General features: G+C 42.0%; 1 protein-coding gene and 1 non-coding gene across 3 annotated transcripts; one reads left to right on the forward strand and one right to left on the reverse strand.

The window, feature by feature from the left end:
* Window positions 1-2,692: 2,692 nt before the first annotated feature.
* LOC126094630 (myrosinase 1-like) lies at window positions 2,693-195,280 on the reverse strand. Of its 2 annotated transcripts, none has more exons than XM_049909114.1 (14): window positions 195,166-195,280; window positions 170,096-170,292; window positions 155,456-155,589; window positions 154,233-154,367; window positions 140,602-140,727; window positions 130,326-130,509; window positions 111,754-111,848; window positions 109,346-109,493; window positions 83,597-83,748; window positions 64,196-64,333; window positions 42,222-42,328; window positions 31,646-31,797; window positions 12,301-12,462; window positions 2,693-3,809 (listed from the first exon to the last, which is right to left on the reverse strand). In XM_049909114.1, exons 2-14 carry the CDS (start codon window positions 170,289-170,291, stop codon window positions 3,799-3,801), a joined length of 1,740 nt encoding a protein of 579 aa, XP_049765071.1. In that variant the 5' UTR covers window position 170,292; window positions 195,166-195,280; the 3' UTR covers window positions 2,693-3,798. The 2 variants fall into 2 exon arrangements, with proteins under 2 accessions (XP_049765071.1, XP_049765070.1); XM_049909113.1 differs by lacking the exon at window positions 195,166-195,280 and adding an exon at window positions 186,175-186,283.
* Trnap-agg (transfer RNA proline (anticodon AGG)) lies at window positions 150,048-150,124 on the forward strand. The gene has a single exon. It is a non-coding gene; the product is annotated as a tRNA-Pro (tRNA).
* Window positions 195,281-288,358: the final 93,078 nt, after the last annotated feature.

The raw sequence follows: 288,358 nt of genomic DNA on the forward strand, positions 1-288,358 counted from the left end.
TACTTTACTTTTAATGTACTTGTTTCTACATTAATTGAATGTGAAAAACACACATTCCATAACCATTAAATAGTTATTCGGTTGAAGGTGGAGAAGGGGAAAGGAAAGGAAACGGAGGGAACTGATGAATTGCTTCGGGTCTTTATGCGGAATCAGTGGTGACTAGTCAAAATGTGTGCCGAACAGGGATTCGAAACTGGACTCTCCTGCTTACTAGGCAGTTGCGTTAACCACTGCGCCACCCGGCCATAATGTTAATCACAGACGCATGGACTGTCTCAGGACGCTCCCCGGCCGACTCACACTCCCACCTAGCGCCACCTACCCGCATTCCTCGCTATGTCCGAAAGAACAGACACCACGCATTCATATGTGAAATGGTTTCTGAGTTGTGGTAATTGCTGGGAGCATTTCATTTTTGAGATGTTAGTTGTTGTGCTGATAGCCGATTCCTTCTTACAATCTAATAATCAATACAAATATTACATGTTGGCCAACGCCTTTGCCGCAGTGGTAACACCGGTTCCCGTCAGATCACCGAAGTTAAGCGATGTCGGGCTGGGTTAGCACATGCATGGGTGACCATCCGGTCTGCCGAGCGCTGTTGGCAATCGGCGTGCACTCAGCTCTTGTGAGGCAAACTGAGGAGCTACTTGATTGAGAAGTAGCGGCTCCGGTCTCGGTAACTGACAATGGCCGGGAGAGCGGTGTGTGGACCACATGACTGTCCATATCTGCATCCAGGGACGCCAGTGGGCAAGGATGACACGGTGACCGGTCGGTACCGTTGGGCCTTGATGGCCTGTTCTGGAGGTTTTTTTTTTTTTTTTTTTTTTTTTTACATGTTGTCATTTGATCTTACTACAGTTGAGTCGGATCGCTGACGGTTTGCAGTGATCTGGCCGCAGCAGCTTCGTGCACCTACCTCAAACAGTAACGTAATGCGATTTCATAAAGTTCTCTACGGCAACAACTCAGTGTATTCACAGCTCTGTAGACGGCTATTGTTTTCGCTTGGGCGATGGGCAGATGAATGCTGGCAACAGCTCTGCGAGCTGTCAGTGGTCTTCTTACGCCCTCTCGAGTACAGCATGGTAAAACAACCTAACTTCTCAGTGAGAGGAACCAAAATCGGCGCACTCCGGTGCCACAGCGCGGTTCCTTGCATACTAACAGTACAAAAATGTCAACAAAATTTCATCCTATGCAAATTCGCGGTAGAAAATGGACGGAGAAGAAGTGCAGTTTGGCAACACTGAAGCAGCATATATACTAAATATCTTCATTCAATACAGAACAGCTGCGCTCCCCAATTAGTGCAGTGGTTAGAGCTTTTCGGTAGAGTACTCATGTTCGAGGATTCTATTCCGAGTGTAGGTTAATTTTTTTTATTTTTATTTTCTAGTTTTGGTAAGTCCAGCAGTGCTGTAGAATTCGATGAAACTACACGCCATATACCATAATTACAATTTTCTTAGCCTTGAATGTAACAATGATTGGTTAAACATACTTGAAGAGTAATAACCAGTTACAATTAAGTACTACTATATCACAGAAATAACTACAAAAGTTATCAATGTGGAGTTCTTAAACATATGTTCAATGAGAGTAGGCAGCTGACTGAAAGTTGAAGGACATAATTAGACTTTACACCACGCTGATGTCCGCTCCCGGTAGCTGAGTGGTCAGCGCTACAGAATGTCAATCCTAATGGCCCAGGTTCGATTCCCGGGTAGGTCGGAGATTTTCTCTGATCAGGGACTGGGTGTTGTGTTGTGCAAATCATCATCATTTCATCCCCATCGACGCGCAAGTCGCCGAAGTGGTGTCAAATCGAAAGACTTGCACCCGGCGAACTGTCAAACCGACGGGAGGCTCTAGTCACACGACATTTACATTTACCAAGATGATAGTAAAAATAGAAACAGACGTTGGTATTTGCCTCTGTAATGCTATGTTTGCCTTAATAGTGAGGAAATGTCCTAAAGAAAGTAATGGATATGAATATAGTAAGCATGATAGTTAACACTAATGAATTGAACTAATAGCAAAAGGGGAAAACTTAAAATGCGTTCGAATATAGTTGACTGAAATGATACAAAGCCATATAGTCTCGGACGATGTATTTTTATAGCTGCAGGAGGACTAATGGGGATAAGAGATGCAAGGATAGACCAAGAGGAGACTGGTTGAGTCAGCATTATTTTAGGTGGGGGGAGGAGGAGAGCATATAACTGAAGAAAAGTGAAACAATACTGACAACATTTTTAGAAGTTTCTGTCGTTTCTCAGATAGTTTTAAATAACTGCAAGGGCTGTAATTTCTATACAACGACTAAGAAGCCAGATACCACATTGTGCGAAAGGAAAGTTCCAAGTAACTGAGCATTCGAGTATTCAAAAGCATAACTCTACCCATTGCACTAAATGGGCAACAGTACTACGCTATATTAAGTGAGGAATGAATTCCTTTATTCTGAGTTCATTTCTGCCGAAAATGTTCACGGGACGGAATTTTATTGTAGATTTTTTTTTATTGTTTCTGTCCAAAGAAGCGCACTATGGCAACCAAGTGCGTGAGTTATGGTTCACCCTGGACATCTATGGAATTTAGAAGCTCTTATATGCAAAAAGAAAAGAAATATAGCTTTTGTTTGAACATTTTCTCTTTTGAAGTAAAATTGTTTCTCTTTGTCGTTAACCAAATTTTATTTTCATGGATACAGAGTGACATTATTAGTTTGACGATATTGGAGTGCCAGTGTTATTTTGATGACGATGCACTGCGGTGACCACAGCCGTTGCTAAACACAGCAGATGAATTCATAGTTACGAATAATAATGACTACCGTCAGCTGTAGAATGGAATAACGACAATGAAAATTTATGGCTGACCGGGAATCGAACCCGGATATCTCGCTTATCGCGAGCGGTCGCTTTACCATTTGGCTATCCGTGCACGACTCACGACCACATTTAACTTTCATATGTTGCCAACCATACATCTACGATCTTTCATATTTATCTACCGATACAGGGCATGCGACTTCCAAGTAGTACGTCTGATCTGTACGGGTATACACATAATGGATGTCCGAGCACAGATCGTAGACGTATGGCTGACGACATATGGAAGTTTGGGTGTAGCATTTAGCACGGATAGCCAAATGATAGCCGGCACGGTAGCTCAGCGAGTTCGGTCGGTGCGTTAGCTACCCTCTCTGACAAAAAACTGAGTGAATGGCTCAACGAAAAACGTGAGTGTCATCGGACGTCCGCCCCGAACAAATTCAACGAACGACATAGAACAAAAATAGTTCAACGCAAAGAAAGAAAAAGAATGGTAAGGTGACCGCTCGCGATAAGGGGAAAATACGTGTTCGAGTCCTGGCATGGCACAAATTTTTCATTGACATCATTCCATTCTACAGGTGATGGTAGTCGTTATTCGCAAATGCGAATTCATCTGATGTGATTATTAATTTTGTCCTGACATGACAAATAATTTTTAGTCTTCAGTTTACACTTGCAGCTGGCACTGACCACCAGAAATGAACTGTTTTGAAGATATCAGAACGCAATGAAGTTTGAATCGTAGTGGTCTCACAATTCCTGATGTAGTTCAGTCGCTCCACGCTATACTCGTCATTCCTTGGAATTACAGTTGATAGATTTTATGTGAATTGTGATGATGTAAATTGAAGGGTTTGTTCACAAAGAGGCGAATGTGACTGCATTTTCGGTAATTTACTTCTTCGATGGTGACATCTTTGCGCCGCTGTTCTTCATTGAGAAATATCTACCGATTTCCTGTAAATGGAAGCAAAAATTAATGAGTAACCCATATTTTGGATTCATTTACAAATGATACTGACTTTGTACGTAAATAAGTCGAAATATTATGATACTATGTTTCTGGTTAACAGTGTAAGTATTTAAGAGCTCAAGCTATGAAATATAATATATTTTTGTTACAGAAGCATTATACCTGAGGAGACTAGTACGGAGTATACTACATAATTACTACTTCAAAATAATGTTACACACATTGAAAAACGTCTGAACTATGTATAGTAAAATGTAACACATTTCTAATTGTCCTCATTACAAAGTTATATCAAGTATAAAACAGGTTACAGGCAGGGTCAGAAATTGGTCATTAAACAGGGTGATTCTTATTAACGTTTAAAAACCACCTAAGTGACGAGGGTGACGCAGAGACAAGTAATTAAAGACACACGGGGCCTCAAATGTCGGGAAATACCCCAAAAGTGGACGAAAAATGTTGAACATGTTACGTCACCAGATGGCGTGTCTCGTTGTTGTTGTTGTTGTGGTCTTCAGTCCTGAGACTGGTTTGATGCAGCTCTCCATGCTACTCTATCCTGTGCAAGCTTCTTCATCTCCCAGTATCTACTGCAACCTACATCCTTCTGAATCTGCTTAGTGTATTCATCTCTTGGTCTCCCTCTACGATTTTTACCCTCCACACTGCCCTCCAATGCTAAATTTGTGATCCCTTGATGCCTCAAAACATGTCCTACCAACCGATCCCTTCTTCTAGTCAAGTTGTGCCACAAACTTCTCTTCTCCCCAATCCTATTCAATACCTCCTCATTAGTTACGTGATCTACCCACCTTATCTTCAGCATTCTTCTGTAGCACCACATTTCGAAAGCTTCTATTCTCTTCCTGTCCAAACTAGTTATCGTCCATGTTTCACTTCCATACATGGCTATACTCCATACAAATACTTTCAGAAACGTCTTCCTGACACTTAAATCTATACTCGATGTTAACAAATTCCTCTTCTTGAGAAACGCTTTCCTTGCCATTGCCAGTCTACATTTTATATCCTCTCTACTTCGACCATCATCGGTTATTTTACTCCCTAAATAGCAAAACTCCTTTACTACTTTAAGTGTCTCATTTCCCAATCTAATTCCCTCAGCATCACCCGACTTAATTTGACTACATTCCATTATCCTCGTTTTGCTTTTGTTGATGTTCATCTTATATCCTCCTTTCAAGACACTGTCCATTCCGTTCAACTGCTCTTCCAAGTCCTTTGCTGTCTCTGACAGAATTACAATGTCATCGGCGAACCTCAAAGTTTTTACTTCTTCTCCATGAATTTTAATACCTACTCCGAATTTTTCTTTTGTTTCCTTTACTGCTTGCTCAATATACAGATTGAATAACATCGGGGAGAGGCTACAACCCTGTCTTACTCCTTTCCCAACCACTGCTTCCCTTTCATGCCCCTCGACTCTTATAACTGCCATCTGGTTTCTGTACAAACTGTAAATAGCCTTTCGCTCCCTGTATTTTACCCCTGCCACCTTCAGAATTTGAAAGAGAGTATTCCAGTTAACATTGTCAAAAGCTTTCTCTAAGTCTACAAATGCTAGAAACGTAGGTTTCACGATGTACTGCGATTGGGCTTGTCTATCCGATCGCCGCCAGTAAGGGCAATGCTATACATCGCTCCGCTAGGCTACCCTGTTTTGAAACATCTTTTGTGAACCTGACCTGTTGTAAACGCAGAAGTTACAAAATTATTGTCCTCGTTTTAACCAAGCAAAAGCTGATGTTATCTTGTGTTTCTTTCGTTTTTACCTTATTTTTTTTGTTTACAGAACACATAGGTCATTCACTGGCAGCGATAAAAGCTTACACTTATTTGTGACGCAATTTGATAGATTTTTGTGTACTGTACACTGCAGTTAATCAGCGGAGACCGCGAGCCAAGTAAATAAAACAACGAATATTAAATGAATGTAAACACATAATTGTCTAACGCAAAGCAAAAAACTACTGTCTGCTAGACACAAGAATCGAAACCTAAGCCATAGGCGCTGAAGTCGCGCACGTACGCCCGGAGCCACACCGAAGGAATGATTGATATGGCTTGGAATCTTCAGGTGCGACAGACTTATCCGTTGACGCCACACGTTGAATATTTGTCGTCCACTTTTTGGGTATGTTCCAAAATTTGCTGCCCCGTGTGTCTTATATTCAGTTACTTATCTCAGCGTCATCTGCGTCGCTTCAGGGTTTTTTAAACGTTAATAAGAGTCAGCCTTTACAACGAGAGAAGCAGTGACAATTTGGTAAATTTTATGTCGTGAAATAGATAAAAAAATAAATATTTAGCAATCATACGCAGGTCATCCCATATTTAAATTTCTTTGGGATTGAATAACTTTACTTTCTAATATGCAATCTGTCCCATTTACATTGACTACCCAAAATAACTTTTTGTTCACAAGCAAAACAAAAAATGCGTCAAGATAATGTTGTTAATCTATCAGGGGGACTTGCCTTTCTTGTAACTTCGTTCTCCACGAAGATACGAACAATAGTAAGGCCTTTTTAAATAGTAGTCTGCATTTCTCATTCGCTAATCAACTTTCTCTCCACAAGATCTGTACAAATACTTATTGCATTGTACCTACCATTCACACCAACTTAATGTTATTAAAAACGTTAACACAAAATTTATTTGATTTTCTTGTACTGCCACACAGTGCAGGTGCCTGGGACAACATTACTCGTTCACTTTCTGCAACTGACAGCAAACAAATGGATAAACAAGGGAAATGAACTCTGGTCATTCAGTCAACCATATTCAGCTGACGGTTTGTGATATTACAACGTGTCAATCAGTCGAAGTCAATTTTGTGTTACGTTTTTAATGGTATCATGTTTGCCTGCATGATGCACTGTGATACGTCTTTCAACAGGTCTTGAGAAGAGGAAGCAGACTACCTACTAAAAAGATACGGAGCTATTTAAAAAAGACGTACTGCTGTTCGTATCTTTGCAACGAACAAAACTACACGAAAGGCAGTCACGCTGCTCATTGTTCTTCTCGAAGCTAAACAACATTTGCTTGATACATTTTTTTATTTTATTTCTGGAGAATATGTTATTTGAGGAGGTCAAAGTAAATGAGACATCTTGTTTACATAAGAACTTAACATGTCCTATTCAGTACCTACAGTACTACGTTCAAACATTCTCGTTATGTCCACTGAAGTATATGCCCATGACTGAACGACTTCAGTCTTATTTGTTGTAAAAAGTTTCTTCACTGAAAGGTGCTATAATTTGCGCTAATGTAGGTTGGACCACAGTATCTGTTCCTCCTTCTATTTTACTAGCAGACGAGAATCCCTAGCTGGAAAATGAAGGCTACAGATGGGCTACTTTGAGCCTTTCTGGGCTATCGATAATGATCAGATGTTGTTGAGCAGGATGACACCAAGTGAGAGACATGATTGTTACTATATGTCTTTCTACATTCTGTATTATGAATATTACAATTCTTAATAAGCAGATTTCTGAAAGCTTGAAATGATCTTCTTTACTGTTTTTCCATTGTTTATTTAGTTTTATATCTGTACAGGCAATCTTTATTAACATTAATCACATCTGTGAAAGCTTCACCTCCAGAGGAAGAGGATAGTTATAATTAAAAGTGATATTTTATGAGAGATTGAAAGTTGCCCAATATTTTGGTCAAGACGTATGAAAATCCCATTTTTGTCCAAAGAAATAATGGTCACCTTAAAGAGGGCTGTTCAACAAAGAACGGTAATAGTTCATCCCTATAACTTCAATGGTTCTTCTTCCAGCCTGTCGGAAAGGACATGCTGGAAGCCATATTATTGAAGATCCTTTAGAATCGCTTCTGTAGCTTTCGCTACTGCTTGCGATGATGGAAAATGCCTCCCACGAAGCTGTTTGTCCGGGTTATGGAATAGAACAAAGTCACATGGAGCAAAAACTGGGCTTTAGGGAGAGTCAGGGATGGACTTCACATTCGTTTTTGTAAGATATTCAGTAATGACATTTACAATATTCGGTCGTGGAATATCGTGGTGCATCAGTCAGCTCTTTTCACAGATATGTGGTCTCTTGCAACTGATATGGTCTTGCAAAGTTTTCAGGACACCCACGTCCATTTATCGAAATGTGTGCAGGCACAACATGATGATAAGCCCTTCCATGAACATAAAAATAAGATGACTATAACTTTTCCAGCAGAAACATCCCCTTTTAGCTTTTTGTGGGTTGGCGATGAAGGAGATTTCCACACTGAACAGAGTTGCATAGCTGTTTGCTCTCAGGATCAAAATGATGTAATCAGCTTTCGTCATTAGTGATTATTTTTGGAAGAAGTTACGGATTTTCATCTAACATCAGCTACATGCAGTCTTGCACGCGAATGTCCTTCGGTTCGGGAATCAGCAGTCTTGGAACCCACCGTACACAAATTATGTCTCATATGTAACGTTCTGTCACCAAGTTATGGGTGGCATGCAATAAAATTTTCAGTATTTCAGGAAGCGTTCGTAAGACTCATCGTCGATCCAGTTATAGTTCTGCCTTTTTCCAAGTAATCTATGAGGATCGTTCACGAAAGACAGTGGCCGTCTCTGTACCAGCTGACAAACCAGTCTTTGCCTTCTTCGGTGGACTTTCACAAGCCTTTGTTTTGACGTCCGTTTTGACTCTGCTGTCCAATCACAAATCCGCGTAAAAAGCCTTGCGGATTGCTATTAAACAACGCCAGACATTATATTCAGATGTTGTGCCGGGTGCGCTTCTGGTCGACTGTGAGCAATCGCAGGACCCACCTCGCACACAGTTTATTTACAGGCAATTGTCCATGCAGAATGTCACGCACTCTCTCAGTTGAGATGCCTACAGTCTCAGCAGCTTCACAATTTTTTTTTTTTTTTTTTTTTTTTTTTGGTGGGCTTGCATTGCTATACATTTCTTGAATTTTGTTAATGGTTTCCTTTGTAGTTACCTGAATTGCACAGTCGGAGCGCGCTTAGTCTTTGGTTCTAGTCCAGCCACGTTTATATTCGTTATTCCTTAATTAAATGGTGTTCAATGATGGTGCATAATCCACGTGAACTTCATCCAATTTTGTTTTGATTTGTGCGGCAGAACAACCCTTCAAATGAAAATGCTTAATACAGGCCCGAACCTCGGTTTCGTTCATTTTCAATCGCAGCTGACACACAGACCAATTCAGAACTGCCAACAACGAACTGTACGCTGTACATTGTTGTAAATCTTTATATGATCCTTAGAATAATCAAGCTTTCTAATCATGAAAGCTCAACAGACATTTTCTATTCTTCCATGGAAATTTATCAGACTTATCAAACCGTATTCACACTGTCTCTTTCTATGCTATTCTCCTCATAAGTATATTTCTCATATGGAACTTGCAAAAATAGTTTCTTCGAAATGGGGAGTCACATTCCAACTATAGGTTGCAAATCCGGATTATGAAATGTTACTATTCGGCAGCACGTCGACTAGTTATGCTCGTAGTGATCAGGACTTACGCGACAATTGTCGATTTCTCTCAATGGCGAACGCTGTTGTTTTAGTCTTCAGTCCAAGGGCTGGTTTGACGCAGCTCTTAATGCTAGCATATCCTGTTCAAGTCTCCTCATCTCCCAGTAACTATTGCAACCTGCAACTATTTCAACGTTCTTCCTTGGTTTTCATCTACAATTCTTTCCACCCAGAGTTCCCTCCATCACCAACCTGGTGATCCTTGGTGCCTCATGACGCGCCCTGTCAACCGGTCGCGTCTTCTGGCTGTGTTGTGCCAGAAATTTTTTCCTTCATTCAATTCTGTACCTTCTCATACTTACCCTGTCTACCCATTTAATCTTCAGCATTCTTCTGTAGCACTTCATTTTAAAAAATTCCTTACAAGACTACATTCCAGACAAATACCTTCAGAAAAGTTCTTCCAAAATTTAAGTTTATCTTACAAGGGAAACTCACCATCACACCCTCTCAGATTTAGTGATAAGTTGGCCCAGTGGATAGCCTGTCAAAAACCAAACAGAGATCAACCATGAAAACGGGAAGAAGGTGTACTGAAATAAGAAAAAAGGCAAAATACAAATAGTGAAGGACCCAAGAACAAGAAGTGCAATAAAGAGGAGCCTGAAACAGCAACGGCGTGTTGGGTAAATGGTAATAGGTTGGACTGCCAAGCAGTCGAGCTGTATTCAAAACTCCTCGTGTTTTTTTCCCACAGTATTATGAACTGTCCGTCCAGTCATTGAAAAGTTCGTTCTCTTTTTGTAGCCTTGGCAGTTGTCATACTATATATTGGTTGTGGAATATGCGCCGTATGATAAGAATACGTTACCCTCGCAAGTAAACGTAATGAATAGTGAGAGCAGGTGTCGTACCATATAGACATCTCACAGAAATGAAAACAACAAATAAACGAGTGTGAACTATGTTACAACAATGGTATTCAAGAGTCAAACCTTCTAGAACGGATCGCAACTTCAAAAACGTTAAAAATGTATGTTTTGACAGAGCACAGGGAAGCTGTGTGCTTGTGGAAGTGTTGCGTTCATTTGTTACAGCTTATGTGACAAACTTATTATTTTTTCATCATTTACTTGCAAGTGACCGCATTCATACGTCCGCCCCCGGTAGCTGAGTGGTCAGCGCGACAGAATGTCAATCTTAAGAGCCCGGATTCGATTCCCGGCTGGGTCGAAGATTGACGGCTCAGGGGCTGGGTGTTGTGTTGTCCTAATCATCATGATTTCATCCCCATCGACGCGCAAGTCGCCGGAGTGGCGTCTAATCGAAAGACTTGCACCAGGCGAATGGTCTACCCGACGGGAGGCCCTAGTCACACATTTACTTTTACCGCATTCACACGAACACCTACGGCGGCCAAGAAGGCATATCTCACTCAGTCACCAGGCGTACAAATTAGGTGCGTCGATAAGAGATTCCTATCACATGATAGACATACTGTCACTGAAGCCGTGTATGACACACGAAAGGTGTTTTCCGGCGGAGGATTCAGTTGACTTGTTGCCTTGTCAACAAACGTTTGCGGTTCCTGTTCGAAAGCCACTTCCTTTCAGCTGCTAACAGAGTTGTTGTGCAGAATCAGCTGTCATTATAGGCCCCTACCTTAGTTGTTGCTGTTGCAAACGGACGTTACAACACGATACAGACAGAAATTTGAATAAAGCGAACAGCGAAAAAAAAATTGTTGCCAAGGAGGTTTGAACACAGCTCTCCCGCTTGGTTGTCCAACACCGTAACCACTTTTTTTAAATTTTGTATTTTATTCGTTATTGTTCGTTGTATTTGGTCGTAGCGGACGTCACGTGACATCCGATGAAGTTCGTTGCTGATCCCTTGACTCAGTTACAGAGACCAGCCGGCTCTATGACCAAACACGCTGAGATAGCGTGCCAGCAAATTTGGAAATGTGTGGTAAGTTCCTATGGGACCAAACTGCTAAGGTCATCGTTCCCTAGGCTTACACACTACTTAATTTACCACTAACATAAACTAACTTACGCTAAGGACAACACGCACACACATGCCCGAGGGAGGACTTGAACCTCCGACGGGAGGGGGGGGGGGGGGGGGGGTGTCGCGCGAACTGTGACACGGCGCCTCACACTGCGCGGTTATCTCGCGCGTCAACCACTTAACCACAACGTCATTTTTCATAAATGCTGCTCTATATCGCACTTATTATTCTTGGAACATTCATTGTTTCTATTTTGCTTTTTTGCACAGTCCAGTACACCTTCTTCCTGTTTCCATGCTTGATCTGTGTTCAGTTTTTTCATGCTGTCCGCTGGGCCCTCTTACCACTAAATATGAGGGGGGTGCGATGGGGAGTTTCCCATGCTAAATGCTTGTAAATTCCTCTTTACCAGAATCGCTTTTCTTCTTGTAGGAAGTCTACATTTTACAACCTCTATACTTAGGCGATCATCAGCTATTTTGCTACCCAAATAGTAAAACTTATTTACTGATTTTAGTACATCATTTACTAACGTAATTGCTCTGATTTAATTTGACTAAATTCCATTATCCTTGATTTACTTTTGTCGATGTTCGGCTTATAACTCATTTTCAGCACACCCTTCAATCCGTTCAACTGCTCCTCGAAATCCTTTGCCAGCTCTGACAAAATCACAGTGCCATCGGCAAATTTTGAAGTTCTTTTCTTCTCCCTGAACTTCAGTTCCAGATTTTTCCTTTGTTTCCTTTATTGCTTGCTCAGTGTACAGGCTCAATAGCACCGGGAAAAGCTACACCCCTGCCTAACTCCATTCTGAACCATTGCTTCCCTTTCACGTCCTTCGACGCTACAACTGCAGTCTTCTTTCCGTATGGTACCAACGAGGAATTCATCCACATGTGACGCACAGCTGCTTGCGACTCGTTTGTTAGATGTGTTGTCGGGAGACTGTTTTGAGCTCACCATGTGGGGCGCGCGCCTGCTTCTGCAGTCGGCGCCTCTGCTGCAGCTGCCTGCCTGCTTTCTTGTGATGGCGAGACCTCTGCTGCACCACACGTACGCCGGCGCCAGCCGTGTTGTGCTTGAGACGACTGGAGGATGTGTCTCCATTAACCGCCGTGTAACCTGCACATGGAACAAAAAGGTCCTTCACTGACAGAGTGTGGTGTAAACACTTGTGTGGTAAATCCTAGAATTGACTGATGAAACTCAAGACTTCTCCTCACGGTGTGCTAGAAGTCCGAAATTTCCTATTGTATGCGTAGATTTCGAACGTTTACCAAGGGACGTTGATAAATCTTAGGATGTAGCCATACCAACTGGTAAAATCAAATTCATTAAAAAAAATCAGCTTAGCAATTTATTGAAATAGTTTGTATTTATTGTAAATTTATGTATTTTAAACATTCTTGATTCCAATGTGATTATAATGAGCAATATTCCGTATTAGTGAAAACTGTTGTAAAAAATCTTATCTAGTAAACGTTAATTTTTGTAACAACAAGGCTGACTACTGTGACATTTCGAATTACATAACATGGAAGACGATTTACACAAGCATTTTTTAGCTGAACACTTTTTTAAGCAATTGCGCTTTTAGAACCCTTGTCTTCCAACAAAATATTGTTTGGCAACCAGTTCCTGTAGACTAACCTCTTCTCTTGCTACTTCTTTGACGTTGATGAAATTTTCCTTGCACAACGTAAATTGATTCCTAGTGTACAGTGACTTCAGTTTATTAGTTTTGGTACCAAATTGATAAAATTCGTCATCCTGAATATTTACCACTATTGCTATTATACATTGTGCATCAATTTCCGCCCTCCAGAATGAGATTTTCACTCTGCAGTGAAGTGCGCGCTGATATGAAACTTCCTGGCAGATTAAAAGTGTGTGCCGGACCAAGACTCGAACTAGGGCCCTTTGCCTTTCGCGGACAAGTGCTCTACCAACTGAGCTACCCAAGCAAGTCTCATGCCCCGTCCTCACAGCTGTACTTCCGCCATCACCTCGTCTGCTACCTTCCAGACTTTACAGAAGCTCTCCTGTAAACCGATTGACACTAGTCCCCGACGCTCACTTCTGACGTATTAATTATTTTCTGGCAGTCTCTGAGTTCACATCTCTGAGTTCACATCACACTCTTTGGGCAGGGCGCGTGACAGCGCTCGAGGTAGTGTCCAGCAGACAGGAAAACAGCCGGCGCGAGAAACTGACGGGGCCGCCTGCGGAGTGCTGACTGCCCATTCATGTTGTAATATGTCCACAAATTTTTTATGCAGAAAGACTACACCGAAAGAAAAACAATGTAAAAATTTTAACTGTAAAGACTCATTCCAACTTTTCTTAAAAAAGAAAAAGGGTTGAAAATTGCCAAATACGTAGCTCGCCAGGTTGCTACAGGTATGCACAACCCCTGCCGTAGATGCGGCAGACAGCGCATGCGCAACACGGCGAGTGTTTAGCCTTGGCTTACGCCGTAATGGTAAACAGGTAACACAGCAGAACGCGGTCCTAATTTGTAAGGTGAATTTCAGTCTCCATTGATAGCTTCTCTGACACAAATCTCTGCAGTTACTATTCATTTGATTTTGCAACTCATTTAATATCCATGATAATTAGCAGTTGACTTTGCGGTGTTGGTAAGTGCTTACAATGCAGACAAAAGTGAATTAATTTTCTTTGTTTCCTTCGTATATGTGAGCTAATAGCATTTATCATTGCGGAGGTTTCAGAGTTTCACTGTAATGTGGAATCCAATTAATGTGTTCAACGTTGGCAAAGATGAAACATGAAGATCGTGGTATGCAATGGAAATCATTTATTTCTGTTTGAAGACCTCCGTGTATATTATTTACTAGTTAATTTCCTGAACATTCATTCGAATGATATCGAAATTTTGCCAGTAATTATAGAAACATTACCAGAAACAGAAAATAACTGACGATTCCGTAAATTGTGGTTCGAATGATGACTGCTGTGCTAACTGAAGTCCAGAACAAAATTTAAAAAAAAAGGTACTTCCCTAGCCTTACGAAAACATGTACAGTAAAAGCTTTCAGCGTCAAAGTGAAGGTTGTAAATTTTTTGGTTAAACAAAGGCGGGAGAAGACGCTTAAAGTTAAGCAGTGTTTGGTTGGTTCCATTTCGGAAAATCTACACGTGAATTGTATAAATGGAACAAAGATTTACGCGAAGTTCGAAATACACACCAAATTGAAATCCACAAAATTATGGAAGAAAAACTGCTGGAAAGATTTAGAACTGCTCGTGAGAGTCATTGTACAATTACCGAGGGAGATCTACATGCCTGGCACCTCTGAATTGCAAGTGAAATTGTGAAATTAACGTTTTGTTCGACCTAGTTAAACAGATTCAGAAAATTATGTGGAAAACAAAGTCGGGAAATTACCAAGTTTACTTCAAATGGCTCAAATGGCTATGAGCAATATGGGACTTAACATCTGAGGTCATTAGTCCCATAGAACTTAGAACTACTTAAACCTAACTAACCTCAGGACATCACACACATCCATGCCCGAGGCAGGATTCGAATCTGCGACCGTAGCAGTCGCGCAGTTCCGGACTGAAGCGCCTAGAACCGCTCGGCTACACCAGCCGGCTCAAGTTTACTTCAAGCAAATATGTAAGGGAGATGTGATTAAAAGGTAACACTATAGAGAAATTCGCAGCTGACGTAAAGGTTAAGCTTCTTGTTATCCCCTAAAGTGCTGTGTATAAAGCTAGTCAGGTTTTTTGCAACAAGTGCATATCAACAGAAATTTATCATTTCGAGCGAAAGAAAGACAAAGTCGCTTGTGCAGTTGATGAATGACGTGACACATTACTTTGTATATAACAATGCCAGGAATAAGTATCAGTGGATTATTGTTTTCGCAGCTTTATACCTACCTTAGGAACCCCAAGGCAAATTATGATCAAAAATTAAAAAAAAGGACAATTTAGTTGCAAAAATTTCATAATCGACCTAGAAAAATCTGGAAAAATGAAAGAGAATAATTCTCAATATTAATGCGAAACGTCTTCTTACCAGTTGCAGCAAATAATTCATTGATTTTCTTGGACTATTGGCCTGAAAGTAACATCACATCTGTCTTAGGGCAACGACGAAAAGATTCAGCCTCTCAATAAACAAATTTTTAGGCGCTGGAAAGCAATATTATTTCTGATAGCTCTTTGTTATTTCTGGTTTATCAGCGGAATAGTGTTTTTAAACTTGTCACTTGTGCATTGTCTGTTTGCATCACGAGACTTCACGAATTCGATCAAGTATATCTGGTGCTCAGCACAATATGCAGAACAACGGCCACGACCATTTCTTACTCCACACCAGCTCTGTCTAAATAAGACTAATAATTACTGTGACATGCTTAAACGCATTAAATTTTCCTTTCTCACGTGTCCCTCGTGTAAAGCAAATGTTTGTTTTCGTCACCTAGTAGACACTTCATACTTCTGTGACGACTTCTGGAAATAATCAAGGAATTGTTTCATTGTTACCAAAATATACATTACTCAAAAATTGCCATAAGAGCTGTGCTACAGAAATTATTATAAAATATTTGACGTCAACATATTAAAGCGTCGAATGATGGAAGTCGTCAGTAATGTAACATCATACACTGCCTTGATTTTCTTTCGTCTGCTAGCCGCTTGTGTAACGATTACATCAGCAACACTATAGCTGACGATATGATCTGTAAGTTACTTAAACATTCAATGATTTGAGACATTTGTGGTATGATTTAAGTGCTTAAAATTGGCGTGTGTGCACTTTCGACTTCGGGCTACGTGGCGCTACGTTCTCTTGTCAGTGGCTGTGTCTGTTCATTCGCCGATTTACGCGCCATACAGGGTGGGCTATAAAAAGTGTTGTTATGAGCGTTTCTTCGTAAGGCACAAGCGGGTAACCAACCTTTTTGTAAAAATACTTGCGGTGAGCCCTAGCAGCTAAAATTCTGACAGTGCTTTTCTGTCGGCGTATTCTTTCTGTATGAAAAAATTCGGGTTAGGTTTCCACATGCCAGGTTGGACCACTCCCGTGTGAAAGAGAATCAGATGATTTTCAAATTAATGGACGTCATCACATCTTTTCACTGAAGCAGAATGTAAACAGTCGCTAAAATTTTGCAATGTTCCTTTCTTCTTCACGTACCCTTAAGTGGACTTTTATGCCCAGTTTTGGAGCTCCAGCATGCATCAGTTCAATACATGCATCTGGAACAACTGATCCCACAGGTATATATTAATCTGTTTCAATGTTGAAAAGAAGAATTAATGTGCTTATAATGCTTATTTTAACTTCGCCCTATCCCAGGAGATGAGGGTGTCTTCACGTACCCCTTGGGTATGGGGCTAGCCTCTGGGGGAGGGGGGGGGGGGAGGAGAGGCAGGGTTGTGTACGTCGATTGATCACCATTGCTTTAGTACTACAGTTAATATAAATACTACAGACTGGTTTCACTTAGAAGAATGAGTGGGTAGCTCAGTCAACTGCAACACTAAAAGAGTGTTGTGGTATTAAATGTAACGAAATCAAACACCAGAAGATGGAGAAAGCATGCAAGTAATGCAGTCAGGAAATGTATCTCCAAGCACACAAAGCTAAGCCATTATAATCCAGAAGTTAATCCAGAATGTGTCTATCGATGAAAACCATTTGTTTTGAACAGGAAAACAGACTTTGAAACATTAAGGAAATGAACGCAAAATCGTTAAGAGAAATTGTAGGCCTAAAACTTGTAGGGGAACAATACACACTCAATAGGAATATGGAAATCAAACATTACCCAAATATTCATAGTGAGTTTAGAAAAAGAAGGTTAAGGTTCTACGGAGGCATTAACAGAATGAACCCAGACAGACTTACAAAATAAATATTCGACTCTTTTCGCAATAGGAGTAATTCCAAAATGATCACAATGAAATGAGTTGACAAGATCAAAACTAATCTGAAACTGGCAAGACTTGCTCCAGAAGATGTCCAAAACCGTGAAATCTTCAGGTCCAAAGCCGGCCGGTGTGGCCGTGCGGTTAAAGGCGCTTCAGTCTGGAACCGCGTGACCGCTACGGTCGCAGGTTCGAATCCTGCCTCGGGCATGGATGTGTGTGATGTCCTTAGGTTAGTTAGGTTTAATTAGTTCTAAGTTCTAGGCGACTGATGACCTCAGAAGTTAAGTCGCATAGTGCTCAGAGCCAGCCACTTCAGGTCCAAAATTCACAAATGACAAATTGACCAAGAGAAAAACAAAGAAGATTGGAGCAACATAGACTGAAGAGAGAAAAGATGCCCACAGGAACAGAATAGACATATGACCAGCTCTACGTATATAAACTCACCCACTATCACCCCTTGCTCAGTTCCCATTCATTACTACTACAAGACATTTTCACTAATCTACACACACATATATATTTTTTCTCTCTGCCGTTCGCCTCAATCTAGCCTCGCTCTCTCTTTCTCTGTCCTCCTCTCTCCACTCTTACACACACACACACACACACACACACACACACACACACACACACACACACACACACACACACGCCAGCTTGCACTCAAAAATATCCATGGTGACCTCAGGGAACGAAGAATGTACAAAAAGAAAATTGCATTCACAGGCCGGCTGCGCTCACTCTGTCTCGGGGAAAAAAAACTGAATAAACGTAAACACTGTAATGAATGCGGAACACTTGTAACTGCAGTTCTGTTACATTGAGTTCTGCCATATGTCGTGAAGTGGAAGTAACGCCAATGCATAGTAAAAATAATGGTTTCCAAAACGGCGAAAACCGGCCAAGACTGAAGGTACAACCAAGTTTCTTTCGACCTCAACCTACGCTAACAACGAAAGAAAAGGAAGTGTTTGCAGAATGTGTAAACAAGAGGCAGAAGCAAGTTAAGTAAATTGCGTGCCAACATTATGAATAAATGCCGGTTTTAACTTATAAAAACCCAAATGTACAAACATATTATGTACCTATATTTCTAGAATAACCACAGAACATCCTTAGTCGCGCGGGGTAGCCGCGCAGCCTTAGGCGCCTTGTCACAGTCCGCACGGCTCCCCTCGTCCGAGGTTCGAGTCCTCCCTCGGGCATGGGCGTGTGTGTCGTCCTTAGCGTAAGTTACTTTAAGTTAGATTAAGTAGTCTGTAAGCTTAGGGACCGATGACCCAGCAGTTTGGTCCCATAAGATCTTACCACAAATTTCCAATTTTACAGAACATCCTTTGCATGTAAAAGCGAAATGCGTCTAGTGTCGTATTACCATATTAGCACTGATTTTAGATTCTGAAATTAGACAAATTCAGATGGAGTGACATCTGCGCAGCAGGGTGATTGCAGGAGGAAAGTACCACGCGCGCTCTCATGCGGAACGAACCATGAGCTCTTCAGTTTCAACTCTATTAGTGATTTTTCTCCTGCAAGCTTTTACAAATGTCTGAATAGCGATAGCTCTTGATTGTTACGCATTGAGACAAAAATTAGAAGTGAAAAACTAAAAGGATTGTGAACATTACTTCGAGATCGGCTCGAGAATGTCACCTCTCGTCGGGCATAGGGATTCTACAACAAATCAGTGAGATCATTGAACTGTTATCTGAATATCTTGCCAATCGACAGCTTCATCAAGGGGTTCATTGCAAATTTTCACTCGATGTTTGTTTAATAATTCGATTATAAAAGGAGCTACAATCTTTGCTAAAATTCGACGCATGTTAATTTATTTTAATTAAAATTTTATGACATGAACCGTTTGAGATTCCAGTGCGTTCTCCAAGTTCATTGACAACTGACGGAGATCCTAGAGTTTAGAAATATTTCTTAGAGTGGTCTCGTACAGGTTTAATGAATGTTAAGGACTGAATTATGCAATACACACCCGTAACTGTATACTTTATTGGAGACGAGCGATATCAGACCATTATCGGGTCCAAAAAACGTCTCAGTTATGAATTTTCTTAATTAGCATAACAGTTTTCAGAGGTAGACTATTCCATCATTGAGACTGGCTGTAACCACGCAACACTGTGACCATTTGGGTAAATGAGAACGTGAGACAGTGTGGCCGTAGGGGGATTTGAAACTGATTTTTCCTGAATGTGAGTCCAGAGTGCAAGCACTCCGTCGTCCCACTGAGTTCAAGAATTTAAGTGTTCCTTTGTTTTTGAACTAAGTTTTTGTCAACACTGTTTTGGCATTTTGTTCGTTTTGCCAACAATGGTTACCTAGAAGAATTGTAAAATCTCACACATTAAAATTTTTCTGTGCAAAATAAGGTGTCATGATGTGCTACGGAAACAAACATTTGAATTAATGTTGCAAACAGTCTTGTACACTAAGGCAGATATGAAGACTGAAACTGGATCTGCTGCGAATATCGTTCACTGGTGATTTCTAAGCGTTCTGTTATTAGAGTCCTGTGGTCTCCATTTGTTTGATATAGAGTTAATGCATTTCGTTTGATTTCTTACCCTTATTTAATCATGCAACTGTACTGCACTAAAAATATCTGAAGAACTGTACAGGTGTCGACGGTATGTGCAGTGGTCTCGTTTGTTAACTAACTTGTTCCGATCACTCACAGTCTGTGCTACTGACAGCTGGTGTATGGCATAAAACCGACGAGGTATTTAGACCGCGCCAAATCGGAGTGAAAGCTCGAGCTTTCGACGATTAGCTCCATGTCCTTCGTCAGGAGGCGTCTGTTTGTCGAGAGCGAAGTTTGCTGCCTTTATAGTGGTGTCCAGGGTGGTGATTATTAGGGTGGCATCACCTATAGTTCGAGCTTCTTTTGGTGGCGATGTCATATGGAGGGTCGGATTCGTATGAGCAAATCGGTAGTGCAGTAGTATGCTCTTCCCTCCCCCACTGGTATAAGATTGAGGGGCGGAAGGGGAACGGAGACCATGAGGTCTCCCCTTAAGAATTATACAGAGCTATTACAAATGATTGAAGCGATTTCATAAATTCACTGTAGCGCCATTCATTGACATATGGTCACGACACACTACAGATACGTAGAAAAACTCATAAAGTTTTGTTAGGCTGAAGCCGCACTTCAGGTTTCTGCCGCCAGAGCGCTCGAGAGCGCAGTGAGACAAAATGGCGACAGGAGCCGAGAAAGCGTATGTCGTGCTTGAAATGCACTCACATCAGTCAGTCATAACAGTGCAACGACACTTCAGGACGAAGTTCAACAAAGATCCACCAACTGCTAACTCCATTCGGCGATGGTATGCGCAGTTTAAAGCCTCTGTAAGGGGAAATTAACGGGTCGGCCTGCAGTGAGCGAAGAAACGGTTGAACGCGTGCGGGCAAGTTTCACGCGTAGCCCGCGGAAGTCGACGAATAAAGCAAGCAGGGAGCTAAACGTACCACAGGATGGTGCTCCACCGCACTTCCATCATGATGTTCGGCATTTCTTAAACAAGAGATTGGAAAACCGACGGATCGGTCGTGGTGGAGATCATGATCAGCAATTCATGTCATGGCCTCCACGCTCTCCCGACTTAACCCCATGCGATTTCTTTCTGTGGGGTTATGTGAAAGATTCAGTGTTTAAACCTCCTCTACCAAGAAACGTGCCAGAACTGCGAGCTCGCATCAACGATGCTTTCGAACTCATTGATGGGGACAAGCTGGGAGGAACTTGATTATCGGCTTAATGTCTGCCGAATCACTAAAGGGGCACATATCGAACATTTGTGAATGCCTAAAAAAACTTTTTGAGTTTTTATATATGTGTGCAAAGCATTGTGAAAACATCTCAAATAATAAAGTTATTGTAGAGCTGTGAAATCGCTTCAATCATTTGTACTAACCCTGTAATTTTTTGCTGCATTTATTTGAAGGTGCTCCGTCTCAAGTGATCGTCTCCAGCCATCACTCAAGTTATAACCTCCTTCTCTTTTGAAAGTGTTGCTGCTCATATGAATTTCTACCGCTTCTTTTATTACGGAATCCCAGTAGATCGATGAGTGGTAGAGGACCTCCATTTTCTGTAGGTTTATATATTTCCTTTCTGTAAGGCCGTGTTCCGCCAACGCTGATATCCCAAGAATTCTGTAGCTGTTTGATATGCCGTTTATGTTCAGTGCAGCGCTCGGCTACGATGCGGATTTTCTGCCCTACATAATTTTCGGCGTATTCGTATGCCACATTGTATAAATCAGGCTCTCTCAAATCGCTGGACGCAGCAAATCCTTGTTTCTCCGCCGATATCGGAAAACTACTACAATAACATATTTTTCGTAATATGAGCCCAAATTTACTTGAGGCTCCATAGCAAAATAGGAAAAAAAATGCTATTGGTTATTCTTCTAAGGTTGAATAGATGTCTTTGCAACCAAAAATCGTAACTCTTAAAGGGAGAATTGACGCTGGTTGTAGTCTCCTTTCCCTTTTCGGCCCTCAATCATGACCCAGTCAAGAAAGAGGCCATACTACCTATTACCAGTTCCTTGCATTTGTACATTCGAGTCCTGCCCTCCAGATGATGTCGCCTCCAATGAAAGCTCGTATTGCAAACGGCGTTACCTGACGAAATACCAGCCTGAAGCCACTATGAAGGACGGAAGGGTTCGCTCCTGGAAGACAGTCATCTCCTGGCGAAGAAGATGGCCTTAATCTTCGAAAGATCGAGCTTCATTCCGATATGACGCAGTTTGAACAGGGAGAAGGTTTCATACAAGTATGCCGCTGCGAAAAACTTCGATGTCAACTGGTACTCGGGTTCTTGAGTTTACTGAATGCAGTGGAAGAAACAATCAAATCACAATACTGAGGATTGCTGTACGTTTTCGTGATTGCATTTTAAAGTCTTCATTTCACTGTAGTGAAGGTATTTTCGCACAATCAGAGGCAAGAGGGGTGACAAACCGGAACGAGCCACTCCAGAGAATGGAACCCTGAGATAAAAATCCTCATATAATAATCCAGAACAACCTCTGAAATTTTGTCTATGGCGCTCGGATTCAATCTGTATGCGGGAAATACCTTCGAATAGGCATGCGGTTCAGTATGGGAAAAATAGACCAATTCATCAGATGTATTCGGATGACACACTGTTTTAGCTGTAGAAGGGAGGGCTCACGTTCCAAAACACAGTGCAGCGGTTCTGTTTGCATTCTCTTAAGCACATTCACATAAGTACTTCATGAAACGGAATACAGAGTATGATGAACCTTGCAGTGTACCAGTATCAGCCACTCACCTTGTCGTCTCAGTTACACATGTAGCGGATAAAAAACATCTGTCGGAGTGATTCCATACTCGAGCATATACAAGCGCCATTCAATAAAAAATCGGATATTTTTGTAAAGAATTTATTACGTGACTAGTATACAACACTTACTTATTTTGCAGAGTAACTTCCGAGAAGTTCAATACACTTATGCCACCGCTGGACAATTTTGTCAGTTCCACGTGCAAAGAATTCTTGGGACCTTTGCTTAACCAGGTATGCCCTGCTCGCTAGACTTCCTCGTCATCAACGACCCCTGAGCCACTAGAGCTTGTTTCAGAAGGCTACTAAGGTGATAATCTGAAGATGCCAAATCCGGTGAATAGGGGGGGGGGGGAGTGGGTGGGTTGGGTGGGCAAGCAAGTGAACTCCAGATCTCCCTGCACACATCCACACGCCTTTTTTTCGTTTTTGATGTAAAATGTTTTGGAACCAACCTCACACGGACTTTCTTTAACATCAGTACATTATGAATAATAAGTGGGCTGATCCGACACTAATATTCTTCGTTCCTGCCATATTACTCACTAAGATACGCCTGTTCTCCCGTATCAGCTCATGAGCTCTAGCAGTGTTGTTCTCTATGACTACACAGACAGAGCCTCCTAGGCGTGGCGAACTTCAACACTTTTTACAACCCGTTTGAACTTATTTGTCCAGTGCACATTTGCATTCGACTTAAACATCCGACTATCATCCGGCTGCCGCCATCTTGTTTCGCTCATTCGTAGCATGCCGTTCGTGAGCTATGAGTGCCATCCCTATCTGATAGTAGCTGAAGTAGTTCAAGGATACCACCAAACATCAAATAAACACAAAATTTTTCGAAGTTCTGTATTTTTTATACACGTTTTCCTGTTACTTATTGAATGCCTCTTCTACTTCTTACCTTCTTTTCATGATTCTTGCGCGAGCTGTACAGCATGTGGTAAAAAACGGCTGTAAGGGGCTCTATTCAAGCTAATATCTCTTACTTAGTTCTTATAATCACGAGATATCCACTGAGGTGACACATGTCATGGAATACTTCCTAATATCGTGTCAGATCCATTTGCCCGGCGTAGTGCGCTGCAACTCGCTGCGGCATGGACTCAAGTAGTCGTTGGAAGTGCTCTGCACAAGTATTGCACCATGCTGCCTCTATAGCCGTCCATAATTACAAATCGACTGTTCAGGTTGGTGTGCATAATGTATGAGAATGGCGATATATCATATGACTTTGTGAGAAACGTCATCCACACAATTCCGAAGTTTACAACAGCTGAGAATTGCGACAATTATCGCACAATTATCTTAACAGCTCATGCATCCAAGTTGCTGGAAAGAATAATATACAGAAGAATGGAAAAGAAATTTGAGGATATGCTAAATGACGATCAGTTTGGCTTTCGCAAAGATAAAGGCACCAGAGAGGAAGTTCTCGTATTGCGGTTAGTAATGGGAGCAAAGTTTAGGAATAATCAAGACGCATTGAGAGGATTTTTTGACCTGGAAAAAGCACTCGACAGTGTCCAATGGACCAAGAGGTTTGAAAATCTGAGAAAAATAAGGGTATGCTATAGGGAAAGACGGGTAATATAAAATATGTACAAGAGCCAAGCATGAAGAGTAAAGAGTGAAAGACCAAGAACCAAGTGTGCGGATTAAAAACGGTGTGTGAGAGAGAAGTCGTCCTTTGCCCCTACTCTTCAGTTTATATATCGAAGAAGGGATGACAGAAATAAAGGAGCGGTTCAAGAGTGAAATTAAACTGAGGGTGAAAGGATATAAATGAAAGATTCGCTGATGATATTGCTATCCTACAGGAAAGTGAAGAATTACAGGATCTGCTGAATGGAATGTATAGTCTGACAAGTACAGAATAAGAATTGAGAGTAAATCGAAGGAAAATGAAAGTGATGAGAAGTAGCAGAAATGAGAACAGCGAGAAACTTTACATCAGGATTGGTGATCACCAAGTAGATGACGTAACGGAGTTCTAATATCTAGACAGCAAAATATCTATGACGGACGAAGCAAGCAGGACATAAAAAGCAGGCAAGCACTGGCAAAAGGATCGTTCCCGGCCAAGAGAAGGCTACTAATATCAAACATAGGCCTAAATTTGAGGAAGAAATAACTGAGAATGTACGTTTTTAGCACCGCACTGCATGGTAGTGAAACGTGGACTGTGGGAAAACCGGGACAGAAGAAAATCGAAGCATTGGAGATCTGGTGCTGCAGGAGAATGTAGAAAATTAGGTTGACTGATAAGGTATGCAACGAGGAGGTTCTCCGCAGAATTGACGAGGAAAGGAAGATACGGGAAACACTGACAAGAAGAAGGGACACGATGGGTGGCACTAGAGGGAGCTTTAGAGGGTAAAAACTGTAGAGAAAGACAGAGACTGTATCATATCCAGCAAATAATTGAGGGCATAGGTTGCAAGTGCTAGTTTGAAATGAAGAGGTTGTTACAGGAGCGGAAACCAGGGCTGGGCGTATGAAACTAGCGGATGTTCCAAATCATTCGCTCGAACGCTCTTCAATTACCAAGAATGTTCTTCAGCCCAGTCCCGAAGAACAGTGTCCTGGGGACACGCCGCATTACATTCATAAAAAATTCCATCGTTGTTTGAGAACATGAAGTCCGTGAATGGCTTGAAATTGCCTCCGAGTAAGCATTTCCAGTCAATGATCGGTTCAGCTGGACCAGGCGGTCCAGGCCATTCCATATAAACACAGACAACACCATTATGGAACCACCACCAGCTTGCACAGTGCATTGCAGGTAACTTGCGTCGCCGGCCGGAGTGGCCGTGAGGTTCTAGGCGCTACAGTCTGGAACCGAGCGACCGCTACTGTGCTACTGTGTTACTAAAGAATCACCACATGATGCGACTGGTTGGAAATTAAGTTCATAATAGACTATTTCCCTTTGCTAGAAATATGTTATGTTAGGTTTTTACTGTGAATGATTACAACATAAAAAAGTTTTCGGTCAATATTCTCCCAAAATACCTGTTATTTCATGCAATTAAGAGTTTCAAGATCATTAAATATCAAGACATCGGCTCTGCTTACGTATATTACGTGAGTTTTAGCTGAAATTACTAGTGACTTCGCGTTCTCTTTTCCGTTAATGGTTTACTTATTAACTATCGAAAAGCATTTAAAACTTTTAAGAAACAATGCAACGGAATTTTATGAAGCCTGATAGAGGAAACCTTCCAAAATTTCATGCATTTACGGATTACGCCCGCATCATTCGGCAACGAAGCCAGCCTGTGTCGCTTTTGACACAATTACAAGCTCCAGTGCACGCAACTTGTAGTAGTTGAGTTGGTAAGGCGGCGAACATGAAAAATAAATCAGTAGTACAGCAGATATAAGAAAATGACGGCAGATATCTGGTGTCTGTTATAAAGGAAGATCTTGAACTCCCTAAGCCTTTTAGAAGGGCCCGCATCTCGTGGTCGTGCGGTAGCGTTCTCGCTTCCCACACCCGGGTTCCCGGGTTCGATTCCCGGCGGGGTCAGGGATTTTCTCTGCCTCGTGATGGCTGGGTGTTGTGTGTTGTCCTTAGGTTAGTTAGGTTTAAGTTGTTCTAAGTTCTAGGAGACTGATGACCATAGATGTTAAGTCCCATAGTGCTCAGAGCCCTTTTAGAAGGCTGGAACTGACAAAACTTAACAAGGAAGTGAAGGGCTTTGCGATGTCGCTGTTCGGGACTGCTCTTCTGTCCACGTAATTTACCCTGGAAGGAACACACATCAAGGATTTACTGAATGATTAATTTGGGTCTGGGAAATGATGACGAGGAACCTCACGCTACAGAAGAAGAAAATGTGCATGCTGAACCGCCATCTGTTGAAGGTGACAGTGAAGATGCTAAATGTGTGCTACTGCTAAAGACGGAATATAATTCCTCATTCAGTGAACGTTGTAATTTATGACTGCAATTATATGTCACATAATTTATATCATTTTATTGTAAGCTAGCCATTTTTGTTACTGTTTTTGTGGAATTTAAAAGAAAGAACTGTCGTGGCAAAGGACATAGGTTTTTTTTTCCTCTTCGTGTTTGCAACGCATTCTGAGACTTCGTTAATCGTCAAAGTTAAACATTTTTCTGAAATATTCGTTGTTATTTACGCGTAAGAGCGCGCTTTCTCAGTAACGAGTTTCTCCGATTTCGTGGCTTCCATATGTTCAAGAAATGAAAGATGAAATTACTGTGCGTAAAACAACTGACAGTGACATTTATACTTCTTCTTGCCACAAATGATTCACCATTTTTTTCGGAATACGTAGCGATTTCCGAGAGTGTGGTAAGACAGGAATCTAAGAGCACAACGTAAATTACTGCGAATGAAACTACCAGTAATCATCTTTATATTATAGCTTGTGACAAGTATTTTTCTGCGATCGATTCGTTAACAACAGTAGACATAGATGAAAGGTTCCCGCCACAGTATTTTCAGACTATACCATCGTACACGAAACATTTTGATTCATCAGAAGCTTGTTATAAACTACAACGAACTTCTATAGCTGCACTCGCCAGACGCTCTTGAAGAGGTGATCTTTTAATTTTTGTTTTTATGAACCTAATCGTTGATGTATCATACAGGGAAGTAGGCTACTTCATCATTTGAATCTCTAGGAGCGAGCTATAACCACATTCTATGCATCTTATTCTTTGTCGCTTTCTTAAACAATTTTTCGGATTCATGGAGATGTGTTCCGTCTGTGCAACTGAATGAAGGAATTTTAATCCCATACCCGTTTCGCTTATTTTATTTGTGAAGCATCATCACGAATAAAGGAAGCGAAACGCTTATGACAATAAACAAACTGCCTTCAATTAGTTGCTATTTAGTTAGTACCTCCATGAAGTTTGAAGCAGCTAAGGAACGACGGAAAACAGAAAAAGTGAAAAATTTTTCGGGTGTTTCTATAGATGTATTTGCACAATGTGGTACTACACTCCATTCCTAACTCATATTCCAAAACATAAAAACCAAAACAAGACGTCGATGTGAATGAGAATAAAATGACATAATCTGACATTTACGACAGTTTCCAGAACACAGCCGATATTCTATCGTTATCATGCATTCATGGAAGCAAGTGGTCAGCGAAATTTGAACAGTGTTACTTACTCTAACCACACTTTTCAGTACTGTGAAGAATGTCATGCCTGCGTCGGCTGCTAGCCGCTTCGAGTTCGTGGCGCTGTGGCGCTGCAGTGCACATGCGCGGATCTGAGGCACATTACTTGGCGCGAGAAGAACTGACAACAGCGTTTCGGTTCACTAGGACCGTTCGGCATTGCTTTCTAAATGCTTGCTGAATAATGTTGGGGCTCTGTTTCGAAATCAAGACCGTTCGGTGTGCTCACATGCCTAACCGCTCGGCAAAATGGCGGAAAGAATAGGGCCCCTGGAGTGGCGCTGCAGGCGATGTTGCATTGTTAGTAAAGACATCTGTGTCGGTCGTCGGCTGCCATAGCCCAGTAGCGACAAATTTTGCCACTCTGTCTTATTGGATACGCTTGTTGTACGTCCCAAACTGATTTCTGCGGTTATTTCATGAAGTGCTGCTTTTCTGTTAGCACTGACAACTCTACGCAGACGCCGCTGCTCTCGGTCATTAAGTGAAGGCTGTCGACAACTGTATTGCTTGTAGTGAGAGGTAATGCCTGATATTTGGTATTCTCGCCACACTCTTGACACTGTGGATAGCGAAACACTGAATTCCCTAACGGTTTCCGAAGTGGAATGTCCCAAGCGTCTAGCTCCAATTGGCATTGAGCGTACAAAGTCTGTTAATTCCCATTGTCCGGCCATAATCACGTCGGAAACCTTTTAACATGAATCAGCTGAGAAAAAAATGACAGCTCTGCCAATGCACTGCCCTATTATACCTTGTGTACCAGATAGTATCGTCATCTGTATATGTTCATATCGCTATCCCATGACTTTGGCAATTCAGTGTACGTTCATGATTGTCCGTCGTAAATAAGACGCGAAAGATCTGAATCAGCTACAGGTTCCTTTATATCAATTTTAATGCTTTTAACCCCGTTATGCAATTTGTACTGCAATGAATCACTTGTTTAATTTTCTTCACAGCTTTTGAGTCCTATTTGTCGATCATTGTGAAAGATTTCCTTGGACGGTTTGCTTTTCTGGTTTGAAACTGTTGCCATTCCCAGCTTTATGGATGTTCACGTGTTGAAATCAGTGTCATGGTGTCTCTTTAGCTGTGTTATATTTTTGTGTTAGAAGTGCTGCCAATGAAGGCATTCACAAGGAAAACTGTTTCCAAGAATACAATATTAAAAAGTACTTACTCACAACGTTAATAGTTCCTGGTGACGGTAAAAAAGCGAACTGCTTATAGTGAATGAGTTCCTTACTTTTCAGTTTGCTTAAGGCAGAAAAAAATTACCTACAACAGTTACTGAAGAAGAGGGTCGTCTTAATAATTTGCGCTGCTCTTTGTTTGTGAAGTTCGACTTGCTGTTGGTGCATCTGGGTATTGTTCGTAAGTACACTTTAGATTCAAATCAGAGCTTTAGGAATTAAAATAAAATTAATTGGGCTAATTAACGGATTTTGGCTACCAGTCAACGCAGTGGCTTCAAAATTCGAGCTTCCCCAGTGCTAGCTAGCTCAAGAAACACATTGGCTGAGCAAAAGTATTCTGTCTGTCCCTAGTAATGGAGAACTGGCAACTTTGTAGTAAATTTTTGGAAAGTATGTGACCGTCGATTTAGTTCCTGGAGTGGTTCAGGATTATCCTTCTGAATTCACACTATATTTTCTGGTCATGTCAGTTGAATATACCGAATTATCCTCATTTAAAGGATGAAAATGAGGTATCAAATTTATGTTTTCGAGTCCAAAAAGCTCGTTCCAACAAAAACTACGGCTAATTTTGCCATCTACATTGCGAATTATCGGTCCTAGCGATCACTGGGACAATACGGAAGCGATGTCTGCAAAAGTTGTCTGCTGGTGTTAGCGGTAAAATGTTTGCCCATCGGAGTTCAGATTTTGTTAGTTTTCTGTTGTAATTTCGCTGGAGAAAGTGTTTTTTGTGTTTGGTGAAAGGCTCTAGCGGGAAGGTCGACTGTCAGTAACGAAATCTTCAGAAGAATTTTGTCTTCCAAGTTTTGTCGCTACCTAGTTTCTTTACCCTCTAGATGTAAAGGTGAGAAGCCAGAGGAATGACACACTTATCATTTCTTACTTATTCTGCGTCTGTCAGTGTATTGACTTAACTGTGGCACTGAATGATTTGTTAAACTGGATTTCAGTACATATCTACCTCCTTTGCTACATTTTCATACTTTCGTGACTTCAAGTAATGTACTTCAGTACAACTGTGAACTGAATGAGGACACAGACCATTTCGAGACCTAAACTGCGCAATATCTTGCTAATTCGTGACGATATGGGGTTCTTTGTGTTATAATAAGGACTGTTTTTGTGACGCTGTCATGATAAGTTGTAATTTCTATCAGTGCAGTGTATGCTAAACAGTGTTTCTTCGTTAGTTTATTCCACACAACAGATAAACATCAGAGGTAAGTTAATCAACGCCATCAAACTACCCCACATGATCTAAAACAGTCAGAAAATGTTATTCTTCATGCCCACTGAGCAATACGCCATGCCTAGTAGGCCATAGTGGCTCCACTCACATTCAATACCAACATAATCTGTACACATTTATTGATTTGTTGGTGCTCGTCTCCTCGCATGTTATTTTATGTGCAGTTCAGCACAACGAAGAGGCGAGGAAGGTTATCGCGAACTGCCGGTGACTCTACCTTAATCTCTGGAACTGAAGCAGCTAGGACTCTGAATTTTGATAGCTATTTTCAGAATGCATGGTTAGTTCGCTGAACTAGACTATTCTTTGTTCTTTGTTATTGGTATAGTCTGTATCAATTTTTGCTCTGAAGCCATTGTAAAGTACAAAAACTTCATATGACTCCCTCTGATTCAGAGAATAAGCCACTTCTTATGATTCCAGTTGTTGACACATTTTAACTATTGTATAGCTTATTTAAAAAGTTTAATGTAATTGGTCTAGTGATTTGAGAGATAAAGATACGTTTAACATTGAAAATGCCAAATGCTAGAAAATGTGATTAAAGGAGTTATTGTAAACATTGAGAAATTAATTTCATAATCAAGTATGTCCTGCAGAATAATCAGGGTAATTTGGATTTTTCGTCTCCTCTTAGAAGCTTTCTTTTTCCTGCTGCACTTGCATTTTTGGTATTAAATACTGATCTTTGCATACTCGCACTTCGTCCAGAAGTTAACTACCTACGCTGGCAGCAACACAAGGAACAATACCAAGCTATTCCAGGGACTGTAATCTATCCAAACGATCATCTTTAAATAAAATAATGACCCCAATTTCAAAGTTTTTCTTCCACCAACTAAATTCTTACAGACATGAATCCATCCGATGTTACTGAACTTCTTATTTTGATTGTCGATACAACCATGAAATTTTCTGACAAGATCAAAAAGCCTCAAGTCTCTAACACCCAAAGTCTCTGCATATGGGTTTAATTTCTTCCATAACAGGCACTGGAATAGAATTTTTATAGTGCTACTGAACTCCAGTAGCTTGAGCTTTTCCATATTTGCATCATGACTGGACAAGCAAAATGAAGAGCATTATGATCAGTCGATAATCGGTGTAGTCAGTTATGTACATTATTTCTTATCTCACGTTGCAGTACAGCTACAGTTCATTCATGATTTGATCTGATAAGCGAACTGGCTCTTCAAAAGATCTGCTATGCGGTTTTTGTGACACATTTTTATCACACTATGTGCAGTTACTGGCAAAAGCCTTAATCTCTAAAAAAAATCGACCTTTTGCTTCCCTCTATAATTATCTTGTTGCTGAATCCTAATAATTGACTGTAACATAAGAACTGATGACAGTAAGACATATTATAGAGGAGAAGAGAGAATAGTTTCTCTGTCGGATTTGTAAAATGTATAGATGCAAATTTGGACTTACAAATTGAGTTCAAGTCAGATGTGTCAGCACTGAAGTATTCCAGTGGCACCGTCTGCGATTGAAAAATCTTGTTCACAAAGCTCGCAGAAGCCTTAGGTGTCCTCGTGCGCTGTGGATCACTCATGTTCACTTGGTACAAGCCGTACTTGGCCCTGCAAAGAAAAGCAGCGTGGTCTCATTAGTTGCTGAAAGTGTCTGTGCTTGGACAATCTCTGATTCCTTCACCTACTGACAGGAATGAAATGTACGGTAGTTCCAGCCAAGTGGTTGTTGAGACCGTATTTATGTGACGAGATCTGAGTTCGCAGCAGTTACACGTTCGTGTTAGGAAAACCTACACTTATCAGTGGAAATTAATAAGCCAGTTTCAACTCTACTGTGGACACTTTCAGTGAGGTATCTGAAAGTCTGTGAAGGAACAGCACCCCATTCTTCCCCAAGAGCCGAAACCAGAGATGCAGTGATGTTGGACTGTGGAATCTGGACCAAGTCGACGTTCTGACTCATTCGATTGGACTCATTTCGGGACTCTGGGCAGGTCATTCACTTCAGGAATGTTACTGCCCACATGTGCCTCGCGTATGTTGCATTATGACAGGGTGTTGATACAATCAACCATCGTCTACGAACTGTTCCTCTAATGGACGCAGTACATAATCCCCTAAAATGTGTTCATATTATTATGCATTTAGTGTTTTCTTAACCGCAGTAAGGGGGCCTAGCTGTAATTACGAAAAACACTGTCATACTGTAGCATCATCTCCTCCTTCGTCACTCCAAATCGCTCGTTTCCGCTATGCAGTGATGTCGTTCATTACACGACCTCAAGCTTCGCCTGACAGCGGAGATATGTGTTTATGAGGAGCTGGTTGGTCCCCGTACACCATTATTTTTAGCTTCCGGCGCAAAGTTACTCTGCCATCTGCATTGCTGGTAGCACTTTAGAACTCGTAAGTGATTCCTTGTGCTGACTTCATGTGATTTTTTCAACCACTCTCTGCAGCACTAGGCGGTACGTGGCCTTCAGTACATGAGGTCTGCTTAGTCGTGGTTTAGCTGTTGTCGTTCCTCCACATTTCCACTCCACAATTATATCACCACCGGTCAACATGGGCAGGTTTAGAAGTTCTGAAATGTCCCCGATGATGACATCTAGAGTCTAGTCGATGTTTGAAGTCAATGAGTTCTCCTGACTGGTTCCATCTGTTGTTACTGCTTCTCTACTTGGATGTTGTCTGAAGCCAGGTTTCATGAATATTTAGCGCAACTGAGCATTGGCATGCTGACAGCGACTAGCTCTGTTGTTTTTATTTTTCACTGCCGCATCAACACTGAGCCTCTGGTAAAAGACGATTACGTCTGTGTTAATTCTTTTTCTTTTAGATAGTCAGTTGTACTTCTCACCTCTTTCCTGTGTGCGTGTGTTTGTAAACTGAGGGAAACAATTGGCTTAAAAATCCGCTCGAGTGTCGTCAGAGGATTTTGTAGAGTTTTTGTAGAGTCGTAGCTTTGCAGTGCCGGCCAAACCTTAGAGACCCTGTGAGTTACAGGGATTGGAAGTTCCGTTAAGCGAGATATCCAGGCTTAATTGGAATTGGGCCTTTACCTACTACCGACTCACAAGTGTCACGTGCAGTCGGACAAGGAAGAAACGACACAACTTGCGGTGGGTCTTAGTAGGTGATGAACGAACGTGTGCGAGCACCACTCTACTATCATGAACAAAGCATTCGGCTAGAACAGTTCGGTCTGAGTTTGAATTTAATTTGGTACAGCTCTTTAGAGATATTATACAAAGATTTTGCGAATCTTGTTTATTATAATTTCTTGGTGTCAATTCACACGTTTTATGCAGTTACGTTTTATGCAGTTTCGTTTGTATTGCTTTTTCTGGAGAGGATGATAATTAAACTTGCAATTCCGTGGTGTCTGGCATAGTGTAATATGGGAGATGTTACTTGTAATGTGTTTGCATATACTTACTATCCGCGTAATGGAGTGTATATGTTGCACTTTCCTTATTTTAAATGCAGGTTCCTTTTGAAGTTGGACTGTATTGTGACCACCAGTCAACCACAAGGTTCTCAGTCAAAGATTATCAATCCGTGGCTGTGTTATAACGTAAGATCTCATTTTTCTGAGTTTAATGAATACCTCAAGCAAGTGTAATTCTGAATTATTTCACAGTTTCTAGCCAACTGCCAGCCACATGGTCTGATTACAAATACTACCGTAACGCAACACGTGTAGCTCCTTGTGCTTACTCTACAGGATATTAGATGTTCAAGAATATCTGTGGAAAGTTTCTACCGGTTAATGATGTTTACATTTTTGTACCCTTACACTTGTTGGCCACGGACTCCACTAATCCACCTATACGTATCCCTATGATACTTTCCAGCACACACTATGTTTTTCCGAGTTTATAGCCAATGATGTACGACACGAAGACTACATTTGATTATTACACCTTCTGTGTTTCAATAACTTAAATGAATCTTGTGCTAATGGGGTAAGTTATCACGGGATGTATAACATTGCTTTCATAAATATTAGCGTGGTGTTATATCCTGTAAAGATTTCCCTTTTAAGATTAACGAATAAACTAGTTTCGTGATCAATAACTTTCGAGATGACTAATCATAGTCCTATTTTACATAACAACCTTCCAATCTAGTGAGTCTGAGCGTCCCAAGAATTATGAATTGAGTCACAGTTTTGAGTATAACCGGTGTGAAAATTATTATTTATTATTATTTGATTCGCTGCTCGTTTAGAGACCTGATGTCTTACTTTTTATAACAGGTCGTTCATTTTACAGCTTTCCATGTAGATTACAAACACATTCCATATTACAAACAGCAATTATTGTTTTCAGCAATTACAATGGAAATAATAATAAATTAAAAATACATTAGAAATTGAAAGAAAAACCACAAAAAATTTCATATTTTAAGAAGATGTGATGATAGTAAAGACTTGGATAGTAAGGGAGAGAGGGAGAGAGAGAGAGAGAGAGAGAGAGAGAGAGAGAGAGAGAGAGAGAGAGAGAGAAATGTTGCCCTGTCTGAGCCAGCCTGCTCTGAAAGTCTCGGAACTACTTCGAACCTTGCAGTCCCGGTTCGCTACAGTTTAATTTACGGATTAATATTTCTAAATACTATTTAAAAAACACTGTGACTATTATGTACATTGTGGAAAGCGCAGTGGTGTGTGAATGTAAAGTGTGTTATTTCTTGGAGTTATTAATCAACCTTCAGTTCCTATATTATGTGTCTCGAATTTTACCTTTTATGTTGCTTACATACTAAGTGTTCAATTACAGATGTTACATCCCAACAGCGGTATAATGATCGCGGGATGAGTATGCCTGTTTATACTTAAACTAGAACAGGTTCACAGGGTTGATTGCATTACACTGTTTATTCTGATACAGTTTAGTAAATGTTATGATTGTCTGTGGTACGTGTTGGTGAAAGTGTTTACTGTTTAAGTGAGTGTGTGTTTCGGTGCTGGTTTCTGTGTAGGTGCACGAATTGGAATTGCTGTCTTAAATGCTTCGTGTGTGTTGCAGCGTTCTGTTACACGTCAGTTTCTGCCTATATTCGACATGCAATGTCCCTGAGACATCATTAGCGATTTCACTTATTATTTCCCATTCATTTTAATCTCGTATTGTTTTTATCATGTCATTGTTGTACCGCGTTGGTATCTGGTGTGATGCTCTGTATCGGTGGCAGTGAAAAAGTATGTGTTTGGGGATTCATGTTACCCACATGTACAAGCTGAGCTCTGGGCAAGTTAAATTAATGGTATCACACAGTACTGCGTTGCTCGTGACATTATTTGCCCAACTTCTTTATACCCATCGAGTAATTCCTGTTGTCATTATCCCTTGCCCATCAGAATTAGATTAGTTATTAATTATTTTATTGGGCTAATTATGTGGTGTATTACGTAATTCATCTGACTGTCATACTGGTATACAGGAAAGTGAAATTGAGGGGCGCGAGCGATACCTGATTACGGGAGACGGTCATAGAAAGTGAAAACAAATTGAAAGAGCACAGGATCAGATTTCATAGTGACAACATTGTAATTCCCGTCTCCTTTTGTACTGGCCTCTCGTGACATCTACTGGTCAGTTCTTCGTTACAGAGGTGTGCGAGTACTTGTGACCAGATAGTTCACTTCATGTAAGCCTCTAAGCAGACTTCCTTGTCTTCGCTTACGGAACATGGTGGGCAACCGATGGTTTCAATCGGGCTTACGAAAGAAATTCATGGTAGGGAGAGAGATGGAGACGGAGTGAACATAAAATGAAAGTACTATCAAAAAAGCATGTTTTGTGGCCTAATTTGTGTCGGGAAAGCTGTGCCATTCATATCAGTGCGTTACCCCATAACCATTATTCACGGACGCTGTGGTTTTGATTTGTGCACTAGGAGCTCTGATGTTGATCACGTGACCAGCCGGCTCGTGGTGTTACGATGCATGTGAACCAGACCCGCGTATCACCAAAGGCTGTCCATGCTTGTCCGTGTTCAGCTGGTCTGGTTCCGTAATGGAATGTGGGTGACGCCAGATAACAGTGTCGTAGAGAATCCAGAATGCCTTACGCTAACTTAATTCGGCGCGTAATGTCGTCTCATAATAACATTTTTCTGTCGAAATACAAACTTTCATGCCCATCGGTTACAAATTGGCCGCGGGTTACGCTCAGCGACTTCGGCCGAAGTTAGTTGTACTAGTACATTAGTTAGTGTGGTAGACAGTTTGTTTCTTATTCCAAGCATAAAATACTTACAAAATGTTTATGAAACCCCGTTAGTTATTATGAATCGATATATTTCAGAAATTAGCTCACACATTAAAGAAAACATACCGCCATTTAGCAAATAAGGATTTCTTCAACTGAGGTATGGGAATACGAAAGACTCATAGTAGCAAAAGTTTCAAAAATAAATTCAAAATATTTAAAATGAATGACCATATTTTGAAAATTAGCTCAGTAAATACTTCAAGTTAATGATTTCTTTCTGTCTGCGGACCGAGACAGACGTTGTTAATGAGCACTGTATTCATTACAGCTGAAAAGTTTAGTAAATTCTGCACCACAACTCTAGGGTACTTAATGAATAAGATCCAGCCGCGATTACAAATACAGGCGATTATTTACTGTAATATTTCACCTGTGGGCTAGTTTTGGCTCTTTCTAGCTGAACTGCGTGATGGACAAGCAAACTGGAGTATAGTTATTAATCACACGCTAAATACGAAAAAATTGCAGGAAATCAATTATTACATACTGATTTTTGGGATAAATTGTTACAGTCAAATAACGTATACTATTACACAGTAAATTTCATGTTACATGCAACAATGAGCCTTAGTATTGCTATTGTATTGTTGTTGTTGCGGTGGTGGTGGTGGTGGTAGTAGTAGTAGTAGTAGTAGTAGTAGTAACAGTAATAGCTGCAGTAGTCGTAGCATTTTATTAATCCGTAAGTCATCTTTAGAATAATACTGAACATGCCTTGGTATTACAATTTAAGGACAACAAAAATGACGCCATTCATATATACATACATGCATTTGCAGACGTAATAGGCCCCTTTTGACAAAGATGGAACATGCAGTCGGCCATAGCCTTGCAGTAGGAACCGCCCGGCATCTGCCTGAAGTAGCTGAGGGAAACTACGAAAAACCTACATCAGGATGTCTGGATGAAGATTGGAGGTTTCAGCCACTGTTTTAAACAGCGCTACTTCATGCGGTTTACCCCTAGTGTACAGTACTGCTTTGCAAGGAAATTAAATGTAAAATGTAACGTACGAGGGCTCAGTGAAAAGTAATGCCTCCACCTCCGTTAATTGCGTTAGGATGGGAATATCTTAATAAATCAAACGCAGAAATAATCCTTAGAATGTGATCATAAATTACCAATATTCACTTTTCCACATAATCACATGCCAATTGGATACATTTCTGCCAACGATGAACAAGTTTTCTGAAGCCGTCACGGAAGAAGTCGACACTCTGTTTCCGCAACCACAGTTTCACAGTTCTCTCAACGTCATCATCGGTAGCATAATGATGTCCCCACAGATCGTCTTTCATTATGGGGGAACAGATGGAAGTCAGATGGTGCTAAATCTGAACTGTATGGAGAATGCCGTATGGTGGTGAGATTGAGTCCCTGAAGTTCTGCTGTGGTGGCACGTGAAGTGTGTGTTTTGCCATTTTCATGCTGCAGGAACATTTCCCTTTTACTTTCGGATCCTTGTTAGCCTTCGTTTCAGGGTTCGCAGCTTTGTGACGTAACACTGAATTTATGGTTGTTCCACGATCAAGGAAATCAACATGGATAACCATCTGCGTCCCAGAACACGGTGGCCATGATTTTTCAAGCTGAGGGCTGTGTGTTGAATTTCTTTTTCTGGGGCGAGTCTTTGTGTCGATATTCCATAGACTGACGTTTCGTCTCCCGTCACAATTGAGTGGAGAAAGGCGTCACCTTCATTCTAAAGTAGATAAACTATGACAGATACAGGGATTATTGACCACAAGGTTGTTGAAACTAGTCTGAATACCCAAACATCCAACTCCATCTAAAGTAAACTCAAAATACATCTACTTAAAAAAGCATATAAAAATTCGCTTGATATCTTCCTAAGAGACAGTCTCTGCCCTTCCAATTTCTGTAAGCGTATACCAGACGTGATTTAAATTCAAAAAAATAATATCGAAGGCAACTGAGAGATATATACTAAATAAATTAATAAATAATAAATTAACAAATAAATAAATTAAGACACTGATCCCCCGTGGTACACAAAACATCTCAGAACACTATTGCAGAAGCAACGAAAAATGCATGCCAGTTTAAAAGAACGCAGCATATCCAAGATTGGCGAAGAATGACATAAACTCGAAACTTAGTGCAAACTTCAATGCGAGATGTTTTAATAGTTTCAACAACGAAACTCTGTCTCGAAATCTGGCAGAGAACCCAAAGAGATTCTGGTCTTATTTAAAGTACACCAGTGGCAAGATGCCGTCAATATCTTCACTGCGCAATAACAATGGTGATAACAATGGTGATGACAGTGCTACTAAAGCGGAGTTACTAAACATGGACTGCGAACACGGGCGAGTTAGAAGGAGACGTCCTCGATGTAGCCAAGCAGCTTAAACTACTTAAGAAAGGCAAGGGTTCCTTTCAGAGTATGATGATATAATAGCTCCGTACTTAGCAATCAAATACGGCCGCTCGCTTGTAGAAAGATCCGTACGCGAAGACTGGAAAGTTGCATATGTCAAACCAGTACCCAAGAAAGGAAATAGGAGTAATCCGCTGACTTTGCAGCCCGTATAACTAAAGTCTATTTGTAGTAGGATTTTGGAACATGTACTGTGCTCGAACATTATGCATGACTTAGAAGAAAAGGATTTATGGACAAATAACCAACATGAATTCAGAAACCATCGTTCTTGCGAAGCTCAACTGGCTCTTTATTCCCACGAAGTAATGAGTACTATCGACAAGGGATGTCAAACTGATTCCATATTTGTAGATTACCAGAAAGCTTTTGATACCGTTCCTCACAAGTGACTTCTAATGAAACTGTTTGCCTATGGAGTATCATCTCAGTTCTGTGACTAAATTCGTGATTACCCGTCAGAAAGGTCGTAGTTCGTAATAACTGACAGAAATTCGTCGAGTGAAACAAAAGTAAGACCCGGCGTTCCCCAGGGAGTGTTATAGTCCCTCTGTTGTTCTTGATCTACATCAACGATTTAGGAGACAATTTGAGCAGTCCTCTTCGATTCTTTGCCGATGACCCTGTGATTCAGCGTCATTTACAGTCAACAGATCATGAAAACGACTCGCAAAACGATTTAGACAAGATATCTCTATGGTACAAAAAGTGGCACTTGACTCTAAATCAAGAAAAGTGTGAAGTCATCCGCATGAACACTGAAAAGAATCCGCTAAATTTCAGTTACACGATAAATCACATCAATCTAAAGGGCGCAAACTCAATTAAATACTTAAGGATTACAGTTACGAATAACTTAAATTGTAATGATCGCATAGACAACGTTGTGGGGGGAGCAAATCAATGAGAGCAAATTATTGACAGAACACTTAGAAAACGTAACAGGGCTACTAAAGAGACTCGTTACATTACGCTTGTCCGCCCTCTTCTGGAATACTGCTGTGCGGTGTGGGATCCGTATGAGGTAGGATTGACGGAGGACATCGAAAAAGTTCAAAGAAGGGCAGCTCGTTTCGTACTATCGCAAAATAGGGGAGAGAGTGCCACGGATTTCATACACGAACTGGGGTGGCAGTCATAAAAAAGAAGGAGATTTTCTCTACAGCAGAACTTTCTCATGAAATTTCCGTCACCAGTTTTCTCCTCAGAGTGTGAAAATATTTTGTTGGCGCCCACCAACACAGGGAGAAATGATCATCATAATAAGAGAAATCAGAGGGTGTAATGTTGATGCATTAATTTGTTCTGAAAGCGGTGCTGATATTCATGACAATAAAATCGGGTTAAAAGTGTGAGCTATCTGTGGAAGATAACCTTGCATTACTGAGCAACTGTTTCACCAGGTATCCAGTCTAGCTTACCAAATTTCCAACCAGACTAACATTAATTATAATCTTTTAGTAGTCATCTTACGATAATCGGTGATATATATATAAAAAGACAATTTAAATAAAAAGAAATAAATCAGTTTATATTTGGACATTTATTTTAACATTGATCATTGTTCCATTACAATTTCAGCATATTAAACTTGATTCATAACTAAACTGATGCCTTATTTAGGATTGTGAAAATGTGAGTTTGTAATCTTAAGGAACACATCAAATATGGAGCCAAGATTGGGAGACTGTATACAACACTGCATTCATAAAATAACACACGAAGAACGTTGAAACATATGCAAGAGGAAATTAACCACAACCATCCCATTCAATTTTCACCCAAAGAAGTTACGTTCGTAGCTCAATCCTATCCGTCATGAAATTACCACACACTGATATACTAAATTCATACTAACTCTCTGTGAAATCTTCCCGAAAAGAATAGCTGAGGGCTACTTTGATGATTACACTACATGCTTCACGTAGTCAACTTGGTTTACACAAAGAGTGTAACTCCACAATAATTTTGATAATTAAAATAAATTACATCGAAACACAAATTACAAAAGAAAAACCTCAAAACCTCAAACTGGTTACTATCGTCTTACTATTAACCTGATGGGACAAACAATTGTATAAGCACGTGGTACTGGTCTCACAAAGTACACCCCACGTGGGTTGAACATAAAGAAAAGTTGCTATATTGAAAAATATTGTCAAGACGAGACGTTATAATCTCACGCACATTCCAATTTAAGATTGATGATCTTAGTTAGAGTTACGGGTCATCCACACGTGGTTCCACTTTACTCACGAAGTAGTGACAAAGCATCTACTGGAAGATATTTTGAACTTCACACTCGAATTACACTGTGTTGCAATTTAAGATAACATTAGATATTTTAGATCTAAACCTGAAATAAAGGTGATTAAATTTTCAGTTAGGCTGAACTTAAGAAATCCATTGTCCTACGGACTTAGCAGAGACGCGCTTAGCCGGAAATCTTACCACTTCAGACGCTCACCGCGGACCGACTGCCCGTGGGCCCCTACTAAGGGTGCTTCCAGATACGAAACGGAAATGATCAGAGAGGCAGCTTCCTATACCAACATGACAAGGGACGGACGGGGCCATACTAAGAATAGAAACCTCCTTGCTTTTATAAAGCGTAGCTACCTGTTCCGACGTTGGTCCTACTGTTCTCTAGCAGACAGGCTTGTCTGCTACCATCAAGCATGCAACTAGAAATACAATTGCTCATTCATCCTTTCACACAGAAGGGAAGGGGGATGACAGTATTTTATCATATACAGTATATAAAAGAAAGCGGATGTAGGTTCCGTATGAGACTGTGTGACATGAATTACATATAAACTGTGTTTTAAAGTGTAGTAGTATGACAGATCGTTTTTGATTATGTGTAAAAGTAACACGTTCCACTGCTGAGTCTTCTCCCAGATAGTCAGAAACACCACAGTAAATTTAGAAGTAGAATGCATGCCGTAAATGACAACAGTTTTAAGAAATTAACATGAAAGGAATCCAACAGAGACCTTTCAAGGGCTTACGGAATGGTTGAAGTGTTCGTTTTTCCGCGCGCTGTTCGAGAGTGGAATGGTCAAGAAGTAGCTTAAAGGTGGTTCGATGAAACCTCTGCCAGGCACTTAATATTGAATTGCGGAGTAATCATGTAGATGTGGGCATAGATGTAGATTGTTTTAAGACTTTCATTGAAAGCCATGTGTGCAAATACAGTTTTCGATCACTCTGAGCAAGTCGTTTGTAAATAGATGTTCAATTCGTCGTGTAACTAATTCATTAAAATGTGAACCATCACACTGCAACAACATTACCAAGCACAATAGTGTACTTTCCAAACAATTTCCGTATGTATCTGTGCATGAACTTACGTGTATCCGGCCGACCATTCGAAGTTGTCTATGATGGACCAGATGAGGTAGGATTTAACGTCCACTCCGTCTTCGTGAATCGCCCGCAGGACCTCCGCCATGTAGCACTGTGGCAGAAAACGGTTTCAGTGATACTGAACTCACAATTTACAAAACGTAGTTTTTAAGTGCCTTATGCGAAGAGGCAGAGATAGAGATGCAGCAAGCGGCTGTTGTGTTTTTCTGCTTAGCTTAGTCAAAACGCGACGTCCAGTCGAACGTAACACATTACTCGCAGTTGTGATATACTTCTACTGAACTCGTCGCTCTCTTCATAAATCCGAAAACAATTATGATCAATGGATCTATTCCAGAAGCAACGCTTCAGATGAAAACACCTCTGTAAAGTGTAAGCTACACGCTTTACAACTGCTAAGAAGCAACTGCCAATAGCTACGGAACAACCAACAATTGTTACGGAACACCCGACCATTGATAGTAAAAGGAAATATAGAGGGTTGGGCTGTTAATTGCAGCGAAGCCTGTGCACGAACGCTCTGTGTGCATTCTACAGATCATGCAGGGTGGTAGTAAGGGTTTTGTTTTTTACGAACGTTGTAATTTTGGTAATATTTTACATGTCGCGCGGAAGAATAAGGTTCAATAGTATCTGAGGTATAACGGGCAATATCTCTGCCAAACAGATTGCGCTGCGAGAGCCTGGTAGTAGAACATTTGCTTGTGAGTGGGTGAGTGGAGTGCAGTCTTGCAGTCTTGGAGAGAGAGAGAGAGAGAGAGAGAGAGAGAGAGAGAGGAGTCGAATTGTATCTTGTGATGGAGTAAGATGTGTTTTGGCCGTGCTATGTGCTGGGAATAATTTTCTTACATTATTTTTCATTTATGGAGAGATATTTTGTAAATTCATACAGAAGACTTCAAAAGGAACTGTAACAACGCATTTGCCAAAACATCCAAGCCTAGTACTTAAGTTGGCCAGGGATTCAGAACTGGAGATCTTATGATAACGTAACAGTATGTGATTTTCTGGTTTTTCTTCAAAGGTGGATAGCATACATGTTTGTAAGGAAGTAAAGAGTTGTTCACGTTTTTTCCACTACTAATGTGATGTAAATTTTTAATATTTCAAATGTTAAAATATCTTGTCTTATTGTTAGTAATGTCAAGTTTTATTAATACAGTTATTTTATTGTTTTTCTGTCAATCAGCCTTTGTATCTTTATTCCAAGTTTCATGTATATAATTTTGCTTTCCCGAGTTTCTCAGTAATAGAACTTTAATTGACAATGATCATTGTAGTAATGAGATTTATTAGCACAGAAGTTTTGTGGATGTCTCTATAAAGTACGCATTGCAAATCGCGTTGTTAGTAGTTTGAATTTTTACTTTTTAACTAGCATAGCAGCAGCAGCCGCAGTAGTTTGGAGACAGCAGCAGCACAACATTTATTCATTGCTCAAACAGGTGGATCATTTGTAATTTATGTGTGATACAGTTAACACTTCAGCAGTAGCGTACTTTTCAGAGAGAGCGTTTTTAGTAGTTATCTATATTTCATATTTTTCTCGGAGTCAGATTGCTTGCATTATTGCTATCAGGACAGTTTTATTAAATTTAACAGGACAGACTATACTCTCGCCACGAGCGTTACAGAACACAGTTCAATATTGCATTTCTGATTAACTTTTGCACTGGGATCACTTTTCAAGAACTGAGAGATTGCGTACGAACTTAAGTATGAGCTTAACTGTTTCTCTAATCACGAGTTCTGCTTCGCATTACCACACAGACAAAATACCAGCAAAAATAACTATGCATTAGCCACTTTCATTGTGTTCAACGAAGGTTGTTGCAGAAATCATTAGTGCGTGATTCCGTGTGGTACGACATGTCTACAAGATATCATTTGAGTGCTTACGATCGTCAACGAGCCGTTGCAGAGATCGACGCCGGTCAAAGTATCACTACCGTGGCCACTTAATGGGTCTGTCTAAAAGTGATGTTTTGTGATTAAAAAAAAAGGACGCTGAAGTTGAAAATGTTATGAGAAATCATGCTGTCGATCGTAGAATACGGACCACCACACAGCAAGAGGACTGTCACGTAGCCCTAGTGGCGAAAAGGAACAGACATCTCCCTCCTAAGCAGATAGCTGCAGATCTTGCAACCGCTAGCGGTACACTTCTCTCTGCTAGTACCATTACGCGGTGATTAAATCAGGCTGGTTATGTATGCTTGGAAGCCTGTTCAATGCATCCCACTTCAGTCACGACATCATCGAGAAAGAGTTCATTAGTCTAGGGAGAACGGTGGTCTAGAGTGAGGTCGTTAGTGGGTGGAGAACAGTGGTCGAGGGTGATACTCTCCGATGAATCTCGCTTTACTGTGGCAAGTGATTTTGACCACCAGTTAATGTGGAGAGAGAGGGGAACACGTTATACACCACAGCGTCCTCGGTATGGCCTAAGAGTTACGGTGTGGGCAGACATTATGCATAAAGGCCAAAGATGGGTTCATATCTTAGCGCGAGGTACGGTTACAGCAAAGCGGTATTGCTAGGAGATTATTCTGGACCATGTCCATCTGTTTATTGGTACGATAGGTTCTTACTTTGTGTTTACGGACGACAGTGCGCCCCCCCCCCCCCCCCCCCGTCCTATCACAAATGACGCTCGATTGTCGCACACACCGGAAAGTGAAGCTATTGAACATATGGAACTCGGCGTACTTCCCTGAACTAAACCCTATAGAGCATGTCGAGGTGCTATTGGCAGACGTGTTTCTCAGTGAACACCCCTACCCGAACCGTGCAGGAACTCAAAACTACGTTGAGAGAGGAGTGGGACAGGATCGTCCAAGAACTTCTCAGCAGTTTTGTGGTCAACAGAACAACTGGTGCAAAATGCGGATTAGTTCCCGAGGAGGGCATATTCCTTACTGAGACTACGATATCAACCTTTATGTCGGGAGTTTGACCTGTGTCAAACATGAACGTTATTTACATCTGCTTTCCTGCTTTCTCATGTGGTGAAGTCAACAACTCCATTTTTCGTTATGAATATACCACTCCACTTCTATTACGTATGTACTGTTTTACCTACATTGCCTGTGATTATTCCTGTCCAACAGTGTATCTCTTCCACAGCGATTGTCAAGCATTGTAAAACTTCACGGAATACAAGGTTGTTCTGATCTAACAAAACAGACTGTTTCGACAACTACATAAAGCTGCTTGAAATATCTGTATCTTTCCATATAGATTTTTTTACTTGCAGTTACTTTATAAGCTTTCTTCGTGTGGTTCGATTTTTTGTATTTGGTCTCTCTGTTTCTTTTTCTTTTTTTTTTTTAAATTACACCCAGTTCATCTAACATGTATTGGAAGTCAGAACCACCACCACTAATGCGCAGTGACATAACAGCTTTAGTGCGGTACACATTTCATCGACTAACACCGTAAAGCCTGATAAGAAAGCATTTCCCATCTTAATTTCGACACTTAATTACAAAAGTCTTGCCAAGCAATTAATTCCTCGACACTAATAAGATGGTGTTTTAACTGCAAGCCATACATGTATCAAAAATTTTTGTAGTTCCATTTTGTTTAATTGAACTGGACTGCGACTGGGCAAAGACTTGAAGAAAATAAATACCAACAGCCGTAAATTTATTAATTATTTTATTGGGCTACCAGTTTCATCTCAACGTCCACTCAGTTACAGGGATCACTAATTTCAAATGGCTTCAGCAGATTTCTGAAACTTCTTTGTAGACATAGACTATCCACTCCTCTAACAACAGCTAACACAGTTGTCGTTAGAGGGGTGGGGAGTACACTTCTAATGCGAAGTTTCAGAAAGCTATTGAAGTCAATTGACATTAGTGATCTCTGTAATAGCGTGGACGTGGAGGATGAGTTGACTTATCCAACTACGTATGTAGGGGCCTGAAGACGGTGCCAGTGAGGCACCGAAACTGGTAATCCAATAAAATAATTAATAAATTTACGGCTGTCGGTATTTACATTCTTCAAGTACACTATGTGATCAAAAGTATCCGGACACTTGGCTGAAAATGACTTACAAGTTCGTGACGCCCTCCATCGGCAAAGCTGTAATTCAGTTTGGTGTTGGCCCACCCTTAGCCTTGATGACAGCTTCCACTCTCGCCGGCATACGTTCAATCAGGTGCTGGAAGTTTTCTTGCTGAATGGCATCCAATTATTCACGGAAAGCAGTACTGAGGAGAGGTATCGATGTCCGTCGGTAAGGCCTTGCACGGAGTCGGCGTTCCAAAACATCCGAGAGGTGTTCTATGGGATTCAGTCCAGTCCATTACAGGGATGTTATTGTCCTGTAACCACTCCGCCACAGACCGTGCGATACGAACAGGTGCTCGATTGTGTTCAAAAATGCAATCGCTATCCCCGAATTGCTCTTCAATAGTGGGAAGCAAAAAGGTGCTTAAAACATCAATGTAGGCCTTTGCTGTGCTAGTGCCACGCAAAATAACAAGGGGTGCAAGCCCCCTCCATGAAAAACACGACCACACCATAACACCGCCGCCTCCGAATTTTACTGTTGGCACTACACACGCTGGCAAATGTTCATCGGGCATTCGCCATACCTAAACCCTGCCATTCGATCGCCACACTATTTAACATGATTCGTCGCTCCACACAAAGTTTTTCCATTGTTCAATCGTCCAATGCTTACGCTCCTTACACCAAGCAAGGCGTCGTTTGGCAGTTACCGGCGTGATGTATGGTTATGAGCAACCGCTCGACCATGAAATCCGTTTTCTCACCTCCCGCCTAACTACCATAGTACTTGCAGTGTATCCTGATGGAGTTCGGAATTCCTGTTTGATGGTCTGGATAGACGTCTGCCTATTACACATTAAAACTCTCTTCAACTGTCGGCGCCAGCCGGAGTGGCCGTGCGGTTCTGGGCGCTACAGTCTGGAACCGAGCTACCGCTACGGTCGCAGGTTCGAATCCTGCCTCGGGCATGGATGTGTGTGATGTCCTTAGGTTAGTTAGGTTTAATTAGTTCTAAGTTCTAGGCGACTGATGACCTCAGAAGTTAAGTCGCATAATGCTCAGAGCCATTTCAACTGTCGGCAGTCTCTGTCAGTCAACAGACGAGGTCGGCCTGTAAGTTTTTGAGCTGTACGTGTCCCTTCACGTTTTGCACTTCACTATCTGATTGGAAACAGTGGACTTAGGTATGTTTAGGAGTATGGAAATCTCGCGTACAGACATATGACACAAGTGTCAAACAAGCACCTGACCACGTTCGAAGTCCGCGAGTTCCGCGGAGCGCCCCATTCTGCTCTCTCACGACGTCTAATCACTACTGACGTCGCTGATACGAAGTACCTGGCAGTAGGTGGCAGCACAAAGGAACTAATATGAAAAAAACGTATGTTTTTGAGGGTGACCGGATACTTGTGATCACATAGTTTATTATAAAGGGGATGTGTATAAATATGCACATGTGCCTCGAAACTACTAGACCAATTTCAACCAAACGTGGTTCACAGGTCACTTACACTCTGGAAAGAATCTATGTGGGGGTAAATGGTTCAAATGGTTCTAAGCACTATGGGTCTTAACATCCAATGTCATCAGTCCACTAGACTTAGAACTACTTACACCTAACTAACCTAAGGACATCACACATATCCATGCCCGAGGCAGGATTCGAACCTGCGACCGTAGCAGGCGCGCGGTTCCGGACTGAAGCTCCTATAACCGCTCGGTCACAACGGCCAGCTGTGGGGGTAAGAACGACTCACCTTTTCAAAGGGAAGGGGATGGGGTTTAGAAAGTAGTGTAGCCTACGACGAGTGAATTCCCATACTTAGTCATACAGTATTTGAGAATGAGAGAACGTAGTGACTTGTGACAAACACTGGACTTGAGTTCAAACCTTTACAAAACTTTTTCTTCGAGTAAACCCCCTCAAAATGATTAAATGAAAAAAGTTATTGCTTATTAGAGTGAATTTTCGCTGTTTATGCAGTAAAACTGTAGCATTGAACATGACGTTTCATTTTATTACTTGAAACTTCCTGGCAGATTAAAACTGTGTGCCGGAACGAGACTCGAACTCGGGACCTTTGCCTTTCGCGGGCAAGTGCTCTACCTACCCAGGCACGACTCACGACCTGTCCTCACAACTTCAATTCTGCCAGTACCTCGTCTCCTACCTTCCAGATTTCACATAAGCTCTTCTGCGAACCTTGTAGCACTAGCACTCCTGGAAGAAAGGATATTGCGAAGACATGGCTTAGCCACAGCCTGGGGGATGTTTCCAGAAAGAGATTTTCACTCTGCAGCGGAGTGTGCGTTGATATGAAACATACTATTTTATTACATGTTTACTACTAAATGTACTAGCGACATAATCAACACATAGGATTCGCATATACCTTTGAATGTACCAGCAAAATTGTATATCATTCTACAACTCATAGTTCAGGAGATATGATGTAAACACTGAGTCGCGCGAAAAACTGCTGCATAATGCATGACATTTATATTTATTACCTCTTTACTACTAACTCCATTCACAAAACGTTTCGCAGACCCTACCTACTTATACCACTATATGCGCCTGCAAAGAAAATCAGGGCTTATTTGAGTCAGCTGAAGTTAAGTAGTTCCAAAACAGAAGGTGGTACATTATGAGTTAGAGCAACTGGACTACACAACCCAGTTTCTAATATAAGGGGCAGGGGAGATTTACGCATTCGTGTCGATATATTGCATGCGGTAGTGCTGTGGCTTTGCGTTCTTTGGAGCTCTTAAAACATCGTTTCTTGAGCTAAAAAGATTTTTGAATTTGGAACTTCTACTGGCTGCTTCTGGATCTCTAACATTTCAACCTTCTAAACCCACGAAGTTTCATTTTGTTTCCTCCTTTCCTTCGGGGTGCTTCACTTCTTTTTCTCAGGCAGCGTTGTAAATGTCTTCTAGACAAATGTCTGAGCCTGGGCAAGTATTGACTGTGGCATCATTGGGCCGAACATACTTCTGTTTAGCAATGAATTTGAGGTGTTCTCATGTTCTGTGCTTTTCCGCATCGTATGATGAAAGCAGGAACTGTAGCACAGCCGTGTTTCACATTGAAATACGAGGGCTACTCGGAAAGTAAGGAACGACAGATCGCGAAATGGAAACCACAGTGAAAATCAAAACTGTTATATTTGCAACAGTTAGCTACAACTTGCAGCTACTTATCTCCATAGTCGCCGATCCGTTTGTCGCAGCGTTGTACCAACTTTTGAATACCCTCGTTATACAAGGCAGCCGCCAGTGCTTTCCGCCAATTCTCTACACTGGCCTACAGCTCATCGTCTGTGCCAAAATGTTGTCTTCGTAGCCACCGGTTCATGTGAGCACTGATGAAACTCAGAGGAAGACAATTACGGGCTGTGTTGTGGGTAATCAAACATTTCCAGCTGAAAACGATGCAGCAGCATGTTCATTGCCCCTGCAGAATGCGGTTGAGAATTGTCTTGAAGAAGAAAGTTCACGACAGTTATATAATGTTGGCTGCATAGCTTCAGCCAAAATTTCTCACAAGACCCTCGTACTTGGCGGGAGACACTATAGATCTAGGTGTCTTTATGTGTTCCCTGTGTGCTCAGAACTAAAAAGAACGACGTAACGCGATCGACGGGCACACTAGAGACACTGCCCAACACACCTGTGCAAAACTTCATCGGATTTTCACTGTGGTTTCCATTTCGCGACCAATCGTTCCTTACTTTCCGAATAACCCTCGTAGTTCATATTGATACGTTCGTGTCCATAGTCTCTAAGGTAGCTTGAAAGCTTGAGGTCAGTACTTCTTTCTAAAGTTCACCAGTGATTCTACTGTAGTGTGTATACACAAACTCTGAGTCTGAGATATTATTATCCTGAGTAGTAGCTCAAAAATGTGTGTGAAATCTTATGGGACTTAACTGCTATGGTCATCAGTCCCTAAGCTTACACACTACTTAACGTAAATTATTCTAAGGACAGACACACACACGCATGCCCGAGGGAAGATTCGAACCTCCGCCGGGATCAGCCGCACAGTCCATGACTGCAGCGCCTCAGACCGCTCGGCTAATCCCGCGCGGCGAACAATTTGTATTCAGCTGGTATTATTCTGAGTTTACTGGTGAAGTATCTGATTGAAATATGATACTGTTATCGTATTTCATGAGTCTGGAACTTTTCTTTTGAAATTTTAGTATAGCAGAGTAGATTTAGTTTTGAGGTTCTAAGATAATCTTTTTTCTTTCTTCATGAAGATAGTTTGCAGATATGATGAACTTTATTGTCTCGTGGTAACTTGTGATGTACAATTTGATTTACTTTTATCAGACAGAATACTGTGTTATTTTTGAGGGAAGTGTATGATATGACTTTTTCTGTAGGTGCATATTTTGTGAAGTAGGTCTTGAATTCTAGAGGTATAACTGCTGACTGTATTTTGAGTAAGAGACTGTGTATGAGTGGTTCTGAATTGAGAAAGTTTAACTAGGAACATTTCTGACTGATGCTTGTTCTGCTATTTAGGAAGTATTTTGAAGAGTGATAATTTCAGAATCGTATGCATACACATGACGAGTCTAGGGAATACTGTCCGATACAGAGAGGGAATATGATGAAGAATTTTGCTTTAGGATTGCCATGAGGCTTATGATGTTATTATGCTTTATTATGGTGCTAATATAGCGTATTATGTGCAATTATGGTGTATTATGTGAAGTGGACTATGATTAATAGGATATTATACTGGAGGTTAATGAAATATGTTGTTCTGAGGAAGACAGAAAAAGCATCATGTATGATTTAGTGGGGAAGCATTCTTTTGGAGCTACTTATGGAATAAGACAATGTAAGGGGTGCACACTCTTTAAACGAATCAAACTGCAGCTGTACTAGATACATGGATGTTCTGTTTGTGCACACTTTATTCGAAGGTAGAGTCATTGTAATACTTTAACTGTTTCATGTACAATTAATTTGACCAAAAAACAGCTCTAGAAGTACACGACTTACTTTTATTGTCAAAAATTCATACAAGCAACATATTTATAATAGAATGAACATAATTATTACCATTGTATACAAAAATTCAATTTTTATAATCATTGTTGGTCACAAGGGAGGTGGTTCATTTTTTGTACCACTGTGCATAAAGATGCATGATAGTCTTGGAAGCATGTCTTCCTTTTCCCTAAGTATAGAGGAACCTTACACACACTACATATCCAGTCGGTGCGAATTTGTTGTTTCTTGGAACTACATGCTGCACATCTCCTCCTTGCAGATCTTTCTGGCTGATGAGATGAACTTTCAAGACACACAGATTTCGGAACGTTGGGTTTCTTCTTGTTGAGCTGGAGATGGCTGCTCAGACTTCGCTTTTTACCTCTTGAAGCTACCAAGGCAGGTGCCACTAAATCCCTTGCGATTTCTCTTCTGAAGGCCTTCAGAGTCATCTTGGGCAACTTCATTTCTTTATGGATGATGAAAGCATTAACCACAGTGGCATCAATAAAGTACCAAAATATTCTGTGCCACCACTTTCTGCTCTTTCTGTCAGTTTCATATACGCCCTTCAGCTGGTCAAATTTATCTTCACAATTCATGTTGGCATTGTAATCGGAGAGAGCAATGGGGCAAGAAACTTCTATTTCATTTCCATCTTTTTCCGTTCTTGTAACCTCTGTTGTTTGAGTTGGATCATGGAAATTTGCAAGCAGATGGACGGATCTCTTATCTTTCCACTTCATCACACTAAGGCTTGTATTGCTAGTAGCCCAATCATAGTCACCCCTTTTCATTTCCTTGTCACTTTTCAACATAGGTAAAGATTTTCTGCTTGGATTCACTGTAACACAGGCACGTATTTTTTTTTCTTTCAAATCTTGAAGGAGATCTGGGCTACTGAAATAATTATGTGTGATCCTTATCTTTAATATTTTCAGTGAGGTCTTTCACAACTCTTTCTCCCAATTTGTTTTCCACAGCATTATCTTTCTTTCCTGTGTAAATATCCAATTTCCATGCATAGCCAGATTTGTCTGCTAGTACCCACACCTTGTAGCCTCTCTTGATAGGCTTCTTTGGCAAGTACTGTTTTATAGAAGATCTTCCTTTAAATTTAATCATAGATTCGTCCACTGCCATACATTCATTTGGATTAAGTGCTTTCTGAAAGTTATGTGAAATACTTTCTAGGAAAGGACGCAACTTATAATGTTTATCATAATTGGTGTTCCCCCGTTGTGGCATTTTACTATTGTCATTCAAATGTGAGTTGGTGAGAAACCATTCGAAACGCCTCCTTGAAATCAGCTGACTCACATAACTATCATGTAGATCAGCACCTGAACTCCAGTAGTCTCTGTAACTAGGAAGTGGTTTTATGCCCATCAAGATATTTATCCCTAAGAAAGTTTTTAATTCTTCCCTGGATGCTGGCACATAAGATTTACCAGTAGTCAGAGATACAAGCTCGTCTGAAACAAAAATAAATCCATAATATCACTGAAAGCAGAACTTTAAATAACTGATATGGTGATGGTGTGCCTAACTCCACAATAAAAACACTGGGACCACACTGGGAAGTAAATGCAGGGCATCATCAGGGCGTTCAGTTTTGCTCCACTTATGTTCAGTCTCCGACTGATGATCAGCCATCTCAGATGGAGTCTGATACACTGTCACAGTTTGACAGAGCTCAGTCTCTGGTGACCTAATCACTGAAACGGTAGCTGGGCGCTCATCCTCAGAATAACTTGACGTATCAGAATCAAACAGAATAGTTTTGGATGTAGTTGGTTCCAGACAATAAGAATTGTCATTGGTGTTATCACTGTCCCCACAATCAAATGATACGTCAGGTGGAATATCCTCTTCAAGGGCTTTCAAAATTTCAGACTCAGTGAGCTTTCTCTGACCCCTCATTATTACTGAAAAGTAAAGAGTATGATTTACCTATGTTTGAAGTAGACTGACTGTTGTGGTACAGTGGTACATATTTTGAACCGATGAATAATTAGCTACATTTTAATAATTTCTCTTAGAAGTAGTCTGAACATCACAAAAAAATTCAATAAACAAATGTACTTACATATTTCAGTAGAAATTATGTTGGATACTTCCGTTAGTAAGTAACAAATAACAATGTTGCACAAACAATCTCTCCACAGTGTACTTGAGCGCACTTCACGTAGAAATATGAAGTACTGGTGCTGTTGCAAGAACCCAGTAACAACTGCCATCTGGTGCATACATCTAAGAACTACAAAGAACATGTCCTGCTAGTAGTTCAAGTAATCTACCACGAGAATGTGCTGTTCTACGCATCCAAATTGGTGGTACAAATCATGTACCACCGTACAACCTCGGTGCAACATAAGGTGGTACACAAATTGTACCACCAGACTTGCAAGAGTTAAAAAGTGATTTATTTTGTCATGGAAAGATTTCCAAGAGTTCAGTGCTACTGAAGTTTTGTTGCTATTGACGAAATGTATTATGACGTTAAGAGCTATCGATTATGGAAAGAACACGAATTACAGTTGAGGTACCAATCATACCTGTTACATACACTGAAAACTCCAGAACAAACGAAACGTTTACCTGTATGAAACACCAGCACTTGCAAATGTCACATTTTTCTTTTCATCTATTTAGAGATAAGAGTGTGTATGTAGATGTATCTGTCGAGTAACGAGCATAGGTAGTTTTACAAAGTTGTTTTCTCTATTGCTGAATTATGTGAGATGTGTGTGAAATGAATTTTCTAGCTTTGCAAAGTTATAGAATGAAACTGTCTCTGAAAAATTTTGCTTTTACTATGTATTAATGTTTACACTTACTATGCTTTATTTTTGTGTGTGACATGGTCATAACTTAATTTTTCTCGATTGCAGAAGTTATAAAAAACACGGAACTGTATGCGTTTGTATGAGCTAAACAATATTTTCAGATCGGAATATAATGGGCTTAGCGAGCGAGTTACATTCAAACAATGCGAATTTTGCAGTGGTCTCTTACGGAGAATTAGACATACCAGAACTACCCAGTCGTGTTAAAACATTTATCCGTGACTCATATATAAATATGATATGCATTAGTATGCATTTTCAAAACTTTTTCTTTTCAGCTTGTGGTATTTTGACGCTTTGACGAGAGGTTCTAGATAATAGCGTAAAACAAGTTACTTCAATACTTTACTGTCTCTCTATTTAAATAACTTTATTTCTGACTTTCTCTTATGGTTCTCCTACAGCAGTGAGGCAATGCCGATTCTATCATGTTAAGTTAATGATTGTAAGATGATGATTTTTTTCTTGTCATTAAGCAATACTGAAGGTCAAGAGATGTTATTTGCTTCATTTTCGGTTAATAAACCATTTCTTTCACTACTACTGAGCAATGAGAGGATAAATCTTTATTGTGTTGCATCTTAGGATAAGCAACTACTGAGCAATGAGAGGATAAATCTTTATTGTGTTGTATCTTAGGATAATTTAAGTCACTGTTAGTTGCTTTATAAGATAAGTCTTTTGAATGATAAATTTATTTTGCTGTTGTGATAAACTTTGTATGGCCATACGATTCTGACTCCATAAGGTTATAACTCCATACGATTCGGAATCTATAAAATTATGCCTCCATTCAGTTCTGACTCCATACAGTTCTGACTCCACGCCGGTTTTAATATGGTGCACAAGCGCGGTACGGAGGATAGGTTTGTGACAGGACATTGGCCAAGGAGACTTCTTGCTGCGCCGAGCACGTCGACATAGCCCACTCTTAGTAACGGTCACCAGCTTTGACAGGCGACGTGTTATCGGATTCCAGCTGGGTATGTGATTTGTACACACATATAAACTCTTCACTTCCTTCGTTGGCTTCACTTGCTGGTCTGGAACATTTCCATGTGATGGATACAGGTTCTGATCCAGTAATGACAGGAGCTCACTAGGTGTACCTGTTGTGAGACCAGTGCAACAGTCGTTATCAGCATCTTATGGAAGCTAATGTTGATCTTCCGTTGTCTGAGTTAAATACACTATGTGATCAAAAGTATCAGGACACCTGGCTGAAAATGACATACAAGTTCGTGGCGCCCTCCATCCGTAATGAGTATGGTGTTGGCCCACCCTTAGCATTGATGACAGCTTCCCCTCTCACAGGCTTCCACTCTCGCAGGCGTATGTTCAGTCAGGTGCTGGAAGGTTTCTTGGGGAATGGCAGCCCATTCTTCACGGAGTGCTGCAATGAGGACAGGTACCGATGCCTGTCGGTGAGGCCTCGCACGAAGTCGGCGTTCTATTATTCAGGTCAGGACTCTGTGCAGACCAGACCATTACAGGGATGTTATTGTCGTGTAACCACTCCGCCACAGGCCGTGCATTGTGAACAGGTGCTCGATCACGGTGAAAGGTGCAATCGCCATCTCCGAATTGCTCTTCAACACTTGCAAGCAAGAAGGTGCTTGTAACATCAATGTAGGCCTGCGCTGCGATAGCGCCACGCAAAACAACGATGGGTGCAAGCACCCTCCATGGAAAACACGACAACACCATAATACCACCGCCTCCGAATTTTACTTTTGGCACTACACACGCTGGCAAATGTTCACCGGGCATTAGCCATACCCACACCCTACCATCGGATCGCCACATTGTGTACCGTGATTCGTCACTCCACACAACTTTTTTCCACTGTTCAATCGTCCAATGTTTACGCTCCTTACACCAAGCGAGGCGTTGTTTTGCATTTACTGGCGTCATGTGTGGCTTATGAGTAACCGCTCGATCATGAAATCCAAGTTTTTTTCACCTCCCACGTAATTGTCATAGTACTTGCAGTGTATCCTGATGGAGTTTGGAATTCCTGTGTGATGGTCTGGATAGATGTCTGCATGTTACACATTACGACCGTCTTCAATTGTCGGCGGTCTGTCAGTCAATAGACAAGTTCGGCCTGTACGCTTTTGCGCTGCACGTGTTCCTTCACGTTTCCACTTCACTATCACATAGGACACAGAGGACCTAGGGATGTTTAGGATGTGGAAATCTCCCATACAGACGTATGACACAAGTGACACCCAGTCACCTGAACACGTTCGAAGTCCGTGAGTTCCACGGAGCGCCCCGTTCTGCTCTCTCACGATGTCTAATGACTACTGAGGTCGCTGATATGGAGTAACTGGCAGTAGGTGGCAGCACAATGCACCTAATATGAAAAACACATGTATTTGGGAGTTTCTGGATGGTTTTCAGATTAGATTAGAGATTAGATTAGATTAGTTTTTCGTTATATAGATCCGTGTTGAGGAGATCCTCGTGGATGTGGAACATGTTACTTTTTGATTTATAAATGAAATAACAATACTAATAGTATGAATATATACAATACATAATTTGTTTCTATTTAAAAATTCGTCAGTGGAGTAGAAGGAGTTGGTCACTAGTACGTCTTTCAGGCTCCTTTTAAACTGATCTTTATTTGTAACTAAATTTTTTATGTTTGCTGGCAAATTATTGAAGATGAGTGTTCCTGAGTAGTGGACCCCTTTTTGAACTAAAGTAAGTGCTTTTAGGTCCTTGTGCAGATCATTTTTGTTCCTGGTATTGTATGTATGAACTGAGCTGTTTGTTGCAAAAAGAGATATATTATTTAGGACAAATTTCATTGAGGAGTAAATATACTGAGAGGCAGTAGTTAGTAAACCCAATTCTTTGGAGAGGTTTCTACCAGACGTCCGTGAGTTTACTCCACAAATAATACATATTACACGCTTTTGGACTCTGAAAACTTTTGTTTGACTTGAAGAGTTACCCCAAAATATTATACCATATGACATTATGGAATGAAAGTAGGCAAAGTATGCAAGCTTTTTCACTTTTATGTCGCCTATATCTGCTTACACTCGAATTGCAAATACAGATTTGTTAAGGCATTTCTGCAGTTCTGTGGTGTGCTCCTCCCGACTGAATTTATTATCAAGTTGTAATCCCAGGAATTTAAGACTGTCAAACTCGTCTATCTGCTTTTCTTTGTACTTTATGCATATGCTGGGTGGAAACCTCTTACAGGTTCTGAATTGCATATAGTGAGTCTTTTCGAAGTTTAATGTCAGTGAGTTGGCTGTGTACCATTTATTAAGATCCATGAAAATATCATTAGCAGATCTTTCTAGAACTACACTCGAAATACTATTTATTGCAATAGTTGTGTCATCTGCAAACAAAACGAACTCTGCTTCTGTCAATGTAACTGATGAGAGATCATTAATGTACACAAGAAAAAGCAATTGCCCTAAGATGGATCCTTGTGGGACACCATATGTAATTTCTTCCAATTCTGATGATGACTGATGACTTAATTCACTAGTCCCTTGCACTGACACCCTTTGTTTCCTGTTAGCGTGGTATGACTTGAACCATTTTGCAGCAGTGCCCGTGACACCATAGAATTCTAATTTATTTAAAAGGATGTTGTGGTTTACACAATCGAATGCCTTTGACAAATCACAGAAAAACCTGCTGCTTGTAACTTGTTATTTAATGAATTAAATACATTTTCACTGTAAGTGTAAATAGCCTTATCGATATCAGAACCCTTCAGAAACCCAAACTGTGTTCTTGATAATATGTTATTTGTGGTCAGATGGTTAAGAAGCTGCCTGTACATTACTTTTTCTTAAATTTTTGAGAATGCTGGCTAAAGTGAAATCGGTCTGTAGTTTGATGGCATCTCTTTATCCCCTTTCTTGAATAGAGGTTTAACATCTGCATATTTCAGCCAGTCAGGAAATGTCCCAGCTATAATTGCCTGCTTACACAAGTAACTTAGAATTGTACAAAACTCACAAGAACATGCCTTAATTAACTTTGTTGATATTTCATCGTAACCACTAGAATGCTTTGTTTTTAAAGATTTTATTATGGAAGTTATTTCTTTTGGTGGAGTGAGTGAAATATTCATGTACCTGAAGCTATTTGTAAAGGCTAGTTTCAGATATTCAAGAGTATTATTTACTGATCCTGACAATCCCATTCTATCAGTAACGGATATAAAGTACTTGTTAAATAGATTTGCCACACTATGCCCATCGGTTACTAATGTGTCATCTACCCTTAGTACTATTTGCTCCTGTTCCTTTCTGGTTCTACCAGTCTCCTCTTTCACTATATCCCATATTGTTTTTATTTTGTTCCCTGACATTGCTATCTTCTTCTCGTAGTGCATTTGTTTAGATGTCTGAATTACTTTTTTTTAAATATTTTACAGTATTCCTTGTATTTAGCTAAATCATCAGCATTGGAGCTATTCTTGGTCGACAGATATATTTTCCTTTTTGTCTTACAGGAAATCTTTATTCCTTGTGTGATCCATGGTTTTTTTTATAGACTCCTGTTTAATTTGAGTAACTTTTAGAGGAAAACAGTTTTCAAACATGGTACTGACATTGTTCATGAGTGTGTTATATTTTTCATTCATGTCATGAGGACTATAAACATCTTTCCAGTTCATATCTTTGAGCAGTTTTCTAAAACACTCAATTTTTGGTTGATTGAATACTCTCCTGTCCTCAGATTTAGCAGTCTTGATAATCTGCTTAGAATTTACATCTAAAACAAGGAGTTGCATGTCATGATCTGATAGTCCTTTTATTACAGGTTTTATGATATGATTTTGTTCCTTCGATTTGTCTATAAAAATGTTATCAATGGCTGTCCTTGAGGATTTAGTGATCCTAGTTGGAAAGTTTACAGTGTGAGTTAGATTGAAAGACAACATTACTAGCTGCAGTAAATGTTTACTGGAAGATTGAATTAGAAAATCTGTATTAAAGTTACCAGCAATCAAAATTTCTTTGTTTCTTCCTGTTAAATAACCCAAAAGAGCTTCTAGATGATTTATGAATAGATTATAATTTCCTACAGGTACTCGGTAAATAGTTACTATTATATAGGATCTGTTATGGAACTCTGCTTCTGTTGCACGCGCTTCTAGATGCTGCTCTAAACAGAATTTATTAATGTCAATGTTCTTGAATTTATGGCAGTTTTTAATAAATGTGGCAACTCCTCCTCCATCCATATCTACTCTGCAGAAGTAGGAAGCTAGCTTAAATCCTGAAATGTCTAACATATCTGTACATATACCAGTGGTCACTTGATGTTCAGACAGGCAGATTATGTCAATTTGGTTAGATGAATTCATTTCATCGATACAAATAAGTAGTTCATCAACTTTATTTCTGAGTCCCGGAATGTTCTGGTGTAATAAAGATAACTGATACCGCATACTAATTGGATTATAACTGCTTTGGTGAAGATGAACTGGCAGTTTCTGATTACGTTCGGTTAAACATTGTTTAAATGGAGGCTGTATGCTGAAATCTGACTCCTGTTCATCTGTTGTCTCAAACTGAGTGTGTCTGCCAATCTCTGTTAAGACTCGTTTTCTTTCCCCCTTCCATATCCTAAAAAAGGCATCCCTCTGACACCTGTGACCACTGGTATTTTTACCACTTGTGACAGTGTCCCCCCTTAAGTTTTCTGCAATCAACCCAGACAGTTTTCCCTTCCCTTTCCTATTGAGGTGAAGGCCATGCCTAGTGTAGTCCCACCTATCAATAGCATCCACAGGAATCAAACCAGTATGGGACCCTATATCCGTCCTAAGCAGCCACTCCAACTCCAAGTTCACCCTCCCTACAGAAGAGTTCCAATGAGGATGATCATGGCGTCTCAACACAGACACAAATCCCACAATCGTATGCTTCGTTGCTGATGCTATCTTCACCAGGTCACTCTCTATGGAATATTCAGAGTCTCTGTCAATTCTGTTTCCCAGACCACCCACTATAGCCACGGCATCCTCCTTCGTGAAATCCTTGCATAAAGAACCTATATCCTCTGTTACCTGACCCAGATCTGCACTAGGCTTGAAAAAGTTTGTGACCTGGTACTCTGGACCTAGATTTTCCTGCAGTAGTTGGCCAACACCTCTATCATGGGAAATACCTAACAACAGAACTTTCTTTCTGTTTACAAATTTCCCTACCTTTTTCAAGTCCTTGAAAGCTTGTTGTGCCCTTTCTACAGCTTCAGCTACATGAGGCTCATCCGATTCTGACTGAGGCAACAGGTCAAATCTATTTTCAAGATTTTTCACAAAGCTGTCTGATGCTCTCCTTTGCCTGTTCCCCCTATTACCTGTTGCCATTTCCCACCTCTGTTCACCCTTCTCCCTCTTTAACCTGTCCAGATCCTCCCTTGCCTTGTCTAGGTCAGCTTGAAGAGCTGCAATTTTCCCTTCCTGTTCCAGTATTTTCCTATCTCTACTGCAGATTCTACAGTCCCACTGGTGAGCCTCATTTATGTCCCCATTTCCCACGCCACTACATTCGCACGAATGAAAGAAACTACAGCACCCATCACACCATACCCCGGAACTAACGATACGGTATGTCACACACTTCTCACTCATGGCAAAAACAGAAATCGTATAAACTGATTTAAGTACTGACTAATACGTAAAAAAGGACCCTAGAAACTATTCAGGCAGATATAAATAAATTGAAAGAGTAATGAATAAAAAAACTGGTGATTACATATAAGTTTAAGTCACTGTTTACTTACGATACGCGCGCGTGAAATTAAGCCTAAAATCTGTGCTATAGGCGCGAGAAGGAAAATAAACTTCTTACCCCGTTTAATCTTATTTAATACTTCACTAACACTTCCACTAATGTAACAACACTTATAATATATTTATACCAACTGGAAACGTTTACCTATAAGTTCAATTCACTGTTTACTTACGATTCGCGCGCGTGAAATTAGGCCTAGGATTGGTGCAACAGGCGCGAGAAGAAAAATACGCTTCTTATACCGATTAATCTTATTTTATACTTCACTAACACTTCCACTAATTTAACAACACTTATATTATATTTATAACACCTGTAGACGTTTAAACATAGCTTAATAAAAACGCTTCTTATATACTCCTGGAAACTGAAATAAGAACACCGTGAATTCATTGTCCCAGGAAGGGGAAACTTTATTGACACATTCCTGGGGTCAGATACATCACATGATCACACTGACAGAACCAAAGGCACATAGACACAGGAAACAGAGCATGCACAATGTCGGCACTAGTACAGTGTATATCCACCTTTCGTAGCAATGCAGGCTGCTATTCTCCCATGGAGACGATCGTAGAGATGCTGGATGTAGTCCTGTGGAACGGCTTGCCATGCCATTTCCACCTGGCGCCTCAGTTGGACCAGCGTTCGTGCTGGACGTGCAGACCGCGTGAGACGACGCTTCATCCAGTCCCAAACATGCTCAATGGGGGACGGATCCGGAGATTTTGCTGGCCAGGGTAGTTGACTTACACCTTCTAGAGCACGTTGGGTGGCACGGGATACATGCGGACGTGCATTGTCCTGTTGGAACAGCAAGTTCCCTTGCCGGTCTAGGAATGGTAGAACGATGGGTTCGATGACCGTTTGGATGTACTGTGCACTATTCAGTGTCCCCTCGACGATCACCAGTGGTGTACGGCCAGTGTAGGAGATCGCTCCCCACACCATGATGCCGGGTGTTGGCCCTGTGTGCCTCGGTCGTATGCAGTCCTGATTGTGGCGCTCACCTGCACGGCGCCAAACACGCATACGACCATCATTGGCACCAAGCAGAAGCGACTCTCATCGCTGAAGACGACACGTCTCCATTCGTCCCTCCATTCACGCCTGTCGCGACACCACTGGAGGCGGGCTGCACGATGTTGGGGCGTGAGCGGAAAACGGCCTAACGGTGTGCGGGACCGTAGCGCAGCTTCATGGAGACGGTTGCGAATGGTCCTCGCCGATACCCCAGGAGCAACAGTGTCCCTAATTTGCTGGGAAGTGGCGGTGCGGTCCCCTACGGCACTGCGTAGGATCCTACGGTCTTGGCGTGCATCCGTGCGTCGCTGCGGTCCGGTCCCAGGTCGACGGGCACGTGCACCTTCCGCCGACCACTGGCGACAACATCGATGTACTGTGGAGACCTCACGCCCCACGTGTTGAGCAATTCGGCGGTACGTCCACCCGGCCTCCCGCATGCCCACTATATGCCCTCGCTCAAAGTCCGTCAACTGCACATACGATTCACGTCCACGCTGTCGCGGCATGCTACCAGTGTTAAAGACTGCGATGGAGCTCCGTATGCCACGGCAAACTGGCTGACACTGACGGCGGCGGTGCACAAATGCTGTGCAGCTAGCGCCATTCGACGGCCAACACCGCGGTTCCTGGTGTGTCCGCTGTGCCGTGCGTGTGATCATTGCTTGTACAGTCCTCTCGCAGTGTCCGGAGCAAGTATGGTGGGTCTGACACACCGGTGTCAATGTGTTCTTTTTTCCATTTCCAGGAGTGTAATTATTAGTGCAGCAAATAGTCGAAGAGTCCGCGTCGGCGCAGTGTTGCCAATACAGAGGTATTTGAGAGAGTTCATAACATAGTGTAGTATTGGGGCGTGCGTGTACCAAACCGAGAGAACGCAATATGTTCGTGGGTAAAGTTTGTTAGTAGTCGTGTGTTGTCGGCTGTCCCATCACCTACGTGAGGTGTAAGTAATTTCTTGGAGCAAAATAAATTGTAAAAATTTTCTGGAGAGCGTTGGCTCAGTCGTCAACTACTCCTGGATCCCAATATTGACTTCTCTGGTACGACTGGAAGGTAAGGATGCGGGGATCCGGAAGTGGTAAGCGACTGAGTCCAACCTCAAAAGAAAATTTTTGCAATTTATTTTGCTCCAACAAATTACAAGACACACGGAAATGGTGGGACAGCCGACCAAACACGGGCACTGTAAAATTTTACCTACGCAACGTAGTATGTTCACTCGCTTAGGCACAAGTCGGCAACATTACAATGTATCCCAGCCAACGAAGCTCAACATTGGTTTCGATCAAATGCTGGTAATGATTGTTGCTTTGGTGTCACTGCAGGTGCACCTCAGTGAACTACCTTCGTGATTGGACCACAACCTGGATCCACCACAAAGAAATGTTCCAGACCAGCAATGGAAGCCAATGAAGGAACCAAAGAGTGTATATGGCGCTACAAATGGAAATCAGTCGCTTTCCGGGTTGGCGACCGTTACTAGGGCGGGATGTGTTGGCGTTCTCGCCAGAGCTAGAAGACTCTCTGGCCAATGTCCTACCAAATCTATCCTCTGTCCCACACTTGTGCACTATGTTATCACCGGTACATGCAGAACTAAGGCACTCTCATGAAGTGTCAAGGAAGCTACCAACACCGTACGTCGAGGCACCAACGCTTGTTTAGAGGATATCACGTATACAACAATGCTTTAGGTATAAGCATCAAGTCAACCATGACATGTATAGCTTGCTGTTCCCAAAGAACGTCAGTTATATACGGAACGCCGACAGCCTTTCCATGCATTTACCACCAAACGCTACACAGTTCATAAAGGTTCAGGCAGAAATTAAACTCATTTTTGTCGTGTCACTATACTATAAGCAAAATTACACATGCCTCAAACTTTTCATATCAATCATAACAGAGCTAGTGCCTCTTTGTAGAAAGTTGCTATTGCGCATTTGTTTTACTTGGTCTCAAAAGTAAATGGAGTGGTTTCCGCCCCCTTGAATTTAAACAAAAAATGATTTTAGTTTTGATCTTTCGTATTTCTTGAACTCTTATGTTTCTAATTATTTCAAAGTTTGAGTAAAAATGTTCTAGTTCATTGTTGTGACATAAGTACGTGCTGTATCACAGTTACAATGAAATTATAAGCAACCAATTGTAGTTTTTGCAACTGGTTGCATATTATTTCATTATATGCTACTACAGTTAGTGAAGATGGAAAAAAATACTACGGTCAGAGTTTTATCAGAAGACGTAATTACTCACCCCAATGTAGGAGATACGCTGGTTGTCTTCCAGGGTGCCAGGGTCAGAACAACCATTCTCGACGATCATTATGGGGAAACCAGAGTACGACTTAGTAAGCCAGTTGAGTACTCTGCGCAGCCCCCACGGAACAATTTGCTGCGATGGAAATAAAAATAAAAAAATACGTGAAAAAGCAAGTAACACTATAGTCAACTTGTAGTGCAAAGGAAGATAACACTGTTCAGTTCACGAAATGTTACGGAAATTAAATAATTACAGCTATCAGTGCCAACATGTAAGTAGTTAACAACACCATCTGAGGACAAAGCGTGGTGTCGTTACATGGTCAGGTACATGCTACTCTCGTGTTCATCGTGTGATCAGTACTGTCGTGGTACTCGCTAAGAGTTATTCAATTTTGTTACATTCAGCTGTTGTTTCGTCAGAAAAGAGTAACAGATGAAGATGAAATCAATTAGTCCATACAAAGGGGTGTTCCATAGACATGGCTTTGTGCTGTAGTTTCCTTAATACATGTATTACCAAACTTTTCCTCTGACACAACACTTTCAGAAACCTAGTACTTTGTTGGAATACCCTGTTTATTTTTAAGGTTTGTAAGATTTAAAAAAAGTTTTAAAATGTGAAAATCGATACAATTTCAACGAAAAACTTATATTTATATGTAATGTCCAAAAAACTCAGTAAAATTATTGGTATTTGCCGGCTGCTGGGGAAAATCGATAAACTTTGCCTAAAAACTAAATAGTGTCATGTATCGGTGGTGTTAGTTATTAAACATTTAAAGCTATATATTTCACTTGTGTTTCCTGAAAACTGGTAAAATAGCGACGAAATCCGTATTTACGTACGTTGTCTTAAGAAATACGTAAAATCAATCACGAAACCCAATTTACATGTCTTTTCTAAATAAGTACGATAACACCAGTGAAATACACTACTGGCCATGAAATTGCTACACCACGAAGATGACGTGCTACAGAAGCGAAATTTAATCGACAGGAAGAAGATGCTGTGATATGCAAATGATTAGCTTTTCAGAGCATTCACACAAGGTTGGCGCCTGTGGCTACACCTTCAACGTGCTGACATGAGAAAAGTTTCCAACCGATTTGTCATACACAAACAGCAGTTGACCGGCGTTGCCTGGTGAAACATTGTAGTGATGCCTCGTGTAAGGAGGAGAAATGCGTACCATCACGTTTCCGACTTTGATAAAGGTCGGATGGAGCCCACTGCGATTGCGGTTTATCGTATCGCGACATTGCTGCTCGCGTCGGTCGAGATCCAATGACTGTTAGCAGAATATGTAACCGGTGGGTTCAGGAGGGTAATACGGAACGCCGTGCTGGATCCCAACGGCCTCGTATCACTAGCAGTCGAGATGACAGGCATCTTATCCGCATGGCTGTAACGAATCGTGCAGCCACGTCTCGATCCCGGAGTCAACAGATGGGGACGTCTGCAAGACAACTACCATCTTCACGAACCGTTCGACGACGTTTGCAGCAGCATGGACTATCAGCTCGGAGACCATGGCTGCGGTTACCCTTGACGCTGCATCACAGACAGGAGCGCCTGCGATGGCGTACTCAACGACGAACCTGGGTGTACGAATGGCATAACGTTATTTTTTCGGATGAATCCAGGTTCTGTTTACAGCATCACGATGGTCGCATCCGTGTTTGGTGACATCACGGTGAAAGCACATTGGAAGCGTGTATTCGTCATCGCCATACTGGCGTATCACCAGGCGTGATGGTATGGGGTGCCATTGGTTACACGTCTCGGTCACCCCTTGTTCGCACTGACGGCACTTTGAACAGTGGACGTTACATTTCAGGTGTGTTACGACCCGTGGCTCTACCCTTCATTCGATTTCTGGGAAACCCTACATTTCAGCAGGCTAATGCACGACCGCATGTTGCAGGTCCTGTACGGGCCTTTCCGGATACAGAAAATGTTCGACTGCTGGCCTGGCCTGCACATTCTCCAGATCTCTCACCAACTGAAAACGTCTGGTCAATGATGGCTAAGCAAATGGCTCCTCACAATACGCCAGTCACTACTCTTGATGAACTGTGGTATCGTGTTGAAGCTGCATGGGCAGCTGTACTATACACGCCATCCAAGCTCTGACTCAATGTCCAGGCATATCAAGGGCGTTATTACGGGCAGAGGTGGTTGTTCTGGGTACTAATTTCTCAGTGTCTATGCACCCAAATCTGCGTGAAAGTGTAATCACATGTTAGTTCTAGTATAATATATTTGTCCAATGAAGACCCATTTCTCATCTCCATTTCTTCTTGGTGTAGCAATTTTAATGGGGAGTAGTGTAGAAATGAAATGTATATGTTCTTAAAACACCAGTAAAAGCTAGCCACGAGACCGTAACACAGCGTTGTATATTGGAGAAAACAGTGCTGTGTGTCGAACACTCGCGGTAACTAGGCCAGTACCGCTGCATGCTATATTATGCTCGAAATTTGCATATCATCTGACTTTACTGACGCAGCTGCTGCTGCTCCAGTTAGATCCACATTAAGAATGACAGTCGTGGGACACTAAGGAGCAGTAGGGGCGGTGGTGGGGGATGGGAATCGACCAACAGCAGCACCATGTGGCCATCATTTTCTTTTGGCTCATAAATTACCATAACTAAAAGTGGCAGTTATCACGTCAAGCTAAAAGCGCTGAACACCTGGGTAGACGTGAAGGCAACTTCCCCACCAGGTGGTCATCTTGTCCATAAATTATGTTAAATGTCACGACAGTTACTGACCATTAATTGCCATTGTCATGACAGTGATGACCCATTTAAGGCCAGAATTCCTCCAAATCAACCCGAATCTTCCAACAGTCACTCAACTACAACACTTTCTCATATACAACACTTTCTCATGTACCGCTGTTTCATCAGCAAGCAGTCGTAGATTACGGCTCGTCCTATCTGAAAGATAGTTTATGTTTGCAGGGAACAAGAGCACTCGTATCACATGTGGGGCATCCATAACGACACCTCTGTCCCTGATGACAAGCTTTCTCTCCCTGAAACGTTTTCGCGCTAATCACACACAGGAGAACATCAGCAAAAAAAATAGGTGCCAGCAGGAGTGTACTGCATCAGTGATGAAGCCAGTTTAAAACCAGGATTAAGTCATATAAGAAAAATATTGAGGGTAAAGTCACTTGATGGAGCACCGAAGCTTGAGAAAGTAACAGACAAGGATGAGCAGGCCGCAGCGCCGCTGTGACAGTATGTTATTCTGGCATACACGAAGAACGTAATCGATCACTTCGCACTAGTGGCCGGAGGGCGGGCCGTGAGTGGCGCCGTGTTTGTGTTTGTGTTTGTGCGTGTGATTACATACACCGGCAGTGCCGAGAACAGGAGGCCAAGCAGCTAGCAGCCTGAAGTGACCGTCAGGATTAAAATGGTTGACCTTTTAACAATTTCTTCTGACCCTCAGACTTTCTGCATACATCGGTTTGGTCTTATTGCTAAACTAAGAACAAAAACAAAGTCTCTGTACTGGCAGAACGTTTCAGTATTGTCAGCTATGGCTGACTGTCTGGCTGCTTAAAGCTCTGTCTCGTTCTTTAAATGCGCCTACACATGGTGAAGGAGCTACGAAAAGCCACTCAAAATATATATTGAGTCAATAACTTATCAAGGTGCGATTTTCACCAAGTTATACAGGACAATATAGCAAATTTACTGATGTTCTAAAGTAATTCTTATCGTTTATATTAGACGAATTACGACATGAAATCTGTCTTATTCTATTGGAACCTTTATCTGTGACACTTTAAAGACGCTTCTAAGAGAACTTCAATGGCATAACATGTATGGGATGTGATCAAATAGTTTGAAGACAACAGCGGCGCCGGCCGGAGTGGCCGTGCGGTTCTAGGCGCTACAGTCTGGAGCCGAGCGACAGCTCCGGTCGCAGGTTCGAATCCTGTCTCGGGCATGGATGTGTGTGATGTCCTTAGGTTAGTTAGGTTTAATTAGCTCTAAGTTCTAGGCGACTGATGACCTCAGAAGTTAAGTCGCATAGTGCTCAGAGCCATTTGAACCATTTTGATCAACAGCGGCGCAAATCCGTTTTCTGCCGTCAGGAGACGAGGCTCCACAAACGTCTACCCATTATACCAAATAATGTAAGCAAACATGTAACTATGGCATGGGTCTTTGGTTTATTATCACGATTGTTATACCAAGTGCTCAGATGTTGACCTTGAGCGCTGATGCACGGTATAAAGTATTTCGGATTGGGTGGTTAGGTAATTGGTTGATTTGAGGGAGGAGAGCAAACAGGGAGGTCATCGGCCACGACTATTTCTGAAGAAACAATATCGCTCTTTGAAGTTCATCTGGAGTTAACAGCAGTGCAGACCTGTGTTATAAGCCATTTCATGCCTTCGGGAGCCGTTGGTGTTTCCTAATAGACCTGTTGCTTTAATTATCGCCACAGGTAAAAGTATACAAGTATTAAGTTTGGTGAATGTGCATACAAATTTGCGTTTCCTGAACGACCGTTTCAATTGTCAACACGTTCTCTTCAGAGGATCTGTCATTATATGGGCGGGATGTGACAACCGTCATGCTGATACCATTCAGATTTCATCTACATCTACATCTACGTGATTACTCTGCTATTCACAATAAAGTGCCTGGCAGAGGGTTCAGCGAACCACCTTCAAGCTGTCTCTCTACCGTTCCACTCTCGAACGGCACACGGGAAAAACGAGCACTTAAATTTTTCCGTGCGAGCCCCGATTTCTCTTATTTTATCGTGATGATCATTTCTCTCTATGTAGGTGGGTGCCAACAGAATGTTTTCGAAATCGGAGGAGAAAACTGGCGATTGAAATTTCATGAGAAGATCCCGTCGCAACGAAAAACGCCTTTGTTTTAATGATAGCCACTCCAATTCACGTATCATGTCTGTGACAGTATCTCCCCTATTTCGCGATAATATAAAACGAACTGCCCTTCTTTGAACTTTTTCGGTGTCATCCGTCATTCCCACCTGATACGGATCCCCCACAGCACAGCAGTACTCCAGAACAAGGCGGACAAGTTTGGTGTAAGCAGTCTCTTGAGTAGACCTGTTGCACCTTCTAAGTGATCTAGCAGTGAATAGCATTCTTTGGTTTGCTCTACCCACAACATTATCTATGTGATCTTTCCAATTTAGGTTATTTGTGATTATAAACCCTAGGCATTTAGTTGAATTTACAGCCTTCAGATTTGTGTGACTTATCGCTTAATCGAATTTTAGCTGATTTCTTTTAGTACTCCTGTGAATAACTTCACACTTTTCTTTATTCAGGGTCAGTTGCCACTTTTCGCACCATACAGATATCTTATCTAAATCATTTTGCAAGTCGTTTTGATAATCTGATGACTTTACAAGACGGTAAATGACAGCATCATCTGCAAACAGTCTAAGACGACTACTCAGATTGTCTCCTATGTCGTTAATATGGATCAGGAACAATAGAGGGCCTGTAACACTTCCTTGGGGAACAGCGAATATTACTTCTGTTTTACTCGATGATTTTCCGTCTATTATTACGAACTGTGACCTTTCTGACAGGAAATCACGAATCCAGTCGCACAACTGAGGCGATACTCCGTAGGCACGCAGTTTGATTAGAAGACGCTTGTGAGGAACGGTGTCGAAAGCCTTCTGGAAATCTAAAAATATGGAATCAATTTGACATCCCCTGTCGATAACACTTATTACTTCATGAGTATAAAGAGCTAGTTGTGTTTCACAAAAACGATATTTTCTGAATCCGTGCTGACGATATGTCAAAAAAATGGTTCAAATGGCTCTGAGCACTATGGGACTTAACTTCTGAGGTCATCAGTCTCCTAGAACTTAGAATTACTTAAACCTAACTAATCTAAGGACATCACACACTTCCATGCTCGAGGCAGGATTCGAACCTGCGACCGTAGTAGTCGCGCCGTTCCAGACTGTAGCGCCTAGAACCGCTCGGCCACCACGGGCGGCGACGATATGTCAATAAATCGTTTTCTTCGAGGTACGTCATAATGTTCGAAAACAGTATATGTTCTAAAACCCTACTGCAAATCGACGTTAATGATATAGGCCTGTAATTGAGCGGATTATTCCTACTTCCCTTTCAGGGTATTGGTGTGACTTGAGCAATCTTCCAGTCTTTAGGTACGTAAATTATGTCTAATGGGATGTCTTCCAATAATTACGGCAGCAGCCTACCTTAAGAACTCGAGATTCTTGATTGTATTGAGATTCTCATCAATAAATCAGGAACCAACGACAAGGGTCTTGAAAAACACTCACCAAACATCGACGGATCAACAGCATTATTTTTTACAACTTCTTTGAGTCTGCGTGTATTCTTAACTACAATTAATGGATACAGCGAAAATTCACTTGCCCATCGTTTGCTAACGATGCTTCTCCCTTAAGCAAAATTTTGCGTAGATATATCGCATCGCTTGCGCTTCCTTGGCGTGTTTTACTCTCCACACTTCCAGTTTCTCAATTTTTTTACAATGTTTGCAAAGACATATCTTGAATGTCTGGCACGATCTGGTTATCATCAGCATATAACTGCAAACATCGCTACTAGTTTTGCGACTTTCGCCATAAACGATATTCATTTTTTCGACTTTCGTATACACTATGACTCGCTCAGTAACTTTACGAACAAGTTATTGCTACAGCAGCAGAACACAGATCACTGGGCTTCAAGCCCACAGCTTAACACAAGAACCACACCTAGGGTACGTGTTTGGGACATACGTTTGTGAAACGACTTCTCCTGATGGCACAGGAATGGTTTGAGGCGTTGTACACTTGATGCTACTTGATCAAGTCTCATATATTTATGTCGTTAAAATGCCTTTAGAAACTTCTTCAAATTCCACGAGAGAAAGTATATAGTTCTATTAGAAAAAAACAAAGGCGGTGTCGTAATTCGGTGACTATAAATGATAAAAATCACTTGTGAATGTCAGGAAATCGGCCATATTGTCCGCTGTAACTTGGGTGAAAACCACACCTCGATATATTTTCTCATACCTGTGGATATATGGAGTGGTTATAATTAAAACTAAACACAGAGGTTCAGCGTGGGCTCTAAATATCATGTGGCAGAGAAAATTGATAAACATTGTAATGCATTAATGTGGAAACGATTTAAGCACGAAAAATATTAGTTCCAGTTTTGGCCACAAGGTGCAAATCTGGCACAGTGATTGAAAGAAGGACTTGTCGAAATGTTTCCATACGTAATATTGTAGATTAGAAAAGGACGTGGGCAGAAAAGGTCAAACAACTAAGAAAGGCAAAATGATGATTTTATTATTAACCGCCGCTTACACAGTTTGTTCAATACGAGCACCGGAGTCGTCGACGAAATGCTGTGCAGCCCCATATTTGCACCTGGTGGCAAAATTGGAACTAATTCTTTCGTGCGTAAATCGTTACCGCATTAAGGGTAGGTTTACTATCTTTGGCCCGTGAAAAGCATGTTCTTTGAGAATTTTTTTTTCTCGGGATGTGTCATAGATATCAATGTCAAATTTGGTCAAACAGTTTATTAATATTTTCACTACAAACTGAAATTTTCTCGACCGCGAATGTCGAAGAGCAAAGGCGGAAGTGCCGTCGGAACGAAACAAAATTTCGATGTACACCTCCACACGCGGTGTGTCACAGATCAGCCGGCTCATCTGAAATCAAAATTGAGTTGACGTTAGCGAAGTATATAAGATTCTTTAGGAGCTGTACCTCGCTTAAGTTATTTGGACCATAGAAAACAAAATGGCGGCCATTTTAAAAAATAGGGTTTTTCATCGATTTTTCGACTTCGTTGGCCAAGTAAAAATATTTATAGTTGATGGAACGGAATACAAGAGGTACAACTGCTAGACAATTTAGTTAGCTTCGTCGGAAATAAAGAATCATGCGAATCGGTTCATTATATTTGAAGTTACCATACCGCGCAATAAAAAAAGTCATTTCGAGAAAAACGCGTTTGAAGTTTTGACTACATATAAATGCAATATTATACAACTTACGTTCAATCTGTTATTCCGGGTCCATAAACTAGTCCTTCCTTTTCCTCATAGAGGGCGTTCTGCTCGATCTGGACCATCCTGCGCTGCTGCAGAGACAAAAATGGTTCAAATGGCTCTGAGCACTATGGGACCTAACGTCTATGATCATCAGTCCCCTAGAACTTAGAACTACTTAAACCTAACTAACCTAAGGACATCACACACATCCATGCCCGAGGCAGGATTCGAACCTGCGACCGTAGCAGTCGCGCGGCTCCGGAATAAGCGCCTAGAACCGCTACAAAACCGCGGCCGGCGCTGCAGAGACGTTCGTACGGCCGGTGACAAGCGGTTTTCGGCCGCTTGAATCCAGAGGTCGTCCGAATGCTGGGCGAACTCCGTCGAATAGAGTCCCAGGGTGACCTCTCCATGGAGATCGGCTGGTCGTGTTGATATTCGTCTAGATGTCCGGTAACCTCTGCAATGCTCCATTTGCACCAACTAGTTTCCCCAGCCGGACAATTTTGGTGTTGTGGGTGGTCATCCGTCGAACACTTGTGGAAATACGTTGCCCAAATTCATGGTCTTCAGAATTGCTGAATACCCTTCGTTGAAGCTGCTCACTGCCAGGAAAGTCGCAATTCCACAGTCTCCGCACCAGAATGCAAATGCTTGGGGGCTAACTTCCAAAAACACGAGTTTAAGCTTTCATTTGAATTTTGCGTGTTTCCTCCCAAGCACTGGTACAATAACTCGTCCACCGAAAGAGTCTCGTAGATTGGATGAATCCCATTTTGACCTTCCTTGGAGAGCGGCTGGTCGTGTTGATATTCGTCCAGATGTCCGGTAGCCTTTGCAATGCTCCACTTGCACCAACTAGTTTCCCCAGCCGGACAATTTTGGTGTTGTGGGTGGTCATCCGTCGAACACTTGTGGAAATACGTTGCCCAAATTGCCTTCTTCATCTGTTCTACCGAATTGGAATGCCATCGGATTGCCAAGCCGTAGTACGTCATAAGCTTTTTGATCACTTTATCAGTTTTAGTCATGGGCAAGAAAATAGAATAATTTTTCGCTGCTACAAAGTCGAAATTCCCGATAAAACTGGTGCGTGAAAAAGGCCGATTTCAGGAAGGTGCATTTTTTTGTCCAACCGCGAATAACAAACATTTCCGTACCGTACTCGGAAAAACTGTTTCAGGGGAGGATTCTAAACACTTTTATGGATCCAAAAATGCAATTAAAAAAAAAACAATTTTTTGAACCAAAAGATAGTAAAAAATGGTTCAGATGGCTCTGAGCACTATGGGACTTAACATATGAGGTCATCAGTCCCCTAGAACTTAGAACTACTTAAACCTAACTAACCTAAGGACATCACACACATCCATGGCCGAGGCAGGATTCGAACCTTCTACCGCAGCAAAAGATAGTAAAGCTCCCCTTAACTCATTAGCATATCTCCCAAGATGCGCTGCCATACGATAATTGTAACCCACATTGGACCTCCGTGAGTAGCTACACTTCATTTATAACCACCTGAGTTTGGGGTGGTCTGTGTCAGCTGCCTTAATCTGTATATACGTTACTGCAGTTGCACCTAATTTCGTATACTCCAGCACATGTAGCGGATCTGGTTGGTCTTTCGTGGATCTTAAAATGTCTTTTGGTTTATAACTGATCAAAACAATTTATTCTAAACCTTTACGCTGGATGATCATTCTGAAGTGATGTATTACGATCTTTATCTATGGGAGAAACAAGAAGTGTCGCTGTGCTGTGGCCTGCTCTTCTTTGTCTTTTACATTCTCAGGCTTCAAAACTCGGTCTGCTTACTTTCCATTATTGCAATTTTTATTAAAATGGCTCTGAGCACTATGGGACGCAACTGCTGAGGTCATTAGTCCCCTAGAACTTAGAACTAGTTAAACCTAACTAACCTAAGGACATCACAAACATCCATTCCCGAAGCAGGATTCGAACCTGCGACCGTAGCGGTCTTGCGGTTCCAGACTGCAGCGCCTTTAACCGCACGGCCACTTCGGCCGGCCAATTTTTATTATTTATTGTTTATCTTAGATGGATTAATTCTGGCTTTAAATTGGCTTCAACGGTGACACGATACGGTTTTGCTGTCAGTATGCTGTGTTCATACGGAAATTCTCAGATTGTCAATGACGTGAAGATCTTTCAGAGAGACACAACTTGTCATTAAAGGTATCGTCAGAGACTCCCCACAGATGTATGATAGGAGCGCTCTTGTCTTCTGTATACATAAACGATCTGTCAGATAAGGAGAGCAGCAAAAGTTTGTTGATGAAACTGTAGATTACAGGGAAGTGGCGTCGTTGGTTGGCCATAGGACAATACAGGATGATGTGGACAGAATTTCTGTTAGGTTTAACGAATGGCAGTTTGCTCTAAATATGGTAAAACACAGGAACGCAGATGAGTAGGGAAAACAATCCTGTAATATTCGAATATTGCTGTAGTGGTGTGGTGCTTGAGACAGTCACATCGATTGAGTACCTAGGTATAACATTTCAAAGCGATATGAAATGGAATGAACATACAAGGTCCGGTGTAGGTAAAGTGAATAGTCGAATTCTGTTTGTAAGGAGTATTCTACGGAAGTGCAGCTCATCTGTGAAAGGGATGTGCAGTAGGGAAGTGTAGCTCATCTGTAAAACATCCCATCTGCACAACACTCGTGCGACCCATTCTTGAATACCGCTGGAATGTTCGGAATTCCCAGTCAATTAATAGAGGTTCTGCAGTGGTAGGTTCGATCAAGATATGAGTGCTAGAGAACTGCTTCATGAAGTTTCTGAAGGCAATACGACATACTTTTCGCAAAACGCAATTTACACAGTTTACAGAACCAGCAAAGCAAAGCAATCATTCCACTATCAACGTAAATCTTGCATAAGGCTGAAACAAACCTGTGCCTTTGTGGTATCTGTTCAGCAGTAGATGACGATACAGCTGTATCAAATGGATCTCTCGATACCATTCTTTTTCTGAAATTGTTTCTTTGAAATCTGCGTATCTTATTTTCAGTATGGATGTTTTCGGGACTATTCAGATATTTAGCGACTATCAGTCGAAATTTAATTTAACATACTGCATTTTTTTTCTTTATACTTTGAAAATCTGTTTCTTTATAGTTTCATTTTATCCCTGAAAACATTAATTATCTTTCGAAATCATATTTGTCACTTTTGCCAGTCATCAGTAAATAAACTTTTGGCCATTGATAAATTAATAAAAACTCATTGTAGAAATTATATTTATGGTTAGGAAATCATTCATTCTTTTTAAAAGATATTTGTAATTCGAATAATATTTTCTACTTAAAGATTTTCGTAGTCTGAGCGTTCTGACATTCATTAAACTCTTTGTACTATCGAAATGTAATTTCCTTGCCAATTTTGTGTTTTCTGTAAACAGTTGAAGAATAGGAGTCTGCGAGAAAAGTTTGTGGAGAACAGACATGGGGGAGATAAATCTGGGACTTATTCTCATAGTATTTTGTTTTTATGTAGGATTTGTAAAGATTCGACCATGTATGAAAGTTTTTATATTCAAGAATGTTTTGATTTTGATTCTGATCAACTACAAAAAAGTGGTTATAAATAAATCTCTTATTTAAACGTTCATCCAATGGCACTTTTTCAAAAGTGAAAAGGAACTGATTATTGGCATAACTGTTTCATGAACACATTACGCCGGACCATCGATAGCAAGGAGAAAGATTTGGTCCAAAAACGTTTCAAACCCTGACCTTTTGCAGAGAGCATATCCCTTCCATTTCACAGAACAGTGAGCTGTGACATTATCTACAACATCAAGAGTACAAGATGACTATAATTGTGTAACAGCTCTTTATAACAACAACAAACATAGGCACTGCCTATCTACAACCTTAGTTCCAAAATTGATCAGAATACATTTCTATGTCTGTTATTCTAGACATAAATGTCGAAAAACAATTTTATTTTAATTAACTCTCATGATGTTTAACCAGACTGAGTGACTGGGTTTTTAGACGCCTCACAAATACAAGGTAAGAGAAATCACGCTTTGTATGGAAGCAGATAGGAATCACCTTTTCCCTCACGCCATTCGCGAGTGCAACGAGAGAGAGAGACAGAGAGAGAGAGAGAGAGAGAGAGACTAGCTGTGGTACAAGGTACCCTCCATCATGAACAGTATGGTGGCTTGCGCATATGTATGTAGATGTACCATAACATTTGTTGCTGCTGTAGGTATATAAAAACACGCTTGTATTCGAATGCAATGTTGTGTCAAAATTTGAAAGCAACCGCTGAAGAACGTCCGGAACATACTATTTATCTAGATAAGACTTCGTAACATCTGTATCGCAAACTACTTGGTGATTTTGTTACGATTATATTATCATTAGTTATGTGAACTTGCTACATTTTGTTTGGAGTGGAAAATATTCGTCTTCTCCCCAGAAGGGATTGGTTCTACAGGATTCGGCAGATTCTCGTAGGTTCGGCAGAAGATTTTTCATGGTGCATCCAAAGCAGGGAATGAGCAGCTCCTGGGTGGTCGCCAGTTTTAGCGGAAATGGTCCCGTTTCCCGAAATACTGCATTGTACCTATTGTTGACAGCTCCTCGTGTTAATCTGCTTGCCAACACGCATCTACATTTACGTCTACATCTACATCCACACTCCGCAAGCCACCTGACGGTGTGTGGCGGAGGGTACTTTGAGTACCTCTATCGGTTCTCCCTTCTATTCCAGTCTTGTATTGTTCGTGGAAAGAAGGATTCTCGGTATGCCTCTGTGTGGGCTCTAATCTCTCTGATTTTATCCTCATGGTCTCTTCGTGAGATATACGTAGGAGGGAGCAATATACTGCTTGACTCATCGTTGAATGTATGTTCTCGAAACTTCAACAAAAGCCCGTCCTGAGCTACTGACTGTCTCTCCTGCAAAGTCTTCCACTGGAGTTTATCTATCATCTCCGTAACGCTTTCGCGATTACTAAATGATCCTGTAAGGAAGCGCGCTGCTCTCTGTTGGATCTTCTCTATATCTTCTATCAACCCTATCTGGTACGGATCCCACAGTGCTGAGCAGTATTCAAGCAGTGGGCGAACAAGCGTACTGTAACCTACTTCCTTTGTTTTCGGATTGCATTTCCTTAGGATTCTTCCAATGAATCTCAGTCTGGCATCTGCATTACCGACGATCAACTTTATATGATCATTCCATTTTAAATCACTCCTAATGCGTACTCCCAGATAATTTATAGAATTAACTGCTTCCAGTTGCTGACCTGCTATATTGTAGCTAAATGATAAGGGATCTTTCTTTCTGTATATTCGCAGCACATTACACTTGTCTACATTGAAATTCAATTGCCATTCCCTGCACCATGCGTCAATTCGCTGCAGATCCTCCTGCATTTCAGTACAATTTTCCATTGTTACAACCTCTCGATATACCACAGCATCATCCGCAAAAAGCCTCAGCGAACTTCCGATGTCATCCACAAGGTCATTTATGTATAGTGTGAATAACGACGCTCCTACGACACTCCCCTGCGGCACACCTGAAATCACTCTTACTTCGGAAGACTTCTCTCCATTGAGAATGACATGCTGCGTTCTGTTATCTAGAAACACTTCAATCCAATCACACAATTGGTCTGATAGTCCATATGCTCTTACTTTGTTCATTAAACGACTGTGGGGAACTGTATCGAACGCCTTGCGGAAGTCAAGAAACACGGCTTCTACCTGTGAACCCGTGTCTATGGCCCTCTGAGTCTCATGGACGAATAGCGCGAGCTGGGTTTCACACGATCGTCTTTTTCGAAACCCATGCTGATTCCTACAGAGTAGATTTCTAGTCTCCAGAAAAGTAATTATACTCAAACATAATACGTGTTCCAAAATTCTACAACTGATCGACGTTAGAGATATGGGTCTCTAGTTCTGCACATCTGTTAGACGTCCCTTCTTGAAAACGGGTTTGACCTGTGCCCTTTTCCAATCCTTTGGAACGCCACGCTCTTCTAGAGACATACGGTACACCGCTGCAAGAAGGGGGGCAAGTTCCTTCGCGTACTCTGTGTATCGAACTGGTACCCCATCAGGCCCAGCGGCCTTTCCTCTTTTGAGTGATTTTAATTGTTTCTCTGTCCCTCTGTCGTCTATTTCGATATCTACCATTTTGTCATCTATGCGACAATCTAGAGAAGGAACTACAGTGCAGTCTTCCTCTGTGAAACAGCTTTGGAAAAAGACATTTACTATTTCGGCCTTTAGTCTGTCATCCTCTGTTTCAGTACCAGTTTGGTCACAGAGTGTCTGGATGTAACGCCGGAAATGCATATCCTCCTATTTCCATCTATTGTACTATAAATTTGTTTTCCTTATTTTTGTTACCTGAATATATAACATTTCTGTGTCTTCGTATATTGTAATTGTTTTACTATTTGTATATATATATATATATATATATATATATATATATATATATATATATATATATATATATATATGTATGCATTTATGTCGATGTATAATTGGTTTGTTTCGTAAATATTATTTGTATTTTTCCGCTGGGTCTTGCCTAGGGAAAACTGCTATCGAACGATTACATCGATAGGTCGTGTGAACAATCAAAGTGTGTAGGATCTTTGGGAGTGTTAACTCTGGCGCGTGTAGCGCGGGCAGAGAGAGTCTGGCTGGAGTAGCCAGGTGTGTTGTGTGAAGCTCCCGCGAGTTGCCGCGCTTTCGGGGTTTGGCAGCGTGTAATTGCGCTCGACTTGCGATGATAGTTTCTGACATGGTGTCGCGGACGCGAAGCATTAGCTGGCGCACATCAAGAGCCCGTTTCGTCTGGTGACCGTGTCGAGAAGAAGGCGCGCCAACATCCAGCTTCTGCAACAGCGACGGCCGACAATGAGTGACTGTCGCAACCTCCTCGATCGACGGCTTCAAACCTTCAATCAACCAACAAGGAAGACTGGACGCACGTAAAGTTTTAGAACTGTATGGCAGACCTCAGCTTTTAAAACTGTTCAAATCACAAAATTACAGCAACGTAGCATGAACCTTTGTTGCTCATTGTCCCAGTTGCATTACCAAGCAGGGTCCCTTCCTTTTCCGAAATGAACCCGGGTGTCGTTGAAATTAAAGTAATATAGCTAATTCTATTTCACTGCTTTAATTTCAAAGTTCAGTTAAAGTATTCATAGCTGGCTACAATATTCAGATTACACAAGCACAAATTAAGAGTGCGAGTTTTGTTACCGTATTTTAGCTTACATGTGACTGCAGCTTAGCTTGGTACGTACTAAATTTTACTATTGTTAATTGTTCAGAATCATTTAATTCAAGTTCAAAGTTAAATCTCTTATTTCTAAATTGCGTAGATTCAAGTAGCTTTTGAAATGATTGTTGAGGTAGTCCAAGACTAACCGTATTTTACTGAATTTTGATGTGCTTCAGAAAGAAAGCTCACTATTAACTTCAGTCACTAAATTAACTTTCGATTTTCCTGTTTTATTAATTCTTTTGCTAAATTAAGTCAGAGTGTAGCGAAATTTGTTACTTCTGACAAACCTTCAGTTTTCACACTGCACGTGTCAACCTTCAGTTGCCACACTTCTAGTGCTAATTATATGTGTAATAACCTTTCTTTTTCAGTTACTATAGTAATTGTCCTTAGGACTGGCGACCGTAATTTCCCACAAATCTCAAATATCTAATTACCGCTAGTTGATTGTTAACGTAGCGGCCGCACATTTACTTTCTTTATTAACTTTACCCCTTTTCAAAATTAATTTCCACCAGTTTCATTAGCATTTTTCCTTTCATTTAGATGTAACCCTTTCCTCCCTCTTTACCGACAAATTAACTTCGGTGACGATTGCTTTTCCCAAATTTCCATTAGGTACACGCAGTTTAATTTTTTACTGTCATTAAGGTCGATAAGTGAGGGGGAGGTTACATGGACATTTTGTTTTGATCCACCTACCGCTTTGACATAAGACCAAAATTTCTTAGGATTTTCTGCCAAGTCAGTACATAGAACATTACTTTCGAATTCATTGAACGCCTCTCGCATAGCCCTCCTCACACTACATTTCGCTTCGCGTAATTTTTGTTTGTCTGCAAGACTTTGGCTATGTTTATGTTTGCTGTGAAGTTCCCTTTGCTTCCGCAGCAGTTTTCTAACTCGGTTGTTGAACCACGGTGGCTCTTTTCCATCTCTTACGATCTTGCTTGGCCCATACTCATCTAACGCATATTGTACGATGGTTTTGAACTTTTTCCACAGATCCTCAACACTATCTGTACTTGAGACAAAACTTTTGTGTTGAGCCATCAGGTACTCTGAAATCACTTTTGTCACTTTTGCTAAACAGAAAAATCTTCCTACCTTTTTTAATATTTCTATTTACGGCTGAAATCATCGATGCAGTAACCGCTTTATGATCGCTGATTCCCTGTTCTGCGTTAACTGTTTCAAATAGTTCGGGTCTGTTTGTAACCAGAAGGTCTAATATGTTATCGCCACGAGTCGGTTCTCTGTTTAACTGCTCAAGGTAGTTTTCAGATAAGGCACTTCAAAAAATTTCACTAGATTCTTTGTCCCTGCCACCCGTTATCAACGTTTGAGTCTCCCAGTCTATATCCGGCAAATTAAAATCTCCACCCAGAACTATAACATGGTGGGGAAATCTACTCGAAATATTTTCCAAATTATCCTTCACGTGCTCAGCCACAACAGCTGCTGAGCCAGGGCGCCTATAGAGACATCCTATTACCATGTCTGAGCATGCTTTAACAGTGACCTTCACCCAAATTATTTCACATTTCGGATCTCCGTCAATTTCCTTCGATACTATTGCACTTCTTATCGCTATAAACACATCTCCCCTTCACTGTCCAGCCTGTCTCTGCGGTATACATTCCAATCTGACGTTGGCCTCCACAGCTTTCCTCCGAGGAGTGCCTGAAGGTGAAATTTGCCTTTCTGTCTGTTCATCAGAGGGTAGCTGCCTGCCAGCACTTCTCTAGCGTGAGAAAGTTCGCTGCTTCCCTCCAAAAATGCGGACTGTCCAATCCAAAGTAATGCACCAACCACAAGAATCAGTGCAGATGGTACTGAGCAATGGAGAGAGACTGTTCGAAACCAGTACCAACCTCCTGGATCGCAATGATGCCGTTTGCAATTTCTGAATGGCAATTGCGCTTGAGAATCATGAGCGTACAGGAGAGAACTTGGACAGCAGAGGTTTTGCTTCCCAACTATCATCTGGTTATGATGGCACCCCACTGTATTTGAAGAATGTGTGTTTCGTGTCCGTGAAGTAGCTCAGAAAGCAGCTCACATTTTTCTCATTTTGTTATTTATCTGGAATAATCAGTTACTCAAATTAAATATTAGTTTTATTTATCTTTCTTTTGCGTGCTGCCCAGATTTCGAAGAATTCTTATTCATTTTTTGTTCCTGCAGTCTTTCAATTAAATAAAAGTCCCACAGGTTTTAGTGTCATTTTAGTTTAGTTTTTGAACATTCCTCTGTATTATTCATTGTCAGTTGTTCACTTACTTAGACTGAATAAAAGTTTTATATTCCCCACCTGACTTACACTTTGAGATCCTTAATGTCCTACAGCTGCAGTAGTTGACGCATAAGCTGTCGAACTATATTTCAATCTAATCCTGCTCTATTAATTGCATCACTGTTCGTGTTAATTATGTCATACATACCGCATAGGAACTTGTTATCCTGTAAGTAGAATGTAAAATAATTCCCATAAATCAGTAAAATCTAAATTTCACATGTCGGGTAATTGCCGAACAAATGATAAAGCAAACATTTTGGGTCCTTTTTAAAGACGAAATCCAACTCCTACAAATAAATGATTTTACTTTCATGCAAAATCTATTACTATTATGGTTTATTTACAGGCCAACGAAAATCTAATTTCCTAGCTACTCCTGCCCTACAGTTTATTACAGAGAGCATAATGCCAATGACTCTTGTAAGCCAAGCATGTTGTAAAAGTATGGCTTAATCTATTGCTTTACATTACATACCTTAATGGCACATGTCTTTTCCCCTAAATATGAAGTTTTCCCCGAAGTTTAAAATGTGGTGCAAGAGAAGACGTATTGAAAAGTGATTTGAGGAGAATGGCGACGGGCAGTGTGAAGTCCACGCCTGTAAATTCACTGTACATCGACATTTGCGATCGTAATCGAACTCCAAAGGAAACTCTCCTCATGTGTAAGGTTGGAGTGCCGTTCTTGAGGACTTCTGGTCTTACCTACCAAGGACTTACATAATGTACACCACAATAAATTTATTTATTTATATCTATTGATTTCCTTACGTTCCATAAAACAATTTGGGCTAAAAATATTCGGACATGTTACAAAGGGTTCCCTACAAACATAATTTACAGAATGCAAAAGTTTTTCAATAGTATATTCACACAACTAACTCAAAGTCGCGAACCTTTAGCACAAAGATTAAAGAAATGCAACACAGGTAGAGTAGTGTGTAGCTTTCTGAACAGTGGCAAAGGTAATATTAACCAAGTGAAAATTGTTTTTCTCCTAGTGTTCGCAATGAGAATGCAACGCTTCTTTTTCTTTTTCAAAAAATTGACATTACTGATCACACTTACCACGAGAGGGATTTTCTGCAGGTGTAGAAGAAGAATTCTGAGATGCTCGAACAACAGACTACATAAAAATAGCGGGTTACTAGGAGATATCGTTTTGATAGTACTTTTTTGGGAAGAGAAAATGTTTGAATGCACTCGTTTGTCCCATCATAGTCCACTGTGTAAGATAAAGTAAAAATAAGAAAAGTAAACAATCTTTCACTTTCCACTTTCGATGAGAAGGCACCTTAGTCCTACAGTGAAAGCAGAAGCATTCAGTTTCTGCACGCGATCCTGAATGTGATACATCCAAGAAAGCTCTACTTCTATATTGAGTCTTCCGAATTTAAAGTGTCGTGCCTTTTAGGTTGATGAACTTTTACTCTCTATGAGTTAATTTACTTTCCCTGTGCTTCAGTTCAAATGGCTCTGAGTACTATGGGACTTAACATCTATGGTCATCAGTCCCCTAGAACTTAGAACTACTGAAACCTAACTAACCTAAGGACAGCACACAACACCCAGCCATCACGAGGCAGAGAAAATCCCTGACCCCGCCGGGAATCGAACCCGGGAACCCGGGCGTGGGAAGCGAGAACGCTACCGCACGACCACGAGATGCGGGCCTGTGCTTCAGTTAACCAGTGAGATGTTGGGGTACTTACGTCTTTAATAGGTGAAGAATCAACTACTGGGTAGCCATCTAAGAGGCCGCTGACAGCCCCGATATCATACTGCATGGATGGAATGCTGCCTGACGTTCCGTTAGTGATTTGATGCGATGAGTAGTGTGTGATTCCCAAGAAGTCGGAAGCATCTATTAACAATCAAATGTTTGTTTCAGAACGTCTGGAAGTGAAAAGGAAAAAGGGTAGAATTTAATGTCTTGCCTGCGTGGTGATAGTGAGCCTCCTGAGAGAATTCGCGCCTCATGATTTTGTGATTCTGCTGTTGTTACTGCTACCAGTACTTGCTACTAATGTTACCAGTACTTTGATTATTAATAATTTCATTGATCTCTCTCTCTCTCTCTCTCTCTCTCTCTCTCTCTCTCTCTCTCTCACACACACACACACACACACACACACATATATACATATACACACAAAACACACACACACAAACACAAAGACACGGACAAAAACATTGCCTGTGTTGTATTGGTAACCTATTTGTTGTGTTCAGTAAGAATAGCAGATGCTACGTCTATATTTTGTTGTACGTTTCATCAGTAAAGTAAAAGCTTGTCTGGTGTAAGAATTTGTGGCTAATATTCAGGGCACGTTCCTCACATACACACTGCCTGTCATAAAGCGTGAAGCACGCAGAAGACGTGTTCAGATCACCATGTAACTTATTGCACGTAGGCACCATTGGCTGGTATGTAAATTATTAGATTTGCAATTCTCTGTGACAGGTTTTAGGTATGTTCGTATTTAGTATTGCAAGGCGTGGTACGATATATAGAGAAGAGCCAAAGAAACTGGTACACCCGCCTAATATCGTGTAGAGCCACCGCTAGCACTCAGGAGTGCCGCAACACGACGCGACATGGACTCGAGTAATGTCTGAAGTACTGTTGGAGCGAACACCACGAATCGTGCAGGGCCGTCCACAAATCCCTAAGAGTACGAAAAGGTGGAGATCTCTTCTGAACAGAACGTTGCAAGGCATCCCAGATATGCTCAATAATGTTCGTATCTAGGGAGTTTGGTGGCCAGTGTAAGTGTTTAAACTTACAAGAGTGTTCCTGGAGCTATTCTGTAGCAATTCTGGACGTGTGGGGGTGTCGCTTTGTCTTACTGGGATTGCCGAAGTCCGTCGGAATACGCAATGGACATGAATGGATGCAGGTGATCAGATAGGATGGTTACGTACGTGTCACCTATCAGAGTCGTATGTAGACGTACCAGGGGTCCCGTATCACTCTAACTGCACACACCCCACACCATTATAGAGCCTCCGCCAGCTTAAACAGTTCCCTGCTGACATATAGGGCCCATGGATTCATAACGTTGTCTCCATAGCCGTACACGTCCGCCCTCTCCATACAATTTGAAACGAGACTCGTCCGACTAGGCAACATGTTTCCAGTCATCAACAGTCCAATGTCGGCGTTGACGGACCCAGACGAGGGGTAAAGCTTTGTGTCAAGCAGTCATGAATTTTACACGAGTGGGCCTTCGGCTCCGAAAACCCATATCGATGATGTTCCGTTGAACGATTCGCACGCTGACGCTTGTTGATGGTCTAGCACTGAAATCTGCAACAATTTGCGGAAGGATTGCACTTCTGTCACGTTGAACGATTCACTTCAGTCGTCGCTGGTCCCGTTCCTGCAGGATCAGTCGTCGTTGGTCGTGTTGTAGGCCGTTTTTCCGGCCGCAGCGATGTCGTAGATTTGACGTTTTACCGCATTCCTGACATTCACGGTACACTCGTGGAATGGTCGTGCGGGAAAATCCCCACTTCATATGGTTCGAATGGCTCTAAGCACTATGGGACTTAACATCTGAGGTCACCAGTCCCCTAGACTTAGAACTACTTAAACCTGAGTACATCACACACATCCATGCCCGAGGCAGGACTCGAACCTGAGACCGTAGCAGCAGCGCGGTTCCGGAATGAAGCGCCTAGAACCGTTCGGCCACAGCGGCCGGCTTTACATATCTCTGTATTTGAATAAGCATGCCTATACCAGTTTCTTTGACGTTTCAGTGCAATTAAGATGTGAAAAGTGTCAGATGATCAGCGATAAATGAGTGACACGTTGATGCCATGAGATCGGTGCCGAACAGCGTTATCAGCACCTGACAGGGATTTGAAAGCGGCCTCAGTGTAGGTCTCCGTTTGGCCAGCTTGTCTCATCGTACAGTGCCCAAATTTATGCCGCATTAGGATTGACAGGGGCCCGGTGTGTAACTGCATGGAAACAGGAGGGCAAGCAGATGCGTTGTCAGTGTTCCCATCGACCACGTCTGACCACTGGCAAGAGTGGATCACCATGTTGTGCACCAACAACATCGTAACTTCTTTACAACTGCGCCCGCCATCGGAGAATAAGGCATGCAATATACTGTATCATTCCACATCCCATTGGTCGGAGGATAGTAGCAGCCGGATTATGGAATTACCATCCCACACGTAGAATGACATTAACACCACAGCAAAAATAGCTGCGTTAGGAGTGGTACCGTGACTGGGAAGCATGGACTATCGATAAATGGGATCGCATTGTTTTCAGCGATAAACTGCGTTTCTGCCACCGTTGGCGAGTTTGGCAGCAATCTGGAGAGGTCCCATTCTTCCAATGTTTTGGAGAGACGGAACTGTGTTACTCGTGTCGCCGTGATTTTTGGAGGGGTGGGGTATGATTTCACGTCACGACTGGCGGTGATTAAGGTTCAAAAATGGCTCTGAGCACTATGGGACTTAACATCTATGGTCATCAGTCCCCTAGAACTTAGAACTACTTAAACCTAACTAACCTAAGGACAGCACACAACACCCAGCCATCACGAGATAGAGAAAATCCCTGACCCCGCCGGGAATCGAACCCGGGAACCCGGGCGTGGGAAGCGAGAACGCTACCGCACGACCACGAGATGCGGGCATGGGTGATTAAGGGAAGTTGTAGAATTTTGGAACACGTATTATGTTCGAGTATAATGACTTTTCTGGAGACTAGAAATCTACTCTGTAGGAATCAGTATGGGTTTCGAAAAAGACGGTCGTCTGAAACCCAGCTCGCGCTATTCGTCCACGAGACTCAGAGGGCCATAGACACGGGTTCACAGGTAGATGCCGTGTTTCTTGACTTCCGCAAGGCGTTCGATACAGTTCCCCTCAGTCGTTTAATGAACAAAGTAAGAGCTTATGGAGTATCAGACCAATTGTGTGATTGGATTGAAGAGTTGCTAGATAACAGAACGCAGCATGTCATTCTCAACGGAGAGAAGTCTTCCGAAGTAAGAGTGATTTCAGATGTGCCGCAGGTGGGTGTCATAGGACCGTTGCTATTCACAATATACATAAATGACCTTGTGGATGACATCGGAAGTTCACTGACGCTTTTTGCATATGATGCTGTGGTGTATCGAGAGGTTGTAACAATGGAAAATTGTACTGAAATGCAGGAGGATCTGCAGCGAATTGACGCATGGTGCAGGGAATGGCAATTGAATTTCAATGTAGACAAGTGTAATGTGCTGCGAATATATAGAAAGAAAGATCCCTTATCATTTAGCTACAATATAGCAGGTCAGCAACTGGAAGCAGTTAATTCCGTAAATTATCTGGGAGTACGCATTGGGAGTGATTTAAAATGAAATGATCATATAAAGTTGATCATCGGTAAAGCAGATGCCAGACTGAGATTCATTGGAAGAATCCTAAGGAAATGCAATCCGAAAACAAAGGAAGTAGGTTACAGTACGCTTGTTCGCCCACTGCTTGAATACTGCTCAGCGATGTGGGATCCGTACCAGATAGGGTTGATAGAAGAGCTAGAGAAGATCCAACGGAGAGCAGCGCGCTTCCTTACAGGATCATTTAGTAATTGCGAAAGCGTTACGGAGATGATAGATAAACTCCAGTGGAAGGTTCTGCAGGAGAGACGCTCAGTAGCTCGGTACGGGCTTTTGATAAAGTTTCGAGAACATACCTTCACCGAATATTCAAGCAGTATATTGCTCCCTCCTACGTATATTTCGTGAAGAGACAATGAGGATAAAATCAGAGAGATTAGAGCCCACACAGAAGCATACCGGCAACCCTTCTTTCCACGAGCAATACGAGACTGGAATAGAAGGAAGAACCGATACAGATACTCCGCCACACACCGTCAGGTGGCTTGCGGAGTATGGATGTAGATGTAGATGTAGATGTAGAACTGTGACGGGACAACGATACGTCACGGACATCCTGCGACCTCACATATGACAGTTTCGTGGTGCCATTTTGTAACAGGGTAACGCTATCTACTGATGGCACTTGTCTGTATGAACAGTCTTAGTGAATCCCCAGAATGAGATTTTCACTCTGCAGCGGAGTGTGCGCTGATATGAAACTTCCTGGCAGATTAAAACTGTGTGCCGGACCGAGACTCGAACTCGGGACCTTTGCCTTTCGCGGGCAAGTGCTCTACCAACTGAGCTACCCAAGCACGACTCACGCCCCGTCCTCACAGCTTTACTTCTGCCAGTACCTCGCCTCCTACCTTCCAAACTTTACAGAAGCTCTCCTGCGAAGTTTCAGTCTTAGTGAAGTTAAGGTACTCCTTTGGCCAGCAAGATCCCCAGATATAACAGAATTCGGATGTCACCTCGGTCCTAGTATGCGGGATATCGAAGTCAGTTACAACAGTTATGGGCCAGATTGCCTCAGGAGACGATACAACAGATTTTCGACACGCTTCACAACTGAATCAGTGCACGCATGTAGGTGAGGGAGAGGGGAGCGTGAAACGTCATACTTTTATGTGGACTCATATTTTCCCGGTTCTTTGTAAATCTGACCTGATTCTGTAATCACTGAAATAGCCTCGTCTACACTCTTAAAATGCGAAGCTCCAATTCGTTTCCTCCTCACCTTAAGAATGCTTCACGTCTTTTGTCAGGCAATAAATATGTAACGTATGTCTGCAGTGTCGTGTATGGTCTCCCAACCTTCCACGAAGCGGGCTCGAAGATTCCTTGTATTTGGTTCCGAGATTCCGTACATCGTAAGAGGTTAAGGTGGAGGGGGTGGGTCAACCTCTCCGTAACAATCAACGCCTACTGTGTTCTCAGCAGACTACTGCGAAGCCGACGGCACCAACACTGAAATCAGCAGAAGCTGCATCGTGCAAGTGGAAATGTCTCGTCGCTCTGATGAACGCAAACCTCCTAGCAGACCTGAAAGCCAGGAAGGGCATTCTTTAAGGAACCCCTGTAGTTCATCCGTTGTGCCTTGGTGGTAAACCAAGAGACTAACAGTCATCAACAACACGGGTCTAAACAAATAGATAATCTTTGTTGATGGCGCATTTCAGCTGCTTCGTGACGGCTCACGTCAGTTTCTATCTGCTGGTTGTGTGCATTCATATACACCGAGCAGCCAAAACATTATGACGACGGCCCACCACCGCGACAGTGAATACCTCCTGGTGGCGTTGTAAGTACGTGATGTTATAAGGAAGATACACTGCTCAAAAGAATTAAGGAACGTCACTTTGGGCGTCTGCCGTACACCATTCAGCAATAATTATGGACTATGTATGTTACCAAATCAAATCTTTATCTTTAACTGATTAACTGCACTACGAAACAACATTATATCCTCGATTGTTTACATAAAAAGAACTGAAATGACAGACAGATGACGAAAAGAAAGTGGAAACAATCATTCATTCCGTCATCCTGGTTGCTTCTCAGTCGACTTTCAGAGCCTCAGTAGCTTTATGGCCCCCCGTCAGCGTTTATCACTGTCTGGCATCTACAATGTTTGGAAAAATCACAGTACCAAAAAGTAATTAATGCAGAGTAATGAAATGTCGGGAATACATTTGTATTGGTAACATATTTAAGTGGTTAAGACTGCAAGATCACAGGTTAATACCAGCGCGAGAAAAGCCATTGCAAATGTGAACCGCTGGTACATTAATAAGCGTCGCAACCGCAAGAATGTTTAATGAAAACTTGCAAACGTGCATCCATTGTGTTTTAGAGGTGCCGGATGTCAGTTAGTGGGATGGATTCCATGTCTCTTGCACGTGGCCGGTCAATACAGGAACGGCTAATGCTGGAGTTGTCGTCGGATGATGTTCCATATGTGCTCGGCTGGAGACAGATCTAGTTACCGAGCAAGTCAAGATAACATGTCGTAACTCTGTAGGGCATGCTGAGTTACAACAGCGGTGCGAGCGTTATCCTGTTGGAAAACAACCCCTGGAATACTGCTCTTGAATGGGAGCACAAAGATCGAATAACTAGACTGACGCACAAATTTGCAATCAGGGTGTCGTGGATAACCACGAGAGGACTCTTGTTGTCATACCTCAACCACACCCCGGAACATATCACCAGGTGTCGGTCCAATGTGTCTAGCACACCGACAGGTTGGTTCCAGGCCATCAACTGCCCTCGTTCTAACCAACACACGGCGATCACTGGCACCGAGGCAAAACCAGCTTTCATCAGAAAACACAACAGACGTCCATCCCCAATGAGCTTGACACCACTGCAGTCGCAGGTGGGGTGGTTTCGGGTGAGTGGAATGCACGCTAAGAGGCGTCTGTCTCGGAACTGTCCTTGAAGTAATCGATTTGTAGCGGTTCGTTGTGTCATCTTGGTGCCAGTTACTCCTCAGATTGCTGCTTCAGATGCAGTACCGTGCGCCAGAGCATTATGCCAAACACGATGGTCTTCCATTTCGGTAGTGCCACGTGGCCGTCCAGAGCCCGGTCTTCTTGCGATCGTACATTCTCGTAACCAGCGCTATTATCAATCATGTACAATTGCTACATTACTGACAAGTGTTTCTGCAGTATAGCGGTAGGAACATTCTGCTTCCCGTAGCGCTATTACACGACCTCGTTCAAACACGGTGCGGTGTTGATAATGGCGTCTTTGTCGCCTGAAAACATTCTTGACTAACATCAACTTACTACGTCCTTTCTCAGAGGTAACTAACGCTCACGTGTATTTAAAGCAAACGTGGTATGCGTCTTCATAGTGGAGCTACTAGCGGCACTCTTTCACGACTGGCACTAATTCTGAACAGAAGTCATCTTTCAGATGATGAAACAGACCTACTAACTTTCGTTTATCTAGAAAAACTCCTTCTTGGTATTGCGATTTTCTTTCCGCCAGTGTAAGTCTGCGGAGGTCACCGTGTCGTATCCGTTCTCAGTCTTCAACGAGGGCTCATGGGAGTTCTATGAGAGTCTGTGGTGGAAACAGAACGACCTCGAAAACGTCTCTGAAGCATGTCTCACATGTGCACGATGTGGTTTAGGTCGGAACTCACCGCCGACCACTGCATTACTTCAGTGTGCAGGCTTCGCAACACATCCCCGCTGACGCCCTCACACTTGGGCCCTTAGAAGAAATTCAGGGCCTTCACCGTATCCACTAACCACCACATGGTCCAACAGGACTTGTCCGATGTACCTCCTGCCGGTAAGGCGACCATGGAAGACGACAAGATCCTTGTTGTTCTCAACAAGGAAACCTACGCACCACATCACAAAACATTGGAAATTTGTCGATTTCCTGGAAAAATTTGGTGGGTACCTCTCACCACGAGTTTCCGTACACGGAAACGTCATCATCTTGCGTCAGGGGATATCTGGACTCATCTGTGAATAATACGTTTCGCCAGTGACAAAGATGCCATTTCACGCAGAAACGGCAGAGCTGAAGGTGAGCTGCAATATGTTGTAGTGTCAAGCGGGGTGCTCAAATAGGTCGTCTGGGTCATAAGGTCCTTTCCCGTAACCTGTTCATTACAGTATGATCGCCCACAGCGACTCCAGTGGCTCTTCTGACATCATCTCGCAGTGTTCTGACGGTATCCATACGACGCCGCAACGCAGAGAAGGCCACATATTTGTCTTCACGTGGGTCTGTAATGCCTCGGCGACCTTGGTCCAACTCACCTTGTGTACTGTCCTGTCACCCTGTAGCGTGATCTGCTGGGATCTCTGGGATCTGCTTGGAAACATAGGAGCTCCAGAGAGTCACAATATCTGAGACAGTCCACCCCGCATAATTGCAAACCGCCGAGTGGGATTAGCTGAGCCGTCTGAGGCGCTGCAGTCATGGACTGTGCGGCTGGTCCAGGCGGAGGTTCGAGTCCTCCCTCGGGCATGGGTGTGTGTTTGTTTGTCCTTAGGATAATTTAGGTTAAGTAGTGTGTAAGCTTAGGGACTGATGACCTTAGCAGTTAAGTCCCATAAGGTTTCACACACATTTGAACATTTTTTGAATTGCGAACATAATGGAAATCAAATAAATCAACAAGTAAACAAATTGCTTCGAAGTGAGTTTTCGAGTTTATTTTCAGTTGTACCCGTTTTTAAGGTTACTTCCCGTTGCATTCACGACAATTGCATGCCATGTATCAGGACATTTGTGCCTGTGAATGAATTGTTACCAGTTTGAGAAATATTAATTTACGTATTTATGCGTTTATTTCACCTGCCAAGATTGGGTGTCACAAACACACTTGGTCCAGGGAAACGACATGTGCATAGTTTGTGGATGGTATTGGCGTTAGGTATTAGGGCAATTTGTGAGCGTTCTTGGCAGTTGAGATTATTTAAAAATTTCTGTTACTGTGTCCCGTGAGTTAGAAGAGCCCGTGAGCATTCGCACTGCTTTTTTGTGTGCTTGGCGCGTCTCTTTCGAGCAGTCTTTCATGTAGAAGACTTCAGTTTCCCAACAGGGTTTCGCGAGTACGACTTCGAGTACTGTAGCGACTTTTTCAGCTGTCGTCCAATATTTTTCGTCACAATCCTCTTCAGTGACCGTCCGTCAAAACCATTCAACACACACTTTTGTTCGTGTTGAGGCTTTAACGGATGATGTGTTTCCGCCTTCGCTTCATTTGGCAAAAATTTTCGATATGGTGTCTCTTTGAACATCATGCATATCTGCTACCTTGATTACGGAAACATCCATCATACGAACACCAACAATTTGGCAACGTCCCAGTTAATTTGTCTCTGACATAATGCTCTCATAACTTGCACAGAACGCAGTTCTGATCACGACTGACACTTATGACATATTGAAGACTTTGCACATGTGCCGTTGGTCATCATATACAACAGAACACTCTGTAGATTTGGCTAACATCTACATTAATACTGAAGCATGCATATTTTTGCCCAACCCCTGTATGAACTTACAGTTATGACAATGCCAACAAATGAATTCCCCTAGAGGCAGAAGAAAGGATACTGGACGCATTCCTGCGCTGTTTGCCAGCTGAAGTTCTCCGTAAGGTACGATCAGAGTTTCTGAAGTCATTAAATGGGGCTTGGTAACTGCAAAGACTCTGAGAGGAACTGACGGAACCCTAGAGGAAGTAGGATGGTCCTTAACACTGAAGTCACATGCTGCAAGTGTGGACAGTTTGGACATATTTTTCGCATGCAGAACATTTTCTACGGGGAGCAGTCACAGCACAGAGACATTGTAAATAACAGTAACAACACTCAGTACTCAATAACCATTCAAATTATTATAAAAATTTTAACAATTAAAAAGTCAGGAATGATGAGGTGTTTCCAAAAGCCGCTTAGCTTTATTCACAACTATCGGTTTAACGTCAATATGGACGCATCTTCAGGTTCATCTGTCAAGAATACAAATCACCGTGTAAGATTTTTTAAATACTAGAATACAAAACCATAGCCTTGTATTTAACAAAAAACAATGACAAGTATTCACAATGGTTATGTTTCCGTAATGTAGACGGACACCGAGTCCCAGCTGTCGGGAAGTTATTCACGTTAAGAGTCAAACCACACTGTGAGTTTTCATAGTATAACTGAGTGCTCCCCAAAGATACTTGTCAAAATGCACAAGTCTTGACTGCTGAATGAGCCATTCCTAGGAAAAACCGCGGGGGAAACAAATGGTGAATGGGACGCTACTGTGAACGGTGACAAAATGCCTAAAAATTAACTAATGTCTAGGGAAAGTACTATAAGTACACGGGAAATATCATCCAAAAAATAATACTACAGTATGGAAGCGAAACGTCATGAAAGGAAAAAAATCTGAAAAATAGCTTACCGGATGACACCATGTGGGATATATGACACCAAATGTATGAAACCATTATAAGTAAAACTTAAAATCTCGCGTGATGAGCGCACTTCCGCCGTCTTATTAACACGCCGATGAGGTGTAATCAGCCCGTGGAGGATAGCAATACACTGGGAAGCGGAAGGTCACGGTGCCAAAGAAGGAAACAAAGTGAACACACGAACAGCTGCAAGGAGGAAATCATAAATAGGAAAACAACTGAAAGCTGGAAATGAAATTACATAAATTTCAAAACTCGGTAGTTTGTTGTAGATATAAAATGAAAAATAAAATATAATCTGCTTTATATCAGTACCTCAATATTACAAAATTACCAAAGGAGTGGTATTTGAATATCATACAGCTGCTAAATTAACGTGAAAATCATCTGAGTAACTACCGCCGGCAATTCAGAGAATCGGAATGGTTCAAATGGCTCTGAGCACTATGCGACTTAACTTCTGAGGTCATCAGTCGCCTAGAACTAAGAACTAATTAAGCCTAACTAACCTAAGGACATCACACGCATCCATGCCCGAGGCAGGATTCGAACCTGCGACCGTAGCGATCGCTCGGCTCCAGACTGTAGCGCCTAGAACCGCACCGCCACTCCGGCCGGCAGATAATCAGAATTCGATAAGATATCGTAGTGTCTCTTTTAATATGATTTTCAAAGCTGAACTGGGGCTCGCTTTAATGTCTTCATGATATGTATTTATTCCAAAACATACGAAGTTTACTAGCTCTGTAAACCGTATATTAAAATTGCGGCTTACCTGACCTATAGATTTCTGAGGGCTGCCATTTCGGGCAATTTTGTGAGACCCAGAGCTGTTATAGTTAATGTATTCGGCCTTTTCATTATCCCTGTATCTACTGTCAACATTCCTTATAATAAATAATGCTGGGGATGTTTTTCTTTTTTTCTTTCTGCCAACATATTCCGACACATTACCCAAATAAAAATCTCTGATAAATTTTTCTGATACTATTTTGATCAGATGGAAGCAACGTTTTGCTCGAACCAATAGTGATCGACGAATGGACAGAGCGAGAGAGCCTTTTCTTACTGAGAATTTCCTTAGTGATTTCCCCACAAGATCGCTGTCGGCACAATTCGAGGCCACTGTATTCTGAACAGTGCCGTATTCTTGTTGAAAGTCTTCCTTTATAAGCGGTATGCTATATTAACGGTGTCACCATGCCGTTTGATACTTCATGGGATGATTAGAGGATTGATGGATCATCGTGCTGGTAGCAATAGGCTTCCGAAAAACATCAAAAGAGAAAGCAGCGCCTTCCATAATTACACCTAGGTCCAAGTACGGTAAGAAATTATCCACACTATGTTCCACTGAAAATTCAGTTTCATCCTGCAGTGAGTTCAGACGATGTACAAACTACGCACAGTCATTATCTGAACTACTGTATGGTATAAATACATCACCTACGTATCGTAACATGCTAATATGAATGGTTAGTAAGTGTTGATTGTTTCTCACATTTTGCGCAGCTGCAGGAAATCGATGAATCATAGCGTGGGAAGTGTAAATGGGCTGGAAACTCCAAAGGAAGTATACACATAGGTTTCCGCATGCGCAGGGTAGATGGACGCTGGGTGGGATTCGCACTACATCGCTAAACAGAAGCAAGAGCGTTGCGACCACTGTGTGGCCTTACCAGTAAATGTAAGTAAAATGTGTAACCAGTGGAGAACTATTGTATGTGCGCCTCTGTAGGAGGAAGAGTATGTAAGTTTTACTGGATATGGGCTCGCAGGTACCCGTGGCAAGTCAGAATGTACTTCAAATAAGAAATGTTGACCAACCTCATTGTCGACTGAGTTGTCTAGTAGGTGATAGGTTTCATTCGTCCACGTAGGATTAGGATTTGCTGAAGGTGCACCTGTGGTCTAGGGTTAGCCCTTTTTTTATTAGTAATCAAAACTCCTCGGTCCCGGGTTCGAAACCCGCCACCGCTTAAATTTTGATTAATAATCAGCATTGGCGGCTGAGGACTTCCGGCATAAGAAGTTCCCTCATTCTGCCAACGTCCTTGTCAAGGAGGGCACTCTCTTGTCCTTAGGGTGGGAAACTGCCCCTAAAGGCGGAAGAATCAGCAATGGTCAACGGCATGAGGTTGCAGAAGGCAATGGAAACCACTGCATTAAAGACACATAACGTGTATTCATAGGACATGTGGGCTCTAATTGAAAGGGGTCATGATGATCTCTCCACTGGCAAAAGATTCCGGAATAGTCCCCCATTCGAATTTCCGGGAGGGGACTGCCAAAAGAAGGTGAACATGAGAAAAAGATTGAATAATCAACGAAAGGATAACGCTCTACTAGTTGGGGCATGGAATGCCAAAAGCTTGAATATGGTAGGGAAGCTAGAAAACCTGAAAATGGAAATGAAAAGGCTCAATCTAGATAAAATACGGGTCACTTATGTAAACTGGAAAGAAGACAGGGATTTCTGGTCAGATGAGTATAGGGTAATATCAATAGCAGCAGAAAACAGTATAGCCGGAGTAGGATTCGTTATGAATAGCAATGTGGGCAAAGAGTGTGAACAGTTCAATGACAGGGTTGTTCTTATTCAGAATCGACAGCACACAAACACCGAGAAAGATAGTTCGGGTACACATCCGACGTCCCTAGCTGAAGATAAAGAGATAGAGAAAGTATATGAGCATATTGAAAGGGTAATACAGTACATAAAGAAAGATGAAAATCTAGTAGTCATGGGGGTCTGGAATGCAGTTGTAGGGAAAGGAGTGGAAAAAAAGGTTACAGGAGAATATGGGCTTGGGACAAGGAATGAGAAAGTACTAAGACTGATTGAGTTCTGTATTAAATTTCAGCTATTAACAGAAAATACTCTGTTCAAGAATCACAAAAGGAAGAGGTGTGCTTGGAAAACACCGGGTGATACATGAAGATTTCAGTTAGATTACATCATGGTCAGACAGAGATTCCGAAATCAGATACTGCATTGTGAGGTGTATCCAGGAGCAGATATGCACTCAGATCACAATGTAGCAGTGATGAAGAGTAGGTTGAAGTGTAAGAGATTAGTCAGGAAGAATCAGTACACTAGGAAATGGGATACAGAAGTACTAAGGATGACGAAATACGCTTGAAGTTCTCTAAGGTTATAGATCCAGCAGTAAGGAATAGCTCCGTAGGCAGTACAGTTGAAGAGGAATGGACATCTCTAAAAAGTGCAATCACAGAAGTTGGAAAGAAAAATATAGGTACAAAGAAATTAACTGCGAAGAAACCATGGGTAACAGAAGAAATACTTCAGTCGATCAATGAAACCAGAAAGTACAAAAATGTTCTGGGAAATTCAGGAATATAGAAATACAAGTCGCTCAGGTATGAAATAAATAGGAAGTGCAGGGAAGCTAAGGCGAAATGGCTGCGTGAAAAATGTGAAGAAATCGAAAAAGATATGATTGTCGGAAGGACTGAGTTAGCATATAGAAAAGTCGAAACAACCTTCGGTAAAATTAAAAGTAAGGGTGGTAACACAGAGAGTGAAACGGGAATTCCGCTCTTAAATAAGGAGGAGACAGCGGAAGGCCTGTATCACAGGAAAGACTTGTCTGATGACGTGGTAGAAGAAGAAACAGGCGAGGATATGAAAGAAGTAGGGGATCCAGTATTAGAATCAGAATTGGAAAGTGCTTTGGAAGATTTAAGCTTGAATAAGGCAGAAGGGGTAGATAACATTCCACAGAATTTCTGAAATCATTGAGGAGATTGCAACGAAACGACTGTTCACGTTGGTGTGTTCTTGTACGAGTCTTATGATATACCATCTGACTATAGGAAAAACATCATCCTCACAATTCTGAAGACTGCAAGAGGCGATATGTGCGAGAATTAGCGCAGAGTTAGCTTAACAGCTCCTACACCCGAGTTACTGACAAGATTAACATAAATAAGAATGGCAAGGAAATTTAAGGGTGTGTAAGATGACTGTTTGACTTTAGGAAAGTAAGATGACTGTTTGACTTTAGGAAAGGTAAAGCGTTCAACCTATGCATCATAGAAGCAATATCAGAAGTAAAAGAAGTGTTCAAGAACGGCGTTACAATTCAAGATGAATGCATAGAAATGATAAGATTAGCTGATGACATTGCTATCCTCAGTGAAAGTGAAGAAGACTTACAGGATCTTCTGAATGGAGTGAACTGTATCTTAAGTACAGACTATGGACTGAGCGTAAATCGAAGAAAGACGAAAATAATGAGAAACAGCAGAAGTGAGAACAGCAAGAAACTTAAATCAGGATTGGTGATCACGAAGTAGATGAAGTTAAGAAATTCTGCTCCTAGACAGCAAAATAACCAAAGATGGAGTGACATGGAGGACATAAAAAGTAGACTAGCACTGGTAGAAAGGGCATTCCTTTCCAACTAAAGTCTGCTAGTATGAAACGTAGGCCTTAATTTGTGGAAGAAATTTCTGAGAATGTACGTTTGGAACACAACATTATATGGTAATGAAACGTGGACTGGGGAAACCAAAAAAGATAAAAATCGATGCATTTGAGATGATGTGCTACAGGCGAGTGTTGAAAATTAGGTGGACTGATGAAATATGGAATGGGGAAGTCCTCCAGACCATCGGCGAGGAAAGGAATGTATGGAAAACACTGACAAGAAGAAGCGACAGAACGGTAGAACATCTGTTAAGACATCGCAGAACAACTTCGATGGTACTACAGTGAATGGTAGAGGGTAAAAACTGTAGAGGTAGACAGAGATTGGAATTCATGCAGCAAGTAATTGAGGGGGAAATAGGGTGCAAGAGGTTGGCACAAGAGAGGAATTCATAGCGGGCTGCATCAAACCAATCAGAAGACCGCTGATTCAAAATAAAAGTGCTTCATATTAGCAACAGGCTGACGACAGCCGACCAGTGCTCGTGAACTTCAATAATTTTGGTTCAGTGGCAGTAAAGTTCTCAACAGGTACAGTGATAGCAAACTTAAAGGTGCTGGATGGGAGAAAGTTGGTGGGTCCACTATCGAGTACTCTAAGCTGGAGTAGTTTACCACTTTCGCCACACTGCAGAAGAATGTATCACAATTATGGGAAAGTGATAGGGGTTAAATGGAAAATTTTTTAGAGGAATATGCAGAGTAGTTAACTCTCTCAGAGCATATCCAGCAACTTCAAAAAAGCAGCACAGATTTCCACTAATAATTAACTTCTGGTGTAAAAAAAAATACTAAGTTCCACAGTTGAAGATGGAAGACTTTATTATTTTACAAATGCTATTGTTTCTTAAAAGAAGGTCTCTATTTCGGCCACTTTTTTGGCCAGAATAGTTTGCAAACAGAACCCTACTCCTAATACATAAATAGAATAAATAGAGTTGCAGTCTACTTAGGTTTATCTGAAACAAGGAATTTGTGCCAAAAATTTGCAGAAGCAATGTGAGATCTCGCATAGCTGCTGAAGAAGTGGGTAAAGTATTGCTGAAGCAAAGAAGCGTTTGGGTCACCAAAAGCAGTTCTTGTTGTCAAGTGATGCTAGCAGTTATGCCTTGGGATGCATACTAAATCAAGAAGTAAGCAGAGCATAGTCTCCAACAGCCTATGCTTCCAGGCAACTAAACAAAGCAGAGAAGATTTACATTGTATGATTAAAGCAGAGAAGAATTCCTGTACCATGGAGAAAGAGATGCTAAGCCTGATTCACTGTATCACATTGTGTTGAAGATTTATGTCTTACAGAATCTCTGTACATTAATTTAACAGACGTCTGTGTGTTGTTAATTGTCCTCATATCCAATGTAAAACCTTTGCATATTAACAAACCAATTTTTGTTCATACAAACATAAAACGATATTAATGTATTCTGTTAAATGAAGCTTTATTTGTAAATGGATTCTCTCCTTGTAAATTTATGCAATATAAATTTTTTAACTTATGTATCCTTTAAGTCAAAACTGATTTCTGTGTTTTGTAATCGAGTTAGGCAAGAGACAGTTGATGCTAGGGAGTGAGGATGACAGATGTTTGTTAGTACAGGTACCGTCTTTAACGTATTAAAGAAAAGTATTTTAAAATAATGTTAAGACTGTGACCCCATGAGAACCGTATATGAGGAAGTATTGCAACAGAAAGAAGATGTCAGTATAAAGAAGATTCTTGTCAGAGACACTAATCGTGTCACGGTAGAACATGCCAGTGATCTTGCAGTCAAAGCATTACACATATAAATTGTTCAAAGACAGTGGAGGTGGACCAAAAAGGAAGAAAAAGGACTGACAGATGAAAGAAGAAGAGTTAGTTTGATGATGAAGAAGATTTTGAAGAATAACGAGAAGAACAGAAGAGGTCAGGGGTTTTTAATAGCAGTCAGCAGCTACTGCAAGTTTGAAGAAGATTATTAACTGCTTGGACTCTTATTGCAGATGTGTGTGTACGAGTAGAATCGTGTAATGACAAGAACTGTCAAGGCTAGTTTCATTTGTCAGTATAGAGGAAGACTTGTGTATGAACTGTGAAATGATGCATGGACAATGTTTTGATGGGAAACATTTACAGACAAGCTGGAACTGCTTCATCGTTTTGACGGCATAGTAAGCATTTTGTTTGTGGAAAATTAAGTTTTCAATAAACGTGCACTTCACCTCTCCAAATACATCAATAATGTGAGTGCTCATTATTAAACCGTAACTTTTGTGTTTACAAAGCTATATCATCTAAATCAATCCTGAAGTATACTCTGGATTATTCCAGCTGGTCAGTGTTCATTAGACCGTCATCTGGAGTGGAGTTCGAATGTATTAGTTTTCAGCTTAAGTTTCGTAATTTGAACTAGGAATGTCATAATGGCAGGGTGGTCAGCAATAGCCCACACAGCGTCCGGTGGCAAAGATGCTCTACAGCTAGAGGTGGTAGAATCTCAGTTCATCTTTGGTTGCTAGTGTTTGCTACGATATGAACGTTATAATTCTCATGAGGACAGTTTCAGTAGCATATTTAACCATTTAGAAGGAATAGGATCCACTGAGTAAAGAAAAGAAATCCAGTGAAGTTTGATTGTCAAATACAGAGCACTTTAACAGTAAGAAATATGTTCATATGTTGGAGTGCAGACATTATCTATTTAAACTTGCAGTTGGCTTTGTACCATTGAACTGCACAAATTTCTAGTTAAATTCATGTTATTAATCTCTAACACTGTATGAATTCTACCATATATTCATAAACTATGTAGTTTTCAGACAAGTGTCCTTAACATTTTGTTGTTTGGCTATCACAATAGGAATACAAGACATTCATTTACAAATTTTTTATGGAGTAAATTTTAGGTTTGAGGAGTCTTATTCACATTTCACGTACACTTGAGTACAAAATCAAGGTGATAAATACCCACTACCACAGAGTAAACAGAATTTGCTACATTTTATGAGTATTATATTTGCTTTGTTTTGTAAGCTTGGCTTGAATGAGGGGGTACTTGTGTTCATAACTGTATTGTCAATGTACAAAGTGTAAGGCAGTGCAGTATCAGATAGTTTTGCCTACCGGTGAATATTCTTCATGATGTGAGGAAAGCGACAATGATATGTTATTGGTGTTCAAATGAGTTCTAAAAGGACTACTATGGCCCTGTTGCGTTTAGTTAAAACACAGTGCAGGCAGTTGGGTACTGTACTGAAAAACGTCTGTATCAGGCACGGTAAAGAGTGCAGTGAAACAGAGTTAGATAATCAGGCAGTAGCTTGGTGCAGGCAAAGAGCAGCAACAGTAGTGAATATAGTATCAAAGTAGTACAGAGGTCGAACAGAAATTTCTATTTATTCGATAAGTACTGTGTTAACATATTTCCGTTGCTACACGCATAACAGACGCTTCAAAGTAGTAACGAATCACGCCACAATAAAATGGCTTATGAATCTGAAGAATCTGACTAACTGCTTGACCCAGTGGCCAATAAAGCGTAGTGAATTTGATTTTGAAGTAATACTCTGCTCTGAGAATATTCACAGTAACACCGATGGCCTCAGTCGCAAAGTGTGCATGATGGAGCATGTTTTTATTACTGTATCCAAATGGCGATAGGTGCAGGGTGCTGGCTCAGACTCTCAGCAGTCCACAATACCAGCATAGTTTCATGCTGAGGATGGGGTACTGTATACAAAAACCAAGAGTCGATGACATATAGTCATACCAGCAAATTAACACAAGTTACTGACACAGGCCAATGAGTGTATCTTGCCAGGACATGGAGTTCCTCAAACTAAGGAATGATATCTCGCAGTTGGTGGACACGCAAGTGGCATGTGGAACGATATAGAGAACAGTCTCCCTTGTACACAAAAAGTGCCGCAGTATGATTGTAGAAATTACCAGAGGCTAGCCAACAGTTCTGAGCTATTGGTATGGATATTCTTGGGTGCTTTGTGCAAACACCAGCAGTGGATTAATACAATTTATGCATTGTTAACCATTCTTCTTTCTATGTATCTACAATTGCCGTACCAAATCACAAGTAGAGGCAATAATGCAACCAATGGTTAAACATTGAATCTTGAAGATTAGGGTGCCGGAAACCATGCTAACTGATGGACTTACTAATTTTATATTCGACCTGACAAAGCAGCTTGTAAGTAGGCTGTTTATGTTTTCTTATTGGCAACGTTACATAGCGCTCTATATGAAAATCACTGGCTGTGCTGTGTGCAGTCTGTGGCTAGTTTGCATTGTTGTCTGCCATTGTAGTGTTAGGCAGCGGCAGCTGGATGTGAACAGCGCGTAGCGTTGCGCAGTTGGAGGTGAGCCGCCAGCAGTGGTGGATGTGGGGAGAGAGATGGCGGAAGTTTTGAAATTGAACTGCTATATATATTATGATTATTAAGGTAAATACAGTGTTTGTTCTCTATTAAAATCTTTCATTTGCTAACTATCCCTATCAGTAGTTAGTGCCTTCTGTAGTTTGAATCTTTTATTTAGCTGGCAATAGTGGCGCTCACTGTATTGCAGTAGTTCGAGTAACCAAGATTTTTGTGAGGTAAGTGATTTGTGAAAGGTATAGGTTAATGTTAGTCAGGGCCATTCTTTTGTAGGGATTTTTGAAAGTCAGATTGCGTTGCGCTAAAAATATTGTGTCAGTTTAAGCACAGTCTTGTATAAATTGTTCTAAGGGGACGTTTCATATGGCGACCCTGCCAGGATACCTCACTGGAATCTTCTGATTTTTTCTTGTAGTTTGTGTATTTAGTGCAGCTTTTGTTTATTGCTAGCGCGTAATTATAGAGAGAATTTCCTTGGTAGTTGTGGTTTTCCATTGTTGCACAGTAAAACAGTTGTGGCATGCATGTAGATTTGCACCAAGTATTTCGCAGCTGCGCTTGCAATTAACTAGATATTATTTTCAGTTCTATGTTAATGTGTTCTCTTATTTTTGCTCTTCAAATTGTGCTTTTCTGTGTTATCGTGTGAAATATTGTGACAATAATGGCGTGTGAAAAACGTAACACTAGGCTCCAAAGTAAACTGAGAAATGACAGTGAAGACGAAAGCAGTGTGTTAGCGCCACCGAGTAATGAATTAACTAATGTTCAAAGTAGTAATTTGGTAATTGTACATAGGGAAATGGAGCGGGCTGCAAACAATGGTGTAGACAGTGAAACAATTAGTGAACAGAGAAGCATTATCGATCGATCAGTCGGCAACAGCTTGCCTCAGGAATCCGAAATGATAGGACACAATCTTGCAAATACTGTAGATTCAGGTTTTGCGTCCTCACCCTTTTCTCAAATAAGTCAAGACACATTTTCGGCTTGTCAAAATGTGAATGTTGCCGGTGCAAATTCACTGCCGAAAAGCACTGAGGAACATGTTTCAGACACCAGTGCATTGTTATTACAGTTAATGCAACAAATGGGACAAAAGCTTCAAAAGTTAGACACAATGGAACAAAATCAGAGACAAACACAGCAACAGTTAGAAGCTATACTAGCTCCTGCAGATTCGAAAGTGACAGACAAGAGCACTGTATCTACAAGCTAATGCGAGAACAAAGTGAGTGCACAAGACCGTAGGTAAAGTGTTAAGTTACTATGTGAACAATTACTTTAGTGACTGGAATGCTCAGCTACTATATCTAGTAACAGATTAAACTCAAAGGTGCATCAGAGTACAGGTTTGACGCTCTTCGAGGTTGTCTGTGGGTGGAAGATGAATTATGCTTTCAGTTTATAAAACCACCTCCTGGGGAAATGAGTCAGCCTTCTGAACTTTTGCGAAAAGTTGAGGCTGTACACTATGTGATCAAAAGCATCCGGCACCCCAAAAAACATACATTTTTCATATTAGGTGCATTGTGCTGCCACCTACTGCCAGGTACTCCATATCAGCGACATCAGTAGATATTAGACATCGTGAGAGAGAAGAATGAAGCGCTTTGCGGAAGTCCCAGACTTCGAACGTGATCAGGCGATTTGGTGTCACTTGTGTCATATGTCTTTACTCGAGATTCCCACATTCCTAAACATCCAAAGGTCCACTGTTTCCGATGTGGTAGTTAACTGGAAACGTGAAGTGACAGGTACAGCACAAAAGCGTACAGCCCGACCTCGTCTGTTGACTGACAGAGACCGCCGACAGTTGAAAAGGGTCGTAATGTGTAGTAGGCAGACATCTATATAGACCATCACAAAGGAATTCCAAACTACATCAGGATCCACTGCAAGTACTATGATAGTTAGGAGGGATGTGAGAAAACTTAGATTTCATGATCAAGCGGCTGCTCATAAGCCACACATCACGCCAGTAAATGCCAAAGGACGCCTCGCTTGGTGTAAAGTGCGTAAACATTGGACAATTGAACAGTGGAAAAACATTGTATGGACTGACGAATCACGGTACACAATGCGGCGATCCGACGGTAGGGTGTGGGTATGACGAATGCCCGGTGAACGTGATCTGCCAGCGTGTGTAGTGCCAGCAGTAAAATTCGGAGGCGGTGGTGTTATGATGTGGTCGTGTTTTTCATGGAGGGGCTTGCACCGTTTGTTGTTTTGCGTGGCACTATCGCAGCACAGGTCTACATTGATGTTTTAAGCACCTTTTCGCTTCCCACTGTTGAAGAGCAATTCGGGGATGGCGACTGCATCTTTCAACACAGTCGAGCGCAGTTCATAATGCATGGCCTGTGGCGGAGTGGTTACACGACAATAACATCCCTGTAATAGACTGGCCTCCACAGGGTTCTGACCTGAATCCTATAGAACACCTTCGGGATGTTTTGGAACGCCGACTTCGTGCCAGGCCTCACTTACCGACATCTATACCTCTCTTCAGTGCAGCACTCCGTGAAGAATGGGCTGCCATTCCCCAAGAAACCTTCCAGCACCTGACTGAACGTATGCCTGCGAGAGTGGAAGATGTCATCAAGGCTAATGGTGGACCATCACTGTATTGAATTCCAGTATTATCGATGGAGGGCGCCACGAATTTGTAAGTCATTTTCAGCCAGGCGTCCTGATACTTTCGATCACATAGTGTACCTGGCGCCAGAGACAGAAGGCAAGAACTGAGGGCCTCGAGCGGCAAGAAGCCGCACAGAAGGGAAAACCGGACTGTCTAAGTCCCTTATCAGACACTGAATGATGTCAACTAACGTTTACATTCTTATGGGTAATACAGGGAAATGCGTTATGTGGTATTAAGGTCCCTATCAGATGATCGCGATGATGTCCACAGTCAAGGCAAAATCGTTTCAGCACATACCATTGCGGTGCACATGGAGGTAGTTTGTCCATTTAAGTGCTCCCCAGAAGCGCTGTCGCAGTTGCTGGCAGTTCCCTGTAAGGTGAGGAAGGAAGTGGTAAGGGGGGAAGGTAAGGCCCAGTAAAATGAACACATTCCACCTGCAGCTGCACATGCTCTTCTGTTTGCTCTGAGGTTGCGGGGTAAGCCATTGCGGTTGTGCGAAGATAGCGAACGTAAATTTCGACCATGGCTACAATACTGAACAACTACTTTTCATTACTGCGTCTGCTCACTGAAAACCCAACCTACCTAAACTCCATCTTGGACTCGAGACGTCTTGCATCCATGGTCCAAATGATAGCAAATCAGAATAACCGAATTACAACGGAACAGCTATTTACATACGTAGGGCAACCCCGCAGAGAGCATCAACACTGACTCATTATGTTAGGAACTTATACCTGGGCTATCTGTAAAGGAAGGTCCGATTGGTCACGAAATGGAAACCACACTGAAAATCTAAAGTGTTTCATTTGTAACAGTTTGCTACTCCTTCCAGCTATTTCTCTACATAGCTGCCGCCCCGACTTAGACATCTGTCGAAGCGTTGTACCAACTTTAAAAATACCCTCGTCATAGAAGGCAGCCGCCTGTGCTTTCCGCCACTCCTCTACGCTGGTCTAATTTTCGTTGTCGGTGACAAATTGTTGTCTTCATAGCCAGCGGTTCATGTGACAAAGATGAACATCAGAGGGAGCCTAGTTGTATGGTGGCTATCAAACACCTCCCATCGAAAACGCTGCTAGGGCGTTCTCTCGTCCTGCAGTGTCAAGTTTAACAGTGCAACCAACGTAAATAGGAAACTACAAGACCGATGAAAATATTAAAAGTAAAGTAGCGGTTCAGTCACAGAATGGAATTTGAAGGACTGTAAATTTAAGAGAGGTGAGGAATGCAGTGCTACAGGCTGGAGCAAGCACTCGTCACTATAACGACGCTGCTTACAGTAACCAACTAGCACTGCATTTCACCATCACACCTGCGTCATTACCCCGGCATGACTACTCGCTCGGTGATTAATGGTGTTACCGAAGTCCTGGGTACTTTGGTAGTGTTGCAGCAAGGGGGCCATGCCACTTGGGGCGCCTGCTTACAAAGAGGATTGACCCTGGAATGCATAAATATTGAACATCCAACTGGCAAGAGATGTCGAATTGCTCACAGAGGGGGAAGTGGGGTATCACTGTGAAGCTAAGAAGGTATTGTCTCTCATCAGGCCTCCACGGGAACAGCCATCCCTGTCGCCATCCTATGGGACCGCCTGCCTTGAGGTGTTCAGCCTCAGCATCAATGTGCCAAGGTTCGAACTGAGACTTTCTCAGCCGCCGATCAAGTGGGTGTTCACCGTGAGCAGGAGCTGCCAGTCAAACTCCAAGGCCGCCATGACTGGGGCAGTCCCCTACCGCACCTCGTTAGCAGCACATTAGTGGCTGACCACAGGGCCAGAACTTGATGCAGCTCTGCCGCTGGCCGAGAATATCTATCACTCAAAGTCGCTCTACATCTACATCTACATCCATACTCCGCAAGCCACCTGACGGTGTGTGGCGGAGGGTACCTTCAGTACCTCTATCGGTTCTCCCTTCTATTCCAGTCTCGTATTGTTCGTGGAAAGAAGGATTGTCGGTATGCCTCTGTGTGGGCTCTAATCTCTCTGATTTTATCCTCATGGTCTCTTCGCGAGATATACGTAGGAGGGAGCAATATACTGCTTGACTCTTCGGTGAAGGTATGTTCTCGAAACTTCAATAAAAGCCCGTACCGAGCTACTGAGCGTCTCTCCTGCAGAGTCTTCCACTGGAGTTTATCTATCATCTCCGTAACGCTTTCGCGATTACTAAATGATCCGTTGGATCTTCTCTATCTCTTCTATCAACCCTATCTGGTACGGATCCCACACTGCTGAGCAGTATTCAAGCAGTGGGCGAACAAGCGTACTGTAACCTACTTCCTTTGTTTTCGGATTGCATTTCCTTAGGATTCTTCCAATGAATCTCAGTCTGGCATCTGCTTTACCGACGATCAACTTTATCTGATCATTCCATTTTAAATCACTCCTGATGCGTACTCCCAGATAATTTATGGAATTAACTGCTTCCAGTTGCTGACCTGCTATTTTGTAGCTAAATGATAAGGGAACTATGTATTCGCAGCACATTAAATTTGTCTACATTGAGATTCAATTGCCATTCCCTGCACCATGCGTCAATTCGCTGCAGATCCTCCTGCATTTCAGTACAATTTTCCATTGTTACAACCTCTCGATACACCACAGCATCATCTGCAAAAAGCCTCAGTGAACTTCCGATGTCATCCACCAGGTCATTTATGTATTTTGTGAATAGCAACGGTCCTATGACACTCCCCTGCGGCACACCTGAAATTACTCTTACTTCGGAAGACTTCTCTCCGTTGAGAATAACATGCTGCGTCCTGTTATCTAGGAACTCCTCAATCCAATCACACAATTGGTCTGATAGTCCATATGCTCTTACTTTGTTCAATAAACGACTGTGGGGAACTGTATCGAACGCCTTGCGGAAGTCGAGAAACACGGCATCTACCTGTGAACCCGTGTCTATGGCCCTCTGAGTCTCGTGGACGAATAGCGCGAGCTGGGTTTCAGACGACCGTCTTTTTCGAAACCCATGCTGATTCCTACAGAGTAGATTTCTAGTCTCCAGAAAAGTCATTATACTCGAACACAATACGTGTTCCAAAATTCTACAACTTCTGAACCATACTGAGTTTGGCAGCCGCAGCTGACTACATCACAGTGCATAGGAAAGTGAATTCGACGCCCTCTCCACGCCTCCTAGATGTGGGAACCGGATCTCCAAATGCGCACCGAACCAAATAAATGAATCAACTATTACTAAGCCAAATGTGATTGGACTTGCCCTCGCCTACCCACTAGACAACCTCCGGGCCCTAGTGTTTGTTGTGTTGCAGCAGTCCTATTTGCGGTGTTGTGCCTTCACCTTCCCCCGACCTTTGATTTGACTGACCTAGAGAGACGTAAATCAGTCTCGATCAGCCTTTCCCAAAATAGAAAGACCCACTTAGAATTTTTACTTGAAGGTCAAATTTTGAATTGCGAGTGCTTTGAGTCACGTTTGTAACTTTTGCTGCTGCGCATTTTTTGCATTGGACTAAAAGTGCTTAAGAACCATGTAATTCTTGTCGAATACGCATCATGCTCTCTTATTTCGGCAACTGCTGAATCCTTTTTGTTCTCTCAAGGAAATGTAAACAATCTCAAGGTGTATTTTTGTTCAGTTGATTCAACAACGGGCCTTCGAAGAGAATTTCAAGTAACATTTATTACGAAGGTGAGGAAAGACATTTTATTTGTATCTTTCCCTTCTGTGTTTTTCATAATAATTAACCACCTTATTAAATACATCGTTTTCTTCAAGACTATGATAAATCTGGTGACGCTAGATAACGAGTATCTCAGCTGTAGATTATTTTTTTAGCTAAGAGTTTATTTTTATATTAATTTTCAGCTCAGCTGTGTTTCTTTCATTTGCAATTGATTTCGAAGCTTTTTATGACCTGAACTGCTAGCAGCTAGGCGCAGTTGTCGAAATAAAATTCACCGGCAAGTGGACTACAAATTAGCAGATGCTGTGATACAGCAGCAGCGCAAACTGGCGGGAGTATTTCACTTCGACAACTGTGCCCACGTGCCTCAAGTTGAAGCCGAAAGAGGTTTCGAAACCGAGTGAAAATAAACACGGAAAAAAGTGATAAACAACGAAAGTGTTCGCTTTTAGAGGTACTTAAATGCTATAATATAAGACGTACGTCTGAAGTAACGAATTTCTTCCGGGGTGAAACGCGGCAGACGCGACCGTTTCCTTCCTTCCAGTTTGCTGTTCCTGTCGACTCTCTCTCGGACCACCCTCGGGTAATCTCCTTCCTCTGAGTAAATGGCGTGCAGCCACAGACCAATCTGTGAAAACAAAAAAATCCAAAGAATGATGCTCAAAATCTTCGTAAGAGAGTGTAATATATAAATCATGGAATGTTGTACAACATCCCCTTTGCGAAATATTCCTCACATTCCGCGAATTACATATGATGGCTAACCACAAAATAACCTTCGTTGGGCTGTAAATGAAATACTGGAATATCTCAGGAAAATTTGTTGCAAGAATATTTAAACCATACCTTTGCATTACTTTTGTACATAATCACCATTCATAGTTAAGCATTTATCATGTCTCTAACTTGATGTGAAATTCCTTCAACATAAAATTCTGCCGCGTGAATTGCAGCCAGCCAGGGACAGCATTTTGAAGTTTCTTATTGGAGTCGAAGAACTGGGTGCCAAGCCTCTTTTTCAAGTTCCCAAAGAGGTGGAAATCACTTGGAGTCAACTGTGGACTGTAGGGCAGATGTTAAAAAATATCACATATGAAACGATTAAAAAATCCTTCTGTCCGTCGTGCAGAGTGTGGAAGTGCATAAATATGACACTGGCAATGAAGAGGTCGCTTCGCTTTTTTTTTTATTGGCGCTTCTCAGTTTTCTGAGTGTTACAGAGTAGACCTCAGAGTTCGTTAACCTTGCGTATTCTAAAAAATCAATAAACAATTTTATGTTGCTGCTGCTGTATCTTAATGTCCCAAAAATAGTAACCGTAGCTTTTCTTCTGGCCGACAGAAGTTGTTTTTCCTTCTAGGTTGTATTACCTCACACCATTGATGTTTTGTCTCCATATCCTGTCACCAGCCACTATTTTTCCCAGTAGGTCCTTTCCTCTAGCGTTGTAACGAAACAGAAAACGGTAATCCGCTTAATTTTGTAGCTCTCTTTGGAAAGCAAAGAGCACAAATACAGGATATTGATAACGATCTGTATCTGGGTGACTGCTCGTTGTCGAATAACTTTTCAAAACGTTCTTTCTGTTACACGATAGGTGTATGTATGAGCATTGTCATGCTGAAAAGACGCATCTCCCTGACGTCTCAGGACCGCAAGAAAATTGGCAGAACTTATACAGGGTGTTCCGAAACTATTCCTTCAAATTAATAGAGGAGGTAGAGGACATCAAAACAAATATATTTAGTTATAATACATTTGGGTCCTGACATCTGTTTCTGTTGCTAGGTACAATGTACAAGAAGGTTGGTTAGCATGCTAATTGCAGCAGTGGCATTCGCAGTAACTGCTCGAATGCGCGACCATTGGCCTGTATGCACGCAGTATATCGTCGAACTATTGACTGTCCTGTCCGTTCGAAGATTTCTTCACCTCCGCAGTGGTGCCAGCAGTGAAGCGAATTCTAACGGCGATGTCTTCTTCTTTTTCCGCAACAGTTTCAGGCACCAACTGCTCCATATTCCCCCAGGGGAAGAAATCCAGACACAGGAGGTCAGGTGACCTGGGAGGCCAGGCTACTGAACCAGTTCGGCCGATCCACCGAGTCCCAAACGTGGCTGTCAGATGATTCTTCTAATCAATGGTGAAATGGGCTGGTGCCCCATTGTAGTGGCGGAACATTCAGAGGTGCATCCTCCAGAAATTCTGGCAGCATATGCTCCATGATGATGCAGTATCTCCTGAGGCGGAATGGAAGAATGTATGGTCCAATCACCACATCACCATTGTTGTTACAAGGTGGTGTTACTTACGAATTAATATGTGTGTTTCCAAGCAGGCCTCAGAGCCAACGATTCTTACAAAGAGCAGTCTGAATGTCAGCATACATTCCCAGTCAGTGAAACCGACAAAATAGCTTGCGTCAGCACTTTTGACAAAATGTTCCCTAACATTACAACTTGACTTCAGAAACCAAATGTTCCATATCGAATTATATTTGTTTTGATGTTCTCTACCTCCTGTATTAATCGTTACGGATCGCCTTGTATATCCTGCAGTGTTCAGTGCTCACTCCACGAACACCAGAGTTGTACGGTTACTACAAACTATGGCTCTACGCCCCGATGCACCTTGCGTTAGAACTTCAGACTGACTATCCATTAACCTTGAATAAATTGGTACAGCTTCTAAATTCTTTTGTTAATCATCCTGTATAATACTTCAAGAAATTTCTGTTCTCAAGATAAGGTATAACAGTTTTGACTCTCCGACAGTAAACTGACAGCGACCGCAATATTGTGTAAGCAGAAAAGCATCGGCTAGATTCCGCCGCCAGGAAAAATTTTTGCTCTAAGATGAAAATTGGGTGCTCAGTAAATAGTACTCACTTTAAACTGCAACGTTCGCTCGGCTGCCTCCACGTCTTCTGTAGAATTGGTCTTGGCCTGTTGCCATTCGCAGTTGAGTGCTAAGCCGACTTGCCCTGCAATGAAAATCACTAGTGTTTTATGACCGTTCTTGCAGTGACGACACTTACCCAACCCATGACTCTACCGGGTGAAAATTATTTAAATCGACAAATCCAGGAGGTTGCATGGGACAATGAAAACACTTTTTCTACCAAGACACAACAACGTTAACACAACATAATTACTTCATTTACAGTAGTGACTGCAAAAGGCCTCCATTGATTTGTAAGTATAGGGTCATGTTGTATACTTAATTATTACAGCTGTTGCTACTACCTGGGCAACCAGATCCTCTTCTGATTCGCCAGGGGTTTTGTGAACAACGTTGGACATCTCTCGTCCAGAGATGTCAAATCAGGGAATAGATTAATTCATGGTACCACCACTGTCAATCCACTTTTCTGGAAATTGTCGGTTTAAGACTAGACCCACAGGAGGACTGAATGTGCCGGCGCCTCGTCATATTGGAACATATTGGAAACACGTGCGCTCTCTTGTAGCGTCATCCAGAAACTCTGGCAATGCTCTGCCGAGGAACTGTAATAGTACCTGTCATATAATGGTCTAGGCAGTCACCAACACATCTGCCCACACATTCATGTACCCCCCCCCCCCCCCCCCCCTGTCGGAGGTTCGAGTCCTCCCCTCGGGCATGGGTGTGTGTTGTCCATAGCGTAAGATAGTTTAAGTTAGATTAAGTAGTGTGGAGGCCTAGGGACCGATGACCTCAGCAGTTTGGTCACATAAGACCTTATCACAAGTTTCCAATTTTACATTCATGTACAACAGTATTGATGAGCGCGAGTAAATGTGGCATGGGGATTAACCTCACTGGAAACCTGAGAATTGTGGATGTTGAAGAACCCATCACTCCTGAATACTGCTTCGTCTGCAAACAGCACAGCGGACGGAAAGCATTTGACATTGTTCCAGCTACCACTGCGGAAACTGCGCTATGAGTAGATACTCCTCTACATATTGTACACACGCTGTAAGTGAAATGGATTAACGGTTGCTCAAGAATGAGTTTATTACATGTGCCTGATTCGTCCCCATGTCATCCGCAATAGCATGATTGCTGAGAGCTATTATGGCCTTTAACGGACTAAAAAATGCTCACAAGTAACTCTGACGTGAGATAAAATTGGAAAATTGTGGTAAGCTTCTATGGAACCAAACTGATGAGGTCATCGGTCCCTATGAGATAAAAGTTTTTGTTTTGGTGCCCAGTGGATCCACCCACATTTTGTCGGTTTAAATAATATTCACCCTGTATGCGAGTGAGTCCCGCTTGCAGGAGCTCCTAAAATATGAAGTTAAGCGTCCATACACGTTTATGTTTCATAAACACTGTTCTAATTCTTAGATATTTTATTATATTCTTTTACCTGTTAATCTGTCATGATGATATCCTGAATTTCGATGTTGAAAATAAAATAGAGGTTCGATCACAGAATGGGTTTCAGAGGACTATATACTTAAAACAGGAGAGGAATGTAGTTGCACATACGACCAGTGTAAGCACTCGTAGCATAATCACGATGCTTACAGCAACCAGCCGTCCGGAGCTCGTGGTCGTGCGGTAGCGTTCTCGCTTCCCGCGTCCGGGTTCGATTCCCGGCGGGGTCAGGGATTTTCTCTGCCTCGTGATGACTGGGTGTTGTGTGATGTCCTTAGGTTAGTTAGGTTTAAGTTCTAGGGGACTGATGACCATAGATGTTAAGTCCCACAGTGCTCAGAGCCAGCAATCAGGTAGCGCATCTGGCTATCACAGTTGCCTCGGTGTACTGGCGTGCCTACTCGGTCGGTGATGAATTTTTTTTACCAAAATAAAGGACACTTTGGTAGAATTGCGGCAAGGGGACTACACGAGACCCATGGCATCTACCTTGTATTGTATAAATACTGGACACCCTGCTGGCAGGGGGCATTGAATCAGTGACCACTGTGCAGCAGGTTACCACTCTGAAGCCAAGGGGGCATTTTCGCTCACCTGTCACCTACAAAAGTAGACATATCTGTCGCTGGGCTTACCTAAATTCCCTCAACCGAGGGAAACATTAGCGTGCTGTAGACATTGTCACACGATACAATCCGTTTTGCCCACTAATGGAGTTGTGGGCACTGAGTGTCCGTCGCATACCGAGGAGCATAAAACAGCGTCACACGAACGATGATAGCTGCTATCCCCTCTTTTGCATCACAGTGCAAGGTTTTGAGAAGGGGCTGTAATGTGCACTAAATCTGAGTAGTGTTCCGTGCACTGTAAAGACTCGTTGTCCAGTCACAGTAATTTTTCTCTTCAGCAATAAATCTAGCATCGCTGGTACTAATGGTTACGAAATACCAACTGAGAAAATAAAAATTTCATGTCTCGGTTTTTAAAGTAGAAACTTACAATCAGCGGACGGTTAGGAAGAAGTGGTGTAAGAACTGCTCTTCAGTAAAACATCAGGCCGGTAATAGGGTAACGGTTAATTGGCGTCTAGTTACAACAGTACAAAAGCAATTTTCTATTCAGGTTAGTTTAGTTCACAACTAAATTACGTTTTTTACATTATTTATTTGTCACCTGAAGATGGCCAGAAGACTCTGAACCGAAATATTGTGGCAGGAAGTTGCAAACATCCGGCAGTTGGCCCGAAATTATGTGGAACTATTTATTTTATTATTTCAGTCTGAAGAGTGGTTTGATGCAGCTCCCCACACTAGTCTTTCCTGTGCAAACAATTTCACCTCTACACAACTCCTGCAACCTTCCTCCATTTGGTCGTGCTTTCTGTAATTACGCCTGGGTGTCCTTCTGCAGTTTTTAACATCAGGATGTGTCTGCTATACCGGAGATCTTCGCAAAAGCCATTGGCAACCCTTCGGGAACCATGGGCGAACGTGAAGCCTAATGGCCCCTGCACGCCTCAGCGTCATGAAATCGCCGTGTCGCGGTAACTGTTGGACACCAGGCGGCGTTACCACTGCTGGCAGACGCCGCCACTTCCAACGGACTTATTCGCGTCTGCCACACACTTGACCAGAAAATAGTACCGCGTGTATTCCGCCGCCGGCCGCTATAAGGGCCAGTGCCAGAGTTGCACAGGTTCCCTGCACAAACTCTGTCCTCATCAAATCTTATCTCCATCTTTCCACACTGATCTCCTACAGAAACTTCCCCACATTACCTTTGGCTCACATGCGTCCCTCACCCCTTTCCATGCCTCCTCCTCTCCTCGTCAGCCCCAGCCCCTCGTCGTTTGCTGACCCTCACCGCTGTGATATCAAAACAGATCCCTGTGGTCACGAAGGTGGAGCTGTTGGTGGAACTGAATGCCACCCCACCCTGGAAATCCGCTCGGCCCCTCCAAATCTACAACAACTCCGGCGCTACCTACCACATGCATGTATTTACTGGGACTGCCTCCTCCATAGATCACCTCCTCACTCAGGCAGCCCTGATTTTCAACCGTCGCCACCCCACATACAATACCTCCCCCCCCCCCCCACCTGCCCCCCTGTAAAGCCTCCCACTTCCTTAAACTGTGTCCTAAACTCGCCCCTCCTTATACCTGCAACACTTGCAATGAGCCCCACTCCACCTACTCCTCAAAATGCAAAGCCAAACCGCCTCCCATCAACCACGAGCTCACAGTTCTCGTGTGCCCCATCGACCAACCCATCCACCCCAACAATTCCCTCCGCCATTCCCCTACAGCTGAAGACATCATATGGTTCCTGAGCATCGTCTTCCAGAATATCCACCCTTTCCTACCCTGTCTCAGCATCAGGTCAACTCCTTCATCCTTAACGAAACCTTCCACCAGCCTCAACATGTTGTCCGCACCTCTCCCTATCTCCTTCACCACACCAGCAACCCCCATCTTCTAGCAGGAGGTGGGGTCGCTGCTGGCCACCTCAAGCATATCCCTGTCTAGCCACAACCCCTGCTCAGTGACCCAACCAAACACCTTCTCCTCGGCATCTTTCCCCCACCCCCCCCCCTCCCCATCGCCTGTGCCACTGTTTATGTCCATCCTGCAGCTCCTCACCCCATGTTGACCATACCTTCTCAACTTATGTGATTGCCACTGACTTCAACATCCACAGCTGTGACCCTGGCACCCTTGGGCGGTGGCATCAGTTCCTCGCCACCTTCCACAGTGACCTTGTCACACCTGTCCCAAAAGTGACTTCCCCCAAACTTGTTGGTCACATCGCTGTGGACGTCCACAGCCCCATTGGTAGTAACCACCTCCCCAACCTTCTCACCATCTCCTCAGCCCATCGCTCCCCTCCTGCCCCCCTCCCCTGATGCCCCTCCAAAGTTTGTCCATGACTACCACCGCACTGACTGGGATGCCTACTGGGAATCCATTGCCTCACACGTCAAAAGTCACCTCCTTACTATTCACCATCTCACTAACATAACCCATCCCTCTTCCTTCCGCCAGAAGACAATCACTGACGCCGTGGAGGCCCACATTCCTACCAAACTCATCCGCCCTCACTGCCCAACCCTTCTTCCCCAAGCCATTCTTCTCTCCACGAATCCTGTAGGCTCTACCACTCCTTCCTCTGCATTCGTGACCAGGATACACTCCTCCACCACCGTCAATTACAATGACACATCCACAACCTCATGACAGCAAAGAAACGCCGGGAATGGCGCCAGACATGTACATGCGTCAACTCTGCCCCTCCTGTCAACTCCTCCAGGTACTGGTCTGCCTTCCACCTCCTTACTGGTGGCCATCCCACTCCACATTACCCTCTTCTCCATGACAACCACCCCTTCCCTGACAATCTCAGTAAGGCTAACCAGTTTGCTTTCCACATCTCTGAGGATTTCTCCATTCCTGACGATCCCCATTTTGATTACTCGCTCTTCCCCACCGACCTTGAATGCAATGATGCATGTGTCCCGCCACTCGTCCTTAGCTTGTGGTACTTGGATCAGTTATCCCCCTCAGACATAAACACTCCCATTACCGCACACGACATCAAACTAGCTCTCCACTCCAAATGCAACACCACCCCTGCTCATGACGATGTCACCTACCGCCACCTGAAAGAATCCCCCCTTCCTTCCTGGCTGCCCTTGTTACCCCGTATAACATCCTCCTCTCCAGTGACTTTTACCCCGACCTGTGGAAGATTTCCTGTGTCCTACTGTTCCCTAAAGGCAACAAACCCCCTTCTGATATTTATTTATTTATTAACACGTCAGGTTCCGTAGGACCAAATTAGGAGCAAACATTTAAGGTCATGGAACGTATCAGTACATGAAATTACAACATAAAAGTAATAACAGATAAAAATAAAATGTTTATGAACCCGAAAAAAGTCACTCCATAAGTTTAAGAAAACGCAGTCAACAATACAGTAAGAATCAGCTTAATTTTTCAAGGAACTCCTCGACAGAATAAAAGGAGTGACCCATGAGGAAACTCTTCAAACTCGATTTGAAAGCGCGTGGATTATTGCTAAGATTTCTGAATTTGATTGGTAGCTTATTGAAAATGGATGCAGCAGTATACTGCACACCTTTCTGCACAAGAGTTAAGGAAGTCCGATCCAAATGCAGGTTTGATTTCTGCCGAGCATCAACTGAATGAAAGCTGCTTATTCCTGGGAATAAGTTAATATTGTTAACAAGAAATGGCAGTAAGAAATATTTATACTTAACAATCATATACAACCGTTCGTTCGACGAATGATCCGTACCCAAAGAATGGAAAGTTGCACAGGTCACGCCAATAGTCAAGAAATGTAGTAGGAGTAATCCATTTAATTACAGGCCCATATCATTAACGTCGATATGCAGCAGGATTTTGGAACATATATTGTGTTCGAACACTATGAATTACATCGAAGAAAATCTTCTATTGACACATAGTCAACGTGGGTTTAGAAAACACCGTTTTTGTGAAACAAAACTAGCTCTTTATTCGCATGAAGTGTTGAGTGCTACTGACAAGGGATTTCAGATCGATTCCGTATTTCCGGATTTCTGGAAGGCTTTTGACACTGTACCACACAAGCGGCTTGTAGTGAAATTGCTTGCTTATGGAATATAGTCTCAGTTATGTGACTAGATTTGTGATTTCATGTCGGAGAGAACATTGACAGAAAGTCATCGAGTAAAACGGAAGTGATTTCTGGCGTTCCCCAAGGTACTCTTATAGGCCCTTTGCTGTTCCTTATGTATATAAACAATTTAGGAGACAATCTGAGCAGATGTTGTTTATCGACTAATAAAGTCATCAGAAGATCAAACCAAATTGCAAAACGAATTATAAAAGAGATCTGAATTGTGCGAAAATTGCCAGTTGACCCTAAATAACGAAAAGTGTGAGGTCATCCACCTGAGTGCTAAAAGGAATTCGTTAAACTTCGGTTGCACGATCAATCAGACAAATCTAAAGGCCGTAAATTCAGCTAAATGCATAGGAATTACAATTACGAACAACTTAAATTGGAAGGAACACATAGAAAATTTTGTGGGGAAGGCTAACCAAAGACTGCGTTTTTTTGGCAGGACACTTAGAAAATGTAAGAGATCTACTAAGGACATTGCCTACACTACGCTTGTCCGACCTCTTTTAGAATACTGCTTCACAGTGTGCGATTCTTACGAGATAGGACTGATGGAATACATCAAAAAAGTTCAAAGAGGGGCAGCGCGTTTTCTATTATCGCGAAATATGTGAGAGAGTGTCACCGAAATGCTACAGGATTCGGGGTGGACGTCATTAAAAGAAAGGCGTTTCTCGTTGCGACGGAATCTTCTCACAAAGTTCCAGTCAACAGTTTTCTCCTCCGAGGATAAACTATCACCATGATAAAATACGGGAAATCACAACTCGTACGGAAATATATAGGTGTTCTTTCTTCACACGCACTATACAAGATTGGAATAATAGAGAATTGTGAAGGTGGTTCGATGAACTCTCTGCCAGGCACTTAAATGTGATTTGCGGAGTATCCATGTAGATGTAGATATATTGAGAGGCCAATGTCAAAACACCCAGACTCCTGAGTGGGGTCAACAAGAGGCTCGTGAACTTACGCCATGCATTGCCCAAAACGACTGTTTCTGAGCCAAAAATATCCTTTTACAATGGGAAGAGTTACCTCAAAATATAATACCACACAACATAAGTGAATGAAAATAAGCAAAGTGGACTAATTTCAGTGTCGAACTATCACTCGCTTCAGATATACACTCCTGGAAATTGAAATAAGAACACCGTGAATTCATTGTCCCTGGAAGGGGAAACTTTATTGACACATTCCTGGGGTCAGATACATCACATGATCACACTGACAGAACCACAGGCACATAGACACAGGCAACAGAGCATGCACAATGTCGGCACTAGTACAGTGTATATCCACCTTTCGCAGCAATGCAGGCTGCTATTCTCCCATGGAGACGATCGTAGAGATGCTGGATGTAGTCCTGTGGAACGGCTTGCCATGCCATTTCCACCTGGCGCCTCAGTTGGACCAGCGTTCGTGCTGGACGTGCAGACCGCGTGAGACGACGCTTCATCCAGTCCCAAACATGCTCAATGGGGGACATACCCGGAGATCTTGCTGGCCAGGGTAGTTGACTTACACCTTCTAGAGCACGTTGGGTGGCACGGGATACATGCGGACGTGCATTGTCCTGTTGGAACAGCAAGTTCCCTTGCCGGTCTAGGAATGGTAGAACGATGGGTTCGATGACGGTTTGGATGTACTATTCAGTGTCCCCTCGACGATCACCAGTGGTGTACGGCCAGTGTAGGAGACCGCTCCCCACACCATGATGCCGGGTGTTGGCCCTGTGTGCCTCAGTCGTATGCAGTCCTGATTGTGGCGCTCACCTGCACAGCGCCAAACACGCATACGACCATCATTGGCACCAAGGCAGAAGCGACTCTCATCGCTGAAGACGACACGTCTCCATTCGTCCCTCCATTCACGCCTGTCGCGACACCACTGGAGGCGGGCTGCACGATGTTGGGGCGTGAGCGGAAGACGGCCTAACGGTGTGCGGGACCGTAGCCCAGCTTCATGGAGACGGTTGCGAATGGTCCTCGCCGATACCCCAGGAGCAACAGTGTCCCTAATTTGCTGGGAAGTGGTGGTGCAGTCCCCTACGGCACTGCGTAGGATCCTACGGTCTTGGCGTGCATCCGTGCATCGCTGCGGTCCGGTCCCAGGTCGACGGGCACGTGCACCTTCCGCCGACCACTGGCGACAACATCGATGTACTGTGGAGACCTCACGCCCCACGTGTTGAGCAATTCGGCGGTACGTCCACCCGGCCTCCCGCATGCCCACTATACGCCCTTGCTCAAAGTCTGTCAACTGCACATACGGTTCACGTCCACGCTGTCGCGGCATGCTACCAGTGTTAAAGACTGCGATGGAGCTCCGTATGCCACGGCAAACTGGCTGACACTGATGGCGGCGGTGCACAAATGCTGCGCAGCTAGCGCCATTCGACGGCCAACACCGCAGTTCCTGGTGTGTCCGCTGTGCCGTGCGTGTGATCATTGCTTGTACAGCCCTCTCGCAGTGTCCGGAGCAAGTATGGTGGGTCTGACACACCGGTGTCAATGTGTTCTTTTTTCCATTTCCAGGAGTGTATAAAAACTGAGTCTTACTGTGATTTACCATTAGTTTGTTTTCTACAAGCCATGAACTTAGGTCATGAACTGCACTATTTGAAATCGAGCCAATGTTGCACACAACATCCCTTACTACCAAGCTAGTGTCGTCAGGAAACAGAAATATTTTAGAGTTAGCCGTAATACGAGAGGGCATATCATTTATATAAATAAGGAACAGAAGTGGCCCCAACATTGGTCCCTGGGGCAACTCTCTCTCTCTCTCCCCACCCCCCCCCCTTCCCTCCCACTTGAATGTAACCCACTCAGACCCTACATCACAGCCATTTTCAACATTGTGAATAACGACCTTTTGCTGTCTGTTGCTAAAGTAAGAGGTGAATCAATAGTGAGCTACTCTCAGTATTCTGTAATGGTCCAAATTCTGGAGCAATATTTTATGATCAACACAATCAAAGGCCTTAGTTAAATAAAAAAATGTGCCTGGCGTTCGAAACCTTTTGTTTAACCCATCCAGTACCTCACAAAGAAAAGAAAATATAGCATTTTAAGTTATTAAACGACATTTAAAGACGAACTGTACATTTGATAGCAAATTGTATGATATAAAATGATCAATTATCCTTACGTACACAGCCTTTTCAATATCTTTAGCAAACACTGATGGCATAGAAAAAAGTTTAAAATTGTCTACATTTTTCCTTTCTCCTTTTTTATAAAGCAGCTTTACTACTGAGTACTTTAATCGTTTAGGAAACTGACCATTCCGAAAGGAAAAATTACGAATGTTGCTAGATACAGGGCTAACATTTGCAGAAGAGAACTTTTATGTTCTACTAGGCGCTCTGTCATATTCATGACAGTCCTTAGACTTCAGTAATTTAATTATTGACTCAGTGTCCCCCTTGTCTGTATCACAGAGGAGTATTTCAGACATCAATCTCGAAAAGGGATTTGCCAAGAAAGTTATATGATTCCCTGTAGAAACTAAATTTTTATTTAATTCACCAGCAATCCTCAGAAAAGATTGTTAAATACTGTACATATATCTGATTTATCAGTAACAGAAATATGTTTACTACAAACTGACTTTATATCATCGACCACGTTCTGCTGACCAGACACCTCCTTCACAACTGACCATATCGTTTTAATTTATCCTGTGAATTAGCAATTCTATTTGCATACCACATACTCTTTGCATTCCTAATAACATTTTTAAGCACCTTATAATACTGTTTGTAATGGGTTACTGTAGCATGATTGCGACTACTTCTAACATTTTGATATAATTCCTGCTTATCCCACTATACAGCCACCGAGGCTGCCTATTACTGGCGCCGGCCGATGTGGCCGAACGGTTCTAGGCGCTTCAGTCCAGAACTGCGCGACTACTATGGTCGCTGGTTTGAATCCTACGTCGGGCATGGATGTGTGTGATGTCCTTAAGTTAGTTAGCTTTAAGTAGTTCTAAGTTCTAGGGGACTTCTGACCTCAGATGTTAAGTTCAGTAGTGCTCAGAGCCATTTGAACCATTTTTTTTATTACTGCTTAGTATCCTGTTTAGAACATCTTAATGGAAAGCAATTCTCAAAGAGCATGAGAAATGTGTTAAAGGAAAGCATTATATTTATCATCTATGTTATCAGCACTATAGATATCCTGCCACGTTTGTTCCTTGACAAGGTCTAAAAAACTCTCTATTGCTGTTGGATTAACTTTCCTACATAGTTTGTTATTACATTACATTTGTTTGAGTAAAAAAGCCTTTTAGGGTTAAAATTTGTGCGTTGTAGTCTGAAAGGCCATTCACCCATTTACTAACAGAATGCCCATCTAGTAATGAAGAATGAATAAAAATATTGTCTATGGCTGTGCTACTGTTCCCGTGCACCCTGGTTGTAAAAGACACAGTCTGCATGAGATCATACGAATTTAGGAGATCTACCAACATCCTTTTTCTCGCACCATTATATACAAAATTTATACTGAAGTCACCACATTAAGCCTATTCCTGGTATTTCCTACAAAGTGAATCAAGAACCCTCTCTAGCTTGAGCAGAAATGCTCTGAAATTAGAGTCAGGGGACCCATAAACAACAACAATTAGGTGTTTAGTTTCACTAAATTCAATTGCCCCTGCACAACATCCAAATATCTGTTCAATGGAGTGTCGTGATACGTCTATGGACTCAAATGGAATATTAAACTTCCTGGCAGATTAAAACTGTGTGCCCGACCGAGACTCGAACTCGGGACCTTTGCCTTTCGCGGGCAAGTGCTCTACCATCTGAGCTACCGAAGCACGACTCACGCCCGGTACTCACAGCTTTACTTCTACCAGTACCTCGTCTCCTACCTTCCAAACTTTACAGAAGCTCTCCTGCGAACCATGCAGAACTAGCACTCCTGAAAGAAAGGATATTGCGGAGACACGGCTTAGCCACAGCCTGGGGGATGTTGGAAACATCCCCCAGGCTGTGGCTAAGCCGTGTCTCCGCAATATCCTTTCTTTCAGGAGTGCTAGTTCTGCATGGTTCGCAGGAGAGCTTCTGTAAAGTTTGGAAGGTAGGAGACGAGGTACTGGTAGAAGTAAAGCTGTGAGTACCGGGCGTGAGTCGTGCTTCGGTAGCTCAGATGGTAGAGCACTTGCCCGCGAAAGGCAAAGGTCCCGAGTTCGAGTCTCGGTCGGGCACACAGTTTTAATCTGCCAGGAAGTTTCATATCAGCGCACACTCCGCTGCAGAGTGAAAATCTCATTCTGGAAATGGAATATTGTTCGTTATATACATAGCCACTCCCCCACCCCCCTAGGAACTCCTTGAAAAACAGACAGCTGACCTGTATTTTGGTAAAGGAAGCCTCTGAATTGTCGAATTATTTAAGTGGTGCTCCAACATATCTATAATTTCAGAGTCAATATCTATAAGCAGTTCACTAACTTTATCTCTAATACCTCTTATATTTTGATGAAATATGCTATTTCCTTCTCTTCTTGGAAACATGACGTTCTCTGAAGTTGAGCCCTTAGTTAGAGGGACTTCCTTTAAGCAGGTACACCTATCAGCTGACTTCGATCTACAAAAAGCACCAACTACTACAGGAATTTTTCCATGAGTGATCCCACCAGTACCCACTACACTGTCACCTATAAGCTTTGCCAGTCTCCTCATCCCGTACCTATTCAAATATTCAAATGTGTGTGAAATCTTATGGGACTTAACTGCTAAGGTCATCAGTCCCTAAGCTTACACACTACTTAACCTAAATTATCCTAAGGACAAACACACACACCCATGTCCGAGGGAGGACTCGAACCTCCGCCGGGACCAGCCGCACAGTCCATGACTGCAGCGCCTTAGACCGCTCAGCTAATCCTGTACCTATTGAGGTGCAGTCCATACCTAGTGAAACACAATATACTGATAGAGCCAACTGGCACCACTGAAATGTGACACATGCCCTCTGCCATCAGAGCCCTCTCCAGCCCCATGTTAATATGCCTAACAGAAGCATTAATATGAGGCCGATCATGACACTGAAACAGTTGCTTGAAATGCACATTAATGCCACCAGTCTGAGTAGCTATCTTTACCAGGTCGCCTTCAACATCATATTCCCCATCCCTATCGAGACTGTTCCCTGCTCCACCCACTATCACTACCTGATCCTTTTTCATAAAATTCCTACATAACTCTCCTATGCTGTCATTCACCTGAGCCAATCCTGCACTAGGCTTCACAATGCTGGTTACCTGGATACCTCTTCCTGTTGTCCCATCTGCCTCATCTCCATGTTCAGTAAGGTGTTCGAGTCCATCCTGCCGTATTCATCACCACCTTCACCAGCACCACCTCCTTCCCCTTACCCAGTGTGGCTTCTCGCCCTCCTTCTCAATCAACGACCAGCTCCTTAAGCTTACCAATCTTCTTTCCCTCCAACTTTACTCCTGTCATTCCGCTGTGTTTGTCTCCCTTGACCTCCAGAATGTCTACTACCGTGTCTGGCGTCCCAGGCTCCGCTTTAAACTCCAGACCTACACTCTAACCATCCATTTCGTCTATCTCGTTTCTTCCTTCCTCTCCAGTCGTCCATCCTATGTCACTATCCACAATACCAACTCCTGTACTATCTGTCCCACTGCCAGTGTGCCCCAAGGCTCCATCCTTTTCCCTCTCCTCTATCTCCTGTATACTGCAGATATGCCCAAACCTCCCCCACCTGTTCACCTCCTCCAATTTTCTGATGACACCGCTTTCCTGGTCCTTTATCCTACCTTTCAATGGTCCCAATGTACTCTTCAAACCCACCTCAACCAGTTCACTGCCTGGTGGAACCAGTGACTCCATCGCTTGAACCCTTCCAATACCCAAGCAATCATCATAGGTCGTACCACCAGCTCCTTCTGACTCCATGATGTTTTCCTCATTATTTATGGTCATCTTATCCACCTCACTCCTACCCTGAAATACCTTGGCCTCACCCTCAACCGTTATCTGACCTGGACTCCCCATCTTCTTACGATCCAACACAAAGCTCACAACAGACTCTGCCTCCTGAAACTCCTGGCCAGACATGGGGAATGCACCCTTCCACCATCCTTCACACCTACAAATCCTTGATTCACCCAATCATTTGTTATGTCAGTGTTGCTTGGATTTCTGCCCCTCCCACATTTTATAAAGCCCTCCAAATCCTAGAAATCCATGCATTTTTGCCTCGCCTTCCACATCTACCTCCCATCCCCCACATGGATCCTCTACAACTTCATCCCATTCCCATATCTTCTTCTTTTCCTCGAATACATCTGCATCATCTACATCTACATTGTCCACCAACTCGATTCCCCCCACCCCTGATATCTTCTATCCCCTCTACCCTTAGCCTGTTGTTGTGCCTCTACCATTGTGCCATTCCCTCTCTCCATCTCCACACCCTCCACCTCCTTTCCCAGTGTAGCTTCCAGCACCTCCCCCTCCTGGATGATGACCTAACTACTAACTACTAACTGTAGCCCCACCTTCCCCCCTCCTACTCCTCAGGGTTCCCTCCCCCCTCCTCCTCCCTTCCCCTGATCGGTTTTCCTCCCTCCTACGCCCCCTCTCTTTCTTGTGCCCCCATTCTGCGTCTCTGTGCTCCATCCTGACTTGCCTTCGCTCTCTATCGCCCGCCTCGCCCGTCTCCTGCCCCTTGGTTCACCCCCTGACCCACCTTTTTCGTTTTTTCTCCCATCCCCTCCAGCCCCCCTCCCCCACTACACCTCCCTTTCCCCTTTTTCCCTCCTCTCAGGCCTCCTCTCCCTCAGCAGTGCTGTTCCGGCAGTTTTATTCTTTGTGTGTGCTCCATCGCTTACATTGGTTTTTTAAGCATCTCTCGTTCTGGTGTATTTTTATACTGTGGCAAACTTTTAACTTGAGCATGTGACTCCAGTGTATTTTATGTGCTCCAAGACTCGCCTACTGTGTTCTTTTAACTTTATGTCGACCTTTTTAAACTGTCCCACAATGAACGTCCCTGTGTCACTGTATATTTTAACCCCAATTGTCCCCAGTTATTATGTTTTTACAGTCTCGTTTTTTTCGTCTTTTTTATGTTTAGTTTCTAGCTGGCAGTGGATTATGCCGCTGCCGCTCTCCACTACCCATATGTGGCAGGGGAAGGAAATCACGATAAACACAAAAAAAACTGCATAGGTCAGTTCTTCCGGCTTCGAAAACCTCTCCTATTCTCCAAGTTGGTGCTGCAAACTCCACCGTCTTAGGACACTCTCGAAGTCCATCGTAAGGAGCGATTGCGTAGTATTCAGAATTCGTTATTGTTTCTCTAGGTGCAATCAGACTGCACCCATGATAGACTTCTCTGTTCCTATGCTAGTTTTATTCAGGACAGCTTCATTGCACTCAGAATATGTTCCATACGAATATATTTGTCTATGAACATCCTAACTGTGTTTCTTAGTCGGACTCTGGAATCATCATGCTGTCAAATTTTCATACCTGTGAGGCACTGTAATGATGATTTTGTTATTATCGTCGGAGCAGAAGTTCCTTTTTTGTAAACTATGATCGTTATTGTCCCTGTCTCGGTGTGAGCGATACGTCAGTGTTCTATGAACCAATCCCTTCGTTCAATCAAGTTGTACCATAAATTACTCTTCTCCCCAGTGCGATTCAGTAGATTCTCATTTATTATACGGCCCATCCACCTAATCTTCAGCATTTTCTTGTAGCACCATTTCCAAAGGCTTTCATTTTTTTCTTTTCTGAGCTGTTTGTCGTCCACGTTCCAGTCTGTACAAGTGTACACTCCGAATAACTCTGGAAACGACTTTCTAGCATTTCAATTCACATTATTCCTTATCAAATTATACCCACACTGTTTTCAGAAATGCTTTCCTTGTTTTTGCCATTCTACATTTTGCATCCTCTTTATTTCGATCTTCGTCAGTCCTTTTGATACGAGAAAAGCAAAACTAATCTGCTACTCATTACAAATCCTTCTGAGTGTACTTCCACGTCATACTGTAAAATGAGTTAAATACTAAAAGTTGGTCTAGAAACACTGTTAGAATAGCGTCACATTTAAGCACCAAGTCCCCACATAATTAAGCTTTGTTCTGAGAATGGCCGCTGCAACTCGGTAGAAACGTCCGTTTATTTGAGTATTTTAAGTATTTTATGATTTGTAAAATGAGGTTGTAGTACACCCAGAAGGATTACAACGATATTGACACCGGCTGTGGAATCCTGCCTATTTATATAATCTATTATTGTTAGTGTTTCATTTCCTAATGTATTTGATTAAATTCCACTAACCTTGTTTGGCTACCTTTAACGTTAGAACCACGGTGTTATTTATATTCATTCTCCCTGAACCTCAATCCCCTTTCCTAATTTCCCGTTGGTTTCTTTTATTGCTTGCTCAATGTACAGACTGAATGACGTCGGGAATGTGTTACAGCTTTGTCTCACTCACTGCTCAGCTAATGCCCCATTCTCACGTCCTTCAACTCTTATGAAGGCATTCTGGTTTTTGCACAAGATGGAAAAAATGCGTTGAAAACGTCAGCCAATTTATTTCTGCACCTCACTGGTAAGTTGCTCTGTTGATAAGGTTCATGAATCATCTATTTGATTATACAGGATAGTTATACAGTAATTAAACTTTCACTACTTGAGCCTGTGTAGACAGAAAACTACTAACAGTATGAGTACCCAACTTAACAGAAATGATGCTGAGGATGTGCGCTGCGGGATTTGCGTTGGTTAGTGCCATGACTCGTCATTAGGTGCCAGTACTGGTGAGGCAACATCGCGTTGGAACACAAGCATTAGTGAGCATTACAGTTGCATACTGGACAATCTGAGCAGGGCTTTATTCGTACAGCTGCTGCTCTTAGCAAGTATCGGTGCATTAAAGGAATACGGAGGCATCCTTTTTTCCGCACAGTGATTGATGAACGTGATTCGGTAGTTCGAATTAACGGACGATCTGGGAATTGCTCCTCGTAGAGCCCGACGACCAACTGCGACACAGATTGTTGAAGGAGTCAAACAAGATTAGTGGAATTAAATAAGATAGATTAGGAAATGAAACACTAACAGTATCAGGTGATACAAATAGGCAGGATTCCACATCCGGTGTCAATCTCGTTGTAATCGATCTGGGTGCACTACCACCTCATTTTACAAATCATGTTATAAAATACTTAAAATACTCAAATAAACCGACGTTTCTACGGAGTGGCAGCGGCCATTTCCATGACTGATAATTTCAGACGCAGTGCAGTGCACGAGCTGTGCCACGACTGCTGAACGTTCCGTGGGCCACCGTTCGAAAAGTGCTGCAAAGAGGCATGTCTAGTCATTTTATTGAGTAACGTTTGTAACCTGGAACGAAAACAAAATACGCAATTATAAAAACTTGCCCTCTCATGCGGAAATTAAAATGTGTTTCTTTCAATGGTCTATTTGTTATTTTTCTTTCGCGTGTCCTTAAAAATGTTTCCACAGAGTCTCATTGCCCTATGATCACTCAATTTTTCAAGTAGATCTTCTCAAGTACAATCACCATGTAGTTATAATCAGAGACACTGAAGTCAGCCGTTGCCTCGGCTTTTACCTTCAGATTGACTTTCAATAATGAGTAGAAATCCACAACCTAATCATCCGTGTTATTTTCTGTTCGTGTTTGGCTGGTTCATGGTCGTCTTCAATAGTTAACACATCACGATAATCACTTTAGCTCTACGTATGTTCTACATCCTCATGCGTTGGTTTTTCGCTCTTCTTGCTTACAGATTTACTGACCGCCAGTGACCCCTGTGAGAAAACCTTTGTTAATGTAGAATATGTCATAAAAATGAAAAGTATACGTGTTTCACAAAATAACTGATATACTCACAATTCCTTACGTCATCGGTGAAACAGGTAGATATAAGGAGATGGAGCGTAAAAAATATATTTTCGGTCACAAACTGGTAATTCAGCATCGTCAAAAAAAAAAAAAAAAAGAAAAAAAAAAAAAGAACTTTCATTCGTCTGAAAATATTGCAGCGCTTCAAATGCCACGCTTCAAAGATACCACAGAACGAAACCTATATTTTCATATAATAAATGCGTCACTATCACTTGCTTTTCCCGAAACTATATTTAACGTGCAGTGTACTTTGTAAGTTACTGAGGCCAGAGTAGACATACAGTGTGTCCCAGATGGAATTGTTAGTGTTCTGCGATACGACAGGGATTATCATTCGAAATAAAAAGAAGTCTTACAAACATGGGCTCTAAAATGCATACCTTAAGAGCTATGAGCACTCCCCCATCTTCGCTACTGTGAGACATCTCTCCTACTGAACACGTTCTCGCAGTTCTTAAAATACCCATTTTAAAGCACATGTTTATTGGACTTTTTACTTCAAATGATCATCCCTATCATACCCCTGAATACTGAGCATTCCTTCTCGGGACGCCGTGTATAGACTGATGTATCGAAATCCTTCTTTTGTCATGACAAACGAAGAAAACACCCTTGATTAGTTTTGAAGAAGATATGTTTAAGCCTAAGTTAGACACGGAAATGAAGGACTTAGGCTCCAACAAGACTACGCAAGTGCATATTTTCAGTATTGCTAAAATCTGTAAGATGCATGAAATGTAAGAAACAAGAAATCTATTGCTGGCTTTCTAACTGTTATCCTCGTAAAGCCAAGGAAAGAATCAGCTTCAGCTTATCAGTCTACAGAACGTAGAATGCCTTGCGCGGTCGTGTACACTGTCCAGTGACATTTACCACTTTGAGTACTTGTCAAAAGCCTGAATAACCGACTTTTGCAGCGCGGAGCACTGCGAGAGAAGTACAGGACTTACAAAATTCTACATGTTTGTGAACCCCGACCAAGGGAAGTTAATCAACGACTATAATGTTTTAGCGTCCCACCGACATGCTTTATATATCCTCAGGAATGCTAGTGCTACCATCTGTTTCATGTGAGTGATTACTGGAAGTTGATATTGAAAATAGGTCCCTGCCGCTGTGGCCGAGCGGTTCTAGGCGCTTCAATCAGGAACAGCGCTGCTGCTATGGTCGCAGGTTCGAATCCTGCCTCCTGCATGAATGTGTGTCATGTCCTTAGGTTAGTTAGGTTTAAGTAGTTCCAAGTCTAGGACACTGATGACCTCAGATGTTAAGTCCCATAGTGCTTAGAGCCATTTCAACCATTTTTGAACATAGGTGGCGATCACATTAATGTCATTGGACCTGTATGTCTAGCCAGTAATTTCAAGTTGTTGCAGGTGATGCTACCATATTGCGTGAGAGGCTCATTGCATCAGTTATGAAAAACAGCAAAGAATACGGGTGGCTCGTCTCCTTACTCACCGTTCTGCTGCGGACGGAATTCCTTGTCGTACATGTGCCACACCTCGGCGTGAGCCTTGATCACCGAGTAGGAGACAAGGTAGTCGCCGATACCTGACGCATTTATGCTAGGAGCCTGAGAACCGGTGGAGGCGTAGCCTGTTGCAAACGTGTTTGGCTCGTTGAACGTGACCCAGTACTTCACCTGTAAATTGAAATTATGACCAGAAACGGTTAACAGTTATTTCATAAACTTTCATTCACAACGAATTAGTCTAGAAGGAAGTACTTAAGCAAAAGATATGATGTAGCTACCAGAGATGATGAAAATAGTATTGTGCAAGAAGTGAATGTAAGGAGAGGTGGACGAGTAGTGTGAAGTAGTGTAGAGTGCATTTGTGAGGAAAGTGTAAGTAAATAAACAAACAAAATGTGTCTGAAATCGTGTTGCAAATTACAGGCGACAACGTGGGCGGATATGTAAATGAGAACACTATTTTAGGCAGCGAATGGCTGTAATGGTGGTGTGTAAGCGGCACTAGAAAGGTGAAGGGACCAATAGAAATGAGATTTTCAACGATTGAATACAGTGGTTCACGAAATCTGATATGTGAGTGGTGCGAGCTACCGCTGTAACTGTAGTACCATAACTGCTCTTTACTTCCAAGGCTATAATAGCAACAATTGTAGGAAATTGGAGCACAGACGCAAAACAGTTAGAAGCGTGCACGATGAATGCTACCAGACGCACTTTGAAGCCATACCATGACAGTAAGAGCAAAGTCATTCTTGAGAAACAAAGAGAGAAAGAGAGGTATACCAAAAGGACATTACGTATTCTGGGAGAAAAACATATACCAAACAAAAAGTGATATGTACCATTAATCAGTTAGGTGTTTTCAAAGCTCTTGGGCACTTACATTGTTCAGTTTGTTTTCCTTGTTCACAATAACATTTTATTTAAAATTTCAACATTTAATTTTCGTATCGGATTTCATTCTTCTGCGAAGAGCACACTGACGAGCCAAAGAAATTGGTACAGCCGCCTAATATCTTGTAGGGACCCTGAGAGCACGCAGAAGTGCCGTAACACGACATGGCATTGACTAGACTCATGTCTAAAGAACTGACACCACGAATCCTACAGGACTGTCCATAGATCCACCAGAGTACAACGGGGTGGAGATATCTTCTGAACAGCACATTTATAGGCATCCCACATATGCTCAATAATGCTCATGTATTGGGAGTTTGGTGGCCAGCGGAAGCATTTAAATTGAGAAGAGTGTGACTGGAGCCACTCTGTATCAATTCTGGACGTGTGGGGTGTCGCATTGTCCTGATAGAATTAAACAAGTCCGTCGGAATGCACACTGAACATGAACGGATGCAGGTGATCAGAAAGCATGCTTACGTATGTGTCATCTGTCAGAGTCGTGTCTAGACGTATCAGGGGTCCCGTACCACTCCACCTGCACAGCCCCCATACCATTACAGTGTCTCCACCTGTTTGGACAGCCCCTGCTCTGACATGCAGGGTCCATGGATTCATGAGGTTGTCTCCATACCCGTACATATCCATCCGGTCGATACAATTTCAAACGAGACTCGTCCGATCAGGCAACATGTTTCTGGTCATCAGCAGTCCAATGAAGGTGTTGACGGGCCCAGGCGAGGCGTAAAGCTTTGTGTCGTGCAGTTATCAAGCGTACACGAGTGGGCTTTCGGCTGCGAAAGCCCGTATCGATGATGTTTCATTGAATGGTTCGCACGCTGACACTTGTTGATGGCCCAGCATTGAAATCTGCAGCAATATGCGGAAGGGTTGCACTTCTGTCACGTTGAACTATTCCTGCAGGATCTTTTTCTGGCCCCAGCGATGTCAGAAATTCAATGTTTTATCAGATCCCTGATATTCACGGTACACTTGTGAAATGGTCGTACGGGAAAATCCCTCTTCTTTGCTACTTCGGAGATGCTATGTCCTGTCGCTCGTGCGGCGATAGGCGCGCAGTCCGGAACCGTGCGACTGCTACGGTCGCAGGTTCGAATCCTGCCTCGGGCATGGATGTGTGTGATGTCCTTAGGTTAGTTAGGTTTAAGTAGTTCTAAGTTCTAGGGGACTGATGACCACAGCTGTTAAGTCCCATAGTGCTCAGAGCCATTTGAACCATTTTTTTTTTCGTGTGCCTATTATAACACCACGTTCAACTCACTTGAATGTTGATAACCTGCCATTGTAGGAGCAGTAAGCGATCTAACAGCTGCGCCATATACATGTTGTCTTACGTAAGGGTTGCCGTCCGCAGTGCCATGTTCTGCCTGTTTACACCTCTCTGTATTTGAATATGCTTGCCTACACCAGTTTCTTTGTCGTTTCAGTGTATAAAATATTGTAAGAGCCGAGTTTCGCAGTCATGTACACGGGAGGTGGCTGTATCTCCTTTAAAACCATATACCAATTGGCCTCCGGCTCAGTTAGCTATGTTTTTTTTTCTCGCTTATTCTTACGATGGAGCCATAGTGACAAAAAGCCATTTTCAGTATTTCTCTCGAGGAATGAAGTTCGCCGAATAGATGGGTCGTTGGCTTATGGGCTCTCCTCGTAAGATACAATACAGGGTTGTGCTTGACGAGAGCAAAACTATTATATAAGAAAAAAATACTTTGAAAAATTTAATGCCATATAAGAGCTAGTGAAATGAAAACGGGAGAAATGGAATATATGAAGTAAGCCGTTTATTATTTCAAAAGTATTCGCCATAGTTAATAAATTTATCCCACTGTAAGACAAGATGGTCGATACCTCGACGTAAAAACGCTCGAAGTTACCTAGGGAACCACGATTGCAACCAAGCGTGCCAATCTTCGTCAGAAGCAAATCGGCGGACTTGAATGTGTTTCTTTTGGGCTCCAACAATATGGAAGTCGCATGGGGAGAGATCGGGATAGTATTGAGGTTGTGTAGGGATTCCCAGTTAAATTTCTGCAACGTACTTGAAGCAAGCGTGGCAACATGAGGGTCGGCATTTTGTTGGCGGGTTGTTTCGAAAAAGCTGCAGAAGTTTCACTAGGGAGCCCTTATACATCCTCCATACAGTCAGGACCTTTCCTTATGCAATTTCCATATTTTTTTGAGCTACGAAGAAAGAAGTACGCAGCTGTCGATTTGTTTCTGAAGAAGAGGTGCACGCTGGAGTACGATCATGGTTCCGTAGACAACTGAGAACATTTTTCCATGGAGGCATCGACGGTCTTGTCTCACAGTAGGATAAATGTATTACCAGCTACGGTAATTACTTTTGAAATAATGAACAGTTTACTTATTTTTTCCATCTGTCTCGTTTTCCGTTGACTGCCCCTTATAACGCTGGTTACAGTTAAAAATTAGATAATTCCAGATATGCTTACATCAAAATTAATTTATTCCGTAACTTACGTGCTACAACTAAACAAACCTCTGCCGTTAAAGCTAATACAGATAAGTGATAAAATTCTATAAAATCTAACAGTCCTTACGATCCTTACAAAAATAGTTCAAATGGCTCTAAGCACTACGGGACAACATCTGAGGTCATCAGTCCCCTAGACTTAGAATTACTTAAATCTATCTAACGTAAGGACATCACACACATCCATGCCCGAGGCAGGATTCGAACCTGTGACCGTAGCAGCTGCGCGGTTCCGGACTGAAGCGCCTAGAACCGCTAAGGCACAACGGCCGGCACGATCCTTACATAGCAGATACGTGGAGAATGACAGAAAAACAGAAAGAGATAATTTAGGCAACAGAGATAAGGCTTCAGTATTCGGTGTTAAGAAACAGAAAAGGTGATCGCCTCTGAAATGAATACAGGATGTTAGGGGTATAAGTACAGATACTGTGATCATTAATATGTACCCACTTGAGTGTGTTAGTTGTTTTTTTCTCTGCGTCTAACAGTCTTACCACAAACACGTCACATAATTTACCACCTAATGTTTTCTGCAAGGTCGTGACTCCACCACGAAGAGGCCTACGCTTGTAAATATAGACTAACCGTTTCGTCCACGCGTCCACATTTCAATATCTGACATGCCGTCCAGGAGGAAACAAGTATTAATGGCGAGCTGTTGCCACATGCACTTGGAGGTACTAACTCCGTCCGAACAGGCCGTGGAAGGCCCAACGGTACCGATTGGCCGCCGTGTCATCCTCAGACCACAGGTGTCACTGGAAGCGGATATGGAGGGGCATGTGGTCAGCACACCGCTCTCCCGGCCGTATGTCAGTTTATGAGACCGGAGCCGCTACTTCTCAGTCAAGTAGCTCCTAAGTTTGCCTCACAGGGGCTGAGTGCAGCCCACTTGCCAACAGTGCTCGACCAACCGGATGATCACCCATCCAAGTTCTAGCCCAGCCCGACGGAGCTTAACATCGGTGATCGGACGGGAATCGATGTTACCACTGCGACAAGGCCTTTGGCTGGAGGTACTAACCAAACCAAAAATCATACTACCCGTAATAGCTATAATTATTACTCCGCAAATGAACTAAATACTGATGTAGTTCACCACACAGTTCTCAGTCACCAATAAAAATATCTGCACGTTTACACCATTCCCTCCGTATATAAAACTCATATTCAGTGTAGAGAACGTATGGGCAGAAATTGAATGAAATAATACGGCTAAATGATATGTTAAAAGAAGGGATCAAATATAGACTAATTTAACGTAGTGCTATGGCAGCAGAACGAGTACTGATGAGATGAAGACAATTGTGTGGCATGAAGAAGAGGCACGGTTTCTTCCGGAAGCAGCCATCACGAGAATGTCGTAGGATTGTTCGACTGACTCTGACAAATAGACGGATTTCTGGCAGTGTCACCACAAACCGTAGGGAACGGATTTGCTGGACGCTGACTTGAGACCTAGAATTGCTGTTCGTGATTTACGGCTGACTCTTTAACACAGACAACTGTGTCTTGCGCGGAGTAAAGTTCGAGTCAACATTGAGAGCCATTCTGCGGTGTTCATCGAGGAGCCTCGCTTCTTTTTTTGGCGATTTCGTCGACGTCAGCGTGTCCGTAAAAGAGATGCTGAAAGGTCAAAGGAAGCAGCGATTCTCGAGAAGCATGGATGTCCAGCACTTGCTTTGATGGTGGGAGCTGTTGGATGAAACACCAGGACTGATTTGCTGATTTGAGGTTAAAATGGCTCTAAGCACTATGGAACTTAACATCTGAGCTCATCAGTGTCTTAGAACTAACCCAAGGAGGGAGGCTGCCATTATACAGGGTGAAGCGAAATTCGTGCACTCGCACTTCGCAGCGCGACTCTTCACAAGCCAGCGATAAAAAAATGTCTCTCACAGAATTTCGTCCGGCGAGTACATCCGGCAGATAGAGGTTAAACAGTGGCAATCTGGCAACACTGTAACAACATGTATGGTAACTACCTCTGTCAGCACATATTTGTTGTGCTATACAGTTGGTGCAGTGGATAGAGTTTTGGGTTAGCACGCAGAGCATTCGACGGTTCGATCCCGGGTTGAGGAATATGTTTTTTAATTGGTAATTGTAGTCCAGGTGGTACGGTATCTGGCATCTTAATCGTCAACAGCGATTGCAACGGGTCCTCTGGAAAACAATTGCGCTTACATACTACAATTGTAGAAATGGAAGATTGGTCAGCTTTGAAAGAAGCCCTTTCCCCTTCATCTACTAGATGCGAAACCTGTTTTCTTTGTAACCTCCTCCAACGGCCCCATATATTAGTACCAACTATTATTCTTGCCTCGTTCAGGTCCATTACATTTCGTTAGGACCTTACATTACCAATAGGACTAGCAACGTGCTTTGAATAATGTCTAAACTTGGTTACTATTTGTGTGTGTTATCACCATTGAGTCTGGTAACCGCATGCTGTTTAGTACGTATCTCAATGCATTATTATTATTATTCTGTCGAAGGGATTGTGGAAACATCACGTCCATTACCGTTAGGGAAACAATGTCTCATAATTAGCGGTGTCGGGATGAATCATGCAGAGCAATATCTGCCAGAGGGGTAATGCACATTGGGTGGAACAGTGCGCAGGACTGACGGCGTGTTTTAGGTGTATACACTGTCCACCAGACAGGGATTACCTACGAGCGGAATAACGCGCCCGTGACAAACTCCAATGAGGTTAACCCGCATATACATGTATCGAATTTTATCATTGTAAACCTCTAAACCAGGGTGGCAGACATATGGCATACACAAACGTTTAATATGTGGACACTCTTCTGGTCCTTGGTGCATCTGATAATAGGACTCGTGTTACCACTCGTGAATAGATTTTTAGATATCCTCGTCAACGCCATCCAGATAAAAATGTGTTCCGTTGTCTGTAGCTGTGCCTTCGGGAGTCAGGTTCTCTCCTACCACTATCACATGATAGAGGTCGTTCACGGACTTGCCGTACTCCAGCTACTGAAGACGCTATTCTGGAGGTCTTACACCAAGAACCTCAGCGAAGTACACGTAGTGTACCAAGGCAGGTGCGTGTCTTGCAACACACAGTCGTTAACATGCTGCATGAGCATGGGCTGCCCCCCAACCATTATGCTTTCACGCGACACCTGCATCCTGCAGATCGCAATCAGCGGATGCAATTCTGTGAATGGTTCCAACAACAATAGGAAGGCAACGATGACTTCGTGAACACCATAATATGGTCGGATGCAGTAACATTCGCTCGTGAGGGTATTTTCAATATGCACAATCCCCACCATTGGTGTGAGGTTAACCCGCACGTCACCCGCGACCGTGGATATCAAGTTTGCTTTGGTACGAGTATCAACGTCTGGGCCGGAATGTTGGACGATGGATGTTTGGCCCCTACACGTTGCCTGACCGGTTGACTGCACATAGGTATCATACAGTTCTCTCAAACTACCTGCCTGATGGACTGGAAAATGTTCCACTAGATGTTTGGCAGAGGATATGGTTCCAACACAATGGTGCACCTCCACACTCTGTAATTAATGTGCATCAGTATTTAGACAGAACATTTCCAGGGAAATGGCTCAGATGTGGAGGTCCAGTTGTTAGGCCACCACGTTCCCCTGACATAAATCCCCGGGATTTATTCCTGTGCGGACACCTGAAGGAGCAGGTGTACTCTACTCCACCGATGAATGTGGAAGAATTGGTAGTGCATGATCATGCTGCTCTTGTTACTGTGGACACAGCTTTCCTGTGAAGAGTCCAGAGCTGTATGATCCGGCAGATTGTGCACTATTTGGACGTGGAGGGAGGTTGCTTTGAGCATCTGTTGTTCTGAGGACAATATATTCTATTGTGAATGTCATGCGGTCATTAATATAGACGTTATTATTGTCACTGGTTGCTAATGTGTGACATCTGAGCGGTCAGTTACATACAGTACAAATGATAAGTAGATGTTATGTTATTGTAATGTGCTATCATCTTTAGCATCCCGAAATTGATATTGTTTTTGAAGTTATTCTGTCTTGTGACAGGTCACTTGTTTCAACTGTCTATTTCTTATTTGTCTAACCACGTATCTGTTATGTTCAGCGTTACAGAATGTTGCAAATTTAGGATGCATGTGACCTAAGGAACGGTGTACAGGGTGTCCTAAAAAGAATCACCTGATTTTAAATAGAATTATTTATTAGGAAGAAGGGTTTAAAACCAGCAAATTGCATACTAGATTACTCAGAAAAGACAGAAATATATAAAAATCCATCATACATGTTCAATATGTCCTCCACTGGCTGCACAGACGACATCTAGCCGATAGCCGAATTCATACCAAACTGGATGTAAGGTGTCTTCTGTCACTGAAGCTACAGCAGCTCATATTCTGGTTTTTAGTTCATCAATGTCACGACGCAAGGGAGGAATGTAAACCCATTGTTTAACATATCCCCACAGGAAGAAATCACATGGTGGTAAGTGAGGGGACGTACGAGGCCAAGACTGTAAATCCTGGTCTCGCAGTCCTGTACACCTTTTCCAGCGTTGAGTGACATTGAGGAAATTGTGCATGTTGTTGTGCCAGTGCGGTGGTGCTCCATCTTGCTGACAGATGAAATTGTCAGAGTCATGACACGTAGACTTGCGGGGACTCCGCTCAGATGCTCATCGGATTTGTTCCACTGTTTGTTCAGGAACGCGTGGCCGGCCAGGACTTTTGCTTTTACAGAGGCACACTGTTTCTTCAAACTGTTTATATCACCGTCGAACGTTCTTTGATGATGGTGGTTTATAGCACGAAATCGATTATGAAACGTCCGCTGAACTGCGATCACTGATTACGACTAAATTCAATAACACAATACACCTTCTGTTGCGCGGACGCCATACTGTGCGAGACTGACTGCACTCTCCAGATCGGCGCTCGTAGCAACATCCAGCGGATCTTTTCTGAAACTCTAGACCATGCCGATTACTCCTAGCGCTGTTTCATTTACCTAGTGACATTTGTCTCAATATTATTACAAGTTAAAATCGGGTCAGTCTTTTTGGGACACCCTGTATTTACAGTATGAAATATCAGAATGAAATCAGCAAATGAAAAAATGCGCCCTAGCCCAGGATCGACCCCTCAACCTCCTACATCACTGCATACTAACCCAAAATCCTATCCACTGCACCAACTGCACAGCATAGCTAATGTGGGCTGACAGAGGTATTTACCATACACGTGTTTACAGTGTTGCCAGATTGTCACTCTGTAATGTCCTTTTTCTGCCAGATGTACTCACCAGGCGAAATTTTGTGAGAGACATTTTTTTATCGCTGGTGTGTGAGGAGTTGTGCTGGGAAGCCCGAGTGCGCGTATTTCGCTACACCCTGTATAGCAAGAATGTTGTCATTCTCTTCATGAACAAGGTATCAAATGCCATATTTCAGCAGGATAATGCAAGATGTAGCAAAGCAGTTCACACTGCAAATATCTCGAAGAACGTACAGATGGTAGACCGACCTGTCGGGTTTCATGATATTTTTCCTATAGAGCACATGTAGAGCTCGATGGTACGACGTATCTTTCCGTACCAGCCTCCCGTCATCAACCTTCGTGATGTGGCACAGCATGCGTCTGTCAAGACATTCCTCAAGACAAGTTTCGGGGCTCTTTGCTTACATGCCACAACGAATACAAGAGTACATTCTGCTCGTGGGGGTTACCCTGGGGTATCGTGCGAAGAGCGAAGTGCCAAAGCAAGATTGGTACCTTGCAACGCAATCACAGCAATATATACTTGCTGCAAGCTGCATCGACGGATGAGTAACACTGGCGTAGCCACGTCCAGAAACGTTTCACTACTCCGCCGCAACGGATTTTCCACTTAACGCCGAGCACAAGACCGCTCAGCCCAGTCCGTGATCATCGACTAAGACGACAGCATCGTCTTCTAGTAGGCCATCTGTGACGGTGACGATGATGATTTATGGCGGAGGGCGCTAAACAGAGGCCAGCTCTGTGATCGTTGATGTTAGGAAGAATTCCGCTCACAGCTGGCAAAATCGTTGTTTATTAAATCACGACCGGTTTCGCGGCTTTAAGCCGCTTCATCAAGTGAACCTACGTGGTGGAAAGCAAAGTACAGTGTCACTGTACAGCTGCGGTTGCCCGGAATATAAAATAGTTTGTGTTATCATTGTTTCATGCTGAACTTTGCGCGAAAGTTATTGTTAAATGTAGTCTGAGTGAGAGACTTGTATTTTCTCTGTATCAAGTAATACGTTAATATTCAGAGGCAGTTGTAAATTGTCATGGCATTCCAGTGGAAGTGTTGTAATAAAGTGAACTGATGTTTTATGGATTATAACATCCACTCGGTGTCAGCTTGGAGCAAACGACAGAAGTCACCATTGAACAAATGAGTGCATTTTCGTCCGGTACAACATACCTAATGCTGATATTGATGTCAGACATCAGCTAACAATGGAGGTTTAATCGTTCGGTAAGAAATATGTGATGAACAATCACAAATCTGATTGGTGTTTCATGATGTAAAACGTTCTGTTTCCGACAGTGTGCCTTTACCAAACAATGTGGGAACACAAAAGAGAAAGACGGGAAGAAAACTATTTGAGTATTTATCATAATACCTTTGGGTGTGAATAAGAGGTCCAATAAATTTTGTAGTCCTTGAAGATGGGTGTAATCCTTGATGATACTAATCTTTGATGGTGATAATGATGTGAAAGTTTCATTTGAAAGATTGTAGTTATTAATGCTACAAGAAAAATGTAGAAAAGCGAAAAGCGTTTCAGTAGAATGACTATTATCTTACTCTGTCTCCAAACTGTTCAAAAGCAACTCGTGCGAAGTCAACGAAATTGGGTACCACGACCTCGGGGTTGGTCCATCCTCCTAAATCCTGCAGCGGTTGTGGAAGGTCGAAGTGATAAAGTGTCACCTACGGAAAAAATACAAGTTAATCAATAAGACTTACTGTTACACAGTAATAAATAAATACATAAAGGAGTGAAACATCCATGTCTAGAGTAGGAAGAAAAACATAAATCTTATGTGGATCTCACGCGATGAGCAACAATACAACAAAGTAAGAAAATAGCGTTTTTCTAGGAGCTATGACAGAAGCTGGAGAAATTATGAAATAGAAGTACACATTAATGACGATGTTTCTCAACCTAACTAATCGACGAGCACGGATGTCAGCGTCTATTGCATTAGGTCCGTGAGAAAACATCTTGTGCCATGACGAAAAGAAAAATTCTATGTTATCTGAATTCTTATGTTTATTCACTTTCCTATGTTGTGTTAAATCTTTGGGAGACACGTTTTCGCCATATCACTGCAATCCATTCATGAGGAGCAGCTCGTAACAGGTAGAGAGATATCGGTGACAAATTTGGTATCAATACCTCCTTCTCGACCAAGAACAATGTAAGCTAGGGACTTTGACACACAGTTTGGAAAGATGACATACAAACAAGCAGGACATTATAAGCTTTAAGTGCGGTTGTGGAGACCTAAGCATTAGAAGAACAGAAGTGGAATTTGACACTAGATGTAATGAGAAGCTGGCAGCTGTAAGTTTTTCTTGAGGCATCAGTTATTAGCTTGCTACCGTTCTGTATCTTTTTGCTACAGCGTGTTTATCTTTTTATCTCTGATTAACTACTACAACTAACACAGTAATCTATTCATGTTCTAGCCTTTGTTTGCCTCGACTCCCTGCACCTCCTGCAAGTTACCCATTCCTGGATACCGTTGGAGGGACACCACTAATCTGTGCATCCTGCCGGTAAGGCTGTACTTATCTCAAAAAATCAATTTAGTGTTTTTTCATTTTGTACTTTATTTGTCCACTTCAGTCTTAATATTCTACAATAGCACCATATTTCAAATGCTTCCAGCTTCTTTTTCTGTAGGTTTTCAATGGATTGCGTTTCGCTTTCAACTCTGAATTAACATTCACAGTAAATCCGTAGTTGCAAATGAAACTGGAATCACCATATAAAAATGTTTTTAATATTTGTAGCACGTTTCATACTGGAACTATTGCGTTAAAGTAAGTGCTTTTGAGGCATCTGAGATCTTTTGGCACAATGATACTGCTTATTTACATCCTCAACTAAAAATTGGACCATTCCTCGAAACTATAAACAGCTTTGGTAAATACTGTCTCTTTCGTATGCTGTGGATACATTTTATAAAGTGAACGTTCACTAACAGACATATTGCTTTATAAATGTTCTGTTTTTGCTGATAAGGTATAGTATCCTACTTTAAGTACGTAAACAAGCGAAGAAATGACAGGGCATAATGATTTTATTTTTTCACTGATTTAAACAAATTTCTTGTGAAGACCTGCTACAATCGTTTTGCTAAAATTAGCGTATTGTTAATTAGACACTTTTTTTGCAATGTCTTGCTGTAATTGTAATAGGTGTTCGCATTTCACTGTGCAGGCACAGTCTAAACATATACAGTCGCGACAGTCACTGCCATGAAAGTTATAATCTAACAGTTGGAGACACACAAGCGCACTACCGGGGAGAAAGCCAGCTGTAAGATAAATGTTTGTTTCTAGTTATTTTCCTGCTTAGTTTATGAAATTGTTAGTGTGTTTTTACGTTCTAAGCACTAGTAAATTGTTAAGAACATGAATGACTGTGAAATAAACGTAAGGAGAACCGAATCTTATTCATTCCTTTATATAAGGCACAACACATTAATGAAGAAATGGCTTCGAAATTTGCGTATACTTGCATTTTACTTCGCATGAGAGCAGTAATATATGCATGAGAAGCATTTATTTCTGTTACGTTACGTACTTACCATAACAGGCACTTTCCATGGCACTTAACAGTTTTGCTTGGAATCTAATGATTCGCACATTCTTACATTTCACTCGAACAAAACGCAAAACACAAATATTTTTGTGAATGTTGGCATTCCATCAAAAGATGACTGTGTTGAGGCTTCTCAGCTTTTATAGCTCAGACCCAGTAGCACTAACTGAATTGGTCTCTTCTGTGTTGGGAAACATTTCTATTGCTTTTGACCTTTTATTGTCATATCTGCGTAATTTCACCTTCAGCTGTAGTTGTGGTGAATTATTTGGTACGTCAAATAATGTTAGTATTGCGTTCTATAAAAGTTTCCAATGCTCCACAGTCACTGATTGCGCTGGAACTGTAGCCCTGTTTACAAGCCATTAGTTGTACTTAAGAGGAAACGATGTTCTGTAGTTAAGTGTTTGTAGGTTATAAGAGAAACGTAAATAAAATGCCCTGTAATGTACCGTTTCATACCTCTGACGGTCTTTAGCAAACTAAGGAAAGACAAAAGTAGTGTACCTCTTTTATTACTGCTTTTTAATGCACTATTTATGCTTTCTTTTGTAAAAACAATACTTCAAATCAATATAAACAACATTGTTGGCACTCTTCCGGTATCGTACTCAAAAGCGTTAACTAACAGTCCGCTTGGAGCGCTACTGTCTCTGGCTATATTAAAAATGAGGAGTTTTAGTGTATGCGTTGGATTGTGTTATAATTCCGTTAGTTTCTTTGGAAGATATACAGTCCTTTCAAAAATTTTCGAGAGAAATTTTATTCCTGGCGTATAAGCGACGTCAGCGCATTGTCTGCTATGTCAGACTGAACTACCAACACTAAACCACTAATGTGCATAATTTCAAAGAATTTTGACTGATGGCAAAGGCGTAGTGAGCCATCAAAATGTCATCTACGAAAGATACGAAAGACACTCGTTACAAACAACGTGCTGTAATTCAATTCAAAGGCGACAAGACTCGCTGTCGTCAATAAGAACCTATCATGAAACGATAAAGTGCACAAAGGGCTTCTGATAGTTCGCCAGGACCAAAGAAGGTGCAAACAACAAATAGAAAGTCAAGAGAACCCTCATCGTCTATTATGTTGCTCACGGCACTATCGCACCTTCTTCGGTCTTGGCGAACTATCAGAGACCCATTCTGCACTTTGCCGTTTTATGGTAGATACGCGTGGACTGCACTTAATCTTATAACCCGTGTGTTCAATTACAGCACATTACTTGTAAAGAATGTCTTCCATTGACGCCATTTTGACGTTTCACTACGACTTCGCCACCGGTCGAAATTATTTGAGACTTCGTGTGGTGTCACCGCCAGACACCACACTTGCTAGGTGGTAGCCTTTAAATCGGCCGCGGTCCGGTAGTATACGTCGGACCCGCGTGTCGCCACTATCAGTGATTGCAGACCGAGCGCCGCCACACGGCAGCTCTAGAGAGACTTCCTAGCACTCGCCCCAGTTGTACAACCGACTTTGCTAGCGATGGTTCACTGACGAAATACGCTCTCATTTGCCGAGACGATAGTTTAGCATAGCCTTCAGCTACGTCATTTGCTACGACCTAGCAAGGCGCCATATTCAGTTACTATTGATATTGTGAATCATGTACCGTCAAGAGCGACGTTCATCATTAATGGATTAAAGTTAAGTATTCCACCAGCTACGTCCGTTTTTCTAAATTCTAATTTCCTTGTCCTGTTCCAGACCTAACGCCAGCCTGCGTGAGCTAAAACGCGTGCATTTCGGCCTCCGCTAGTAACACGGTGTAGGCTCTCCTGCCAACCGCAACACTTCGCACATCTGTTGTTTACAGTTGTTAGTTCAAGCTGCAGCCATAGATACTGTATGACGTCGCTTATACACCAGGAATAAAACTACTCTCAAACTTCTCGGAATTTTTTGGACTTACGGTGCGCCGGCCGCGGTGGTCTAGCGGTTCTAGGCGCTCAGTCCGGAACCGCGCGACTGCTACGGTCGCAGGTTCGAATCCTGCCTCGGGCATGGATGTATGTGATGTCCTTAGGTTAGATAGGTTTAAGTAGTTCTAAGTTCTAGGGGACTGATGACCACAGATGTTAAGTTCCATAGTGCTCAGAGCCATTTGAACCATTTGAACTGACGGTGCAAGTGTTTCACGGAAACACGTTTCTGTTTGTTAGGCTTAATTAATATCAGTTCAGAAAGAGTTAAGTGACGGTGCGGGGTTTACCAGAACATTACTCAAACGGGACAATGCTGCTGGTGGCTATAAAGCATTCTTCTAATGTATTTAATGTAGAGTGTAAACTGGAACTGACGCTAAGGCTTCGACATGCAGTGAGATCAATAAACATTAATTTTTGGTTGCGAAGTGCTTCTGACAATTTAGCTTACAACCTTCATAAAAACGCTTGGAAGCAGAATCTACTTAAAAATATCTTAGTCTTGTATATAATGTTGATCCAGTTCGAATCAATAATTCTTATGAAACAAAATGGTTCAAATGGCTCTGAGCACTATAGGACTTAACTGCTGAGGTCATCAGTCCCCTAGAACTTAGAACTGCTGAAATCTAACTAACCTAACGGCATCACACACATCCATACCGGAGGCAGGATTCGAACCTGCGACCGTAGCAGTCGCGCGGTTCCAGATTGTAGTGCCTAGAACCGCTCGGCCGCTTCGGCCGGCTGTTATCCAAAATTATTCAATACTAAGGTAAACACTATCCTTCGACATAATTACTGCGGCAGCAATTTGATGTTCTCTGAGTAATGTTTGTTCGCCAATAACGGGAAGGGTTACAGAGTCACCACATGAAACAGGTGTAAATACCCAAACATTAGGACTTCCTAACATTCCCTGAAGTTCGAATGCTAGGAAATATTTCTGGCACTGGCCTGGTAGGAATGTTTGAGATAATGTGAAAGAAGTTTACGTAAAACCTTTACCATTTGATTCCATGGTACCAAATGGATCCCCGTCAGTCTATTACAGAAGGCAGGAATGCGACCTTCTATCCAGCTTCGTTAGACGGACAGCGAAAAAAGCAGTAACAGCAGTGCTGTAATAGATCTAGATGAGTGGCATTAATGATTAACTTCAGTTTATTTCTATAAATTTATTTTAAATGAGTGTTTGGTGTGAAGAAACTTTCTAATTAGAAGTCGTACTTATTTTATGATGCAGTCAGACGCTTCCTACTTATTAATATAGAAACAAAACTTATTAAGTATTCAATTGGATGTAATGAAGGAGCAGTGAAAGCGTATAGGAAGAAGGTGTACGGTAAGCTACAGTAAACAACATAATGAACATACTGTCGTAGGCAAGACAGAAGAAAAACCAACACCCAGCACAGTAACAGAATTTTGAATGCTTACTAGCTCCGGAGTATCTATTTCAGTGTGTAAACGAAGATAAAAATCAACTGAACATCGCTGACTGGAACGGCATGTTAGGGGAAGGAACAGGCGACCGAGTTACGGGAGAATGTGGGCTCGGTAGTAGGAATGAGGTAGGAGACAGTGTAAATGACTTCTGAAATAAAATTCAGCAAGTAATAGCGAATAAACTGTCCACAGATCGTAAGAGGAAGAAATTTGGAAATCAGATGTTGGATTGTGATTCATACCCAGGATCAGATGTAGACTCAGATCACAATTTAGTAGTAATAATGAAGTGTAGACTGAAGGTGGAGAGATCTGTACGAAAGAATCAATGTCGAAAGAAGTGGAATACTGAAGGACTGCGGTCTAAGGCGCTGCAGTCATGGACTGTGCGACTCGTCCCGGCGGAGGTTCGAGTCCTCCCTCGGGCATGGGTGTGTGTGTTTGTCCGTAGGATAATTTAGGTTAAGTAGTGAGTAAGCTTTGGGACTGATAACCTTAGCAGTTAAGTCCCATAAGATTTCACACACATTTGAACATTTGTACTGAAGGATTGAGGAATAATAATGTGCATCAGGCGTTGTCTAAGGCTGTATGTAGATAGTGCGATAATGAATACCGCCATAGGCAGTTCACTTGAAGTGGAAGTGCATTTGACAAAAGACCAATCTCAGAATTAGACAAGTTTGGTACAAGGAAGGTAGCTGCGAAGAGGCCGTGGGATGCAGAAGAAATATTTGGGCTGACTGATGAAAGAAGGAAGGACAATAATCTTCAGCGAAATACAGGAATAGAGCAATATGAAACACTTAGGAATAAAATAAATAGAAATGCAGGGCAGCCAAGGTGAAAAGGCTGCAGGAAAAGAGAGGACATCGAAAAATAAATGTTCGACGTAAAGCCTCATTCAGTATACAGATAAGACAAAACAACATTTGATGAATTGAAAAGCAGACGTGTCAGAATTAAGAGCGTAAGAGTGATTCCACTGTTAAATTCAGAGGAGAGAGCAGATGGGCAGAAAGAGTAAAGGCTACTGCGAGTGAGAGGAGCAATGTTACGTGATAGAAGAAGAAACGAAAGACCGTGTGGACGAAATAAGGGATCCAGTATTAGAGTCAGAGTTCAGTTGGGCTTTAGAGGACTAGCGACCAAATAAGGCGGAATGCATGAATAATATTTCTTTGGAATATCTGAAATAATCAGGGAAGTAGCAACCAAACAATTACTCATTTGTACAAATGAAATGACACAATTTCAGGGACTTCATTGGTCTCCTATGGATATGATTTTACATGTACAGACTGAAGTGGCCAATGAAAACCCCATTGGTACAAATTTTTACTCGTAAATTCAGTCTATATACAAAAAAATCATATCTGTAAGAGACCAGTAAAGTCATTGACATTATATGATTTCATTTGTAAAAGTACCTGCTCGTGGGTTTCAGGCTGGCTCCCCCGTTTATGTTCGATACCGAGGTGCTGCTCCAGAACAAGGAGGACCTCTGCAATTCTATTCGTGTGTAAGGGGGAATTTAAAGTAGCATCGGGCGACAGTCGGAGCTTGGATCGAGGAGAGAGGCATGCCAGGGTAATCCGTGCAGTGTCTGAACTCCTGTGCCAAGGTGACCTAGTGGCTGACGCACCTGCCTAGTAAGCAAGAGACCTGGGTTCGATTCCCGATCTTGGTAGAAATCTTCACCCGCCGCTTCAGTCTACATACATAAAAATTACTCATTTGGTTTTTAGAAGAATGAGTCTGGAGAAATACCATCAGACCTTCGGAAAAATATCATAAAAAAACCCTGAAGATAGATAGGGCAGGTAAATCCTAGGACTCTAGCGCAATCAAGCTAATTTCTCATTCATCCAAATTGATAACAAGAATAACAAACAAAAAAAGTGAAAAAATTCAGGATATTTTATGTGAAAAGGAAATGTGCCAGAGAGGGTGTTCTACTGTTGTGGTTGATAATGAAAGAAAAAGTCAAGCAAATCAGCATACGTTTATAGGATTTGTCGAATCAGACAAGGTGTTCAACAATCTAAAATGGTGCATTTTTCGAAACTCTCAGGAAAGGTAGCGTAAGTTCAAGGAAAAGACCGCCAAAATAGAATATGCACGGAAACTAAGAAGTGAAGATAAGAATGGAAGATCAGCAACGAAGTGTTCAGATTCAAATGGCTATAACACAGCATTCGTCCTTTAGCCCTACTGTTAAATCTGTAGATCGAAGACGAAATGACGAAAATAAAAGGTAGTATCGGGAGTGGAATTAAAATTCAGTGTCTAAGGAGATCTGTGATAAGATTCGCTGAGGATACTGCTTTCCTCTGTGAAAGAGAGGTTTGGTTGCGGGAACTAGTGAATGGAATGAAACAATTAATGAGTACACATCATGAACTGAGATTGGCACCTTGGAAGCAAAATAACGGACAATAATGGACAAAGCAAGAACATTACAAGCAGACTGTCTCAGGCAAAGGGGACAATCCTGGCCAAAAGAAAGCCACAACTATCAAACATTGGCCGTAATGTGAGGAAAAACGTTCTGAGAATATGTGTTTGAAGCATACCACAGTATGAAAGTGAATCACAGACTGCGGAAAAACCAGAAGAGAATAGAACCAAAGTGAATGAGACGTGGTGGTATAGAAAGATATAGAAAGGCAAGTGGACTGGTAAGAAATGTAATGACGAGGAACAGATAGCAAACACTGAAAAGAAGAAGAGACTAGATTATAGATAATGTGTTAGGACATCAAGGAATAACTTTTGTGCCTTCTTGAGGGAACTGTATGGGAAGACAGGGATTGGAATACATCCAACGAATGATTGAGGACTTTGGGTGCAAGTGCTACTCTGAGATGAAGGAGCTGGCACAGGACAGGAAATCGTGGCAACAACGCTAAATGCCATAACGTTGATCACCTCACCTCCGCCCTTCTCCTCCCTCTCTCGCCCAAGAAAAGCTCGTTAGATGAGGAAAAGAGAGAATGCATGAAGAGTTGACATAAATTGTTCAGATAGTTAAGAGATGAATATGGCTGTAAGAAGATCAGGAAAGACAGTAGTAGAACATGATCTGGCGCAAAAGGAATGGAAGTGGAAGCCATAAGGGAGAATTGTATTTAGAGCACAATTTCATCATTGCTGCAGCTCACGCAAAATACAGTGGCCGCTGGACAGAAACGTATTTTCCCCTTGAGCTCTGGACGCGTCCAACTCAATGTTCTGAAGGGAAGGCTGGATTAGTTTGCTGTCACCTGCCGAGCTGCGCACTTCGAACATTCTCGTTGCTACCGGACTGTAATCTTTACGAACCATAGGTGCGGGCTCAATTGTTCACATTCTGTCATGTGTGATTACGTGCAATCCAATTAGATTTATGTCATAAGAAGCAAAGAAGGATTCATAAATCACATTAAAATTTTTGCTAAGAGGGTTGCAGGAACCACTGGCTATTCCATTTGCACAATGAAAAGAGGAAAGGAGCATAAGATAAACATAGCTACAAGAACTTTCCAAGGAGTCAGTCGTTAAGTAAAGACAAGGAGGAAAAAGAAGAAAATGTATTTCGGTAATACTGATGAACAGGTTGCCAATGACTGGCACACAATTTCCACAAGCGATTTATCTTTATATTGTCAGTGTTGTAGTAAATGGTATTGTTCGCTACTCTACACATTTTAGATTTTTTTATTTTTAATTTTTTTTATTGGTGCAGTTTCCTTCAGGCAGTTGTTTGACAGTCACAAGTTTCCACAATGAAATTTCACTCTGCAGCGTAGTGTGAACTGATAGGAAACTTCCTGGCAAATTAAAACAGTGTGACAGACTGAGACTCGAACTCGGGACCTTTGCCTTTCGCGGGCAAGTGCTCTATTAGCTGAACTACCCAACCGCGACACAGCTCTAATTCCGCCAGCACCTCGTCTCCTACTTTCCAAACTTCACAAGAGCTCTCCTGAGAAACTTTGCAGAACTAGCACTCCTGGAAGAAGGGATATGCGCTGTGAGTAGAGGTCGTGAGTCGTGCTTGGATAGCTCAGTCGGTAGAGCACTTGCCCAAGGAAGGCAAAGGTCCCGAGTTCGAATCTCGGTCTAGCACGCAGTTTTAATCTGCCAGAAAGTTTCAACTCACTAGCTGTAACTTACATGTTACGGGAGGTAAATATTTGTGCATAGCCTCCCCTACAACGCAGTGAACGTCCAGGCCAGAACCCACACCACAGCCATTGTCCCCTCCCCTACCGTGTCGTCTACGCAGGTACGGGCCAATTTATTCTGTGCGCTCCCTGACACATGGTTTAAGAATCACAAAAGCCGTTGCATACATGGAGTAATCCTAGAGACACCGGAACATTTCAAATAGACTACGTAGTGGTAAGACAGATATTTGGAAATCAGATTTTAAACTGCTAAATTTTTCCAGGGACAACTGTCTGAACAAATTGTAGAAGTAGTAAATTTAGATGGCCAGGGACATATTGAAAGAACAAGAAGTTGTTGAGTGTTTCAAATAAAGCAATGGGTAGTGAGTGACTAAAAAGTCGGGGAGGGGAGAGAATTCAAAAGATGACGAATGGGAAACTTGAGGGATTAAATAGGGATGGCAACAAAGATCAAACAGGCAAAAAGACAAGACCCAATAAAAATCCTTCAATCGTGTAAGAAAGACTGAATTTAACTGACGAATGGAGCAACTATAAAAATGCACCAAACGAAGCAGGAAAAAGGGAACTGAGTTGTTTCAAAATGAGATTTAAAGAAAAAGCAGAATGGTGCAACAGGAATAGCTAGGGAATAAATGTAAAGCTGTAGAACCATGCACGACCTGGAGAAAATTAGATGCCACCTAAGGGAAATGAAAGAGGCCTTTGGAGAAAAGAAGGGCAACAGTATGAATACTAATGTTTCAGACGACAAGACGGTACTAAGAAAAGAAGGGAAAGCTGAAAGGAGGAAGGCTATACAGCAGAAACAGATTGATAGTCAAAGGTTTAGAACGGCTATAATATACAGAGAGGAGATTTGAAATACGATACTGCCAGAAGAAGCTGACAGAGCACGGAAAGACCTAGTGAAACTAGGCACCTGGAGTACATAACGTTCCCACAGAATTGTTGACAGCCTTGGAAGAACATACCATGACAAAACTATTTCATCTGATATGCAAGGTATGTGAGACAGGCGAAATACCATCAGATTTGAATAAGATTCTATAAGACAGATGAAGGTGGGTGTGAATACTACCGAACAGTCAGTGTAATAACCAGAGGTTGCATAATACTACTGCGAAATATTTACGGAAGAATGGAGAAACCCCAAGAAGCTAACGTCGAGGTAGACGTGCGTGAGTTCTCGAGAAGCACAGAAGCATGCAGTGCAATAATGACCTTACGACTTGTATTAGAACATAGGCTGAATAAAGGCACCCATACGGTTACAGTATTTTTGGAGAACGTTTTCGACGAAGGTGATTGGAATATACTCTCTGAAACCCTGATGGTAGAAGGGACAATATTGAGGAAGCGAAGGGGTATCTGTAACTTGTATAGAAGCCAGACAGCAGTTGTATGACTTGAAGGGTATGAAAGGGAAGCCTTAATTGCGAAGTGAGTGAGACAGGTTTGCAGCCTATCCACGCTTCTATTCCATCTGTATAAAGAGTTGTAAAGGAAACAAAAGATAATTTGGAAACGGAAAGATAGTTCAGGGAGCAGAAAAAAAACTGGAGTTTGCCGATGATATGGTAACTGAAACAGGGACGGCAAAGGGCATGGAAGATAAGTTCAACGGAGTGGATGAAAATATATTATAAGATGAACATCAAGAAAAGTAAAATAAGAATAATTAAATGTAATAGAATTAAATCAAATAATGTAGAGAGAACACCAACAAAGGTAAAATAAGATTAATGAAATGTAATAGAATAAAAACAAATAATGTAGAGAATGGATAACTAAAGATAGTAGATTAGTTTTGTTATTTGGAGAGCAAAATAAGCGAAGACGGATGAGGTACCGAGAATGTAAAATGAATACTGGCAATAGCGAGGAAAGCCTATCTGAACGACAGAATTTACTATCGTCGCTTAAATAACGGTAAAGAAGTCTTTTCTGAAACTGTATGCTTAGAGTGTAGCCCTGTACAGAAGTGAAACATGGGCAATAAAAACTTCAGATAAGAAGAGAACAGAAGCTTTGGAAATGTGGTGCTACAGGAGAATGCTGCTGATTTGATAGTAAATAGGATAACTAATGAGGCACTACCAAATCAAGTAGGAGAGAATAGAAATATATGCCACTCGTTAACTAAAAAAAGGGATCGGTCGGTAAAACACATCTTCAGGCATCAAGGGATCGATATTTTTGTAATGGATGGAATTGTGGGGAGAAAAAATAGTAGAAGAAGACCAAGACATGACTGGAGTAAACAGGTTCAAATGGATGTGGGCTGCAGTAGTTATGCAGAGGTGAAGTGGTCTGCACAGTATAGTGTGGAGAGGTGCGCCAAACCAGACTTCCGACTGAAGATCACTACAACAACAAGAATCAAAATGTAAACCTAGTCATTCAGCAGCTATAATGGATGGAGAATTCCCGTATGGTGTCATATATTTTATGACATGCGGTCGTCGACTGCAGATCTTAGTTGAAACTACGTAAAACATTATGCACGTATGTCTCTTAAACCGGGTTATTCGTGAAACGCCAGAACGATATTGTTAGTCAGACCGCAACGATTGGAAGTAATATCAAGAAAGCGTTTTTTTAAAAATTGTTGCGGACAAGTGCTTTTAGTGATATATTTAGTAACACCTTTTTTGGTCGTTTTAGTGTCTATTTGTCTGTTCGGCACCAATTCTGCAATTGTTTTTAAACTAACTTCCTGGTGAGCTAGAGGCTTAAAATTTTCAACATAGCCCACAACTGGATGACTATACAATATTAAACCGTTTTCTTGTCTGAAGTGTGTCTGAGGGTATATTGTGTAGCACTCTTCTTCCCGTTTTCCGTTCCATTCGCGATTGTTCACGTTAAGAGTGATTGCTGGTAGGTCTTTGAGTGAGTTCGAAACTCCCTCATTTTTGCCCCCATGACCTTTGTGATATATGCGTAGGAGGAAGAAATATACTGATTAACTCAGATAAAGAAGAGCTGAAATGAAGCTAAAATTTATCACATGTCTCTGTTGTAATCTCATCAAAATGTTTGAATCGACTGCAACATTTCACACTCACAATACTAAAAAGAAGAAAATAATGAAGTACATAATTTTTTTAATATAACATGTTTTTAAAACGGACTAAAAGCATAAAATCATTTATCCTAGCACAATACAGATTCATAAGCCTTTACAGATAGTCCAGAAAATTAGTGCTTATGAATTTATAATAGCTATGAGAACACCCGTGAAATTTATAATCAAAAATTCGAGGGCGTGCGGTATTTAATAGTGCGGAGTGTAGAGAGTAGCTGTCTTTGTAAAAAATCACGCAACAGTTCATATCATTCGCAGTGCAACAAAATTATTATCAGTGTTTATGTGAAGTATCAGTTATCTACTGCCTGCATCTCGCGTTTTCCGTTTCAAATTTTACAAGTACTGTTACAGCTATTAGGAAATTACAAGAACAATTGCAAGCACAATTATTTTTCAGGGCTATCTGTATGGGGTTAGAAATCTGTAAGAGACAAGGAGAAATTATTTTACACTTTTTAGTGTAGCCGAGAGCGCTAATGCGCTGCTTCCTGGACTCGGGTAGGCGCGCCGGCCCCAGATCGAATCAGCCTGGCGGATTAACGACGAGGTCCGGTATGCCGGCCAGCCTGGATGTGGTTTTTAGGCGGTTTTACACATCCTGCTAGGTGACTACTGGGATGGTCCCCACGTTCCGCCTCAGTTACACGACCCGCAGACAGATGAAAACGTTTGCACTATTTCATGGCTTACACAAGATGCAGACAGCTGAGGTACACTAATTCCGCCCCAGGGGGGTTCAGGGTGGCGATAGGAAGGGCATCCGACCACCCTCTGTAACCAACACCGCCAATTTCATAGTAAAAAGACTGACCCCGCGTTGAAGCGGGACAAAGGCCCCAAGAAAAAGAAGAATAGGTCTGTTTAAAGACACGTTGCATTAAAAAGCTGGCATTTAAATAATTCTTTATTTTTACAGCGACTATCTCCGCTGAGAGCTGACAAATTGTACTTACAAAAGGCTCTATATTTTTTGCCAGCATGCTGTCGATGACTTTGTTGTAGTGGTCGATTCCCTCTTGATTGATCTGGTTGGCATAACCTGTAGGTAGGATTCTGGACCACGCTATGGATATCCGGTACATGGTCGACTGAAAAGTGAGAAAACGCATAATCACACTAATTTTAATTCCTATGGGAGCTAGGTTGCAAAACTATTTTACATTTATATGGACAAAACCTATTCTAAAATAATGTCACCTACTCATTTCGGTAGACTACGTCTTGTTCCTGCTTCCTGATTCTTAACCATGACATATTTCAATTATAGTTAAACAAAAAGTGAACATGGGAACACAGAACGCAAATAAAAGGAACGTTGTGAACGACCAGTCCGTTTGGCAGTAGAACATTGATACGAGAGAACGTGGAACGAAATTATAATGAAAATGTGTTTCTTCTGTGTTACTGCAAGTTGTTGAAGCAAAAACGGTATCATACATCATTTTGCATTATTTTGTTTTTTGTACTTCTAGTTGCAAAGCAACATTAGATTTTCAGTCTGATTTGTCTGTGTTGTGTACAAGAGAACTCTTACAAAAACTATTGAAGTGATGTTTATCATTTGTGAATTTCTATCGAATCATTCACAATTCCGCACTATACATGTTTCCATTATCCAATACCTAAAGAACGAGATACGTTACACACGACAAATTTACGTGCAGTGTTATAGTGTGCTGGTATTACTTTACTTAAAACGCATAAAAATATAGAATAAAGCTCAAAATTTTATATTTTAATTTAGTGATGTGAATGTTCGACACAATAAGGCAACGATAATGGAAAATCAGGCTCGAAACTAAAACTGTCTGACAAAAATATAGACTGAAATTCTTAGTTGTAGAAGATGAATTTACAGCAATAGACTCTTGAGAGAAAATTCATAATCAATGAGGCACAAAGTAGGAAGAGAGTCAAACAAATACGTTATTTGGTAGATCATGGAAGCTCAATAGAAACAGTTAAAGGAATCAACACCCAAAGGTGATAAAACGTTAACTGGTAGCTTCCGCAGAAGAAAATTTACTATGTAACAATAGCTTGACACACACATTACATTACAAGTCAATATGAACCGCTGGCTCTGAAGGGAGACTGCATAAATAAACTTTGTAGTGTTACAGTGAAACAGAATATAGAAGAAAAAACTGCGATTCTATTCGGCGATCATTCTTACCCCCATGTCTGAAACAATGTCGATATCCTCCGGGTACTTGTGGTAGGAGTCGTCAGTAATGTCTGCATTTGATCCATCAGTTGTGAAGTTTGGTTGTGTATGCAGCAGGCGATCCCAGATATTTTCTCCCTTTCCTGTAGGGACAATGCAAACCAAACCGCTGTACACACAGATAGTATGTTGCATTCTCCCTCAAACAAATATCACTATTTACGAAGTCCCAACACAATGTAGGAGCAAAGACCAGTAAATCAGATTACAAAATTTTATTTTTCCAGTTTCCATTACAGTTCAAAAATTTTTATTTGTGTGACTAGTTTCGCACTACATGGTTCATTCTCAAACCGTAGCCTTCGTTGTAAATGTTAACATACATTTGTACCAGTGTACACATATACAATAGTCACAACTGGTATTTTGACGTGTATGGAATAGTAATGATTATTCAAGATCCAGTAACTTCAAAGGGAAGAAGAATTAAATGATCTGATGAACGGAATGAACAGTCTAATGAGTACACAGTATGGTTTGAGAGTAAATCGGAGAAAGACGAAGGTAATGAGAAGTAGTAGAAATGAGAACAGCGAGAAACTTAACATCAGAATTGATGGTCACGAAGACAATGAGGTTAAGGAATTCTGCAACCTAGGCAGTAAAATAACCAATGACGGACGGAGCAAGGAGGACATCAAAAGCAGACTCGCTATGGCAAAAAAGGCATTTCTGGCCAAGAGAAGTCTACCAATATCAAATACCGGCCTTAATTTGAGGAAGAAATTTCTGAGGATGTACGTCTGGAGTACAGCATTGTATGGTAGTGAAACATGGACTGTGGGAAAACCGGAACAGAAGAGAATCGAAGCATTTGAGATGTGGTGCTATAGACGAATGTTGAAAATTAGGTGGACTGATAAGGTAAGGAATGAGGAGGTTCTACACAGAATCGGAGAGGAAAGAAATATGTGGAAAACACTGATAAGGAGAAGGGACAGGATGACAGGACATCTGCTAAGACATGAGAGAATGACTTCCATGGTACTAGAGGAAGCTGTAGAGGGCAAAAACTGTAGAGGAAGACAGAGATTGGAATACACCAAGCAAATAATTGAGGACGTAGGTTGCAAGTGCTACTCTGAGATGAAGAGGTTAGCACAGGAAAGGAATTCGTGGCGGGCCGCATCAAACCACTTAGTAGACTGATCACCAAAAAAAAAAAAAAAAAAAAAAAAAAAAAACTTCACAAAGACAAGAGGTGCTGAACGTACTTCCATACGGTTACAACATGGATCTTGAGTAGACAACGTACTTTTGGAGAGAGCTTTCTATACTTGTCATTGTGATGATACTGGATCCTGAATAAACATCACTACTCCATACCTGTAAAAATATCTGTTGTGGCTGTTGTGCATGTGCACACTTGTGGAAATATATGTAACCATTTACAACGAGCCGGCCGAATTGGCCGAGCGGTTCTAGGCGCTACAGTCTGGAACCGCGCGACTGCTACGGTCGTAGGTTCGAATCCTGCCTCGGGCTTGGATGTGTGTGATGTCCTTGGGTTTAAGTAGTTCTAAGTTCTAGGGGACTGATGACCTCAGAAGTTAAGTCCCATAGTGCTCACAGCCAGTTACAACGAAGGCTGTGGATTGAGAATGGACAATGTAGTCCGAAACTAGTCATCATAAATAAATATTTTTGAATGTAACTATGAGAGAAATTGAAAAAATAGAAATTAAAAATAAAAAGTAAAATTAAAAAAAAAATTCTCTATGACTAGTGTTCGTTAAAAAGCTATATTTGGTGCTCCTCATTCCACCTAAGAATTTATTCCCACAACACGGCAACGTTTCAGAACTTAATCTCACTGGTTCTCCAAGCAAAAACTATATATACTTGACATGAATCTGTAAATAACAAATCATATACGGCGTGTCCCAAAAAACACCAACAAACGTTACGGACAGGTTCCTTACACCAAAACAAGAAAAAAATCTCTAGTAAACAAGTCCTCTGACGCTCATATCTTAAGAGATGAGAGAACATGTTCACCTTCGATGCTATGAAACACATCTCATGTACTGCCAGCTGTTTTTTTTTCATATTTTGGGAAGAGTTAGTATGGATAAAAAAAGTGTTCAGTAAACATGGGCTCTGAAATGCGTACCTTAAGAGCTATCAGTACTTGTTTGATAGAAGAGAAACAAGTGCTCATATTTCTTAAAGTATGCAACTTAGAGTCCATGTTTACTTGAATTTTTTTTCTCGTTTTGATCAATACTTTCTCCTCTCAAAATATGGAAAGCAAAGACCTTGGTGTAGAAGCGATATGTTTCATAATATCGTATATGGACAAGTGCTCATACCTCTTAAGGTATGCATTTTAGTGTCCATCTATACTAGCCGTTTTTGCTTATTTTTGTACAAGGAACCTTTCCTTAAAGTATGTCGGTGTTTTTTTTTAGATACCCCGTGTAAGTATCAGTTAGGCACTTCAACGCGATTTGCCAATGAATATTAGTATGTAAATGCGACAGAATTGGAGAAAGTGCTGTTTTGAAAAGAAATGTTATTGATTATGGTTCACTTAGGAATAAATCAATAGAAAGATAAAGAGAAATGGATGCGGCAAAAATTTGAATAGTTAAAAAAAAAACAGTGGTTATCGGGAAGATACATTCAGCGTATAAAATTCAAAACAGCTTTTGGTGGAATTAAAAGCAATGGTGTCAACATAAAGAATGCAAAGGAATTCCACTGTTAATTGCAAAAGAGAGAGCGGATGGGTGAAAGGAATATACATTGAAGATCTCTTCAGTAGAGAGAAACATTGATATTAGAGACAGACAAATGCCAGAACTATCGCATAACGGCTCATGCAGACAAGTTTTTTTTACGAGAATAGTACACAGAAGAAGGGAAAGAGATTCAGCATATGTTAAGTGATGATCAACTTCCCTTTATGGAAGGTAAAATCATTTGAGAAGCAGTTCTGACGTAGCGCTTGATAATCGAGGCAAGACTTATGGAAAATGGAATACCTTTACAGGATTTATCAACACAGAAAAATAATCATTTTATAAATTTCGTAACACAGTCACAGACTAGGGGACTGATGACCTCAGATGTTAAGTCCCATAGTGCTCAGAACCATTTGAATCATTTGAACCGTCTCTAATAAACTAGTCGTTGACGGGACGTTTAGCTCAAATTTTCCTTCTTTACTTCCATAATAGACAAATTTAAATTCATTTCTTTTCCTGTACATTTTTTTATTTTCTTCTTTGGTCGTTGGCTTTAAGTATTTCTTCTGCCACACAAAAATTCTTCGCAGTTACATTTCTTGCACTTGTGTTTATCTGATCAACATCTGTAATTATCCAGTTTTAGGTAGTTGTTTTCCTCTTCAGCTAAAGTGTCTACTACAGTCTTTACTCTCGCAGTGTCTACGACTCTGAGACATTCAAGCGTACATAATCATTCCTCAATAATTTATTACTACCATGTCTTCTACATCGTTTCTTCCTGACGATCCTCTTAAACTGTAATTTTCTCATCATTATAGTTCACTTGAGATCCGAGTATATACCTGCTCCTGGCTACACTACACAATTCAATATATGGTTTCGGAATTTGCGTCTCGTCATAATGCAGTCCAGCTGGAATAGTTCCGTGTCTCCCATCCTTTTTCCAAATATTTCTCCTCCTCTTATGACTCCTAAACATAAGACACATGCTAACACTAAATCGGTCACTGTATCTGTGATTGATATTGCCGGAGTTGAGGGGTATTACAGGTAAGTTTAACAACATACAACGTGGATTAAGTGCAGTGCCAAAGTGACCATTCTATTTGTGAATAATGTTGGATAGTTTGAACGTTAATAGACGTTCCTGTGTTTTGAGTCATCAGTCTTCTGATCGGTTTGATGCGGCCCGCCACGAATTCCACACCTGTGCGAACTTCTTCATCTCAGAGTAGCACTTGCGACCTATGTCTCCAATTATTTGCTAGATATATTTCAGTCTCTGTCTTCCTCTACGGTTTTTACCCTCTGCAGCTCCCTCTAGTACCTTGGAAGTTATTCCTTGATGTCTTAACAAACGCCCTATCATCCTGACCCTTCTTCCTGTCAGTGCCGGCCGTGGTGGCCTTGCGGTTCTAGGCACTTCAGTTCGGAACCGCGTGATTGCTACGGTCGCAGGTTCGAATCCTGCCTCGGGCATGGATGTGTGTGATGTCCTTAGGTTAGTTAGGTTTAAGTAGTTCTAAGTTCTAGGGGACTGATGACCTCAGATGTTGAGTCCCATAGTGCTCAGAGCCATTTGAACCATTTCTTGTCAGTCTTGTCCACATACTCCTTTCCTCTCCGATTTGTCCAGAACCTCTTCATTCCTTACGCTATCAGTCCACCTAATTTTAAACATTCGTCTGTAGCACCAAATCTCAAATGCTTCGATTCTTTTCTGTTACTGTTTTCTCACAGTCCATGTTTCACTATCATACAATGCTGTGCTCCAAACAAACATTCTCAGAAATTTCTTCCTCAAATTAAGGCCTATGTTTGAGCTATTAGACTTCTCTTGGCCAGGAATGCCCTTTTCACCAGTGCTATTCTGCTTTTGATGTTCTCCTTGCTCCGTGCTTCATTGTTTACTTTGCTGTCTACGTACCAGAATTTCTTAGCGTCATCTACTTCGTGACCATTAATGCTGATGTTAAGTTTCTGGCCGTTCTCATTTCTGCTACTTCTCATAACTTCCTTCTTTCTTCGCTTTACTCTCAATCCATATTTTGTATTCATTAGACTGTTCATCCCATTCAGAAGATCATGTAATTCTCCTTAATTTTCACTGAGGATAGTAAAGTTATCAGTAAATCGCGTCATTGTTATCCTTTCACCTTGAATTTTAATTCCATTCGTGAACTTTCCTTTTATTTCCATTATTGTTTCTTCGATGTATAGATTGAACAGTAGTGGTGAAAGACTACATCCCTGTCTTACACCCTTTTCCATCCGAGCACTGTGTTCTTTGTTTTCCACTATTCTTATTCCTTCTTGGGTCTTGTACGTATTGTGTAACACCTGTCTCTCAGTACATCCCTATTTTCCCCCCAGAATTTCGAACATTTTGCACCATTTGAGATTGTCGAACGCATTTTCCAGGTCGACACATCCTATGAATCTGTGCTGATTTTCTTACAGTCTTACTTCAATTATCATCCGCAAAGCCAGAATTGTCCCTCTAATGCCTTTACCTTTCCTAATGCCAAACTGATCGTTATCTAAGACATCCTCAGTTTACTTTTCCATTCTTCTGTATATTATTATTGTCAGCAACTTGGATACATGAGCTGTTTGGCTGATTGTGCAATAATTCTCGCACTTGTAAGCTCTTGCAGTCTTCGGAATTGCTGGACGATATTTTTTCGAAAGGCGGATGGTATATCGCCAGACTCATACATTCTACGCGCTAATATGAATAGTCGTTTTGTTGCCACTTCCCACAATGATTTTAGAAATTCTGATGGAATATTGTCTAGTCTTTCAACCTTATTTGATCTGAAGTCTTCAAAGCTCTTTCAAATTCTGATTCTAATACTGGACCTTATAGGCATAGGAATAGGGAAATTAGAGTAATTGCGTCAGCTGCTGGCGCTAAATCTTCACTGAATCTGACAGTCATACTCGATGAATAGTCAGTGTAATCTGTACGGCTTTCAAGCAGGTACGAGGGCTTGCCCAAAAGTGATGACTTCGAATTTATTCTGGGAAAACCCAGAACGCTTTTTATAAAAACAGTTTATTAACATTTTACGTCTTGGTTTCTCATATCTACATACTTATTTCTCAGCATAGTCACCTTGGTGACGAACATATTTCTCCCAACGAGAGACCAGATTGTTGATACCGTCATGAAGAATATTTGAATTCATTGATGGAGCCACAACCTGACTTCTGCTTGCACCACTTCATCACTATCAAAGTGAACTCCTCGAAGGTGTTGTTTATGTTTGGTCAACAGATAAAAATAGGATGATGTCAGGTTGGGACTGCATGGAGGATGATCCGCTACAGTAAATCCAAGGCGTCGGATTGTTGCAAATGTCGCAGCGCTCGTGTGTGATCGGGCATTGTCATGCTGGAGAAGAAAGTGCTTCCTTGTTTGGACGAACTTTTCTAAGGTAAGAAACTCGACTTCAGCACACTGTTTCTCACGCATGGACATAGTTACGTTACATACCACCATGTTACACGCTACAATTCGAAGCCGTCTGGTTGCAGAGTCGCGTGAACGAGGCGAAAAAGTCGACTGGGTAATAATCATGATAGGTAACAGCTCAACCGGTACCGAGAGTAGAATAAAAAAATTTGGGGCATTACTTTTTAGCACGCTCTCGTATATTGTTGATAAGCCTGCAAAAACATCTCTAAAATTTGAATGCGCTGGTAACACGACACAAGAAAATTGAGAAAACGGAAGATATTGTAACAAATGATTTGGTTGGAATAGGTAACTTTTTCCTTTAATGGAGGTTGTCACCCAAACAGTAAACGTATAAACATGGTACCTTGAACTTCTTTGAAGAGTATCTCATTAATATATTAAAATTCCAAAGCATCGGTGACGAAACAAAAACAGTTTTGATTGCAGGGGAAATAATATTTCTATTGTTGTGTTTCGGCCCTCTGCGGCATTGTCAGAAAATTTTAATATACTGGAATATTAGGATTAGTCACATTTGTGGGGACCACGTGCGTACATTAAACAAAGACATTTGCTGCTGAATCCCCAGAAGGTCGAAACGCGTCAGTAAAAGTATTGTTTCCCCTGCAACCAAGTTTGTTTTTCTTTTGAGATACCAACCACAGCTGCTGTAACAGATACGCCATAGAGTGGGAAGAACCGAAGTATATAGGAGTTATTTCAGACAGAACGTTAAGCTATAATGAATACCTTACAAAGACAGCAAAACATTGCTCAAGGAATTATGTCATAACGAAGCTGTACGGAAGCACATGAGGTTCTTCGGCATCTACACTACGATCAACAGCTTTAGCTTTAGTTTACTCAGTAGCAGAACACTGCTTCCTCGTCAGGCTGACCCACTCTCAGGTTACCAGTTCTAAATCATATACCTCCACAACAACGGCAAAGACAACACGCACTTCTTAGATGCGTTAGAAACATGCGAAACATTCAATATCTTCCTTTTCATTAATTCTTTGATAACATGAGTCTTAAACGACCCCACTCTAGAAAAACCATCAATTTCGGAAAATATACGCTTAGAAAATGACACGTTTGGTATTGCGCAATACTGGTAAATAGATACTATAACTGCAGATCTCAAGAAATTACTATGTATCTCTGAAAAACCGACTGGTTTTGACGTTCCAAGAAAGTCCTGAGTAATTCTTAGGCCAGTGAGAACCAACGCTGGTAGATGTGCGGAGGTAAATGTTGGGCTGGTGCTCAACGCCTAACTCAGAAAATACGATACACAGACAGTTAAAATACGACAGCACAAGTAACTAAGGTTACACGATACACACCCATGGCATCGCCGACCGCGGTGGACAAGCGGTTCTAGGCGCTTCATTCCGCCACCGCGCGACTGCTACGGTCGCAGGTTCGAATGCTGCGTCGGGCATGGATGTGTATGCTGTCCTTAGTTTAGTTAGGTTTAAGTAGTTCTAAGTTCTAGGGGATTGATGACCTCAGATGTTAAGTCCACATAGTGCTCAGAGCCATTTGAACCATTTGAACTGACACGGCATCTGGGCACAACATTACAACAGAAAAAGTTTGCCAAGTCATGAAATTAACAGACCCCGTAAGACGAAATGAACCCTCGGAAAGACAGTTTGACAAACAGTAGGCAAGGTACCGTCACAGCTGCAGTACACCTCTGCCAGTACTGCATTTAAAAGTTTCCAAGGACATGGTAGGACGTGTGACATCAGTGCTGCGATCGAGTGCAAAGGTTGTAGAAGATTCCCAAAAGTGTTGAAGCAACTATTCACATGATAAATACTTTTCGAAAATAATTAATTGTTTGCCACAATCAGACTTATTTCGAAACGTAGCTATCGGTTTCGGCCGCCATATCACCCATCATCAGAGCATTCAGTCCCAGCCATGAGGAAATCTCATGTCATTTGCGCTCTCCATAGTGGTTGGGAGTAACCCACGGCATCTGTTTTATGATCTGATGATTGCCGATGACGGCCGAAAGCGGTAATAACGTTCTGAAATTGGTATGACTTTTGCGGACAATAAAGTACTATCAAAACAATCACTGTGGGTCTCCAATTCGACTGAACTGTTGCTTTAACAGCATTTTCCGTAATTCATAAACATATCTTGTACACTGTTGTCGTTTAGTTTCTATGTATGTCATTTTCCTATAGATCCCAAGTGCACGTTTGTGGAATCACGGCGTAAATAGATATTTTGAGATATAAAGACAGACTACGCTATTATGCAATAATGAATTAGTGGTTAATATTGTGGGAAATCACGTTATACTGTGACGAGTTTGTTCACTTCGCCTGATTTTCCGAGAAAAAATGTTTGTATGTTTTGATCGCCATAATGAACAAATTAAATAAATTTTAATATGGGGTTAAATAGAATAGGCAACGTGTCATAGAATTGTAGGGGAGGTCGAGACGAACAATTGGATATAGGACTCTTTCGGTATATCAGACTGGGAAGAAACCTCAAACTACAGCTCATGTGCACCACGTGAAATATTCAACATCCTGTTACTCACTTACTCCATCGGTTCAATGGGCTGTTTCGTTAAAATTGTTAATTTGAACTTTCCCGTGATAGTAATGAAAGAAAAAATATATTTTTAAACCTTATGGAAAAACTAATTACGCATACTTCTTGTTCAAAACTTAAATCCTTCCAAGCACAATAGTTTCGTAACAAGAAGGCCAGACAAGAAAAACGATTAATTGTTAGTACTATCCTAACAATAAAATGTAGAGAAATTCTAACGCAGAGATTAGTTTCCGCGTTGTAAGATTCTGCTTCCATGTCTTTATATTTTACCTTTTGAAAACAAAGTAGGCTGTGTGCTTCTTCTGTCACTACAAGATTTGCATGTCTTTACTGCGCGCGCGCACGTGTGTGTGTGTGTGTGTGTGTGTGTGTGTGTGAGAGAGAGAGAGAGAGACCATTTTCGTTGGTAATAAATTCCAAGTATCCCTCAAGTAAAAGCATTTTTTAAAACAATTACTTAATTGTCTAGCCATCCACAATGCATCGGCCTGAATATTCAGCCATTGGACAAAAATAATGAAATTACTTAAGATCTTAATTATTATAACGAGAACCAATCCGATCGCTGTTGGAATGTGCTTCCATGATACGGGAAAATCTGTATGTGAAACTTTCGAATTACTCTTATCTTTAAATGTCACATAACTGGAGGACTTTTTCTTTGATGTAATTTACGCTAAGGCCGGCCGGAGTGGCCGAGCGGTTCTAGGCGCTACAGTCTGGAGCCGCACGACCGCTACGGTCGCAGGTTCGAATCCTGCCTCGGGCATGGATGTGTGTGATGTCCTTAGGTTAGTTAGAATTAAGTAGTTCTAAGTTCTAGGGGACTGATGACCTCAGAAGTTAAGTCCCATAGTGCTAAGAGCCATTTGAACCATTAATTTACGCTAACTTGAAGGCACATTTAATTCAGCTGTTCACATTCATAATATTTTGAGGTGAAATTTACACTACGTCTATTTTTCATTGTATGTTTTTAATATTCAGTGGTGACTTAAGACAAAATGTCGCCCTGCGCTTATGCGCTGTAGCTCACGTAAGACGTGTATATTTCTATTGTCTATTGTCAAACCACAATTTATGAAAGTTGTTTATATTTTATTAATAGGATTAAGTAGGAATAATTAATATTTGTCATGTTGGAAACAATTGTGGTAGCAGGGAATGTCTGCACCAAAGTACTGTTGGCAGGAGAGACCGCACATTGGTATAATTTTAAAAAGGACTGGAGAGACCGCGTATGGATACATTTTAAGAAAAAAGCGGGAAAGACCGCGCATTGATACATTTTGTAATGGTAGCAGGGATTGTCTGCACCAGAAAGCATTGGTGGCTGGAGAGACCGCACTTTAGCGTTCTTAGGAAGTCAGTAGTAAGCGAGAAGTGAAGCGAGTCGGTAGCAGGTCTGAAGCGAGAGGTTGAGAGGAGCGGTGTGCCTGCCAGCCACCAGCTATAATTTACAAGAATTTCTAAACGGATGTACAGAAACATCAGTGATGTACAGAGACATCAGCTAACTATTATCATAAGAGGAACTAATATTATTGAATTATTTTTTTTGAGAAACTCAAGACTACTGAAGGTATGTTTGCGCAATGCTAGTTGTAAGATTATTGTGAAAAGTAAGTCCCATTTGAACGTTTGTAAAATCATTTCATTCAGAATATAATTAATTTTTGCCAGCAATATTGCATTACTGATTATAATCCATCCCAAAAACCATCAACGTATAACTTTGCAAAATTTTATTGTTGTCAAGAAAAAGTTTAACTATGAATTACGTAACGTCAGTCAAATTAATTAAAGAAGAACGTCAGCTTTGCTATTAAGGAATAACGTCAGCTTTGGTAATAAATACAGCCACTTATTGTGACAGCCCATCAGCAGCTAATAAAGTTTTGTAAAACAGAGTAAGTATATTCATGTCACAGTTCGATGTAGCAGTCTGATGGCGATCCAGTAACAGCAAAAAAAAAAAAAATGGTAAGGGACAGTTTTGGGTTATTGCAGATAACGACTGAGGGCCACGACGACGACACATTCCATGCTTCGTCGAAATAATCAGAAAATCACTTTTAATAAGCAGCAATTAAATTTGTATGCGAAGATAGAGAAAGAGAATAAATTTCAATGGGAAGATTTCATTTGTTATTATTAAGCAAGAGATAGAAATCCTAAGGGAAGGTTTCATAGGTTATTGTAGAAGGGAAGGTAGCATAACAAAAGAGATACAGAGGAGACGGGAAGGTTTCACTCAGGTAGTTTTCCTAGGCCACTCTGAGGCAGCTTCCCGTCTTGACAGGCCATACATGTCCTGTTTCAATATGTTCGTCTCGACGTCACCTACACCACTGCAGTACCGTTGCACTCTCCTACTTTTTTTCACACATATAGCGATCAGACCATTTGATTGCCAGTTATTGGCAGTTAACTACTTTTTCTTTAAGTCGTCAACCTTTCGACTGATCTGATGCAATACTCCGTCTTTTCCTGCCGTGCGTTAATCTCTTTATCTCGGTGTAAATACTAGATCCAACGTTCTCTATGAGCTGTCTAGTGGTTCCCGGTCTTCGTCTTCCACTACTTCTTCTGCTCCTTCCAGCACAAAGTAGGATGCTGCAGCAGATGTACTTCCAACCGTTCCATTGTTGTGGTTACGGTCTTCTCTGATCTTCTATCCCCTGCTTCTCGTTTTAGTACATCTTTCTTCCGGCACTTTAAATGTAAACTCCATTTTTAACATTCTATAGCATCACATTTCAAATGCTGCAGTTTCTCCTTCTCCAGATTTGCTATCGTCGTCAGTTCATTTTCAAGCAATGATATCCTCCAGACATTCACTTCGGGAACTTATTTCACGTTTCCATATCTGTAGCTGATACTAATGGAGCTATTTTAGTGAATAAACATTCCTTTGCAGGAGCCAGTTAACTTACGATATCATGCTTGCGTTGGCCATCCTGTGTAATCATGCTTCCTAGATAAGAAAATTCTTCTTCTTCTCATTAACGCGCTATTACCACTGCCATATCTTTTCTAATTCTTATGTTATGCGCTACATACACACTATAAACTTTCATATCACATTCAATTATTACTTATTAATGAACCAAAATCGGACGATTAGTGTTGGTTACTACTCCACCCATAACCCTCGAAAGGCAACCGAAAATGAATGCCGGAAGATAACTGATTAAAGGCGATACGGGCTGAATGTATATTTCTTATGCATCTTGGATTGTTTTCGTAGTAAACTTAATTGCGCCGTCAACAACTGCATATTTATGTTCTAACTGAGATTATATCTAAAGATATGTAAGCTATTAGTTATCAGCAGGAAAATTACAGAATACATATGCATTGAGCAGCATATAACCTACATTTGACACTGCATTACAGATTGTACAACGGCTCCTGTCTACAGTTTCATTCGTGCAAAGCTCCTAATTCGCCCCCAGTTGCAAGCTCTACCTGGTGAAGGAGGAAAGGAACATTCTAGAACAAATTTGAGAGAGATTAAGTACGCCAGAATTATTTTAACGGATACTATGAATATTATTATTAATGAAATAAACATTAGTCTTCAGCATTCTGACTGATTTTGATGCGGCCCACCATTAATTCCTCTCCTGTACCAACCTCTTCATCTCAGAGTAGTACTCGCAAATTACGTCCTCAGTTAGTTGTTTTATGTATTCTAACCTCTATCTTCCTTTATAGTTTTTACCCTCTATAGCTCCCTCTAGTACCATGGAAGTCATTCTCTGATGTCTTAACAGGTATCCTATCATCCTGTTGCTTCTTCTTGTCAGTGTTTTCCATATGTACCTCTCTTCGCTGATTCTGCGGAGAACCTTTCCTAGTTTTCCCACAAGCCATGATTCACTACCGTACAATGCTGCGATCCATAAATTCATTCTCAGAAAGTTATTCCTCAGAATGAGGCCAGGAACGCCCGTTTCCCCGTGATAGTCTGCTTTCTGCGTCCTTCTTGCTTCCTCCGTCATTGATTATTTTGATTCCAAGGTAGCAGAATTTCTTCGCCTGTGCCGGCCGCGGTGGTCTCGCGGTTCTACGCGCTCAGTCCGGAACCGCGCGACTGCTACGGTCGCAGGTTCGAATCCTGCCTCGGGCATGGATGTGTGTGATGTCCTTGGTTAGTTAGGTTTAAATAGTTCTAAGTTCTAGGGGACTGATGACCACAGATGTTAAGTCCCATAGTGCTCAGAGCCATTTGAACCATTTTTTTTCTTCGCCTGCTTACTGTTCACGAATTTTAATATTAATTTTGTTGCTAATTTCATTACGCAACTCTTGATTTCTATCGTCTTCAAAATTTTGTTAATATGTGGGGTCTCCAACCGTTTTGTGAAAGAAAAGATTATCCATAGGAGGATGTACAATTACATTAGATATTCGTTGTGCACAATGAATAAATAATATGATTGCATGACCTACTACAGACTTGTTTTCTTTCACAAAACTGCTCTCTTTTTTCAGTTTACTCTCAATCCATTTTTTATACTTGTTAGACAGTTCATTCCACGTCCTGTAATTATTCCTCACATTCGCAGAGAATAGCAATGACATCATCGAATCCTGTCACAGATATCCTTTCACTCCGAATTTTAATGACATTCTTGTACCTTTCGTTCTTCGATGTACAGTTTGATCAGTAGCGGTGAAAGACTGTACCCCTCTCTTAACACCCTTTTTAATCTTAGCCCTTCCTTCTTGGTCTTCCAACCTCATTGTTCCCTCTTGGTTACTGTCCATTCTATTGCTTGAGCCTTGTCAAGCAGTTACGCAGGGTCAGCCATCGTTAAACGGATTTGGCATGTCAATGTTAAGGGGTGGCCGGATGCCCTTCCTGCCGCCACCCCGTTCCCCCCCGGGACGGAATTAGTGTACCCCAACTGTCTGTGTCCAGTGTAATCCATGGAATAGCGCAAATGTGTTCAGATGTCTGTGAGCCGTGTAACTCAGGCGGAACATGGGGACATGCCCGGTATTCACCTAGCGGGATGTGGAAAACCGCCTAAAAACCACATCAAGGGTGGCCATCACATCGGCCCTCGTCGTTAATCCGCCGGGCGGGTTCGATCCGGGGCCGGCGCGCGTACCCGAGTCCAGGAAGCAGCGCGTTAGCGCTCTTGGCTACCCTGCCGGGGCCTCTTGGTTACTGTATGTATTGTGTATTATCTGTCTTTTCCCTTAGTCTTCCCCTACAGCTTACTCCTAACTTACCCATATTTTGAACATCTTCGATCATTTTACAATATCAAACGCTTTTTCTTGGTCTAGTAATCTTAGGATTCAGTTTTATTAAGTCTTGCTTCCATCATCAGTCGCACAGTCACTAGTGCGACAGTCGAACTGATCTCCATCCAACAGATCCCCACTTCCGTTTTCCATTCTTCTCTATATTGTTATTTGAGTAACTTGGATGTATGCGTCGTTAAGCGGGTTGTGCGATACTTCTCGCACTTCTCACCTCTTGCTTTCTTTGTGATTGTGTGGATTATGTCTGACGGCATTTGAGTAAACTCAGAGCTTCTGAAAATCAACCTGGATGGTCTCGTGGTTGCCATTTTCCCCAGTGGTTTCAGAAATTCCTAAGGACTACTGTCTATCTCTTCCACCTTATTTGAAGTTAAACAGTAAAAACAAAATAAGTTATTGGTGCAGTTTTATTAGACAGAATCTTGTGCCACATGTTGCTTTTGACACTAATTACTACACAGGTAACAAGTTTTGGTGAGCAGTGATTAATAACATCAGGGTGATGACCCAGATATGTTTCAAAGCGCAGTGTGGCTGTAACTGAGGCGGTAGCTGACTCACCGTCGGTGTTCCAGGCCCCCTCGGTCTGATAGGCTGACGTTGCGAAGCCCAGGTAGAAGTTTTCCGGGAACTGGTTGCTACTGTCGGTCGCGGCTTCAGCGGCAGATTCCGGGAATGGCATTACAAGCACAAAAGCCATTACAAGAATGACATCTGAACACGTAGCTCTCTTCCAATACCATAGTCCTGAATTCATTCTGTAAGAGAATGATACCTACGTCAGAAGCGAAGCGAAAAATTCTTTTTACTCACTAGAATACATGTACTGTGTGGAATTCCCTTTGAAAAACACATAAACATTGATGTTTTAAATTTTCTACATTTACTTCTGCTGCAAATAGAAGACGTGTACAGGGGCTATTTAGAAAAGCAAAGATGACAAAAATGTGTCGCACAGAGAAGACATGTTAATGCGGTGCAGCACCGGCTCTGACATTGGTAATATCCACATTTCAGTGATGGGAATCCTCAAGCTTCTTTAGGTACGTGACATCCAGCTGAAGCTACTAATTGATGATGGATCCCTTAGAATCACCAGGTTGCATGGATGTTGACCGCTACGATTCACTCTTTGTTGCGCATAGTCCGAAACATTTTCTATGTATTCACCCTAGAACGCTAAAGGGGGGGAAATGTTACATTGCTACCAAATCATCGTAAAGTTTACTACCCCACATTTTATTCAAAGGAGGTATATGTTATAGGTTAAACAGTAATTAATTAACATTACGAAGTCTCCAGTGGTATGTTGCTTACCAAATTAAGTACAAAATGTCCTGTTTCATAACTTACTGCTAATATAAACTTTACGAAGATTTAATAATTAAGGTTTAAGATTGGATGATTTAGTGGACTAGTTGAGGTGCGGTGGGAGGGAGGGGGTTGGGGCCTTGAGTGTTCGTCAAACAAAATGTAGTGAATAAGGTTGTTGTGTACTTGGATTACAAGAGTGTCCACGAAACACTTCTTCCTGGAAATGTAGATGAAATGGCGCCATTTTATCACCGAGAATATTGAAATAAACATCCTGGTTCGAGTAAACGGTACCATGAATGAGTGGGTCCAAATTACGTACGAAAAACACCTTCAAAACATACAAAACCGCCTCTGAGCTAAATCATACTCCTCACTTATTGAAGGCCACACAGCTCACTGGGCAGTTGGTGCATTCGACATTTTGCTTTGTTTGAAAGGAGGCAAAAGCACAACACGTTGGACCATGCTACACGCCCCCAGTCAGCCAGTGTTGTTTGACCCACTGAAGACGTGAGCTCTGTGTGTCGTTGTGAGAAATAGTTTTGCGAGGTACACGACTCAAAATGTCCATCACATGCAGTTCTCTTTGAGATGTTCTCTCGGACCTGGTGGAGGTGGGCTGCGATTAGCGACAGCAACAATTCCTGTGCGGATTTTGAACCGAGTGTTACTGACAAGTTGCATATATGTCCGATTCCCGTTAGGTTCCTTTTTCCGCCTGTCCTCCTTCACCACTTCTCACATGCGAATACAATCAAAGCGGCATTAGGCTACGTAGTGTTCTCTTTAGTAAAAATTAAACTAAAATCCACCCGAACAGGCCGTGACCATTTCAGTGTGCACCTCGCTTGCGCATGGTGGGCGACGAGTCCTGCAGGTGTACACTTTGTTTACCTCACGTCTCAGTACTACAGTGGTTGCATCAGCGTACTACTCAACCACGATATTGTTGCAGTAAGCCATGATCGGAAAGGCGTGGTGACGTTGCAGTAAACAGTTACGATGCAGACTAAGGAAAAAGTTTCGCACTGTCAGCCGGCCGCTGTGGCCTAGCGGTTCTAGGCGTTTCAGTCCGGAACCGCGCTGCTGCTACGGTCGCACGTTCGAATCCTGTCTCAGGCATGGATGTGTGTGATGTTCTTAGGTTAGTTAGGTTTAAGTAGTTGTAAGTCTAGGAGACTGATGGCCTCAGATGTTAAGTCCCATAGCGCTCAGAGCCATTTGAACCAATCGCACTGTCAATGCTTTCAACTCAGCTGCGCGTTTACTATCAACACCGCTAACGTGCTGACTCACGGTAAGCCGACAGAAGCGTCCTCATTCCTAGGTGCAATGGTATTGTGGTCGACTGATACTACAGTGTTGTGTTTCACCATTAGATTATTGTGTGTGGAGTTCGGTAAAGAGCGAAGTCTGCAAGCGCAGAGTGAACACAAAGCAAATAATTGTCGCTCGTATTTTACATTAGTGTACTTAAAGTAAAAGGAACGTAAGAATGAGTTCAGATCAGCAACACAGCAGCTATTTACAAGAGCTTCAAAATGCATTGCTGTGGACGCTGGATTTTTTGAACACCTTTTGTGAGGAAATTGACACAATTAAACAAAACATAAGATGACACTAAAAAATGGTTCAAATGGCTCTGAGCACTATCGGACTTAACTTCAGAGGTCATCAGTCCCCTAGAAATTAGAACTACTTAAATCTAACTAACCTAAAGGACATCACACACATCCATGCCCGAGGCAGGATTCGAACCTGCAACCGTAGCGGTCACGCGGTTCCAGACTGTAGCGCCTAGAACCGCTCGGCCACACAGGCCGGCTAAGATGACACTATTTCATTTACTATCACCGCCATTTGCCCTGTTTCCCAATGTTTTCACTGTTTCCTATGCAACTGTTAAAAATATTTGACATGCGTTCATACTATTTTTTTTTTTTTTTTGCAGAACTACTGATACTATCGCACCTCAAACCATGTACCTTTCCTCCTGACTCACTCTGTATAAAATATGTAGAAGAACCAAGGGGTAACAATAAGAATGCAATACCAAAAACGAAATGCTCTGATTAAAAAAGGTGTAAGGAATACATTCTTCATTTATCGATTGTGATTAATGTATTGAAACTTATGTTGTGAAATTATGCTTGAGTTACCATAACTGAATTTTTCAAACGTGATCATGATTTGTTGCCCGATCCTGTTCCATTGTTTAAGCATTTCGCACGTATTTACAAATTTCTGAATGTGCCGGTATCGTATGGAAACGTTGTTGCTCTTTGTAAGAGATGCTGTAGGTGATTTCTTAGTCGCAGAGTCCCGGTTTCAAGACTGTTTACTCGTGGTCTCACTAAACGAGGCGACAAGGGTGCAGTACCTAGGTGACTTACCTCATCAGAACATGTGAATGAACAGGATGTGAATAAAGTGGAAGACGTTATTCAGATGGCAGAGCGCACTCCTTCAATAAGAAAATGAAGATGTTCTATAAATATCAGCGACCCACGCACAAGACCATGGCGAACATTACATATGGCCAGCTTCCGTCATTGTCTTCTACTTCTTCTTCCTGGCCTTTCCCTGTATCTCGTCGGCATGATAACTACTGGATTTGACGATGTGCATAGGGTGGTCTGACGCCCTCCCTGTCCTAAAGTTTGTCCAACAGAACAGTCAGAACGCGTCCATGGGACATGTCTTCGTCACCAAAGGATAACTATATTGTGTTAGATCATGAACCATCGTGCGTTTGGAATTCCTCTTTTTTTAATAGCGTCCACCTCCGTAGTTAAGCGGTCAGCGCAGCTTATTGCCATACAGAGGACCCAGGTTCGATTCGCTGTATTGAAAGATAGGTTTCCTTGGTAGCAGGACTGTTACTTGGTGCCCTCAACCTCGTGAGGCCAATTGAGGAGCCACTCGATCGATTATCAACCGTTACAAGGTAAAGAAATCGACAACGAGAACGGGAGTGGTGTGGTGACAAGGTCAAGAAGCGCGATGACAACAGGTGGTGTGGTGACCACATGCCCCACCCTACCATGTGCAGAGACGCCATAGGCAGGGGATGGCACGGTGGTCGGTCGGCCGCAATTTTTCGTCCAGAGCCAGAATGCGGACTTTCCGTTACCTTTCGAGGAATAGTAAAGAAATATTGTTACGTAGACTGATGAACGTTGCCGACACATTTTGACCACCGGTCTGGATCCGTGCTTGCTGTACTTAGGAAATAATATGGTGGTATCCTATTGCCTTCCACACTGCACCTCCTCTGTAATTCAGTTCATCCTGAGCATGTCAGTAAATACACTCATGCTCATAAATTAAGGATAATGCTGATACATGGTGAAACAACGCTCTGGTGGGCGGTTTGCAGGTTTAAATCACCTCGGGGTATGACCATGCGGTGCATTTGACCTGCAGTCGTCGCACGTTGGCGTTGGCAGCAGTACACATAGGCAGCGGTGTGATGCTGCATGTCATAGGTTCAGCAAGTAAGTGTGCAGACGTTTTCAGATGTGCAGATGGTGACTGTGTGTTGAAAATGGCTCAAAGAACACATATTGATGACGTTATGAGGGTTAGAACTGAACCAACGACTGGAGGCTGGTAAAACACAGCAGGTCGTAGCACAGGCTCTCTGTGTGCCACAAAGTGCGATCTCAGATTATGGCAACTATTCCAGCAGACAGGAAACGTGTCCAGGCGTTACAGTACGGTACGTCCACAGTGTACAACACTACAAGAAGACCGATATCTCACCATCAGTCCGCAGACGGCCACGGTGTACTGCACGTAGCCTTGCTTGGGACCTTACCGCAGCCACTGGAACAGTTGTCTCCAGACACACAGTCTACAGACGACTGAAAAGACATGGTTTATTCACCTGGAGACCTGCAAGGTGCATTCCACTGACCCCTGGTCACAGGAGAGCCTGTAAAGTCTGGTGTCAAGAAAACAGTACATGGTCATTGGAACAGTGGTCCCAGGTTATGTTCACGGACGAGTCCAGGTATAGTCTGAACAGTGATTCTCGCCGGGTTTTCATCTGGCGTGAACCAGGAACCAGATACCAACCCCTTAATGTCCTCAAAGGGACCTGTATGGAGGTCTGGTTTGATGGTGTTGGGTGGGATTATGATTGGTGCATGTACACCCCTGCATGTCTATCACTGAGGAACTGTAACAGGTCAGGTGTATCGGGACGTCATTTTGCACCAGTATGTCCTCCTTTTCAGGGGTGCGGTGGGTCCCACCTTCCTCCTGATGGATGATAACGCACGGCCCCACTGAGCTGCCATCGTGGAGGAGTACCTTGAAACAGAAGATATCAGGCGAATGGAGTGGCCTGCCTGTTCTCCAGGCCTAAACCCCACCGAGCACTTCTGGGATGTTCTCGGTCGACGTATCGCTGCACGTCTTCAAACCCCTGGGACACTTCAGGAGCTCCGACAGGCACTGGTGCAAGAATGGGAGGCTATAGCCCAGCAGCTGCTCGACCACCTGATCCAGAGTAGGCCAACCCGTTGTGAGGCCTGTGTACCTGTGCTTGGTGATCATATCTCATATTGATGTCGGGGTACATGCGCAGGAAACAGTGGCGTTTTGTAGCACATGTGTTTCGCGACGGTTTTCTCAACTTATCACCAATACCGTGGACTTACAGATCTGTGTCGTGTGTGTTCCCTATGTGACTATGCTATTAGCGCCAGTTTTGTGTAGTGCCACGTTGTGTGGCACCACATTCTGCAATTATCATTAATTTATGAGCATGAGTGTATACTGTCACAATGCAGTTTGACAGCCTATGTCTTCTGCAGTGTGCTGACACTTCGACCATAAAGAAGAAACACACTCGTCCGTTTTCCCTATTGTTAAGACTGCCGTCTCTGTTCTCCACTGAAGTTGTTGGTCGTCTTCATCTGTAATGCTAGAAAGGGTCTCTTACAAGGAGCTCTTACTCGAAGCCCGAAACGAGATTTCTTCCTTCTTTTTTTAGAAGGTGCTAGCAATACTTCTTCGCCTTTTGCACTCAGGCTTGGGATCTATAATGGTGAAGTTATCGTGGAATGTTAAAAATTCTCCAGAAAGTATCGGTCATTGAAAATCGTCTCAGTAATTTAATAACGTCTGAATAAAAAGAGGCCGGGTCAGATATTTCACTCAACAAAAAATTTCACTCCTCCAAGTACAGAAATGGTGTGTTTTATGTCTGTTTGCTTCCACGCATTCACATTGTGAGACTAGAAGTGAAGACTTTTTAGTTCCTTTGACTTTTTTAAGACAGATAATGTTTTATGATAGCTAACATGATTCGGCTACGTAGACCAAACTCAACGGATCTACCTAATCTAATAAACAGCAAAAAAAGTACAGCGGCTTTACTGACACTAATCTAACATGGTTTCCTTACGTCCTCCCCACCAATCCCTCCATTCCATCCCCTCCTCCCTCCGCTCTCACTCCAAGCTAAGGGTGGTTCCGTCACACTGAATCACATAGTGACGTTTACATGAGGGTAGGTGGTCTGTACACGTTTTCATCAAGAGTGTTCCTGATATTGATTATGTCTGAATGTTCATCATGCTCTTTCAGATGTGGCGGACTACGTTTTGGAAGAAATGGTACGTATTAAGTAATTGTTGGAAGTAAAGAAATTTCTCCTTATTCATGATTTTCCAGCCTCGGACCTACTATTCCATCGTCATCAAGATGGAGAAAATTAAGAACTTATGTTAGTTTTTACCGTACTGTGAAATAACCAGGTAATTGTAAATTTCTGCGCGCCCATGTTGAAATCTTTTTGCGTTGTTTACTACTGTCAAGCAGCTTCGCTGCTTACCCGCACAATCACACATATACGTTACATTAGATTTGACTCAATCCTTCTGGTGATGGTAGTATAATACTCCGAACCACGTCATGGAAATGTAAATAAAATAAGTGGTTATAGATAATTATGTATTTAAATAATTTGTGATGATCACAGTTAGACCAAAACTTAAATATTCATACTCAAAATTTTATTTACACTTTGACTAACAACAGGTTGGCTGGCGAGAGAAAATGCTCATTTTGCTTCAGATTCTTCACTTAGCAAGGTCAATTTCATGAGATTTCATTGATCTTGAGGTGCACAGCGTTGCAGACTTCTGTCTGGTTGAGACTGTATACTTCTCATTAATTCATTCTCCTCCTCTCAATCTCCTCTCAGCAGTTTCATTAGCTCTACTTCGTCCCGGTCTGAGACTGTTGGACGTCTTCGTCCTCAACTTAAAAGACAGTGAAGTTATCAGTGGGACCGTTACTATCAGTGGGACTCACTATACGACAGTAACTTATTTCTTTAGTCTCCGCTCACAGCAGGTAAGTGTAGAGCTGCTAATACCTAGCAAGATTATGTAACGCGCTGACAAGTTACATACCGGTTCGTGATAAAAAGTCGTTTTTTCCAAGGACAAAACTGTGTCACGTAACGACAGTTTACGGAAAGAATGCGTAAGCTAACACAAGGCAAGACATTGAGCAATTTTAGACGAGGCACTCTCTTAAGCATTTAAGTGTCATAGTTTAATTAGTGTGGTTACACCAAATGTTGCGTTTAATTGTCTATTTCTGGGGAGTTACGTTGTTTTAATTCACATATTAAGAATCCAACAATTTTTTATGTTGTCCCTATTCACTACCAAACAGAAGAGTGTTACATTTGTCGCATAAACTGTAAAAGATAGAAAATTAAAAAGTCCTCAATTCTTTTGTACAATACTTATAATATTGGTAATGTTATTATAGAATGCTGAAGATTAAATGGGTAGATCATGTAACAAATGAGGTGGTAGAATAGAATTGGGGAGAAGAGGAATTTGTGGCACAACTTGACTAGAAGAAGAGATCGGTTGGTAGGATCTGTTCTGAGGCATCAAGGTATCACCAGTTTAGTATTGGAGGGCAGCGTGGGCGGTAAAAATCGTAGAGGGAGACCAAGAGATGAGTACACTAAGCAGATTCAGAAGGATGTAGGTCGCAGTAGTTATTCGGAGATGAAGTAGCTTGCACAGGATAGAGTAGCATGGAGAGCTGCATCAAACCAGTCTATGGACTGAAAACCACAACAACAACAACAACAACATTGTAATACAGCATTCCATGCAATGAAACAAATATTTTGTACTGCAGCCGTGCTCTCCGTACCCGTGTCGTCTCATGGTCGTTGGTTGTTACGTGCCTACAAGTATTTCTTGGTTCCTACTTACTTTGGAACCGACGTCATTGAGAACTGCCAACATCCGGAACGGATAGGAGCCAGAAGAATGAGATCACTGAGAACGTAAGGGAATTTTAAGGGAGACGGGTTGCTATCTACAAGGTGGTATCCAAGCTGCGTACAATAGGGCATAGGAGTGTACGAAGGCTGTCCACGCAATGCGAATTATTCGTATCGTCCTGCCACCACAGTTCCAATTTGGAAATTTATTCCAACGTAAAGTGTCTAAGACCTTCATATATCAACAGTAGAAATGCCCACTAAAGGGAAAAAGCAGAAAATGAACGGCTCGCCCACACGACGCGTGTACTTCGTATGAGGTACCAGAAAAATATTCTGTATTTTATATGACTTAACTCGCATCAATTTGTTACTGCAGCCAAGATTCAGTGAATCTGACGAATCCATAAATATATATGGATTATTATAAATATAAAAAGTGCAAAAGTACTATAAATACCAGTAACAGAAATTCCTAGACATGGCCAAATTTCAGTGTTTATCATTTATTCCGTGTTTATGTTTTCAGTCGCAGACGAGATATTTGTCTGTCAAAATTTGGCTTGATCTGTTCTGGCACCTTTTATGTTAAGACTGCTGTAACTTCGAGTAACGCGATCGAAACTAATACATATCATTACACAATTGGCTGTACTAATCAGCTGCCCCACCTTACAATTTCTTATGAACGCTCGCGACGGCCGTTACTAACATATACTTTAAGCTGGCAAGGGCGTGGACAGACACTCATTGTTGTCACCTGAGGATGATCATTACCGACTGAAACCGGTCTTCGTCTAAAGTATTGATATTGTGATCAAAGACTGGAATAAAAAACATTTGACAGTGTTGGCTCACTGTATACGCGACCATGTCGCAGTTGGTGAAACTGTTGGTCCATATTGTCCCACTCCTCAACGGCGATTCGGCGTAGATCCCTCAGAGTGGTTAGTGGGTCACGTCGTCCATAAACAGCCCTTTTCAATCTATCCCAGGCATGTTCGATTCGGTTCATGTCTGGAGAACATGCTGGCCATTCTAGTCGAGCGATGTCGTTATCCTGAAGGAAGTCATTCACTAGATGTGCACGATGGGGGCGCGAATTGTCGTCCATGAAGACGAATGCCTCGCCAATATGCGGCCGATATGGTTGCACTATCGATCGGAGAATGGCATTGACGTATCATACAGCCGTTACAGCGTCTCCCACGTCCACCACCAACACACAACGCATAGAAGGGCAGCGCATGGGAGGAGCTGTCGTTTGTACTCGGGTGATTCATATGAACAGTTTTCCGACGTGATATGGCCACACAGTGGGAGTTACAGACTTCAAGGGATGAATGCTATTTGGAGTTTCAAATGTGTGTGAAATCTTATGGGACGTAACTGCTAAGGTCATCAGTTCCTAAGCTTACACAATACTTAACCTAAATTATCCTAAGGACAAACACACACACCCATGCCCGAGGGAGGACTCGAACCTCCGCCGGGACTAGCCGCACAATCCATGAATGCAGCGCTCTTTTCCCGCTCGGCTAATCTCGCTCGGCTCTATTTGGAGTTAGACGCATGGGACTTCCACATCGGAAACTGTTAAGGAATTCAGTATTCCGATATCCACAGTGTTAAGAGTATGAGAATACCACGGACAACGCAGTGGTCGACGGACTTCACTTAACGACCGAGAGCAGAGGTGTCAGGTGTCAGTACTAACAGACGAGCAACATTGCATGAAATTGTGGTGTCACCGCCAGACACCACACTTGCAAGGTGGTAGCCTTTAAATCGGCCGCGGTCCGTTAGTATACGTCGGACCCGCGTGTCACCACTATCAGTGATTGCAGACCGAGCGCCGCCACACGGCAGGTCTAGAGAGACTTCCTAGCACTCGCCCGAGTTGTACAGCCGACTTTGCTAGCGATGGTTCACTGACAAAATACGCTCTCATTTGCCGAGACGATAGTTAACATAGCCTTCAGCTACGTCATTTGCTACGACCTAGCAAGGCGCCATTACCAGTTACTATTGATGCTGTAAGACATGTACCGTCAAGAGCGATGTTCACCAATTATAGATTAAAGTTAAGTATTCCAGCAGCTACGTACGTTTTTTGCTAGTATAATTTCCTTGACCTGTTCCAGACTTCACGCCAGCCTGCGCGAGCTAAAACGCGTGCCTTTCGGCTTCCTCTCATAGTGGGTTGGCTGTCTTGCCAATCCACAACAGAAATAGCAGCAGAAATATATGTGGGACGAAAGAGGAACATATCCGTTAGGACAATGTGGAGAAATTTGGCGTTAATGGTCTATGGCAGCAGTGCGAATGCGTTTGCTAACAGCACTACATCACCTGCAGCGCCTCTTCTGGGCCGGTGACAACATCGTTTGGACCCTACACGATTGAGAAACCGTAGCCGCGTCATATGAGCCCCTATTTCAGTAGGTAAGAGCTGAGTGAAGCACATAACGACGAAGCCATGGAGCCAAGTTATCAACAAGGCACTGTGCGAGTTGGAGGTAGATCTGTAATGGTGTCGGCTGTCTTTACATGGAAAGAACTTGGTCCTCTGGCCCAAGGAACCCATCATCGACTGGAAATGGTTATGTTCGACTGCTTGGAAACTATTTGCTCCCATTCATGGACTTCATATTCCCAAACAACGATGTTATTCAGCGGGCTATAACTGTTCGCGATTCGTTTGAAGAACATTCTGGAAAATTCGAGCGAAAGATTTGGCCACCCAGATCGTCCGATAACAATCCCATCCAACATTTATGGGACATAATCGAGAGGTGCAACCTCTGTGCTGTCGACATCACCGTCACTGTTGCTTCCTTGATTACGGATTTCTCGTGTACAACATCGTAGGCGTCAACATACCGTGATGGTCGCTTTTATCACAGATGATACTGTCCCCGTCACACTACGCGTTCGTCGAATCTCATGCGGACGATATAGATGCAGGCCCATACCATGATGCTCGGATTCCACGTAGTTAATATTGTAGCCATCACCATACGTTGATGGTCGGATTTCTCGTTACGATATAGTAGCGGTCTACAAACCGTAACGATCACATTTCCTGTGGGCTATTATTTTCACCGTCACCATATCGATAACTGCCGTCACATTACCACGATAGTCGGATATCTCGCAGATGATATTGTAACCATCACCATACATGATAATGAGGGTCGGATTTCCCTGGGAAGATACTGCAGCCATCAACGTATTTCAATGACCGGATTTCCTGCAAACCATACTGTCATCATAATAGTACCAAGACGATTGGAAATATCGTGGACGATAGTGTCGCATTCGCTATTCCACGAGGATCGGATTTTTTATGGACAATATTCTAGCCATCACCATACCGTCATGGTCGATTTTCTCGTGGGCAGTATTGTAGTCGTCCCCTAATGTGATGGCCACATTTATCGAAAATGGCTTCGCCACGGTCGCAGTATTGCGATGACCGGATTTCGGTGTCTCTTGATGGTTGGAACTGAAGCAGATGATATTGCCGCCGTCGCAGTACTGTCACAATCCGGTTGCTTGTGGTCTGTATTGGTGCAGCCACTGTACCATGATGACCGAATTCCTTATAGGCGGTACTGTAGGCGTCACCGTACTGTGGTGATCAAATATCTCTCAAATGGTAGTGTATTAGTCATTTTCTGTGATGGTCAGCTTTGTTGCAGATGATTTTGTCACCGTCGCTATACTGTGATGGGCGGACATCAGTAAGACAATTTTGTCTCCCTTGAAATACCATGATGGATAGTTTTCTGAGCCGCAGTGGCCATGCGGTTCTAGGCGCTTCAGTCTGGAACCGCGCGACCGCTACGGTCGCAGGTTCGAATCCTGCCTCGGGCATGGATGTGTGTGATGTCCTTAGGTTAGTTAGGTTTAATTAGTTCTAAGTTCTAGGGGACTGATGACCTCAGATGTTAAGTCCCATAGTGCTCAGAGCCATTTGAACCATTTTTGATAGATTTATGAAAGACGACATTGTCGTCATCACAGTACTGCAATGGGCAGACTTATTGCAGACAGTGTCGACACAGTCATCGTACCATGATGGTCGGATACCTTGTAGTTGGTATTGTCGGTACCACCATACGGTGACAGAAATGATATTCTAGCTGATACTGCAAATAGCGATAACGTGTCTCGCACACAATGTTGCAGCGGTCACCACACGGCGATAACAGTTCGTTGCAAGGCATCCCAGATATGCTCAAGAATGTTCATGTCTGGGGAGTTTGATGGCCAGTGGAAGTGTTTAAACACAGAAGAGGATTCGTGGAGCCACTCTGTAGCAATTCTGGACGTTTTCAGTGTTGCATTGACCTTTTGGAATTGTCCAAGTCAGTCGGAATGCACAATGGACATGAATGGATGCAGGTGACCAAACAGGATGCTTATGTATGTGTCACCTGTCTGAGTCGTACTTAGGGGTATCAGGGGCCCCATATCACTCCAACTGCTCACGCCCCACGCCTTTACAGAGCCTCCGCCAGCTTGAACAGTCGCCTGCTGACATGCAGGGTCCATGGGTGCATGATTTTGTCTCCGTACCCGTACTCGTCCAACCACTCGATGCAGTTTGAAACGAGACTCATCCTACCAGGCAACGAGTTTCTAGTCATCAACAGTCCAGTGTTGGTATTAAGAGGCCCGGGCGAGAAATACAGCTTTATGTCATGAAGTCATCAAGGGTACACGAGTGGGCCTTCGGAACCGAAAGCCGATATTGATAATGTTTCGTTGAATGGTTCGTACGCTGACACTTGTTGACGACATTGAAATCTGCTGCAATTTGCGGAAGAGTAGAACTTCTGTCACGTTGAATGATTCTCTCCAGTCGTCGTTGGTCCCGTTATTGCAGGATCTTTTTCCGGCCGCTGCGATGTCGTAGATTTGATGTTCTACCATATGCCTGATATTCACGGTACACTCTTGAAATGGTCGTACGGGAAAATTCCCACTTCATCGCCACTTCGGAGATGCTGTGTCCCATCGCTCGTGCGCAGACTATAACCCCACTTTCAAATTCACTAAATCTTCATAACCGGCCATTGCAGTAGAAGTAACCGATCTAACAACTTTGCCAGAAACTTTTTGTCTCTTGTAGGGGTTGTCGACCGCAGCGCTGTATTCTGCTTGTTCACATATCTATATATTTGAATATGCATGCCTATACCAATTTCTTTGGCGCTTCAGTGTATTTAAACATTACACAGTCATTGTGTCGGCGTTACGTTACGTAGTGCAGTGAGACTGAACTAAAGACGTAATCTGTGTAGTGTTGGTATTTTGTTTATCTGTAGTGAGTCAGAGTTTATTCCAAGTGATCATGAAAAATGACGATAAATCAGTTCCTGCTGTAACCACTTTTCTGTTTGTTATTGCTGTGTAAAACGAAAGACTCCTGAAATGTTATCTTGTGTTCGGTGTCCCTGAAATAGTGTATTAAAATTAATAATAACCCCACAAAGAAAAACACAACTACACGGAAACACAACGCTGGAGAGCAAACATTGACTGATTACATGAAAATGAAAACAGTCCCCACATAAACCAAAATTGTCTGAAAATCATTAGTTTCGCAGTTCTGGCTGCTCATGTAACATTTATGTTGCCCCTATTTTCAAATGTTTCTGCGACTTCTTCTCGTATAATATGACCAACGCTTTTCCCTTATCTGTCTGAGCAAAAATGTTTATGTTTTGTTTACGTGTAGCACGAAGTCGCTATTTTCTCTCAGATACATATTAATTGGGGATGGATTGCTTTTGCTCAGTCTGGTGTGTTCTTTAAGACGTGTGTTAAAAATTCTCCCCATTTGGCCAGAGCAAAATATCTCGTTGTCTCCGCAGCTTCTTCTGTAAATGCCGGCTTGTTTGAAAGGTAGCGATGATGTTATTGACTATGTCGTCCATACGGAAACTAACATGAATGTTAGTCTTATGGAACATACATGCTACTATAGCTGAAATCCTTCCGATGTACGGCTTGACATTGTGTTTTAGTATTTCTTGTTTTAATCCTCCAGCTAGCGGTATTTCATCATTTTTTACTGTTTCCCTTTCAGCTTTGTCTGATGCATCTTGTTAATCATAGTAAAATTGTACAAATTGTAAACATTATTTATGATATGGCTCCTAATATACTTAGATCTTTATCAGTTTCGTCTTTTTCTGCTGGATGGCTCACAATGTGATTTACCATGGACTGGAAGATCACATTTTTGTCAGCGGTAGGATTACAAGAACTGCTGTTAACTACCGTGTCCGGTGTTCTAGGTTTCCTACAAACTTCAAATTTATGCACTGGATGGATATTTTCTACCTTTAAATCGAGAAAGCTGTTATTCTATTGCGCTTCTGATTCCTAGGTAAATGTAAGATTCTTAAGCATGATGTTTAGTTGTTTGTATACGCAATGTATCCCTTCATTGCTACTGTCAAAAAGTATCAATGTGACACCTATACATCGTTTGCAATATATGATTTTGTCCTTCCTCTGCTTGCGTTTATAAAAACCTTACTTGCTACAATGTTAAGAAAGATTTTCGCAGTTGTGCACACAAGACAGTTTCCCGTTGCTAGGGCGTTTTGGATAGACTGGTGTATCTTCTTTATGGATCTTTGGCTGGGCTCTAAGTTTTGGTGTCCAGGGATTAACCACTACACAGTCTTCAGTTTCCCTTTTTTGTGAAAAGGATGGATTGCTTTCAATCAGAAGATTAATAAATAAAACTAATTTTTAACATGCCAGTGACGAAAGTATTTACTTTCTGTTGCATATATTGTATACTGATTCTGCATAGACTGATGTTAATATCGACATGCAACACTTATACTTTCTCGGCTTACAAACCGGATCATAAGCAGTGCCTCTAACATAATGGCTATATTTCTAAAATTGTCCACGGGCAACAAACATGGAGTATCTATCCGAAGCCACCGTAAGTGGACTGACAGCTTGAAAGGAGCAGTAGAAAAAGCAGATGCCAGACAGAGATTCATGGGAAGAATCTTAAATACATGTAATTCATGAACTAAATAAGTGAGTTTCTTTGACCTAGGCTGATGATTAGTTATCAGTGTAGGACCCTTACCACTTAGGACTGACAGAAGAGGTTGTTAAAAGCCAACGAAGAAAGGCAAGTTTAGTCGTCGCGATGCTCAACCAACTCCAGTGACTTACCTTTATTGGAGAGGCGTTGTGCACCAGAGAGAAATTTACTACAGAAATTTTGAGAGAGTATTTTCCGGGAAGAGTCGGGCAACATATTACTTTTCCCGCATATGTCTCGCGAAATCACCATTAGGAGACAATTGGAGAAAGTAGAGGCAATACAGAGGCTTACGGACAATAGTTCTCCCCACGCGCTATTCGCGAATGGGCCAGGGAAGAAGTTCTCAGTATGTCCACCTTAGCCCGCCCGGTTAGCCGTGCGATCTAACACTGCTTTCGGGGCGGGAAGCCGTGGCTGTCCCCGGCACGAATCCGCCCGGCGGGTGATGTTTGAAGTGGCCACTATAGCAAGTAGATATCTACTAATACCAGTATTGCTGGCCCCTGCTTCGATCACAAGCGAGATAGATTATTCCTAGACGTCAGTCAGGGGCCTGAAGATGGCGTAATAAAGCTCCGAAACTGGCTGCCTAATAAAATAAGTTTGCGAATTGACGGCTGAAAGGCGCTCAATTTGAAATCATCATAGCCTAGCTACACACCATCCGGTGGTTTGCGGAGTATTGATGTCGTTGATGTTGATGTAGATGCATTGGTATCAACTTCTGCCCGGTTTTAGACTGATTTGACGTGTTATGTATCCCAGTGTTCTGGATTATTTATTTAAGAGGACAATAATGATGATTTCAAATGATTAGGGATGTTGGTACGTGTTACTGTTACTCCCTTTCTCTTTTATTTTAGTGATTAATGAGTGAATAGAAGTTGTTGACAATATTTGCCCAGCTGTGGAAAGCCAACAAAAAGAGTGTGTACAATGAAATCTAGTAAAATTGTACAATCTTACCTGCAACTGAAACACATGGTCGCGTTCCGGGATCGAGCCAGAGCGACGGTTTAACTGCACGCTAGTACCACAGGCCACACACCGACCGTTACAGTGACGAATAAGAGCTAGAAAGGAAAACTAACTTGGTGTATGAGTATTAACTCTTTGACAACAGGCTGATAAGCTAGGTGTAATTTTCCTCCCCTGACGCTGTACATTTATGTAAGTGTTGTAGATAGCACACTTGTTCTTAGCACGTAACTTATTCCACGAAAATTTAAGATTAACGATATCTCTTCATTCGTGCCATGTTTGTACCATCGCCCTAATCACAGACGCATCTCTGTTCAATTACGACATGTGGTAACGCTTTGCTACACCCATGCTCATAAATTAAGGATAATTGCAGAATGTGGTGCCACACAACACCGCACTACACAAAACTGGCACTAATAGCATAGGCACATAGGGAACACACACGACACAGATCTGTGTCCACGGTATTGGTGATGGGTTGAGAAAACCATTCCGAAACACATGTGCTACAAAACGCCACTGTTTCCTGCGCATGTACCCCGACATCAGTATGGGATATGATCACACTGCACACGTACGCAGGCCGCACAACGGGCTGGCATACTATGGATCAGGTGGTAAAGCAGCTGCTGGGATATAGCCTTCCATTCTTGCACCAGTGCCTATCGGAGCTCCTGAAGTGTCGTAGGGGTTTGAAGACGTGCAGCGATACGTGGACCGAGAGCATCCCAGACGTGTTCGATAGGGTTTAGGTCTGGAGAACAGACAGGTCACTCCGTTCACCTGAACGGAGGACATTGAAGGGTTGGTATCTGGTTCCTCGTTCACGCCAGATGAAAACCCGGCGAGAATCACTGTTCAGACTATACCTGGACTCGTCCGTGAACATAACCTGGGACCACTGTTCCAATGACCATGTACTGTGTTCTTGACACCAGGCTTTACGGGCTCTCCTTTGACCAGGAATCGTTGGAATGCACCTTGCAGGTCTCCGGAGGAATAAACCATGTCTGTTCAGTCGTCTGTAGACTGTGTGTCTGGAGACAACTGTTCCAGTGGCTGCGGTATGGTCCCGAGAAAGGCTACCTGCAGTACTCCGTGTCCGTCTGCGGGCACTGATGGTGACGTATCGATCTTCTTGTGGTGTTGCACACTGTGGACGTCCCGTGCTGTAGCGCCTGGACACGTTTCCTGTCTGCTGGAATCGTTTGCATAATCTTGAGAACACACTTTGTGGCCGGACGGGGTGGCCGAGCGGTTCTAGGCGCTACAATCTGGAACCGCGCGACCGCTGCGGTCGCAGGATCGAATCCTGCCTCGGACATGGTGTGTGTGATGTCCTTAGGTTAGTTAGGTTTAAGTAGTTCTAAGTTCTAGGTGACTGATGACCTCAGAAGTTAAGTCCCATAGTACTCAGAGCCATTTGAACACATTTTGTGGCACACGGAGGGCCCGTGCTACGACCTGCTGTGTTTGACTAGCCTCCAGTCGCCCTAGTTTTCTATCGCTCATAACGTCATCAATATGTGTTCTTTGAGCCATTTTCAACACACAGTCTCCATTAGCACGTCTGAAAACGTCTGCACACTTGCTCGCTGCACCGTACTCTGACATGCACCAACACACCTCTGCGTGGGTGGACTGTTGCCAGCGCCACCGTTCGACGACCGCAGGTCAAATGCACCGCATGGTCATACCCCGAGGTGATTTAAACCCGCAAACCGCCCACCAGAGCGTTGTTGCACCATTTATCAGAATTATCCTTAATTTATGAGCATGAGTGTAAATATGTAAATAAATTTACATATTCCAATAACTTACTTATTTAAACAATTCTGTCATCTGTGATGAATATTTTAATAGTTTCACCAGTTACTATTGTACCCAATTCGATAAAAATCTATTTTATATACATGCAATAGTTTGAAATATGAAACTTGAGCTACTGCCAGTGTACCGGATGTTGAGATAACTTACGGTATTGCAGTCGGGTAACGTCCACGACTACAGCTGACCATATGAGTGGACTTCAATTATGATTACCTGACATCGTCAGCCGCATTGGGGCGATCTCAGAATCTTAACACGGTTGTTCTTATTACTACTGAAGTTTATATTTGTGCGATAAAACTTCTGTCATAAGAAGAACAACCGTGTTTGAAAAGCGTAACACGCATTATTATGGCACGCCATGTACCTTTTATGGAATGTTGCACTGCACTTCTAATTGCCGCAGGTACATGACACTGTTTTTCAGCAAAGTAACCAAGTCTCTATAAACAACTGTCGGAACATTCTACGAACCGTTCAGTTCAGCGACGAGAGAAATCCGCTCCTTGGCCATGGAGCCATTCGAGAACCACTGTGTGTACGTCCACGTCATTGTACGATTGCTGTGAATCAGTTCCTCGATTGTCTGGACATTGTTGACTATGGTCGATATTGATATCGACGTCGTTTCTACCCTGATAGGCTTCATTTACGACTGTGCTGTCTTGGTCAAATTCTTAGAAGCAATTCACTACTGCTGGCGGTGAGGTCGGATATTGTCCATATATGGCCCCAGTTTCGTGGTGAATCTATGTGCATTTTAGAATTTTTTTCTTGCAAGAATAGTACCGTCTCGCGTTCTTCAGCTGTGGGGTATGTTCCCAGTTGACGCACAATTAAACTGCACACTATGACGCACCTGTTGTCCGTGCAGTGGAAGAACTGTGTCTTCAGGAAAACCGGAACTTGTAGTCTCTTCTGACTATGCATCACTCTTCTTGTGCAACTATCTTAGCGTGGGACAACATGTGTAACTTTCTTTCCCTAGGCACTTATGAGATGCAGTATTTAGTATCTGATGCTCAGACTTTCCTCCTGTGATGCAGTATTTACTACCTGATCCTCATAATTTTCGCCTGTGATGCAGTTGTCTGTAATGAAGCACTGTTTGGAAAAAGCTTCACAAATACTTAGTCGGCCTTTGCTACGACTTCAAAGTGGGGCAATAAATGACAACTTGATTTCAGTGTTCAGAGAAGTAAAACTACGTCCTTCGCAAAAGGATAAAAAGTAGAATTGTACACTGAAACTGCTATAGGTATGCGTATTGAAATACAGAGTTATGTAAACAGGCAGAATACGGGGCTCCGGTCCGCAACGCCTGTATAAGACAACAAGTGTCTCCCGTCGTTGTTAGATCGGTTACCGCTGTTACAATGGCAGGTTTTCAAGATTTAAGTAAGTTTGAAAGTGGTGTTATAGTCGGCGCACCAGCGATGGGAAAAAATGGTTCAGGTGGCTCTAAGCACTATGAGACTTAACATCTGAGGCCATCAGTCCCCTAGACTTAGAACTACTTAAACCTAACGAACCTAAGGACATCACACTCATCCATGCTCGAGGCAGGATTCGAACTTGGGACCGTAGCAGCCGCGTGGTTCTGGACTGAAGCGCCTAGAACCGTTCCGCCACAGCAGCCGGAGAGCGATGGGACACAGCACCTCCGAGGTATCAATGAAGTAGGAATTTTCCCGTACGACCATTTCACGAGTGTACCGTTAATATAAGGAATCTGGTAAAACATCAAATCTTCTATATCGCTGCGGCCGGAAAAAGCTCCTGCAAGAACGGGACCAACGACGAGTGACAGAAGTGCAACCCTTCCGCAATTTGGTGCATGTTTCAATGCTGGGTCATCAACTAGTCTTAGCATGCGAACCATTCAACGAAACATCATCGATATGGGCTTTCGGAACCGAAGCCCCACTCGTGTACCCTGGGTGACTTGCACGACACAAAGCTTTACGTCTCACATGGGCACGTCAGCACAGACTTTGGACTGCTGATGACTGGATACATGTTGCGTGCTCGGACGGCTCTCGTTTCAAATTGTATCGAGCGGAGTAAGGGTACGGAGACAACCTCATGAATCCATTGACCATGCATGTCAGCAGGGGACTATTCAAGGTAGTGGAGGCTCTGTAGTGATGTGGGGCGTGTGCAGTTAGAGTGCTATGGGACCCCTGATACGTCTAAATACGACTCTGACAGGTGGTGGTGGTGGTTAGTGTTTAACGTCCCGTCGACAACGAGGTCATTAGAGACGGAGCGCAAGCTCGGGTTAGGGAAGGATTGGGAAGGAAATCGGCCGTGCCCTTTCAAAGGAACCATCCCGGCATTTGCCTGAAACGATTTAGGGAAATCACGGAAAACCTAAATCACGATGGCTGGAGACGGGATTGAACCGTCGTCCTCCCGAATGCGAGTCCAGTGTGCTAACCACTGCGCCACCTCGCTCGGTACTCTGACAGGTGACATGTACGTAAGCATCCTGTCTGATCACCTAGATCAATTCATGGCCATTGTGCATTTCGACGCAGTTGGGCAATACCAGCAGGACAAGCGACACCCCACACGTCCAGAATTACTACAGAGAGGCTCCAGGAACACCCTTCTGAGTTTAAACACTTCCGCTGGACAGCAAACACCAGACATGAACATTGTTGAGCATATCTGGGATGCCTTGCAACGTGTTGCTCAGAAGAGATCTCTACGCTCTCGTACTCTTACGGATATATGGGTAACCCTGCAGGATTCATGGTGTCAGTTCCCTCCAGCACTACCTCAAACACTAGAGGCGTCCATACCATGTCGTGTTGCGGGCCCCTACGTGATATTAGGCGGGTGTAACAGTTTCTTTTACTCTTCAGTGTATAAATGTAATTTCAGCCAGTCGCAACTCACGTAAATCCTGGCTATAACCATTTTTAGGGATATGAAATGGAACGATTATATTGGCATAGTCATAGGTAAAGCAGGAAGCAAACTTCGGATTATTTTTTTAAGGACCATTGAAATGGAGACGAGAGAAATGAAAAAAAGTATTAAACTTTTATTATTTCAGAAGTAACCGCCATAACTATTGAAATATTTATGCCACTGTGAGGCAAGACAGACTACGCCTTCGTGGAAGAATGTTTGTTGTTGCCTATGGAACCATGATTGTACCTACTTGTGCACCTCTTGGTATGACAACATCTTGTTACAGAAAGATAAAAAAGGGTATCCAACATCTTCGTATGTGACTGAATACAGAGATGAATGTATGCGTGGAACAACCACAACAAACGATCCAAAAGGTACTACGAATGTTTTAACATATACTGCACGATTTACAATGAGCAGCGCGAAGAGCACTAATGCTGGAGCTTACCAGTATCTGCCAAGTGACAACGCCAGAGGCTGGCTAATAGCGGTACGCCCGTAAGACAAAGTGTTTATTACCTAATAAACAGTTCTAACACTGCAATGTTTTCATTTTGAATTCTTTTACTAGTCAGATGTAAAAAAAAAAAAAAGAAAAAAGGTACCAACAATGAGAAAAATAGACGCAATCGGCAACTCTGTGTTGGACAACAATGCATATAGTCCCGCTTAATTCTTTTTAATGTTTAGCCACTGTTTTACTGTAAGATTAGGAGACGTTGCAGTACGCTCTTGTTGGGACATCATTACTAAGATGTTAGAAGATGCAGAATATTCTGAAACAGTTAAGGAGGTGGAAAGTGTAAGATGCAACAAGAGTCGTCAGCTTCAAAAGAGTGAAAAGTGCACGAATGAACCCTCAAATGAAGATCTGAATACAGATTGAAACTATATTAAAACAAAAAAAGGAAGCAACATGCAAAGCATGATGTCTGTGATTTAATCATGTTATACATCTAGAGATAGCGTGTATATGAATGAAATAAAATTTGAAAAGGATAATTTCTTACTACGCTTAGTGTAGACAAATTAGACTTTTGCTAGCCAATAAATAGGCACAAGCTGGAAATAATTTTAGTCGACGTTAGGCATCCCACACAAGAGTTAAATGAGTTTGCAACGATTTCTGCCTTGTGCTGAAATTTGAGGGCCGAAAACCCATGAAACTTTTGAAATTTTTTCAGTTTTGCGCTTATAACTCGAAAACGATACACACTGCAGAAAACTTCCAAAACAGAGAAGAGCATTAAATTTCGAATAGAACAACCTATTTAAGACTTAAAATCGGTTCCGCTGTTTAGCCCAAAATCGGCAATTTTTACCAGACTGGGGGAAAAGTGAATTATGCTCAGGTTCTGTTGCCCGTATCCCAAAAATGGCTACTCCAAGTGAAATGCCTCACTTGAAGTTTTTAGAGCTTCAATTCCTATGTAAAAAGGGCTCGTAAAATTTAAAATATAACTCACTTCTTTGGAAATATAAAAATAAAAGTGCAAAAGTATTAGTAACGCTAAAGAAGACACGGATGAAATGTGAATATGTTGCATTTTGTAAAAAATTGAAATTTCTTACTTTTTTTTTGCTTCATAAAAGAGATTAGTGATGAACTTCAAGTATACCTTCATCAGTTCAAGTCTACATGGCTGACCAGTATTATATTTTTGAAGTTTTCTAGAATCAACGATAGTGAGTACAACTAAAAAATACCTCTCCTGCAAAATCCTGCAAATACCGTTTGTTGAATTAGCCCCTCTTCTAACTATAATCTATCGTAGATCCCTCTAACAATAAAACCATGCCCAGTTCTTGGAAAAAGGCAGAGGCCCAGGTCACACACGTCTGCAAGGAAGGCAGTAGACGTGATCGATGAAACTACAGTCCGATATCCTTGATATCGAATTGCTGTCGAATTTTATAACATATTCTGAGCTCAAATATTATGAGGTATCTTGACCACAATGACCTTCTCATTGCCAACCATTATAGGTTTCGAAAACATCGACCATATGAAAACCAACTCGCACTTTTATCACATGACATACTCAAAGCTTTGGATCAAGGCAAACAGGTACATGCAGTATTTCTTGATTTCCGAAAAGCATTTGACTCAGTACCACACCTGCGCTTATTGCAAAAGTACGATAATATGGGTACCAAGTGAAATTTCCTACTGGATTAAGGACTTTTTGTCAGAGACGACGCAGTATGTCATCTTGGATGGACAGTCATCGTCAGATATTGAGGGAACTTCGAGTGTGTTGAGACCCTTGCTGTTCATGTTGTATATTAATGACATTGCAGACAATATTAATAGTAAAATCAGGCTTTTTGCAGATGATGCAGTTATCTATAATGAAGTACAATCTGAAGGAAACTGCATAAATATTGAGTCAGATATTGATAAGACTTCGAAGTGGTGCAGAGATTCGCAACTTTTTTTAAATGTTCAGAAATGTAAAATTTTGCATTTCACAAAACAAAAAAAAGAATAAAAAGCGTACTATCCTATGAATTACCGTTGGAATCGGCCAACTTGTAGAAATACCTGGGTATAACACTTTGTGGGGATATGAAACGGAATGATCACATAGATTCAATCGTGGGTAACGCAGATGGTAGACTTCGGTTTATTGGTAGAAGACTGACGAAGTGCAATCAATCTATAAAGGAGATTGGCTAAAAATCACTCGTGCGATCAGTTCTAGGATACTGCTCAAATGTGTGGGATCCGTAGCAGATATGACTAACAGGGATATCGAACGCATACAATAAGGGCAGCACGAATGGTCACAATTGTTTAATCAAATTCAAATGGCTCTAAGCACTATGGGACTTAACATCTGAGGTCAACAATCCCCTAGACTTAGAACTACTTAAACCTAACTAACCTAAGGACATCACACACATCCAAGCCCGAGGCAGGATACGAACCTGCGACCTTAGCGGCAGCGCGGTTCCGGACTGAAGCGCCTAGAACCGCTCGGCCACAGCGGACAGCTTTGCGTAATCGGTGGGAGAATGTCAGAGATAATGAAGGAACTGAACTGGAACACTCTTGAAGACATACGTAAACTATCCCCAGAAAGTCCATTACCAAAGTTCCAAGAACCGGCTTTAAGTAATTTCTCTAGGAATGCACTACAACCCCCTACGTATCCCCAACATAAGGATCGTGAATATAAGATTACAATAATTACTCCACGCAAAGAAACATTCAAACTATCATTCTTCCGGCGCTCCATACTGGAGTGGAACGTGAGGAAACCCTAATAACTGGTACGTACCCTCTGCAATGCACCTCACGGTGGTTTGCAGAGTGTAGATGTAGCCGTGGATGTAGAGTTTAGTTGAAATGGGTCTCAATTATTCTCATACTCATGTGGTACTGGTACTGTAACATCGGATGCTATTCTGTTCCCACGGAATGGTTTGAGAAGGGATGCAAGTCCAAAACTAGTCACCATCAACAAATAAAGGAGACTTCCTAGTGCATGCAACGACGAAGGATGCAGTTGTGGACCCACTTCACCTCCAACTTGCTGGAGATCTGTAAAATGAGGTTCCTTTCGCTACAAGGATGGCTATTTTTCCGTCACGACAGAGCCCCTAAACTTTCTAGTCGTCAGGTGACACATCATCTTAATCTAACATTCCCAAGAAGAGGGCTCGGCAGAAATGATCATGCCGTTTGGTCACCAGGGTCCCCGGTCCTTACCTCCTTTTGATTTTTTCATGTGAGAATGGTTGAAAGACAATATGGAAAGAAACAGTAAACAAAAAGGCGAATTGATCGATTTGTGAATAATGCTGTTCCCACAACATAACACCAAGACTACGCCTGGACACTAGCTGCTGTCATGAGTTATGTGCAGTGCATTGAAGTCGTAGCTGGAGTCTGTGAAAATCAATTTTGGAATTAGTCATTTGCCTTCGCTTAACACCTTCTGTGTGTACATATTGGGGTTACATTCTGTATCTCTCTTGTTATGTGGACTGTTTTAATCGATTGGTCTTCACTACCATCTCAAGAAATATTTTCTATTCATTCTGAAACTCTCTGTACTTATGAGCACCACAATAATATGAAAATGATGTTTTGAGATAATCCTTTTTGTGTGATATACGCGGGAGTAAAACTCGTCGGCAGTTTCTCTCGAGATGTGAAAAACTAACTAGAAGCGAGAGTTCAACAGAAACAAGGGAGTAACTTCAACTTACCTGTTGATCTCAACTGAAGTTGTTAGTCCGTTCCGAGAGTGAATCGGTGAGGCGGCTTAGTTGTTCACTGGTGCCATACGCCGACTCGTACACTGACCACTAACAGCTGGCAAGGAAAAGCAAGTTAATTTGGCAATAATGAGCCGCTGAGGTCACAAGGATAAGCTCGCGCTCCCAGATACTGCACTGAATACCAATTATACTTGCGTGTCCTTGTAAATTTCTAGAAGCCTTGGAGATAGTACTCTTGTTGTTAGCACTTAAATTATCCCACGAACACTCAAGGTTCACGTCACCTCTTCGTGTTAATCACATTCCTTCGACATTTCTGCAGTCAGCATAAACATAGACATATCTCATTAAAATGGCTATACGCGTCAACAGATTACCTGATGCGTAAATAAAGATGTGTAAGATAACAATTTACTTATTTAAAATTTTTTTCTCTTATCTTCTCTCAGACGTTAAACACTGGATTTAAAATTAATGCCATAATCCAATCTACTTATATACTGAAACTGCTGCTCCAACAGCGAATCATTACTCTACAACTCTAAAAATAAACTCCGTCCGAAGAGGCCTCGGAAAGTCCAATGCTATCGGCGTCACTGGATGCGGACAGCTCGTGGTCGTGCGGTAGCATTCTCGCTTCCCACGCCCGGGTTCCCGGGTTCGATTCCCGGCGGGGTCAGGGATTTTCTCTGCTTCGTGATGACTGGGTGTTGTGTGATGTCCTTAGGTTAGTTAGATTTAAGTAGTTCTAAGTTCTAGGGGACTGATGACCATAGATGTTAAGTCCCTTAGTGCTCAGAGCCATTTGAACCATTTGATGCATATATGGAGGGGCGTGTATTCAGCACACCGCTCTACCAGCCGTTGTCAATTGTCGCAACAGGAACCCCTACTTCTCAGTTAAGAAGGTCCTTAATTGGCCTCACAAGGACTGAGTGCTCCCAGCTTGCCAACAGCGCTCTGCAGTCTCGGACGGTGACCTATCCAAATGTTAGCCAAGCCCGACAGCGCTTAACTTCTGTGATGTGACGGGAACCGGTGCTACCACTGCTTCAAGGACGTTGGCCCATTACTCTACAAATAATTTGGAAAAAACTATCTTTGTCACATGAACAAACACTGGTAATATAAATCATTTCATTGACAGATGTCAGATATTGAAATCATAAGTGATGAATATTTCTAAAATATTCATCAGTTGTTCATATACCCCACTTAAGTGAAACCCAATTATTATATAAATACAATAGTTTCAAATATTTTCATTATTATCGTCAAGATAAGCTTCCCTTTTTTCAACCACATTTGCAAATTCCTTGAATGACAGCTCATATCCCATCAATCACTGTGATTTGCGGGCAAACCTCTCTGCATATAATCAACTCTTACATGCTGTCGAGCTACTACAAGAAGAGGAGCGTGATAAGCTTGAAGCCTCTTTCTTCTCTTCCTATACGCTGAAGTGGCCTATGACCATCTCTGGCATTTTGGCCTCCTGTTCAAACCCCAATGGCAGGAGTTTACAATGAGACACATCAACCCAATTGCATCCTCTGTTATGAATTGTCCATTCAATACATAACGGTAACTCTTACATTTTCAGATGTGCCATAAGGGCCCATTCCATCACTGCTCTGATACAGACCTCCCATGCCGTCCGTCCCAGACTTTCTCGTCACTACCATTCTCTGATATCACATCAACAAATTCACTCCGTTGAGTAGCGAATGATACCACGCTAAAATGAAAAGAAAACAATTACAATTTTTCCCTTTAGACTTCCATCTAACAATGTCCAACCACCCTATCCATTTAACTTCACCTGCTAAAACTAAAATAGAAGCTCAAAAACTATAACTTTTGAAACTGCTAACCAGTTTAACAGTAAATCCTAAAACTTTCATCCATACATACAATATCCTCATCTGCCCCATTGTTATTTACGCAGATGTGACATGGCTCTCTGATCCTTACAAGTTTAACCACTCCCAATAAATCCTCGACATGCACACTCCCTAGTTTTGTGTACCTGGATCTGGGCAGCTAGCTACATGATTCTGCATTGAGTATGTGAAAGAACTTTCTCCTTTTCAAGCAACAGTTAGTTGTGTAAGGATCAGTCAGATGAAAATTAGATAGATGGAAGAAAAGTAAGTAAACTCTTTATTATTTCAAAAATAATAGCCATAACTGTTAATACATTTATCCCATTATGAGATAAGATGGTCAGCCTCATCATGAAGAAATATTTGCGGTTGCCTAGAGAATCATGATTCTGCCAAGGCAACCATCTCTTTGTCCGAAGGAAACTGTGGTCTCCCTTCAGAGCTCCAAACATGTGGAAATCGCATGGCGAGAGATCGGGGTCGGGACTGTGTGGAGGATGCGTGCGCAGCATAGCTGAAACAAACTTGGCAACATGTCGACAAATCTATTCTTATGATCCCCAGATCAGATATACCGCTAAAAGAAGCTAATATTTCTGGCCTTAGGCAGGCCTGTTGGGCCCGATCGACTACTCACTCACCCTCTGCCAGTGGCGACGTAGGATGCAGTTGTTGTTGTTGTTGTGGTCTTCAGTCCTGAGACTGGTTTGATGCAGCTCTCCATGCTACTCTATCCTGTGCAAGCTTCTTCATCTCCCAGTACCTACTGCAACCTACATCTTTCTGAATCTGCTTAGTGTATTCATCTCTTGGTCTCCCCCTACGATTTTTACCCTCCACGCTGCCCTCCAATACTAAATTGGTGATCCCTTGATGCCTCAGAACATGTCCTACCAACCGATCCCTTCTTCTGATCAAGTTGTGCCACAAACTTCTCTTCTCCCCAATTCTATTCAATACCTCCTCATTAGTTATGTGATCTACCCATCTAATCTTCAGCAATCTTCTGTAGCACCACATTTCGAAAGCTTCTATTCTCTTCTTGTCAAAACTATTTATTGTCCATGTTTCACTTCCATACATGGCTACACTCCATACAAATACTTTCAGAAATGACTTCCTGACACTTAAATCTATACTCGATGTTAACAAATTTCTCTTCTTCAGAAACGCTTTCCTTGCCATTGCCAGTCTACATTTTATATCCTCTCTACTTCGACCATCATCAGTTATTTTGCTCCCCAAATAGCAAAACTCCTTTACTACTTTAAGTGTCTCATTTCCTAATCTAATACCCTCAACATCACCCGACTTAATTCGACTACATTCCATTAACCTCGTTTTGCTTTTGTTGATGTTCATCTTATATCCTCCCTTCAAGACACTATCCATTCCGTTCAACTGCTCTTCCAAGTCCTTTGCTGTCTCTGACAGAATTACAATGTCATCGGCGAACCTCAACGTTTTTATTTCTTCACCATGGATTTTAATACCTACTCCGAATTTTTCTTTTGTTTCCTTTACTGCTTGCTCAATATACAGATTGAATAACATCGGGGAGAGGCTACAACCCTGTCTTACTCCCTTTCCAACCACTGCTTCTCTTTCATGCCCCTCGACTCTTATAACTGCCATCTGGTTTCTATACAAATTGTAAATAGCCTTTCGCTCCCTGTATTTTACCCCTGCCACCTTTAGAATTTGAAAGAGAGTATTCCAGTCAACATTGTCAAAAGCTTTCTCTAAGTCTACAAATGCTAGGAACGTAGGTTTGCCTTTCCTTAATCTTTCTTCTAAGATAAGTCGTAAGGTCAGTATTGCCTCACGTGTTCCAACATTTCTACGGAATCCAAACTGATCTTCCCCGAGTTCGGCTTCTACTAGTTTTTCCATTCGTCTGTAAAGAATTCGTGTTAGTATTTTGCAGCTGTGGCTTATTAAACTGATTGTTCGGTAATTTTCACATCTGTCCACACCTGCTTTCTTTGGGATTGGAATTATTATATTCTTCTTGAAGTCTGAGGGTATTTCGCCTGTTTCATACATCTTGCTCACCAGATGGTAGAGTTTTGTCAGGACTGGCTCTCCCAAGGCCGTCAGTAGTTCCAATGGAATGTTGTCTACTCCGGGGGCCTTGTTTCGACTCAGGTCTTTCAGTGCTCTGTCAAACTCTTCACGCAGTATTGTATCTCCCATTTCATCTTCATCTACATCCTCTTCCATTTCCATAATATTGTCCTCAAGTGCATCGCCCTTGTATAGACCCTCTATATACTCCTTCCACCTTTCTGCTTTCCCTTCTTTGCTTAGAACTGGGTTTCCATCTGAGCTCTTGATGTTCATACAAGTGGTTCTCTTATCTCCAAAGGTCTCTTTAATTTTCCTGTAGGCAGTATCTATCTTACCCCTAGTGATATAAGCCTCCACATCCTTACATTTGTCCTCTAGCCATGCCTGCTTAGCCATTTTGCACTTCCTGTCGATCTCATTTTTGAGACGTTTGTATTCCTTTTTGCCTGCTTCACTTACTGCATTTTTATATTTTCTCCTTTCATCAATTAAATTCAATATTTCTTCTGTTACCCAAGGATTTCTACTAGCCCTCTTCTTTTTACCTACTTGATCCTCTGCTGCCTTCACTACTTCATCCCTCAAAGCTACCCATTCTTCTTCTACTGTATTTCTTTCCCCCATTCCTGTCAATTGTTCCCTTATGCTCTCTCTGAAACTCTCTACAACCTCTGGTTCTTTCAGTTTATCCAGGTCCCATCTCCTTAAATTCCCACCTTTTTGCAGTTTCTTCAGTTTTAATCTACAGGTCATAACCAATAAATTGTGGTCAGAGTCCACATCTGCCCCTGGAAATGTCTTACAATTTAAAACCTGGTTCCTAAATCTCTGTCTTACCATTACATAATCTATCTGATACCTGTTAGTATCTCCAGGGTTCTTCCATGTATACAACCTTCTATCATGATTCTTAAACCAAGTGTTAGCTATGATTAAGTTGTGCTCTGTGCAAAATTCTACCAGGCGGCTTCCTCTTTCATTTCTTAGCCCCAATCCATATTCACCTACTACGTTTCCTTCTCTCCCTTTTCCTACACTCGAATTCCAGTCACCCATGACTATTAAATTTTCGTCTCCCTTCACTATCTGAATAATTTCTTTTATTTCATCATACATTTCTTCAATTTCTTCGTCATCTGCAGAGCTAGTTGGCATATAAACTTGCACTACTGTAGTAGGTGTGGGTTTCGTATCTATCTTGGCCACAATAATGCGTTCACTATGCTGTTTGTAGTAGCTTACCCGCATTCCTATTTTCCTATTCATTATTAAACCTACTCCTGCATTACCCCTATTTGACTTTGTGTTTATAACCCTGTAGTCACCTGACCAGAAGTCTTGTTCCTCCTGCCACCGAACTTCACTAATTCCCACTATATCTAACTTTAACCTATCCATTTCCCTTTTTAAATTTTCTAACCTACCTGCCCGATTAAGGGATCTGACATTCCACGCTCCGATCCGTAGAACGCCAGTTTTCTTTCTCCTGATAACGACATCCTCCTGAGTAGTCCCCGCCCGGAGATCCGAATGGGGGACTATTTTACCTCCGGAATATTTTACCCAAGAGGACGCCATCATCATTTAATCATACAGTAAAGCTGCATGCCCTCGGGAAAAATTACGGCCGTAGTTTCCCCTTGCTTTCAGCCGTTCGCAGTACCAGCACAGCAAGGCCGTTTTGGTTATTGTTACAAGGCCAGATCAGTCAATCATCCAGACTGTTGCCCTTGCAACTACTGAAAAGGCTGCTGCCCCTCTTCAGGAACCACACGTTTGTCTGGCCTCTCAACAGATACCCCTCCGTTGTGGTTGTACCTACGGTACGGCTATCTGTATCACTGAGGCACACAAGCCTCCCCACCAACGGCAAGGTCCATGGTTCATGGGGGGGGGGGATGCAGTATGGAGGGGAAAGTGGTCATTTATGGTTTCTTGACCATGGAACCAGTACTAATCGCTCAAGTATCTCCTCACTTGGTCTCACGAGGCTGAGTGGACTCCGTACCAATGCTCTCATCAAGGAAAAAAAATCCCTAGTAGTTGAGATTTGAACCCAGGTTTTCTACAGGGTAGTTAGTCGCGCTGACAACTTTTTTTTTATTAAACAATCATATCAAGAACATAAGCACAAAAACAAAATAATGAAGTACTGGAACTGTTTCAACACAAATTAAGTCCCACAATAGACTGAATAACACATTTCAATATACTTAGTGCCATTTTTAAGCTTATAAAGTATAACAAAAGTTTTAAACTGACAAGAGCATCTTCAGTCCAGACAGAGACATAGAACTAAAACGAAAACATATTAAAAAGAATTACAAAAAATATTATTGACTGTCTTAACTAGAATTGCAGTTCTGTCAATTGATTCACAACCGTCCAAACTCTTCACAGAAAGTCATTTGGAGCGTACAAACTAATAACAAAGCATGCACAGGCAACATAAATGAAGGAAAACGTCGTAATGAAGTTAATAAACACCGTTGGGAAGTATGGAGCAGTCCTGGGAACAGATGTAACCCCTTATTCGTTGAGTATTTTGTCCGCTACATTGTCGTGCATGTGATTTGTACCCTTACCGGCGTCGAGGATTACCATGTCTAACATGTTACCAAATATCGTCCTGACATTTGGGTAACGTTTCATCTTCCAACGTGCCGTTCTCATATAAGCCTCGAAACTAATGAGATTACCTTCACTATTGTGGATGATGGTATATGTCACACGCTGCCCTAACAACCACATCACGGTGTTGTTCTTGGTAGCGGGAAAATGTTTTGTGTCCGGCCAGAGAAGGATGTCTGTGCAGTGGCTGGCTGGGCTGCTGCGGGTAATCAGGCGCAGCCTCTGCTGCACCCATTTCCAGTTAATGAGATGACCGCCACAAGTGAAGCGATGGCGTAAGGTGTCGACCAAACCACAGCGGACGCATTTATCACTGTCACATAATCCAATTCTGTGAAACCTTTCATTAGTGGGGATAACATCGTTTCCACCATGTGGATGCCACCTCAGCAGTGTGGACGGTTAAACTTATGTTGTTCCAAACTGCTTTCCAATGAACACTCAGGTATTTGAGTTCAATGGGATCCCGGACTATTGGAGATATCCATCTTTTTAATAACAGGTGCGTCATCGGTAAATCCTGCGTAAGATAGTTTCCATCTATATAGCTTACTTCAACAAAAAACTGCTTGACATGTCGTAGTTTGTAATGCATTTTATATACATCAATGCGTGTGTGCATATCGGTGGGTTGTAAGGTTCGGAAGAGCCAACTGGTTACGATGAGAGGTTCCTTGTCAAAGTGGGTGATAACGCCATACACTTGCGGTTAATGTCAGGCACGTTGAGTCCGCCGGCCTGTCTGGAAGACGTGAGCGTGGTGTATTTCACTTTAAACAGATGCCCTTGTCAGATAAATCTATTAGAGATTTTCATCACGTGTTTGGCTTGCATTTGGGCACTGGAAATATTTGAGCCGTATAGTATGCTTTACTGAATATATGACTGCTGAGGTGTCGTATGCGTTAGAGAATGTTAACGGACCGCCAATTGTTTTCATAGATGGCACCTTGCATTTTATTGGTGACCTGCTTCCAATTTTTTGTATTCATTTTTAGCGGACGTTTGTCGATAATCATCCCCAGAGTTTTGTGGGCTTCGACAAGCTTCGCCTAAGGTACAATAACTGCGTCGAATCCCCGAATGTTGACAAAGGTGCATTTGCCGGCGTTGATTTTAGCGCAGGAAGCACTACAGTACTCGTCTACTGCGGTCTTCAGGGTTGATACGTCTTCGTCGTTGCGCAGTAACACTCCTGCGTCGTCGGCGTAAGCACGAACCACGAAGGACGTCCCGGCGATCGACAGGCCTGCAACTTTGTCATGAATGGAGCGTGAGAGTGGCTCGAGCGATAAAATAAATAACATCATGGAGAGAGGGCTCCCCTGCGGTATTCCTCTTTCGGTCTCGATGGGCTGAGCAAGCTGTACATTAACGCTGACTTTGGTTGTAATGCACGCGACGAATTGTTGCACGACATTAGTAACTCGTTGATCAAAACCACAACGCTGCAGTCTGGAAGACATGGTAGGAGGTACTCGTGGCCGACGCGATCAAATGCCTAGCAAAAGTCGATAAACAGCACTGCGAGATTCACGTTAGTGACTGACGCTATGGCTATTACATCTCTATATTCCGAGAGGGGCGTCATAATAGTGCGACCAGGAAAGCATGATTCATGGTTGGGAATATCTTGCTTCATTAATGGAGACAATCTGCTAGTGAGTGCTCTGGCAAAGATTTTGAAATCAAAATTGAGTAAAGTAATCGGTCCGAAGTTATCTAAGGTTTTTCGGTGTTTGCTTTTTTGTTTCAATACAGTGCGACCTTCCTTCAATTTGGCCGGCACATCACTCCATCACATCACTTCACTGAGAACATCTGTAAATGCGTGTCCGATTAAGGGCCAGAAACGCACATAAAATTCCCGTGGCAATCCATCAGGGCCAGGGGATTTATTCGATGGTGAGCCAGAAATCAGTTCAAGGACTTCGTCTGGAGCAAAATCGTGTACGACCGCCGAGTCGTCCGCAGGCGTGACTACGGGGGCAGAGCACGCACGATGTCGCCATCATCACCATGTGTATCGCATTGCGACTACAGATCCGTGAATTACCGGTAAACTGCAGTAAGAATATCACTCTGTCGGGTCAAAAGGAGACCATCAACTGTGTTCAGCTCCCCGATAAAAGCTCGCTTGCGATTGTCACGATGTTCTATGGCGTGATACAACGATGCATGTTCGTCCTCTTGAAGCGATTTGGCTTTAGATCTGACCTTCAGTCCTTCAAGCTGCGTTCGCTTTATGCCTATAAGCTTCGCCTTTATTTGTTTGATGGTCGTCAGCTGCGTGTTGGTTGATGACGTAGTCACATACAGCTCTCGCAGAACTGTCTGGTAAAAATCAGTCGTGCGTTTGACATCTTGCGCCCGTTGCCAGCTGTAGTTTTTTTTTTAAGGATAATCGCATTTTCCGTTTGACCACAACATTCCACCAGGCTATCTTGCCCGGATATCTGCAGCATTGCGTGAGACATTCTGCCGATGTCGCGAAGAGGACATCTCGTATCGCGGTATCGGCTCAAATAGAAACATTTACGCACCACGGAATCCTGTGCCATTTAGTATGCTGTTTGGTATTTAGTTTATCGTGACACAGAGAGCGCAGTAGTCGGAGAAACTAGCTGGAGTGACATCGGCATCCAGAACATGTTGGCAAATGTTCTCAGAGATGTACAAACGGTCTAGACGGCTACATGCGGAGGAGGTCAGGTATGTGTACTTTACTAGGGTAGGAAATTTTAGTTCCCAAGCATCTTTCACCGGCAGGTGACGCACCAGTTCATGTAGTTCCCTGCAGTAATTAAAGTTTGGCGATTGATCTTTCCTGTGCATCACACAGTTAAAATCACCAGTAATTATCAACTGTGTTGGGTTGCGGCGTAACAAGTAGATGATGTCTTGTTTAAAGAAGTTAGCTCTTTCTGATTTTGGAGTTGTCCCAGATGGAGCATAGATATTGACGACGGTGACGTCAAAAATTTGGCAAGCTATATCTCTACCGGAGTCCAACATTTCGATATTGCTCACTGGGATTCCGTCTCGTGATAAGAATGGCTGTACCTGTACCCTCGTCCGCCGCGGTGGTTACGATTGTTGCAAATCCTGATAGATGAACACTTAAGATAGACGCTTCCTGTAACAGAACTATATCAGCTTCTGACTCATAGATAAAGTGCCACAGCCGGCCGGGTTGGGCGAGCGGTTCTAGGCGCTACAGTCTGGAACCGCGCGACCGCTACGATCGCAGGTTCGAATCCTGCCTCGGGCATGGATGTGTGTGATGTCCTTAGGTTAGTTAGGTTTAAGTAGTTCTAAGTTCTAGGGGCCTGATGACCTCAGCAGTTAAGTCCCATAGTGCTCAGAGCCATTTGAATCATAAAGTGTCACAGCATTGATAATTTTAAATCTGTCCTAACTCTATTAATGTTCAGGGACAAAAACTTATAAGCTTGAGTCATGATCGTCAGAGACGTGTGGGTGTTGGGAAGCTTTGGAAACCCAGTCCATCTGACCGTCGGACTTCGTACCTACATCCGTAGGTTTCGTACCAGTTTTTGCGCTGACTTTACGTTTTGTCTTACCTCCAGCCATGGTGTCATTTGTTTGAACTTCGTTTTGCCGTCGTACAGTTGTCCGAAGTGTCATAGAAGTCGGCGGAGTTGGCGAGTCATGGCTGTAAGCAGTATGTGAAAGCCCTTGCTTCGGAACGGGTGACGGCAAGTCCGAAGACGCATCTTTAGTAAGCTCAATGTGTTTTTTTGGAGCCGCACTGGCTGTTTGTATACAGCTTTCCGGTAAATAATAATGTCGTGGGACGAGGGCCTCCCGTCGGGTAGACCGCTCGCCTGGTGCAAGTCTTTCGATTTGACGCCAACTCGGCGACTTGCGCGTCGGTGGGGATGAAATGATGATGATTAGAACAACACAACACGCAGTCCCTGAGCGGAGAAAATCTCCGACCCAGCCGGGAATCGAACCCACCCGGGCCCTTAGAATTGACAGTCTGTCGCGCTGACCATTCAGCTACCGGGGACTGACAGCTTTCGGTTCCTCGCGTTGTTTGGAAGCAGTTCCGAGGTGGAGGGTGTTTATGTTATGGTCTACACCGCGTGCATCATCCTCTGTGTTTACGTTTAGCAGTTGACTGACTTCCACCTCTTGTATGTTGACCACCTGCGGTGAGACGAGAAGCGGCATCGCAACGGATTGCTGTAAACACTCGACTGCACTCGTATTGACAGTTTCTGCGTCGGGAGTTTCAATGTGAATTTGGCGGGTCGTAACAGAGCCGTGGAGGAGGAGATTAGTGTTTAACGTCCCGTCGACAACGAGGTCATTAGAGGCGGAGCGCAAGCTCGGGTGAGGGAAGGATGGGGAAGGAAATCGGCCGTGCCCTTTCAAAGGAACCATCCCGGCATTTGCCTGAAGCGATTTAGGGAAATCACGGAAAACCTAAATCAGGATGGCCGGAGACGGGATTGAACCGTAGTCCTCCCGAATGCGAGTCCAGTGTGCTAACCACTGCGCCACCTCGCTCGGTACTGAGCCGTCCTACATATGCGTGTTCTGTGTGGAGGCCCGTGACTCCGCATCATCGGTTTGACTTTTTACGACGTGGTTACCGGAGCCACTACGGCGTCGTTTGTTACCGACAGATAATGCATCGCCGGCGGCTAAGGGGAGACTGGCCACGGTTTTCTGAGGTAAGGGTGGGAAGGTGCCTTTATTGGGATCGTTGTCCTTTGACGCAGACGCACTTGGTTGGGAGTCAATCACAGAAAGCGTGTGATTTTGAGTTAGGACATAAGCCAAGGTTAATCCCTGTCGTTGTTGCAGGTTGTTCCGAAGTACGAAAACGCGACGTGGGCAAGCATCTCGTAAATTGCCACTCGTGTTACAGATAAAACAAGTGCCTACTTGTCCATCGTAAATGACATGAGCCTTATAACCACAAACCATTATATAGGATAGGATATTGACTTTACCGGCTATGTCAACTGAGCGGACCCCACTGTAATATTGGAGTTTGTGACGGATCGATCATTTTTCGTTTCTAATCTGTAGGATGTCACCGTACTTGGCAAGGGCATCTCTAAGAAAACAATTCTCAGCCTCAGGTGGCAAATTGAACACTCGCACTTGTTTATATTCGATGTCAGCGTTAGTACGAGGTGCATTCAAGTTCTAAGGCCTCCGATTTTTTTTCTAATTAACTACTCACCCGAAATCGATGAAACTGGCGTTACTTCTCGAGGTAATCACCCTGCAGACGTACACATTTTTCACAACGCTCACGCCATGATTCCATGGCAGCGGCGAAGGCTTCTTTAGGGGTCTGTTTTGACCACTGGAAAATCGCTGAGGCAATAGCAGCACGGCTGGTGAATGTGCGGCCACGGAGAGTGTCTTTCATTGTTGGAAAAAGCCAAAAGTCACTAGGAGCCAGGTCAGGTGAGTAGGGAGCATGAGGAATCACTTCAAAGTTGTTATCACGAAGAAATTGTTGCGTAACGTTAGCTCGATGTGCGGGTGAATTGTCTTGGTGAAACAGCACACGCGCAGCCCTTCCCGGACGTTTTTGTTGCAGTGCAGGAAGGAATTCGTTCTTCAAAACATTTTCGTAGGATGCACCTGTTACCGTAGTGCCCCTTGGAACGCAATGGGTAAGAATTACGCCCTTGCTGTCCCAGAACATGGACACCATAATTTTTTCGGCACTGGCGGTTACCCGAAATTTTTTTGGTGGCGGTGAATCTGTGTGCTTCCATTGAGCTGTCTGGCGCTTTGTTTCTGGATTGAAAAATGGCATCCACGTCTCATCCATTGTCACAACCGACGAAAAGAAAGTCCCATTCATGCTGTCGTTGCGCGTCAACATTGCTTGGCAACATGCCACACGGGCAGCCATGTGGTCGTCTGTCAACATTCGTGGCACCCACCTGGATGACACTTTTCGCATTTTCAGGTCGTCATGCAGGATTGTGTGCACAGAACCCACAGAAATGCCAACTCTGTAGGCGATCTGTTCAACAGTCATTCGGCGATCCCCCAAAGCAATTCTCTCCACTTTGTCGATCATGTCGTCAGACCGGCTTGTGAGAGCCCGAGGTTGTTTCGGTTTGTTGTCACACGATGTTCTGCCTTCATTAAAATGTCGCACCCACGAACACACTTTCGACACATCCATAACTCCATCACCACATGTCTCCTTCAACTGTCGATGAATTTCAATTGGTTTCACACCACGCAAATTCAGAAAACGAATGATTGCATGCTGTTCAAGTAAGGAGAACGTCGCCATTTTAAGTATTTAAAACAGTTCTCATTCTCGCCGCTGGCGGTAAAATTCCATCTGTCGTACGGTGCTGCCATCTCTGGGACGTATTGACAATGAACGCGGCCTCATTTTAAAACAATGCGCATGTTTCTATCTCTTTCCAGTCCGGAGAAAAAAAAATCGGAGGCCATAGAACTTGAATGCACCTCGTAATTGAAACTGTACTCACCGTCTGACCACGATGTCGGAATTCTGCTTTCCCACCAGTATTCACCAAACGTTTCTCCTGTTGTATCTGACCTAAAAACTTCACAAAGGAACAATATTCCGCCATGTCATAATATGCTGTGTGGACCTGGTCGGACGTGATGCCAATAATATCTACTATCCTGTCATGGATTTCTAGAGAACTCGGTTGCACATTCCTGGAAGATTTCTCTATCACAGGTCACAATCCAAGAATTTCTATAAATACGGCTTGCGGCGCTACGACTACGCCGAAGTACCGGCACGTCCGGCCGCTGTCGCGTCCCAAGCGGAACTGACTATGAAGGTGGAGAGGCGCACAACAGTAGCGGCATAACCGCCTCAGTTTTCATTGAATATAGTTTCTCTAAATGTATCCGTTTGTGTTTCTGAAGAAATATATCATATTCTTTCCAAGAATTCCCATTTAAGTTCCCTGAGTTTTTCTGTTAGACTTTCGAGCGGGGTATACCGACTTGATATGGCTCTAGATTGCTCTAGGAATTTCCATCATCATGCATTGGATCATTGGTGCAGCTGCTTATCTGGGCTGTCACTGCCAGTCCACAACAAATGAGTCACGCGAGACGGTCGTGTAAGTAGAAAGTGCTAAACTGCTTGTGGACAGGTTCTCCTGTCACGTACACTGATCGCCTGGTGCATGTCTTTCTAGTTGACACCACTTCGGTGACCTGTATGTCCGTGGGGATGAAATGATTATGAAGACAACACAACACCCAGTCTCCGAGCAGAGAAAATCTCTGACCTGTACTCGATTCGAACCTGGATCCCTCACGTGGCATTCTGTCAAGCTGAGTAGCCAGCTATGGAGGTGGGCTTATCAGTAGTGCCAGTATGTGATTCACATTCTTTTTTTTTAGATAAACTCACAGATGCTATTCACCTCAGCTGCCGTCTACCCATCATGATGGCCCATGTCAGTCTGGAGGGGGTACTATTTTGAATTTCCAGGAGATATCTGTAATCATACTCTATTATGATGAGCAACCTGCTCGTGAATAAATGACATCTGTGCATACAGGGGAGAGAATGAAGTATTCCGAATATTATGCATTTTGATAAACAATTATACAAATAACTTTATGTTGACACAAGATTTAATGTTTTTGTTTACAAAAAATGGTTCAAATGGCTCTGAGCACTATGGGACTTAACTTCTGAGATCGTCAGTCCCCTAGAACTTAGAACTACTTAAATCTAACTAACCTAAGGACATCACACACATCCATGCCCGAGGCAGGATTCGAACCTGCGACCGTAGCGGTCGCGCTGTACCAGACTGTAGCGCCTAGAACCGCTCGGCCAGCTGGCCGGCTTTTGTTTACAGCCAGAGGACTGTCATCATATTTAAGTACAGGGTGCTTATTATTAAATTTTCGCTACTTGTACCAGTGTAGATGGAAAGCTATTTACCACATGGGTATCCAACCTTATAGGTATGATTTTAAGACTCTGAACTGCAAGATTTGTGTTGGTAATAGTGTTAGTGTCATGTCGTGGCGTTAGGTGGCACTACTGCTAAAGCAATGTGGGGTTGAAACACAAACATCAGCGTGAATTACAGTTGCAGACAATCAACGTAGCGCTGGACAAGGTAAGAAGGGCTTTACTTCTAAAGCTGTTTTATCAAAACAACAGCAACAGTGTTCCTGCTCTTCGTAGGTGCGGATATCAATGCATTCCAAACAGGGCTGAAGAACATGAAGGTCGAATTAGTGATCATTTCAAACTGTGTTGCCACAAAGATCATTGGATTGGAAGCCATGTAATTTCTGCTGTGGGGTTACCTGAAGAACAGGGTTTACCAACGGGACACTAACACATATTGGACGTTGAAAATGAGTAGAGAGAAGGAGATAATCAACATCCCACACTAGGTGGTCTGGGCAGCAGTATAGCAGTCTCTAGTGCGTTTCCTAGCTATGGTGAATGCAGTCGTCACTCTAAGCAATGTTTGTAACCACGAATGTATAAGGAGCGTTCAAAAACAAACGAGCCGGAGTCTGGAACGCGCAAACCGTGACGGGAGGGTAATATCGTGGCGTGTGTAACGAAGTGTGGTTCCACCATGAGCGTGGAAGATCACAGCCCGTCACTAGAGAGCCCCATGCAAGTCACGTGACTGTACAGTGCTAGCAGCATCATGCATCAATCGTCCAACGCTGCCAGTCGCATTGCATACACTAACATGGAGGCGCCATCAGAAGAGCAAAGATGTGTTGTTCGTTTTCTGACAGTGGAAGGAGTAGGAGGAACGGAAATTCATCGACGAATGTCACAAGTGTACGGAGAACACTGCATGTCCCTTGCAAGGGTCAAGGCTTGGCAAAAGCGCTTCAGGGAAGGGCGGGTGTCCTTAGCCGACGATGCACGGTTGGAGCACCATTACCGATGACATCGTCCAGCTGGTGGATGCACTCGTTACCCAGGACCACCGAGTGACAGTGAAAGCCATAACCGCCGTGGTCGGACTGAGCATCGGAAGTGTTCATACCATCATGGAGGAACGACTACACATGCACCAAGTGTGTGCCCAATGGATGGCTCACGGTCTTCAACTACACAAGGAAGCATGTGGTGGGAATGGCCCACTGTCTGTCTGATCTGTAGCGCTATGCTCGGGAAGGGAATGGATTCCTGGCATGAGTGGTGGTTGGAGATGAGTCATGGTGTCATCACTTCGAACCAGAATCAAAACGACAAAGTCTCCAGTGGAAGCATCCAGGGTCACCACCACCAAAAAAAGCCAAGGCCCTCCACACGAGTGCAGGAAAGGTTATACAGACGTTATTTTTTGACCAAGATGGCCCCCTTCTGATCCACTTCCTGCAGCATTGGACAACAGTGAATGCTTAGCATTACCCGAAAACCTTGACCACCCTTCGCCAAGCGATCAAAACGACCAGTCAGTCTCACATGTGGGGTTATTCTGCTCCACGACAATGCAACGGCTCATGCGGCCAACACAGTCGCCGCACTCCTGCAGACATTCAAATGTGAGGTTCTTAGCCACCCTCCATACAGTTTGGACGTCTCTCCCTGTGATTACGCCGTTTTTGGTCTCCTTAGAAAGACTCTGAGAGGCAAAAAGATTCACCTCGAAAGACTATGTCCAGTTGTGCGTGTGGAACTGGTTAACATCGCAGACCCGGGAATTTTATGAGACAGCCATTCACCGCTTTGTGTTACAGTGGGACAAGTGTCTCAACAGCCAGGGTCAGTACTTCTAGGTACTGGTTTCTGTAATTATGTCTACGTCTCGTTTCTTTTTGAACGCCCCTTATAAACATGGTATACAATAAAAAATGTTACCTTCTCATGAGTATATTAAAATGTGTTGCTTTCAATAGCTTATTCTTTGTTTCTCTTCCATATATCTTAATAAAAGTGATTGATCATACGAAAATGAAACTTTGTGGAAACTTTTATAATGATATTTAATGATATAAAATTTACTTATAGCCACCCTGTAGCATGATCCGCAACCTATTGAGTTTTGTTCAGATGCCATTACTCTCGACCCCAAACATGCACATCGGAGGAAGTGCAGAGTTGTACGTGTATTATAATGGTACTTATATTGCAGCTTAAAAGGTACACAGCATCCTTGAGCAGAAAAAGAGATACATACTGCAAAGGCCAAATCTGTTTGCAATGTTTTTGATGAGTGTGATCCCAAACAGGAATCACTGACTGACTGACAAAGTGCCCATGTTGCAAAATGTGTACTGCATGGATATGTGGGTCACAAATTCTTGTTCTGGCGTATGTAACACTTTTTAAAAAACGTGTACTGTAGAGTACTTCTTCCTTACAAGAATCAAAGTGAACCACTTCCAACTTCATTATTTACAGAGCTCTGGCTGTCCCCTGCCTCTGACTTCTTTCCTGTAAAAGCAGTAATGACACAAGTTTCAACAAATGAGAGTGACGCTGACATCTTTTTTAAATAAAGCAATTATCATTGCTATACAGTGACGCATTTGTTATCTGCAAATGTTATAATTTTCTATTACAAAACCCTAAGTCGTTACAGGAAAGATTTTACTGCTAAAACATATGAAAATGTTATTGAAGCGTCAGAAAGGTAGTAGCAAGTGTCAGTGGATGTACTGACTATCGAGTCGTAATTAAAGTTGGAATTTCCACGAAGATTATATGAAAATAATAGATACTGTCTACTTAGGTGTACGTTAGCAACTCTTCCCCATAAATTTTTTTTATATTGAAGTAAAATTGCTACCACTTTGACAAACTAGTGGTTGTTAGATATAATACATTGCAGAACAATGTTCGCAGTTTACACCGCAATAGAAGTTAAAATCGTAACTTAAAGTCATACACTTTATAAAATTAGTAAGATGTCTACCGAAACGTGTACAATACATACTCAATCTCCACACTGAATAATTAAAACTATAGGGAGACGAAACACATATCTTCACGCGTCCATGTAGTCAACACTTATCTTCCCCCATGTTCTTGTGTAAAAAGCTAAAGTTTCCTTTAATTTAGCAAATAAATAGTTATTAAATGAGGAACATTGCAGAACACTCTTTTGCAGTTTACGGCACCACAGAAGTACCTGGGATCGCATGCACTGTAGAAAAATACTGTTTGTTAGTGCGAAAAGCGGGTAGCCGTATTGTGAAATAACAAATTGAAGCTTGGTTCCATGTTTTTAGTGTGTGAGACGTATACTGGGGCATTTGACAAGATCAGTAAAACATGCCACATCTGTGTGCTTTTTGTACATGTAGTGTTACTTTATGCACGGAAAACACCTACTAGAGTTTCAGCTTCAGTGTCCTTTTAATGTGAGATGTCACTCCGAAGAGAACATTTTGTCGCATCCAGTGAACTATATGGAACAACTGAAGTAAACCAAAAAGATAATGCCAACCATCTGCCAGTGTATCTTTGGGGGTCACTATAATGTATGGATGATTAAGGCATTAGTTTTATTAGATCTAAGACAGGTTTTTTAACAAAATAATATAGACAATTCATATGTGAAAATAATATTGTTTGCCCTGATAACAGAGATCAAATAAATTTTTTGTTTGGAATGAAAGCACTGTAATCACACTTCTTCATAAATAACATCTATATTTATAAGGCAGAGAGTGTCATGGGATGACACATAGTAAAAAAATGCAAAAATATTTCTGGAACTTTCTCCTGCATTGAGAGAAATAACCATTGTAATAGAATAAGAGTAAGCAGAGCTCATACAGAAATGTTCAGATGTTCGTTTTTTTTGTTTTTACCTTGGAGGAGAAGGTTGTTACTGTTTTATATTTATTAAATTATAGATATGTTGTGCCATTCCCCTCCTATACTGCAGCATAGTGTTATTTGACAGCTGGTGTTTACATTATTTACTCAATCCACACATTATATAATTTGATGTCTAACTTAGAATGTTCTTTTCTTTATCACAGAATTTATTGTATCACTTCCATCTGATATTCTAGCGTAATTGTATGTAACAGCGTGTGCTAACAATGTTTATTAGACCCATGAAATATGTAATTTGGGTGTAACTTAGAATGTTCTGTCTTTTCTCTATTAATATACACATATGTGGTGTCATCTCTTCCTCTCCTTCGTTTCCAATAAAGTCCAGTCTTAAGAAACTGCCATTATTCCCACATATGTTATGCCACAGGTGTTATGGAAGAGAAGCAGTGTATAGAATACACTCAAGCTTGTTCTGTATAATGCTTTTCTGAGTTATATCTACATATCATTATAATAATAGTAAAGTGGGAATTGTAAACGTTTCTGACATATGGATGTAGACAATGAATAATGTAGGCAATGAATAATGATTGCTATGCTACAGAAGATTTATGTGGTAACCATATGGGATAAGCAAACAATCATTTTGATACTAAAATTATGCTTCTTTAATGTTGATGCTTTTTTATAGAAAGAAGTGTTAAGATCATGTTGTAATTGAAGTAATTATATTAAAGATTGAATTATTTCTGCGTTATCTGTCTTGATATAGAATGTTGATGCCTGGTGTCTCACTTTAACAAAACAGTTACATCCTTTGCCCATCTATAATTACACTGTTTTTCTTGCTAACTCTACTGTAGTGTCTGTGATTGTGTATCTCTAATGCAATGTAGACTATGAGGAATATCCCAGACAGCTAAGTATCTTCCAATTATCTCATCTCAGAAGTACCATCTAGATTAATGTATGTTGCTACGTCACAAGATTACCACATTTTGCTATCGGGACACGTAGAAGATGTAACAAATCTCACAAGGAGACTGCATACTCGACACCTGTTAGTAAATGAGGACACTGGGGGATTTTAATATTTTGTGTTTCATTTGATGCATTTATTAAACAGATCCAAATTGGAATCGTAGTTTATAAACAAACTTTTTTACATACCGTAAACTGGGACTACTTTGGTACTGATAGCTTAAAATTAGGACAGTGACACTTAAATTTGTTTAAAATTTCCCGCCGCCACAACTTGCGAGATTCATCTTTGCTACTGAGGTCTCTACAATCTTTGTTCATATCTGCCATCTACTGGACGTCTCCAAAATTTCCAGATACAACCTGTGCTGTTCGGCATCAATTTTAGTATTCGTGCCGTTTTTTACATGATATAAGTTCGCTGCAAACTTTCACATACGCAAGCGGAACGGCAGTTGGAACACGACAGATAGGTAAATAAAACAAATCGTACACGCTTTAGCTACAATTTCTGTGAACATGGAATAAAACATCCTATAATTAGTGTCTAGTTTGATGCTTTTGCCAATAGTGAGACTTTCGTGGGGCAACTTTGGGACTGTCCCAAGTTACCCAACATACATGTTTTAACTGATTTTGATTATATCTTTTGTGTTAGGAACCGTCAAAGTATGGCATGGAAATATAATCATGCTCTTGGGTCAAGTGAATGCAGATATTATACCGAGGAAAGTCTCCAAGAGACTATTAAAGCTATTAAAAAGAAAACCCTGACGCACCGGAAAGTGGTCTCAAAATTATGGCATTCCAAAGAATAAACTTATACTAAAAGTTTAATAAAGGCATGGGAGAACAGTAGGCAGGCATTGCATATTTACAGCGTCAGAAGAGGAGCGGTTTGTTTCGCTTGGAATGGCGTTATGAAGTTTTGGATTCCCCATGCGGATATTCGACTTCCGACGTACAGTAAAGGCATGCCTTGACAGATGCGACAGGAAGGAAGCCAGGTTTAAAAACAACTTCCCTGGAATTGACTGAGCAAGGCAATTTATGCAAGGGGAAAAAACATCTCGTATGCAAGAGCAGCAAACGACGAAGATATCGGAATGCATTCTTTGACAATTTGGAGAAAGACTTGGAAGGTGTACCCCCTGACAAAGTGTGGAACTATGACGAAACAATTTCAGTTGATGATCCAGGGTGTTCAAAAATAATTAATAAAAAGGGAACGAAGCATCCAGAACATATACGGAAATAGTCAAAAGCATGCATTTCCTTAATGGTATGTAGTAATGCGGTGGGAACACTCGCCCCTCTTTACGTAAATTACAGGCCGAAAAATTGTGAGACACATGGACGGAAAACGGACCACGGGGAGCTGGGTATAACAAAGCCAAGAGTGGATGGTTTGACAGTGAGTGCTTTGAGGATTGGTTTATCCAGTTACCCCTACCTATTTTGAAACGACACGATGGTGTTAAGCTTATTATAGGCTACAACCTTAGCTCGCATATCAGTCTTGAAGCAAAGAGTACAACATAAAATTCGTTGCATTGCCACCGAATGCAACCCACCTTCTGCAACCACTTGATGTTGCATATTTTCCACCTTTGAAAGTAGTGTGGTGGAAGATCCTTGAAAAACTGAAAAGAGACGACAGTGGGCCGCAGGTGCAGCTCTGTGACTTGATTAAGAAACTGTGGAAATGGGTGACCTCAAGAGGTGATAACGTGAAAGCAGGCTTTCAGAAAGCTAACATCTACCCCTTGAATCGACAAATACTACTGCAAAGGCTTCCGTCATTATGATGGTCCGGGAAACAACTCACTTCAGTCGTCAGTGACACCTTTACAAATCACCTTGTGCAGTAGAGAAAAAAAGCAACTCAGAAAGAGCATTTCTGCAAAAGACGTTATCGCAGCCAGGATGAACGAGCCATCGACTTCAAGAGAAAGAACTAAAACTGCACAGAGTGCTCCTCACCTGTCAAAGACAACAGTAAACAAAGAGGACACAGACAGTGGCACTACGAGAGCTCGACTTCTGTACCTTATGTAGAATCAGATGACAGTGTAATCATGGGCGCTCTGGATGAAGAAGATGAATCCGAAGACACTGATGAGTTTGCACCAACCCACTTCGTTACGTTCCATGAGGACCAAACAGAGAAAATGTGTGAGGAATTTAATTGTAACATCGAAAATAAATTGTATCCAGGACGAGTCACAAAAAGAGCAACGACGGGTTACATAGTGTCGTACGTGGAACAATGTGGAAACAAGTGGATGTGAGCCAAGAAAGATGTTCTAGAATATGCTGCACAAGACGTTATCCAAATTATTAGTCCGACAGAGTAAGTTGGTCGTCGGGGTATTTTTGTGTAATGTAGTTCAAAAATGGTTCAAATGGCTCTGAGCACTATGCGACTTAACTTCTGAGGTCATCAGTCGCCTAGAACTTAGAACTAATTAAACCTAACTAACCTAAGGACATCACACACATCCATGCCCGAGACAGGATTCGAACCTGCGACCGTAGCGGTCACGCGGTTCCAGACTGAAGCGCCTTTAACCGCACGGCCACACCGGCCGGCTGTAATGTAGTTAGAACTGTATGAAATGAACTGAATTTTAACAGATGCCTTTTTTATTTTTTTATTTGTAATTCTCTCCATGGGTTTGTATCTTCTGTATCTGTTCACTGTTTCTCAAAGTCGTTAATGTATTAAATCAATTTTTTTAAATTTCTTTGTTACTAATTACTTTTATGTCATTGTAATGGAGCCAATATTGGTCCAAATAAAGAGCTGGTAGTCTAACATTTTGATAGTTATTTTTTAATTTATTTTAGCCTTAAAAATAACTTGTCTCAATGTAGCCCCAACGGATGAGGTAAAATTGGGACAAATTCGTGGGGGGGGGGGGGGATGGGGGTGTCACTTGCTAAAAAATATATGCAGAATAAAATGCCTTTCATACTCAAAAAGAGGTAGGTTAAATCTATGAAACCAACTTACCTTTAGTCATTTAATCCACTTAACCTTTTCAGAAAGCGAGGAAAATACTAAAATCAGTCACAAAGTAGCCCCAGTTTACAGTATATCAACTAACATTGTAAACATTGGAAAATCTATGATTTTCAGCAAGAACACCAACATGTGTCCATTAGTAAATGTAGCTATCTTGTATTCCCCATTCGTATCCATATTTTTTTTACATGTACAATGTTTAAAGTAATTTATAGCTCTTGCTTGCACATGATCAATGGCCTGTTCTCTTTCGAGTAGCACTTTATAGTTTTCCTTCACAGCAATCGTTTTTGCCAAATACATCAGTTTTGTTTTTTTCTGCTTTATGTCTTCCATTTTCAGTTTTTCCCATTAACTACACTTAAAGGAGTAATTTCTTCAACAGAGACTGGCGTAAGTGTATTCGATGTATAGTTCCTCTTTCTTAAAATCCTGTAGGATAAAATTTATGGAAATAATAGCAGTTAATGGTACTTTTTTCGTACGCCCTGTTAAATTAAAAGCTGATCATATGTTGATAGAATATAACCACCATTTCCTTTAAACAGATCTAAATGGGCCTGGGCGTTTATAAACAGTTCTTTCGTATACCGATATCCCATAATGTAGCAAACACTCTAAAATCCATCATTTTCTGCAAGTACACCAGTGTATGATCACTTTTCGTTAGTATTTACAGTAACTGAAGATATCCTCGATTCACCACTCATATCCAGACCTTCTCCAAATTTTACGTGAAAATGTATATTCAATACCCAATTAATATCTTGTAGAAGAATATTTGTTTTCTTATTCACAACTCTACCAGATAAGGCTTGGTTTCTTTAGCATCCAGCACCGATTCGGATTCTCACAACCAGCCAAGCATCTACAAAGTGTTAGCAAGATCATGTATCCTTCTTCTGCCAAATGTCTACATATGAAAACTTTCATTAACCCAGTGATTGGTGTCAGAGACAACCCTTATAGATACACGGTGATTCAAAAACGGAGAACAAATTTCAGTTGTTTATTACAGGCAAACTATGAAAGACAGAAACACATTGTGCATGTCACTGGATAGAGGAAGGTTAAAGTTTTTTTGTTCTCACAGTTACTGTATCTTACAGTCAACGTCAGCGCGATGTGTTGCCCGAGAAATACTGAAATAGTAATCCATTTCATTCCACACGCGAAACAACAGGTCCCTGTTTACAGAATCGACAGCTTCAGCAGTTCGATTTCTCAGCCCTTGAAGAGTAGCTGCCATAGGTGAGACAAAGACTCTGTCTTTTATGTACCCCACAGAAAAAACTGCAAAGTGTGAAGTTGGGAGGCCAAAAACAATGAACAAGATCTTGTTCACCACCTCTTCCAATCCAAAGTTGTGGAATAGTGTTGTTAAGATAACGTCGCTCCGCAAGGTGCATAAAAATGAAATCACTGAGATCTTCGTGAAATTGAGAAAACAACCAATTTTCCAGTGTGTCCAGATATGACATTCCTATTTCATTTCCTCTGAAAAAGAAGGGCACATATACTTTGTGAATAGAAACGGCACAAAACACATTCATTTTCGGTGAGTCTCTTTCATGTTTGACAACGGCGCCATGACTTTATGACCCCCAAATTCTTACATTATTGCAGTTTATTTTCCTCGGTAGATGAAACGTTGATTCGTCAGAAAAAATGAGTCGTTCGAAAAAGAGTCGTCTGCTACATCCCTGTACTGAAATGCAAAATTCGTACCTTCGGTTATGGTCTTTGGGACGCAATTCCTACAGTAAGTGCAACTTGTAGGGCTTCATATTTAGGTGTCGTTTCAGGAAACACCATAACGTTGTTCGGCCTGTCCGTTTGGTTGACTTCCGAGGGCTCCGCGTGAACGCGTCTCGGATGCGATCGACGTTTTTCATTACACTTGCGTGACCGACCAGTGCTCTTTCCTTTGCATTGTAACCAACTTCTAAGATTTTTGTATGCTAATCATAAATCTGCTTGTGCAGAAGCGGTTCCTTGCTGGATCCAGGTCGGGATGCACGTTGCACTTGAAGAATGGATTACATTCACGCAAATACCAACACACAAAATCATTTGCCTTGTGGTGCCGCAGCCATGTTGCTACAAACAAAGCAACAACAGCGCACCTGTGTCACAACTCTGATTCTTCCTCGTCTCGGTAATGTGCTCAATGTGTTTCTATCTTTTGTAATTTGTCTGTTATAAACAATTTAAATGTGTTCTCTCTTTTTGAATCACCTAGTGTGTAGTAAAAAAAAAAAAAAAAAAAAAAAAAACACGTGGCTGTGTCTGTAGTGCACACAACGTTAGCTATAAAAGCTTTGTATATTCTCTAAAGATCCAAGATGTACGTAACAGATAGAAAAATAATGTTTGAGGAACTGACTTATCAAATTGTAAACTCCTAGTCTAAATGTATTATTGTGTGTGTGTGTGTGTGTGTGTGTGTGTGTGTGTGTGCAGCAAGCACATTCCGAATTCTCAGATTACAAAATTTCATTATTGATATTCACGTTTTCTAATCAGTGTTATCTTTCTCTCATTTGTGTTTTAATCTATTAGAGGTGGTGCCAATGAAAGAATTCTTAAGGAAAATTATTTCTAAGGGCGTAATATTAAAGGGACGGCAACTTTCTGATGATAAAAAGTGAATTGCCTCCCTGAATAAGCTTTTTAGTTTGCAGTACGTACAAGGCTGAAAAACGAAAATACTAAAATACACAATGAAGGGGAGAACGGGTCAAATAATTCCTTCTGCTCTTTGTCTATGATGTTTGAGTTGCAGTCGGAGCATGTGGATCTAACTCGTAACAACATAACACAGATATCATAGTTACAGAAATGTGAATAAAACTTATTGGTGTACACTTCAGCTATTTCTGCAACCTGTCAACGTAATGCCAGCCGTCGCCGCGCGTGTTCGAAGCTAGAGATTTCCAGGTGCTAGCCAGCTCTAGAAACACATTGGATGAGCAAATGCCTTTTACCTGTCGCTGGTCTAATACAGAATTGGCGATGTGGTAGGCTATATTTGGCAACTATGTGACCGTCGATTAATTACTGTGGTGGTTCAGCATCATCCTGCTAAATTCCCTCGATACTTTGTCAGTCCGATAAACAATTCGAGTGATTCTCACTTCAGGTGAAAAATTGGATTGTCGAATTTGTGATTTGATTCCACAAACATCATTCCATTCAGAATCTACAATTAATCGCATATTTTACGTTGCAATATATCTGTGTTATGAATTACTGTGAAAATGAGAGTGGAATGCAGACGGTAAGTTACGTAAGTGGTTGTGCGTCTGCTTAGTGGAGACGCAGATAATTCGTCAAATTTTTACTTATTCTTCTATCGGGCTTCTAGCTTCCATCCTCAAAACTACAAGAAAACCTCAATTTCTCCACCTTAAGTCTTCTCGCAATCTGATTTAATACTCCCTTGATCTAAATATGAAAAATCAAGGATTTGCAATTTTGGATCATTGTTGACATATTTTTCCTGTCATATGCAATTTTATTTATTTATTTGTGGCATTACGTGATTTGTTAGTTTGGTTTCTTTTCGGCTCTCACGTCATTGTCATATACTTTGTGGTAATCCCGAAATGATTGTTGGTTAGGATACAGGCCTCCATGTAGACAGACACCATATTGAGGTGCAAAGAATGTAATGCCCTACAATAAGTGGAATTTTGGGTAAGTTTATATTACACACACCATTTATTTCATTAAATTAGAAAACTCGTAAGGTTATCATGGTAAGTTGTTAATGCATTTGATATTATAAAGGTGTATAATTTATAGCGTTTCTTGTTGGTTTACTGAAAATAACACAAAAAACACGAGATAAACTAATCGTAAACAATACATTCTCTCAGGTTAACTGAAGAAGTCTGACAATGCCCAGGCACTTCTAGGACTCCACGACTTTAGAACGCTACTGGTACAAGATAAAAATGTATTCAATCGAAGATTAAAGTGTATTTTCCGTCACAAAGAAATTTTCTTGATGGTTGCTCGATATGGAGCGCGAATGCTAAATGGTTGAGGGTGCAAGGATAAGTGTGGTAGGTATTGCTTTCCAGCGGAGCTCTTGCATAGGTTCAAATAGCTCTGAGCACTATGGGACTCAACTGCTGAGGTCATTAGTCCCCTAGAACTTAGAACTAGTTAAACCTAACTAACCTAAGGACATCACAAACATCCATGCCCGAGGCAGGATTCGAACCTGCGACCGTAGCGGTCTTGCGGTTCCAGACTGCAGCGCCTTTAACCGCACGGCCACTTCGGCCGGCTCTTGCATAGGTTCTTTAGAGAGATTAGCAGGGAACAGATGGGCGTTCCCCCCCCCCCCCCCCCCCACCAGTAGCAACACCTGATGAAGATTCCTTGGTCGCTTTTCTTACGTGGCAACCACAGTGTGCCTCATTTGTTGGTAACACGTGTCAACTACAATGGACACAGCCCTGGGATGCAGTCTGTAACATGTTATTTGTGCCACCAGATGGATAAAATTATTTTTTGAGGATTCAGAACGGCCTCTGCGCGAGATATTTTTCGTTAGGTTAAACCGTTAATTTCTCTTTTTGACCTTAACAGCCACTGTTTCAAAAGCTCATCTGGCTGTTTAGACTTCATTCTTTCTTTAAATCGATTAATACAAAAGCTGGGAAATTTCCTACGAAAGGGCAGAGTCGTTTTACTTCCCCATCCTTCCCAGCTTTAGGTTCTGCTTTGTTTCTAATGACCTCGTCGTCTGTGGGATGCTTAACCCAGTCATCCTTCCTTTCTTTTCTCGTCTCCATCGTTCTCTGAATGCAAGTGTCTCACTGAGGTTAAACGGTCGCAGTTCATCACATTAGTGTATAATCTGGTTGACCATAGTTGTAACCTGTAAATTCGTCATTCTTCAACGTCCGTTGGTCCTCTTGAATATGAAAAATAATTCACGCCGAAACGATGATACTTGAAACGAAAAAAACTATTTGCGTTTACACTGCACTATATGGGCCACTAGTCAGCACCACTGCTGCTAAAATGTATAACAATTGTTCATTTAGAAATTTCCGCAGCCTACCGGTATGTTAGTTCGAGCAGATGGCCGTTATCTAATCTTATTTCACTGATTACAAATCAAGTCGAAAATATGCATTAGGCAGCCAAGGCAGTTGGTGGATAGCGATCCGGACCAACAAGCAAACGAATATTTTCAACCGGCTGTGAACAATCTACAGATTGGCAGGATTCCGTTCAGTGTGGAGCATTGATCGCTACGAGAGGGTCGCGCATAACTATATTTATATTTTTGTTGTCGGTTTGAATGATTCCAGCTTCGTATGCTTGACGTCTGCATTCGATTCATACTTCCGGAAATCATTTGTAGCAAGCATGAACAGGTCCTCTTCACCTCTGGTAACGTCAGTTGAACAACCTACGATTAGCATCGTGATTCTAGACCCACATCAAGCAGCAGCGCTGTTTGAGCCGCCATGTCACGGGTTGCACGCATCCTCCCGCCGGATGTTCGAGTCCTCCCTCGGACATGGTGTGTGTGTTATTCTTAGCATAAGTCAGTTTAAGTAATGTGTAAGACTAAGGATCGATGACCTCTTCAGTTTGGTCCCTTAGGAATTCACACAAACATTTTACCCACATTAGCCGGCTGGAGTGGCCGAGCGGTTCTAGGCGCTACAGTCTGGAACCGCGCGGGCAGAGGTCGCAGGTTCGAATCCTGCGTCGGGCATGGATGTGTGTGATGTCCTTATGTTAGTTAGGTTTAATTAGCTCTAAGTTCTAGGCGACTGATGACCTCAGAAGTTAAGTCGCATAGTGCTCAGAGCCATTTGATTGTACCCACATTAAGTATGATGAGTCCCTTCGCTACCGTCTGGGGTAGAGTCACGGTAGTTTGGGCCGTGAGAGAGGCGGAAGTGGCGGTAAGTAGATTATCTGTCATTAGTAAGGTTTCTTACACCATAAACTTTGATGAATTAGTCTTGATGTAAGTTTACAGGGTACTTATTCCTTATTGTATTTGAAATTGATGTTAAAATTCAGATCTCCCCTTTCGATACAGTTCCAGCGTTTAGGATTTTCCCCAAGATTCAAAACTCATTAGGGTCTCCACGAAAGTCACGTGTCTGCGTTCGAATTTTGGCCCTGCCGAAAAACTTTTATCACATTATTTCAAGCTGTAGCATGTGAGAACCAAACTACAAGTGAAAAATAATTATGATTTTTGACGTGTCTCCATACACTGTAAACAATATCATCGCCTATTTCGGCTCCCAATCAGCCACATAACTTTTCACCATATCATTAAAGGCTCAAACATGCCACTCATAGCTACTGGTGAAAATGAATTCGATTGTTGATCTCCCTTCATGTGTAGCCAGCAACGCTGATATGTGCGGCTTTCACTCCCAGTCAGCACAGAACTATTCGTCACTTTATTTCCAGTTCAAACACACACACACACACACACACACAAACACACACAAATTTCCATACTGGTGAAACACACCGGTATTTAAAGTTTGTTCTTGGTTAGAAACAACGTTGAAAGGTGATGGTTCGAGCCACGTATGGCAAAACTTTCATCATTTCATCATTTCGGTTTCAGTCGTCTAGCTAACTGTGAAACATTACGATATCTAACATTTGATTGTGCATAGTTAACAATCAGTTAGGTGCTGGTTTCAAATACCCGCCCAATCAAAACTTTACGCCACGTGATTTCCGGTTCAAACAAGTGCACCTTCTTTCATTTGCGACTGAAACATATTTAAGTCCATATATGGTTATTTAACAGGAAGACAGATGCTGGATACCAGTGCTGAGTCTGTGTGCAGAACAAAATTTTGTCATGTAACTTTAAACTGAAACTAGTTTTCTGTAACGTATTTACTATAGTAAATTTTAGTTCACAAACGATAATGGCTGTGTCGTCTCTAATAACGCTTACCTGGTATTTTCATTAGTGTGGCATCAATTTGCGTCTGGACTAATTTTCACAAGGGGAAAAATTTTGTAGTGGTCTGTTGCAATAACCATAGTCAAACGACTGTTCCGTAAAGATATTGGAGGATCTGCAAGACCGTTATGTTACATAGAAATCAGGCGAACTTATTCAGAACGTCCGGATACTTTTAAGCATGATAGCATATACTTTTTCTTGCTTCCACTTATTGATAGCTCTATGTAAACTTTATTTTCTAACATACATTATGTCACTGTGTATTACACATTCTCCGCTACCAAAAACTGTCTGTATTATTACCCAAAATTTTTAGCTAATAGTTGTTGGGAAGTAAACTAAGTGAAAATATACTGAAACAAGTCTACGTTTTAAAGAAGCGCTTGTGCTTGCGGAAGGCAGAACCATATTTTTATAATTATGAAACTGAAAGCAAACACAAACAAAAAGTGGGCTTCAATCACAAGATGAATAGCCCCCACCTCACCTAATTCGTGAAAGATCGGCTAAAGAAGCACAAGTTTTGCAGGTAGTCGTCGATAGTAAAGTGTGGAGCTGGTAAGATTGGTTTAGCATCGTTGCACAATATGACTGATTGGTAGCTCAGTAGATACAGTTGGCATAGCAACAATGATTACACTAATTCGTTATAGATTTAAGCTAATTAAACTTGATTTATTTTACTCATTCGAATGAGGAAAGTTGACGACTCATGTCAACAGAATAAGCCATCAGTTAAATGTATGTTATTTGTCACCTACTTTTCGGGCGAACCTTACGACCTATTCGTTATTTTTCAGCATCACATCCAGACGGTATGGTACTGCCCCTTTAGAGTTGCCACGTGTTACAGTGTTTGGTTTGCAGACTGAGTCTCCTGCAGTTAAAAAAAGTGAAGGCGAAGCACCTGGAATTGCAACCAACAACACATGTACAAAAGTTTCGCTACTGCGAGACAGCCAAACAACGGCTTGAAAAAATGCAAAGACTTGTTAACATGAACGGTTCTCACTATGGAATCTATTTACACTTTGTAGCAATGTAGTGAAATGTTGGATGAGGATGGAAACTGTCGGGATGTGGCATATTAAAATTCGTATGAGTTTCCCAAGTGATTTATTATTTGCAGCTACAGTGCCCCTGTTCCTCTCGGTCTGCGTCACTGGGTCCCACAATGCTGAGGACACCACTTCGTTGTCTGCAGAACGGCTTGGTGTGGAATGGCTGCCTCAGCGACCCATGCAGCGCACTGGTGTGTGTCAGCCTTGTGCGGCTGCGGAGCTGTGACGACGTCAGGATGCACCGGCAGTCGACTCAGTGGCCTCTGTCCCTTCCGTCTCAGCACCGCCCGCTAGGAGTTGCAAGGCAGCCCTCAGCGTGCTTCCTTGCTGGCATGGCTAAGGTCACGGCGACAACAAGTGCCTGCAAACCGGCGTCCGAATCTGCAGCCCTCGCCTCAGGACGACTCCGGCGTGTGTTGGGAGCCAACAAGACTGCCCACAGTAGCGAGCGTTGGCATGGCCTGCTGCTGGCTTACTACGGATCCTGTGCTGGCCTCATAGGGTCGAACCAGCGACCCACTGTGCACTGGAATGCTGGCACCCCATCTGCTGCTGCGTGTAGCTGGTGGTGTGACATGCTCCACCATCCAGGAGAGATGTCACACTTAAATCCCTTGTTAGTGAACCAGCACCTATTTACACGCAACTGTGCATCTCTGTTCTGCTAAAGCGCTGCTCCAAGTCATATACTCTTAACACCTGGGTCGGGCCAGTGGGCCCCTTCTGCCTGTAACTTGCGCCATGCAAACTGCTGTGTTTACTCTTTTCAGAGGGTCTATGGCCCTGTGGCCTCCATTCTACTTCTCAATAGCCGGTAGAATAACTTACTGTCAACAGGCCCGTGCCTGGCTATAACTTGGGTGCTCAGAATTGTTGCACCGAAGCTAACCTTTTCCCATCTTAAATGGTGGTGCCGCTACAGCAGTAATGCACACAATACACTTTTCTAGGACATAGCAATGGTTCCCTTTTGAACACCTTTGACGTGGTACATTATTCAGGTTGTTTTGCTTCTCTTGCCGTTTTCAGTGAGTAAGAGTTCTGAATTTCACGTATTGAATCGGTATTGATGAAAACCTGGACTCACTTTAACAGAGGATTTTTTAAATTCACATTCGTGTTTCATTATCATGTTGCCGGTGAGCATATCTTGTTCTTTTCTCATTTTATTGTGTGGAATATGTTCTGAGTAGATATAAATCTGGCTGCAAATGTAAAAATTATCCCACACATTGTGTGGATTCATGTAAATTTTTGTTCTGATTCACATAATATACGACTTAAATACTTTATTCTGTATAACAAGTAATGTGATGGTCCAGTTAAGCATCTTGGTAATGTCTATAAAAATTTTATAATACTGGGTACATTACTTTGTTAAAAAAAAGACTGTAAAAAGTGAGGGCGCGAAATTGATGCTTTAACCTTAATCTACTTGTGCTAGAATTTGGCCTCAAGGCGGGAGACGTTGGTTGTGTTCTCTTGGAGTGAGACGACTTGAAGACAGCGGAAACTTATTTTAGTGTACCGTTCTGTTACGTACATGGCAGACTCTTGCGTTGCTGAAAGAGAGAGGCCTTAAAAAACTACAACTGGGGATATAGACTATGCAGAGGAGGGGAGAAGGGGTGCCGCAGGGGGGGGGGGGTTGAGGATTAAGTAGTGGAAGGCCCAGATGAAAAGAGTGAATGGTATTATAAATGCGTTTAAAGATGGCCGACTGTGCTACATGAGAATGTAAAGTACAGTCGATTGACGATTACGTGCAGCAGTGGGAGATTAGCAGCTATATAAATAAAAATGTAAACGTTTGTGCAAAATTTTAAATCTCCGGAAGTTCTTCATTGAATGCTTCAAACTTTTGACATGACCTTGTATCTGAATGCCTGCTTGTCTATACGTATCTCTTAAGTACAAATAATAAATAAATATGTAATATAAGAGGGACAACTTCATGACCAAAAACCTCAGAAAGTTCTTGACCGATTTACTTCAAATTTTTACATAATATTCTGATAAACATTAGGGCCCATATCGACTTATGACTAGAATACTACTATGGAATCTCAATGTATAATAATACGAGTAGAAGGCAACGCTAAAGGTCAAAGCGAGGTGGCAAGACGAATTGGACATAAGTGTGGGAGGAAACAGACGTAGAAAAGAGAAAGAAGGAGGTGGATATAGAGGGGGAAAGTGGAGTCTGAGGGAGAGAGGAAGGAGAACACTGCCATAGAAAATGGTGGAGGAGGTGATGGGCAAAGAGAGGGGGCAGCAGGAGATGCAGAGAGAGGGGGAGAAGAAGATGGACAGCGATAGGGGATGGGAGGTGATGCACAAAGAGAGGGAAGGAGGTTGAGATGGACAAAGAGAGGGGGTTGCAGAAGATGGACAGCGCCAGGAAGAAGAAGCAGGTTGGGACGTATACCGAATTCCCTTACATGTTGGAGACTGTACTTTCTCTTTTCTTTCTTTTCCATTTAACCAGACTGAGCCACCGTAACATGTGGCCAGCTAGTTATAAGTAAACAGTAGAGGCCGTCTGCGATTCTTACTTGTTTTGGGATGAAAACTGGAGTAAATGAGCACGCTTCAAAGTAATAAACTCGAATTGGGTGTGTCATTGCCCATTCTGACAGTTCCAGAAACCTTAAATATGTTGGGAGCAGAGTCAGTGTCAACTTTACAGTGCTGATTGACTATAACCCGATTTTTATAAAAAACTGATCTTATCTTAGGGAGAGGGAGCATACCATTGTGGCCGATCGTCATTTTCTTCGGTCCAGCAAGGTGATTACCAGCACAGACGCAGCACGAAGATGTGTCCTTGCAGTTCCGTCACCTCCCTGCAACCATCAGTGTCAACAAACGAATAACATCGCTTGTACTAATGACTTTTACGAAAATTTTTAAGATTTAAAACCTAGTCTTTAACAGCTGGTGAACGTCCTTTGAACCTAGAATGGCCGGTGGTGTACTAGTGGCTACTATCGACCGCTAAACATTCGATAATCCGCTGTCTGTGAGCTAAATTCTGTGTACCTCAGTTCGTTCTGACTAGCCACGTTCTGCTTGTACTTTACCTTGTGCTACGTTATCATTGTAAATATTCAATGCATTAAAGAGTTTACCGATTATAATTGTGTATTCGTCTACGTAGTGTATGTTCACGCACACTGTAACCTTTCGCTTACTAGAAGACATTTTAGGAGCTGAACACACTCGATTTGTTTTTCACTTTGGCACGTCATGTAACAGCAATACACACATTGCTTTACGGTTGGAACATTGTTAGTGTTCGTATGGTTGCTACTTCCGTAACCAAGGTGGATGAAGTGTTTGGTGTTTCGAGAGGCACCGTATCGAAGATTTATGCCACATACAGGGAAGGCGGAAAATTATCATAGGCTAAGTCACAATGTGGACGATGGCGTGCATTGACTGATAGTGTCAGACGATCACTGAAGAGGTTTGTGACGAAAAGTAAGGGTACGACAGCTGCAAAAGTCACTCCAGAAGATAATGTTGCATTCGCGAATACTGTTCGCTCCAAAACAAAACGAACTCCATATGGGAACTGCAGGGCGAGTTTGGATTCCAAGACCACCCATCAATAGCGTAAAAAGCAGTAACAGGACAAAGTGGTTTCGAAAACCATAAAACTTGGAATATGGAGAAATGAAAGATTGTCAGTTGGTCGGATGAGTCGTGTTCCACACTGTTTTCCACTTCTGGTCGATTGAACATCCCAAGAGTGAAACATGGCGGTGGTTCAAACGATTTGGGTAGCCATATCGGGGTATTCCATGGGCCCCATAATTACTCTGGAAGGTCTTATTTCCACAACCGATTATGCGACCATTTTGGCTGAGCAAGTCCATCCCATGGTAAACGTTTGTTCCCTATTGGTGATGCTGTGTGCCAAGACGACGGGATCCCTCTTCACACAGTTCACACCATCCAGGGTTGGTTTTGTGAACATGAGGATGCAATGTCTCATCTCTCCTGGCCACCTCAATCACAGATCTTAGTATTTTTAAGCTTTTGTGGTCTACTTTGGAGAGAAATGTGTGATCTCTGTCCACCTCCATTATTGTTACCTGAACTTGCCACTACTTTGCAGGAAGAATGGTACAAAATTCCCTTGAAAACCACGCAGGGCCTGTATTTATCCATTTTGTGACATCTGGAACCTGTTTAGAATGCTAATGGATATCCTACACCTTATGAGGCATTTTAATGTTTTGTATTTTTGGTGTTTTCAGATTTTTGTACACCCACTACATCTCAGCAACGTATCCCTTCCATCAATAGATGAATGCGTCACCTTTAGGTAGGTTATTTGATGTAAGTAGTAGATGATTCGTTCGGGCTGATGGACGTAGCCAGTTGACATTTCTTTTAGCCTTTGAGAAGGCTCTGTGCCTGTGTGTTGTTTGCTCCCATTCATGAAGATGATTTCTTGCCTGATAATGATGTCTGCGCTTGCATTGAAGTGATTGAAAGTCATAGGATACTTTATAACATCTTGTTGGACCTCTTTTTAGCTGGTGTCGTGTAGCAACGCGGCGTAGCATGGACCCAAGTCGCTGGAAGTCCCCTGGAGAATTATTGAGCCATACTGCCTCTATAGCCGTCCATAATTGTGAAAATCTTGTCGTTACAGGACGCTGTGCACGAACTGAACTCTCATTTATGTCCCACAAATGTTCGATGGGATTAGTGTCGGGTGATGTGGTTGGCCAAATCATTAGCTCGAGCTGTCCACATTATTCCTAAAACCAATCACGAACAATTGTGGCCCGATGACACGGAGCATTGTTGTTTGGGTACATCAAATCCATGAACGGTTGCAAATGGTCTCGAAGTAGCCGAACATAACCAATTCCAGCCAGCGATCTGTTCAGTTGAACCAGAGAACCCATTCCATTACCTGTAAACAGATTCCACACCATTATGGAGCCAACACCAGCTTGAAGAGTGCTTTGTTAACAGCTTCATGGGGTCTGCACCATACTCGAAACCTAGCATCAGTTCTTGCTAACTGGAATCGGCACTCACCTGATCAGGCCTTGGTTCTCCAGTCGTCTAGGGCCCAACAGACATGGTCACGAACCCTGCCGAGACGTGGTAGGTGACGTCATGCACTTAGCAAGGGCACTCACGTCGGTCGTTTTGCTGCCATTGCCTGCTAATACCAAATTTTACCGCACTGTCCTGAAAGATACCTTCGGCGAACGCCCCACATTGATTTCCGCGGGTACTTCACGCAGTGTTGCTTGTCTGTTATCACTGACAATTCTACACGAACGCCACTGTGCTCTGTCGTTAAGCAAAGGCCATCGGCCACTACGTGTCCCTATTGAGAGGGACACTCGTGCCATATGTATCTTGCAATATTTCATTCCCTTACGATTTCCGAAATGGAATGTCGCGTGCGTCTAGCTGTAACTACCATTCCGCTTTCAGAGTGTGTTAATTTCCGTCGTACGGCCGTCATCATGTCGAAAACTTTTATCATGAATCACCCGAGTACAAATGACAGCTCCGCCAATTTTATACCGTGCGTACGCGATACTACCACTAACTGTAAATGTGTGCATCGCTACTTCTTTCACCTCAGTGTATGTACACTCTTTGACATAAAACTCGACCGGCGGCCGGCCGCTTCAGAGGCTAAGTCCGCGCCGATCGCGACATGGGACAAAAAAATCTGGCCAGCTCGCTAATTCTCTAAGTCCGGATATCTGCACAATCTGGCAACACTGTAGACTGCGGCACTTCCTGGAGGAAAACTTGTCCCATGATAGAGAAACTCGAGGCTGATTACGCCTGTGTTCTAGCGGTAGCGTGCGTTGTTTTTGTTCATAATGTCAGTGGATCGAGAGCAGCTGGCATAAAATATTTTTATAGCCTCTTCTGTCTGAATGCTGAAGACGTGAATGTAATGGTAGCGCAGATTCAATCTATTTCGCTTTCTGACACACCGATATCAAAATTTTATACAGTAACGATTTTGCGGCAGATTTTCTGCAGACTGTCCTCCTCTGGACGCTGTATGCGGCAAAGCTCCGGGATCCATATGCTGGCTACTGGCAGCGGCCGTGGCGACAGCAGCGGCGCTGCACTCCCCCGTTCTTTATCGAAAGCGCCTGCTACCGCTCATCGATTTTGATGATTTAAAACGCTTTGTCATCAAATGTTGCTCCACAAAAAATTTCTACAATTTCCATTCACGCTCAAAAGCAACGGAGACAGACGCCCTGATTAGTAGGCGGCAAGAGCTGAGTATGGCCCGAAATTAATTTTATAGACTGGGACGAAATTAAACCACCTCACTACATTCGATGAATTTATAAATGCTTCATACCTCGTATTTCGCATAAGGAATTTTTCTAGCAGTTTGCAACTCCATTAATTAAAATGGAAAATAAAAGGTTGTAGTCAGCGTCTTCTACCGTGATTGGAACTGCTATGTCATATAGTACGAGCACTGCAACTCACAAGGGAACCTCTGAGCTAACGACACACTGTCGGCAAGAGGTGGACTATAGTCACTGCGATGTTGCCTGAGCCTCAAAACGCAACCTTAAACACACAAACAGAGGAGGAGGAGATTACTCTTTTAACGTCCCGTCAACAACGGTGTCGTTAGAGACGGAGCACAAGCTCGGATTAGGGAAATATGGGGAAGGAAATCGGCCGTGCCCTTTCTAAGGAACCATCCCGGCATTTCCCTGAAGCGATTTAGGGAAATCACTGAAACCCTAAATCAGGATGGCCGGGCACGGGATTGAACCGTCGTCCTCCCGAATGCACACACAAACAGGTGTTACTTATGTGAAGAACGTCGTTCTTGGAGTCCAGAAATTAAATATACTTTCTAAGTGTCTCATCTTACAGTGGATTATATCGTACGAGTCTTCGATGTGGAAAACGAATGTCAAGTGAATTTAGCGAGGTAATGCCGGCCTACACCCGGAAGTAAATGCACTATCAGAGTGTTGACAAATACTTGCTACGACGCTGCCATTTCTCGGCTCTCTTACGAGGCAGCTCTTCAGCGAAATGCTTGCCGTGATTTTCCGATACGGTTCTTCCGAATGGAGACGCGCGCGCACGTTTGGTTTTTATGCGGCGTTATCCCCTGATGGTTTCTGACATCGCCTCGTGGGCTATGTATACATTTGAGACATTCAATTATCATTAATCCAGAATGATACAAGTTTCAGCTTCCGGCGTGGAAGAAGGCTGTTGACGCCGACATTATATCATTTCAACGTGGGGAAAACAAAACGGGTCATTCAATGTATCTCATTCAACATAAAGCATGTGAGATAATTTTCCGTAACCTTCATAATCATCTAAAAATACAAACGAAGTAAAAATACATTGGAAGCTTTTTCGAATTGAATATAATGTAAGATACCAAATGCTTTGCACCTAGATGTCGAATTTGTCCACGTACAATCTTTTGCATTATACACATTGAATGTCATGATTACCACGAGAATGAAGAAATATGTTGGTAAGAATGGAAGCAAGAAAAGACGCAGTCAACAAATATTCGATTGATCATGGCATTCATTTCATTTGAGACGTAAGAAGAGGTAAAGCGGGATATTACTTTCGTTAACACGATAGATATGCCGCACATATTGATAACGAGGAAGTCTGCGTCTTCATACGTTTCCTCCTTGAAATCTGTATGCTCTATTATATACTGAGTAGCCCGATCACTGTTTCAGTAATGTTCCCCTTTTGTTTGACCCCGTAACGATGAACAGATTCCAAATGCATGTCTCTGCATGAAAGTAGCTATTCGAACCCTTCCTTGGTTGTTTTTTGCGTTTTATTGCTTGGAATTCCTGAAGCAGACCACTGTGCCTTCCCCCCTCGTGGGTTAGGTCTCAAAACTAAACCGCTTTTTATCAAATGGCATAATTTATTCAGACAGCATCAGCACAAGACTATCAAACAAAGGCTTCCATCTATAGTTGCAACACTCTAACCAGCACTGACACAAGTGTAATCCACGGTCACGGTCCGAAATTAGCAGCTGTCTGCTACTGTGGCAGCCGGCCGAGGTGGCCGAGCGGTTCTAGGCGCTACAGTCTGGAACCGCTGCCTCGGGCATGGATGTGTGTGATGTCCTTAGGTTAGTTAGGTTTAAGTAGTTCTAAGTTCTAGGGGACTGATCACCTCAGAAGCTAAGTCCCATAGTGCTCAGAGCCAGTTGAACAGTTGCTACTGTGGCAAAGTCCGTACTACACTTTCGATTCCGCAGCACCATTTTATCTGGTATCACTGTGTAGTTGCAGAGTTGTGCCAGCATGTCTGTCCTCACACTGTCAACTCTATGTATCTCACTTCTCCTGTAGCGTTGATCACGAGGAACCGAAGTAAATGAGTGTATTCTGCATGACGTAACATTCAGTATTCCCTTCTTTCATAGCCACTCTTTATGTGCATCGATACCAAATAGGAATGTGAAAACTCTTGCGAGTGAGAGAATGACAATAACAATCGTAACAAGAACAAGCAAATAATGAATGATGTTTATTCCAACGCAGAACGAGAATGGCTTTAAATATAAAAATCTATATCTATATCCATATCTATTGAGCTTTGAATTGGCACAATGCAAATATATTCTTAGCATTTAGTTATTGAATTTAGTTCTGGATGTTTGCAGAGAAAAGGAAAAGTCGGTACTTCTCGCTAGTGTAATATAATGTGAACCAGCAACTACCCTTTCCTTAGAACACGACTCAAGCAGGTCCCCAAGTAGGTACCAAGGCACTGCTGCATTCTGTTCCCTGACATTGCTCTGATGACGTTTAATGCAGATAGTTCCGATTATGAAATACAAAACGTATTGCAGGTTAGTTCCTAGGATAGTAACATTAAATTTGCGTTGTAGACGGCACATGAACGTGACGACTATCCATATTACTCATCAATATAAAAAGACAATATTATGGGAATTTAGCAGGATTACTCAACATGAATTCTGAAATTGGGTGACTGACCGCACAGGTGCTAAACGTCGTCAAGAGTATACAATGTCCTAATCGCATTAGGAATATGAAGATCGTCTTCGACAGCTCGCAACTTTCAAATTGTTATCTCCACCCTACTCCAGACAGCCCTCGGTGGCGCACTACGTTGCCGATGTAATGGAAGGCCTTCAATCCGACAACACACCACATATTGAAAAATACAAGCGAATTCTCTTGCAGCGTAAGCTTATTGTAACTAATCTAAAAATTATTGGAGAGGAACATTGTTCTATTCAAAAAAAGTAAAATGTTGCTCACTGTTGACGTCAAACGGACATTATCTATGTCCTGTCTTGTGTCCTACTCATCTATAATATCAAGTGTACTATCAAAATGATTATATATAATGGATGATAATGTAATGCATTGATAGCAGATGGTGGGTTCACAACAGTATTGATGCGAAAATAAAATAGAAGTTCGCAAAAGTGCAGTTGTGCATTTTCGTACGTTTTCACGTCGAGATGTACAGTCGTGCTCAAAAGTATCCGAACGACCTGAATTGCATTTCGCCTGATTCGCAAGCAACCCGCATAACGCAGCTGTCTAGCAGGTCCCCTAATCGCTCCTTGGTACAGTAGTTTGACTATTGAAAATGGTTCCAATAAGTCACCACTAGAAAACACTGCTCTGTATCGCAATAACTCAAGATGTAAAGTAATACCACGATACTACAAATATCAGGGGACACCCTATCACAGATAAGACTGTCCTTAAGGCTTGTAAGCTCACATTTATTACAATAAATGAGATATCTGAAATGTTACCACTCTCATTATTACGTCAGATTGGTAATGCACGTAGTAAGTTCGTCGTATTCATGATTTCCTCTTCAAAGTAACATACCTTACTTATTATTTAACACAAAATGACATTAAAAATTTTAGCTATTCACGAGCAGCTAGTTGAGAATATGTATGAACTTCAAATGACACGACGAACCGTCTTGTTCCGCATATGGATTCAAACCCAGCTCATGCAGACTAAGCAAAGATTTCGTGACTGACGGAAACTAACAGTCATTCATGATTAGGCATACAGAGAGTGATATACCTCGATTTTAGACAGTATCAGTTAGCAAATATCAACTTTAAATTGCATAAAGAAACGTTTTTAACAGACGCGAATTCCTACCCAGCATCTATTGTCCCTGTTAACGAACTACGAGAGATGTTAAATGTTGCTTCTTCACAAGTAACTTACTTGAAATGCCGTGAGGTAAAGCTTTGTGTTGGACACAGTTTCGAACCCAGAACCTAATCGGATTGCTATCGAAGCACAGTCAAATGTGACATATCGGATTTTCGCGGCTGTAGCTAGATGTTTTAACTGAAATGACGAGACGAAACATTAATTTTTTCCTTCCCAGGACTCCAACCCGGCGCCTATCGCTGTTATATTCTAGAGAAAACGAACGTTAAATATGGGTTTGTTGCACCAGCAGTGACATGTGAGCATGTTTGAACTAGAAATAATATGACGAAGAGTTCAGCGCTCACTGGGAATAGAGCCCCACACATATCGTTGTTGACTACACACAAAGAGACGTCAGCTGCCGAATTTTTCTGCACCAGCTGCTCAGAATAACATCTTGAACTTACAGTCATCTCGCAAATATTTCTGTGTCTCACTGGGAGTTAGAAACGTCAGATATCGTTAGTGTTGACAACGAATGAAATTACATTAAAAATCAAAATTATTATCCACCAGCAGATAGGTGTTCTCATGCTAGAGCTTGATAATACATAATTAAATCTTTAGTGCCGGGCCAGGATTCGATCCCGTTCACGTGTAATATGTGGAGATGTTGAGGAATCTGCAGTTTTGAACAAACAACAAATTGTAGCCGAGCTGTATTGCCACGAAGGGGTCAAAGTCCGGGTTAAGGGCGGTCTGAGTTGCATTCCCAGTTCAGAACCAATTTTATCGACATACAGAAGCTCGGATAAAAGATGGAATAAGTGTCCTGTGGCCATACATAGCGTTTGTTTCGTCACTTGAAATAAATAACTAGTATGAGAAAGGTTACTGGTGATAAAGTTTCTACATGTCGCCACTCCAGACTTTATTATGGTTCAACCTTCCGTCTACTTGGTCGAGAAGGAATATCATCTTTAATGTGAATTTTCAGACCACACTGCCATTATATCTTCTTCACTTGGTGTAGCCAGGAGAGAATGGAATCTGTCTCTCCCTATCTAAAACCTTTGACAGAAGTGAGAGACCATAGGTATAACAACCTACCATCCGTCCAACAGACCACGAAATCTTCTGCTCTGCGACTCATTTTTCTATCGTAACGCCGTTGCGCCACACTGGATGAGAATTCTGACACACAGGCTCCCTGTAGTAATTTGCAGCATGTTCAGTAAATTCATTTACTTGATTGACCGAATCACCATGAACTAGCTGCCTCGGCTACCCAGTGCATACATTCGACTCTAATTTGTAATCACCGAAATAAAATCACGTAACTGCCACCTACACAGAACTGCCAACAGTGTACGATGCAGAAGTTTAAATAGGAAGTGTTCCTTTCCACGTGAGCTATTCTATTGAGCTATCTGTTTGTAGAAAACGTCGTTCAGTCCAAAAGAAAAGCTGTAACTGTTTGTCTCTCAGAAGTCAAGACCTGGCAATATGCCTAATCTCACAGTGCTGTGGAATCCAAAAATTCTGGAGTAATAGTTGTCGAGCTCGGGAGCTGTTGTAGCTACGTGTCAGCTAGTAGCGTAGATAAGATGTCGCGAGTTCGAATACATTCAGTGCTACATTTTTTAAAACGCAATTCTGCTGTCTGCTGAAGTTATCAATCTAATGGAACTTTGAACATAATTTCCTTCACTTCTCAACCCAAAGTAGTCGCATGTGGAAAAAGGGCTAACTACTGTGACATTTTGTTCTCTTCAGGTTTAATAGACAGCAGGCAGCAGATGCATCTCGAAGATGTGTAGGGAGAGCGCATCGTGCCATAATATGTCAGAAAAGTACAGGGTGTTTCAAAAATGACCGGTATATTTGAAACGGCAATAAAAACTAAACGAGCAGCGATAGAAATACACCGTTTGTTGCAATATGCTTGGGACAACAGTACATTTTCAGGCGGACAAACTTTCGAAATTACAGTAGTTACAATTTTCAACAACAGATAGCGCTGCAAGTGATGTGAAAGATATAGAAGACAACGCAGTCTGTGGGTGCGCCATTCTGTACGTCGTCTTTCTGCTGTAAGCGTGTACTGTTCACAACGTGCAAGTGTGCTGTAGACAACATGGTTTATTCCTTAGAACAGAGGATTTTTCTGGTGTTGGAGTTCCACCGCCTAGAACACAGTGTTGTTGCAACAAGACGAAGTTTTCAACGGAGGTTTAATGTAACCAAAGGACCGAAAAGCGATACAATAAAGGATCTGTTTGAAAAATTTCAACGGACTGGGAACGTGATGGATGAACGTGCTGGAAAGGTAGGGCGACCGCGTACGGCAACCACAGAGGGCAACGCGCAGCTAGTGCAGCAGGTGATCCAACAGCGGCATCGGGTTTCCGTTCGCCGTGTTGCAGCTGCGGTCCAAATGACGCCAACGTCCACGTATCGTCTCATGCGCCAGAGTTTACACCTCTATCCACACAAAATTCAAACGCGGCAACCCCTCAGCGCCGCTACCATTGCTGCACGAGAGACATTCGCTAACGATATAGTGCACAGGATTGATGACGGCGATATGCATGTGGGCAGCATTTGGTTTACTGACGAAGCTTATTTTTACCTGGACAGCTTCGTCAATAAACAGAACTGGCGCATATGGGGAACCGAAAAGCCCCATGTTGCAGTCCCATCGTCCCTGCATCCTCAAAAAGTACTGGTCTGGGCCGCCATTTCTTCCAAAGGAATCATTGGCCCATTTTTCAGATCCGAAACGATTACTGCATCACGCTACCTGGACATTCTTCGTGAATTTGTGGCGGTACAAACTGCCTTAGACGACACTGCGAACACCTCTTGGTTTATGCAAGATGGTGCCCGGCCACATCGCATGGCCGACGTCTTTAATTTCCTGAATGAATATTTCGATGATTGTGTGATTGCTTTGGGCTATCCGAAACATACAGGAGGCGGCGTGGATTGGCTTCCCTATTCGCCAGACATGAACCCCTGTGACTTCTTTCTGTGGGGACACTTGAAAGACCAGGTGTACCGCCAGAATCCAGAAACAATTGAACAGCTGATGCAGTACATCTCATCTGCATGTGAAGCCATTCCGCCAGACACGTTGTCAAAGGTTTCGGGTAATTTCATTCAGAGACTACGCCATATTATTGCTACGCATGGTGGATATGTGGAAAATATCGTACTATAGAGTTTCCCAGACCGCAGCGCGATCTGTTGTTGAAAATTGTAAGTACTGTAATTTCGAAAGTTTGTCTGCCTGAAAATGTACTGTTGTCCCAAGCATATTGCAACAAACGGTGTATATCTATCGCTGCTCGTTTCGTTTTTATTGCCGTTTCAAATATACCGGTCATTTTTGAAACACTCTGTATTTTCTACATTAGCTGTCGTGTGGTAGTGAGATTTTATTCCTCTTCAAACTTTGTTTGACAGCTTTAACTCAGAACAAGTTTTCTACATGCATGTAATCAATAAACTGCATGTGCATTGTCAGACTGTCATAGGTAACATCAGAGAATTCGCATATATCGTTGATGATTAATTTTTCTCTCATGTTTACTATTGTTTTAAGAACACTAAAGGAAACCTTACGAAAATTGTGCACTGTATTATAAGAAATGAAATAAAACTAGCCACGATAACCTTACGACGAAAGTCTGTTTTAATAAAATCGAGTATCTGTACACAAGCGTGCCTCTATCGACACGAATTAGTAAAACACTACTCACTTAGATTTTGATTGGGTCTGTGTTTAATTGGTATGCTGTGTCATACTCAAGAGGTATGCAAATGTGGCATTACATAAATATAGTTACATATTCCTGTTGTTGTTGTTGTGGTCTTCAGTCCTGAGACTGGTTTGATGCAGCTCTCCATGCTACTCTATCCTGTGCAAGCTTCTTCATCTCCCAGTATCTACTGCAACCTACATCCTTCTGAATCTGCTTAGTGTATTCATCTCTTGGTCTCCCTCTACGATTTTTACCCTCCACACTGCCCTCCAATGCTAAATTTGTGATCCCTTGATGCCTCAAAACATGTCCTACCAACCGATCCCTTCTTCTAGTCAAGTTGTGCCACAAACTTCTCTTCTCCCCAATCCTATTCAATACCTCCTCATTAGTTACGTGATCTACCCACCTTATCTTCAGCATTCTTCTGTAGCACCACATTTCGAAAGCTTCTATTCTCTTCTTGTCCAAACTAGTTATCGTCCATGTTTCACTTCCATACATGGCTACACTCCATACAAATACTTTCAGAAACGACTTCCTGACACTTAAATCTATACTCGATGTTAACAAATTCCTCTTCTTGAGAAACGCTTTCCTTCCCATTGCCAGTCTACATTTTATATCCTCTCTACTTCGACCATCATCAGTTATTTTGCTCCCCAAATAGCAAAACTCCTTTACTACTTTAAGTGTCTCATTTCCTAATCTAATACCCTCAACATCACCCGACTTAATTCGACTACATTCCATTATCCTCTTTTTGGTTTTGTTGATGTTCATCTTATATCCTCCTTTCAAGACACTGTCCATTCCGTTCAACTGCTCTTCCAAGTCCTTTGCTGTCTCTGACAGAATTACAATGTCATCGGCAAACCTCAAAGTTTTTACTTCTTCTCCACATATTCCTAGAAACCCAAAATTCGCTTGTCAGCAGCGGAAAGAGGCGTTACCTGTTGTGCAGCATTGTAAGTTTTTCAACATTTTCTTGCGATTTCCTTATTGATGTTTGATCCAACTGCTTGTATCTCTTTCACAGAATGGATAAAAACGCTGCAGTCAGTGAGACTGGAACTGCGAACCATATCAGAAGCTTTTTCACGTTACCACAGAGCTGACGAAGAGGTATGGGTCTGAGCTTCCTCTTGCGACGGCAATAGTGACTAGAACTCGTAAGCCGCTATTTAAAAGTCGCGATTAGTTGCGATTTCCACCTGCAACGACTTTCCTGGGCTGAAACCGTAAATTTACAATCTTTTGTTACCCTTCAAGCGATAATAACTCAGATTATTCAATGGGAATGACAGGTAAAATCAAATGAACTTTGAGGCTTAATTCCGTGCACACCAGGAAGTAACTCGTCGATCACAGAGTTGCCAAACATACGTTGCCTTGTTGCCAAATCTCAGTTATAGTACCAGCAGGAAGAAGACGAACCGATGTGATCCTACAGCGGGCTGGGAAGTGACCATAGCTGGTGTCTCCAAGTCGCGGCTGCTATGGCCTGGAATACGTAATGCGTCTGATTCGCTTTCTGTAACTAGGTTTAGGGACTGGAGCGTAGTTACTAATAATACTCAGAACTGACTGCAAACTAAGCATCAGCATCATAAATCAGTAACTCTCATTGTTGTTTTTATATTTCTTTCGTAAGTGTACTCAAAACTAAGAAACTCATTCACAGCCGTTTTCGTGCCTCGCCAATAGTCGAGCACAACAAACAAATAAAAATAAAAAAGAATTTGTGTGTGTGTGTGTGTGTGTGTGTGTGTGTGTGAGAGAGAGAGAGAGAGAGAGAGAGAGAGAGAGAGAAATAAAAAGCAATGAGAGAGGGTGTAAAAAATTGTTGTAAAGAAATTGAATCATGGTATTTAAAGAAATCTTTCATTAAAATGACACGTTCCACATCATTACGAAATGTCGTATTCATGATCTATGGAACAAGAATTAATCTAATGTAATCTAATCTAATCTAATCTAGCCATGAAGAGTCACGAATTACCGAAATTTTTGCCAATACCAGTAACCAAATCTAAACTTGAAAATAAAAGACGACAATTTTTGTAATAAACCGTGACTCCTATCAAAACCCTTTCGTCCCTGTTATCTAACCACGAAAGATGTCTGATATACCTCCATTCTGAAGTAACAAAGTGTGCATGCATTTAAAGATGAAGTGCATGATGTGAAGTTCTGTGACGGAGATAGGAACCCAACACGTAATCGGATTGTTAACTAAGAAAAATCAAATGTTACGTATCGGTTTTTCTTACGAGCCGCTAGGTGTCTGAATCTAAAATAAGGATACAAACTTTTGTGCCTAAGCGACAATCGAACTGCACACGTACCGTGCATCCACGAATATAGCTTAAGTATTAGTTGTTTACTCATGAACAGTAAGATGTGTGCGTGTTTGACCAGAAATAACGACACCTGTTGCGATTGTTGGCAACACATGAACAGACATTAAAAATGCGCGTTAATTTTCACTAGCAGGTGGGTGTGCACTTGATAAAGCTTGAAATGAAATTACGAATATTTTTGTAGTGGATCAGGTTTCAGACCCACATACTAACCTTTGGAGGAGACCTAGAGAAGATTGCAGTCTTGGGAAAAGGAGCGAAATGATTGAACTATACTGTTCCGAGAGATTCAGATCCTCGAAAGAGGAGATACGAATTCGAATCACAGTCCAGCACCAAATTTTTCAACGTCTCTAGTTCAATCAAGTACAAGTAAAATAAGAGCCCTGTTCCTTTAAATGGCTATCGGTTCATCAAATAAAATAAAATTTTCTAATGTAAGTAAGCTTACTGGCGACTGTATTTCTGTTTACCATGTCTTCCGCTATGTCATTTTCCAACGTAAACCGGCTCTGCCCAGTTGGCAATGAAGGAACGTGATGTTTAATGCGGATTCTGGATTATAACGTCTTTCTCTTGAGGTTACCAGAGGTAAAATAAATCTGTTTGTGCCTCTTAAAAGTAAATGCCTGAACCCACGCATTGCACCGGTGATAGTTCGTTCCACCAGATCATTGTGGCCACATTTCCCAGCCCCAGGAGTGTGCTGTAACGGATGATGTGCTTAGCTTACACAATTAGTCACGGTGGAAAAAATGCGGGTCTATTAAATGGTCAAGTAGAAGCAAGCTTCTGACGCAGAGATTATGCTATTCTCATGGGCCAATTCGCTAACAGAATTTCCTTCCAAATGTTTTATACTCCAGCATGCACACTGGCTATCATCCAACGTTTGTCATTTTCATTGAACATGAAACAGACACAAAAACTTTTTAACAGTGTAATAATACAAATATTTTGTTCACAGAATATTAATTAAATAATGGTACTGGCCTGGTTGCCAGTGTAATTCTTCCTCCTTTTTACCAGTAAGTTAGTTTAGAAGTAAGAATATGAGATGTTTGCAAAGGAAGACGAATTACACAGAGAACAGGAAGAACCTTTTGGAAACATATGTAGATACAGGGCTTCAGAAAAATGAGATAGTAAATGTTTTTAAAATGATTTCCCTTGCTGCCAGATTGATTTCACTGCATGGAACACTTTTCTTACCATATGTATATGTGATTCAGTATCAGAAATCGTCGTTAGTAAGTAGAGACCTTGGTGACACAAAACAGTGATAATGTTGAGTTTTAATACAAGAAAATGACTTACATAATTATAATAAAATTGATCGGACTCCATAGAAAACAAAGATGTTGAAATTCATAAATATAGTATAATTCTGCACTATAAATATAGTGCATAATATAATAATTATGGTATAAATATAGTTCACTTTTGTTGTTTCACCAAACTGACCACTTCCGACATGTTAAACAGGTTGAAAACTATACAAAAGGTTAATCATTTGTAGAAAACAGGAGCAGGCATCTTAGTAAGAAATAGGATCTCACTTGATGTAAAATTAATTAGTATCTCATGTCTTATAAATTTCATTGCCGAAGGTGCATGACCTTCTAGTGTGGAGGCACAACCAACAAGACTGAAAAAAGTTAACTATGCATGCCTCACATTTTTTAATGTAAGACAATCAAAATTTAAAAAAATGGTGCTAATTTTATCACATCGTGATGAACTTTGCTTTCTTTGACATATTGTTATTGCTGATTTTAGGGAAATACAAAAGTTTGTTTCACTGTGACAAATTATTTATCATCTTCAATTTATTTCTGCAAGGAACTCATTGATCCTCAATACTGAATTGGAATGCAATATTACCAGAGAAGGGGCGGGGGGACGTATGGCAGAAGAAAAATAAATAGTTACACATTGTAGTAATACATGGCGCTGTAAGCATCATAATATAATATTGGTCGACTACAAATGACAAATGAATCCTACAACAATGCCTAAGGTGTAAGTGTAACGTTAAACAAAGTGTAATACTCAGTGTACATGGGTGTACAGGTGTGATACTGTTAGTTACGTAATCCTACCCACCACGGCAAGGTCATATCACATCGGATAGGAAAAATCAGCTTTTAATTGTCCTGAGGCCAAAAACCATATAAAAAGTATAAATAGCATCAGTTTTTAATTGTCCTGAGGCCAAAAACCGAATAAAAGGCATCAATCACATCGGTTTTTAATTGTCCAGGGGCCAAAAATCGAATAAAAAGCATCAATCAATATCAAATCGGATTATTAATTTCCCTGTGACCGGCGCAAAACATGTTCAATATGCTGACCACCGTTTTCTGCAACAAGTTGAAATCGAGAAACAGAATGTTCCACAACTGATCGAAGTGTTTCCGGCGTCACGTTCAGAATGTGTTGCGCAATGTGTGCCTTCAATGCAGCTCTGTTTGCTATAGGAACACAGAACACAACATCTTTCAGACAGCCCCACAACCAGAAGTCACACAGATTAAGACAAGCCGGCGATTCTAGGCACTTCAGTCCGGAACCGCGTGACTGCTACGGTTGCAGGTTCGAATACTGCCTCGGGCATGGATGCGTATGATGTCCTTAGGTTAGTTAGGTCTAAGTAGTTCTAAGTTCTACGGGACTGATGACCTCAGATGTTCAGTCTCATAGTGCTCAGAGCCATTTGAACCAGATTAAGATGCGGTGATCAGGATGTCCAGGCTATAGGGAAATGGCGGCTGATAATTCTAGCATTTCCGAAATGGCGTTTCAGCAGCTGCTTAACTGGATTTGCAATGTGCGGAGGTGCGCCATCTTTAATAAAAATGATCCCATCCACATATCCGCGCTGTTCGAGAGCTGGAATGACGTGGTACCCAAAACGACACTCAGCGCATACCAGTGACGGTACAGGTAACAGAACCGGAAGCACCTGTATCTTCGCAAAAATATGACCCTATGTAAATGATGCCGTAAACCCATACCACACGGTGACCTTTCCAGGATGAAGTAGTACTGGTTGATCCGTGTGTGGATTTTCCGGTGCCCATATTCGATGATTCTGTGTATTGAAGTATTCTATCAGATGGAAGTTGGTTTCGTCTGTCCACAAAATCTTCCACGGCCAATCATTGTCCACTTCCATGCGAGCAAGAAATTCTAGATCAAAGGTCTCTCTCTTGCTGGCAAGTCTACATGAAGCAACTAGTGCACATGGGTAATTTTGAATGGGTACCATGGCTATTGCTTCCGCTGACGTCGAATCAATTCTTTTCCTCCCTCCACCGGGTTGCACACCAAAAGAACTCGTCTTTTCGAATTTTCGAATGATTTTCTCCAGACCCACGGGAGTCATCGGACCAACGGCTTTTTTCAAACCCTTCAGTGTCCGAAACTTCTGCAGAGCGACGTGTACACAATCATCATTCTTGTTATACAGCTTTACAAGCAGAGTGCGATCCTGCATTGAGACTGTCATGGCGAATATCGCAGACGCGAAAGGAGAAGCCTTGTACCCGGCATGTCTATACGAACTTCAATGGGTCGTACCCATGACAGGTGTTTTCATCTTCGTATTCTTAGACATACAGCGTCATCTACTGATCAATTTTCACACTTTTTTTTCTTCTGCTATACGTTTTCCCCCTTTTCCCATAATATTCCGTTGCAACTTGACGTCATTCTGACCAGTGGTGTTATTTCTACAGCATTTTGAAAGTTTAACTTTAATAATAATCACCCTGTAGATTAAACTCTGTGAATTAAGAAAATAATATTTTTGAAAAATCGATTTTTGGCCCCAAATCCATAACACGTCCCCGAAATAAGTTTATTTTTGTACACCTATTTCCCAGTCACTTCCTTAAAGTTTATCGGATGTTAATACGCTATCTCACATGCATCACTTCTTTCGGGGCCTACGTTTTGATATCCTGTCAGTTCATGTACGGCAGTCAACAGCTTTCCATTACGGCGCGGCTTCAGCTGAGGTACTGTTCACTCTTCGTTATTTTCCTCTCCTCCGCTCACTCTCCTCTTCTCTGGTACTTTTTATAATCTTTTCTCTCGTCCCATTTGCTCAGAGGTCCCAGTTTCATTGCTGCTCTTTACTCCATGAGTATCACTTTTTGCGAAGTTTCCCAAATTTTAAAGGAAAGGTTGGGACAGGACTCACAAATGGCTTGACCCCTGTAATGTAAGTATTCCGTATTGCGGACACTTTTTGTCACTGTGATATGTTCTTTGCCTAATATTGTTTATGGTCTCTTTCTTTTTTTTATTCAGAGTTGCTCCTCATGATGACTACGAAATCGTTTGTCTTTAATACAAAAAATGGCTCTGAGCACTATGCGACTTAACTTCTGAGGTCATCAGTCGCCTAGAACTTAGAACTAATTAAACCTAACTAATCTAAGGACATCACACACATCCATGCCCGAGGCAGGATTCGAACCTGCGACCGTAGCGGTCGCTCGGTTCCAGACTGTAGCGCCTAGAACCGCACGGCCACTCCGGCTGGCATTTACAACTGAGACGTTCCCTAAATCCGCTGGGCAGAACAGATAACTAGGATTGTGGAAAGGGCCCAGTAAGGTTGGGGTCAGTTTCACCTTCTAACTGTAATTTATTGCAATTTAATAACACATTTACAACCAAAGCGGCACATAGCCGAACCTCTACCAAATGCAACTCGTTCACGGCTGAAGGCCTCCAAACAAGAAATCTTAAAGATCAACAACATAAAATGCAGTTAAAATAGCAAATAAAATAATTAGAAAAAACATATCACTGCCAGGTGGAAAGCCTCAATGCAAAGTAGATATAATAAACATATGTAAGATGCAATACGAATGGCTGAAGGCCACAATTAAATTTCAAAATATAGTACTATAATCTCTTAAAGGCAGAAGGCAGCGATAATTTTTTTTATAATAGGGATTTAAGTGGCTGAAAGCCATCAATTGATATCCAAAATTCAAAAATACATTAAATACAGTAAAAGCAAGAATTTTTTAAATCATTGGCTATGATGGATTATAAACAGACAATTAAACATCGGTTCTAGGCGCTACAGTCTGGAACCGCGCGACCGCTACGGTCACAGGTTCGAATCCTGCCTCGGGCATGGATGTGTGTGATGTCCTTAGGTTAGTTAGGTTTAAGTAGTTCTAAGTTCTAGGGGGCTGATGACTTCAGCAGTTAAGTCCCATAGTGCTCAGAGCCATTTGAACCAATTAAATATTGCTGAGAAGAACAATAAAGAAAACGGCACTCAGAAGCCTCCAGGGAGGTCGGTCTGCCCTCGTTCACTCAGGTGAGACAGGTGGTGAGCCCAACTACACTTGATCCGTCGGAACCCAACCAGGGGACAGCCAAGGACCGACCGACGAAACGACTTGCTTGCTACCAATCGGTACATGAGAACTCAAACACAAAAGGTTACGAACTTGATTATCCCAATGAAATCCATATTAAGCTGTCAAAACTACACACCATGTAGGACGACCGACCGACGATCCACCACTACCGTGGCCCGGCTCAAGTGATGCGTGGCGGCAATGGTCGGGCGAGCCATGTCGACGCAGACCTCAATGCTGCTCCAACTCGACTGCACTAGTGCCGCATTACAATTCCCGACTAGTCAGGTCCAGACTGCGCTCTAGACGCATTCCAATTCACTAACAGACCCGAACTCGCGACCCGAACTCCCTGTCCGAACTGCCTTATGACAGACAACCACCAGGAAGTAATAGCAGTTGAGCTAAGATATTACGAGACGGGATATATCGACACGTGCTACTAGCGCCGATGACGGTCAGGCAGAGCAGCAACTCAGTGACAGTAGAAATTTAAATTAACGTAGTGAACTGGAAGTACGTTAAAAAGAGGATGTAAAATACATGATGGCGGGAACACGAGCCACGCAAGGCTCAACAACAACTGCATCGATTTTTATTCAGTAAGGGAGAAGAATGTGCGCCATGTTCATAAGCACCAAAAGACCTATACAATCTAAAAAAATCCACGATGAAACTGTTTATGCCGAATACTGTAGCTGCCATCTCATACACGCAAACAGTATCAAAAATTACTTGTTGAGCACAACTTACAGTATTTCCACATCTGTGTTACTCAAAAACACATAAGCACGTAAAATTCTGCCTTATAAGTAAATTTCATCTCTCTCTCTCTGTTTTATACGCCAATAAAAAGGTGTTTATTCCAAATACTGCATTGTCTCATCGCCAATTTAATTTCTCTCAGTTTTATATTTCACAAAAAATATTAGTTAAAAAACTGTCACTAAATTTGACCCCTCTCTGCAATGGTTAGCTTCTATAACACTACGAGACAAATGCGGAAAGAACTAACATGCTAAGCAGGCAGTTCACACTTCGTTTTTGGACTTAAATGAGGGTATGTATGAAAACAAACTTTCAAGGGAGGCTGCAACATTTACCAATTGGAACTGTGGTGCCAAAGTTCTCTAAAATTTTACGTACTATATTTCCTTTCCTTCTGATAATCAAATACAAAATAATACGAAGCACTAATGATAGTGCTCGAAATACATTATGTAAGCACATGACCAAAGTCAAACAAACTGACCAAGCACAATTCTAGTAGGGGTTAGGGGAAAATAAGGCGTTTTGATGAGATCTACATTGCACTGTATTACTTAAACTTCATATTTCCATAATATGCAAAATAACTTTATAATGTTCCAGTATGAGATGTAAAACATAACGTGGTCAAAGTTAAATGAGCTATCCAAACAACATATTAGTAGGAGGAAGATGTTTTAAAGAGATCTTTAATGTGTTTTATAACTTAAGCACATATCTTGATAATATTCAAATATTACTTCGTAATGCTCCTATACCAGATGTAAACGCACGTGGCCAAAGAAAATGATGGAGAGGGTTCCACACACAAAGAGGCAAGTTCGCTCTCTTGACCTTTGCATGAAAATGAAGTCATTTACAAAAATATATAAGTATTTTGAGTACGAAACACACATTGGTTGCTTACAGCTACAGCTATATCTACACTCCTGGAAATTGAAATAAGAACACCGTGAATTCATTGTCCCAGGAAGGGGAAACTTTATTGACACATTCCTGGGGTCAGATACATCACATGATCACACTGACAGAACCACAGGCACATAGACACAGGCAACAGAGCATGCACAACGTCGGCACTAGTACAGTGTATATCCATCTTTCGCAGCAATGTAGGCTGCTATTCTCCCATGGAGACGATCGTAGAGATGCTGGATGTAGTCCTGTGGAACGGCTTGCCATGCCATTTCCACCTGGCGCCTCAGTTGGACCAGCGTTCGTGCTGGACGTGCAGACCGCGTGAGACGACGCTTCATCCAGTCCCAAACATGCTCAATGGGGGACAGATCCGGAGATCTTGCTGGCCAGGGTAGTTGACTTACACCTTCTAGAGCACGTTGGGTGGCACGGGATACATGCGGACGTGCATTGTCCTGTTGGAACAGCAAGTTCCCTTGCCGGTCTAGGAATGGTAGAACGATGGGTTCGATGACGGTTTGGATGTACCGTGCACTATTCAGTGTCCCCTCGACGATCACCAGTGGTGTACGGCCAGTGTAGGAGATCGCTCCCCACACCATGATGCCGGGTGTTGGCCCTGTGTGCCTCGGTCGTATGCAGTCCTGATTGTGGCGCTCACCTGCACGGCGCCAAACACGCATACGACCATCATTGGCACCAAGGCAGAAGCGACTCTCATCGCTGAAGACGACACGTCTCCATTCGTCCCTCCATTCACGCCTGTCGCGACACCACTGGAGGCGGGCTGCACGATGTTGGGGCGTGAGCGGAAGACGGCCTAACGGTGTGCGGGACCGTAGCCCAGCTTCATGGAGACGGTTGCGAATGGTCCTCGCCGATACCCCAGGAGCAACAGTGTCCCTAATTTGCTGGGAAGTGGCGGTGCGGTCCCCTACGGCACTGCGTAGGATCCTACGGTCTTGGCGTGCATCCGTGCGTCGCTGCGGTCCGGTCCCAGGTCGACGGGCACGTGCACCTTCCGCCGACCACTGGCGACAACATCGATGTACTGTGGAGACCTCACGCCCCACGTGTTGAGCAATTCGGCGGTACGTCCACCCGGCCTCCCGCATGCCCACTATACGCCCTCGCTCAAAGTCCGTCAACTGCACATACGGTTCACGTCCACGCTGTCGCGGCATGCTACCAGTGTTAAAGACTGCGATGGAGCTCCGTATGCCACGGCAAACTGGCTGACACTGACGGCGGCGGTGCACAAATGCTGCGCAGCTAGCGCCATTCGACGGCCAACACCGCGGTTCCTGGTTGTCCGCTGTGCCGTGCGTGTGATCATTGCTTGTACAGCCCTCTCGCAGTGTCCGGAGCAAGTATGGTGGGTCTGACACAACCAGTGTCAATGTGTTCTTTTTTCCATTTCCAGGAGTGTACATATATACTCCGCAAGCCACCGTACGGTGCGTGGCGGAGGGTACCCGTACCACAACCAGTCTTTTCTTTCCCAGTTCCAATCGCAGGTAGAGCGAGGGAAAAACATCTATACGCCTCCGTATGAGCCCTAATTTCTCGTATCTGATCTTCGTGGGCCCCTACGCGAAATGTATATTGGAGACAGTCTGATCGTTCAGCAGTTAGCTTCAAATGCTGGTTCTCTAGAATTTCTCAGTAGTGTTCTTCGAAATGAATGTCTTCTTCCCTCCACGGATTCCCACATGAGCTCCCGAAGCACATCTGTGACACCTGCACGCTGATTGAACCTGTCGGTAACAAATCTGGCAGTTAGCTTCTGTATTGCTTCGATGTGTGCCTTCAATCCGACATGGTGCGGATCCCAAACACTCAAAAATAGGTCGCAGTAAATCATGTGAGAAGATTGCAAGCTGGGTTTCAAACCAACGATGCTTTCTAAAGCCGTGCCGATTCGTGAACAGGATCTTTTTGGTCTCTAGTAAATTTATTATATTCTAACTCAGAACATTCCCTAAAATTCTGCAGATAACGGATGTTAAGGACATTGGTCCGTAATTTTGTGGGTCCGTTCTTTTTACCTTTCTCATATACAAGAGTCACCAGCTCTTTTTTCCAGTCGCTTGGCACTTTGCACTGGTCGGGAGATTCTCTATAAATGCAGATTAAGCGAGGGGCCAATGACTTAGAGTACTCTTTGTAAAACCCTTTTGAGATTCCATCCGGATCTGGTGACTGATTTCTTTTCAAATCTTTCACCTTTTTCTCTACCTAATCCGTACGGGACACTGTACGATGGACAAACGACTTTACGTCTGTTCGATTCTCCTGCGTGATAGATTCCTTAAACGTGAAATTTAAAACTTCGGCCTTCCTTTTGCTGTCTTCTGCTATCAAACCAGACTGTCAACCGTGACTGGATGGAAGTCATAGATTCGCTTATCGATTTTACATAGGACCACATTTTTTCGGATTTTCCGCCAGATCTTCAGCCAAGGTGTGATGGCGGTAGCTGTTGTATGCTAGATCTTTTCACAGACGCACGAACTTCTACTAATCTTTGCCTGTCGTCATTGGTGCGTCCTCTTTTGAGGCGAGAGTGCCACAGCCTTTGCTTCCTCAGCATTTTACGAATTTCGTTATTAAACCACGGTGGGTCTTTTCCGTCCTAAATCCACTCACTAGGCAAATACTTATCCAGAGCATGATTTGCAATCTGTTTCAACTTTGCCCATAGTTCCTCTATGTCAGTCATTCTGAAGCTAAATGACTGGAGTTCACTGTGTGAGATGCTAACAACTACTTATCTGTTCTTTCTAGCACATACACTTCCTAGTCTTTTTGACTGATTTATTAACTTTCGTAACTAGAATGACATTATGATTACTAATCCCCGTCTCTGTACTGACATCACTGACAATGTCTTGCCTGTTTGCAGCCACAGGGTCCAAGTTACTTCCATTGCAAGTGGACTGAGAACTATCTGCTCAAAGAGAGTTTTCGGATAACGTGCTCAAAAGCAGTTCACAAGACTGTCTCTCTGTATCCTCTCCAACGAATTCATACAAGTGCCAGTCTATTCTCGTTAGGTTGAAGTCACCACCAACTAGTATTGCATGATCTGAGTATTTATGCACAACTGACCACATACTTTCTTCGACTGGCTCTAGAACTGTCACTTCAGAGTCGGGTGGTCGGTAAAAGCATCCAACAATTAACTTGGTTCTACCTACACCAGCTATGCGCGACTAGATAACATTAATGTCACACTCAGTTTCAACCTCAGTAGAGACAATATTTTTGTCGAGTGCAATGAACACTCCCCATCCTACAGCCTCTGTTCTGTCTTTCCGATAAACATTCCAAGACTCGCTAAATATCTCAGAGGTTTTTACTTCGAGTTTTAACCAACTTTCAGTCCCAAGAATAATTTGAGATTAAGTTATTTCCCGGAGGGCAGTCAATTCTGGAACTTGGCAACGAATACTTCGATAATATACTGATAAAAGTTATACAGTCGCACTGTCTTTATTCTGAAAGCATTCTGATTTCCATATGTGCGTGTCGACTGGCGAGTGTTAATGAGAGTACCTCAAACTACCATATAAACTAAAAAAAACTATACGTGCACTCCACAAGTACTCTGCTAACCGAGTAGCTGCTTCCTTTATGTTGTGCACCTCCGACCTATCAAGGAGAGTCCTACAAATTCCTACCCGATAATGCAGGTCCGGAAGTCTGCAGCCAAGACCACCACAGAGGCGACGAACCTTTCGGCTGAGACCCTCCACTTGACTTCAAACCAAAGTACCCCGCTCAACTCTGGGACCGATGCTGCAAATTGCAAGCTCTGTGTGTACCCTGTGTGTGAGGCCAGAAGTCTCCACCATCTCTGCCAGCCATCTGTAAGAACTGAGTATGACCTCAGAATGCACGCGACAGCTGTCGTTGGTGTCGACGCGAGCCACAACTTGCAGACGACTGCTCCCTGTATGCTCGACAGCTGCAAGCAAGGTTACCCCGAAATCTCGGATGAGGCCTCCAAGCCCACTGGCTTCCTTCCCAGCCCTGAACGCTATGTTCCTAAGGGGTTGCATAAGGCGCCCAACATTGGAGACCCCAATGACTAGCAAACCCCTGCCTGCTGAAGAAAAGGCCACCTATTCAATCACAGGGTGAATAGGCGAGGCCATAAGGCCGGCCCCCACATTAGCCCTCTGCCTTGAGTGACATGAACGCTTTACGATCTGTCACTCACCCTGCTGGTCCACCTCGTGGGAGCGACACCTGATGTGTTCCATGCGATGCTCCCCCATGCTAGCAAGATTAATTGAAGAGTAAGTAGTAAAAGCTCTTATCTCCTGAGGTGTGACCAAGGGACGCTGATGCCTCAATGAAGTATGTATCTGGCTGTTCAGAAGAAATGACAACTGAGCTTCAGACTGCGTGAATTTAAACTTATAGCTAGCAAAAAAAGATGCGAGACTAAATTTCTTAAATACCAAAACAGGCATGCAATTAAATATATACTGCAAGAGAACGCAGGAAAAGCTGAATAAGTAACCTGATGCCCTGGAGATGTGTCACAGGCCTAACTACGCTGATTAGATCGATCACTGGTCTGAAAACAGACAGCTGAGTGACTACTGCCCTACAGACTAACTGAGATTAAACTCTGAGAATCAGAGGCTGGAGATCAACTGAATACTTACTATTAGCAAAGGTGGTGGAATCAAGTAAATAAAACAACACTAGCGACTTCTGCGGCGGACAACTACGCTACAAAGTAAACTCACTCAAGACAAAAGATCGAAAAATACGCAAATTCTTGCAACAAACTTGTGTAGCACTACAAAAACAGCTAAATAATCAGCAGCTCCTCACTTCTGCTCAGAAGCCAGTTAGAATAGCACTAAACTGAACGATGTAAACAAACTGTGTGCACCGATAAGCTGCTGCTGCTAATAATATCCGAACGTAATTTGGTGAGATGTCTCATCATGAACAAAAATTCGATCTTTGTACCAAAAGGAAAACTGTCTGCATTACTTATCAAAACACATATAGGTTTCGAGTATAAAACACATGGGGAATTACTGCCATAATTTAATTGTTCTACACGACTCAAAACAAAGTACACATGACTAGCATATTAGCATTACTGATATAACTTACAGATCAAGCTACACTATTCGAGAACTAAACTTCATTGTCATGGAACCTAAAATTAAATATTTCCATATGTAAACTGTCTGTATTACTAATCGAAATACATATCGCTCAATTAGTAACACTATTGATATAGCTTACTGGTTACCTGACAAGCTCAGTTCGATCTCTAAATGACATATTAAAGAAGTCAAATATTGTGCGTACTATTTATCAGCACACATGAAGATTTGTTTTTCATCATTATTAAACACACGCAGACACTAGTGCTAATCTAACTGTCAGGTTAAAGTGCACGTGGAGACAAGATTAATCTTATCACTGTACTACATCAAAAATTGTCAGCATTCTTTGTCAATACATGAGGAAATACTGATCTTACTTAGACATTTAAAAGTGCGCTTATGGAGGACTGACTTATGTTACCACACAGTGAAAATTATAGACACTTTGATGGAACAGCATACTGAACAAGAGTACTGCACCTTCATATTGGTAAAAAATGAGGGCTGCTATGCTTCCAACCACCCACTTTCAGAGATTTGTTGTAAAAAACCTTTGTCATATTCTGCTGATAATGCTAATTTATGCTGTTGTGCATTGGCAAATGCATGATACTTTGCCCCATACGTCGCAATTTTAAAGCAAAATTGTAGCAAATTGCTTGGCACATCGTCATGTTGGAGCAAAATAATAACATAGTGCCCCGTACATTGATATGTTGGAACAAGAGTGTAACAAACTGCCGCATAGATCGCTACGTTACAGCAGTGTTGTAATAAGTTGCCCCTTACAGCACCAATGTTACATGAAATTGTAATAAATTGCTCCACAAATAGCAAAACCTATGTGGGCAGCTTTCGGGAGTAATTAGCTGTTGATACGGCGGCTACCTTCACCCCAGATCGTATTTGGTGGCACAGTGATGATCAGTTTGCAGAATTACTACCATTACCCCATATACTTTTGTGGGGGAATGATGGTCAGTTGATATAATGACACATTGCACCAGGTATTATTGGGTAGACAATAATGGTCGGTTCACGGAGTGGCTACTGAAATCGGGAATCGCCAGTATCAGGGAAATGACATCGAAGGGCTAAGCCCCTTTAACTAACATCGTTTATCATTCTGACAACAAATATATATTTCTTTAAAGTAACAATCGGTTCCCTTCAAGAAAAACAGATAGGGAAATTCTAAGTTAATTTGCCATGTTCACTTCAATGATCTGATGGTGTTCAAAGTGGTCAATGACACAGACACTGAGTCCGGAACCGCGTGACTGCTACAGCCGCAGGTTCGAATCCTGCCTCAGGCAGTACTAGGGGACTGATGACCTCAGATGTTCAGTCCCATAGTACTCAGAGACATTTGAAGCATTTGAACAGTCACTGAATTGCAATAATAATGGCCTTAAAGAAGATGCAAAAAAATAATACTTTAACGATATTGGCCTTAAAATATTTAAGTTTAAAAAATTAAATAAACCGGCAAATAAAATTAATTAAAACTGAGTTTCAGGTAAGTTTCTCCACACGAGCTCACAGCAAAGGCATTAGGCAAACCCCAAAAGATAATTATTAATTAATTAACAAGAGAGAACATATCGCCTTTGCGGATTACCCAAAAGGTGTACACCAAATAATTTACAATAAAATTTAGAACAAGTTTACAGTATGTATTAAACATAACAATAACGTTAAAGGAAAAATTCTTTGGGCGAAGCTAGCTAATAAAAGGTCTCTTGGCCGACAGCAAAATTTCATTTACAGTGCAAGTCAGATAACATAAGATACTCAATCTGAACATAGACAGTCAGGACGCGCGACTGCAAATAGCAAGCCGCGCTAGGAAATACTAGAGAGCCGCGCACACGGCCGCAAGCAAGCCAGGCCCACGCCGCAAGAAGTTGCCAACATAGAACACTTTCGCGGAAACTTAATAGATGCTGTTAAATAACACTGATCATACACGTCTCACTTAATTACACTGCAAGTGAAGCCTGAGTTTCTCCTGGCGTATACAACTTTCAAATAACTTCCGGGAATTCAGCCAGGCAACACTTTCAGCAACCGCCTATATTTCGGCGGGAGAACACCCCGCCTGTCCGTTGCAGTTGCCTTGAAAAAGGCGGGGCGTTCTCTCGCCGAAATATCGGCGGTCGCTGAAAGTGTTACCTGGCTGAATTCACGGAAGTTATTTGAAACTGCAAGTGAATGTTATTATTTAACCACGATTGCACTTATAGAACCTTTTCAATATGGTCATACGCCCTAGGAAACAAGCATCGCTAAAAATATAAGGCGTAAAAGAGAACTATTCAAAGGGAGCTGATAATTCTTCCAGGAAGGAATAAAAATAACAGCTCTCTGAAGTCTTACCATTGGCTGGAGGTCATAACATACAAAACTTAAAGGGCTGGATAATAGTAATACCAGAGAGCATACCAGCTTATAAAATATAGTGGAGACAAAAATTGAAATTCAGAAACAGTTTGTTCTCTGGCGTAAAACAATTTAAAAGCAAACACAAAAGATAATTCATAGGCCCCTGATGTAATTATGCTTGAAAGCTGAGCACATTACATAGCCATAATAACATTAACAACGGCAGATTTTAAGATAGAACGCTGACCAATAGATTAACACAGGTAACACACGGAAAAGACAGGGCACTAGATTGGTCCTAGAATCACACAGAATCAAATAACAAAGGCATGCATGACGAATCAGTGAATATAAACACGAAATTTGCTAAAACAGCTTGCGGAGCGCTAAATCGGTGCACACAGCTGAACAATCAGATAAGCACGGCATAGGCGAACCAAACCTTTTCATTCTACTCAGTCCTGGCGACAAAGAGTGAGCGACAATCTGGAGAAGACGTCGTGTCGACCCACGACCAGTGCCCGTTGCTCCGAGCACTGTTGCTGGCGCCAGCTCCACACTGCGTGAAGGCTGCAGGTAAACTGCCTCTGCCTGCCGTGCGCTGTTCCAGGGCCGCCCTCGACGCCGGTCTCATGGCCGCTTTTGAAGCCTAGCCGGGGGTAGCGATAGCCGCAGAAGGGAGTAATAATCGCAACCTGGTGAGGCGCCAGCTAGATGAGGTAATTGAGCTGGCACGTCTCAGTTACCATTACCACAGATACTACTGAATGGTGCAGTGACGGCCAATTTACAAGGTGACTAACTTTTCCCTCAGTGTTACTGGGACAATGATGATTAGATTACAAATAATGACTGTCATTACCCAGAACACAACTGGGGCAATGACTGTTAGTTGGCAGAACGCAACTGGAAGGAAAGAAGGAAGATTAGAGTTTCACATACCCATGGACAGCATGGTCATTAGAGACTGTACACAGTTGGGGCAAATATGGTCAGTTGACATGGTGACTGCCATTACCCCTGGGTACTACCAGGTGAGGCATCAACAGTCAGTTGATATGGCAACTCCCATTACCCTGAAGGCATGGTGATAGTATATGTACCATAATACGACAGTCGATTTCAGTTGCTGGATCTCAAATAGCACTGTAACACCATGTGCCATAATTTGGCAGTGGCTGTTAGCTACCAGATCTTCGCAATTTATACTCATGCCATTGCTGATAATCAATAACTGCAATTGTTGCAACACATTGACACTTGTTACAGAAAAATTGTTACAAATTGCCCATTACATCGACATGTTACTGCAGAACTGTAACTGCCCCACACATCGTTGCGTTACAGCGAAATTGTTACATATTGCTCCATAGATAGCTGTTACAGCAAAATTGTTAAGCATTGCCCGAAATATTGACATGTAACATAAGAAATTGTAGGTAACTGCCCTGTTGCAGCTAAACTGAAACAATTTGGTCCGTACACCGACATGTATCTGTGGTGCTAGGTGATAGCCTTTAAATCGGCCGCGGTCCGTTAATATACGTCGGACCCGCGTGACGCCACTATCAGTGATTGCAGACCGAGCGCCGCCACACGGCAGGTCTAGAGAGACTTCCTAGCACTCGCCCCAGTTCCAGACCTCACGCCAGCCTCCGTGAACTAAAACGCGTGCCTTTCGGCTTCCTCTAGTACCCGGTGTTGGCTATCCTGCCAACCCACAACAGTATCCATTTGTGCTATACACTGCCAGTGGGTGTCTACACTGGATCTCAGATAGTATTTTAACACTAGAAGCTTACAGTGTGTATGTGTCATAACCTGGCAGTGGGTGCCAGCTACCGCATATCAAATCGTATGACAAGCACCAAACGAAATTGTAGCAAACTGCACTATACATCCCTGACGAAGCAATTTGAGAGAGATTTAGACAGAAAATAATATCAGCTGACACTTAAGTTATAAATATCTGTTGTATATACATTAATCCGAGCTAAATGACGTGGCAGTTGTTAATATACACGTAACATTTGACTTGCCCCAATGGCGTTGAAACATCCCCTTAGAAAAATATATGAATTACTGTGCTGGTAAACCCCTTACGTTATTTGATTTTCAAACAGCTGAGCAAATCTGAACGTACTCAGACATTTCTCTCTTTACTTATTCTTATAATCACTAAACTAACACACAATATTTTTAGCGTAACGCAATCTGACTTTCAATAATCCCTACAAAAGAATGGCCGTGACTAACAATTACCTATACCTTTCATGAATCACCTACCTCACAAAAATCTTCCTTACTCGAACTACTGCAATACAGCGAGCGTCAATATTGCCAGCTAAATAAAGGATTCTAACTACTAAAGGCATTAACTACTGGTAGGCATAGTTAGCAAATGAAAGATTTTGATAGAGAACAAACAATGTATTTACCTTAATAGTGTTCAAAAGTCATAATATATATATATCAGTTCATGACATCCAGTCTTACAAATTTCGTTTCTCTGACGGACACACGTCCAGATCGTCCGCTCTCAAAACTCTGCCAACTCTCTTCCCACATCCACCGCTGCTGGCGGCTCACCTCCAACTGCGCAACGCTACGCGCTGTTCACATCCAACTGCCCAATACTACAATAGCAAATATTCCAACAATGCAAACCAGCCACAGACTGCACACAGCACTGTCAGTGATTTTCATACAGAGCGCTACGTGGCGTTACCAACATAAAAACCTAAACAGCCTAGTTACAGCGTTGCCGAAGTGAAGCGCCCCCATGCTTGACTAGCACTTGGATAGGTGGCCGTCCGAGTATTCCGAGCGCTGTTGGCAAGCGGAGTGCACTCAGCCCTTGTGATGCAAATTGGGAAGCTACTGAACTGAGCAGTAGCGTCTCCGGCCGTATACATTGGTAACGGCTGTGAGAGGGTTTGCTGACCACATGCTCCTCCATATTCGCATCCAGTGACGCCTGCTATCTGAGGGTGACACGGCGGTCAGTCGGTACTTGGGTCTTCCGAGGCCTGTTCGAACTGAGTTTAGTTTATAGTTTGTTTGACTTGCGCAATGCAGTATATCTGTCAGTACAGCGGAAGAGAAAATACGTGACTCTGTTTGTTAGGAGAAGAGTCTGCCAAGAAAATCTAGTATAAACAGAAATTGAAGCTAATTGAAGTATGTGCAGTTGAGGTTGCATTAACTAACAATGTATGTATATAAAAACAGCTTCAAACTTGGAATTAATTTGTCAGTTTGAAACACCAACAAACTTTTCATTTCTCTTAGTTCCTGTTCTTTAATTTCTCTAGCTACGTTCTGTTACCATTCTTATTTCATGTTCCACATGGAAGACTGTTCTTCCATTTTATGTTCATACTTGATGTAGTGTAATCTTCTTTCAAATAACTGGTATTCAACGGCGAAAACTTTTTCTATTCTTTTTGTTTTTGGGACACAATTATAACACTAAGTCCTACGTTGCTACATTTATGAGTATTCCTAGACAGCCTACGGAAGGTGCAGTAAGCATTAACGGCAGAACTGCTGCACATGGTACAGCCAACAAAACAGAGTTGTTTCTCATAGTTTTATGTCAACCGTCGAGGTTAATACCGTGCCTGTTTGAAGCACTGACTTCCTTTTTATTTCTTTTAGTTCCAGTTCTTTAATGGCTCTACCTACGTTCAGTGTTACCATTCTTATATAAAGTTTCCCAAGCAACAGTGTTCTTTCATTTTATGTTCGTACTTGATATATGGTAATCTTCGGTCTAATTGGTATTTAACATCAAGAACATTTTTTGTTTATTTTGCTTTTGGGACACCATTCTAACACTACAAGCTCTATAACGGAATCTTGGTTCGTATGTTTCACATCTGTCTGTGAATGGAGGTTACCTTAACTTAATACGCCATTAATTGCCGTCACTGTTAACTTACACTACCAACGCAATGTAAACACTTCCTTCCATATTTTCATTTTTAAGTGACCGTTGTCTTTCCATTTACTGACGTCACTGAACAGCAGCCTTCAGGGTCATTTAAATCTGTATTAAAACATGAAATGAATAGGAACGAGCATAATAAAATCTATGCAAACCACCGCACATAATAACTTTGGGGGCTGGGGGGAGGGGTCTCCATTGTGATCCTAGGGCTGGAAGTAGGTATAAACTGAGGCTTGAAAACAGCAATTAGTTTTTACCAATTGCCTGTAACAGTTTGCCGAACGAAATTACTGCTCCAGTTTCACGCATTCCAAACATGAAAAATTCTGATACTGTTTTTGCTCCAATTTACAGAGCAGAAGTGATTACATAGAGATGAAATATATTAAATGTCCAGACTTCAGATCGTGCCCTGTGACGTTGGTTTGTTGGTTGATTTTGGGGAGGGGACCAAACAGCGAGGTCATCGGTCCCGTCGGATTAGGGAAGGATGGGGAAGGAAGTCGGCCGTGCCCTTTCGAAGGAACTATCCCGGCCTTTGTCTGAAGCGATTTAGGGAAATCACGGAAAACCTAAATCAGGATGGACGGACCCTAGTTTGAACCGTCGTCCTTCCGAATGCGAGTCCAGTGTGTTAACCACTGTGCCACCTCGCTCAGTCCCTGTGACGTGCAGAGATTTTCTTGGTTCTTTTCTTCATATTGCAATTTGTCCGTATGCCCTGTCAATTAAAGTCAATAGAAATTTCTTTCAAAATCTTGTCTTTTTCAGCCGTAGTAACTTTACCTGTATTTTACTTCTACTGTCTATTCTCTTCATACGTACTCAATACAAATTCCAGCAATAAACCGTTTTTGGCAGGGAAGAAATTTGAAAGTTACTCATTTTTGTGCTTATTTTCCTCCATCTTAATACCACGACGTCTTAGATGGTAAATACTGTGTATTTATGATGTACGATTATTCTGTGGTCGAAGTGCAATAGACGTTTTGAGAGCCGATTTTGGTATAATTCGAGCCATTTTTCGTATTAGTGCGCTGTATGACCAAAGTTTAATTGTTTGTTTGTCCGTGTTTGGAACGAAATACATCACCGACTTTGCGTATCAGGGATCCAACAGTTTGTTGGCAGGTTTGTGGAGGTATGTGGCTTGAGATCTCTACGCACAGGCCGTGTAAGCCGCATAAGTAACGGGCCGCTGATATGCGTACGTGTTGACGGCGCTCGATAGCGACCCAGGTGGGTTCCATAGGATTTATATCACGCGAATGTGGTCGACGACACATCAACGTGAGTTCAGTATAATGCTCCTCAATCCACTGCATCATGCCTCTGACTCCGAGACACGGACAATTGTACTGCTGAAAGATGGAATCGCCGTCGGTGAAGATACCAAGCATGAACGAATGCAGTGGCACGCAGTTGTCAGCGTGTTTTCGATTACTATGGCACATCCCACGCAAGGGCAGGAGGATGTCTCCCGTAACATGATACTACTCTCACCAGCCTGCGTCCGTGGCGCCTGTACGTTTCAGGCCGCCGTTCACCTCCAAGGCCTCGTTTGTGGAGGCGACCATCGACCTGACGCAGCAAAAATGTGATTCACCCGAAGAGCCGACACGTTGCCATTGATCGACGTTTGAATCCCGATAGCGCCGTGCCCTTTGCAATCGTAATGCCCACTGCAATCGTAACTGACGATGTCGTTGGGTCAACATTTGAACACGTAGGAGTGGTCTGCTGCGGAACTCAATGTTCAACAATGAGCGGTGTGCTCCGAGACACTTCTGCGTGCACCAGCATTGTACTCTTTCGGCAGAGACGCCACAGATCACCATCTGTCCTAGTTTACAGAGCAGACAAGAGTCCGAACCCCACGTTCTGTGAAGAGTCGTGGACGTCCAACCAATTAGCGCCTAAAGGTAGTTTCACAGCCGTGCTGCTTCTTTTCGTGGGTGCTCACGACAGTAGTATGTGAACAATTCTACCAGCTTCGCCGTTTTCGAAATACTCGCAGACAGGCTCTGCGTAATAATAATCTGCCTCTCACAAAGTGGCTTATCTTAACGGGTTTCCTCATTTCTAGTCAAAATCTTTCGCTAGGGTGATCCTCTGTCCGTGCCTCCTCCGCTTACATACTTTGCGCCTGCAATTCCACCAGGTAGCATCAAACGTTGCAGTGGGAAGTGGTCGTAATGTTTAAGCTGATCAATGTATAGTGTTATACAGTAAAGTCTAGTCCTGAACCGAATTCAGTTTCGGAACTAATGTCAAAAATGACCTCCAGTCAGTGATGTTTACACACTATCCGCACTTAGTCAGATATGTGAAGTTATGTACGCAGGTCACAACCCTGTTCATAACGTCAAAACCCCTTCGCCGTTACATCGTCATTACTTCGCGTGCGGATCATTGGCCTTGAGCACATAATATCACAATCCAAGACGGAAGAATACATGGGGTCATAGTGGCGCTAGTTTTAATGGCCGGTAAAATTTGGCATCATGATCGTCTGTTTCAGTTTCATGACTGATATAACGCCATATTGACGGAATGAATACCTTGATCTTGGATTGCGACATCATGTGGTCAACATCAATGACTCATGACTGACGTCTTCATAACGTCATAATAAAGGAGGCGGGGCTTGTGAGTGGAAGTATTACTGACATACTTCTAAAAACACAATGTGACGACAGCCTAATCCTTGTACTGCAAGTATCAGAACCACAGGTAAGCCTAAGATCGAAATGACAATTTCTTTGCGTATTTTGATGAGTATTACAGACAATTCACACATGGAATGAAATTTTCTCTGGGACCTTCTGTAGAACTTTGCCCTTCACTTTCTTTCACCACGTTGAATGTCTACATTTCCTGTTTGGTATGTTACTATTAGATCTTGGGAACTGAGCAGCGAAAGAAAACAAAACACCGTCTGTAAACTTTCAGATGGTCTTCAAACCCTATCTTCTAAACAGTGTCTTAGCCTTCCCTGAACGGTTGTTTTTATCCATAGCCTCATTTAGGCCTAAAAGAAAGTGTCAACTGGCTGCTTAACTTGCTATTTTTAGCTACAGGTGTTAAGCACAAATGATATTACAGACAGTAACCATTACATAAAGAAATGAAATTTATTGAAGAGGCAGTGCAGTATTTGACATAAACACTTTTTTTGTGGAGCATAAAACAGATGAAATTTGCTTATGAGTAAGAATTTTAGGTGGTTACAAATTTTTGATAAATAATAAAGGCTGTGGAAGTAATGTAAGTTATGCCACTTAGATATTTTTTTGCTTTGTGTGCACATGTGACATGATAGATGCGGTATTTTAGAATTTTTTTTTCATCTCTTTATAGAGTATGTAAATCGTTCGGGAACTTCTGAACATGGTGCATAGTTTAGTTTATTCAGATATTTTACAATATGGTACCAATTTACACAATTCGCATAAAGCTTCCGCATTTTTTGACATGGGGAAACTGTAGTATTGTCAACATATTTATCTATTTCTGATAATGGAATACTTTAGAACGTGGCACAAAAATCATATCATTCGGACACTTTTGAACATGGTCTAAAATTAAGATCGTTTGGATATTTTTGAACATATGACAATGAGGCAAAAAATTCAGATCATTCGTTTACTTTTGAACTTGGCAACAGTCTACGAACTGTAAGTAAAGCTTATGTATTTTGAACCATATGATGGTCGTTCGGATACTACTCAACATTAAATAATTGTAACTCCATTTTAGGCTCAGGAGCACGGGGCAGCGGTTCGTCGATGAAATGTAATAATACTGTACCAACAGTCGCTATTTTGATATTGTTTTATTAGGCAACCAGTTTCGACGTTCCAGTCAGGTTGTTTCAGGCCTGGTCCATGAACGGTACCACACGCGCACCTATAAGACAAGACGCCAATATTCGTGTGTTTCTGTAGATACCCAAACTTCATGAGCATGTGTGCTCTTCAAAGTTGATAGTTACATGTGTGACAATATCAAAGTAACGGCTGTTGGTACAGTATTATTACATCTCATACTATTGGACGTGGTGCTGTGTGCGTGTGTGTGTTTGCGTATTTTTGTCGTAAGTTACACCCGTTATTATTTTTGGTAAATACTAGATTGCCTTGAGCACTAAACTTAACATGGGGGCTCAATACTAATCGACCGGTTTCATTTGAATGGCTGGTGAAAGACTGAGTTGTGATTGGTTTTCCGTTTTAACGGTTGTTATAAGTAGTGCACTCTCATGGCCGTTTCGTTGGAATGTCGTTAGATGATTCATAGATAGAGGACGTAGTTTGTGACGTCATGATGATCATGTCACAAATTAAGGGGCATGCCTTGGGGGTTCCACTTGGTGATGTTTACACCACAATCATGTGGCTGGAGTAACCACAGCAATCCCTCTCGTGTTTATAGGATGTGTCGTCCTAGAAAGAGAGTCGTCAATTTACTATGGAACAAAGTGTTCGAATTCAGACGAAAATAGGCGTAAGCCCTAGCGAAACGCGGATAATGTACATCAGAAATAATGACTAGAGAAGCAAGAGGAAAAAATAAAAAAGTAAGGTGAGGACGAATTCTCGGAATAGAATTGGTGCGCCCGCACATCCAGTCTATACATTGAAGAAGCGTTGACAGAAATAAAATAATGGTTAAGGCGTGAGAATAAAATTCAAGGTGACAGGGGATTAGTGATCAGATTCGCTGGTGAAATAGGTACCTTCAGTGGATGTGAGGAAGAATAGAGTTGTTGAATGGAATGAACAGTCTAATGTGCACATTGTATAGTTTAGAGTTAAGCGAATGAAGACTAAAGTAATGAGGAAAAGCAGAACTGAACATCAAAACTGGGAACAACAGAGTAGACAAGGTAAGGGAGAAAACAAATCTATGACCGGGAAAGCAACCTACAAGGAGGACGTAATTAGCAGAATAGTGTTGTTAATGAGAGCATTAGTGACCAAAACAAGTGTACTAGTATCAAATAGTGGCCTTAAATAGAGGACGATATTTCTATAATTTTCTGGAGTAAAAATTGTCTGTAAGTAGTAAAACCAGAAAGAAAGATAATCGACGAACTTGAGATGTAGTAGATGTGGGGGTATAGAAGAATGAGGACTGATAAGAAATGAGATGTTTCTTCATAGAATCGCCGAAGACAGAAACGTACGGAAAACATTGATAGGACTTCCCTGGTACTTGAGGGAAACGTAGTACGTAAAGGCTGAAGTGGAAGATGGAGAGTGTAATATATCCAACAAATTACTGATAACGTTGGATGCAAGTGTTACTTAGAGATATGGATGGTAGCACAAGGCAGCAATTCATGGCGGGTCGCATCCAACCATTGAGGAAACTGATGAGGGTAAAAATGCAATGTTCTAAGGAGTTTTGCATAGGTCGTGCGTATAAAAGTCCACAGAAGTGGCGTCCTAACAATGGGAACTCCACCATGACAATGCAAGACTGGTTGGGGCCTACATTATTAAGGAATATTTGACTAAAATGAAGGACTGTTGTTCTCCAGCCGCCCTACTCACCAGATTTAGCTCAATGTGACTTCTTTCTCTCCCTTAAGATAGAATGTTGAATGAGGAAGATTTGATTGAATGGTAGATTCCAGCCGAATCGCAGAGTGTTCATTTCCAGAATGCACTTAAAAAGTGGTAACAATTTAGAGATCGGTATATTGCCTGCCAAGGAGACTACTTGGAAGGCGATAGTACAGACTAAGGTAAGATGAAATAATTTTAATTGATATATACCAGCTACAGGCAGCTGAACTGCTTCAGAAGTAGAGGAAATGAAACAAATGGGTGGTTATTTAATGTTATAGATGGAACGTATATGCCGAGAAGATATTAATGATCGAGTTAGGAGGGCAGGAAATGTAGTAAAAGGTCTCTCAACAAACTTAGTGACGACTGTAATTCTAAGCTCTTTATTATCTGAATGATATATTGTTAGGGCCAGGGAAGAATATTATGCTAGAAAAACGACAAGTTGTGCCTACGTATTAAACTGAAAGTGGTCTGTACCACTTGCCCTGAAAAATTTTGGATGGAGGAAATTTTTAGGAGAAATACTGATTTGTATTTATTAAAAATAATAATAAATTGAAAAAACCGACCAGGTGTTTCGTGAAATGATTTGTCCTAAAGTAAGAAATAAAATAGACTAAAGAAACATTTGATATATGTCATTTTATGTAGATAATTTTGAGTGTCAGTCAAAGACTCCTCAAATTTTTCTCTAATCTGTTTATTTCTTACTGTTAAACAAATCATTTAAAGAAATATTTGATCAACTTTTTTAATTTTTTTTATTGTCAAGTTTTGTTCAGAAGCACGATCTCATTGCCACTTCACTTGTTTTTCTAACGTCGTCTATTCTTGAAATGTCCTGGGTTTAGTACTCGATTAGAAGGAAATAATTTTGACAGTTAAAATATCGCACCTATGTAACCTTTATGCACAAAATAGCTAGGCCTTGAAAAGTTAAATTTTTTGAGACTTCACTTGTCTTCCTAGTGTCTGCCGTTCTCGAAACGTCCTAAATTTAGTACATGATTAGAAGAAAGCCATTTTAAAAATCAAGTATCACAACAATGCACATTATTTTACTCAAAATAGCCAGGTCTTGAAGAGATGAACTTTTTGACATTTCATTCACATAGCTATCAGCAGCTAATCGTGACATATTTCCGTTTGTCCTCCAATCACTAAATTAAGTTTTCCTTTGTACTCTAATTATTTCCAAGGGATTAAATGTGCCAGGAAGTTTCATATCAGCGCACACTCCGCTGCAGAGTGAAAATCTCATTCTGGAAACATCCCCCAGGCTGTGGCTAAGCCATGTCTCCGCAATATCCTTTCTTTCAGGAGTGCTAGTTCTGCAAGGTTCGCAGGAGAGCTTCTGTAAAGTTTGGAAGGTAGGAGACGAGATACTGGCAGAAGTAAAGCTGTGAGACCGGGCGTGAGTCGTGCTTCGGTAGCTCAGTTGGTAGAGCACTTGCCCGCGAAAGGCAAAGGTCCCGAGTTCGAGTCTCGGTCGGGCACACAGTTTTAATCTGCCAGGAAGTTTCATATCAGCGCACACTCCGCTGCAGAGTGAAAATCTCATTCTGGAAACATCCCCCAGGCTGTGGCTAAGCCATGTCTCCGCAATATCCTTTCTTTCAGGAGTGCTAGTTCTGCAAGGTTTGCAGGATAGCTTCTGTAAAGTTTGGAAGGTAGGAGACGAGATACTGGCAGAAGTAAAGCTGTGAGACCGGGCGTGAGTCGTGCTTCGGTAGCTCAGTTGGTAGAGCACTTGCCCACGAAAGGCAAAGGTCCCGAGTTCGAGTCTCGGTCGGGCACACAGTTTTAATCTGCCAGGAAGTTTCATATCAGCGCACACTCCGCTGCAGAGTGAAAATCTCATTCTGATTAAATATTTATTTGCATAACTAGGCATCATGCCCGTATGTTTTGTAAGTAGACTGTTTATGTTTTCTTATTGGCAACGTTACGTAGCGCTCTGTGTGCTAGTTTGCATTGTTGGCTGCCATTGTAGTGTTAGGCAGCGGCAGCTGGATGTGAACAGCGCGTAGCGTTGCACAGTTGGAAGTGAGCTGCCAGCAGTGGTGGATGTGAGGAGAGAGATGGCGGAAGTTTTGAAATTGAACTGCTATATATATTATGATTATTAAGGTAAATACAGTGTTTGTTCTCTATTAAAATCTTTCATTTACTAACTATCCCTATCAGTAGTTAGTGCCTTCAGCAGTTTGAATCTTTTATTTAGCTGGCAGTAGTGGCGCTCGCTGTATTGCAGTAGTTCGAGTAACGAAGATTTTTGTGAGGTAAGTGATTTCTGAAAGGTATAGTTTAATGTTACTCAGGGCCATTCTTTTGCAGGGATCTTTGATAGTCAGATTGCGTTGCGCTAAAAATATTGTGTGTCAGTTTAAGCACAGTCTTGTATAATTTGTTCTAAGGGGACGTTTCATGTAGAAATTATTCAAAGGGGACGTTTCATATGGCGACCCTGCCAGGATACCTCACTGTAATCTTCTGATTTTTTCTTGTAGTTTGTGTATTTAGTGTAGCTTTTGTTTATTGCTAGCGCGTAATTGTAGAGAGAATCTCCTTTGTAGTTGTAACCTTTCATTGTTGTACAGTAAAACAGTTGTGGCATGCATATAGATTTGCACCAAGTATTTCGCAGCTACGCTTGCAATTAACTAGATATTATTTTCAGTGCTATGTTAATGTGTTCTCCTATTTTTGCACTTCAAATTGTGCTTTTCTGTGTTATCGTGTGAAATATTGTGACAATAATGGCGTGTGAAAAACGTAACACTAGGCTCCAAACTAAACTGAGAAATAATAGTGACGACGAGCGTAGCTTATCAGCGCCGCTGAGTAATGAATTTACTAATGTTCAAAGTAGTAATTTGGTAACTGTGCACAGGGAAATGGAGCGGGCGTTAAATAATGGTGTAGACAGTGAAACAGGTAGTGAACAGGGAAGCATTATCTATCGATCGGTCGACAACAGCTCGCCTCAGGAATCGGGAATGACAGAACACAATATTGCAAATACTGTAGACTCAGGTTTTGGGTTCTCACCGTTTTTTCAAATGAGTCAAGACACATTTTCCGCTTGTCAAAATGTGAATGTTGCCGGTGCAAATTCACTGCCGAAAAGCACTGAGGAACATGTTTCAGACACCAATGCATTGTTATTACAATTAATACAACAAATGGGACAAACACAGCAAAAGCTTCAAAAGTTAGACACAATGGAACAAAATCTTCAAAAGTTAGACACAATGGAACAAAATCTTCAAAAGTTAGACACAATGGAACAAAAGCTTCAAAAGTTAGACTCAGTGGAACATAAGCTTGAACAAACACGTGAAGATTTAACTACTGAGTTACATAACATTGAATCGCAGTGTCAAAAAGTCTGTAATGATGTAAAAACACAAATTTGTGAGCATTTTCAGCCTATTTTTTCACGGCATGAAAATGCATTACAGAATCACGAAGCAGCCATAAAAGAGCTGCAAACCATTGTTCATGAAAATCATGAGACCTTGTGGGCTAAAACTGACTCAGTTGCATCTACCGATTCGGTTACGCAACTGGCAAAAACTTAGGAAAACTTAAAGAACACAGTAGATTCGATTTCAACACAAATGGACACTCTGAAACTTGGTCCAGAAAAACACACTGAGGAAATGTGTTCACTATCGGAGAAAGTAGCCGAACTTTCGGATCAGGTCACTAACTTATCTACAAAGGTAGATGATGATCTGAATGACACAAGACCCGTAGCCTTCACTGACACAGAAGAGTATGAACAAATAAGAAAATTCAAACAAAATCAAAATCAAATCAATACACAGTACAAAAGAGAAATCTGGGAAGTACAAGATCAGTTGACACAGGTAATACAAGAATTACGTATTTCAGAGGACACTCGCGCCCCAATACGGGAAGAGGGACATAGAAATACGGAAAAGCCACAAAATAATAACACAGGGCAGTTCGGTAATTATGAAAGGAATTGGCAAGGTGCACCGAATTTTGAGATGGAACCGCCGACACGACGTAACAATGACCGATATGTGACTCGTCGACACGATGATTTTGACTATAAGCTGTTCATTACTACACGTAAATTCAAAACATTTAAGAATTCTGGCAACGACATTCATCCACAAGCGTGGCTCCATCAATTCTCTCATTGTTTTCCTCCCAACTGGTCATTGGAGCACAGGTTAGAATTTATGTGTGGCTACTTAGAGAATGAACCAGCTGTAAGAATGCGATCGGTCATTCACGATTGTCACAGTGAAGGAGAATTTTACCATGCGTTCCTCTCAGCATATTGGTCTCAAGCTACACAAGACCGAGTAAAACATAGCATCATGATGATGAAACACTTTGAACAATCTGAATTTTCCAGTCTTGTCAAATATTTTGAAGACATGTTGCACAAGAATCAGTACCTGTCAAACCCATACAGCCCCTCAGAACTCATCCGCATTTGCTTAATCAAATTACCTGAACATTTACGGCATATTATTTTGGCAGGACGTTGCAAAGACGACATTGAAGCTTTTCAGGGACTCTTACAAGAATTAGAAATTGACACAGACAGTCGTGGGATGCAAAAACAGGAAAACAATCACTACAGGTCACATCCGTCACAATTCCGTGACGACAGAAACAATAAATGGCCACGACAAGCCTATTCTTACAACGTAAGTTGTGACCAAAACAGACACCACCCATATGACAACCACTGGCAGAGTAATAGTTACAGGGAAAGATCACCTTTCCGCAGTAATGACTATCACAGAGACAATCAGAGAAACAGACAATATGGGAACCAAAACAATTATTATCAAGGGAGACAGAATAACTTTAGACGGAACGGTCCAGCACGCAGTTACGACTCAGGGAGAAATTCTCCACCACGTGACAGACAAGAAAGAAACTATGTAAACTATCGACAAAACGACAGACGTGAATTTCATCAGAACTGGCGGGTTTCTAACAGAGCTGGGCCCTCTGGGCAACGTGAATTTGTAGAAGTTAGGTCTCCAAATCCCAATAACGACGCGCGCCAACAAAGAGACAATAGGCAATGACTCACACCGCTGGCAGCCACAATACGTACTTATGAAACTGACGACGCAGCTGCCTTAGCTAGTAATTACGTAAAAATGGAAGACATTAGGGAAATCTTACTCCAGGAACACGACGTAAAACTTAACAACATTGCACATCCTGTGATTCACATTACAGTAAATGACGTAAAATTTACGGCAGTACTTGACTCTGGCAGTCCCATTTCAGTAATTAGCGAAACAGCTTTTAGCAAATGCAACAAATCGAACGATTGTCCCACGCTTCCATTACGTAAGATTAAATTACAAGGTGCAATCTTTGGAAGAAGTGTAGATGTACGCCAACAAACCAATTTAGAATTCTTTTGCCAAAGCCACAGCTTTTCTATGAACTTTCTTATTGTTCCATTATTGTCGACGGAAATTATACTGGGAGTAGACTTTTTGAATGAATACAAAGCAATTTTAAGCTTTCACGATGCTGAAATAAGTTTAGAGAAAGAAGGTAAGTCAATAGCTTTGAAATTTGAAGACTGGCTCTCAAACCATGATGAGGAAATTAATCGCCTTTACGTTCTGTTAGACAACAGTTCGGAATTTTCTACGGAACTAGACACTAACAATCACTCTGGAAGTACTGACAGGGATCGTACCGACGGCATATTTGAAACTAATGAGTCAATTCAGAATAAAATTCAAACAATTGAGAATTGTAATGACACTGATCGGCAGGACCTTTTTGAGATTTTACAAGCACATTCCACAGTTTTTACTCACAAAACAGGAACAATCAAGGGATTTCAATACCAATTTCGTGTTCGTGAGCATACTAAATTTTGTGTTACACCATACGTAATTCCAGCACATTATAGGGACCGTGTTAGAACAGAAATACAATCTATGCTTGACGAGGGCATTATTGAGCCTGCAGTAAGCTCATACAACAATCCGTTACATGTTGTTGAGAAGAAAAATGGATCGATCAGGCTTGTCTTAGATTCGAGACAAATCAATACTATCATTATTCCTGAAACAGACAGGCCGCAGACGATGGAAGAACTTCTTCAAAATTTTAATGATGTAAAAGTGTTGTCTTCCATTGATCTCAGATCCAGCTTTTATCAGATCGAACTTGATCCAGAATGCAGAAAATACACAGCTTTCCTTTGTTTCGGCGTTTGTTATCAGTTTCGGAAACTTCCTTTTGGTTTGAACATTTCTTCGGCAGCATTCATTCGCGGGTTAAATTCCATATTACCTGAGTTCTTAAAACGTCACATCACCTTATATGTGGACGATATTCTAATAGCATAAGCTTCATGGGAACAACATAACCGCATCCTCAACAGTTTGTTACGTATTTTTGCAGAATCTGGAATTACAGTTAACTTGGAAAAGTCTGAATTCGGTAGGTCAAAGGTCAAGTTTTTGGGACATATTATTTCTTCTGAAGGCATTCAGCCGGATCCTGAAAAGTTAGAAGCAATCAGAGCCATTCCAGTTCCATCCACAAAAAGACAAGTCCGCAGTTTTCTAGGTCTCGTAAATTTTTACCGTCGTTTTCTGAATATGCAAATTCTAGTTACACCAAAACTTTGTTCTCTCACTGGAAAAAATACTATTTGGAACTGGGACGAACAAGCACAGTTGGAATTCAATTCTTTGAAAGCAGCGTTACTTCACGCGCCAATACTAGCTCATCCAGATCTGTCACAAGATTTCTGCCTTAGCACGGATTCTTCTAAAGTCGGTCTCGGTGCCCACTTATTTCAAGAAGCCATAGAAGATGACATTACTGTTCAGAAAACTATTGCTTTTGCTAGCTGAGTGCTAACAAAGTCTGAAAAAAATTATTCCGTTACTGAATTAGAAGCTTTAGCTATCGTTTGGGCATTTAACAAATTCCGTTTCTTTCTTTCTGGCAAGCACGTAAAAGTATACAGTGATCATCGTGCATTACAATTTCTTATGTCTTCAAAATTAAATCATGACAGGTTAAAACGTTGGCCATTGTTTCTGCATCAATTCCGCTTCACAATAGTCTACATTCCCGGCAAGGAGAACATTGTTGCGGACGCGCTGTCACGCGCACCGGCTGGGCTTGAGAAAAGTAACACAGAAGGCAACCTCGAGAAAAATTTCAGTATTCTTTACATTCAGAAAGTCGCCTTTGAAAACTTCATCACCACATCTTTAAAGGACATTGCTCATGAACAAGATAAAGATTCGATTTGGAAAGACATCAAAAGTAAATGGCATGAAAAGACACACACTCAGATTTGGCATTATTACCTGGTTAGAAAGAACATACTCTTCAAACGCTGCATTGTTGATGACAAGCTATGGGTACTTTGTATTCCAGACGATTTTGTTAATAAGCTCATTTGGTACATTCATTTCAGCTACGCACATTTTGGCCCACGAAAATGTTATCATATTCTTCGAACGACTTGTTATTTTAACAATATGGAAAAGCGAATTCGAAGAGTCTTGTCTATTTGTAAACTTTGTCAAAAGGCGAAACCATCTACTATCTCACATCGTGCTCTGTTGTTTCCTATTATTCCTTCTAAATTAAAAGAATTTGCTGCTGTTGATCTCTTGGGTCCCCTTGTCAGAACATCGAATGGATTTTCGTACGTTCTAGTCGCTGTTGAGCTTACTTCAAAATTTATTTCTTTCACTCCATTACGTAAAGCCACTGGACGGTCTGTATCCAACGCCTTTGTTAAAAATTTCTTACGTGAAGTTGGACACGTTAGTAAAGTCATTTCAGATAACGGACCGCAATTCAGATCTGCTGTTTGGTCACGCATGCTTCGGAATCGTAAAATCAAACCTGTTTTTATTTCATTGTATTCACCACATTGTAACCCATCTGAACGGATTATGAAAGAAATCAATAAGCTTTGCAGACTTTATTGTCACAGAAATCATCAGCATTGGGACAGATATTTACACTTATTTCAAAATGTGCTGAATGAAATGCCTCATGATTCCACTGCTTTACCACCTACTCTTGTACTGAAGAATGTAGAACCTCCGAACAGAATCAGAGAGCTTGTACCTTTCCCGAATACACGTAAACTTCGACACAAAGACATAATTGATTTGGCTCTTAAAAATATAAAATCTGCAGCAGACAAAAGGAGAAAACTGCACGGTAAAGCAAATGCAAAGAAATTATATATTGGTCAGAAAGTTCTCATTAAAGCTCATTCATTGTCACATAAGAAGAAACACTTGAGTCACAAATTCTTTCTAGTTTACAATGGACCTTACAGAATCCGACGTATACCACATGATAATTGCGTTGAAGTTGAAACTCTGCGTACTAGGAAGAGTAAAGGTTTACACCACATTTCTCATGTAAAAACATTTATTGACAGATAATTTGCTATTTAACTTAGTCTTTGCAATTTTCACTTCACGCTACTTGTACAATTTGTCACACTGAGAAACTGTTAACATGCAACAATGTTTGAAGTTAAATATCCAGTCAAGAACCAAGAGAACTTATTTAAACAGAAATTACGAATGCATTATTATTGTGAACAGGCGACACAGTGTTATTGTGTGTGCTTGTTAGTTGCACGATTATGTAACGACTATAAGGCTCACATACTTGGAACATATACCGGCACTGCTAATGAAATTTTCATGCAACATTTTGGTTTGCTTGAGAGTGGATTCTGGATTTAAGGTACTTTCAGTGAGATACCAGATGAGACAGTGGTTAGTTTATGTGACAGCTACACGATTTTATCACGACACTACTAATGAGCGACAATTTACAATGTTGCTTTTGCGATGTATCTGTTTGATATCTGCACAGTTTTTCTGAATTCTTCTGGAAAGTAAAACATGTTTTAGTAGTAACTCTTGTGGTATAACTACAATGAGACAGCCTTTTCCATAGCACAACAATACGTTACAGCACAGTAATTTCTTCATCACAACAATAAGCGTAATAACTAAGAAATCTATACGCAAAGCATTTCACTTTTGTTTATCATGAGGTAAGTACATTGACTTCTGCAGAACTTAGCTTTTGGAGGACGATAACTACGACACTTCCACAGAGATTATCTTACAGCAAGACGCACATTTAGCGCTACAGGACATGTATTTGAGTGATTAATTTTGTACTTAAAACATTTATTTTTACAGATTTTTGAATTACAAAGAAAGTTTTCTGTGATACATTTCGTTCCATTGCTGTAATCTGTAACACCTAAGGGTATAATTACATTAATCCTCGGGGGGGGGTACACGCCTACTTTGTGTATCATGTGTTTGGCAAGCACAAGGAGCCCTAGCTAATATGGTATTTGCTTATACAATTTAACACATCGGTACCATATTCCTCTAACACACAAATTACACAGCTATCTGATCATTTAACAGAGAAACAAACATCTTTTTAGTACGTCAGTGACACATGTTTATGTAATTACACCGTTGGGTAACTTCACACTTATGAAATTGTATTCTGTCTGTACTGTGTGAACTCTTCATATTTTTTCGGACCCATTGTGATACTATGAGAGCTTTGAATGATGTATTTGGTATGAGATCATGATTTTTAAAGTACGTTTGAGGTAGATGACACTATTGAAATGAGCAGAGAATTTTCTTTAGGTTTTGAAATTATTGCAGAAAGCTACGACGTTTTTGAGATTTGACTGAGGTGTTATGATGTTATTTTTACGACGACGATGTGTATTATGCTGTTGAGGTATGTTTATGTCAATAAGATGATGCTACCATATATGAGGAATGTGATTACGTGTTTATATGTATATGAATAATGAATAGAAGTTAGGGACTCTTGACTTGTGAAAAAGGATGTTGGAAACCAAGAATCGTACTTTAAGAGTTATGAAATGTGTGTAAATGCGTGAATGTATCACAATGCTGGCGAAAATTTTTTGGACACTGTTATATTCATAAGATTTGGTTTCTACACATTTGCAACGCAAATTCTCGACCCGTGAAATTTTGTATATGAGACTGTCTCTGTAGCGGAAAAATGTCGTAAATATTTCCATAAGAATGTTAAGTGACCACCTGCACGTGCGTCGTCGGCACACAGCTGTGTCAGACACCTGGAGAACAAGCCATTAGGGTGTGCCTTTCCGGAAGCACAGGCAGAAAAAAAAAGGAGGCCTACACCCCCGTTAATGACATTCGTTTGTAGAAAGCATTGCAAAAACGACTTGGTCGAAATTAAAAGCATATGATAACACTGTGGAGCTCTTAATTTATGATATTTACTGAAATGCCTAATAAAATGACAAGAAATATTTTTACATCTGCACACCTGATTATGACAAGCGTCTTTCTATGAGAGTTGAGAGAATTTCTACTAACTTATGAAATGTCACATGACTACTGAATGATATTTTTATGCTTTGCTTTTCATAGTTGCTTATTTCATTTGATATCTGGTTTCCAGCTGTGTTGCAGCATTGCTTTTATAAAATAAAATGCATTTTCTAATGTGAACACTTTCTGTCAATGGATCTATTAAATAATTATTTTATGATCCACATTCTTTAAAAAAGGAGCACTTGGAAAGGAAAGAACAATAAGAAGGAACTAGTAACAGTAACACATAATTTTCTTTTCTAGTACATGGTAATATTTTTTTTGCAATAAGTTGTTGTGGTGCACCACTTTAATTACATAGACATTAAGATGTGAATAGACATTTCCCTTTTCTGCATTGTTGTCTTTACTGTAATATTTTTTCTGCTTGAGATTTGTCATGTTTGCTGCTGCTGTTTGCCAGGCATAGTGCTGCTAAATTTAACTTTGTATTACTCTGTTAAGCTTTTCTTGTTGCTGCACATTGGCTCATATTAGTTGTAATTTTGCATTTTATCTGTTAATTTAGATTTACTGCTGCTTGCTTTGCAAATTGGCATTTTTTGTCATTGCTGTTTGTGATAATTTGTTATGTGATGCTGCATTGCCTCGTCCCTTAGTTTAGCATCTGAGCTCAGTAGATTTAAGTTAGCTTAAGAGGGGGTAGCCTATAAGACAATGAGTTATGATGAATTGGAAGAAATGCATTGAGAAGCTATACGAAAAAGGTTTGGCAAAAAAAAAGGTAGTGTACAGTGGAGAAAAACTATTTTTGACAGAGGATGTGAACTGAATACAGAAAGCAGGCTTAGATAGGACTTTTTTGGGAATAATGATGAACAAAGGGAGATCTCCATGCAAAATACTGCAGTAAAACAAACCCTGTCCTTTCCTTTTGTGTCATCCCTCTATATGTTTGTGTACCTTTGTGTATTTGTGTTTTTCCTGTCTTTATGTGTTTAGCTGATGAGAGCTATGTTGTAGACATTTTCTAATATTCTGTTATTTACTTTGTAAAGATGTTTAGACATTATTTATACTGTTTGGTTGCTCACATGTGAAGGTGATGTTTCAAACGTTCTTCTGATCTTTTATGTATGTACTTATGTCATAATTTCTGTAACACTGATGTATATGTTTATTTCTATTCTTTTGTAAAGCCTGTATTACTACAAATGTTATCTGTATTGTTATGTTTTTAATGATGTATTTTGTACCTTTGTAATGGTATTCTCATGTTATAAAATTGTAATTGACACCAGTTAATCAAATTAAGTAACTTGTAAGCATCCATTTCACTGCACACATTTCTGTTGGTCATAGTATATGGACAATATGTGAGAAGTAGGGACTGATAGTGTTTGCACGTGTGTTAATAATTCAGCAAGGGACTGGATAACAGCATTGCTGGTTTTAAGGACAATTCCAAAAAACTTTGTGAGTGCACAAGTGGTGGTTATGGACTTGCTATATTAACTGCAAGACTCTTCAATGGTTATTGTGCACCCGCACAGTCACAACAGATGGCTGCTGGCCATCTCTACAAGGACTGCAGTGGGTCTGCATCTTTGATGACTCACCAATACCATTATTTCTACAAGGACTGCAGTGGGTCTGCACCTCTGGTGGCCCACCAATACCACAATCTCTACCAGGACTACAGTGGGTCTACTCTGTGATGACCTACCTACCAATATTCGTCAGAACTTCGAATGACTCTGCTGTGGGTTTGCTCCATTGTGGCCCATTACCTGTCAGCATGTCAAGAGTCAGCACTGTCTTTCCGTTGGAAGGACACCACTACTTCTTCAAGACTGCATGGAAATCCACTACTTCTGTGTGCAATTTTTTTTACTAATGAGACTTTGTGAAAAAAAACTGTAATTACTATTATGATGATCAGGACTGTCTTTATGGACTGTGAGAAAATTTTAGCTTTTGACCAACATTGTATTAATAAGTGTGTGCATTTGATATCTTTCTTACTGTAATTATGAAAAATTTTTTTTAAATCTGTATTGGCCACTGCCCAACAAAATTTGTAAAATTTTTTGTGGGGAGCGTGGGGGCTATGTAAGTAGGCTGTTTATGTTTTCTTATTGGCAACGTTACGTAGCGCTCTGTGTGCTAGTTTGCATTGTTGGCTGCCATTGTAGTGTTAGGCAGCGGCAGCTGGATGTGAACAGCGTGTAGCGTTGCGCAGTTGGAGGTGAGCCCCCAGCAGTGGTGGATGTGAGGAGGGAGATGGCGGAAGTTTTGAAATTGAACTGCTATATATATTATGATTATTAAGGTAAATACAGTGTTTGTTCTCTATTAAAATCTTTCATTTGCTAACTATCCCTATCAGTAGTTAGTGCCTTCAGCAGTTTGAATCTTTTATTTAGCTGGCAGTAGTGGCGCTCGCTGTATTGCAGTAGTTCGAGTAACGAAGATTTTTGTGAGGTAAGTGATTTCTGAAAGGTATAGTTTAATGTTACTCAGGGCCATTCTTTTGCAGGGATCTTTGATAGTCAGATTGCGTTGCGCTAAAAATATTGTGTGTCAGTTTAAGCACAGTCTTGTATAATTTGTTCTAAGGGGACGTTTCATGTAGAAATTATTCAAAGGGGACGTTTCAGTTTGATGCCCCATTTATCCATTTAACGGTCATCGTTTGGCTATGAAAAGTCGGACAAATACCCATTGTGCAATTTATAAGGAGTCTTGTTTTCGTTATACTCAGACGCTTGTCGAAAGAAAAGTAATAGACTCACCTCTTCCGAAGAAGGTTCTGCTTAGTCCAAAACGGACTTCACGGGTTGTCAAAATTACAGAGGGACGCAACAATCTTAACTGCTACCACGTAAGATCTAAGGGCGCTCTAAGCTGTAGAGGGTAAATACTGTGAAGACTGCAATACATTCAACAAGTAACTGAGGACATAGGTTGCAAGTGATGCTGTGAGATGAAAAGTTCAGCACATGAAAGAAATTCGTAGTGGGCCGCATCAAAGCAGAAGACTGATGACTCAAGAAGTCTTACGGATATTCGAAAGACCTTCGTCTATTGGGTTAATGGTGAATCAAGTCCCTCGATGTGCGTACTAAGGAAATGGAAATACACGCTAAAAACAAAATAATATTAAAAATATATGTAACATGTAAGCCAAATAAGATTTTGTTTCCTATTTGTTCAAGCAGTACACGGTAAAATGGTATGTTTTGTACAATTTTTGTATAGTGGAAGGCCTGTGTGAGTTCACTCGCATATTGGCTGTACGCAGGTCGTCAGGCAAATTGGACACGATATTGGAGAGAGACAGGTTTGTATCTCAGCCCCTGCGTGCATTGATACTCGAAACAATTCGTGTTTCGCTTTCGGCAACAACGGACCCTCATGGTCGCCGGCAATTTACATTACAAATATTCCAATACCGAAAAAAAAACCGTTGAAAATATGGCCCGGAGAGAAAGGCGACTCACCGCGTGGCACGGCTCGCATGTGTGTTGCCCACAGAATGAGCGAAATGAGGTATTGTTCCGCTGCGGATCGCAGGCGACCCTCGTATAAAGGTAAACATTGTTTCCACGGCATGAATCGAAGTCTTTTCTCATGCACAGAGAAGTGTACTTCCGCTGCAGTTCGAGTCAGTGAATGACACCTAATTTTAGTTGCAGTAGTGGTGCTGTGTTTTAGAGCTGAAACCGATTTCTGTGACAAACTAGTAGCTATATTTAACCCCCTGCTTTCTAGAAATGCTGTATATCGTTGTCTAGCAGTCGGCCCTCTCAGGGACGTGTCGTTGAAATTGACATAAACTGACACTGTTTTGGCTATTTATGATGTGAAGGACTTTTGAGGTATAAGTACCTTTAAAATAATGTTATTTACTTAAAGTTTACATTTTAGAAAACACAATTTTTATGATTTTACTGGAGGCTTTTATTGTTATTGCAAACTTGTGCAGGCTCTGCAGACAATAGCTGAACGTTCCGAGCGTACAGGTTTGGTGCACTTATAAAATGTAATGTGACTTTTTATATCTAACTTCTCTACTCAATTAGGCACATCTTCACCTTTTCTTAGTCGGTGGTGTCACCGTCCTTCCTGAATCCGGTGCACTTATAAAATGTAATGTGACTTTTTATATCTAACTTCTCTACTCAATTAGGCACATCTTCACCTTTTCTTAGTCGGTGGTGTCACCGTCCTTCCTGAATCCGGTGCTACTAATGAACTCATTGACTTCTTTACCCCTGCTAGTTGCTTCCCCAAATTGATGATGGAAGTCCGACGTATCCAAATTATGTATTCATTCATTACACTTACATCGATCATATTGAAGAAAACTACTAACGGCCAGCGCCTTGTTTTTGTCTTCACACTGTAGCATCGCGCCTTCACGTCCATGGTGCCAACGCTGCCCTTTGTGGCATTGTACGTCATTAAAAGTTCAGGCTTATTTACTTGTGATAATGATACCGTTGGTTGGTCATGAAGAGAGCTGAGGGCGGTAACAACTGTCTTTTTCTTAGGAGCATAAGAGGCTATCATCATATGTGGTTGAAAACCGAATGATGTAGAGCATACTTCACGTCCTTTAGAACTAATAAAATCGTCATGCAGTTCGCCTTTGTTTTTTCGGAGCCTACCGACCAGTGTCAGATCTTTTGACAATAAATCGACAGACGTAAAAAAATTATCAGTGGGGATATTACGTCCAGACTTTTCAGGTTCGACACCAAGGTTTTCACAACATTCTCTACAAGTCGCAAGGTTCTGATTTCGTCCTCCTTCCCCAAATATACATCCATCTTCCAGAAGTAGCTTACTGCACAGTCAAAAGTTGCCCACAACTTTATTCCTAGGTTTGGATGGGATGTATTGTCGAAATGGACAGCGACCTCTAAATGTGAGCAACTGTTCACTCACGTTCATGCACTATCCTATAATGCAGACATTCCTAAGGATAATTTCCCATACCAAAAAACTTCTCTGATTGGTTCCAGTTTGTCGCTTGACCTATGTTGACGTCGGGTTGCTGCATTGTCCAAGCGCAGCACCCTCAGAATAGAACAAAAGCGGTTGCGAGACAGATTTTCATTGAACAGTGATCGGACATTCTCAGCACTCCGAAGCTGATTGGCATCTGCATTTCTTGAGTTGTAAACTTCAGTCAGGATTCGAACACCAAGAAACTTTCCTGTCGGTCCACGTACACACTTTATCAATGAGTGGTACACGAAACAAGGATCTTCATTATCACAATAACTTATAAGTCCTTTGTCTTCTTTTAACACAACCTATTTATATAATCTTGCGCATAGTTTCATAAGAAGAATGTTAATGTCAAGGTCCTTACGTGATAAATGTATTTCCCTACAAATTATTTTTATAGCCATACATTTTTGCTTCTTTATTTCTTGATCGCTGGTAAATATTGAACAGTAAGGAGAACCACTGGATTCATCTTCACTACCATTTCAAGCGAAACTCTTGCTTCATTATTAATGGCCCCTCTTAATTCTTGTATATGTGCACTACCCGCTTTTCTGTGGATCTGTTTTATGAAAATTTCGAAGACCACTTTAAATTGATATTTTTCTAGTTTGGTGAAACCTCTGACAGTATCATGATTTTTCCTGTTGTTGCCTCCATTATCAGGCATGGTGCCAGAACTGTTTCTCTGGTGCCACTGCCTTTCCTAAAACAAAGTTGATCGCCACCTAATAGTGCTTAAACCTCTTGGGCGGACTATTTACATAGATAGTCCACCCCTTAGCTGAGTGGTCAGCGCGACAGTACGTCATGCCAAGGGATCCGGGTTCGATTCCCGGCTGGGTAGGAGATTTTCCCCATTCAGGGACTGAGTCTTCTGTTGTCCCCAGCTGATCCCCATCGACACGAAGTGGCGTCAACTCAAAAGGTTTGCACCAGTTGATCGATGTACCCGACGGGACGCCCTAGCCACACAACATTTCCATTGTGTAAATAGCTATGAAAGACGTAAATAGCTTTGAAAGACATAAAAAAAGGCCTCATACATAATATTAAAGTTTGGGGTGAAAGAATATTAAAGACAGAATTAACTCATGACATTGTATCACATCTCAACTAAAACGTAGTAAATTTTCACACTGCTTGCTGTTGCCTAGAGCGCTGCCCATCACTGAAAATTAACTTAGTGATACTAGTCACTGCACATATAAATCAATTCAACACCGTCCCTGTTAGCAATTGTGAATTGTATACATGGTTTTAGGGGTATAAGTTCAGATACTGTGACCATTGGTACCTTAATAAATACCCACTTTAGTGTGATTTTCTCTGCATCTGACAATCTTCCAAGATACACGTCACATAATTTAGTACCTAATGTTTTCAGCGCGGTCGTAACTGCATCACCAAGTGTACTACGTCTCTCAGTGTAGACTTAACGATTTTGCTTCATTGTGCCCACAGTCCAACACCTGACCTGCTGCCCAGGGGAAAATAAGCATTACTGAAGTGCTGTTGCCATGTGTACAGGGTGACAATTATTGAACTATATGAAATAAAATCGCATAACTTCTGAACGGCTTGCGTTAGGACGTTACAACTGCACGGTTGGCCGCGGGGCAAGAAGGGAATTAGCATGCGCTCTATGGTTTGGTTTAGCGACGAAGTCCGCTTTGATTTGACTGGGTTCGTCAATAAGCAAAATTGGTGCATTTGGGGGAATGAGAATCCGTATTTCGCGATCGAGAAGTCTCTTCACCGTTAACGGGTGACTGTGGGGTATGCGATTTCCAGTCACGGAATAATCGGTACTATATTCCTTGATAGAACGATGACTACCGAAAGGTAAGTGAAGGTTCTGGAAGATGATGTGGTTCACGGATACGGAGCTCGACCTCATTAGCGCAGGAGTGTGTTTGATGTCTCGGAGGAGCCCTTTGGGGACATCATTCTTGCTCTGGGGTACCCAGAGGCCACTGGCATGGGTCTCGGTTGGCCGCCATATTACCCGGATCTCAATACGTGCGACTCCTTTTTGTGAGGTTACATTAAAGACAAGGCATACAGCAACAACCCCAAACCATGCCTGAGCTTAAAACCGCAATTCAGGGGGGTCATCGACAGCATCGATGTCTCGACGCTTCAGCGGGTCATGCTATTTGTCTGCCCCACATCATCATCAGTGATGGCAGGTGTATGTCATAACCTAAATCTGAATATCTGTGGTGACGTTTACATGTTGAATAAAAAGTATGTATGCCATAGTTTGTGACTAATGTACGTTTTTTACATACAGTTCAATAATTGTCACCCCATACTTGGAGATAGTAATCAGCCTAAAAAGATACTACTCGAAATAGTTATACTTATCAGTCTGCAAATGAAGTAAGTACTGAGGTAATGTTGCTCAGTATACTGTCCTCAGTCACCAATAAAAGTATCTACACTGTAACCTCCCCACACAAATTTTGAAATGACAATAAATAAATGTTGTTAAACGTAACCTCCCAGCAAATTCTTACAAGACAATACAAATGTTAATGTGAGTAGAGCCAAGTGTGATTTCCCAGCAAAAATAAAAGAAAAGTCTATGATAATGAAAACGTGCCAAAAGTTATTTCCCCACAAGATTACTGAATAATAATGACCCAAATGTTGTTGAGCTCCCACAAAACATCGTTAAACTGAAATAAAAGCGACTGTACCTTCGCTACAAAAATATTGAAAAATAATGGTCCAATGTAAACTCGACATAAAAATTGAAAAATGAACATTCAATTGGAATGATTTTTTTCTTTTTTAATAACGATTGCTTTGAAAACAGAATTATTATTGGGGCATTTCTTGAACAAATTAATTACAATTCATTATTAGCTGAGCGCAATGCTGCTTCATTACCTTATTTAACAATATACCTCGTCCTGAATCGTGACCAGAGACCCATGTCGATCCCCGCCGATTCCTCACACACTACTGTACAGACTGACTACTACTCTCCAACTGCTGACTCGCAACACAACTACTGCGTCCAACTCGGAACAGCACACTCGCGCGGTTAAGCGCAGACTAGCAATGATAAATAACTCTCTAGTCAGAGATTCTCTCATGCCTCGCCATCGCTGGTAATGAATACCCTGCATACATACGTATTTCAACACTTACATCCCTAACACACACTATTTGCAGCTGCATGAGTGATCAAGATGAAATAAAGTTTCTTAATCATGTAATAAGTAACCTGACTGTTACAACTTCAGCACTGCAAACCCATCATCGTTCACTGCGCTGTTGCACGACATCCTGGTGTGGAGCACTGAAATGCTTGGCGCCAACAAGGCAGTAAAACATCATACGGAGAGTAATGCCGTCATTGTTGTGACACACACTATGAAGAAAGAAGACATATTCAGAGCGCAAGACTGTTTATTCAGAAAGTTACCAAGCAGATAATTAGCCAGCGCCTCTAAAGGTTGAAGTTGGGCCATACTACATCTCCGGCTAGGCTCCTTCACGAGCTGAGTAGGCAAGAAGAACAGACTAGGTGATGTCATCTCCAACCATGGGATAACCGCTATACGTTAACCGTCATAGACCATTTTTCACTTTATGTCGTGACGGTTGCAGCCCTGAATCAATAAGCGAGTTGGCGACACCGACCATGCGTGGTACAAAACTCGTATTGAAGTTTGGGATTCCTGATACAATAAATACAGATCAAGGCACCAACATCACGTCTGAACTGATTAAGCACCCATGCCATCCATTGCGAATTTTGATGCTAAGAACTAGTCTTTTCCACGCCCAAAGAAATGGAAGAACAGAACGTGGCCATCTGCTACATTTTGTTTTCTGAACAGCAATCATAACAGTTAGGGTATTTACCTACCATATTTCGTGGCTGTTACATTTATTCTAAAGTACATGACAGCACTGGGCTTTCGCCGTACAAGGTGGTGTATGGCAGAAAGATGCCGTCGCCTTTTGAAGTGATTAAGACTGTAGCTGGGAGAACATGCTGGCCACTCTAGTCGAGCGAATTCGTTATCCTGAAGGAAGTCAATCACAAGATGTGCACAATGGGGGCGCGAATTGTCGTCCATGACGACGAATGCCTCACCAATATGCTACCGATATGGTTGCACTATCGGTCGGAGGATGGCGTTCACGTATGGTACACCCGTTTCGGCGCCTTCCATGACCACCAGCGGCATACGTCGGCCCCACATAATGCCACCTCAAAACAGCTGGGAACCTCCACCTTGTTGCACTCGCTGTACAGTGTGTCTAAGGCGTTCAGCCTGACTGGGTTGCCTCCAAACACGTCTCCGACGACTGTCCGGTTGATGGCATATGCGACACTCACCGGTGAAGAGAACGTGATGCCAACCCTGAGCGGTGCATTCGACATGTTGTTGGGCCCATCTGTACCGCGCTGCATGGTGTCGTGGTTGCAAATATGGACATCGCCATGGTCGTCGGGTTCCCTCCAAACACGTGTCAGACGATTTTACGGTTGCAGGAATATGCGTCACTCGTCGGTGAAGAGAACGTGATGCCAATCCTGAGCGGTCCATTCGGCATGTTGTTGGGCCGATTTCTACTGCGTGCATGCTGTCGTGGACCTCGCCAGGGACGTCGGGAGTGAAGTTGCTCATCATGTAGCCTATTGCGCACAGTTTGAGTCGTAACAAAAAAATGGCTCAAACGGCTCTGAGCACTACGGGACATAATATCTGAGGTAATCAGTCCCTTAGAACTTAGAACTACTTAAACCTAACTAACCTAAGAACATCACACACATCCATGCCCGAGGCAGGATTTGAACCTGCGACCGTAGCGGTCGCGCGGTTCCAGACTGAAGCGCCTCGAACCGCTTGGCCACACTGGCCGGCTGAGTCGTAACACGACGTCCTGTGGCTGCACGAAAAGCATTATTCAATATGGTGGCGTTGCTGTCAGTGTTCCTCCGAAGCATAATCCGTGGGTATAGGTCATCCACTGCAGTAGTAGTCCTTGGGTGGCCCGAGCGAGGCATGTCATCGACATTTCCTGTCTCTCTCTGTATCTCCTCCATGTCCGAACGACATCGCTTTGGTTCACTCCGAGATGCCTGGACACTTCTCTTGTTGAGAGGCCTTCCTGGCACGAAGTAACAATGCGGACGCGATCGAACCGTGGTATTGACCGTCTAGACATGGTTGAAATGCAGACAACACGAGCCGTGTACCTCCTTCCTGGTGGAATGACTGGAACTGATCGGCTGTCAAACCCCCTCCGTCCAATAGGCGCTGCTCATGCATGGATGTTTACGTCTTTGGGCCGGTTTAGTGACGTCTGTGAACAGTCGAAAAGACTGCGTCTGTGATACAATATCCACAGCCAACGTATACCTTCAAGAGTTCTGGGAACCAGGGTTATGCATAACTTTTTTTGACGTTTGTATTTAGTCTTACATTGAGGTGAGAAAAGTTATGGGATACCTCCTAATGACGTGTCGGACCTCCTTTTGCTCGTCTTAGTGCAGCAACTCGACCTGGCATGCACGGAAGAAGTCGTTGGAAGCCCCTGCAGAAATATCGAGCCATGCTGCTTCCGTAGCCGTCCATAGCTGCGAAATTGTCGTCGATGCAGGATTTTGTGGACGAACTGGTTAAAGAAAAGGACAATCTTATCATAATTGGTGATTTCAATACATCGATTGGTGAAGATAACAAAGGCAAGTTCGGGCTAGGAAAAATGAATGCTAGAGGAGAAAGGTTGCTAGATTTCTGTGAACAGATGAGATGATAGTCAACAACACGTGTTTTGAAATGCCCAAGAGAAGAAGATATACATGTAAAAGTCCAGCAGATGGCAAAAGGTATCAGGTAGATTATATCCTAGTCAAGAAGAAATGTATGAATCAAATAAAGTCTAGCCAATCATACCCTGGATAGGGTATAGACCGTGACCATGTTCTAGTGATAGCAGACTACAGTAGCAGATTTAAGAAATATAAAAGAACTAACCATCACAGATAGTTTGTAGAAAAACTTAAGGAAAAGCAAGTAGCTGCGGACGTGAAAGAATTGACCGATAACCTGATAGGTAACAGGGAAGGATGGGAGGGATTCAAAGAGACCGCAGAAGTAGCTGCTAAATAACTAGTAGGATTAAGGAAACTAGAACTGAGGAAACCATGGATGACCAACTGCTCGCAATTTTTTTTCTTCATTTTATTTCATTCCCCTTGCCAGGCGTTTGTGGTGATACGCCAGGATGATTCTTGGAAAACTGTTTGAATCTTCCAATGCTACACATGCTTTGTCCTGTGTATGTAGCAGCTCTCACTGAAGATTTGTAAATGGGGTGAAGCAATTTTTTCTGCCCCCTTTCCCTTTCGTAGCATTCAATCACAGGCAATATAATTTTGCGAGCATCGCTACGTAATACTGGTTTCCTTCTAACCGTAGGCCCACCGGTCGGGGTTGTTGGCGACTCCCGAGATGGGCCAGCAACTGCCTCTTCACTCATTTTGATACTGTTTAGCACAACTGCACAATAAAAACACGCAGAACAGTACAGCGCAAAACAATAACGAAGCAGACGACAATGGCTACCTTGTATAACACAGTCCGCTACGTAATGTTGGCAGCAGTCGAAACTGCGTGCCTACCGGAGCCTCCCGACGTTTACCGACTTCTACCGATTCAGGACTAGGGAGAGGTCTGCCATCTAAAAGTTTACACACTGTATGTACATACTTTTTTTAAAACAATGTTGTGAATTCAGTGAGGGCCTCGAGTGCTCAAGTATTTTCTTCAAACTCATAGGCGCTGATATTAAAAGTTGTGGTTCATTCTGCCTAGCTAGGCACACTTTCTGGGGGTCAGGGCCAAGAAC

This window comes from Schistocerca cancellata, chromosome 8, assembly GCF_023864275.1.
Source record: "Schistocerca cancellata isolate TAMUIC-IGC-003103 chromosome 8, iqSchCanc2.1, whole genome shotgun sequence".
In the NCBI taxonomy this organism is placed as follows: domain Eukaryota; kingdom Metazoa; phylum Arthropoda; class Insecta; order Orthoptera; family Acrididae; genus Schistocerca; species Schistocerca cancellata.

Excerpts from the sequence above, each read along its gene's own strand:
- LOC126094630 (XM_049909113.1), bottom strand. Across the intron at positions 154,368-155,455 it reads ACATTGTTTCAGACATGGGG|TCGACCATGTACCGGATATC; the intron begins GTAAGAATGATC and ends CTCACTTTTCAG. Across the intron at positions 83,749-109,345 it reads AGAAATTCGTTACTTCAGAC|ATGCTTCCGACTTCTTGGGA; the intron begins GTACGTCTTATA and ends GATTGTTAATAG.